Genomic DNA, 286,146 nt, shown 5'->3' on the forward strand with positions numbered 1-286,146 from the left:
ATCCCAGTGCTTTGGGAGACCGAAGCGGGAGGATCTCTCAAGGCCAGGAATTTGAGACCAGCCTGAGCAACATAGTAAGACCTCATGTCTACAAAAAATTTAAAAATTAGCCTGACGTGATGGTGTGCACCTGTAGTCCTAGCCACTTGGGAGGCTGAGGTGGGAAGCTCACTCCAGCCCAGGAGTTCAAGGCTGCAGTGAGCTATGATTGGGCCACTGTACTCAGCCTGGGTGACAGAGGAAGACCCTGTCTGTAGTAATAATAATAGACTGGGGAAGAAATTACTGAACTTGGAGATAGAGCAAAGTAAATTACTTACAATGACTGGATGACTACAGAGAAGAACAATGTAGAAAAAAATGAACACAGCCTCAAGCCTGTGAGACATATCAAAGGGCCTAACATTCATGTCATCATAATTCCAAAAGAAAAGGTGAAATAGTGAAAAGGAGTGTGAAAACATTTTTGAAAAAGAATGACTGAAAACTCCCCAAATTTGGCAAAAAAAAAAAACAAAAAAAAACCCAACCAAAAAAACCCAAAAAACAAAAAAACTACACAGGAACTTACAAATTTAAGAAGCTAAGCAAAACACAAACAGGATAAACTTAAAGAAATCCATGCCCACACACATCATGTACTGAAACTAATGATAAAGAAGTATATCTTTAAAGTAGTCAGAAAAAAAGGACACAGTATAAATATGGAAACATCCATTCAAATAACTGTGGATTTCGCATCAGAAGCCATGGCACACAGAAGAGAATGGAAGACTATTGTTAAACTGTGGAAAGGAAAGAATGGTTCAATATGGAATTTCAGATCTAGTAAAAATATCCTCCAGGAATGAGGTGAAATAAAGACATTCTCAGAGGAAGAGAAACTAAGATAATTTGTCACTGGTACACTAGCTTTCAAATATTTTAGAGGAATTTTTTTTGAGACAGAAGGGGAATTACATAAAAAGGAAAGTTGGAACAGCAGAAATAAAGGAAGAAGAACCCAAACTGTAAATAGGTGGGTAAATACATAGGCTGTTCTTCTATTAGGTTCTTTAAAATACTTTAAAACATGTTTGATGTTAGGCTGGGTGTAGTGGCTCACGCCTGTAATCCCAGCACTTTGGGAGGCTGAGGCAGACAAATCATGAGGTCAGGAGATCGACACCATCCTGGCTAACATGGTGAAACCCCGTCTCTACTAAAAATACAAAAATTAGCTGGGCGTGGTGGCGGGCGCCTGTAGTCCCAGCTACTGAGGAGGCTGAAGCAGGAGAATGGCGTGAACCTGGGAGGCGGAGCTTGCAGTGAGCCGAGATCACGCCAATGCACTCCAGTCTGGGCAACAGAGTAAGACTCCGTCTCAAAAAAAAAAAAGAAAAGAAAAGAAAAAGAAAAAAAACAAAACATGTTTGATGTTAAAAATAAAAAACTGACCAGGCACGGTACCTCACACCTGTAATCCCAGCACTTTCTGAGGTGGGCGGATCACCTGAGGTCGGGAGTTCAAGACCAGCCTGACAAACATGGAGAAACCCCATCTCTACTAAAAATACAAAATCAGCTGGGCGTGGTGGGCATGCCTGTAATCCCGGTTACTCAGGAGGCTGAGGCAGGAGAATCACTTGAACCTGGGAGGCGGAGGTTGTGGTGAGCCGAGATGGCACCACTGCACTCCAGCCTGGATGACAAGAGAGAAACTCCATCTCACAAAAAAAAAAAAAATTAAAAAGAAATATGAAAAAATTCTCAAATAACTCAAAAGATGGCATCTTCAGGCTGATAACCACACTATCTTGATCACTGTAACTTTAAAAATTCTGAAATCTGGTATGAGTTAGTCCTTCATTGTTCTCAAAAGTTATCTTGGCTGTTGTCGGTCCTTCGCATTTCCGTAAGAGTTTTAGAATCACCTAGTCAATGCTCACAAAACAGCTTCCTGGGATTGTGACTGAGATCGTACTGAATCTGTAGGTTAACTGTGGTAGCACAAACATATTAGCAATATCTCCCCGTTTATTTAGATATTCTTTAATGTTTCTCAGATATGGTTTGCAGTGTGAATACACAGGCCTTTCACATATTTTCAAAGATTTGTCATATTTTAATGCTATTTTAAATGATGTTTATTTTTAACTTCAATATCTCATTTTTCAATCCTGATGTATAGAAATATAATTAATTTTGTATATTTATTTTGAACTCTGCAATCTTGCTAAACCCAGTTATGAATTCTAGTAGGGTTTTTTTTTTTTTTTTTTTTTTGTAGATTTCATCATAGTTTCTCCATAGGGGATCATGCCATCTGTGAATAAAACCATTGTTTTTTCTTCTTTCCCAATTTGGATGACTTTTATTTCTTTTTTATGCCTGACTGCACTGGCTAGAGCCTCCAGTACAATCCTGAGTGGAGGTGGTGACAGTGAATATTTTTGCCACATTCCTGGTTGTAGGAAAAGGTATTTAGCCTTTCAGTATTAATATTAGGTTAGCTGGAGGTTTTCCATATGCTCTTTACCAGGTGGAGGAAGTTCCCTAGTTTGCTGAAAGTTGTTTTTATCAGGAGTAGATGTTGGATTTTGTCAAATGCTTTTTCTTTATTGACTGAGGTGATTATATGATTTTTATTTTTTAGTTTCTTCATATGGTGTACTAGTTTCCTATGGTAACAGATTACCACAAACTTGGTCTCTTTAAAACACAAAAATTGATTCCGTCATGGTTATGGAGGCTAGAAATCTGGAATCAAGGTGTCAGCCGTGCCATGCTCACTCAAAGCTCCAGGGAAGAACCTTCCTGCCGTTTCCAGCGTCTGGAGGCCCCAGACCTTCCTTGGGCAGTGGTGACGTCACGCTGGTCTCTGTCTGCCTCCACCTCACACGGCCTTGTTTGTCTCTGTGACCACTTCTCTCCTTACAAGGATACCAGTCACTGGACCCAGGGACCACCCTAAGTTCAGGACAGTTTCATTTAAGATCCTTAACTAATCACATCTAAAAAGACTATTTCCAAATAAGGTCACATTCTGAGGTTCTGGGTGGACATGACTTTTTTTTTTTTTTTTGGGACATGGCCTCACTCTGTTGTCTAGGCTGAAGGGCAGTGGCACGATCACGTCTCACTGCAGCCTCAAAGACCTGGACTCAGGCAATCCACCTGCCTCAGCCTCCCAGGTAGCCAAGGCCACAGGTGCATGCCACTACACACAGCTAATTTTTTAATTTTTTGTAGAGACAGTGTCTTACTGTGTTACCCAGGCTTATCTCAAACTCCTGGGCTTAAGCAATCCTCCCACCTCAGCCTCCCAAAGTGCTGGAATTACAGACATGAGCCACTGTGCCCGGCCAATATACAATTTTTTTTTTTTTTTTTTGAGACAGAGTCTCATTCTTACTGCCCAGGCTGGAGTGCAATGGCGCAATCTCTGCCCACCGCAACCTGCACCTCCCGGGTTCAAGCGTTTCTCCTGCCTCAGCCTCCTGAGTAGCTGGGATTACAGGCATGCACTCCCACACCCGGCTAATTTTGTATTTTTAGTAGAGATGGGGTTTCTCCGTGTTGGTCAGGCTGGTCTTGAACTCCCGACCTCGGGTGATCTGCCTGCCTCGTCTCCCAAAGTGCTGGGATTACAGGTGTGAGCCACTGCGCCCAGCCAACATATATTTTTGAGGGACGTTATTCAACCCACTAAACATGACATATTTTATTGTTTGATTTTTGAATGCTAAGCCAAACTTGTCTTCTTGAGATAAACCCCTATTGCTCATAATGTATTAATCTTTATATATATTGAAGAATGTGATTTGTTAAACTTTTCTTTTAAAAAATTCATCTATATTCATTAGAGATTTTAGTCTGTAATTTTCTTTTCTTGTAATATCTTTGGATTATTATTATTATTATTATTATTATTATTTTGAGATGGATTCTCACTCCATCACCCAGGCTGGAGTGCAGTAGCAGTATCTTGGCTCACTGCAAGCTCTGCCTCCTGGGGTCAAGCGAGTCTCCTGTCTCAGCCTCCCAAGTAGCTGGGATTACTGGTGCCCACCACCACATCTGGCCTTGTCTTTGGTTTTGATATTAACATAATAGCAGCCTTATAGAAATAGTTGGGAAATATTCTCTTCACTTCAATTTTATGGATTTGAGTAAAATTGTTATTGTTTCTTCTTTAAATGTTTGGTATAATTCTCCAGTGAAAGCACCAGGGTCTGTAGCTTTCTTTGTGGGTGAGTTTGTAACTACGAATTTAATTTATTTAATAAACAAAGTGCTATTTAAGTAATCTGTTTCTTCTTGAGTCATTTTTAATGTTTGTGGCTTCCAAGGAATTTACAAATTTTATCTAGGCTTTCAAATTTATAGAAAAGATTTCCCCTTCCTTCCTTCCTTCCTTTCTCTCTCTTTTTTCTTTCTTCTCCTTCTTTCCTTCCTTCTTCCTTTCCTTTCCCTTCTTTTTCTTTTCTTTTCTTTTTTTTGATGGAGTCTCGCTCTGTTGCCCAGGCTAGAGTATAGTGGTGCTATCTCGGCTCACTGCAACCTCCCCTGCCTGGGTTCAAGCAATTCTCCTGTCTCAGCCTCCCAAGTAGCTGGGATTACAGGCACACACCACCATGCCTGGATAATTTTTTTATTTTTAGTAGAGACGGGGTTTTGCCATGTTGCCCAGGCTGGTCTTGAACTCCTGGGCTCAGGCAATCCACCCACTTTGACCTCCAAAAGTGCTAGGATTACAGGTGTGAGCCACTGCATCTGGCCTCTGTTGTTCAATGCCACCCAGGCTGGAGTGCAGTGGTGCAATCATAGCTCACTGCAGCCTCAAACTCCTGGGCTCAAGGGATCCTCCTGCTTTAGCCTCCTGAGTAGCTAGGACTATAGGTGTGCATCAGCATGCTTGGCTAATTTTTAAAATCTTCTTTGTAGAGATAAGATCTTGCTATGTTGCCCAGGCTGGTCTTGAACCCCTGACCTCAAAAGATCCTCCCACCTTCACCTCCAAAGTGTTGGGTTTACAGTTGTGAGCCACCATGCCTGCCCATCACTTTTATTTTTGAAAAATATTTTCACTATTCCAATGTCTTCTCCAGACAAGAAATCTAGTGTCATCCTCATCTTTGTTCCTCTGTATATAAGTTTTTTTTTGCTGGTTGCTTTCAAGTTTTTCTCTTTATTACTGTTTTTTGTTTGTTTGTTTGTTTTGTTTTGAGACGAAGTCTCGCTCTGTCGTCCAGGCTGGAGTGCAGTGGCATGATCTCTGCTCACTGCAAGCTCCGCCTCCCAGGTTCACACCATTCTCCTGCCTCAGCCTCCCAAGTAGCTGGGACTACAGGTGCGCGCCACCACGTCCAGCTAATTTTTTGTATTTTCAGTAGAGATGGGGTTTCACCGTGTTAGCCAGGATGGTCTCGATCTCCTGACCTTGTGATCCACCCACCTCGACCTCCCAAAGTGCTGGGATTACAGGCGTGAGCCACTGCGCCTGGCCCGGCCTATTACTGGTGTTAAGCATTGTGATTATGATGTGATTTTCTTCTGGTTTCTTTTGCTTGGGCTTTGTTGAGCTTCCTGCATCTGTGGATTTATTTTTAATTAACTTTGGGAAACTTGGGACCATTATTTCTTCAAGTATTTTTTCTCTTCCTTTTCTTCTCTCTCTTCTCCTTTGGTGATTCCAAATTACACATGTATTACGTTGTTTGAAGCCTTCCTACAAATCATTTATGCTCTTTTCATTTCTAAATTTATTTTTTTTCTCCTTGTCTTTCAAATTCACTACCCTTTTCCCCCTAAAATGTTTGATCTGCCCTTAATCCCACTCAGTGTATTTTTCATATTAGGCATCATAATTTTCATCTCTGGAAGTTCTGTGTTCATAATTAACGTACTGAATGTTGTAATCTGGGCACAGTAACTGTCTTAATGTTCTTATCTGCTAATTCTAACACATAAATCAGTTCTGGGAAGTCGTGATTTGATGATTCTTCCCATTATGAGTCATGCTTTCTGGCTTCTTTGTATGCCAGGTGATCTTTGACTGGATGCTAGATCCTGTGAATTTTATCTTGTTGTGTGCTGAATATTTCTGTATTCTATAGGAATTCTTGAACTTTGTTCTAAGATGCAGTTAAGTTACTTGGAAACTACTTGATCCTTTCAGGTCTTGCTTTCACTACTTGTTATGCAGGTCCAAAGCAGGGCTGTCTAGGGGTAATTATTCCGTATTATTAAGACAAGACTTCCCTGAACACTGTACCCAATAGCCCGTGAGTGATGAGTTTTTCCCGTAAGCCGGTGAGAACAGTGTTCCCAGCCCTGTTTGAGTTTCAGGCTGTGTCCAGGCTGTGCGCCTTGTCACCCTTCCATGAGGTTCTTGCCCTGGCCGTGGGTAGTTTCCACATGTGATGCGCTCTTGTGCTCTGGTGACTACTCAGGAGGGCCCTGTACAAATCTCCCCAGTTCTCTCTCTGCACAGCTCTCTCCTCCCTGGAATTCTGTCCTGTGACCTTCAGTGGCCTTGTTCTCTCACCCTCAACCACATCTCCTCAACTCAGGGAGGCTGCTGAGTCTGCCTCAGTGTCCTCTTGTGCTCCACGGCCTGGAACCTTCTCAAGGCAAATGAGGATAATTGTAGGGAGCATCTTGTTTGCTTCTCCTGTCAGGGATTACTGTCCCACATTGTCCTGTGTCTTGAAAACCATTGTTTTACAAAATTTTTCCTGGTTTTGTTTATTTGTTGCTGCTGTTTTAGGAAGGAGGGTCAGTCTGGTCCCTGCTTATCGATCTTGGCCAAAAGTGGAACTCCATGCTTTTCGATTTTTTTTTTTTTTTTTTTTTTTGAGACGGAGTCTCGCTCTGTCGTCCAGGCTGGAGTGCAGTGGTGCAATCTCGGCTCACTGCAAGCTCCGCCTCCCGGGTTCACACCATTCTCCTGCCTCAGCCTCCTGAGTAGCTGGGACTACAGCCGCCCGCCACCTCGCCCGGCTAATTTTTTGTATTTTTAGTAGAGACGGGGTTTCACCATGGTCTCCATCTCCTGACCTCGTGATCTGCCCGCCTCGGCCTCCCAAAGTGCTAGGATTACAGGCGTGAGCCACCGCGCCCAGCCGCTTTTTGATTTTAAGACATTATAAAGTTATGGTAATCAAGACAGTGTGGTGCTGGAGAGGGGGCAGACACACAGACGAATTTGAAGGAATAGAAAGTCTAGAAATTGACCCATACAATTACGGCCAATTGATCTTTTAGAAAGGTACAAAGACGATTTGACAAAGAATGGAAAATATTTTCAACAATTTTGTTGCAATAATAATGAACCTCAATCCAAACCTCACATTATACAAAAATTAAGTCAAAATGGATCATATATGTAAATATAAAATGAAAACTTAGAAAACTTAAAAAGTGTAGGAGAAAACCTTCATGATCTTAGCTTAGGCAAAGAGTTCTTAGATACAATACCAAAAGCATGACCCATAAAAGTAAAACTTAATAGAGCCAGGTGTGGTGGCTCATGTCTGTAATCTCAGCTGGGGCGGGTGGATCACATGAGGTCAGGAGTTCAAGGCCAGCCTGGCCAACACGGTGAAATCCCTTCTCTACTAAAAATACAAAAATTAGCCAGTTGTGGTGGCGGGTGCCTGTAGTCCCAGCTACTTGGGAGGCTGAAGCGGGAGCATTGCTTGAACCAGGGAGGCAGAGGTTGCAGTGAGCCAAGATCGTGCCACTGCACTCCAGCCTGGGCGACAGAGACTCTGTCTCAAAGGGAAAAAAAAAAAAAAAAAAAAAGTAAAACTTGATAAATATGACTTCACCAAACTGGAAACGTTTTGCTCTGCAAATTAAAACCAAAATGAGATACCATCACATACCTTTGAGAATGACTAGAATTAAGCAAACCCTCAAATAAACTCTATCAATATCAAGTGCTGGATACAAAGTACCTGGAACTCACATCCATTGCTGGTGGGAGTGTAAACACGGTGCAGCCACTCTGGGTAAGTTTAGCAGCTTCTTACAGAGTCAAACTTGTGCTTATAGATGACTAGGGAGTCCCACTCTTAGGTGTTTCTGAGAGAAATGAAAACATATATTCACACAAAAATCTTACACAAATATTTACAGCAGCTCAATTCATAATTGCCAAAAAATCAGAAATAACACAAACAAGTGAAGGATAAATAAACTGTGGTTCATTCATAACGTGAAAGACTACTCAGCAATAAGAACAATGAGTTATTGATGCATGCGGTAACATGCATGAATGTCAGAGGCCCTCTGCTGGAGTCAGACTCAATAAGAAGTTATAGGACATACCCAAAAAGATAAATCTATCAGTGGTAACCAGGAGTTAAGTATAGGGGTTGAGTTTTCCTTTTATTTTTTTTGAGACAGAGTCTCACTCCATCGCCCAGGCTAGGGTGCAATGGCACCATCTCGTCTGACTACAACCTCCATCTCCCAGGTTCAAGTGATTCTCATGCCTCTGCCTCCCGAGTAGCTCAGGCTGAAGGCACATGCCACCATGCCCAGCTGAATTTTTGTATTTTTAGTAGACATGGGTTTTACCATGTTGGCCAGGCTGGTCTCAAACTCCTGACTTCAGGTGATCCATCCGCCTCAGCCTCCCAAAGTGCTGGGATTATAGGTGTGAATCACCTCACCCTGTCAAGCGGCTGGGTTTTCTACAAAGGGGTGGCATGAGGGAGTTTCGGGGGGTGGCTAAACTATTTTTTTTTTTTGAGATGGAGTCTCGCTCTGTCATCAGACTGGAGTGCAGTGGCGCAATCTCGGCTCACTACAACCTCCGCCTCCCGGGTTCAAGCGATTATCCTGCCTCAGCCTCCTGAGTAGCTGGGACTACAGGTGTGTACTACCACACCTGGCTACTTTTGTTTGTTTGTTTGTTTTTTGAGACGGAGTCTCGCTCTGTCGCCCAGGCTGGAGTCAGTGGCACGATCTCCACTCACTGCAAGCTCCGCCTCCCGGGTTCCCGCCATTCTCCTGCCTCAGCCTCCCGAGTAGCTGGGACTACAGGCCCCGCCACCATGCCCGGCTAATTTTTTTGTATTTTCAGTAGAGACAGGGTTTCATCGTGTTAGCCAGGATGGTCTCGATCTCCTGACCTCGTGATCTGCCCGCCTCGGCCTCCCAAAGTGCTGGGACTACAGGCGTGAGCCACCGCGCCCGGCCAATATTTTGTATTCTAGTTGTGATTGTGGCCAGCCTTCTCCAAGGCTAGATGCTGGACACTCTTCTCCAGTTACATAGCCATTCCATAAGTCCTTATTTGGCTCCTGTAATGTGCACAACACTGGGCAGGACACAACACTGGGGAATAAGTCAAACCTGGACGTTGCCAGCTGTGGAGCTCCAGATGTTCCAAATGTGAGCAAGTGGCAAGGCAGGGCACGAGCCCCACAGTCCTCAAGCCTGATGCTCAAAAGCCATGACTCCACGGTCTCCGGCCCAAGATCTGTGCTGCAGAATCCTTGCTGAGCCACTCTCGGTAAGTCCTGTCCAGTTTTATGATTTCTCAACTATGTTGTGTTTAGAAATCAGTCCTGTCACAGTTCTTCTCCCAGGGTGGTGTCTGAGTTCCAGGCGCTCAGAGGTGAGAGGGGCTGGGGAGGGACCCGGATGGAAGGCTCGCGCTGCAGCAGCTCCCGTAGGGCCCGGATGGAAGGCGCGCGCTGCAGCAGCTCCGCAGGGCCCGGATGGAGGGCTCGCGCTGCAGCAGCTCCCGTAGGGCCCGGATGGAAGGCGCGCGCTGCAGCAGCTCCGCAGGGCCCGGATGGCGGGCTCGCGCTGCAGCAGCTCCGCAGGGCCCGGATGGAAGGGCCCGGATGGCGGGCTCGCGCTGCAGCAGCTCCGCAGGGCCCGGATGGAAGGGCCCGGATGGCGGGCTCGCGCTGCAGCAGCTCCGCAGGGCCCGGATGGAGGGCTCGCGCTGCAGCAGCTCCGCAGGGCCTGGATGGAGGGCTCGCGCTGCAGCAGCTCTGTAGGTGGCTCCCCAGCCTTGGTGCCTCCTGCAGCTGCTGGGATGCCCACACTCCCACCGTCCCGGCCACATCCCACCTCACTGCGCCTCGGGGGTTCCTTCAGCCCGCTTGCCCCGTCTCCCTCATGAGCTCTGGGTGGCAGCCCATGTGTCTCTCTAGAGGCTGCACTCAGGTCCACCCTCCTTGGATGGGCCCGGGGATTTGCTGCACTTTAGCCTGTGGTGCTAGACCTGGTCTTCCTAGTGGAGTCCTGGCTCCTGGGGCTACCTGGGAAGATACTCTCTATTCTGGGTCCCTTGAGCCTTTCTGGATCCTGGCCTTGCCTCACCCTCAAGAGGTGGGAGGAGTTAGTTGAAAGCAGGGTCCTTTCTCAGTGGCTCGGACAGGCTCGTCTCAGTTGTACTTGCCCAGCCCTGGGAGGCCCCACATCTGCCCGGGGAACCTGGCTGTCCCAGCATCGTGCCAACCAAAAGCTCACTCTCTCCTTTGGAATTCAACACACCCTGTCTCTTGTACCTAAAAGCTTCTCCTGTAAGAGCGATGGATGATCCAAGCCATGGATCTCTAAGGCCTCCCGGCAAGCACCCAGCTCTGCTCTGTGCCGTCCTCCAGGCGTTTCTCCAGGAAGCACCTTCCTCCAAGGGACGTGAGGATAGAAAGCTTCCTGGACAGGGGATAGGCAGGGAGCAGGAAGTACAGAGAAAGAGATCCACTATTCTGCCAAAGTGGCTTGGGTGTGGGTTTGAATAACACCTTCCCTACTTCCTACCTGTGTGGTCCTGGCAGCTTTCTCTTTTCTTTTCTTTTCCTTCTCTTTTCTTTTCTTTCTTTTCTCTTCTCTTCTCTTCTCTTTTCTTTTCCCCTTCCTTCCTTCCTTCCTTCCTTCCTTCCTTCCTTCCTTCCTTCCTTCCTTCCTTCCTTCCTTCCCTCCCTCCCTCCCTCCCTCCCTCCCTCCCTCCCTCCTTCCCTTCCCTTCCTTCCTTCCTTCCTTCCTTCCTTCCTTCCTTCCTTCCTTCCTTCCTTCCTTCCTTCCTTCCTTCCTTCCTTCCTTCCTTCCTTCCTTCCTTCTCTTTCTGTCTGTCTGTCTTTCTTGACAGAGTCTCACTCTGTTGCCCACATGGAGTGCAGTGCTGTGATCTCGGCTCGCCACAACCTCCGCCTCCCAGATTCAAGCAATTCTTCTGCCTCAGCCTCCCGAGTAGCTGGGACTACAGGCACGCGCCACCACGCCTGGCTAATTTTTGTATTTTTAGTAGAGATGGGGTTTCACCATGTTGGCCAGGCTGGTCTCGAACTCCTGACCTCGTGATCAGCTCACCTCGGCCTCCCGAAGTGCTGGGATTACAGGCATGAGCCACCGTGCCCGGCAAATCCTGGCAGCTTTCTAACCCTCAGTCACTGTTCCCCAGACCGTTGATGGAGAATGCAGGCAGGGCTGGCTCCAGGGCTGCTGGGAGGAGCCAGGGAGAATGTGGGTGACATGCTTAGCACAGGGTGGCACCAGGAGGGGCATGTTACATTGGCAGTCTCAAGTGGTGAGGCCCCCTGGGGTGACACACAGCACAGCAAGCACTGGGGAAGTCAGTATGGTGGGGAAATCAGGACAGTGGAAGAGGTGGTGTGGTGGGGAAGGCAGCATGGTGGGGAAATCAGGACTCTGCCAGTTTCCCCCATGCGGTGAGCCTGAGCCCGAGCCTGAGCCTGAGCGAGCTTGTTTTAGACTGGGAGCAGGTGGTGTGGCCGTAACCCTAGGAGCTGCGACACCCGTGATGGGGAGCGTGGCTCTTCCCTCTTGGTGGCCAGGGCCAGACACTGCTCCGGACTCCTAGGTCACCTGAATGCCCCATCTTGCCTCAAACCAGCCCTCTCCGTGGTCCCCCAGTCCCTGTCTTGGCACGCCTGGAAAGCTAGCAGATGAGCTCTTGGACATCATCAGGCCCGTCTGCCATGAGAGGTGGCAGCCTGGGGCCGTGAGGCCATTCCAGGTGCAGCAGAGAAGAAGGACTCCACACCAGAGGGAATGCCCAGGTCTACAACCCACGGGGTCAGAGACCCTTCCATGGAGCCAGGTGACCTTGCCCTGCCCCCAGCATGAGCCTCAGTTTCTTAATCTGTAATACAGAAATAGCAACACATAAGTCATAGGGTCACTGTGCAGATCAAAAGAGATTAGGCGAGCAGATGCCTGCAGCATCATCAGCATCGTTATTGCCCCTGCCCTGATCATGGCGATGACAACAGGATGACAATCATGATGAAGATGATGATGATGGTGGTGATGATGTCACTGAAGTCAATGATGACAAAGGGATTTGATGCGCTGGGGTTGAGCCATAGGGATCCCACCTCCTTACATATGGTTGCCCTGATGGGTACCCCAGGCAGCACAGCCTTGGGACTCTCTGGGGAAAGGGAGGCAAGCAGCCCCCATTGTCTGCTGGAACTGAGCTGCGTGACCAGCTGGGGCCCCATGACCAGGATGGCCTGGGCTCCCTCCTTGGGCTTGTCCAGAGCACCACCAGTCCTGCGTCTGAGTGCCGGAGCACCGCCAGTGCTGTGTCTGAGCACCGATGTGGGGAGGAGGGACTGGGCAGATCATGGGGGCCAGTGGGAGGACCTCTGGCTCTGCATTAGGCAGTCTGGATCAGATCCCTAAAATGACAGGAAACTAATTAAAAATTTTTTTTTGTACAATATGTTCACTGACACATTTATAGAGACATTATTTTAAATTAGAATTCTCTACACTTTACTAGATATATTTATATATAAGCGAATAGAAAGGGTGTGCGTGTGGCCTGGATCTGTCTTGAGGCCCCTCCCTCACCTATGCAGTCCTGGAAAGGATCTGAAGCAGCTGCTCACCTGTCCCACCTGGGCTGTGGGGCAGGGCCCCTGCACAGCTACGGGTCCTGGCTGAGCCACTAGCGGTCCATGGAGGCATTGTACCGAGGTAGGATATTGTTCCTCAAAGACTCCTGGCTCCTGCTCTTATTTTTTCTCTCCCTCCTCCCTCTTCTCCCTCCTGCTCCAGGCATCTATTTCTTTCCTTTTTTTTTTTTTTTTTTTTCCTGAGAGAGTCTCGCTCTGTCGCCAGGCTGGAGTGCAGTGGTGCCATCTCGGCTCACTATAAACTCTGCCTCCCAGGTTCCTGCCATTCTCCTGCCTCAGCCTCCCGAGTAGCTGGGACTACAGGCACCTGCCACCAGGCCCGGCTAATTTTTTTTATTTTTAGTAGAGATGGGGTTTGACTGTGTTAGCCAGGATGGTCTCGATCTCCTGACCTCGTGATCCGCCTGCCTCGGCTTCCCAAAGTGCTGGGATTACAGGCATGGGCACCGTGCACGGTCAATTTTGGTATTTTTAGTAGAGACGGGGTTTCACCATGTTAGCCAGGCTGGTCTCAAACTCCTGAGCTCATGATCCACCCGCCTCAGCCTCCCAAAGTGCCGGGATTACAGGTATGAGCCACCGTGCCCGGCCCTTCCAGGCATCTATTTCTAACCTCGTGCTGTATAACCTTCCCTACCTTGCTCTCCACATTCATTAACCATTCACACGCGCATGGAGTTCTTGTTGGTTTTGTTTTGGGGTATTCTGGTTACTTCTCTGCATCCTGGTTAGAAGTTCACTGTGGAATTCCTCCCAGTGAGTTTGTTCGCATTTAGTCCCTTCTTCCAGGCTGCCTAGTCTTCCATGACATGGCCGTCCCACAGATTACTTGGTTATCCCCTATTGAGGCAATCTCTTTTCTCCATGATTTTCCCACCTCTTGTGTTGCATTAATGGATGGGTGGGGACCTGGGGGTGCTGGAGGGAGCAGGTAGAGTCGTTGGAGAAGTGGCTGTTGATGGCAGTCATGTGTCCAGCAACTTCCATGTGCCCCTCTGTGTTGTTCAATTGTGCACCTCGTGGGTCATCTAGGATGAGCCCAGACCAGGACGCAGCCGAACTGCTGAGTCAGTAGCCCTGACCCCGTGCACTGACTTGTGTGGGTTCCTGTCTTATTTTTTTTTTCTTTTTTTGGAGACAGAGTCTCGCTCTGTCGCCCAGGCTGGAGTGCAGTAGCGTGATCTCGGTTCACTGCAACTTCCACCTACCGGGTTCACACCATTCTCCTGTCTCAGCCTTCCGAGTAGCTGGGACTACAGGCTAATTTTTTTTTTTTATTTGTATTTTAGTAGAGACAGGGTTTCACCATGTTGCCCAGGCTGGTCTCAAACTCCTGAGCTCAGGCAATCCATCTGCCTCAGACTCCCAAAGTGCTAGGATTACAGGTGTGAGCCACCGTGCCCAGCCCTTATTTGCATTTTTTTTTTTTTTTTTTTTTTGTGGTTGCTGTGAGGGTAGATGCTTGGAGTGGGAGGATAGAAATGAAGGGGGTGGAGGATGCAGGGGTGCAGGGAACCCCACTTGGGGCTGGTTTCTGGGTCCCTGTGGGGAGAGGCAGAGGCCAAGCCACTGTCTACAAAACATGCTCTGGGTAAAGTGCGTGCTTCCCATGTTTCAGGTACCTAGTGAAGGCACCGGAAATGGAAATGGGGGTTGCAACATGGCACTGCCCCCCACTGGCAGGAGACAAGGGTGCCACACACGTTACATCAGACACATGAAAGATGCTCCTGGAGACCCCTGGAAATGCAGAGAGCTGGGGAGAGAGGAAGTGGGGACCAGGATTTGTTTCCGTCCACAGGAGCCTGGCTTGCTTGCATGGACCGGGTGATGGAAGGCCAAGGGGCAGCCTTTGGAATGGGCAGGAAGGCTTGAGACCAGGGCCGGGCAGAGCAGAAGCCAGACCTGCTGCAGTGGGGGCTGAGAGGTGAGCAGGGGGGCACCATGGGCAGCCACACCAGGGCACGGAGCCGTCTGTCTGTCCTCACTGCCCGTCTTGCAGGGCTCATAGCCCAGGTGGGCTGCCCTAGTTGGGCCTTGCTCCTCTGGGCCTAGGGAGGCCTGGGCACCAGGATGGAAAGTGCCACTAAAACTGAGCATGGGGCATGGCGAGTCCCCCAGGTGAGTGGGGTGCTGTGACCTGAAGCAGGAGGCATTGGCACTTGGGCATCAGCCCTCATGATTATCCCCCCTTTACAGATGGGGATACTGAGGCACAAATGGGGATGTTGCTTGCCTGAGGTTGCTGTCTCAGTTGGGATCCCCAGAAACAGACTCTGAAATGAGGATGTATGTGCAAGTAGTTAACAGGGTGCTGAAAGTAGGTTATTTGGGTGCAAGTTCCCTGGAAACACTGTGGGGGCTTGGGGAAGGGAGGCAGGGAAGCGGGGGGAAGGCCATGAGAATGTGTCGAGTTACCCTGGAGCAACTGAGGCTCTGTCCCCTGGAATCTTGTAGAGAATTGGAGGCTCACACCTCGAGGGGTCCCTCTGAGTGGAAGAAGAAGGGGTATTTCCTCACCCACTTCTACCGGGGGCATCCATTCCCCAGCACCCCAGGCCTGGCCTGCCCTGCAGAGACAGATGGGGAGTGTCGTGTGACCTTAGGGCAGGCCTCGGCTCTGGGTAGGGCGTCCACCACAGTGTCCACACAGCTTCACAGCCAGGGAGGCAGGCCAGGGGCCCGAGTCAGGGTATTTGACCTTTTCCCAAGATCGCATCCTCCTCGCCCTCTCATCAAGGGTTTTGGACAGAGCCCTCTCCAGGAAAGGCTGCAGGAGGCGGCACACTGGCACGCTGCTGGCAGGGTTTCAGTTTGTACTGCTTCTCCGCAGGGCAATTTCGCTATGAGGAACAGAATGCCCACCCTACATGCTAAACAGCAGCAGTGAGTGGAACAGGATTTCAGTATCAGGCTGCCCAGCTGCCCGGCGATGTGAGTGGAACAGGATTTCAGTATCGGGCTGCTCAGCTGCCCGGCAACGTGCTGAGGACCTGGGCTCTCTTTTCTCTTCTGCTTTTCAGCTGTGTCTGGTTAGTCGGCCTCGCCCTGGCCTTCCAGAGCCCGGGGTCCAGAGCACAAAGCAGGAGCAAAGAGGCCCCTTGGGCGTTTCTCCATCTTTTGAGGGAAGAAAGTTTTCCCCAGGCTCTACCCCCAGCAAAGGCCCTTCCGTCCGCTTGGCCAGGTCTGAGCGTTCTGACGAAGGTGATGGTGCTGCGTTAGGACGGTAGCACCTCCTCTCCCTCCAGCCTTGACCTTGAGGGGCTTTGGAGCTGGGGGAGTGACCACAGACCAGGCCTGGATGAGCAAGACTTCCGGGGAAGCCAACGGCTAGGCACCACCAGCCCGGGGCAGCCAACGGCCGGGCACCACCAGCCCGGGGCAGCCAACGGCCGGGCACCACCAGCCAGGGGCAGCCTCAGGCCCAGGACTTCAAGGCTCCACAGAACAGGGTTGAATCGTCAGCACACAGCTAGCTGGAGTCTGACCCCCAGGGTCCCAGCTGGTCCCCACCCCCATCAGTCAAAGGAAAACCAGGGAGGCCGGGCCGGGTGGCTCACACCTGTAATCCCAGCACTTTGGGGGACCAAGGTGGGAGGATCACTTAAAGCCCAGGAGTTCAAGACCAGCCTAGGCAACATGGCGAGATCCCATTTCTAAACAAAAAATTAAAATAAAATAAACAAAGGCAGGCCAGGGAGAGACTGCCCAGGACGGTGGCCCCAGCCACTGTGCATAAGGGCCCACTGTGGGCCTGGCCTGGTGCTGGGAGCTACGCACGTGTCTCCTCCTGTATTCTTCCGTGCCTGGATGATAGCCATGACCTGGCTCCCAGAGGCCTGTCTGTGCTGCCTTCCTTCTGTGCCTGGAAGTGTCCCTGAGCTTTGGCAGCTTCCACGTAGCCTCAGAACCACTTTCCATTTGTATTGTTAGATTAGTTTTAAATATCCAAGTAATCCATGAATTCATTTTTCTTACATATATGAACAATTAACTGCCCCCCGCCCCCTGCCCAAATCCTAGGCCCCAGGTAACAGCGGTTTCAGCTTGCTCCCTCTCCTTGCAGGCCTTTCCTGTGTTGACGCCCACCTGCAGCATGGATAAAGAGTTTCTGGCCGGGTGCGGTGGTTCACGCCTGTAATCCCAGCACTTTGGGAGGCTGAGGTGGGTGGGTCACCTGAGGTCAGGAGTTCCAGACCAGACTGGCCAACATGGTGAAACCCCGTCTCTACTAAAAATACAAAAAATTAGCCAAGGGTGGTGGCGGGCGCCTGTAGTCCCAGCTTCTCAGGAAGCTGAGGCAGGAGAATGGTGTGAACCCAGGAGGCAGAGCTTGCCGTGAGCCGAGATTGTGCCACTGCACTCTAGCCTGGTGACAGAGCAAGACTCCGTCTCACAAAAAAAAAAAAAAAAAAAAAAAAAAAAAAAAAAAAAAGAGTTTCTATTGGCTGGGCATGGTGGCTCACGCCTGTAATCCCAGCACTTCGGGAGGCTGATGCGGGAGGTTCACCTGAGGTCAGGAGTTCCAGACCAGTCTGGCCAACATGGTGAAACCCTGTTTCTACTAAAAATACAAAAATTAGCTGGGTGTGGCGGTGCACACCTGTAATCCCAGCTACTCGGGAGGCTGAGGCAGGAGACTCACTTGAACCCGGGAGGCAGAGGTTGCAGTGAGCCAGGATCACGCCACTGCACTCCAGCCTGGGTGACAAGAGCGAGATTCTGTCTTAAGAAAAAAAAAAAAAAAATTCCTATGAGTATGTCACAAAGCGCACGATGTGTCCACATGGCTCTCTGCCCCTTTGACTTTTTCACTGTTCGCCTGTCTTGCTGAGTGAAACCTCCACCAGTGTGTGGCCCCTGTTGTTCTTTTGATGGCTGTGTGTTCCCCGTGTGAAGAGACAGCTGGTGCTCTCTCCCTCCCGCTGATGATGTGGAGGTTCTGGGTAAGATTCTGCAGCTCCCGTCTGCTGTAGACTGAATGTTTGTCCCCAACCCCGTCAATTCATATATGGAGGCATAAGCCCCAAAGTGAGGGTGTTAGGAGGGCCTCTGTGAGGTTATTAGGTCACAGGATGAAGCCCTCATGAATGGAATTTATTGCCCTTATAAAAGGGGGCCCTTGCCCCTTCTGCCATGGGAGGACACAGCTAGAGAACCAGAAAGCAGGCCCTTGCCAGACACCAAACCTACTGGTGCCCTGACCTTGGATTTCCCAGCCTCCAGAACTGTGAGAAATCACTTTCTTTTTCTTTTTTTTTTTTTTGAGACGGAGTCTCGCTCTGTCGCCCAGGCTGGAGTGCAGTGGCGTGATCTCGGCTCACTGCAACCTCCGCCTCCTGGGTTCACATCATTCTCCTGCCTCAGCCTCCCGAGTAGCTGGGACTACAGGCGCCGCCACCACGCCCGGCTCATTTTTCGTATTTTTAGTAGAGACGGGGTTTCACCGTGTTAGCCAGGATGGTCTCGATCTCCTGAATTCGTGATCTGCCCACCTCGGCCTCCCAAAGTGCTGGGATTACAGGCGTGAGCCACCGCGCCCGGCCAAGAAATCAGTTTCTGTTGTTGATAAACCCTCCAATCTGTGACATTTTGCGGTGGCAGAGCCTGAACGAACTAAGACACCTTCCTAGGAGTTAGATGATTCCTCCTCCGTTATTCTGGGCTGCCTGGAAGCTCCGTGGCCGCTCACCCTCTACACAGCCTGGTCGTCTCCTGCACTGCCTGGCCCCAGCCCCATCTCCACGCCAGTGTCCCCCACAGCTCCATCTCCAGGTGAGCCTCCCTGGCCACCTCCGAGGGACAGCCCATGGACTCCCGGACTGGCCTCAACGTTGCACAGGGACTCTGAAGAGCAGGGACCGGGGCGAATAAACATCTGCTGAACCAAGGACACTGTTGGTCATGCCCGTGTCTTTGTAGCAGACAGTTCTAAAGGCAGCGTTAGGTGGGCCTGTGTACACACAGACCCCGTCTGGGTTGGCACTACCTGAGGGCAGTCAGCACTGAGGCGGGCCGTGAGCCCACCGCTGCCCGTGCAGAAAGGAGGTTGGCTGCAGAAGGGAGAAACCTGTGCTAGCCGTCCCGCCTTCTGCTGGCTCTGTGCCCTGGGGCCTGTCAGTACTGGATCCCAGCCTTGCTCTCTTTGCTGGTAAATCAGGGATCTAACACACAGTCTGCCACGAGGGTGGGATTGAAGAGATGAGGCAGCCCGTGTTATCGGCTGTGATTTCTGTCGTGATCCTATCCATTTTCTTTTTCGCCCTGCTGTTCTGAAGATTAAATATAACAGCCAGGTGCACTGGCTCACGCCTGGAATCCCAGCACTTTAGGAGGCCGAGGCAGGCAGATTACCTGAGGTCAGGAGTTCGAGACCAGCCTGGCCAACGTGGTGAAACCCCCGTCTCCACAAAAAACACAAAACTTAGCTGGGCGAGGTGGCTCATGCCTGTAATCCCAGCTACTCGGGAGGCAAGAGAATCATTTGAACCCAGGAGGGGAAGTTTGCAGTGAGCTGAGATCACGCCATTGCACTCCAGCCTGGGCCACAGCGAGACTCTGTCTAAAATAAACAAATAAAACAAATAAATTAAATAGGTAAATAAAACAGTACAGCACAGCATCAGACACCGAGCCAGCACATTAGAAGGTGCACCATGAACGCCAGCTTCCTTCCTCTTTCCAGATTTATTTTCAACTGGAAAGTCAATGAATAGCGAATGATGGAATCACAGCCCCCCAGAGCACTGAGCTGAGGAGTAGATCCTTGCTGACTGCTGAGCCATAGGCACTGATAAACACCTAGAATGTCGATGGGGACAGGTACCTTGGAGGGGCCGTTGACTGTATCCCCAAGACAGGAGCAGCCAGATGCCCCGTGCCTCCAAAAGGAATGTGTGAGAATGCTCCCAGCCCGCCTCTGAGACTTTCTGCCAAAAAAGCTGAGTGTGAATCCTACGCACTCGCTTTACAGCTGACTTCCAGTTTCAAGGAGGAAGGGGATGGAGGGTGCCAGTAAACGACACTAAAGGCAGCCCAGATTGGGAGGGAGGGTCCCTCTGCGGGACAGCTAAACCAGCTCGTGCCACAAGCCAATGGTGAGAAGGGAGGAGGGGGCGCTCTAGGTTAAAAGATAATTGAGAAGCACAACACCCAAATATGGGTGACCTTTGTTTGGATTCTATTTGAACAAAAGACATGAAAAGAGACTTTATTTTTCAAGCAATGGGGAAGTGCGACTATGGCCAGGGTATTAGATGACATCGAAGACTTCCTGGCCACTAAGTGTCACAATATCATTACAATCGTGCAGGAAAACGTCCGTACGAAGTACACAGGGATAACATGGGATTTGCTTTTTAGGAAGAGCTATGATGGCAGACCAAAAACGTATGGTTATTTGGTGTAACATATCTGTTTGCCAGAGGCCTTCCTATTTGTCTATAGTGTAAGAACATTTTGACAAGCAGTTTTTATTTATAGAAACAAAAATAAAGGTATTTGCAATCCCAAATACTCAGGAGGCTAAGGCAGGAGGTTTACCTGAGTCCAGGAGGTCAAGGCTGCAGGGTGTTATGACTGTGCAACTGCATTCCAGTCTGGGTGACAGAGTGAGACCGTGTCACACACACACAAAAAGCTATTTGCAAAATTTTTGAAAAGTTAATGATAAGAATCAATGAGGCCAGGTGCAGTGGCTCATGTCTGTAATCTCAGGACTTCGAAAAACTGAGGAGTGGTGATCACTTGAGGTCAGGAGTTCGAGACCACCCTGACAGCATTGTGAAACCCCATCTCTACTAAAAATATAAAAATTCGCCGGCATGGTGGCCGCACGCCTGTGATCCCAGCTACTTGGGAGGCTGAGGCAGGAGGATTGTTTGAACCCAGGAGGTGGAGGTTGCTGTGAGCTGAGATCACGTCACTGTACTCCAGCCTGGGTGACGGAGTGAGATTCTGTCTCAGAAAAAAGAAAAGAAAAAGAATCAATGGCAGTAATGCTATAGTAAAACCAGTCTATTCATTTATTCATGGCAAAAGCATACAAGCCTGTGGGAAAATAATTTGGCAATAAGCAGCGAGAACCATACGCATATTCATGTTCTCTAGCTCGAGACTCTGACTGCTGGGAGTTGCCCTAATGAAATAACCCGAAAGAAGGGAAAGCCACTCACAGCAAGGGTGTGGCTCTGGAGTTACGTGCTTTGGCTTGATGGCACTGGAAAACAAAGTTCCGAGGGCTGTGTCGCAACTTGGAAGCCTGCGCAAGCAGCTGGAAAGGTGCTGTGATTACAGCTGTGTGAAGGCATGTGCGCTGGGGCCTGGCCAGCGGGGAGCCTGGAGAGGTGAGTGTGGTGGCTGGATCGGGAGAGAGGCAGGTCCGCTAGGAAGCAGGGGGCGGGGTCAGGGTGTGTTTGCAAGCTGGCACCGTGCTGCCGTGGCCACGCGTACAACTTCAGTGCAAATGGACTGTGACCTGGAGTGACCCCTGAACACCTGGTGGAAACCCAGCCAGGCTGACACTGGGCAAAGCCGGTTGTCGGGGGCCCTGGGGAGACCCTGTCTTCCCCCATTCCTCTCTGCCAGTCTTGGGGCCCTGGGCTTGCACACACACCGGCTTTCTGCATAGGATAGGGTTATCAGACCCTTTCCTGAAATCGCGGGCGGGAAAGAGGTGAGGTCATGAAGGCAGCGTGGGAGGGAAGAAGGGAAGGGATGCGGCGGGAGAGGGAACACAGCAAAGGAGGTTTACTGGTCCAGGTCCTCTGCATACATCATCTCGCTGCCTCAAAATGTTTGGGGAATGCAGCGCAGTATAAAATATTTCTTCACTTTTCCTTCACTATAGTCTTCTGTAGGTATTACTGTCCTCATTTTACAGACGACAAAGCTGAGGCTCCAAGGGAGTGGTAACTTTACAAAGGTTTACTAAGGTTTTAGGTGTAAAACTGAGATACTAACCCAGATCTGTGTCTCTGGGGCTAGGCTGCCGGGGGAAATCAGCCCAGGTCATCTCTCTCTCTCTCTCTCTCTCTCTCTCCAGTATCAACTGTGGCTTCTTAGATAGGAAACTGAGGCTGAACACTTACAGGTTTGCGCAAGTCACTGCACCGCCCACTGCCAGCCTCCTCAATTATCGACCCAGGATCTGATGTCAAGCCCCACCCTCAGGGTGCTGGGCCCTCATGTCCCATTTAAGTGTGGCCCTAAAGGCTGACAGAGTTTTCTTTTCCCAACAGGTACATGGTCCATCCCTCCAGGCCCCTTAGAGAGGGACTCAGCGAAGAGACTGAGGGAGATGGGATGTGCCAGGGTTTCCTGCTAGGAGCCTCGTCTTTCCACCCCTTCTCTGTTTCCTGTGAGAACACAGTGCTCCTCCCCTCCAGAAGATGAAGGAACAGGGCACCATCCTGGAAGCAAAGGGAGCAGCCCCCGCCAGACCCCAAGTCTGCTGGAGCCTTCATCTTGGACTCCCCAACCTCCAGAGTTCTGAGAAAATAAAGTTCTGTTGTTTACAAATTACCCAGTCCACAGAGTCGTGTTCCAGCAGCATAAGGGACTAAGACACTGTCAACACTTGTTAATTTCTGTTGTCACGCCATCGTGGTGGTTGTAAACTGGTATCACATTGTGATTTTGATTTGCGTTTCCCTGATGATTAGTGATGCTGAGCATCTTTTCACGTGCTTGTCGGCTCTTTGTGTGTCTTCTTTGAATAAATGTCTACTCAAATTCTGTCCATTTTTAAGTTGAGTTGTATGTCTTTATTGTGGTTAGGTTGTAACTGTGCTTTATACGACCAAATGCGGTGGCTCACGCCTGTAGTCCCAGCACTTTGGGAGGCCCAGGCGGGCGGATCTCCTGAGGTTGGGACTTCGAGACCAGCCTGACCAACATGGAAAACCCCATCTCTACTAAAAATACAAAAAAAAAAAATTGGCCAGGCGTGCTGGCACATGCCTGTAATCCCAGTTACTCGGGAGGCTGAGGCAGGAGAAGCCCTTGAACCCGAGAGGCAGAGGTTGTGGTAAGCCGAGATCGCACCATCGCACTCCAGCCTGGGCAACAACAGTGAAGCTCCCTCTCAAAATACTACTACTCAAAATACAAAATACTACTACTACTACTACTACTAATAATAATAGTAATAATAGTGCTTTATATATTCTGGATAGTAGATTTTTTATCAGATATGTGATTTGCAATTTCTCCCATTCTGAGGGTTGTCTTTTCACATTTTCTCTCTCTCTGTCTCTCTCTCACTCTCACTTTCTCTCCCTCTCTCTCTCTAAGAAACAGGGTCTTGCTGGGCGCGGTGGCTCACGCCTGTAATCCCAGAACTTTGGGAGACCGAGGTGGGTGGATCACAAGGTCAGGAGATTGAGACCATCCTGGCTAACACAGTGAAACCTCATCTCTACTAAAAATACAAAAAATTCGCTGGGCATGGTGGCAGCGCCTGTAGTCCCAGCTACTCGGGAGGCTGAGGCAGGAGAATGGCGTGAACCCGGGAGGCGGAGCTTGCAGTGAGTGCAGATCGTGCCATGCACTCCAGCCTGGGCAACAGAGCGAAACTCCATCCCCCCCGCAAAAAAAGAAACAGGGTCTCATTCTGTCTCCCAGGCTAAAGTGCAATGACATAATCATAGCTCACTACAGCCTCAAACCCCTGGGCTCAAGTGATCCTCCCACTTTAGCCTCCCAAGTAGCTGGGACTATTGGTGTGCACCACCACACCTGGCTAATTTATTATTATTATTATTTTTTTTTTTTTGAGAAGGAGTCTTGCTCTGTCGACCAGGCTAGAGTGCAGTGGCGTGATCTCAGCTCACTGCAACCTCCACCTCCTGGGTTCAAGCGATTCTTGTGCCTCGGCTTCCCGAGTAACTGGGATTACAGGCACGCATCACCATGCCTGGCTAATTTTTGTATTTTTAGTAGAGATAGAGTTTCACCATGTTGGCCAGGCTGGTCTCAAACTCCTGACTTCAAGTGATCCACCCGCCTCGGCCTTCCAAAAGCGTTGGGATTACAGGCGTGAGCCACCATACCTGGCCGACAGTGTTCTTTGATGCACAAAAGTTTTTAATCTTGATAAAGTATAAATTTATCTATTGTTATTGTCGCATCGCATGTGACTTTGGTGACATCTGAGCACCCATTGCCAAATCCAAGGCATTAAGATTTGCCTCAGTGTTTTCTCTAAGAGTTTTATACCTTTAACTGTTATACTTAGGTCTTTGGTCCCTTTTGATTATAGTGTGAGGAAAGACCTCAGCTTTATTTTTTTGCATTAGGATATCTGGCTAGCCCAGCATCATTTATTGAAGAGATTGTTCTCTGTGAAATGGCTTTGAAATATTATTGGTTGAAGAATTGTTTTTCTGAGTTCCCTTGCTTCAGTAGCAAATATACTAAAAACTGGAATGATACAGAGAAGATTAGGATGGCCCCTGGGCAAGGATGACATGCAAATTTGTGAAGTGTTCATTTTATTAGAAATAAAAATTAAATTACAAATTTTTTAAGGAATTGTTTTTTGGATATACAATTCTTGGTTGACAGTTTTTTTTCTTTCATCATTTTAAATATGCCAACCTTCTGGCCTCCACGGTTTCTGACGAGAAATCAGCTGTTAATTTTATTGAGGATCCCTTATATGTGACAAGTTTACTTCTCTTGTGATGCTTTGAAGATTCTCTCTTTTGCTGGATAGGAGTGAAGCAAGACGGCAAAATAGGACTTTACAGTGATTGTCCCGCCACAGAAACATCAATTTGAACAACTATTCATGCTTGAAAATATCTTCACGCGAGCTCAGGAAACCAGGTGAGAGATCGCAGTATCTGGCTGTAGCATAATGAGAAATTATACACTGGCGAGGGTAGGATAGGCAGTTTTAAATTACCCACATCATCCTTCCCCAGCCCCAGGCAGCACAGAATTGAGAGACATGCCATCCTCTGGGGACGAAGAGAGGGAAGTGAACAAAGGACTTTTCCTTAGACCCCAATACCAGGCCCAGCACCAGGAAAACCCCCACATCCCATATTCCAGGCCAGTAATCATGGACTGAGACTCTAAACCCACCCTCAGATCACACCATATACAAAAATTAACTCAAAATGAATTAATGACTTAAATGTAAGTACCAAATTATGAAACTACTAAAAGAAAACGTAGGGGAAAATCTCCATGGCACTGGCCTGGGTAAGGAGTTTTTGAGAAAACCCCCAAAGCATAGGCAACAGAAGCAAAAATAGATAACTGGGATTACATCAAGCTATAAAGTTTCTTTTTTCTTTTTTATTTTTTTGAGACAGGGTCTCACTCTGTTGCCCAGGCTGGAGTGCAGTAGTGTGATCACAGCTCACTGCCACCTTGACCTCCAGGCTCAGGTGATTTTTTAAAATTTACTTTTATTTTTGTATGTATCTAAAATATTTCAAAAGCATATAAAATGTATATTCAGACACACTGTTACATTTCTTCCCTCAGCCTTACTATGACCATACCGTGTAGTTAACCATATGGTATGGTAAATTCACATTTCTTCCCTCAGCCTATGACCATACCGTGTAGTTAACCATATAGTATGGTAAATTCACATTTCTTCCCTCAGCCTTACTATGACCATACCGTGTAGTTAACCATATGGTATGGTAAATTCACATTTCTTCCCTCAGCCTTACTATGACCATACCGTGTAGTTAACCATATAGTATGGTAAATTCACATTTCTTCCCTCAGCCTTACTATGACCATACCGTGTAGTTAACCATATAGTATGGTAAATTCACATTTCTTCCCTCAGCCTATGACCATACCGTGTAGTTAACCATATAGTATGGCAAATTCACATTTCTTCCCTCAGCCTTACTATGACCATACCATGTAGTTAACCATATAGTATGGTAAATTCACATTTCTTCCCTCAGCCTTACTATGACCATACCGTGTAGTTAACCATATGGTATGGTAAATTCACATTTCTTCCCTCAGCCTTACTATGACCATACCGTGTAGTTAACCATATGGTATGGTAAATTCACATTTCTTCCCTCAGCCTTACTATGACCATACCGTGTAGTTAACCATATAGTATGGTAAATTCTATATTTTTTGTTCTTCCTGGGTGTCTTTTCTTTTTATTATACTTAAGTTCTGGGATACATGTGCAGAACGTGCAGGTTTGTTACACAGGTATACAAGTGCCATGGTGGTTTGCTGTACCCATCAACCCATCATCTACATTAGGTATTTCTTCTAATGTATCCCTTCCCTTGCCCCTCATCCCCAACAGGTCCCAGTGTGTGATGTTCCCCTCCCTGTGCCCATATGTTCTCATGGTTCAACTCCCACTTATGAGTGAGAACATGTCGTGTTGGGTTTTCTGTGTTAGTTTGCTGAGAATGATGGTTTCCAGCTTCATCCATGTCCCTGCAAAGGACACGGACTCATTCTTTTTTATGGCTGCATAGTATTCCATGGTGTATATGTGCCACATTTCTTTTATCCAGTCTATCCTTGATGGGCATTTGGGTTGGTTCCAAGTCTTTGCTATTGTGAACAGTGCTGCAATAAACATATGTGTACATGTGTCTTTATAGCAGAATGATTTATAATCCTTTGGGTATATACCCAGTAATGGGATTGCTGGTCAAATGGTATTTCTAGTTCTAGGTCCTTGAGGAATCGCCACACTGTTTTCCACAATGGTTGAACTAATTTACATTCCCACCAACAGTGTAAAAGCGTTCTTATTTCTCCACAACTTCTCCAGCATCTGTTGTTTCCTGACTTTTTAATGATAGCCATTCTAATTGGTGTGAGACGGTATCTCATTGTGGTTTTGATTTGCACGTCTCTAATGACCGGTGATAATGAACTTTTTTTCAAATGTTTGTTGGTCGCATAAATGTCTTCTTTTGAAAAGTGTCTGTTCATATCCTTTGCCCACTTTTTGATGGTTTTTTTTTTTTTTTCCTGTAAATTTGTTTAAGTTCTTTGTAGATTCTGGATATTAGCCCTTTGTAAGATGGATCGATTGCGAAAGTTTTCTCCCATTCTGTAGGTTTGTCTGTTTACTCTGATCATAGCTTCTTTTGCTATGCAGAAGCTCTTTAATTTAATTAGATCCCATTTGTGAATTTTGGCTTTTGCTGCCATTGCTTTTGGTATTTTAGTCATGAAGTCTTTGCCCATGCCTGTGTCCTAAATGGCATTGCCTAGGTTTTCTTCTAGGGTTTTTACAGTTTTAGTTCTTATGCTTAGATCTTTAATCCAGCTTGAGTTAATTTTTGTATAAGGTGTAAGGAAGGTGTCCAGTTTCAGTTTTCTGCATATGACTAGCCAGCTTTCCCAACACCATTTATTAAATAGGGAATCCTTTCCCCATTGCTTGTTTTTGTCAGGTTTGTCAAAGATCAGATGGTTGTAGATGTGTAGTGTTATTTGGGAAGGCTCTGTTCTGTTCCATTGTTCTATATATCTGTTTTGGTGCCAGAACCAAGCTGTTTTGGTTACTGTAGATTTGTAGTATAGTTTAAAGTCAAGATAGTGTGATGCCTCCAGCTTTGTTCTTCTTGCTTAGGATTGTCTTGGCTAAATGGGCTCTTTTTTGGTTCCATATGAAATTTAAAGTAGTTTTTTTCTAATTCTGTGAAGAAGGTCAATGGTAGCTTGATGGGAATAGCATTGAATCTATAAATTACTTTGGGCAGTGTGGCCATTTTCACGATACTGATTCTTCCTATCCATGAGCATGGAATGTTTTTCCATTTGTTTGTGTCCGCTCTTATTTCCTTAAGCAGTGGTTTGTAGTTCTCCTTGAAGAGGTCCTTTGTATCCCTTGTAAGTTGTATTCCTAGATATTTTATTCTCTTCATAGCAATTGTGAATGGGCGTTCACTCATTATTTGGCTCTCTGTTTGTCTATTATTGGTGTTTAGGAATGCTTGTGATTTTTGCACATTGATTTTGTATCCTGAGACTTTGCTGAAGTTGCTTATCAGCTTAAGGAGTTTTTGCGCTGAGACAATGGGGTTTTCTAAATGTACAATCATGTCATCTGCAAACAGAGATAATTTGGCTTCCTCTCTTCCTATCTGAATACCCTTTATTTCTTGCTCTTGCCTGATTGCCCTGGCCAGAACTTCCAATACTATGTTGAATAGGAGTGGTGAGAGAGGGCATCCTTGTCTTGTGCTTGTTTTCAAAGGGAGTGCTTCCAGTGTTGGCCCATTCAGCATGATATTGGCTGTGGGTTTGTCATAAATAGCTTTCATTATTTTGAGATACATTCCATCAATACCTAGGTTATCGAGTGTTTTTAGCATGAAAGGCTGTTGAATTTTATTGAGGGCCTTTTCTGCATCTATTGAGATAATCATGTGGTTTTTGTCATTGGTTCTGTTTATGTGATGGATTACATTTATTGAATTGCATATGTTGAACCAGCCATCCCAGGGATGAAGCTGACTTGATTGTGGTTGATAAGCTTTTTGATGTGCTGCTGGATTTGGTTTACCAGTATTTATTGAGGATTTTTGCATCAATTTTCATCAGGGATATTGGCCTAAAATTTTTTTGTGTGTGTCTCTGCCAGGTTTTGGTAGCAGGATAATGCTGGCCTCATAAAATGAGTTAGGGAGGATTCCCTCTTTTTCTATTGCTTGGAATAATTTTGGAAGGAATGGTACCAGTTCCTCTTTGTACCTCTGGTAGAATTCGGCTGTGAATCCATCTGGTCCTGGGCTTTTTTTGGTTGGTAGGCTCTTAATTACTGCCTCAATTTCAGAACTTGTTATGGTTCTTTTCAGGGATTGGACTTCTTCCTGGTTTAGTCTTGAGAGGGTGTATGTATCCGGGAATTTATCCATTTCTTCTATCTTTTTTTTTTTTTTTTTGAGACGGAGTCTGGCTCTGTCGCCCAGGCTGGAGTGCACTGGCTCCATCTCGGCTCACTGCAAGCTCCACCTCCTGGGTTCGCACCATTCTCCTGCCTCAGCCTCCCGTGTAGCTAGGACTACAGGCGCCCGCCAACATGCCCAGCTAATTTTTTGTATTTTTAGTAGAGACAGGGTTTCACTGTGTTGGCCAGGGTGGTCTTGATCTCCTGACCTCGTGATCTGCCCTTCTCAGTCTCCCAAAGTGCTGGGATTACAGGCGTGAGCCACCGCACCCGGCCTTCTTCTAGATTTTCAAGTTTATTTGTGTAGAGGTGTTTATAGTATTATCTGATGGTAGTTTGTATTTCTATGGGGTCAGTGGTGATATCCCCTTTATCATTTTTTTTGTGTCTATTTGATTCTTCTCTTTTCTTCTTTCTTAGTCGGCTCAGGTGATTTTTCCACCACAGCCTCCCAAGTAACTGGGAGGACAGGTGCATGCCACTATGCCCAGCTGAGTTTTGTTTTTTGAATTTCTTTTTGGTACAGACAGAGTTTTGCCATGTTACCCAGGCTGGTCTTGAGCTCCTGGGCTCAAGCAGGCTGCTCACCTCAGCCTCCCAAAGTGCTGGGATTACAGGTGTGAGCCACTGCGCCCAGCTCTAAAACGCTTCTGCACAGCGAGGGAAAAAATCAGCAGAGTGAAGAGACAATCTCCAGAATGAGAGAGAACACTTGCAAACTACTCATCTGCTACAAAGTCGGCATCTAAAATATACAAGGAACTCAAACAGCTCAACAGCAAGACAATAACCCAGTTTTTTAAATGGGCAGAGGACCTGAATAGATATTTCCTAAAAGAAGTAATTTATATATATTCTGGATAGTAGGTTTTTATGAGATATGTGATTTGCAATTTCTTTCTCCCATTTTGTGGGTTGTCTTTTCACTTTCTGTCTTTTTTTTTTTTTTTTTTGATGGAGTCTCACTCTGTCACCCAGGCTGGAGTGCAGTGGCGCAATCTGGGCTCACTGCAACCTCTGCCTCCCAGGTTCAAACGTTTCTGCTCCCTCAGCCTCCCGAGTAGCTGGGATTACAGGCACACGCCACCATGCCCGGCTAATTTTTGTATTTTCAGTAGAGATGGGGTTTCAACGTGTTGGCCAGGCTGATCTTGAACTCCTAGCCTCAGGTGATCCACCTGCCTCAGCCTCCCAAAGTGCTGGGATTACAGGCTTGAGCCACCGCGCCCGGCCAGTATATTGTAATCTTAAAAATGCTAACATAATGGATGTATTCTCACCACAGAAAATCACTGTGAGATTATGCATATGTTAATTATCTAGGTTCAGTCACTCCACAATGTATATATACTTTAGAACATATCTGGTGGAATCTCCAAAAAAGCTACTGGAACTAATAAAAAATGAATTTAGCAAGACTGCAGGATACAACCAGATCAAGGTGCTAAAGTCAATTTTATTCCCATATATTAACAATGAATTGCAAATTAACATATTAATTCTCCCCAAATTGATCCATAGATTTAATGCAGTTCCAATTAAAATCCAGTAGGTTTTCTTAAATATAGAAATTGAAAAGTTGTTTCTAAAAGTCACAACATGGCACATGTATACGTATGTAACAAACCTGCACATTGTGCACATGTACCCTAGAACTTAAAGTATAATAAAAATAAATAAATAAATACAAATTAAAAATTAAAAATTTTAAAAAGAAAAGAAAATTAAAAGCACCTACGAGAGATTAGAGGCTTCTCAGGAAAAAAGAAAGAAAGAAAAAAAATGAAAATTAAAAGCAACTAGAAGAGCCAAAGTCATTCTGAAAAACATGAACAAAGTTAGAAGGGTAACACTACCTAAATTCAATACTTATCACAAAGCGATATAATCAGACTTGTGTGGGATTGGCGTAATAAAGAATTGATTAATGGAAAACAGAGTGCAGAAATAGACGCACATATACTGGGAGAACTAATTTTTGACAAATATTTGAAGGCAACTCATTAAACAACGGACAATCGGGCACTGTTTCTCTTCATACTGAAAAATTATTTAATATTTCTTGTAATGTAGATTTTCTGTTAGTAAATTATTTCAGCTTTTGTTCATTTAAAATATCTTTATTTCACCTTCATTTCTGATGGCATTTTCAATAGATGTGTAATTCTGATTAATAGATTTTTTTTTCTTTCAGAACTTCAAAGGAGCTGTTTCATTTTCTATGAGTTCTGTTATTTCTGGTGAGAATAACACGGTCATTCCTACTGTTGTTTTCCTATATGTACTGCATCCTTTTCTTCTGACTTCTTTCAAGATATTCTATTTATTTTTTTTTACTCAGCAATTCTACTTTAATGTGGCTGGGGTGTCTGTTCATACTGCTTGGAGTTTACTGAGCTTCTCGGATATATGGATTGCAATTCTTATCAAAATTAGAAAAAATTTGGAACCATTTTTTCAAATATTTTTCTGCCCCGATATAACATATCTCCTTCTAAGGCTCTGATTACATTTGCTTAGAGTGCTTGATATGTCCCTGCAGACCACCAAAGCTCTATTCTTTTTGTATTTCTCTGTGGGTTTTAAATTGGATAGTTTTTATTGACCTGCCTTCAGATTTGCTAATCCTTTCTTTGCACTATTGATTTTCCTAAGTCCATCCTGTGAAGTTTTAATTTCCGATATTGTATCTGTTAGTTCTAGAATTTCTAATTTTTCTTTTTCACACTTTCATGTCTGTGCTGAGTCCCCATCTGTTTACTATTTCTACGCTTTTCTTTAAATCCTTGAATTTCTTGTGACAGCTGGTCAAAAAACATTAGCTGCCAATTCTATAATCTTTGTCATCTTTGGATTTGTTTCTATTAACCCTTTCTTTTTTTCTTCTTCTTCTTTTTTTTTTTTTTTTTTGAGATGGAGTCTCGCTCTGTCCCCCAGGCTGGAGTACAATGGTGCAATCTCGGCTCACTGCAAGCTCTGCCTCCCAGGTTCAAGTGATTCTCCTGCCTCAGCCTCCTGAGTAGCTGGGATTACAGGTGCATGCCACCACTCCCGGCTAAATTTTGGCTTACTGTTTGGAAAGTTCTCCCAGGCAAAAAGCTAGGATTAATAAGGAACTTAGCACATGTATTTCTCTTCTTTCAAAGTCACATTTCTGCAGTTTTACTCCATCTATTTTCTACAATATTATTGCTGTCTAAAACACAAAGCTGAATCCAATTCTTGTTTCTCTGTCATGGCTAGAGCTGCAAATCCTCCATCCTATTTTTCCCCATTGTTGAATATGAATGGAGTGTTAAAGATTACCACACATTTGAGGAAAGCTTCTTATATCAAGTCTAGAGAACAAAACTAACAGGCAAACAAACAAACAAGAGCTTGAATGAGGCAGAAACCACACATGGAAAGAAAGGCTTTAAAAATAAGCCTCTTATGGCCAGGCGCGGTGGCTCATGCCTGTAATACCAGCACCTTGGGAGGCCGAGGCAGGCGGATCACGAGGTCAGGAGATCGAGACCATTCTGGTTAACACAGTGAAATCCCATCTCTATTAAAAATACAAAAATTAGCCGGGCGTAGTGGAAGGCACCTGTAGTCTCAGCTACTCAGGAGGCTGAGGCAGGAGAATAGCGTGAACCCAGGAGGCAGAGGTTGCCGTGAGCGGAGATCGTACCACTGCACTCCAGCCTGGGCAATAGAGCGAGACTCCACTAAAAAAAAAAAAATCCTCTTATTAATATACCCAGGGAGGTAGTGCATCCATGATTCAAGAACAGAATTTTATATTTTAATAAAAGAGTGAGACCATGTGCGGTGGCTTACACCTGTAATCCCAGCACTTTGGGAGGCAATGCAGGCAGATCATGAGGTCCGAAGTTTGAGACTAGTCTGGCCAACATGGTGAAATCCCATCTCTACTAAAAATACAAAAATTAGCCGGGCGTGGTGGTCCATGCCTGTAATCCCAGCTGCTCAGGAGACTGAGGCATGAGAATCATTTGAAGCTGAGGTGGAGGTTGCAGTGAGCTGAGACTGCACCACTGTACTCCAGTGTGACAGAGTAAAACTCGGTCTCTAAATAAGTAGATAAGTAAATAAAAATAAAAGAGTGAGAAACTACAGAGAAAAAAACCTGTTTTTAGAAAATAAATACGTGGGCCAGGTGTGGTGACTCACACCTGTAATCCCAGCACTTTGGGAAGCCAAGTTGGGTGATCATCTGAGGTCAGGAGTGCGAGACTAGCCTGGCCAACATGATGAAACCCCCTGTCTACTAAAAATACAAAAATTAGCTGGGCGTGGTGGTGCATGCCTATAATCCCAGCTGCTCAGGAGGCTGAGGCAAGAGAATCACTTGAACCTGGGAGGTGGAGTTGCAGTGAGCTGAGATCACACCATTGCACTCCAACTCCGTCTCAAAAATAAATAAATAAAATACAAAATTAGCTGGGTGTGGTGGCACACATCTGTAGTCTCAGCTACTAGGGAGGCTGAGACAGGAGAACTGCTTGAACCTGGTGAGAGGTGAAGCCAGCTGGACTTCCTGGGTGGAGTGGGGACTTGGAGAACTTTTCTGTCTTACAAGAGTGTTGTAAAATGCACCAATCAGCATTCTGTAGCCAGGATTGTAAAACACACCAATCAGCACTCTGTAGCTAGCAAGAGGATTGTAAAATGCAACAATTAGTGCTCTGTAAAAACGCACGAATCAGCACGCTGTAGCTAGCAAAAGGACTGTAAAATGCACCAATCAGCACTCTGTAAAAACGTACCAATCAGTACTCTGTAGCCAGCAAGAGGATTGTAAAATGTGTCAATCAGCACTCTGTAAAATGCACCAATCAGTGCTCTGTAAAACGCACCAATCAGCAGGATCCTAAAAGTAGCCAATTGCAGCTGGGTGAGGTGGCTCACGCCTGTATTCCCAGCACTTTGGGTGGCTGAGGAGGGCAGATCACGAGGTCAGGAGATTGAGACCATCCTGGCTAACACAGTGAAACCTCCTCTCTACTGAAAATACAAAAAATTAGCCAGGCATGGTGGTGAGCGCCTATAGTCCCAGCTACTCGGGAGGCTGAGGCAGGAGAATGGCGTGGACCCGGGAGGCGGAGCTTGCAGTGAGCTGAGATCGTGCCACTGCACTCCACCCTGGGCGACAGAGTGACACTCCGTGTCAAAAAAGAAAAGAAAAAAGTAGCCAATCGCAGGGAGGATTGAAAAAAGGGCACTCTGATAGGACAAAAACGGAACATGGGAGGGGACAAATAAGGGAATAAAAGCTGGCCATCCCCCAGCCAGCCCTGGCAACCCTTCAGGTCTCCTTCCACCTCTGGAAGCTTTGTTCTTTCACTCTTCACAATAAACCTTGCTACCACTCACTCTTTGGGTCCATGCCATCTTTAAGAGCTGTAACACTCACCGCGAAGGTCCACCACTTCATTCTTGAACTCAGCCACACCAGGAACCCACCAGAAGGAACCAACTCCGGACACACCGGGTGGCAGAGGCTGCAATGAGCTGAGACTATGCCACTGCACTCCAGCCTAGGTGAAACAGCGAAACTCCATCTCAAAAAAAGAAAAGAAAAACATCACAAAAATATAAAGTTCAACAGACAGATGGAAAATATGAGGGGCAGAAAAGATTTTTAAATTGCTAATCCAGCCCAAGAAGGCTAATATCTGAATAACAGGAGTTTCAGAGAAAACAGGAGACAGAGATACCAAATAAATAGTCAAGAAACTACCAGAAGCATACGTCTCCAGAATGAAAAAAAAGCACTGCCCAGAACAAGTGCTCTGCACAATTGATGAAAATACACCAACATTAAAGTACATCACTATGAAATGTTAGCACATTGAATGAAAAGCACATATTTTATATGCTCCCAGATAAAAAGGGGGGGGGGAATAAAACAGTTTCCATAAAAGAAAGATCAATCAGAATGCTTCAGATGTCTTCACAGCAGCTCTGGAAGGAAGCAAGCATCTTCAGAATTATGGGGAAAAATAACACTTGCAACTTAGATGTATATATCCTGGAAAGCCACCAATCATGTATAAGGGTAGATTAAAGACATTTGCAGACATACAGGTTCTCAAAATAATTATCTCCTATGCTTCTGGTTTCTAGAAGCTACTATAGAATGTGTTAATAATACAGGGGGAAAAAAACAGAAAAGAGGAGTCATAGAGTCCAAGAAAGAGACTCGAGCTCAGGACTGAGGCAAAGGAGAGGCCCTGAGGGAGGGTGACAGGAGGTGCCTGGGTGAAAGCTAGTACCGAGCACGAGGGTCACCTATCCAGACACGAGCAGAGCAGGAGGCCTCACGAGAGAGTTCCTCAAGAAGTTAAATCTGCAAAGGAAGCTAATGTGTTTTTATGCAACTGAAAGTAGATTTATCTAACCAGGGAAACGTTCGGGGATAAAATTAGTGATAAGTGGCCCGATGCGGTGGCTCACACCTGCAATCCCAGCACTTTGTGAGGCTGAGGCAGGTGGATCTCCTGAGGTCAGGAGTTTGAGACCAGCCTGGCCAACAGGGTGAAACCGTGTCTCTATTAAAAATATAAAAATTAGCCAGGTGTCATGGCGAGTACTGGTAATACCAGCTACTGAGAAGGCTGAGGCAGGAGAATCACTTGAACCTGGGAGGTGGAGGCTGCAGTGAGCCCAGATGGCACCACTGCCCTCCAGCCTGGGCAACAGAGAGAGACTCCATCTCAAAAAAAAAAAAAAAAATTAGTGATAAATACAGAGAGAAATAGTTGACAGTCATTGCCTCTAGTACAAACAAAAGCTGTTCTAGGACATGGAAAGTAATTACAGTACCACATGGTTCAGCTGTGAATAGCATTTACATATTCACAATGCCATTACAATCTAGCCAAAATGCCATTAAAACTGCATATTCTTGGGAAGATGAGGGATTAAAAGTGGGTGTGGGGGTTAGGGACAGAGAGGGAAGGAAAGAGCCTAATTTTCATCTTGGATTGTGGAAACACAATAAATGCAGCTTAAAATGAAACAATCAAGAACGAGAATAGAAGCTGCTATTTAGAGATATGGAAGTTAATGCCTAAAGAATCAAAGAGAAGAACAGGAAATGAAGAGACTGCTGTTCTTGGTATAATTCTTCAACATTTTGTTTTAATTTTTAAGGATTACTTCCAAAGGGTAGGTTCTAAAAAGTGAAAGTATTGGACCAATTATGTACCCTTTTTGTTGTTGCTGTTGTTGTTTTTTGAGACGGAGTCTCGCTCTGTCGTCCATGCTGCAGTGCAGTGGCACAATCTCAGCTCACTGCAAGCTCCACCTCCGGGGTTCACGTCATTCTCCTGCCTCAGCCTCTGGAGTAGCTGGGACTACAGGCACCCGCCACTATGCCCGGCTAATTTTTTGTATTTTTAGTAGAGATGGGGTTTCACCGTGTTAGCCAGGATGGTCTCGATCTTCTGACCTCGTGATCCACCCGCCTTTGCCTCCCAAAGAGCTGGGATTACAGGCGTGAGACCCCGCGCTCGACATTTTTGTTTGTTTTTAGAGACAGGGTATCACTCTGTCACCTAGATCGGAGTCCAGTGGTGGAATCACAGCTCGCTGCACTCTCAAACTCCTGGGCTCAAGCAATCCTCCTGCCTCAGCCTCCCAAATAGGTGGGGCTACAGGCGTGCATCACCATACCTGGCTAATTTTTTTGTATTTTTTTGTAGAGACAGGGTCTCCCTGAGGCAGGGAACCTAAGGCCAATTAGTGCTGACTTCCTAGAATTGAATCAAAATGAAAACCCCAACTTTCCACACCCAAGTAACAAAAGGATCAGAGGCTACTCCCTTTGCAACTGTCTCCACCTTTCTGTGAGGCAGATGAAAAATGGAAAGTGCCTCTGATTGATCCCTTTCTGCAACCAATCAGACTGGTCATGGGCCAGGTCTTCAATTGCATAGGGTAAAACTTTGTAACTTAACTTCAGCCTCTCATTGGTCCCCTCCTGTAACCAATCAGACGTTTGCACAGGGTATAACTCTGTAACTGCACTTCAGCCTGGGTTGCCTTCTGCAATCAGTCAGACTGGTCAGGGGCCACTCCTTCATTTACATAAGGTATAACCAAGTAACCAATGGGAAACCTCTAGAGGGTATTTAAACCCCAGAAAATTCTGTCACCAGGACTCTTGAGCCACTTACTGGAACCCACTCCCACTCTGTGGAGTGTACTTTCGTTTCAATAAATCTGTGCTTAATTCTTTCATTGCTTTGTGCATTTTGTCCAATTTCACGTTGAAAACACCAAGAACCTGGACAACTCGTAGTCAAGACCCTCCACCGGTAACATCACTATATTGCCCAGGCTGGTCTTGAGCCCCTCCTGAAGCAATCCTCCAGCATTGGCCTCCCAAAGTGTTGGGCTTACAGATGGGAGTCACTGCACCCGGCTGGTGTACTGTTTAAACGTTTTTGCCACATTTCAACCTATCCTCCTTTACAGAGTTGTATCAGCTCTGTTCCATGGGTGATCTGCTCTAATTTGGACTTCCATCCTACTTCCTGACTGTTAAATTAGGCTCTAGCCAGGCACTGAGCATCTCTGATACAAAGGCCTGATATTTGACTGTGGGTTGCAGGACCCCAGGGAAGAGAGGGGGCCCTTTCAGAGGCCACCGGGGTAGGTTTCTGGGGAAGGTGACATTAAAGCTAGAGCTTAAAGAAGGAAGAGTTTTACATGTGCGGAGGGAAGGGAAGGGCTTTCTGGTAGGAAATGAGAGAAAACTGTTCTGTGGTTTTGTTTGTTTTTGTTTTGAAATACAGACAAGGTCTCACCTGTTGCCCAGGCCAGAGTGCAGTGGCATTCATAGGTGACAAAGTGCTAGCAGCCCTCACTCTCAGCGCCTCCTCAGCCTCAGCGTCCACTCTGGCAGCGCTTGAGGGGCCCTTCAGCCCGCCACGGCACCGTGGGAGCCCCTCTCTGGAGCCAGCCGGCCGGCACCACCGGCCCAGGGCAGTGAGGGGCTTAGCACCTGGACCAGCAGCTGCGGCGGTTGTGCCGGGTCCCCCAGCAGTGCTGGCCTGCCGGCGCTGCACTCAAATTCTCGCGCGGTTTGGCTGCCTCCAGGCGGGGCAGGGTTCAGGACCTGCAGCCCACCATGTCCGAGCTCCTACCCCTGCGGTGTGCTCCCGCGAGGCCTGAGCCTCCCCGATGGGCGCTGCCCCCTGCTCCGTGGCACCCGGTCCCATCCACAGCCCAAGGGCTGAGGAGTGCAGGCACGGCTGGGGACTGGCGGGCAGCTCCATCTGCAGCCCCAGTACAGAATCCACTGGGTGAAGCCAGCTGGGCTCCTGAACTGGATGGGGACTTGGAGAACTTTTGTATCTAGCCGGAGGATCATATGTGCACCAATCAGCACTCTGTGTCTAGCTAACCTAGTGGAGACTTGGAGGACTAGCACTCTGTGACTCTGTCTCTAGCTCAAGGATTGTAAACGCACCAATCAGCACTCTGTCAAAACGGACCAATCAGCTCTCTGTAAAGTGGATCAATCAGCTCTCTGTAAAATGGACCAATCAGCAGGATGTGGGTGGGGCCAGATAAGGGAATAAAAGCAGGCCGCCCTAGCAAGGAGTGGCAACCTGCTGGGGTCTGCTTACTGCATGTGGTCTTCGCTGTTTGCAGTAAATCTTCCTGCTGCTCACTCTGCGTCCGTGTCATATTTATGAGCTGTAACACTCGTGAAGGTCTGCAGCTTCACTCCTGAAGTTAGTGAGACCATGAAGTCACCAGAAGGAAGAAGCTCCAGACACGTCTGAGCATCAGAAGAAACAAACTCCGGACACACCATCTTTAAGAACTGTGACACCGCGAGGGTACGCGGCTTCATTATTGAAGTCAGCAAGGCCAAGAACCCACCAATTCCGGACACAATGGGACTTCAAGTCCCAACCCCCCACGGGGAAGCTCTTTCCCCTTTCTCCACCATCCCCAGGAGAGAAGCTAGTGGGGCCCTGGGGAAGACATGTGGTCAGTAAAGAGAAGCACCTATGGGAGGCGATGGATGGCCACCAAGCTGGCCCCCAGCAGGAGTCGGTGGTGAAGCACAAGGACGTTCAGCCCCATGCTGTGTCTCAGGCCTGCCTCTCTCATGGGCCGGGAACCGCTGCTTGTGACCTGACTGGGTAAGAGATCATAGCGGGGAGACATTCCCTTAGGACTTGGAGCGGCCAAGATGGAGAATCCTGAGGTGAGGCAGGCGAGCCCTGAGCACCTGGGGGAGCAGAGGCCACCTGGGTCTGCAGAGCGGGGGTGGCAGCCACAGCAGATCAGTGACATTGTTCTCCGTTCTCTGCCCCTCTTGCTCCTGGCAGTGAGCTGGGCTTTCACCTCTGCTCTTCTGATGAGGGTGCGGAGGGGATCAGTCCTCCCTGACCCATCCTCAGGTGCTCAGCTCCTTGGTGACGTGGTTTTTGTCCCTTATTCACAGTGGTGTCCTGCACATGCACTGCTGCCCACTCAGGCTGGAGAGAGGCTGTGGGCCTCACCCGTCTGTTCCCCGGACTCACAGGGCCTCAGGGCCAGACCTTCAGAGGAAGGAATTGCTCCGAATGTAAACAGCCCCCAGGAGAGTGATTCTCAGAGGGACCCTAAGCTTGCCAGCAGAGAATGGCCCCCCAGTGGTGCCCAGGCCTCAATAGCACCCAAGTGCCAAGGAACCTTCTGGAAGTCCCAGGTTCCTGGGCCTGGGAATGTGCATCCCCAGCCATCCCCTCCTGCTTTGGGAGAGTGGGATCATGTTTTTCCAGGCGCAGCATCATGGGGAGCCACAGCCACTCTCCGGGAGCCACATAGCCCCTGCTGCCCCAGCGGTGGTTCACCAAGCTCCTGGGCTCCGCAGGCCACGTGGGGGGGGCCTGCTCAGCCCTGGAGGTTGCATATTCTGAGAGCAGTCTTTTCCCAGGAGCCCAACCATGAGTGTCTGTGGAAACAAAGGACGCTCCAGGTGAGGCTGGGTCTCCCCAGGGAGGGACAGTGGTCAGCTGAACAGTGGTCCCACAGACATCAGTTCTAATCCCTGCAGCATGCAAACCTTGCCTTATATGGCATAAAGGAGCTCTGCAGGTGTGATCAAGGTAAGGATTTTTTTTTTTTTTTTTTTTTTTTTGAGACGGAGTCTCGCTCTGTCACCCAGGCTGGAGTGCAGTGGTGCAATCTCGGCTCACTGCAAGCTCTGCCTCCCGGGTTCAAGCGATTGTCCTGCCTCAGCCTCCCAAGTAGCTGGGACTACAGCCGCCCGCCACCACGCCCTGCTAAATATTTTTTGGTATTTTTAGTAGAGACGGGGTTTCACCGTGTTAGCCAGGATGGTCGATGGTCTTGATCTCCTGACCTCATGATCTGCCTGCCTCAGCCTCCCAAAGTGCTGGGATTACAGGCCCTGCCAGGATTTTTTTGAGATGGAGTCTTACTCCCTTGCCCAGGTTGGAGTGCAGTAGCATGATCTCGGCTCACTGCAAACTCCACCTCCTGGATTCAAGGGATTCTCCAGCTTCACCTTCCCGAGAAGCTGAGATTACAGGCACCACCACGACTGGCCAATTTTTGTATTTTTTAGTAGAGATGGGATTTCACCATGTTGGCCAGTCTGATCTCAAACTCCTGGCCTCAGTGATCCACCTGCCTCAGCCTCCCAAAGTGCTGGGATTACAGGTGTGAGCCACCGCACCTGGCCAAGTTAAGGAACTTGGGATGGAAAGGTTGTCCTGGGTTAGCCAGGTGGGCCCTAAATGTAATCACAAGTGTCCTTATGAGAGGGAGGAAGAGAGACTACACACAGAAGAGAAAGTGGAAGAGAGATTACACAGAAGAGAACTTGATGTGACCAGGGAGGCAGAGACTGGAGGATGTGGCCATAAGCCAAGGAATGCTGGCAGCCCTTAGGAGCTGGCAGAGGCCAGGAGCAGATTCTCCTCTGGAGCCTCCAGAGGGAACCAGCCCTGCTGACACCTTGACTTTACCCCGTACAACTGACTTTAGACTTGTGGCCTCCAGAACTGTAGAGAATAAACTTGTGTTAGCCACCAAGTTGTGGTAACTTGTCGCATCAGCCATGGGGCATCTCCTCCCCGTGGAAGCCGCAGCCTGGTGGAGAGGCTTAGCAGGGCCTGTAGGAGTCATCTGGGGTTTGAGCACAAAGTCAGTAGCCTTGGAAGCTGCTCTTCTCTCTCTACACGGGTTGCAGCCACGTCTGCTCAGTGTGGTTTCAGTTCTCTGACAAGCCAGGGCTTCCCAGCCTGCCCCAGAGCAGGCCTTGCCTGCTGATGCAGCTGGGGCCCCGTCTGCAGCCCAGTCCAGCCCAGCCTGAGGGATTACTGAGAAGTCCAGGTGAGCTGGAGATGTGAGGTGGGGCTCACAGCTGGTGCCCAGCTTCCTCCAGCTCCTCCCACCCAGGCCCATCCTGCTGCTGCACCTTTCAGGGTCTCCACATCTGTCCCTAGACAGACTCTGTCCTTTCTGCAGGAGAGGGTAGAAACAGACCCTCACTGCGGGGTGGTCAGTCCCAGCACAGCCTGGGCAGAGCAGGCTTCGAAGCCTTTGGCAGGATGCTGGGCGCCTGGTGTGAGGACCAGGCCTGCCTCCCCTTATCCTCGTGGGGTCTGGAGGGCAAGATCAGACCTGGGTCTAACCCAGGTCCCATGCCCCCCACCTCACAGGGGTGGGCACGGGTCTGAGGTTGGTTGAACAAATGACTCACGCAGCCCCCGACAAAGCTGGCTTCCTCAGAAAAGTATCAGAGCCCTCCTCCCAGGCCCCCTCCTGTCTCCAGCCCACTCCCAGCTGCAAATCTCAGCATTGGGTGTGAGGTGGAGGCTCTGGGATCTTGACTCTGGAAGACTCCCTGGCCCTTCCCAGCACCTGTCTTCTGTGCCTCAGGTCCCATCAACAACGTGGTCTTGGCTCAGGCCCCCGACTCTCCCTGCCCCTGCCCCATGCACCTCCGAGGCCACCCTCTGTCCACCCTCCTCCACCTGGAGGCCCCCATGGCCTCCTGCTGCTGCACTCCGTCAGGACATCATGCTCCAGCCTCAGACTGCTGGGCTCTGAGCCTCGCTGGACTCTACTTGGTGGGGATGGAAACCCAGTGAAAATGGGATCTGAGACAAAGGACCCCATGTGTAGACGCTGGGCATCCCTGGCCAGGGCCCCGTCCCCGACCCCAGGCCTGTGCCTCCCCTGCTCCGCCACCTCCCCCAGCTCAGCTGCAGTTCGTGTTGGCTTCACCCTCGCAGGCCCCAGCACTGCTGACTTCCATGCACCCAGCTCAATAAACCCGAAGAAAACAGTCCCTCCAAAAGTCCCTGAATGGTGTCTGTCATCCTGGGTTGAACTTGTGCCCACCTCAGCAGTAGGAATTTTGTCAGGGAATGGAATGCTATGGGTCAGCCTTCAGGCCTCGGCCCCAGGCCTGGTGTGGGGCATAGAAAGGGCCATCTCGCTGGAACCCCATCTACTGAGAGTGGGACAGGAGAGAACCCTAAGGGAGCCACCATAAGAGGGAGTGGCTACTCACCAAAGATGCCCACATCTGCTGTGTCTCCTGCAGGTGCCCCTAGTGAGAGGTGAAGCCAGCCGGACTTCCTGGGTCGAGTGGGGACTTGGAGAACTTTTCTGTCTTACAAGAGGATTGTAAAATGCACCAATCAGCACTCTGTAGCTAGGATTGTAAAACACACCAATCAGTGCTCTGTGGCTAGCTAGAGGTTTGTAAAATGTGCCAATCAGCGCTCTGTAAAAATGCACCAATCAGCGCTTTGTGGCTGGCTAGAGGTTTGTAAAACGGACCAATCAGCACTCTGTAAAATGGACCAATCAGCGCTCTGTAAAATGGACCAATCAGCAGGACTTGGGCAGGGACAAATAAGGAAATAAAAATGCTGGCCACCCACCCCACCCCTGGCCAGTAGCAGCAATTCCCTAGGGCCCCGTTCCACGCTGTGGAAGTTTTGTTTCACTCTTCACAATAAATCTTGCTGTTGCTCAGTCTTTGGGTCTGTGCCACCTTTGAGAGCTGTAACACTTAGTGCGAAGGTCCACAGCTTCATTCTTGAAGTCAATGAGACTAGGGAACTCCGGACACACCACCTTTAAGAGCTTTAACACTCAACACGAAGGTCCACAGCTTCATTCCTGAAGTCAGCGAGACTACGAACCCACCGGAAGGGACAAACTCTGGACACACCTCCCTGCTGCTGACAGGCTGCTCGCCCTGGCACTGGTGCTTCTGGCCACTGAGCGTGCCGTGTGGTCCTCTCTGCCCTAGGGAGCCTGCTGGCCGGCATCTGCCTCAGCCCCAGCATCATGGCCTCAGCCCTTTGTAGGGACCAGACTGATTCCTGCCAGGAAACCCCCCTCACCTTCCCCACCCAGAAACGACAGGGACAGGCAGCAGGGGAGTGAAGACACGTCTGCCACATAACACCCTGGAGAATCGTGTGTCAACCTCTGTAACCTCAGTTTCCTCATCTGCAAACTGACCTGCCTGGGCTAGGGGGAGGCTAAAAGGCCCTATCCAAACGTGAGCCGGCCCACAGTCCAGGCAGTTGCTGTACGTGGCTGAGTCAAGAGAAGGTGCCTTGGACTGGAGTGTGTCCCCAGTTCAGTAGCTCCAGGCTAGACTTGTCCATGCTAACCCGATGGCCACCTGGTAACGTTCAGCGAGGTTCACGCCCTCCAGGAAAGCTATCAGCACAGGGCACTCTGGGGACTGTGGATTGGGGCTCCGGGGTCGGGGGAGACCTGTCCAAAAGTGGCTCAGGCTAGGAGCTGCAGGTCTGGCAGGCACAGCACCTTCCCCCACGGCTACTGGCTCCCTCTCCCCAGACAACACCCGTCCAGAGCCCTGTGGCTGCGGACAGGCTGCACAGACGCCACTACGCAGAGTCCTCTCTGCCTTGCCTCGTTCCCCAGGCAGAGTAGGGATGCAGCATTTTCCATGGCTGCCCAGTACTCAGCTCAAGCTTCTGTATTCTGAGCTTCAGGCCTAACGCGCTTCCACGGTTCCCAGACCTGTCCCTCAGTCACGCCACAGGCCCGTGTGGTTGTTCCCAGGTACGCCTGCCTGACCCTGTCCAGAAAATGAGCGGTCGAGCGCTCAGCCAGGCTTCCCTTCTGTGCACAGGGAGCAGAGGAGGCGTTCATGGCAGTCCCCAAGCACTGGGCACTTGGCCAGAAACAAAGGGGAGACCCTACGCTCAGCAAAGCATGAATCTATAAAAGAAGTCTGAGGCTGGGTGCGGTGGCTCACGTCTGTAATCTCAACACTTTGGGAGGCCAGGAGTCCAAGACCAGCCTGGCCAATATGGCAAACCCCGTCTCTACTAAAAATACAAAAATTAGCTGGGTTTAGTGGCATGCATCTGTAATCCCAGCTACTTGGGAGGCTGAGGTGGGAGGATAGTTTGAGCCTGCGAGGCAGAGGTTGCAGTGAGCTGAGATTGTGCCACTGCACTCCAGCCTGGGTGACAAGAGCAAGATTCTGTCTCAAAAATAAAATTTTAGAAGTTCTGCAATTCTGCATAAAGATCAACGCTCCTCATTCCTGGGGGCTGGGGTCACCAGGGAGGCTTCCTGGAGGAGGAAGCAGGGCTGAGGAATGGGTGGCAACAGACAGTGTTTGTGGGTGAGGCTATGGTGCTGCTGGGGAGGCGGGTGCGGCAGCTTGGGCTGGGGCTTTCCAGAAGCCAGAAGGCCGGGCGGAGTGGGTTGTTCCTCGTCTTGTCCTCCTGCCCTGGCCACAGCCGGGAAGCCCTGGGCAGGTGCCCGTGGACAGCTAGCACGCTCAGCCTTTGGTGGAGCACTGAGATGAGCTGGGAGGACTAATGGGAGGGAGGAGAGGTGTCCTGGGGCCCCAGGGCGAGGCCCTGCTTTGCACTCAAGATAAGAACCCAGGGCTCTAAGGGGAGGTGGTGAGGAAGGGAGCCGCCCGTCCCGTTGTATTCAAGGAGAGACACATCTGGGGTCAAATTGGAGCTGATGGGGACTGTGTTTTGGTCCTGAGTCAGCCCCGGGAGGTCCCCTCTTCCCCCCGGTCCAGAAGGTCTGAAGCAGGAAGGTGGAAAAACATTTCACATGCTCAGGGAGGAAATGCCTTCACCCCAGTTTACAGATGAGGAAACGGGCTCAGAGCGTGGCTAAAGCGTCCCAAGGGCCAGGCAGGCAGGCCAGGGTGCCCAGAGTTGCTGGCTGCTGATTCTGGGCTGGGTGGAGGAGGGGCTGACGGCCCGTGATGGGACAGGGACAGTTGTGATTACTGGCCTGGAGAATGGGGGGCTTGAAAGTCAGGAAGGCCACAGGAGTCGAGACAGAGAAGCCGTGGCTTAAAAGTGTCCCCTAGAGTTCCTGTACTGGCAGCTTAGGCCCCAGTGCAATAGCACTGAGAGGCGGGACCGTTAAGAGGTGATGAGTTGACAGGGCTGGGCCCTCCTGGGTCCATCAATGCCATCATCATGGGAGTAGGTTTGTTATCAAAGTGAGTTCAGTCCCTTCGTGCTCTCTGTGTCTGGAGCACACACACCCCGTCCTTCCACTTACTGCCATAGGATGACACGTCAGCAGGGCCCTCACCAGATGCTGGCCCCTTGAGCTCAGACTTCCTGGCCTCCTGCGCTGCTAGCCTAATACATTTCTCTTCGTTGTAAATTACTCAGTCTGTGATATTCTATGTAGCAACAGAAAACTGACGAAGATGCAAGCCGAAGTGAGGTCAGATGGGAATGGGGCCCAGTGTGAGTCAGGATATGGGCTGGCCCAGGGCGCAGAGGTCAGGAGCAGGACATCGGGGCCAGAGCTCAGGGTTACCTGGACTCTGTCAGAGGCCTCTGGGGTCTGCTGGATCTAGCCTCGCCACGCTGGTGTTTGAGGCCCTCTGCACTCCCATCCTGACCCCTGCTGTCATCCCACAGCCCCCTGCAGCCAGGTTGGTCTCTTTCATCTCCTGTGCACATGCTTCAGTCTCATCTCTCACCCTCGACTCTGCCCAAAATAGTCTGTACTTACAAAGAGCCTGCCCCTCTTTCCAGCTTTATCTCAGGAAGGACCTTCAGGAAGCTTTTCCCAACCCCTTCAGCCCCAGGGACCTGAGATTTCTCTGGATTATGGAATGCACTGGCCGGCCACTCAACACCAGAGTGAACATGCGTGTCTGGTCCCGCTGTCCTCACTGCAGGAAGCTGATAGTTGTGGGGAGAGACGGACAGTAACCAGGGCAATGAGCCGATGCATCGCTGCAGCGCAGGTCCCTTGTGGGGGATGGTGCTGAGAATGGAAATGATGCGCAAGGCCTCCCTGAGGTGGGGAGGAAGGGAAGGAGCCCACTATGGAGATCTGGGGGCGCACAGGAAGTCCCGGGGCTGAAAAGAGCCGGCCTGGCTGGAGGCAGAAGGTCACGGGGGAGGCTGGTGCCAGAGCCACGGGGAGACCCAGGCAGAGCTGGAGAGGTTGTGGCAGCAACATTGTCCTGGTGACAAGTCTGGGCTTTGTTCTGAGAGCAATGGGAAGCCACCGGAGATGCCCACACGGAAGTACGTGGGAGTGGATTAGCATTTTGGGACAGTCCCTCTGACTGCGGTGGTTAGAGGAGATTGTAGAGGTCAGCGCTGGGTCCTGGGACAGCCCTTTGTGTCATCTGATTCAAGATGATGTACTTGGACCAGGGTGGTGGCAGTGGAATGAAGAGAAGTGGATGGATTTGGGGCACAGAATCAATGAGGCTTGGGGATAAGGCTGACCGCCCAGGATTCTGGCAGAAGCGAGCAGGTGTGGTGTGCCGTTCCCTGGCGGGGACGCCTCAGACAGCAGCGACTTAGGTTGCAGGAGGAAGGCCAGGAGTGCCGCTGGGGACTGCAAGCCAGTGAAGCACTGTGTGGAGGTGTCAGGTGGACAAGTTGTCACAAGGGCCAGGCAACTCTGAGGAGGGCCCTGGGCAGACCACACTAACCATGGAGTCAAGGAACTGAGCTCACATCCACTCCATCCATATCACTGGCCATCTGGGCACTGTCACTGCTACCCCACTTCCCAGAGAGATTTCATCTGCACTCAGGACTCCAGCCATCACAGGTGTGCCCCCAGCTCCCACTCCTGCACCTCCTGCAAGGCCCTGCCCTCCCCTAGCTTCAGGCACATGCCCAGCTCCTCCCAAACACTGCACCTGGTCACCTCAGGCTCCCTCCAACTCTGGAGACTCCAGTGGAACTCATATACCTCCCCTCCCCACCGCCCCTGGCCTTCTCCTGCTGCTCCTCCTCCTCCATCCTCTGCCATGGGTGATGTCACTGTTGCCCACTCATAACAGCCAGCATCTTAGTTGGTAGTCTAGACCAGGGCTTTGCACACTCTAGACCAGGGCTTTTGCACACTTCAAGCCACGTGCAAATCACTTGGAGGTCTTGTTTTTTTTTTTTTTTTTTGAGACGGAGTCTGGCTCTGTCGTCCGGGCTGGAGTGCAGTGGCCGGATCTCAGATCACTGCAAGCTCCGCCTCCCGGATTTACGCCATTCTCCTGCCTCAGCCTCCCGAGTAGCTGGGACTACAGGCGCCCGCCACCTCGCCCGGCTAGTTTTTTGTATTTTTTAGTAGAGACGGGGTTTCACCGTGTTAGCCAGGATGGTCTCCATCTCCTGACCTCGTGATCCGCCTGTCTCGGCCTCCCAAAGTGCTGGGATTACAGGCTTGAGCCACCGCGCCCGGCCGGAGGTCTTGTTAAAATGCAGGTTCTCATTCAGCAAACCTGGGAGGCCCGAGATTCTGGATTTCTTTCTCGTTTCTTCTCTATTTTTCTCTTCTTTCCTTCCTTTCTTCTTTCTTCCTTGCTTCCTTCCCTCACTTCCTTCCTTCCTTCCCCCCTTCTTTCTTCCTTGCTTCCTTCACTCACTGCCTTCCTTCCTTCCCTGCTCCCTCTCTTCTTCCTTCCTTTTCCTTCTTCCTCCCTCCCTCCCTCTTTCTTTTTCTCTTTCTTTCTCCTCCCTCTTTCCCTCCCTTCCTTTCTTTTCTTTTAGAGACAGGGTCTCACTGTTACCCAGGCTGAACACAAACTCCTGGAATCAAGTGATCCTCCTGCTTCAGCCTCCTGTGTAGTTGGGGCTACAGACTGGATTTTGCATTTGTAAGAAGCCCGGCTACTGCTGCTGCTGGCCCTGAACCACAGTTGGAGGAGTGAGGCTTTTCCAGACCCATCCCTCTCCTCCCCGCCCCACACATCCTGAAAGCTTCTTGAGTCTTCCTCTCCTCCCTTCCTTCTACCACCTGAGCTCAGGTCCCTTCATCTCTGACCTGGACTGTGGCACCTCCTGGCACGCCTTCCTTTGCTTTCTGCTGCTGAGGGGTGTTCCGCGGTAGGAGTCACTTATCCAGTGGCGTTTCCCCACAGGCTGCAGGGTCCAGGCCTCTCCTCACCGCAGATGCTGTGCATGGATGGGGCTGGAGGATGTGCACAGAAGCGTCATGGAGGGACAGCCAAGATTAAAGCCAGGACGTGGGCTCCATCAGGGGCCATCCTATCAATCCTGGGGGCTCATTCACTCATGGAGGTCCAGTGCCAAAGCCAGGGAGAGCCAAGGGCAAGAACCCATGACTCCAGAGAGCCCCCTTGCCTGGTGCTCTAGATCAGCCTGTCTCAAGAGGCCGGGCACGGTGGTTCATGCCGGTAATCCCAGCACTTGGGAGGCCAAGGTGGGAGGATCATTTGAGGTCAGGCGTTCAAGACCAGCCTCAGCAACACAGCAAGACCCCCATCTCTATAAAAAACAGTGGATCATAGATTTTCATAGTGTGGACTAAAACCACTTGCTAAAACACACGTTTTAGTCCCAACCCTGGAAATTCTGATTCTGTGTTCCTGGGGGAGCCATCATTTTAAAAGAAAAAACAACACAAGCAAAAGCTAAGTAGGAGATGCAGACGCCACCCAAGTCTGAGCCTGGCTGTGCTTCCTCACCGATGCTGATGGCACCACCTGGTGGCCATCATGTATATGACACCAGCTTCCTGGAGGGGCGTTCTTGCACTTGGGTAGGGTCGCTGCACACAGCATCTAATCTTCCCAACTCTGCAAGAGATCCTCATCCCCATTTCACTGATGGAGAAGCTGAGACTCAAAGACTAGAGGTGACGTCTCTAAAACCCCACTTGTGGGAAGTGGAAGAGTCTGAACCCTAGCCCTGTTGTCTGTCCTATGGCTTGCAAATCTGGCTGGTAGTCAAAATCATCCAGGGAGCCTTTTTAAACTGGAGGTGAAGCCTTCAGGATCACCCATATGCACGCAGCTCCTTCCCTTCCCACGTGAGGAAGAGCTCGAAATCGCCAACGGCAGGAAGACACTCGCCACCCAGGACAAAGTGTAGGGGGCTGGGGTCTCAGGGAAAAGGCTGGGGCTATGGGGCACCTGAAGCTCAGGGAAGCTTCTGTTTACTAACCAGATACTTCAGCATTTTAACAACCGGTATGTGTGTGTGTGTGTATGATTGTGTGTATATACATACACACACACAAAATCTTACAAGTGTGGGAATAGAATAGGGAATAACAGCAACACAACCTTGGAAAATCTTGGAAGCTGAAACGCAGATGCTTTTTTTTTTTTCCTTTGAGACGGAGTTTTTTTGCTCTTGTTGCCCAGGCTGGAGTGCAATGGTGCGATCTCAGCTCAATGCAAACTCCATCTCCCAGGTTCAAGCGATTCTCCTGCCTCAGCCTTCCCAAGTAGCTGGGATTATAGGCGTGCACCACCAAACCTGGCTAATTTTGTATTTTTAGTAGAGACAGGGTTTCTCCATGTGGGCCAGGCTGGTCTCGAACTCCTGACCTCAGGTGATCCGCCCACCTCGGCCTCCCAAAGTGCTGAGATTACAGGCGTGAGCCACTGCGCCCGGCCGAAAAGCAGAAACTTGAGTGGCAACTGACTTAGCAGTGTGCCTTGGTTGAGCGCCTATGGTTTTCTCAAAATACTGTTCAAATGACAGCAAAGGAATACAGGCCCTATGGGCTCCTAACACAAAGGAGGGGACACTGATAGTTCACCAATAAAGGTTTCTGCAAAGAAGCAGAAAGTGGGTGTATCGTAGCTGGCAGCACCCCCTGGGGTCCTTAAGGCCACCCAGCCAGGGGCAGTTCAGGCGCCCTCCCAGCTGCCTGGTGGGGCCCAGCAGTGCCAGGCTGGCTAAGGCCAGGAGAAGTGTGTCTGCCCAGTACACTCCTGGTCTTGAGGGACAGAGTCAGCACTGTGGTGATGGCTGTCAGTCAACAAGTCCTGCCCCCAATATCCCAGTAGTTTCTTTCACATAAATGCTACCGGAAGCACGAGAGCCACTCGACACTCGAGGAAACACAGTTTCCTGAAAGGAAAAGACCACGAAAAAGAGACCCAAACCATGGCTCCCACAAACGCAAGGAAAATTCTGGGAATGGAAAGGAAATTGCAAAGGGAAACTGAAATTAGAATTACCAGATATTTCAGGTGAGATTGCATATTTTCTCCTCATCTGAAAGATAGCTACAACTTGCTTTTTTCTCTCTCAATGTTGCTTCTGAGATTTCTTCATCAAACACAAATCAAATCAACCAGTGAATCTGCCCTACGTTCCTTTGCATGTATGTACCGCAATTCATCGAATGACATGTGAGGTGATTCCGGGGTCTGAGTTTTCTGGTTTTGTCTGCAATTACAAATGGTGCTTAATAGCACTGTGACCTTGGAAAATTACTTTTTTTTTTTTTTTTTGAGACAGCGTCTCGCTCTGTCGCCCGGGCTGGAGTGCAGTGGCGCGACCTTGGCTCACTGCAAGCTCCGCCTCCCGGGTTCACACCATTCTCCTGCCTCAGCCTCCCGAGTAGCTGGGACTACAGGCGCCGCCACCGCGCCCGGCTAATTTTTTGTATTTTTAGTAGAGATGGGGTTTCACTGTGTTAGCCAGGATAGTCTTGATCACCTGACCTTGTGATCTGCCCGCCTCGGCCTTCCAAAGTGCTGGGATTACAGGCATAAGCCACCACAACCGGCCCGGAAAATTACTTTTAACTTCACCCAGCTTCTGTTTACAGATGCTTATTTGGAAAATGAGGATAACAGTAGGAGAACCTACCACACAGGTTTGTGATGATTAAATGGATTCATAAATGCAAGCCTTCAGAATAGTGCAGTGGTTCTCAGTTGGGCCTGATTTTACACCCAGAGGACAGCTGGCAATGTCTGGAGACATTTTTGTTGAAATGACTGGTGGAGATGCTACCGGTGTCCAGTGGGGCAGAAGCCAGGGACGCTGCTAAGCCTCCTGCAATGCACAGGACATCCCCCCAGAGAACTGCCCAGCCCAAATGTCAATAGGCCATGGTTGAGAAACCCCGAACAGTGCATGGCACAAAATATGAACTCAACCAATATTCGTTATTTTTTAAGAGCTGCAATGAAAACTATTTTCCTTATCTTCGATGTACAAGTGTGAGAGTCTCACAGAAACTATCACTCCCTTCAAATACTCATGGAACATTTACCAAAATTGTTTTATTTAGCCGTAAAGAACATCTGAGTAAATTCTAAAATGTAGAAATCGTATAGAATATTTTCTCACCATGAAGCAATAACTGAGAAATTAACTACCAAGGGGAGCTTCTTCCTGCTCCACCCCACCCTCCCTTCACCTACCCAGAATTCCAAAGCTATCTGGAAGGTTTACAATTTCATAAGTAACTATTTGTTAGAGAAGAAACACAAAGTGAAATATTAATTTATAAAGTAATATAAATAAGAACGTTATATGTTAAGAGCTACTGAGTACAAGGGAAAACTCAGGAAAATAGTCCTATGAAATTTTATAAAATAAAGAAAATTGAAAACAAATCAGCTAAGCACTTACTTCTAGAAAGTAAATGAATAATAAAATAAATACCAAGAGAGTGGGAGGAAATTCATAAAAATAAAAAAGAAATTAATGAAATAGAAAAGTAGGCTGGGCGGGTGGCTCACGCTTGTAATCCTAGCACTTTGGGAGGCCAAAGCAGGCATATCACCTGAGGTCAGAGGTTCAAGACCAGCCTGGCCTACATGGCGAAACGCTGTCTCTACTAAAAATACAAAAATTAGCCAGGCATGGTAACGGGTGCCTGTAATCCAGCTACTTGGGAAGCTGAGGCAGAGAATTGCTTGGACCCGGGAGGAAGAGTTTGCAGTGAGTCGAGATTGTGCTACTGCATTCCAGCTTGGGTGACAGAGTGAGACTCTGTCTCAAAATAATAAATAAATAAATTTAAAACTTAGCTGGGTGTGGTGGTGCACCTCCTAGTCCCAGTGATTCAGGAGGCTGAGGTGGGAGGGCCACTTGAGCCTGGGAGGTCAAGGCTACAGTGAGCCATGACTGCAGCCACTGTACTCCAGCCTGGGTGTGAGACCCTGAAAAAAAAAGGAAAGAAAGAAAGAAATACAAAAGTAGCATCCATAAATGAGTGCTTTCTAAAATGCCAACAAAATACACCAGCAAAATACTCATGTTAAGGAAAGCTCTGGCTGGGCACGGTGGCGCACACCTGTAATCCTGGCACTTTGGGAGGCTGAGGAGGGAGGATTACTTGAGGCCAGGAGTTCAGGACCAACCTGGCCAACACAGCGAGACCTCGTCTCCATTAAAAAAAAATTTAAGAGATAAGAATTTTTTAAAGCTAATTAAAAGGATATAGTAACATAGACAAAACTCTGCCAAGTCTAACTTTAAGGGGGAAAAATAAGCAACAGATATGGGTAATGTTAGGAATGAGGAAAGAGATATAACCACAGGTATGCAGGAAATTAAAAACTGTAAGAAAGAACTGTTTAATATGACATATTATCTACAGCCTCTCATCCCCAAAACTCCACGAAAACTACAGTAAAGGAGGGGATGCGCAAAGAAACCCACAAAACAAACTTGGGAGAACAGAGAGGAGGAATGACAATAAAGTTTTGGAAGATGAAAAGTAGGTATTTGAGTCATAACTGACTTAGAGTTCAGACAACGTAAATTAATCCAGAAGAGAGGAAAGCTGAGAAACAGGATGAAAATCTCAAAACCCAGCCCCTGCCCCACAGCGGGGCCCTATAATCCATCAGGATCAGCAAAGCAGCAGTCCTGGCCACCCAGCCCTCACTCCACACACAGTCCTGGCCACCCAGCCCTCACTCCACACACAGTCCTGGCCACCCCAGCCCTCACTCCACACACAGTCCTGGCCACCCCAGCCCTCACTCCACACACAGTCCTGGCCACCCCAGCCCTCACTCCACACACAGTCCTGGCCACCCAGCCCTCACTCCACACACAGGCCCTGGCCACCCCAGCCCTCACTCCACACACAGGCCCTGGCCACCCCAGCCCTCACTCCACACACAGTCTTGGCCACCCCAGCCCTCACTCCACACACAGGCCCTGGCCACCCCAGCCCTCACTCCACACACAGTCCTGGCCACCCCAGCCCTCACTCCACACACAGGCCCTGGCCACCCCAGCCCTCACTCCACACACAGGCCCTGGCCACCCCAGCCCTCACTCCACACACAGGCCCTGGCCACCCCAGCCCTCACTCCACACACAGGCCCTGGCCACCCCAGCCCTCACTCCACACACAGTCCTGGCCACCCCAGCCCTCACTGCACAGACAGTCCTGGCCACCCCAGCCCTCACTGCACACACAGTCCTGGCCACCCAGCTCTCACTCCACACACCCTAGCACGGTGCCACCTGCCCTCAGCAGCAGCAAAGCCTGGGAGTGTCCCACACCCTGCTTTACCACCAAAGCTCTGGTGGGCTCTGCAGTGGCAGCATCTGCAAAGCCTCATGTGTCCCTGCCCCTACCCAGTGGCGTCTGCCCCTTTTTCCCATGCAAGTCATCTAGCAACACCAGGCCAACCAGCAGGGACCGAAAGGGTACCCCAGTGGCACCAGAACAAAGCACAGGAGACTAACATTGCGAGGGCTCAGAAAACTAAACTGCCATCAGAACTGAAGCCCACAAGTAGACAGAACCTACATGCTAACCCGGGCAACTGCCCGCTGAAACAGAAGACTGAAACAGGATTGAGGATCCCAGATCCCGCACAGTGGCTCAGGCCTGTAGTCCCAGCGCTTTAGAAGGCCAAGGTGGGCAGATCATGTGAGCTCAGGAATTTGAGACCAGCTTGGGTCACATAGCAAAAACCCCATCTCTACAAAAAAATACAAAAACAGGCTGGGCATTGTGGCGTGCGCCTGTAGTCCCAGCTACTTGGGAGGCTGAGGTGGGAGAATCCCTTGAGCTTGGGAGGCAAAGGTTGCAGTGAGCCAAGATCATGCTACTGCACTCCAGCCTGGGCAAGAGAGCCAGACCCTGTCTCAAAAACAAAAACGAAAACAAACAAACAAGAAAACGAACAAACAAAAAAACCGGCCATGCGCAGTGGCTCACTCCTGCAATCCCAGCACTTTGGGAGGCCAAGGCGGGTGGATTACAAGGTCAGAAATTCGAGACCAGCCTGGCCAACATGGTGAAACCCTGTCTCTACTCAAGATACAAAAATTAGCTGGGCGTGGTGGGGTGCACCTGTATTCCAGCTACTCAGGAGTCTGAGGCAGGAGAATCGCTTGAACCCAGAGGTGGAGGTTGCAGTGAGCCAAGATCGCACCACTGCACTCCAGCCTGGCGACAGAGTGAGGCTCCGTCTCAAAAAAAAAAAAACGTATTCAAAGAAATCGTGGCTGAAAATTTTTCGTACCTGGCAAAAGACATAAACCTACAGATTCCAAAATTGGGGCGACCACAAAGATATTATTATTTTATTAATTGTTATTACTATATTATTATAGTTTCCAGAAGTTTAGTTATGATGTGTCTTGGCGTGGATTTCTTTGGAGAAAGGATCCCAGAGTGCTGGGATTACAGATGTGAGCCACCATGCCCAGCTGGGATTTTGTTGTTGTTGTCTGTTTTTGAGATGGATTCTCACCTTGTCGCCCAGGCTGGAGTGCAGTGGTGCGATCTCAGCTCACTGCAATCTCCACCTCCTGCGATTCTCCTTCCTCAGCCTCCTGAGTAACTGAGATTACAGGCGTGTGCCACTATGCCTGGCTAATTTTTTGTATCTTTAGTAGAGACAGGGTTTCAACATGTTGGCCAGGCTGGTCTTGAACTCCTGACCTCGCGATCCACCTGCTTTGGCCTCCCAGAGTGCTGGGATCACAGGCGTGAGCCACCGCACCTGGCCGCTTGTATCTTTTTGAGAGTGGCTCAGCATAATGTTCTTGCAGTTCGTCCCCGTTGCTGTGCGTCTTGATAGCTCCTTTCTCTTTACTTGCTGAGTGTGCTTCACGGTTTGGATGCATCAGTCTGTTTCAGCATTTGTCTGTTGAAAGATATCTGAGTAGTTTCTAGTTTAGGGATATTATGAATGAAACTGCTATAAACATTCATGTACAATTTTCTCCACAAAAATAAGTTTTCATTTCTCTGTGACAAAGGCCAAAGAATATAATTACTGAGTTTTATGGTAACTCCATTCTTAGTTTTGAAAGCAATTGCCAACCTGTTTTCCAGATTGGCTGTATCCTTTTACATTCTCACTGGCAATGTATGAGTTAAACTGTTTCTTTGCATCCTTGCCAGCATTTGGTGTCATCGCTATTGTTTATTTTGGTCATCCTAATAGGTATATAGTGATACCTCATTGTGGTTTTAATTGGTATTTTTCTACTGACTAATGATGCTGAACTTTTTTTTTTTTTGAGACGGAATCTCGCTCTGTTGCCCAGGCTGGAGTGCAGTGGCACGATCTCGGCTCACTGTAAGCTCCACCTTCCGGGTTCACGCCATTCTCCTGCCTCAGCCTCCCAAGTAGCTGGGACTACAGGTGCCCGCCACCACGCCCGGCTAGCTTTTTGTATTTTTAGTAGAGATGGGGTTTCACCAGGTTAGCCAGGATGATCTCCTGACCTTGTGATCCGCCTGCCTTGGCCTCCCAAAGTGCTGGGATTACAGACGTGAACCACTGTGCCCGGCTGATGCTGAATTTCTTTTCTTTATTCTTTTTTTTTTCTTTGAGAGAGTCACCAACCTCCGTCTCCCAGGTTCAAGCAATTCTCCTGTCTCAGCCTCCCAAGTAGCTGGGACTACAGGCGCGTGCCAAAAAAAAAAAATTTTTTTGTGTGTGTTTTTAGTAAAGACGGGGTTCCACCATGTTGGCCAGGATGGTCTCCATCTCTTGACCTCATGATCCGCCTGCCTCGGCCTCCCAAAGTGCTGGGATTACAGGCGTGAGCCACTGTGCCCAGCCAACATCGAAATTTTTTTAGGTGTTTATTTGGCATCTGTATGCCCTCTTTGATGAAATTCCTGTACATACCTTTTGCATATTTTCTGATTAGATTGTTGGTGTTTTTAATGCTGAGGTCTGAGAGTTCTTTATTTATTTGAAATGGAGTCTCGCTCTGTTGCCCAGGCTGGAATGCAGTGGCACGATCTTGGTTCTCTGCAACCTCCGCCTCCTGGGTTCAAGCAATTCTCCCTCCTCAGCCTCCTGAGTAGCTGGGATGATAGGCATGCACCACTATACCTGGCGAATTTTTGTATTTTTAGTAGAGATGGGGTTTCGCCATGTTGGCCAGGCTGGTGTTAAACTCCCGACCTCACGCGATCCGCTCGCCACGGCTTCACAAAGCGTTGGGATTACAGAGTCCTTTATATATTTTAGATACAATTCCTTTGTCAGATATGTGACTTGGAAATATCAACTCCCAGTCTATAATTTGTCTTTTCAGACTCCTAACAGTCTTTCATTGAGCAAAAGTTAATTTTGATGAAGTCCAATTAATTGACGTTTCCTTTTATGGATGGTGCTTCTGGTGTCAAGTCTAAGAACTCTGCCTAGACTGGGTCCTTAAGATTTTCTCCTATTTTTTTTTTTCTAGATGTCCTGTAATTTTACATTTAAGTCCAAGGTCCATTATAAGTTAAAAACTGTAGAAGATGGGAAGATTAGTTCAGGATTTTTTTTGTGGGATTTTTGCAAGATGAATGTATAATTGCTCCAGCACCATCTATCGAAAAGGTGACCCCTTTCTCCATTGAATTACTTTCTCCCTTCATCAAAAATTAATTGAGTAGGCCGGGTGAGGTGGGTTACGCCTGTAATCCGAGCACTTTGGGAGGTTGAGGCAAGACAATTGCTTGAGGCCACGAGTTTGAGACCAGCCTGGCCCACATGGCAAAACTCCATCCCTACTAAAAATACAAATTAGCTGGGCATGGTGGCACGCGCTGGTAGTCCCAGCTACTGCGGCTGGGGAAGGGAGGCTGAGGTGGGAGGATCGCTTGAGCTTCCCCAGAAGGTGGAGGTTGTAGTGAGCCAAGACTGCACTCCAGCCTGGGCGACAGAGTGATATCCTGTCTCAACAACAACAAAAAATGAATGGGGTATATTTGTATAAATCTGTTTCTGGGTTCTCTGCCTCACTGATCAATGTGACGCATCTCTCCTCCAGTACCACACTGTTTTAATTACCGCGGCTAAGAGTAAAGACTTGGCATCTGCAAGAGTGATGACTCCCACTTTATTCTGTTTAAATATTGTTTGGCTATTCTAGAGCCTTGCCTTTCCCATAGAAATTTTGGAACAAGCTTTTATCTATTTAGAAAATCTTGCTGAGATTTTAATAGAAATTTTGGTACACCTATAGACCAATTTTGGGGAGAATTTACGTCTTTACTATGTTAAGTGTTTAGTCTTTCAAATTTTGTTGCTGTTGTTGTTGAGACGAGGTCTCCCTATGTTGCTCAGGCTGGCCTCGAACTCCTGGGCTCAGGCAATCATTCTGCCTTAGCCTCCTGAGTAGCAGGGATACAGGTGCGCACCACCTTGCCCCAAATCTTTGCTTAAGCCCAATAGTTTGGGACCAGCCTGGGCAACATAGCAAGACTTCACCTCTACAAAAAAATAAAAATAGGCTGGGCGCAGTGGCTCATGCCCATAATCCCAGCACTTTGGGAAGCTGAGGCGGGCGGATCATGAGGTCAGCAGTTCGAGACCAGCCTGACCAATATGGTGAAACCCTGTCTTTACTAAAATACAAACATTAGCTGGGAGTGGTGGCATATGCCTGTAGATCCAGCTACTTGGGAGGCTGAGGTGGGAGAATCGCTTGAACCCAGGAGGCAGAGGTTGCAGTGAGCCAAGATCGCACCACTGCGCTCCAGACTGGGCGACAGAGGGAGACTCTGTCTAAAAATAAGTAAATAAAAATATAAAAATAAATTAGGTGGATGTGGTGGTGTACACCTTTAGTCCCAGCTACTTAGGAGGCTGAGGTGGGAAGATCGCTTGAACCTGGGAGGTGGAGGCTGTAGTAAGCCATAATTGCACCACTGCATTCCAGCCAAGGCAACAGAGCGAGACCCTGTCTCAAACAAACAAACAAACAAAAAAAACCGTTATGTTGTTAAATAAATAAAGTTTAATGAAAAAAATAAATGAAAGAAATTTAAAGAGCAATTGACCAGAGCTAGAGATGGGCGGGGGAGGGGTGGGTGTGGCTATAAACGTTGGGGTGATGACACAGGTATCTTTTCTTTCTTTTTGAGGCAGTGTCTCGCTCTGTCACCCAGGCTGGAGTGCAGTGGCGTGATCATGGGTCACTGCAGCCTCAACCTCATGGGCTCAAGTGATTCTCCCACCTCAGCCTCCCGAGTGACTGGAACTGTCGGTGCTACCGCGCTCAGCTAGTCAGCTAGTATTTTTTATAGTGATAGGGTCTCACTGTGATGCCCAGGTTGGTCTTCAACTCCTAGGCTCAAGTGATCTTCCTGTCTCCGCCTCCAAAGTGTTGGAATTACAGGTGTGAGTCACTGTGTCCGGCCCAGGGAAGTATCTTTTTTTTTTGAGATGGAGTCTCGCTCTGTCACCCAGGCTGGAGTGCGGTGGCGCGATCTCGGCTCACTGCAAGCTCCACCTCCTGAGTTCACGTCATTCTCCTGCCTCAGCCTCCCGAGTAGCTGGGATTACAGGCACCCGCCACCATGCCCGGCTAATTTTTTTTTTGTATTTTTACAAATACAAACAATTTGGCCTCCACCAAATTTGTATTTTTAGTAGAGACAGGGTTTCACCGCGTTAGCCAGGATGGTCTCAATCTCCTAACCTTGTGATCCACCCGCCTCGGCCTCCCAAAATGCTGGGATTACAGGCATGAGCCACTGCGCCCGGCCCCAGGGAAGTATCTTGATTGTGGTGGTGGACACCTGAAGCTACATGTAACAAAGTTGCACAGAGAGCCCCTCTCCCCCACACACATGAATGAGTACATGTGTAACTGGTAAAATCTGAATAAACTCTGTGACTTGAACCAATGTCAACTTTCTGGGTTCGAGATTGTATTATAGTGGCCAAGTGCAGTGGTTCATGCCTATAATCCCAGCACCTTTGGGGGCTGAGGCTGGTGGATCACTTGAGCTCGGGAGTTCAAGACTAGCCTGGGCAACACAGTGAAATCCCACCTATACAAAAAAAAGAAAAACGAAAAGAGGCCGGGCATGGTGGCTCACACTTATAATCCCAACACTTTGGCAGGCCAAGGCCAGTGGATCACCTAAGGTCAGGAGTTTGAGACCAGTTTGGCCAACATGGTGAAACCCTGTCTGTACTAAAAATACAAAAATTAGCTGGGTGTAGTGGTGTGCGCCTGTAGACCCAGCAACTCAGGAGGTTGAGGCAGGAGAAAGCTTGAACCTGGGAGGCAAACGTTGCAGTGAGCCAAGATCGCGCTACTGCACTCCAGCCCGGGCGGCAGAGCAAGACTTTGTCTCAAAAAGAAAAAAAAAGAGAGAGAGAGAGATTGTATTATAGCTATATAAGATGTTAATTTTGAGCGAGGCACACCCTTTTTTCATATATTATCCCATTCTCACACTTTCTCCAAGGGGGTGACCCGAAGGCCTACATCCCAGTATGGCTTCTGTGGTCTAGAGCTTATGAACTAAAAGACTATGATTCGCGTGAGGAATAGAACAGTTGCAGCAAACAAATAAGCAGCGTAACTCAGAAGGCAGGAGGATGGTGGAGTCACAGCGGGGCTGCTCCCTGCCCGTCTGCTTTTCCTCTCCTCAGCAGTCCCTCTGCTCTGGAGGTAGAGTGAGTTACAGCTCAGCTCATCTGGGAACCCTCTGCCCACTGACTGAAAATGATCTTGTCCCTGCTTTCTAGGTTTATTTTCTTTCATGGTTACGCTGGACTTGGGAATTTCAGCACCTGCTTCCTGCTGGTGTAGGCTTGGGGGGTTGGGCGTTGCCTTTGAGGTTAATTATGTAATTGCAGGCCATATTTGTGGTTTCTTTGGCAATACCTTTCCCTCCTAAACCTAGTAGGCATCTGGTCTGTTCTCAACCTATTAGTTCCATGTGAAAGTACTCATTGCTGGCTGGGTGCGGTGGCTCACGCCTGTAATCCCAGCACTTTGGGAGGCTGAGGTGGGTGAATCACCTGAGGTCGGGAGTTCAAGACCAGCCTAACCAACATGGAGAAACTCTGTCTCTACTAAAAATACAAAATTAGCCGGGGGTGGTGCCGCGCGCCTGTAATACCAGCTACTCCGAAGGCTGAGGCAGGACAATCGCTTGAACCCGGGAGGTGGAGGTTGTGGTGAGCCAAGATCGTACCATTGCACTCCAGCCTGGGTAACAAGAGCGAAACTCCTATGCAACAACAAAAAAGAAAGCACTCATTGCCAAAGATCTTGTCTGGACACAGCTTTTAAATATTAAGACTCAAGTCCTTTACCTATTTGCTTTCGTGTTCTGCTTGTTATCCAGTTTCACAATTTAACGAATCTGAGGCCATTTTTGAAATCATCCGCTTGGTTTAGAAGCCAACACCCTCAGTCCACTTTTGGCCAGCAGGCTCTGTCCGTGTCTCTGCACGGCAGAGCATCAGCCTTGTCTTCCGTCACACATCCACCACTGGATTCTGGTGGCATCAGTCTACAGCTACTGTGCCGTCCCTGCTTCACAAGACGCTCAGGACCCCACCAGCCTTCCTGCAGCTCCCGCTCTTACTCTGACCTCGTGGCCCTCATTCTCATGGTCCCAGATGCCAGCTTCCCGCTCCAGGCAGCAGGGTGGAAGACAGGCTCAGGAGGAGGCGGCGATAGGTGTGGCCTCCCTTGGGTATGGGAAGAGTAGGTTCCACTCATCGGAAGAGGTGTGAACGTGGATATCTGGTGATCAGGTATTTGGACCGTGTCAGAAATGTTTGTCTGTTCAACAAAATTCATGCCCTTTCTTCCACTGTACAGATTTATTGCCGGAAGCAGGTGCTCAGACAGAATTGAGCACGTGATTTCCAGGCTTGTGGAAATCTTCCCAAGTCTTCTTTGCTTTTGGCGGGGAGGTATGACTGGTTTTTGCGAAAGGGCCGGGAGACGAAGTGATGTGGGTGGCTTCGGGCTGAGCTGGTTAGGAAGCACTTCGGCTTTCTTTCTTTTTTTTTTGAGACGGAGTCTCCCCGTCACCCAGGCTGGAGTGCAGTGGTGGGATCTTGGCTTACTCCAAGCTCTGCCTCCTGGGTTTATGCCATTCTCCCCGCCTCAGCCTCTCTAGTAGCTGGGAATACAGGTGCCCGCCACCACGTCCGGCTAATTTCTTTGTATATATAGCAGAGATGGGGTTTCACCGTGTTAGTGAGGATGGTCTCGATCTCCTGACCTCGTGATCCACCTGCCTCGGCCTCCCAAAGTGCTGCGATTTCAGGAGTGAGCCACTGCACCTGGCCCATATTTCAGGATACCCCAACATTTTTTTTTTTTTTGATACGGGGTCTCGCTCTGTCACGCAGACTGGAGTGCAGTGGCACGATCTCAGCTCACTGCAAGCTCTGCCTCCAGGGTTCACGCCATTCTCCTGCCTCAGCCTCCCGAGTAGCTGGGACTACAGGCGCCCGCCACCACGCCAGGCTAATGTTTTGTATTTTTAGTAGAGATGGGGTTTCACCGTGTTAACCAGGATCGTCTCGATCTCCTGACCTTGTGATCCACTCGCCTCGGCCTCCCAAAGTGCTGGGATTACAGGCGTGAGCCACTGCGCCCGGCCCCCAACATTTTTTTAGGGTGATGAAAATGTTTTAGAGCTAGAGAGAGGTGGTGGTTGCACGCCATTGTGAGTGTACTAAATAGTACTGAATAGTATACTTTACAATGGTTCATTTTATTATTTATTTATTTTTTTATTTATTTTTGAGACGGAGTCTAGCTCTGTTGCCCAGGCTGGAGTGCAACGGCCGGATCTCAGCTCACTGCAAGCCCCGCCTCCCGGGTTCACGCCATTCTCCTGCCTCAGCCTCCCGAGTAGCTGGGAGTACAGGCGCCCGCCACCTCGCCCGGCTAATTTTTTTTGTATTTTAGTAGAGACGGGGTTTCACCGTGTTAGCCAGGATGGTCTCGATCTCCTGAACTCGTGATCCGCCCGTCTCGGCCTCCCAAAGTGCTGGGATTACAGGCTTGAGCCACCGCGCCCGGCCACAATGGTTCATTTTATATAATGTGAATTTCATCTCAAAAAAAGGAACTGGGGGTGGGGAGATCTTCCCGCAACTGTGATAGGGTATGGAAGTATCTGGCTGGGGCTTCTACTAGTGATAGACAAGGGGACTGCTCATCCCACTGGGATCTGTTACCTATACTCAAAATGACAGTGCTAAATTTCTTCTCAATTGAGTTCACAGGTCCCTTTGCCTGAATTCTATCCACAGATTCCTTGGTGGTACACAGACCCCAGAGTAAGAATCTCTGCCTTAGGGGATGACAGGACCGTAAGAGGAAGGGATCTGGGTCCCTGAATCACACAGGGGAAGTCACCTGTGGAAATCGGAACGCCTCAATGGATAGCTAGCCCAGAAATAAACTGAGAGTGTAGCAACCCACAGATTTTGTTTGTATCTGTTTATTAGAGCAGCTAGCATTACCCTGAGCCAATAAATTCTCATTTCTGCTTAAATCACTTTAAATCAGTTTCTACTATAGAAACTGAGTGAGTCCTAATAAATTCAGACAGTGGCCTATGAATCAAGTTCTGCATGAAGAAACCTGGAACTCCTGTCCCTGGGCTCCCAGATAAAACCCTGTGGCCCCCTCCATCTCTGGGGGGACCCACATCCTCTGCATCTCTTCAGATTTTTGCCTTCGGCTCCGCTGATGTTCCTCTTGGAGACCCCGCACAGGGGTTCTAGACTAACCCACTGCCTGCAGAGGCAGGGGAGCAGATGTGGGGCCACCGTTCAGTGCACAATACCCCTTTGGGTATCCTTAAGACAAACGCCATTCCTCAGCTGGCATGTTGTGGCGTCCTGGGGACAGTCAGGTCAGTTTTGGGAAACTTTGTGTTAACTTTTGGAAGCCTTGTATTAACCTGCCAGGAACAAAAGTCAAGTCACCATGCCCTCAACTTTCCAAGGGCAATATCCATAATAAATGCCTGTCCAGGCCAGGTGCAGTGGTGCACATCTGTAATCCCAGCACTTTGGGAGGCCAAGGCGGGCAAATCATCTGAGGTCAGGAGTTCAAGAGCAGCCTGGCCAACATGGCAAAACCAAAAAACACAAAAAATTTATCTGGGCATGGTAATCCCAGCTACTTGGGAGGCTGAGGTGGGAGAATCGCTTGAACCCAGGCAGCAGAGGTTGCAATGAGCTGAGATTGCACCACTGCACTCCAGCCTGGGTGACAGAGCAAAACTCCATCTAAAATAAATAAATGATAAAAAACAAACAAAAAAGGCCAGGCATGGTGGCTCATGCCTGTGATCCCAGCACTTTGGGAGGCTGAGGCGGGCGGATCACGAGGTCACGGAGATCAAGACCATCCTGGCTAACACGGTGAAACGGTCTCTACTAAAAATACAAAAAATTAGCCGGGCGTGGTGGCGGCGCCTGTAGTCCCAGCTACTCGGGAGGCTGAGGCAGAAGAATGGCGTCAACCTGGGAGGCGGAGCTTGCAGTGAGCCAAGTTCGTGCCACTGCACTCCAGCCTGGGTGACAGAGCGAGACTCTGTCTCAAAAAAAAAAAAAAAAAGCCTGTCCTAGGTCAGGCTTCTGCTCTCAGGCCAATACATCATATCCCATAATAAGTAGCAGGGCAACTTAAAATGTTTTTCTCCCAGGGGAGTATCAGTGATTAATCTGCCGGCAGGCGTTGGCATCTTGGGACATCTCCCTGGAACTCCACCCTGGCCAGGCGCTGCAGCCAAACAGACCCACCCTCCAGCCCTCAGGCCCAAGCCCGGTGCTGCCCAACGCCCCCTGCCTCTCACACCACACACCCGACCACCAGAAACTCCTGTGGGGAGTACAATCAATACAATACAGACTGTCTAAACCGCCTAGAGTTTTGTTTGGTTCTTTTTTTTTTCCCCAATTGACAATCGAACCCACTGGTTTAAATTTAGAGGTTAATTCATCTGAAACAGTGTCCAACAGTTGAAGAAAAACAGAGCGTATTATTTGAAATGTGCTCAACATGCTGTTTAAAAACAAATTTGTCCTATTTCTAGGCCTTTTAGACACCCATATCAAGCCTCAAGTCAAACAGCCCTAAAGGCTGCCTGTATCTGGAGTTCTCATCACAGGAGTCAGTAAGTGCAACGGGTTTGTTTTTCAAGAGGCCAGCGCATGGTAATCAATTCAAATGCTTGTCTCTGGGGAGTGTGGCTGGAATAGGGATAGGGATGAGATATCCACTTCCTTTTTCATGCCTTTCTGCTTTTTAAGTTTTACTATTTTTTATTTTATTATTTGAGACGGAGTCTCACTCTGTCGCCCAGGCTAGGGTGCAGTGGCCACACGTGGTGGGTCACGCCTGTAATTCCAGCACTTTGGAAGGCCAAGACAGGCGGATTCTACCGCATTCCAGCCCGGGTGGCAGAGTAAGACCCCATCTCTTAAAAAAACAAAAAGCGTCAGTTTAGTTATGATGCTGTGTTAAAGAATGAGGAAAAAGAAGTTTAGAGAGAGAAAACAAAAAGCAAAACCAGAAACAAAACCAGATGGGCCACCTCTTCCCCTTCCCATCAATTCTCTAAGGTAAGTTTGGGGAGTGCATCTGAGCTCTGCATGGGAAGCCCATCTCCCACATTCTGAGGCCTCAAGGCATCTTCTCAGGTCCACATACTGAGTGTGAGGCCAGGAAGACAGGTGCCCAAGGAAGCAGCAGGCAGGAGGCCTGTGCCATGAAGGTGGACGCTTGGCAGAACGTGGACCGCAGGCCTCTGCCTCTTTCTTCCTTGCTGCTTCTATTCCTCTTTCTTCCAGCAACAGCATCCCTGATTTTCCTGACTACCCCACATCATTTTTTTTTTTTTTTTGAGAGTTTTGCTCTTGTCGCCCAGGCTGGAGTGCAACGGCGTGATCTTGGCTCACTGCAACCTCTGCCTCCCAGGTTCAACAATTCTCCTGCTTCAGCCTCCCAAGTAGCTGAGATTACAAGCATGTGCTACCACGCCTGGCTAATTTTTGTATTTTTAGTAGAGACAGGGTTTTACCACGTGGGCCAGGCTGATCTCGAACTCCTGGCGTCAAGTGATCTGCCTGCCACAGCCACCCAAAGTGCTGGGATTACAGGCATGAGCCACTGCACCCAGCCCCCATCAACTCTTTCCACATATGCTCGAGTGCAGCTGAAGACGATCTGCCTCCACAAGTAGGGCCTGTGACTTCTTCCTGACTGGTGTATGACACACCCCAGAACACGGTGTTCGATTCAGAGGTGGAAATGAGTCAGGCCTAGGACCTCTGTTCGACCAGTCTGGGGACGTTCTCTTTCCTGCCAGGCTTGAACCTTGAAGGAGCTGGTATCCCCTTTTCTTGAATATGGCACCTGATGATAAAGTCACCATGGAGGTGAACAGAACTGAGTGGCGTTAGCTCCCAGATCAAGCCACACCTGCAGCCAGTGGACTCTTCCTGGTCTTCCAATGCTATCTGAGCCAACTCATTCCTTTGTCTCCCTCTTAAAGCTGTTTGAGTTAGGTTTTCAACCAATTGCGGGCTAATACAATGGACTCAGGGACAAAAGATAATATGGGTAAGATATGATTGGGATCCGAAACTTCATCTACGATACCAAGCCCTATCTAAGGAGAACTGTGGCCTGCAAGCCTCAAGTCCACAGAAGGGGAGACAGATGTCCAGGGTGTGTCCATGTCTCTGGCACTGCATGGCAGTGGGAAATTTTTGTCACCAGTGCTGATCTTTGGCCAGCAAGCCTGCAACCCTAGAGAGGAGGTGTCAGACTGTTAAGAGCTGAATGGCTCCACAGGACTGTATTTCAGACTCACCAAACAACCTCTGAATGGCTTTGCTTCCCTCTAGAATGTGCTTTCCTACTAGAAGAGGGTTTGTCACACGGCTGTTCAAGTTTTTGTTGCAAATAAACCTTGGGACCTGCTTCATTCATCAGTCTCCTGTGAATTTTGGTTCTTGTGGTCAGTCTGTAATCAACACTGCGTTTCTCTGGGGGCCCTGGCAAATCCAATTGCTGGACTCATATAGTTATGGTGCACACTTGTCTTCATTTGTTTTCTTTTGCCTGTAACAGAATATCTTAAATTGAGTAATTTACATAGAAAAGGAATTTATGTCTTACAGTTCTGGAGGCTGAGAAGTCCAAGGTCAAGGGGCCACATCTGGTGGGGACTTCCTGCTGGTGGGGACTCCCTACAGTCCCAAAGCAGCACAGGGCATCACACAGCAACAGGGCTGGGTGTGCGAAGATGTTAGCTCGGGTCTGTCTCCTCTTCCTACAAAGCCACCAGTTCCTCTCCCATGATAGCCCATTAATTAATCCATGAATGAATTCATTCATTCATGTGGGTTGAACTTTACCTCAGTTAAAGAAAATAGGGTAACCTACCCTTGAGAACATCATCAAAGAAGCTTTGAGGAATTATTTAGCTTCACATACACATACTGTGAAATTCAAATACTTATTTCCCTTAGACTCTTATTCATGTCAGAAGCAGAGAGAAACAGAGTCAGAGACAGAGTTTTAGTTGACTTGAAAAACAGACCTTTATACACTGTTGGTGGAAACATAAACTGGTACAGCCTTTTCAATGAGCCATTTGGCAATATCTACCAAAACCCGGCCCACTCTTTTGTATTTATTGTAGAGATGCGGTTTTGCTATGTTGCTCAGGCTGGCCTCAACCTCCTGAGCGTAAGTGATCTGCCAGCCTGGGAGAGTCCCGATGGCCCAATTACCTCTTAAAGACCCCACCTCCCAATACTGGGCCATCCCCTGAAACCATTCTGCCCTCTAGGCCTCAGAGCCTGTGACAGCAATGGCGGCCTCAAAGACCTCCAAAATGCCCTAGAGGTCTTTCTTCCATTTTTTTTTTTTTTTTTTTTGAGACGAAGTTTCACTCTTGTTGCCCAGGCTGGAGTACAATGGCATGATCTTGGCTCACTGCAACCTCTGCCTTCCGGGTTCAAGCGATTCTCCTGCCTCAGCCTCCCGAGTAGCTGGGATTACAGGCGACTGCCATCATGCCCGACTAATTTTTTGTATTTTTAGTAGAGATGGTGTTTCACTGTGTTGGCCAGGCTGGTCGTGAACTCCTGACCTCAGGGGATCCACCCACCTCGGCCTCCCAAAGTGTTGGGATTACAGGTGTGAGCCACCACACCTGGCTCCATTCTCTTTGATGATCCTTTTCTCTGTACTTATCTTAGTGAAAGACTATTGGGCCCCTCTTGGTTTCTGCTTTTGAACACGCTTTTTCACTCTACATGGCCAGGCTGAGTTTTCCAAATTTGTCTGCTTTGCTTCTCTTTTGATTATTAATTCTGTCTTCATGAGTGCTGGAGGAGACAAATATTCAAACCACAGAACGTTCTCCACCAGTCCCGGGTTGGAATTCCAATGCTCCAGTCATGTTTGAGTGACAGACACCACAGCAACATCAACCACCATGGCCATCACCTAGGTGTCCGTTTTCATTATTCAATCACCCACCTGAGGCTCCCCTCTGAGAGTTAACAGGAATCCTGGACAGAAATACAGTTATAATTAAGCATTGATCCGGTGGCACTTAGACCCATTTCCTTGTAACAGAAAGTCATGTAGCTCCCAGACACTGACCATTGTGCACCCCCGCTGTTACTACAGACGGGATTTCTGACATTAGAGTCCTAAGGCTTTTGTTTAAAAATTACTTAAGCAGCTTGGCACAGTCATGCACGCCTGTAATCCGAGCACTTTGGGAAGCCGAGGTGGGTAGATTGCTTGAGGGCAGGAGCTGGAGACCAGCCTGGGCAACATGGTGAAATCCCATCTCAACAACAACAACAATTAACTGGGTGTGGTGTGTGCCTGCAGTCCCAGCCACTCCAGAGGCTGAGGTGGGAGGATCACCTGAGCCCAAGAAGGTTGAGACTGCAGTGAGCTGTGATCACGCCACTGCACTGCAGTCTGGGTGACAGAGTGAGACCCTGTCTCAAAAATACAGTAAAATAAATAAATATAGGCTGGGTGCAGTGGCTCACGCCTGTAATCCCAGCACTTTGGGAAGCCGAGGCGGGTGAATCACAAAGTCAGGAGTTTGAGGCCAGCCTGGCCAACATAGTGAAACTCCGTCTCTACTTAAAAATACAAAAGTCAGCCGGGTGTGGTGGTGTGCCTCTGTAATCCCAGCTACTTGGGAAACTGAAGCAGGAGAATTGCTTGAACCTGGGAGGCAGAGCTTGCACCAAGCAGAGATTGTGCCACTGCACTCCAGCCTGGGCGACAGAGCAAGACTCTATCTCAGAGATAAAAATAAAAAAATAAATATAAGTAAATAAATATAAAAGAAGTGCTCAAGCAGATCCTGAATTCCAGTCGAACAGCCGATGCCAACCAGTCTGAAGACCCCCCTAACCCTCATCCAAAGGAACCAAATCAGCATGAGAACACAGCTTCATCCTGCTCTCCTTGACAAACCAACAAGCTCCACTCTGTAGCCCACTCCAAAACCCTTGAAATTCCTAGCCCCAGACTCATCAGGGAGGCAGATGTGGTTTCTCCCTGTCTCCACATCCCGTGGGCCTAGCATTAAAACTGTTCCTGTGCTGCAGCCTGGGGTCTTGGCGCGCTGACTTGCTGTGTACGTCAGATGAGGACCCTATTCTGGTGACGCATCCATCTGTGCAACGCATTTACTGGTCAAATTAGAATTATTTTGGTTGTAAGCTACAGAAGCCAAACTCAAACTAACTTAAGCAAAAAAAAAAAAAAGTATTGTATACCTGAAATAGGTTCTGGTATAGGTCACAGGCTAAAGGAAAAAACCACTGAAATCAAACTGTCAGGCCCTTGCTGAGACTCCACATCTTCATCACTGTCTCATCTCTCCACATGGTGGGAAGATGGTGCTGGTTGCCACCAATTCATGCTGTCCTAGCTTCACATAACAATCCCAGATTGGTCCTGCTTTGGTACTGCCTGGCTGCAGCAGAAACAGGGCCCAGGCCAGGCCAGTGAGAGCCCGCCCTGGGTCTTTGGCCATTAGGAAAGAAGCACCTTCTCTAAGTGGAGAAGCTGGTAGAATCTAAGCCTGCAGGTGTTGGTGGCATCTTTCCCACCTGTGTGAGGCCAGCAGAGAGGAGAGTAGGGTGGAAGGTAGGAGGTGAGATTGATTCTTGATGCCACCTTACAATGCTTGAATGGGTCCGCATTCCCTCTTTCAATTCAATTCCCTCTTTCTTGCAAAGAAATACTGAGTTGTGAGTTTTATAACTTGCAACGGGAGGTCTGGCCTAACGTGAGCGGCACTTTGATCTGGATCTGAAAGGTGAGTAGGTGTTTTCCGGGGGTTCTCTTTAGATATGCAGAAAGAACAGGGCACGCACAGCAGAGCCACTATTGTACCCTCCTGGCGGTAGCAAGTCTCCCCAGAGGGCTCCAATAAGTCCACCCCACCCTGTATGTGTGCGCAGCTCCTCTACAGCTTATGTCCTCTCCTCTTGAATCTGGCTTGGGCTTGTGCCTGCTTTAATTAATAGAATATTGAGGAAGTGGCCTTCTTCAGAAGGCCTGGCGGCTTTGCTTTCCTCTTGGAGCCCCTGGTTGCCATGTAAGAAGTGCAGGATCACCTCCGGCTGGAGAGAGGGGCCACACACAAAGGCTGAAGGATGAGACACTGCAGAGGGAGGCCTCGTTAGGGGGCACCAAGGTGCCAGATATTCAACACCCAGCTGCCACCTTTGGCAGAGGCATGCGGCCCCAAGGGCGAGCATCAGAATCACGAGATACAGTAAAACTGTTGCTTTATGCTACCAAGATTTTGTGCAACGAGACCTCCCCACCTCCGTACGATCCTGCCAGTCACGAGGGGATTGCTACCTCTGGGTTTTGTTTGTTTTTTGAGACAGTCTCGCTCTGCCGCCCAGGCTGGAGTGCCATGGCGCAACCTTAGCTCACTGCAACCTCTGCCTCCTGGATTCAAGCAATTCTCACGCCTCAGCCTCCCAAGTAGCTGGGATTACAGGCGCCCGCCACCATACCCAGCTGATTTTTTTTGGGTATTTTTAGTAGAGATGGGGTTTTGCCACGTTGGCCAGGCTGGTCTCGAACTCCTGGCTTCAAGTGATCTGCCTGCCTCAGCCTCCCAAAGTGCTGGGATTACAGGCGCGAGTCCTTGCACCGGGCTGAGAGTAGCTGCCTCTGGCCATACAAATTACAAAAAGGCACCCAGGCTAGAGCACAGATGGCCAGGGCACTCACACAGGGAGGAGAGGCCTTGCAGGGTGTCTGTGCCACTGGCCTCTCAGCCTGGGATGCTCTGTACAACACAGGCTGCACGACTCCCTGCCTGGGGCGGAAGGAGGTTGTGCAGGGATGGCCACAGGCAGCCTGCTGGTCGGTCTGCATGTGTTCTTCCTGACTCCTGGGCTTTTGCACTGCCATCGTTGCCCAGTGTCCTATGGCCCTAGAGGCCTGGGCTGTCACTACTGATGCCATGGCAGTGCTAAGCAATGACCATCCCAAGGCCATGCTGGGGAGAGGGAGATCATCTTGATCTCTGAACAGCTTTTCCCTCATCCTTTCCTTGCCCTTCCAGCCAGGTCTCCTCCACCCCAGGCAACAGCAACCCATTTCCCACATCCCCAGCTCTCAACAGCCTTCAGTGACGCAGAAGCCTTGGTTTGCTGCTACGGTTGGTTCCTGGAACCTGTCTCACTCCCATTTCTTCAGGGTTGATTTTCCAGGAAGCAGTTAGCAGCCCATCCTACTTTGCCACATAGGTGGGCAGGCAGCTATTCCTTTTCCTTGACGCCATACCCTTCAGCATATACTTCGAATTTTTTTTTTTTGAGATAAGAGTTTCGCTCTTGTTGCCCAGGCCTGAGTGCCATGGTGTGATCTCGGCTCACCACAACCTTTGCCTCCCAGGTTCAAGCGACTCTCCTGCCTCAGCCTCCCCAGTAGCTGGGATTACAGGTGCCCGCCACCACACCTGGCTAATTTTTTGTATTTTCAGTAGGGAGGGGGTTTTGCCATGTTGGTCAGACTGTTTTCAAACTCCCGACCTCAGCTGATCTGCCCCCCTCGGCCTGTGCTGGGATTACAGGAGTGAACCACCGCGCCAGACCAATATACCTCCAGTAATTAAGTCTGTTGAGTGTTCTTCTTGCCCCTAGACTGTGAGCTTACTCAGGGCTGGGTGGGGTCTGATTCATCTCTGTGCCCTGACCATCAGTCAACTAATATTTCCTGATGTAAGCATCATGAATCAGCCCAATCATTTCTCTGCTCACCTTCAACCACCAGAGTCTGCCCCGAACACCTTTCGATCTTGGCGCACAGCAGCTGTTGTCCGTTACTCAGGCTAGGAGCCCAGCACCACACTGTCCATTAATGTACTGGAATGAATTACCATTCATGGACTGAAACGGTATGTTAACTTACTCTTTTTCTGCGTCATTGAGGAAGGAATAACATTCGCCTGCTCACGACTGATTGTCTTGTCTTTAGGCAGATCAAGATACTGGCTCCGGGCAAATACCTGTGTTTCGACGTGAATGACAGGCGAAGGCTTAAGGAAAAGGAAAAGGAGAAAAAAAGGGGAGGAGGATCAAGGAAGAGGGAAGAGAAGAGATAAAAGCGGACAACCCGGCCGGGCGCGGTGGCTCACGCCTGTAATCCCTGCATCTGGGAGGCCGAGGCGGGCGGATCACGAGGTCAGGAGATCGAGACCATCCTGGCTAACACGGTGAAACCCCGTCTCTACTAAAAATACAAAAAAAAATTAGCCGGGCGAGGTGGCAGCGCCTGTAGTCCCAGCTACTCGGGAGGCTGAGGCAGGAGAATGGCGTGAACCCGGGAGGCGGAGCTTGCAGTGAGCCGAGATCGCGCCCCTGCACTGCAGCCTGGGCAACAGAGCGAGACTCCGTCTCAAAAAAAAAAAAAAAAAAAAAAAAAAAAAAAAGGGGACCACCCGAGGCAGAAAAAGAAGTAGATGAAAAATGGAGGAGCGCTACAGAGAGGAGAAAACAGAAGTGCCAAGGCAGGAACGGAGCGGGGAGAGCGGGAACAGAAGGAGACCAAGGATGGACGGAAAGAGGACGGGGGAGGCCGGGAGCAGGGCCCGCAGCGCGCCGGGCCGGACCACCGTTCCTCAGCGCGGGGGTGAGGGGCGGGGCCTAGGCCGAGGCGGGCCGCAGCGACCCCCGCGCCGAAGGCCGGATGGTTGCGCCCAGCGACGGCGGCCAATGAGCGGCCGGGATGTTGGCGTGCCGGCGGCGGTCCGGGCGCTCGCTGGCTGAGGGACGGCGCCCGCCGCCATGATGCTTGTTTGCTTTCAATGAAAACGAGGGGGGCGCGGAGGAGGAGGCGTCGGCGTCGGTGTCGGCGGCGTCGGCGGCGCGGAGGCGAAGGCAGCGGCGGGCGCAGCGAGGCGGGCGAGGCCGGGGGCCGAGAGGGCGGGAGGGCGTAGTGGCGGCCCGCCGGGGCGGCTGAGGCGGGCGGCTGAAGCGGCGGCTCTCGGAGGGGGAACAAAGAGCAGCGACTGAGGCGGAGAGGAGCGGCGGCGGCGGCGGCGCTGCAGCAGCGGGCGGGACTGGTATGGTGGTTCCACAGGTCAGACCCCGCTGCGCTCACAGGGAGGAGGCGGCGGCAGCGGCGGAGGAAGGCGGCGCACCCCGAGAGGTGAGCGAGGCAGGCCCGAGGCCCGGCCGGGGCGCCGCTTCTCTCTGCGGCCGCGCACGGACCGCCCCGTCGGCCGGCCTCGGTCGCGGCAACTTGAGTTTCGTGGGCGGCGGGCTCGCCGCTCCCCGGCTGGCGGCTGTGGGGGGCCCTCGACGCGCCGCGATCCCGCCCCGCCCCGGGCCGCGCCCCCGAGCCGAGTCCCTGCCGGGGGGCGTTGATTGACGGCGGCGGGCGGAGGGGAGGGGAGGGGCCGGCGCCGGGCTCTGGGGTCCCGGCCGGTCCCGGCTGCCGTCGCCGGAGGAGCGAGTCCGTGGTCCCGGGACTCGGGGCCAAGACGGTGGCAACTTCGGAGGAGCGGCTCGGTGGGTGGTTCGCGTGTGGAACTTCGCACTCCGCGGCCGCAGTTACTGTCGAGCGGGAAACCCGCTGCTTACCCCCCCTAAAATGTTCTTAAAATGCAGTTTAACGCAGATTTTTGGGGGAGAGGACGGGGTGGATTACAGGTTAAAGAAGCACTTAGCATGCAGTGAAGAGATTTGTTTTATAGTATTGCTAAGGACTCGGAGATCGCGCTGGTTTCTAGAAGCAGTTTTCTCTGGGAACCCAAATTGCACCCCTCCTTTTTGTTTTTCAACACTAATCGTTATTTTCTTTGGAAACTTCCTTTGACTCTTTACCTCCTTCGCCTTCCGCGAGGAGCCTGCTAACCAACACCTGTAGCCTTCTGTTTTTAACTGTTACTGCCATTGACAACATCGTGAATGGTCATCTCGCTTGACCTTCTTGGATTTGTTGTTACTGTGTTAAGCTGATGTGTTTTAGATAATCTGCTTGAATTTGAGTTCCCATACTTACCTGTTTTCCAGGTGGATTGTCTCATTGTTAGTGCTGAATCTTCTTGCCTACTTGTATCTGGGAATTTAACTTTGAAGAGGAAGAGAGTGAATGTGAATAACTGAAAAAATAAAATAGTGTGTAGTAGCACTTTGTATTTTTTTACAATATACTAGACTTTCCCACTCCAGAACAGATTTGTAGGCTGTAGGAGTAGATGTGGGCCATTGATCAAAAGGGTGGCTTTTTTGGATAATTGCTGTTAAGACATTTATCACAGTCTTTAATTTATTTATTGTTTTTGAGACAGGATCTCACTCTGTCACCCAGGCTGGAGTGCAATGGCACAGTTCTTGGCTCACTGCAGCCTTTGCCTCCTGGGTTCAAGCGATCCTTCTGCCTCACCCTCCTGACTAGCTGGGACTACCGGCAGACACCACCACGGCTGATTTCTAAAGTTTTTGTAGAGTCTTGATTTGTTGCCCAGGCAGGTCTCCAACTCCAGAACTCAAGCGATCTTCCTTCCTTGGCCTCCCAAAGTGCTGCAATTACAGGCATGAGCCAACATGCCTGGCCATCACAGTCTTTAGAATGTTGTGACTTTTAGAGTAAAATTAGAATAAAAATGGCTTAATATCTTTAGATCTGTGATCTACTCCAGGTGTTTTGTTTTAAACAAAATATTTGAACAGCTGCTAATGAGAAAACAGACCTAGAAAGGTGGAGGTGACTTGCCCATGATACTGTAATTACGAGGGGAAGCACTGGGTTTGTGTGCATGTGAGAGCACACGAGTGTGTGACCTCATTGCTAGAGGTTTGTTCTTTTGGGAGGGTAGAGGGTATTTTAATGGTTAGAAGTTATTTCAGGTCACTTCTCAGTAGGTGAACGAGATGCTTAATGAAATGGTCAAAAAAGATTATGTAATTGCCAAGCATGATGGCTCACCATGTAATCCCAGCACTTTGGGAGGCTGAGGAAGGAGGATGGCTTGAGCCCAGGTGTTTGAGACCAGCAAGACCCTGTCTCAGAAAAATATGAAGTATTTAAAGCCTGTGATAACTGTCACAACGTAGTGAGACCCTGTCTTGATCAGTTTTTAAAAATGGTGACAAAAGACATAGATATTCTTGTGAGACTGACGATTTTCTCTGAAAGCCAATCATTAATTTCCATAGTGTCTTGATAGTGGTGATGCAGCCTAGGCAGCTCCTTTTGAATATGCCTGTTCAATTTGTAGGTATTTTCAGGTTTCTTAAATGTTGTTGGCAAAGTAAAACTACAATTATTGGGAAATTTCAAACTGTTTTCTTTTGAGCAGACATAAGGTTGGTTTATAGAATTTGGTCCTAACTACAAATGTGTAAAGGCATTGTAGGAATTTGCCCACTGTACCTGTAGTTTAAAAGTATGCATTTTATGCCAGGTGCGGTGACTCACACCTGTAATCCCAGCACTTTCGGAGGCCGAGATGGGTGTATCACCTGAGGTCAGGAGTTCGAGACCAGCCTGGCCAATACGGTGAAACCCTGTCTCTACTAAAAATACAAAATTAGCCAGGTGTGGTGGCGCATGCCTGTAATCCCAGCTATTCAGTAGGCTGAGGCAGGAGAATTGCTTGAACCCGGGAGGCAGAGATTGCCACTGCACTCCACCCTGGGTGACAAGAGTGAAACTCAGTCTCAAAAAAAAAAAAAAAATGCATTTTGGTTAATGCTTAGACATTCCAGTACCCATATTTGCCTTCTTATATTCTTTAAAGCATAAACCTTTTTCGTGGTGCAACAGAAAAGGATAATATATGTAAGACATACTGAAATAAATGTTAAGGCAGCTCACAGCTATATTCGTTGGGCCATTAGGGGTGAGGGATCAATATGTTCAGCACATTTAGAACCCATTCCCATATGTAAGTAAGGTCCACTGGTTTGGGAAGCTCTGCTTTAAAGCATTTATCACTTTGGAAAAGTCCTAATAGGCTCAGCTAAAAATGTATGTTTTACTGGGAAAACCAGAGTTGGATTTGTAGATATCTTTATACCCATTACTCAAGGTAGTCATTTTACAACAAAGTGTGATTAATAAAACACTATGTATCTGAAATTAAGAATGGCTGAGGCTGGGTGTGGTGGCTCATGCCTTTAATCCCAGCACTTTGGGGAGGCCAAGACAGGCGGATCACCTGAGGTTAGGAGTTCAAGACTAGCCTGACCAACATGGAGAAACCCTATCTCTACTAAAAATACAAAATTAGCTGGGCGTGGTGGCACATGCCTGTGATCCCAGCTACTCGGGAGGCTGAGGCAGGAGAATTGCTTGAACATGAGAGGCAGAGCCGAGAGCACACCATTGCACTCCAACCTGGGCAAAAAGAGTGAAACTCCGTCTCAAAAAAAAAAAAAAAATTGTGAATAAACTGTAAACATATACTGTATGCATAGCTGGGGTGCATTAGAGTATAATGGAATGTACTGTATTTTGGTACTTGAATAAGTAGCGAGGTTGGGGGTTATTTGATCCAAGATGGGGACTCATTTAGGCTGTCTTCACTTTACCCTTCTCTGGTCTTTATCTCTCCTTCGTCCATTTATATTTTCTTGGTAACTTAAGTTACACGTTAAGGTATGTACTGGTCACAGTGTTTGTTGTTGTTGTTGTTGTTGTTGAGACGGAGTCTCGCTCTGTCGCCCAGGCTGGAGTGCAGTGGCGCCACCTCCACTCACTGCAAACTCCGCCTCCCAGGTTCAAGCCATTCTCCTGCCTCAGCCTCCCGTATAGCTGGGACTACAGGCGCCCGCCACCGCAACCGGCTAATTTTTCTATTTGTTTAGTAGAGACGGGGTTTCACCGTGTTAGCCAGGATGGTCTCGATCTCCTGACCTTGTGATCCGCCCGTCTCGGCCTCCCAAAGTGCTGGGATTACAGGCGTGAGCCACCGCGCCCAGCCAGTCACAGTGTTTTAACACTGAGAATTCAAAGACAAATAATACTCTGATTTTGCCCTCTCATAGCGTATAGGCTTAATAGGTGCACAGAGTGCTGTGGGAGAACGCAATAGAGAATGATTAAACTTGCGGAGGGTGTGGGGGCAGTTTACGAAAAATAACACTGAATAGGATTTGCCAAACTGGGGAGAGGGAGTCGTGTTAAACAGAAGAAACTGTGGGTACACTGAGGTGTCAAGTGTTAGGGTAAGACTAGTGATAAGGTGTTATTGGAACAGTGGGCATGACTCGAGATGAGCCTGCAAAGGTGTGTCTGGTCTAGATTTTGAAGGACCATGCTTGCTAAGCTAAAAGTGAAGTTTCTACCTGTATCTTACAGCAGAAGAGAGAGCCAAAATATTTTTAGCAGGGGAGCAAGGTGATTTAGAGATCACTTTGGCATCCCTGTGGAGAATAGAGTGGAAGCCGTACAAGTATATATTTGAGGTATTATGGAGTTAGTGACTTTGGATCTATTTTTTCTTTTGGTTTTTCTTTCTTTTTTTTTTTTTTGAGATGAAGGCTCTCTCTGTCACCCAGGCTGGAGTGCAGTGGCATGATCTCGGCCCACTGCAACCTCCGCCTCCTGGGTTCAAGCCATTCTCTTGCCTCAGCCTCCCGAGTAGGTGGGATTACAGGCTCCTGCCACCATGCTGACTAATTTTTTTGTATTTTTAGTAAAGACAGGGTTTCACCATGTTGGCCAGGCTGGTTTCAAACTCCTGACCTCAAGTGATCTGCCCGCCTTGGCCTCCCAAAGTGCTAGGATTACAGGCGTGAGCCACCGTGCTCGGCTTGGATCTATTTTTAACTTGGATATGGTGTCTCCTGAGTCTGTGGTCCCTTAAGGGACTTTAGGGCTATGCCCAGTTGCTGTATAATACAGGGTCATTTAAAATCAAAATGTCAGTATGTTTTGGAAGAAGTTAAAAACAGTCAAAGCAATGAAAATCATAAAATAGTACTCATGAAAGTTCAGGTGTTGAGAACACTTGTCTTCTGAGTTAGGCTTAGGCAGGCTATAAACCTTAAGCTGGAAGATTCAACCCTATGCCCAGTTGAAATCAAAGCCACCAAGCTTAAAAAGTTATCAGTATCCTGATGGTTTGCTAGGATATGCATTGTAAACATTTTGTGAAATTTTGGGATGACAGTTTCCTCTTTAGTAAATTATTGGAATAGTGAGACTAACTTAAGGTCTAAGAAGTTCTCATACAACTGTTAATTTATACAGTCAGTTTGCTGTAAAGCAACATACAGGTTCCTAAAAAATCACTCCTTTGCATAATTGTACAGTAGAAATGACTGACAAATGGGGTTGTCAGTGACACATTTAAAAAAGGAAGCTTTATCAGTGACACATTTAAAAAAGGAACCTGGTAAAAATGATAGAACAGTTTTACACGTGTTGAATGGTTAAGAAATATATAGATACTGTAATAAATGTGGCATTTTGCCTTGAAAAGGCCTGGTTTGCTTGTGGAAAGGGATGTCAGAAAGGTTGCTGCTTGTGAGTTACTGTGAAGTGGTAGAAGAATTACCTATAATCAGATGGAAGGTTGTAACACCAGAAGCGAATAGGTGTGGCCCTTAACACGTAGTGAACTGACTTAGCTGGTAGGTGTTTGAAGTGTGTTTCAGGTATTTCTACACAGTTCAGTTCGACTGGGTGCAAACTGTCTCCTTTCATCTAGTGTTTACGTGACAAAATAGCACATAAATAAACAGGAGGTACGGCTTGTGCTCAAATTGTTCTCTAATTTGTGTTATCAGTTACACTGGAACAAGTTCACCTTTTCCTTTCTTTTTTTTCCCTTTTTCTTTCTTTTCCTTTTCCTTTTCTTTATTGACAGGGTCTCACTCTGTCACCCAAGCTGGAGTGATGATGACTTGCTGCAGCTTTGACCTCCCAGGTTCATGCGAGCCTCCTGAGTACCTGGTATCACAGGTGTGTGCCACCATACCTGGCTGATTTTTCTTATTTTTAGTAGAGATGAGGTCTCTCTACGTTGCCCAGTTTGGTCTCACACTCTTGGGCTCAAGCAGTCCTCCCGCCTTGGCCTCCCAAAGTGCTAGGATTATAGGTGTGAGCTCCTGTACCTGGCCAAATTCACGTTTTGTTTTTCTTTCTTTCTTTTTCTTTTTTTTTTTTTTTTTTGAGACAGAGTCTCGCACTGTGGCCCAGGCTGGAGTGCAGTGGCACCATCTAGGCTCACTGCAAGCCTCACCTCCTGGGTTGACACCGTTCTCCTGCCTCAGCCTCCCTAGTAACTGGGACTACAGGCACCCGCCATCATGCCCAGCTAATTCAAGTTCACGTTTTCAAAGCAAGTTTTATAGTTGATTATACTTGTTTAATACCATTTTTAAATAGTACTAAAACTCAGTTTCAAAAATCCTTGTTGAACAACCTATGTGTCAGGTCCCATGCTACCTTTGTGGGGCTTACAGTCTTTTGTCCCAAGGAGGTTTATAGTGTTGTGGAGAAAGACAAACGAACCAATAGAATACTCATCGGATTATATAGTAATTAAGAAAGCACAAAACATTTTGGGCATGCTAAGGAAAGAGAAACTCATTCTGCTTGGAAAACCCAGGGAGTCATCTCAGAGGTCTTTAAGCTGGGTTTTAAAGGATGAATAGGGATTTGTTAGGTTGAGTAGGACAGGGAGAAGGAACAGCTTGTTGGGAACAACTTGGGCGGTGGAGCATAGGACACAGGGATGAGAGGGACAGGAAGAGTGGTCAGAAACAGCTTGTGAATAGTTGTAGGCTTTTTCATAAAGTGTTGGGATTTCCTGTATAGATAGAAATCCAGTGAGAGTTTAGGTGGATATGGGTGAGCAAATGGTTTATGTAACATACTTTTTCAGGAGGCACATAATGAAAATGTAGAAGCTGGATTAAAGGAGTCAGAGTTCATTTACATCCTGTGAGAGCTCAAGTACATCGGCATAGGGGATAGAAAAGCACAGGATACCAGAATTAGGGACAGAGAAGCCATAAGCTATAAAAAAGATAGGAAAGAGTTGAGTATGATTCAGAACTTGTTTAGCTTGGAGAACTGTTGGTATGATTTAACTTGGGAAATAGAAGAACAGATTTGGGGCTAGGCACAGTGGCTCAAGCCTGTAATTCCAGCACTTTGGGAGGGCGAGACAGGCGGATCACGAGGTCAGGAGATCGAGACCATCCTGGCTAACACGGTGAAACCCTGTCTCTACTAAAAAATACAAAAAACTAGCCGGGCAAGGTGGCGGTGCCTGTAGTCCCAGCTACTTGGGAGGCTGAGGCAGGAGAATGGCGTAAACCTGGGAGGCGGAGCTTGCAGTGAGCTGAGATCCGGCCACTGCACTCCAGCCTGGGAGACAGAGACTCTGTCTCAAAAAAAAAAAAAAAAAGAAGTACAGATTTGGACAAGGAAAGTAGAATAGTTTGATTTTTGATCCGGTTAAGTTTGACATACCTTCTGGATACTTAGGGGATATGTCTAACGGGTATCTGGACCAGACAGCGGTTGGGGGTTTGATAGATTTGGTCATTGTATAGTTGGCATTGGAAGTTAGGGGATTACTCAGAAGAATGTGTGAACAAATGTTTTTCACCTTTTTGGCAGAGGTAAGATCCCCATTTGAGAATCAGTTAAGAATTATGGACTGTGCTGAACAAAATGAAAGTATGCACATATGCAAGTGTGAAACTTAACTCATGGACCACAAGAGGAGAGGACTAAGGGAACCCTAAGGAACAACTGATATTTTGTTTTGGACAGGACTGAAATGGTTAAAGAGATCGGGGCAGAACAGGAGAGAGTAATGCTGCAGATGCCAAGAGAGGTCATAGTGCCAAGAAAGGGAGTTTTCAGTAGTGATCATTGTGCCTAGGTTTAGGGTGGGATGAGGAGATCTGGAAATGGGTTGATAGGATTTGGCAGGTGGGGGAATGAAAGCAGGGAAAATCTTTATGGGACCAGGGGATATGTAAGTCAGATAGTAGATTCGGCGGAGGAGCAAATGGCAGGTTAAGATGAAGAAGGTTATAGACTACTATTTGGAAAAATTTAAACTAGAAGAGAAGGAAAGAAGGATAATAGTTTAAAGAGGAGACAGGGTCGAGAGAAGGTAGGCACCTGTGTTAGTCACCAGCTTTGTTTCCTTAAGTCCAAAACTTAGGAATTAACTTTATAATACATATTGCATGTATGTTTTTCAAACGTTCCCCTGATCTGTTGGTTGAAATGATTGCATTTTTATTTGGTCACACAAAATTGTTTTGCCTGTGGAATTTTGTGTGATTTCAAAAACAATAAATTTTTTTCCTCATTAGAGGTAGAGATTATCTGATGTAAAATCGTAATTACAATTTTCAGCCTTCAGTTACTAGAAGAATAAGATTTGCTTTCCTATGCCTTGTGCTAGGTTTGCACTTATGTTGTGCTCCATTGCCTAAACTTTGGTTAAATATTTGATGCAGTTTTAAGTGTAAAATAGTAGCAAAGAGGAAATCATTAGACACGGTCATTTTCTTTCCAAGTTATTGCTACGAACACATAGAGACTTAATAAAACAAATTAGCCAGTGGCTCTGTATATCCAAATACAGAGCATTACTGGTGATTCTCTGGGTGCATTGAGTGACTGTATATAGTTTTATTAGGCAGATTTTGATTATAGGGAGATAGATGTATTAGCAATCTCTCCTAATTAAAGACCAAACAGCGATGAAGATATGACTTGACTACATTAAATCAAAAATTGTATTACACTCAGCCTTTTGGGAGGCAAGTATTTTTGCTCTGTAAGATTATGTATTGTTGCTAAGTAAACACTTCAGCATCATAAAAGAATGTTTGATGAAGCTAACTGCCATGTTTTAGACCAGTAGTTTCCTTTGTTAATCTAAAATTATGACAATGATAACTATAGTTTATTTGAGACTTAAAAAATTGTCATTTGGTTTTTAGTTTTGTGGAAACTATAGAAACTCAAAAGATACAGGGGTTCGTAACCACTGAAGAAAAAAAATAGTGTTGAATGCCAGTGGTGCAGTGGGCTCTGCTGCTTTACATGTATCTCATTTAATCCTCACACCAAAATTGTGACATAGATATCACCAATTTATAAGTGAGGAAATTTAGGCAATAAGATGATTGTAAGCCCATCATTTCAAGCCAGTACTTGATACAGGTCTGACTCCAGTTTTTTTTTTTTTTTTTTTTTTTGAGATGGAGTTTTCACTCTTGTCACCGAGGCTGGAATGCAGTGGAACAATCTCGGCTCACTGCAACCTCTGCCTCCTGGGTTCAAGTGATTCTCCAGCCTCAGGTTCCCGAGTAGCTGGGATTAGAGGTGTGCGCCACCATGCCTGGCTAATTTTTTTTATTTTTAGTAGAGACGGGGGTTTGCCATGTTGGCCAGGCTGGTCTCGAACTCCTGACCTGAAGTGATCTGCCCAACTTGGCACCCCAAAGTGCTGGGATTACAGGTGTGAACTACTGCGCCCGGCCCCAGTTTGTATTCTTACTAACACTGTGCCCCTCCTTCCTTTTTCTTTTTCTTTTTTTTTTTTTTTGAGACAGAGTTTCACTCTGTCACCCAGACTGGAGTGCAGTGGTGTGATCTTAGCTCACTGTAACCTCCGCATCCTGGGTTCAAGCGATTCCCCTGCGTCTGCCTCCCGAGTAGCTGGGACTACAGGTGTGCGCCACCACACCCGGCTAATTTTTTGTGTTTTAGTAGAGACAGAGTTTCACCATGTTGGTCAGGATGGTTTTGATCTCTTGGACCTTGTGGTCTGCCCGCCTCAGCCTCCCAAAGTGCTGGGATTACAGGCATGAGCCACCGCACCTGGCCCCTTTTTCCTCTTAACACACTCTCATGGTTTTATGACTGGATTGGTCCTTTGAGGTTAATTTGATAATACAGGAAGACCCAATTGTTGACCCAAATTTATAACCCTTTACACTTGTAGTTGATCATGTTGACATAATAGAGCTAAGTGGCAGAGTCTGTGTTAATATTTATGATTCTCTTGGTTATGGATCAAAAACTTCCCGAGAGTCCACGTAAGAGTACTTTTCATGCTCATCAAAAATTCAGTTATAAAGCCTTTCATTATTTTGGAAAAGGCAGTCTGTAGTCAAAAAGCGGTGTGTAGCTTTCATGTTTTCTGAAACATTATCAGTGGCCTTAGAGTAAGATTCTAGTGTTAAAGGCTTCTTGATGCTTTGTAAGGTCAACATTTTATGAATAATTTTCTTTCTTAGTTTTAAGGGGAAAAAACTAGTGGATCAAAACTGATTGCTTATACATTACAACCTCCCAAGTCATTGTGTATCTGAATTAGCAGCTAGAATAAATATTGAATGGCTCAAAAGACCAAAATTCCCACTAGATAGTAGTACTTAGAATACTATGGTTCATTGTAAGAGCAGGGGCAGTAAATAGATTTTGGAAAGTCTGGCAAAAGGTAAGAAAAATGCAAAGATTCACGTTGGCATAAATATTACGGTGCTGAAGCAATAAACTAAATGGTGGTTGCTTGTCTCATGGTATGAGAACAGATTTAGGATTGATGACTTCCTCACTGCTTACCTTTTTAATCTTGGTGAGATTTTACTACACAAATCATGGTTTTGACTTAATACCTTACGTTAGTGGGCAGACTTTAAAGGGATTTGCAAAACTGTGAGACAGTGTCAGTGTCACTCTTCTCACTAAATTTTACTTTGTTTTTTAAAATAGTTTTCATTAAAATGCCATTTAACATGTAATAGGTTTATTACTGTTACAGAGTTCATATTTTTAAAGTTCTCAGTTTTAATTTGATTTTTATTGATTATTGATAACTATAACCCACATCAACGAAAGTTCTGAGGTACTAGTTAATTTTTAAGAGTACAAAAGGGCCCTGAGAAGGGTCCTGAGATCTGCTCAGAACACTTTGAGTGTCTTAGTGTGTTGTGGAGGGTTTGGGACTATAAAGTACAGATGAAGAGGGTAATTTGGGAAAGATGATGCATCTGAGACATAAACGAGGGGCTCATGGTCCCAGCAACATAATATTTGGATAATGAACAGAAGATTTTGGTCTTGCAAATGATAAAATTCTTGAGAATGAGGCTGTGGTAGAATAGAAAGACTAGCTTTGGAGTTAGATTGTCCCTGGTTCAAATCCCAGCTCTACAACTCAGTTACTTAGAGTGTGCAATCTGGGGCAAATTACATAAATTCTGGGTCTCAGTTTCCCCTTCTATAAGATGGAGGTAGAATTTACCTCGTGGGTTGCTGTGAGAATTAAATTGAGGTCATACAGGTAAATTATTGCGTAGTGGTTGAAAGCACAAACTTGAATCAGACTTGGGTTAAAAATAACAGTTGTGCCATTTAGTATCCTCGTGACCTCAGGAAAGTTATTTATTCTCCGGACCTTTTCTCTTTATACAAAGATTATAATAGTGTCTGCTTATAAGAGTACTGACGGTTAGATGAGACAATGCATGTAAAGTGCTGGATAGACCTGGCAGGTAATGAGTGCTCACAGAATAGTGGCTACTCTATGCCTAGTGCAGTGCATGGCAGACAGGTGCCCGACACCCTTTTGCCATTACACCTATCTGTTTAATGTTTGCTCTTATTGTGCCATTGTGTCCCTAAGATAGATTTTATATAGTTTAACCTTTAAGTTTGCCCCCTTACTTCTTACCTCAGGCTATCCCAGAACCAGTATTCTTAGTTCCCTTGGATATTGAAGTCCTTTCTGTTTTCTCTAGATTTTGCCTTTTAGATAATAGTTTTTCTTATTCCTAGTAAGATAGGCACTGCTTTTAAGGCTTTTTTTGCACTCTTAACAAAATGTTTGCTTTTATACTATCATGGTTTCTCCCTTTGAATTCATATAAGCATTACCTGAATATTTGACAAGTTCTGGAGTTATAAAAATATTTAAGATATGTAAGTGGAAGGAGCCTGTGTTACAGAATGTGAGATAAAAAAATACTAAGGCAGGGTTAATGAATATAACAGTAGACATGTTTTCAAGGTTTAGCATAGCTCAGAGCTGGAAACAGTAAACTTCTGTGTTTGGGAGGGATATGGAGGAAGGTTGTGATGGACCTTTTGAAGTTGAATGTCTGAGTTGGCATTTGAAGGATGACTAGGGGCCTTTTGATGTCTGGGGCATTTCAGACCGAAGACATAGCATTGCTAAGGCATGAAAGTTTGTGAAGGGTAAGTGGGAATTAGGGAGATCCCAGATGATACTAAGGAGGTTTACAGAGATCAAGTCAGACTCAACTTACTTGTTTTGTAAATGAGCCTGGGTTTCCTGTTTCCAAGGGTGTTGAGATGAACAAGATATAGTTTTAGGGGCCCAGTGTGGTGGCTCACGCCTGTAATCCCAACATGTTGGGAGGCTCAGGCGGGCAGATCACCTAAGGTCAGAAGTTCGAGACCAGCCTGGCCAACATGGTGAAACCCTGTCTCTACTAAAAATACAAAACAATTAGCCAGGCGTGGTGGTGGGTGCCTGTAATCACAGCTACTCTGGAGACTGAGGCAGGAGAATCACTGGAACTTAGGAGGCGGAGGTTGCGGTGAATTGAGGTCACGCCACTGCACTCCCACCTGGGCAACGAGAGTGAGACTCTGTTTTAAAAACAAAACAAAACAAAAGATAACAGTTTTAGGAACATGATGTACTTGTATTTCTAGGACTGTCACTTTGGACAGTGTATTTAGTACATTTTTGCACTGCTATAAAGAAATGCTTGAGATTAGGTAATTTTTGAAAAAAGGTTTAATTGGCTTATGGTTCCACAGGCTGTGCAGGAAACGTGGCTGGGGAGGCCTCAGAAAACTTAAAACCATGGAGGAAGGTGAAGGGGAAGCAGGTAGTCTTCACAGGGCCAGAGCTGGAGGAAGTTGGGGCGGAGATGCTACACAGTTTTAAACAACCAGATCTTGCAATAACTCACTTTCTGAGACAGCACCAAAGTGGAAAAGCTACCCCTGTAATCCAGTCACCTCCCACTAGGACCCACCTCCAACGGTGGGAATACAATTTGACATGAAATTTGGGTAGGAACACAGACCCAGACCATATCAGACAGTATCTAGGATGGATGAGAGACGGGGAGAGTGGTGGAAGAAAGAACATGGGTCTGAGACTGAATAGCCCAGGTAAGAGCTGAGGGGATTAAGGCAGAGTGGATGGGAGATTTAGGAAGTAAAATGGGTTAGAGTTGGAGACTGAATATGAAGCCTGTGATTAGGTGAGGAGGGGTCAAGGATATACTCATATTTTTGGCTTGGAAAACTGGGTAGTAAGCATAGGAGAAAGGGCAGGGTTGAAGACCAAGATGATAATTTGTTTTTTTAGTTTGAGACGGAGTCTTGCTCTGTCACCCAGGCTGGATTGCAGTGGCGCAATCTTTGCTCACTGCAACCTCTGCTACCCAGGCTCAAGCGATTTACCTGCCTCAGCCTCCTGAGTGGCTGGGACTACAGGCGCACACCACCATGCCCAGCTAATTTTTGTATTTTTGGTAGAGACGGGATTTCACCATGTTGGCCAGGATGGTTTCGATCTCCTGACCTTGTGATCCACCTGCCTCAGCTTCCCAAAGTGCTGGGATTACAAGTTTGAGCCACCACGCCCAGGCTAGTAAATTTTTTTATGTTTCTATTTTTTCAAGGCAAGGTCTCACGGTCACCCAGGCTAGAGTGCACAGGTGCCATCATGGCTCACTGCACCCTCAATCTCTAGAGCTCAAGCAATCCTTCCACCTCATTCTCCCAAATAGCTGAGACTACGTGTGTGCCAACATGCCAAGCTAATGTATCTTATTTTAATTAATTAATTTTATTTATTTATTTATTTATTTATTTGAGAGGGAGTCTCGATCTGTCGCCCAGGCTGGAGTGCAGTGGCGCGATCTTGGCTCGATGCAACCCCTGCCTCCCGTGTTCAAGCGATTCTCTTGCCTCAGCCTCCCGAGTAGCTGAGACTGCAGGCACGTGCCACCATGCTCGGCTAAGTTTTGTATTTTTAGTAGAGATGGGGTTTCACCATATTGATCAGGCTGGTCTCAAACTCCTGACCTCGTGATCCACCTGCATCGGCCTCCCAAAGTGCTGTGATTACAGGCTTGAGCCACCATGCCCAGACTATTTTATTTTATTTTAATTTTTTTGAGACGTGGTCTGGTTCTGTCACCCAGGCTGGAATGCAGTGGTGCGATCTCGGCTCACTGCAACCTCTGCCTCCTGGGCTCAAGCCATCCTCCTACCTCAGGCTCCCAAGTAGCTGGAACTGTAGGGGCACGCCACCACACCTGGCTGATTTTGGTATTTTTTCTACAGACCAGGTTTTGCCATGTCACTGGTCTTGAACTCCTGGGCTCAAGTGATCCTCCAGCCTTGGCTTCCCAAAATGCTGGGATCACAACTTGTGAGCCACTATGCCTGATTTTTTTTGTTTTTGCTTTTCTTTTTTTGAGATGGAGTTTCGCTCTTGTTTCCCTGCCTGGAGTGTGATGGCAGATTCTTGTCTCACTGCAACCTCTGCCTCCGGATTCAAGTGATTCTCCTGCCTCAGCCTCCCAAGTAGTTGAGATTACAGGCATGTGTTACCACGGCCAGCTAATTTTTTGTGTGTGTGTTTAGTAGAGACGGGGTTTCATCATGTTGGTCTAACTCCTGACCTCAGGTGATCCACTCGCCTCGGCCTCCCAAGGTGCTGGGATTACAGGCGTGAGCTGCCACACCCAGCCTGATTTTTTACTTTTATGTAGAGACAGGATCTCCCTACACTGCCCAGTCTTGAACTCCTGGGCTCAAGTGATCCTCCTGTCGTGGCTTAGTAAGACCTTTTTGATATCTTGGTTTTTTGGGTTTTTTTTTCACTAGCTTCTCTTTGTTAAATTCCTCCTATGCAACTCATATAGTTGGCTTTGGGAGATTATCACAGGGTTCTAATACCAAGATACCTGTCATAGTATCATCACCAGTTTGTAGAAGTAGTGTCAAAATGTGTAGTTATGATTTAAGTTTTGCCTGTTGGACAAGAGTAGTTATGTTTTGCAGAAGCTTTCTGTTGTTGCTGTTTTTTGTTTGTTTTCCCACAAGGAAAGACTGATGATAGACATTTGCCACTAAGGATAGCTTCTAAATGAGGTTTATCATCTGTAAACTTTTTTTTTTTTAAGAGCTGTCGTTTTACTGTGTTGCCCAGGCTGGAGTGCAGTGGCTGTTCACAGGTGCAGTCATAGCATGCTATAGCCTCAAACTCCTGGACTCACCCTGTCCGCCTGCCTCAGCCTTCCGAGTAGCCAGGCCTTCTATCCGTAAATTTTAACTGGCCAATATGTGAAGGAAACCTGACTAGAAAGAGAAGGAAACAAATGTGATGACATTGGGAGGCAGCAGATTTTGGGTTTGAAGTGAGAGTGGAAGTGCCTTAACTGAATTGAGGCTGTGAGAAAGGCTTATGACTGTAGTCTAATGGAGCCAGGTGGGTTTATTTATACTAGAGGCACATAATTTTAATTTGTAGAATTCAAATAATATACTCGTCAAAAACAGCAGGCGAATATATTAAAGAATGTGGTAGGCCTGCCATCTCAGTCATAATTGTAATTTGAAATTCCAGAGTATGGGTATTAAAAAAATAGCATTTATTAAATTATTGTCTTTATATGATATTTTAAAGGTTCATTATCTAAAAGTTTTTAATGTACCTATAAATGAATTGTCATTTAGATTGTATTCATAGAGGGATTAATTTTTGGGTGAGTGTCTTTTGAGTATGACTTGGGGCTTTTTGTTTTATAATAATGGAAAATAGGACAGTTACTTTTTTTTTTTTTTTTTTGGAGACAGAGTCTCACTCTTGTCACCCAGGTTGGAGTGCAGTGGTGCCATCTCAGCTTACTGCAACCTCCACCTCCTGGGTTCAAGCTGTTCTCCTGCCTCAGCCTCCTGAGTAACTGGGACTACAGGCACCTGCCACCATGCCCGGCTAATTTTTATGCTTTTAGTAGAGATGGGGTTTCACCATGTTGACCAGGCTGGTCTCGAACTCCTGACGTCAGGTGATCTGCTTGCCTTGGCCTTCCAAAGTGTTGGAATTACAGGAGTGAGCCACCGCGTCCGGACAGGAAGGTTATTTTTTTGGCATATGTTTGTAATTTGATTTCCTTTCTTTGGATAATTCTTTTTCCATTTTTAAATATAATTAAATTTGGGGGGGGGGCCAGGCACAGTGACTCACGTCTGTAATCCTACCACTTTGGGAGGCTGAGACGGGGAAATCGCTTGAATCCAGGAGTTCAAGACCAGCCTGGGCAACATGGCAAAACCTTGTCTCTACAAAATACAAAAAAAAAAAGGCCAGACGTGGTGGCTCACACTTGCAATCCCAGCACTTTGGGAGGCCGAGGCGGGTGGATCACGAGGTCGGAAGATCGAGACCATCCTGGCAAACATGGTGAAACCCCATTTCTACTGAAAATACAAAAAATTAGCCGGGTATGGTGGCGGGCACCTATAGTCCTAGCTGCTGGGGAGGCTGAGGCAGGAGAATCGCTTGAACCTGGGAGGCAGAGGTTGCAGTGAGCCAAGATCACACTACTGCACTCCAGTCTGAGTGACAGAGCAAGACTCTGTCTCAAAAAAAAAAAAAAAAATTAGCTGGGTCTGCACCTGTAGTTCAGCTACTTGGGAGGCTGAGATGGGAGGATCGCTTGAGCCTGAGGAGGTTGAAGCTTGAGTGAGGCATGATTGTGTTACTATGCTCCAGCCTGGGCAACAGAGTGAGACCCTGTATCTGAAAAAAATAAACAATTTTAAAATTAAAATTTTTTTTTTTTTTGCTCAACAAGGTGTCTCTCTGTTGCCCAGGCTGGCCTTGAACTCCTGGGCTCAAGGAATCTTCCCACCTCAGCCTGCTGAGTAACTCGGATTACAGGCGTATGCCACTACTGGCTCCATTTTTGACATATCACTCTTTTCCTTCTTCCCTTTCCACCAAAAGCATAGCTTGGAATTCATTGCTCTTAATCGGTTTAGAAATTTGTAGAGTTTCATTCAGCTCTCTTCTCACTGTAATGTGTGAAAATAATGGACTGTAATAAAGACAGGATCTTTGGAAAGATGAGTTGTATTTTAGTCTTCTGAAAGCTGTGGATTTCAGAATGGTCTTTGAAGAATACTTAGCAAAATTTCGTTTTTGTTTTGTCTAATCTTGCTTTGTGTAAGGCATTCATGGTTCTGGTTTTATGAGAAAACAGCTTGTGAGCAGACCCACTGTGGAGGCTAGGTGGGAAGGATAGGGTAACATTTAACCTGGAATTACGGGTAGAATTTCAGTGTGAAAATGGTATCACTAAATGCTTGGAGATAGGGAAGAGTGGAGCATATCTGAAGGATGGCAGTTTGTCTGCCAGTTGCATCAAAAGATATAGAAGGAAGTATTGGGACAGAAATTTGGAAAGGTAGAATATTTTGAATTCTCGATGAATTTTTCTCAGCAGTAGAGATCTTAAAGGGGAAGAGAAGGGATAATATAGAATCATCATTTTAAGTGGGTGTAGGACCAGAAATCATTCCAGCTAAACATTCAAATTTTGTTATTTTTTTTATTTATTTATTTTTGAGACAGAGTCTCAATCTGTTGTCAGGCTGGAGCGCAGTGGCGCAGTCTCGGCTCACTGCAACCTCTGCCTCCCGGGTTCAAGCGATTCTCCTGCCTCAGCCTCCCAAGTAACTGGGATTACAGGCATGCACCACCATGCCCGGCTAATCTTTGTATTTTTTAGTAGAGACGGGATTTCTCCATATTCGTCAGGCTGGTCTCGAACTCCCGACCTCAGGTGATCAGTCCGCCTCAGCCTCCCAAAGTGCTGGGATTACAGGCGTAAGCCACTGCGCCCGGCCATTTATTTATTTATTTATTTGAGACGGAGTCTTGCTCTATCATCCAGGCTGGAGTGCGGTGGCGCAGTCTCAGCTCACTGCAAGCTCTGCCTTCTGGGTTCACGCCATTCTCCTGCCTCAGCCTCCCGAGTAGCTGGGACTACAGACGCTTGCCACCAATGCCCGGCTAATTTTTTTGTATTTTTAGTAGAGACGGCATGTCACCGTGTTAGCTAGGATGGTCTCAATCTCCTGTCCTTGTGCTCCACCCACCTTGGCCTCCCAAAGTGCTGGGATTACAGGCTTGAGCCACCGCACCCGACCATTTATTTATTTTTTGAGACAGGGTCTCTGTCGCTCAAGCTGGAGTGCAGTGGCACAATCAAGGCTCACTGCAGCCTTCTCCCCAGGCTCCAGTAATTTTCCCGCTTTGGCCTCCTGAGTAGCTGGGACCATAGGCATGTCCCACCACACCTGGCTTTTTTTTAATTTTTATTTTTTATTTTTTATTATTATTTTGAAACAGAGTCTTGCTCTGTCGCCCAGGCTGTAGTCAGTGGCACAATCTCGGCTCACTGCAAGCTCCACCTCCCAAGTTCAAGCGATTCTCCTGCCTCAGCCTCCCTACTCTCAGAGTAGCTGGGATACAGGTACGTACCACCATGCCCAGCTAATTTTTGTACTTTAGAGACGGGGTTTCACCATATTGCCCAGGCTGGTCTTGAACTCCTGACCTCGTGATCCACCCGCCTCCACCTCCCAAAGTGCTGGGATTACAGTTATGAGCCACCACGCCTGGCCCTTTTTTTAATTTTTAGTTTTTGTAGAGACAGGGGTTTCCCTGTGTTGCCCAGGCTGGTTTCCTCCCGCCTCGGCCTCCAAATATGCTGGGCTTACAGGTTTGAGCCATACCATATGTCTGAAACTTCTCGATTTTATAGTCGGAAGTCAGCTTCACTATAATCCCAGCACTTTGGGAGGCCTAGGTAGGTGGATCATGAGGTCAGGAGTTCGAGACCAGCCTGGCCAACATGGTGAAACCCCATCTCCACTAAAAGTACAAAAATTAGCCGCGCGTATTGGCGGGCGCCTGTAATCCCAGCTGCTCGGGAGGCTGAGGCAGGAGAATCGCTTGAACCTAGAAGGCAGAGCTTGCAGTGAACCGAGATAGCGCCACTGCACTCCAGCCTGGGTGAAAGAGCGAAACTCCATCTCAAAAAAAAAAAGTCTGCTTCACAAAGAGCTTGTTTTTCTGAATTTTGCAGTGTAATTAGGACTTGGCTTTAGGTAGAATAATCTAAGTGGTATTTAGGTTAGTTGTAATCCTAAAAGCATAAGTACCAATTAGAAGAGGCCATTGTAATGGTTGAGGAAACAAGAATTAAAGTCCTAAATTTGAGTGGTGGTAACAAAAATAAGAGAATGGTAGTGTGAGTGCATGGTTGTGAGGTTTTTGTTGCTTTCTAGTTGCTTAAGCTGTAAGATCATGCATTTATTATTCTTTATTCATAGTACCTGGCAGAGTGCTTGTCACATTGAAGGTGCTCAGTGAATATTTGTTGAATAAATGATTCTGTAAAGAAAACTTCCTTAAGAAAGCATGGTTCCACTGTATTGAATGGCTTTTGGATTTTTTTTCTATGGAAACCTGATTTTGGTCATGAAGGAAAAAATAGAACAGTTCATTAGTGTAATTTGCTAGGTATTACACAAGACATTGGGAGATACAAACTGTTTGGAGGTGACATATGCTGTGGTGAATGTATGGTGTGCATGCAGAGTGGGGAGTACTGAACTTGTTCCCGTGTTGAGGAGGGCTTACAGAGGCTGTAATATGTCGTCTGAGTTCCTGTGAAGAGAAAGTAGGAGTTTAGGATGAAGGTTGTCTTTAGTAGAGATTAGCATGTGTTGAAAGACTTATATTTTAGGCTGGGTGCAGTGGCTCACATCTATAAACCCAGCAATTTAGGAGGCTGAGGCAAGAGGATCCCTTGAGGCCAGGAGTTCAAGACCAGCCTGGGCAATGTAGTGATGCCCCCCCATCTCTACAAAAAACTGGAAAATACTAGCTGTGTGTGGTGGTGCCTGAGCCCAGGAGCCTGTGATTGCACCACTGCACTCTGGCGTAGGTGACAGCGAGACCTTGTGTCAAAAAAAGTCTTAGAACTAGGTTTCCTCTAATTAGGACATTATAGGGTAGCATGTGTCAAAGGGCTGTAGATAAGTGAGAAAATAGCTAAGTTGAGGTAGTAGAGGACTTTGAGGTTTGAACTTCATGTAGGCAGGCAGGCAGGGCCATTTAAAGTTTTAATAGGAGAGTGGCATGAGCAGGTGCATATGAGGAAAGTAATCAATGGCAGTGTGGGGAGGATGTGTAATATTTGAAGTTGAGAAATGAGGAGGGTCTGTATTAACTTCAGTGAAAGTAGATTGGCATGAAGGTTAGTGTCACTGCCTTTTCAGATGTGCCCTAACTTACAGTAGCTCTAAGGAGCCTGATTACTCAAAAAAAGGGTCTTTCTGCACATGAGTTTATTTCTTCCTGCTTACCTCCCTTCCTTTCCTCTGTTGCCCTTTGTTTTCTCCTTTATGGTTGGGAAAAGAAGTAAAGCACAAAGAATGGAGAAGAAGAAAATGTGAAAAGCATAGTAAAAGAAAAGAGAGATGTCAAATTCAAGATTAAAAAAAATTTTTTTTCTGAGATCAGGGTCTCACTGTGTTACCCAGGCTGGTGGAGTGCGGTGGCTTGATCTCATCTCACTGCAGCCTCCACTTCTGGGCTCAAGCCATTCTCCCACTTCAGCCTCTCATGTAGCTGGGACTATAGGCACACACCACCATGCCTGGCTAATTTTTGAATAGACGGGATCCTCCATGTTGCCCAGGTTGGTCTTGAACTCCTGGGCTCAAGTGATTGGCCTGCCTAGACCTCCCAAAGAGCTGGGAAAATTCAGGAATATATATATATATATATATATATATATATATATATATATATATATATATATATATATATTTTTTTTTTTTTTTTTTGAGACGGAGTCTTGCTCTGTCGCCAGGCTGGAGTGCAGTGGCACCATCTTGGCTCACTGAAACCTCCGACTCCCTGGTTCAAGCAATTCTCCTGCCTCAGCCTCCGGAGTAGCTGAGACTACAAGCACGTGCCACCACGCCCAGCTAATTTTTGTATTTTTAGTAGAGACGGGGTTTCACCATGTTGGCGAGGATGGTCTCGATCTCCTGACCTTGTGATCCGACTGCCTTGACCTCCCAAAGTGCTGGGATTACAGACGTGAGCTACCACACCCGGCCCCAAAGTGCTGGGAAAATTCAGAATTTTATCTTGTCAACTAAGATTGCCTGTAACTCAGTCTCATTTCCCTTAAAGAAAATCTGGCCCACTAAAATAAATGGTTTAACATCTGAGAGCCTTTTAACAAAAAACCACATTTTTATACCTGGTCAGAATAACATCACGCAAATCATTAATGTAAACATGAACTAGGTATTACATGTCTTCTCTCACTGTCCATAAAATTTTTTTTAGTGCTGGTTTATGGGTCCAACGTAGGGACTGTTCATTGCATCTGAATATATTCCTTAAGTCTCTTCAAATCTAGAATAGTGCTGACACCAGTTTGTTGAAGGCAACAGGCCGGTTTACCTGCAGAAAGTCCCACATTCTCTCATGTCTGATTTCTCCTTTGATGTCATTTGGCCAGTTCCTCTAGTTTTCAAATCAAGGTGTAAACATTACTGACGTGTATTTCATACTGCACCACAGCAAGCAAGAGACCACAATACCTGGTTCTTCCTCCATAGTGTTGGTAAGACTGGTGAAGGGAGTAACAATTTATTCCTCCATTAAACGTTTTCTACCTTATAATCAGAAAGTAGTCTGTGTAGAATCTGTGTACTGGTGGCTTTTAGCATTTCATTAGTGCCAGTATTCATCTAATGCTTTTAACCCAGTATAATGCTTTTTTTTTTTTTTTTTCCCCTAAGGGTTTCACTCCTTTTGCCCAGGCTGGAGTAGAGTGGCATGATCACTGTCCACTGTTGCCCCTTTCCTGGCTCAGGTGATTCTCCCATCTCAGCCTCCCGAGTAGCTGCGATGTACCACCATGCCCAGCTAATTTTTGTATTTTTACTAGAGACAGGGTTTTGCTGTGTTTCCCAGGCTGATCTTGAACTCGTGGGCTCAAGCTATCTGCTCACCTCAGCCTCCTACAGTGCTGAGATCACAGGCATGAGCCACTGCACCCGGCTGTTTTTATAATCCTTGATTAATGTCGAATAGGAATTATAAAATGATGTCTTAAAAAATTCTTTCATCATTTATTAGCTGTCATTGTTTTGTAAAGTGGAGCTTTTCTTTTCTTTCTTTTTTGGAGACAAGGTCTCTCTCTGTCGCCAGGCTGGAGTGCAGTGGCGCAATCTCGGCTCACTGCAACCTCTGCCTCCCGGGTTCAAGTGATTCTTCTGCCTCAGCCTCCCGAGTAGCTAAGACTACAGGCACGTAGTTCTGTAGAGGGGTACAGGCACCACGCCCAGCTAGTTTTTGTATTTTTAGTGGAGATGGGATTTCACCATGCTGACCAGGCTGGTCTTGATCTCTTGACCTCATGATCTGCCCACCTCGGCCTCCCAAAGTGCTGGGATTACAGGCGCGAGCCACTGCGCCTGGCCAGGTAGGGCTTTTCTTAAACTGGGGCTGTTTGATTACTCTGAATCCAGTTCCTGCTGAGGCGTAACCACTTACATCTTTCTCTTTAGTTACCTATCTCCATATTGTAATAGCTGCCTCAGATAGTGGCTGACTTGCAGTCCATGTCCCATCTCTTCCCCCATCTCCCCGTCTCCCCGTCTCTCCTCCTTGCCTTGATTACTATGGTAGTTTCATCTTTTACATCACTGCCAGCTCTTTTTTTGCAGCACAGAAAGGATTATGTTATCTCTCTTTTGTTTTGGCTTTGTTTATTGAGGTTCTCATAGATTTGTATTGATTCAGTGTGTTTCATTCCATTGTAATTATGATTCTTACTGCTCAAATGGTCATAGTTTGTCCAGTGACGACCCCTTCTAGCTGGCTTCTGTATCGTGTTGACTTGATGACTCCATTAGACTTTAGCTTTTTGGCACTGAAAGATGTCCCAGGCTTGTTTTATACATTTCTTGCCTATCTTTTAATTGACCATTTTACGAAGAACTTTGCTTTCTTGGTATTAGAGCTCGAAATTGAGAATTTAGGAGTGCCATTATTTCAGAGGTAATATTGCTTCTACAACACTTCAGTGGATAGAAATAAATTAAATCATAAGTTTATGTTGATATTCTCAAGCCAGTTTTAGTATTTGTGTGTGTTGGGGCGGGGTGGTGTTGGTGATGGCGGGGGAGAGACAAGGTCTTACTCTGTCACCCAGGCTGGAGTGCAGTGGTGTGATCATAGCTCTCTGTAGACTTGACCTTCCAGGCTCAGGCAGTCCTCCTGCCTCTACAGGCATGTGCCACCACACCTGGGTGATTTCTTTTTAGTTTTTGTAGAGATGAGGGATCTCCCTTTGTTGCTCAGTCTGGTCTCGAACTTCTGGGCTCAAGCAGGCCTCCCGCCTTGGCCTCCCAAAGTGCTGGGATTACTGTTATGAGCCTGGCCAGTGTTTCCATTTAATTTCCTTGATTTATAAATACACCCTTTCTCTGAAAATCTTGGTTCCTTTTAATTTAACTTAATTTAGCTGTTTAAAAAATTTTTTTGTAGAGACGTCTCATCACGTTGCCCAGGCTGATTTTGAACTCCTGGGCTGAAGTGATCTGCCTACCTTGGCCTACCAAAGTTCTGGGATTATAGGCATGAGCCACCTTGTCCAGGTTATCTTGGGTTCCTAAGATGAAGCTAAAATGAGCTACGGAGAGACCAACTTTCCAGAGTTTATTCGAGAATAGCAAGGGATTATAATCAGGGACACGTGCTTTAAGGAATCTTAGGTGCATCCAAAGAGGTTGGGGTAAGAGGAAACTTTTAAAGACAAAGAGGAAGTCCAAGTAAGTTGTTTTGAAACAAAGACTGTTGGTTACAAGGGCTTATTGTAGGAGTTGGTGGTGTTTCATTGGTTCATCGGTAGAGACAGCTGTGTCAGGCAGTTGTACAAGCAGGTTATCTGGGACACTGCCATTTTGAGGAATTCCTTGCATAGTAAGGTCTCCATTTGGTTAGAGCTTGACATTAGTCACTCCATTTTGATACTGATAACTTTCGCACTAATGTCATTAACAATGTCGTAATGAGTACTTACTTAGCAAAAGTTTGTGGGTTGTTTGTTTCCTTAGTAATTGCTCATCTGGAAAAAGTCTTTTCACCTGGCCAAGTGTTAGAATATAGAATATTTTTTAGTTCAGGTAAAATTTACATAAAATGCAATGTACATGTAGACCTTAACTGTATAATTTGAGTCTTGATAAATATATATATCCATGTAAACCATGCACCAATTAATATATTGAATATTTCCATCACTGTAGAGGCAAAATGTTCTGATTTTTATCGCCACAAATTCATATAAATGGAATCTCTTGGGTCTCTTATTTAATGTTTGAGATTGATTCGTATTTGTGTGTATCAGTTCATCGATTCATTGTTTTTTATTGTTTAGTAGTATTTAGTGGTGTCAGTATGTTAAAATTTGGTTATCCATTTGCTTTTTTTTTTTTTTTTCCTGAAAAGGAATCTCGCTCTATTGCCTAGCTGGAGTACAGTGGCTCAATCTTGGCTCACTACAACCTCCGCCTCCTGGGTTCGAGGGATTCTCCTGCCTCAGCCCCCCGAGTAGCTGGACTTATAGGCATGTGCCACCACACCCAGCTAATTTTTGTGTTTTTGGTAGAGATGGGGTTTCACCCTGTTGACCAGGCTGGTCTTGAACTCCTGATCTCCAGTAATCTGCCCGCCTCGGCCTCCCAAAGTGCTGGGATTACAGGCGTGAGCCACCACGTCCAGCCTATCCATTTACTATTATTGAACATTTGGGTTTTCAGTTTTTGGCAATTATGAATAAAGCTGTGATGAACAACTGTATTGTCAACCTGAAATAATTGAAATGAGCAGAATCCAGTTTCAAAGAGTTTTTAAATACGAGTTTTAAGTGAAAATCTGGGAATGACTATCTGGGGAATATGGACTCCATAACACTGGGATCTGGACTTCAAAGTTAAACGTTAAGGGCCTGGGCCGGGCATGGTGGCTCACACCTGTAGTCCCAGCACTTTGAGAGGCCAAGGCGGGCGGATCACGAGGTCAGGAGATCGAGACTGTCCTGGCCAACATGGTAAAACCCCCGTCTCTACTAAAAATACAAAAATTAGCCAGGCGTGGTGGCGCCTGCCTGTAGTCCCAGCTACTCAGGAGGCTGGGGCAGGAGAATCACTTGAACCAGGGAGTCAGAGGTTGCAGTGAGCCAAGATTGCGCCACTGTACTCCAGCCTGGCAACAGAGCGTGACTCCATCTCAAAAATAAAATAAAATACATAAAAAAGTTAAGGTGCTGCTTGTACAGGCAGGAAACAAAGACATTTAACAGGATTACAATATTTTCTCTGCAAGGTTCGTTTATGAGTTACAACAGTTTAGTTATAGATTGTTTTCTTTTCCATATAACTTGTTTTTAAATTTTTTTTCTTTCGAAGAGTGTGTTTAACATTCCATATTTTTTTTTTTTTGAGATGGAGTCTCGCTCTGTTGCCCAGGCTGGAGTGCAGTGGCGTAATATCAGCACTGCAACTTTTGCCCCTTGAGTTCAAGCAGTTCTCCTGCTTCAGCCTCCCGAGTAATTGGGACCACAAGCGCATACCACCACGCCCAGCTAATTTTTGTGTTTTTAGTACAGACGGAGTTTCATCGTGTTGCTGGTCACGAACTCCTGAACTCAGACAGTCTGCACGCCTTGGCCTCCTGAAGTGTTCAGATTACAGGTGTGAGACACTGCGCCCTTCCACATTCCATCTTGAATGATGTGGTGGTTATGAAGTCTGTGTGTGAGAGAGGAAAGAGGGAAATTAATCTGTAATGAATATCAGCAGCTAATAGGAAGAGGCACGACATCTTCCCTGGCACTCATTGGTTAGTCATTTACAACAGTTTACAGAACAATGTAGGTAAGAAATAAGGCTAACGTATAATCAGAGAAACAAAAGCTACAGCTTCCTAGGTTCCAGTTGCCTGTTTAAGCGACTCAGGTTTCATAATCACATTCTCTTAAGGCTCAAAATATTTAACAAGTTCCAACAACCTAGATTTTTGAATTACTTATTTTTGCAATATACATATCTTTTGGGGTATGTATATTTTCATTTCTTTTGGGTAAATACTCAAAGGTGTATGTGCTGAGTTACAGATTGAGTAATAATTTTTTTTTAATAATTTCAGGTTTTATTGTAGATCCAAGGGGTACATGTGCAGGTTTGTTACATGGGTATATTGTGTGACATTGAGGTTTGGGACATAAATGATCCCATCACACAGGTAGTCAGTCGATTTTTAGCCCTTACAGTCCTTCCCTTCTCCTTCTAATAGTCCCAGTTTTATTGTTCCCATGTTTATGTCCGTATGTACCCAGTGTTTAGCTCCTGCTTATACAGTATTTGGTTTTCTTTTCCTACATTAATTCACTTAGGATAATGGCCTCCAGCTACATCCATGTTGCTGCAAAGGATATGATTTCTTTCTTTTTTGTGGCCATGTAGTATTCCATGATGTATATGTGCCACATTTTCTTTATCCAGCCCACTGTTGATGGCAGCTAGGTTGATTCCATGTTTTTACTATTGTGAATAGTGCTGCAGTGAATATACCAGTGCATGTACCTTTTTTGTAGAAAGATTTATTTTCCTTTGGGTATAGAACCAGTAATGGAATTGCTGGGTCAAACGGGTGGTTCTGTTTGTTATTTATTTATTTATATCTGTCAATCAATCACTTTATCTCTCAAGACAGAGTTTGACTCTTATCACCCAGGCTGGAGTGCAGTGATGTGATCTCAGCTCCCTGCAAACTCCACGTCCTAGGCTCAGACGATCCTCCCACCTCAGCCTCCCAAGTAACTGGGACCATAGGTACTTGCCACCATGCTGGCTAATTTTTGTATGCTTTTTTTTGTAGAGATGGGGTTTTGTGGTCTCGATTTCTAATTTTTGTATTTTTTTTTGTAGAGATGGGGTTTTACCTTGTTGCCCAGGCTGGTCTCCAATTCTTGGCTCAGATGATCCGCCCTCCTCAGCCCCCCAAAATGCTGGGATTATAGGTATGAGCCACTGGGCCTGGTTTAGTTCTATTTTTAGTTCTTTGAGAAATCTCCCAACTGCTTTTCACAATGGCTGAACTAATTACATTCCCACCAACAGTGTATAAGTATTCCCTTTTTTGGGCAGCCTCGCCAGCATCTGTTAGTTTTTGTCTTTTTAGTAATAGCCATTCTGAGTGGTGTGAGATGGTATCTCATTGTGGTTTTGATTTGCATTTTTCTGTTTCGTTATGTTGAGTATTTTTTCGTGTTTGTTGGCAGCTTGTATGTCTTGTTTTTTGAGACAGGGTCTCACTCTTGCCCAGGCTGGAGTGCAGTGATGCTATCTCTGCTCACTGTGGCCTCAACCTCCTGGAGCTCAGGTGATCCTTCCGCCTCACGTCCCAAAGTAGGCTGAGGTGGGAGAGGGCATGGAAGCTCTGCCCCCCTACGCTGTTCCTCACCCTGTATACAACTTCATCTGTCTGTTCATCCGTGTACTTTACCATATCCTTATAACGAACCAGTTAATGTGTTTGCCCATGTTCTGTGAGTCCTTCTAGCAAATTAATCCAACTCCAGGAGGGAGTGTTGGGAACCCAGCCTTATAGCCGGTCATCAGAAGTGTGGGTGATGACCTTACTTGTGTCTGAAGAAGACAGGGACGGTATTGTGGGACTGAGCCCATAATCTCAGTGGGATCTAACTCCGGGTAGATAGTGTCAGGATTGAATTGACCTATAGGACACTCAGTGGGTATATGCTAGAGAATTGCTTGGTGTGTGGGGAAAAACCTTCACACATCTGGTCATAGAAGCATTCGTGTTAAGTGGGAGCGTGGAGGAAAAACGGTTTGCATTTTCTTTCACAGTAGATTCTCAGGCACCCCTATTATTTTCCCCTTAGATGTTCATTTTGAAGGTTAAGTATAGATGGCTTTTTTTTTTTTTTTTTCTGCGTACTGTGGTTGGTGGGGGTAGAGAGGTTGTGACATATCTGCTGGCTAGGGACTATTAGGATGGGTGGATTTCGGCTCTGGTTTTTATTATTTTGTAACTACCAATCCTTTTCCCAGGGGGAACACTCAAATGTTTGATTGTCCCTAATTTTCACTGTCCCTAATTTTCACTTGATTCCTGACTGAAAAATAGACCAGAGGCCCTTTCTTAGGTTTCTCTTTTCAGCAGCTATTTCTTTTCACCTCTCTCCTAACCAGAGGAGGTTCAAATATATTTAAGTGCTTTACATGTAACTTTTTCTACTTTGCCTTTGTGGATATCTTCATTCCAGTTGGTTTTCTTAACTTTTATTTCTTTTCACTTTACTTCATATTCTGCTAAGTCTCTTATAACCCCTCACTGTGATTCCTATCCCCAGCTCCCCCTAGGCCCCAGCATTTCTGAACGTGTGAAGTAGACTGGATTCCTGAAGGTTTTTTTTCTCCCTCTAGAGTCTGGCAGACATTCAAAGTTTATGGTGTACACGTAGGCCGCTCGTTAAATGTTTCTGGATAGTCTTTTAACGGTTTGTAATTCTTCTTGGCACCACTAACTTTCCGTAGTTAGATGGCCGTAGGTTTTGTATGTTTAAGCTGTTTCATAAACAAATATGAAAGCATATCTTTCTAATGTTTTGTGTTTGAGTGAAGTAATTATTCTAAGATCATGAAAAAGTGCTCTGAGATCTGAAACAAGTAGAGACTTTTGTTTGATTATGCCAGGATCAGTAGCAATGTCTGGCATTTAATTGGTAAGATGTTAACTACTTAGGTGCTATATGCCTGCTGACTCTGACTCTGGCCTAGCTATTAAAAAAAAAATTCTTTTGTAATTCTCCTTGAAAGTTTTCAGGTGTTTTTTGGAATACTTTTGTTATTTTAGGTAGTAATCTTTGGTGACATACTGTACTTTTTAGAGAGCAAGAACTACTTGTTGATTTCAGAGCCTTGGGAAAGATCCTAAACTGCATGTATTCCTATATCCTTTCCTTTACCTAGTCTTCAGTGCTATACTTTGTCAGACTCCCAGAAAAATGGATTGGGTTTTTCAGCGCCTTGGGACTTAGAATGATGAGTACCTTAAATTTTAAGACTGCCAATCTCAAAATACGAAAAACCAAGAAAGGCAATGGTTGGCTGCCCAGGCAGAAATCAAGACTGTTTGGCACAGGTACAGGGCATGGTTTTCAGATGCCTTAGTCCAGTAACACTTCCTCAAGTGTGGTCAAACTGAACAGTGATTCACACTAAGCTTACATGAGATTGATAAATCAGACTTCTGAACTTTCATCAATAATTCAAATGATTAATAGGACTAAAATACTAATCTCAGCTGGTCAAAGCAATTTCTTACCATTATAAAATTCTATTTGGGAAAGCTGATGAAGATCAGATAGTTACTTTGTAAGTGGAATCTGGTCACAATAGTGCCATTTAGGTGATCTTAAGGGATGCTGTCATCAAGCTCTGGTAGCACAGAACAGAGCATTATACTGATACATGCATGTCATTCAGAAAGAGCACTTTCCTTACCACCTTGTCCTCTAGACAGAATGAACACTTCTTCATGTTTGTTCTTTTGTATTGGGTATTTTGTATCAGTCTAAAAACAGCAGTTATTATATTTCTATATTGAATAAACTAAGGTATAAGACCAGTTTATTTTATCTCACCATTTATATTCTAAAGCAGCTTTTTAGGATTGCTTACCTCCTTCTGTGCTTTGAGTAAATAGTCAAAACCCATTTCTGTGTTTGAAAAGTAGGCTGGGTGCAGTGGCTTATGCCTCTAATCTCAGCACTTTGGGAGGCTGAGGCAGGTGGATCGCATGAGCCCAGGAGTTCGAGACCAGCTTTGGCAACATGGCGAAAATCTATCCCTACAAAAAAACACAAAGATTGGCCTGGCGTGTTGGCGCATGCCTGTAGTCCCAACTACACGGGAGGCTGAGGGGAGGATGGCTTTTGAGCCTGGGAGGTGAAGGCTGCAGTGAGCAGAGATCGCACCATCGCACTCCAGCCTGGGTGACAAAGTAAGACCCTATCTCAAAAAAAAAAAAAAAAAAAAAAGTAGGTCTACTTCCTGTCAGCAGGGAGGCGGCATAGCGTAAAGTAGCTTTAGCTTTTAATCAGACTCATTCAGACCTGACTCTGCTGTTTCCCAGCCTGGTAACACCGGGCAAATTGCTTATACTATTTTGAGTTTCTGTTTTCTGGTAAAATGGAGATAATTGCAACTCTGCAGGAAGAACTAGTAAAAAACTAAATCTAAAGAGAGAGGAGGAAAACCAAGAAAACAGATATTCTGGAAGGCAAGCAGTGTGTTTCCAGGAGGGGTGATCATCTATATCAAATACTGATCATAAGCAAAAAGAGGTCAGAGAAATGACCATTGGAAATAAGAATATAAGATCACTGGGTTTCTTCTTTAAAAAAAAAAAAAAATTAAAAAGAGTGTTTTTAGGGACAGGGTTGTGCTTTGTTACCCAGACTGTAGTGCAGTGGCATGATTGTGGTTCACTGCAGCTTTGAACTCCTGGGCTCAAGTGATCCTCAGTCTGCAGCATCTCAAAGCCGTTGGTGTTATAGGCATGAGCCATTGTGCCTGGCTACTGGGTTTCTTCTTGATAGTTTTTGATGAAAGGTTGAAAACACTTACTAACTTGAATGGGTTTAACTGGGAAGAGGAGAATAGAAGACAGAGAACATACACAATTCCTGAGGATTGTTTTTGCTATAGAGAGAATGAGAGAAGGGAAGTAGCTGGAGCAAGAAATGAAGTTAAGCCTTTTTTTTTTAATAGAGGAAGGAATAGCATGTATATGTGTGCTGAAAGTAAAGATCCAGGAGGGAGGCAGAATGTGACGAGAGGAAGGAAGGGATTGCCAGAGTCCTATCCTTGAATAGGCAGAATGAAGGGGTGGATCAATTGCACAAATGGCTTACGTGCTAAGGGCAGGGGTAGATGGGCATAGGTGGGAGATCTTAGAAAGGGCCCTTCTGACATTCTGTTTCATTGTGAAAATAGAAGTAAGGTCATCAGGCCGGGCATGGTGGCTCACGCCTGTAATCCCAGCACTTTGGGAGGCCGAGGTGGGCGGATCACGAAGTCAGGAAATCGAGACCATCCTGGCTAACACGGTGAAACCCCATCTCTACTATAAATGCAAAAAAATTAGCCGGGCGTGGCAGCGGACGCCTGTAGTCCCAGCTGCTTGGGAGGCTGAGGCAGGAGAATGGCGTAAACCCGGGAGGCGGAGCTTGCAGTAAGCCAACATTGACTGAGCGAGACTCTGTCTCAAAAAAAAAAAAAAAAAAAAGTAAGGTCATCAGCTGAGAGGGAGGATGGAGGAGCAGGTGTTAAGAGGTTTGAAGACGGAAGACAACTAGGAGAAGGGGATAGACTAGGAATTTACGTATTATTTCTGGGCAGTGTACAGAGTCTGAGGAATAATTGCTGACTGACTCTTTAAACTTCATGGTCATAGGTTTTTCTCCAGCTATGTTTAGCTGCATGGGTATACAGAGGAGGTGAACAATTGTTTAAACCAGGGTTATGATTTATCCAAAAGAATAAAAGCAAGACAAGAACAAGGGCTTTGAGGGAATGTACATGGGAGTGATGTTTTATTTCACCTAAATAGTTTAGAATGTATCTGTAATCGACAAGAATTTTTAAAAATCACATACAACCATAATACTTTTTTTTTTTTTTTGAGACAGGGTTCACTGTCGCCCAGGCTGGAGTGCAGGGGCACAGTCACATGTTACTGCAGCCTCAACCTCCTGGGTTCAAGTGATCCTCCCACCTCAGCCTCCTAAGTTGCTGGGACTATTGGTGTATACCACCATGCTTGGCTAATTTTTAATTTTTTTGATAAATGATGGGGCCCAGGCTGGTGCTGGTCTGGAACTCCTGGGCCCAAGCCTCACAAAAGTGCTGGGATTACAGGCATGAGCCACTGTGCCTGAATCACAATACCTCTTTAATATTAACTAATATTTAGTCTATCTTCAGGTTTCTCTGATTTTCAAAATCAGAAAACCAGATTTGTTCAAGTTGGGACTAAACAAGGTCTGTACATTGCATTTGATTGCTGTGCCTCTTAAGTCATTTATTCCGTATGTTTCTGCTTACTCCTCTTTTTCAGACCATTGATGTGTTCAAGAAATTTGGTCTTTTGTCATCTAGAACTTTTATATTCTGCATCTGACTGGCTGGCTGTATTCTTGTATTATTTTTACTTTAAAAAATTTTAATTGTGGTAAAATTCACAACGTGGTAGTTACTATCATAACCAAGTGTACCGTTTTGTAGTATTAAATATATTCACATGGTTTTGTCCTGTGGTGTTATTTTAAACATGTTCCTCTAGATCCCTTACTTTATGAAAACTAATATCAGATCTAGAGAGGCTTGATTTGATTCAGGTTCAGTTTTTAACTTTGTTGGTGAGGGGTCAAGGACATAGGTGGTTTGTGTGTACTTCTCATAGTGTCTTATTGGGAAGCAAGTAATGTCTGGTTGTCCTAACAATGAGACCAATCATTGGGTTTAGATTTTGTAGCCCAGGGGTCCTCAACCCTGGTACTTGTCCATGTCCTGTTAGGAACCAGGCCGCACAGCAGGAGGTGAGTGGCAGGTGAGCAAGGATTACTGTCCAAGTACCGCCCCGTCAGATCAGCAGCAGCGTTAGATTCTCACGGGAGCACCAGCCCTTTTGTGAACTGCGCATGTGAGGGATCTAGGCTGTGCGCTCCCCATGGTGCGATCTAACTAATGCATGATGAAACCACCAGCCTCCCCAAATCCATGGAAAAGTGTCTTCCATGAAACTGGTCCATGGTGCCAAAAAGGTTGGGAATCACTGTTGTAGCCTGATCTATCCATTTAAAAATTTTCCATTGATATTTTTTTCCACTTAATGGTTTTATTAACCATTGATGATCATTGCCTAGATCCATCGTTTTCTTAGAGATGGTAAACTATTTTCTAATTACGTAACTCTTTTTGGATTTATTAGCTAGAATTCTGTTAAAAACAGTCACCTAGTTTCTGCCAGAAATGCAGGATAAATGTTTGTGTCTTTTATTATTTGTTTATTTATTTATTTTTCAAGACGAAGTCTTGCTCTGTTGCCCAGGCTGGAGTGCAGTAGCGCGGTCTTGGCTCACCACAAGCTCCGCCTCCTGGGTTCACATCATTCTCCTGCCTCAGCCTCCCAAGTAGCTGGGATTACAGGCACCCGCCACCACGCCCGGCTAATTTTTTTGTGTTTTTGAGTAGAGACGGGGTTTCACCGTGTTAGCCTGGATGGTCTCGATCGCCTGACCTCGAGATCCACCTGCCTTGGCCTCCCAAAGGGCTGGGATTACAGGCATGAGCCACCATGCCCTGCTGATTTTTTTTATTTTCTAATTTCTGGTGACTGAGTTTTTTGATTTTTAGATAAAAGTATGAACTCATGAAGTTCATAATGACTCAGTTGCAGTCATTCTTCTGATGTTCAGATTGTCTCATATTTGGTCAGTGGAAGCTTCTTCAAGCTGGCTCCTGTGTCCCCCACAGCTGCTGCAGCCTTGGTAGCCTCACAGCTTGTTTGTATCTGTCTTGTCCTGCACTTGAAATAATCATTTTCTGCAAGAAGCTCCTAGTTTCTTTCAGTGGGAAATGGTAGAGATTGTAATATGGGTGTCCACTTTTAAAAGGTGTGGGTCGGGCGTGCTGGCTCACTCCTGTAATCCCAGCACTTTGGGAGGCCGAGGCGGGCGGATCATGAGGTCAGGAGTTAGAGATCAGCCCAGCCTATATGGTGAAACCCCATCTCTATTAAAAATACAAAAATGAGCCTGGCATGGTGGTGCGTGCCTATAGTCCCAGCTACTTGGGAGGCTGAGGCAGAAGAATTGCTTGAAGAGGTTGGAGTAAGCCAAGATTGTGCCACCGCACTCCAGCCTGGGTGACAGAGTCAGACTTTGTCTCAAAAAAAAGAGGTGTTGTGGCTTTTGTTTATTTGATTTGTTTAGAATACTGATTGGTTTCTTTTTTTAACAGGCATGCCCAAAGAACAGTACGAGCCCCCTGACCCTCGGAGGATGTATACAATTATGTCTTCTGAGGAAGCAGCAAATGGAAAGAAATCCCATTGGGCAGAGCTTGAAATAAGTGGTAAGACATGGAAGCATGAATTTATGGTATGGAAATTAAGATATGGTAGTAAACTGAGTTTTCTAATGCCAATACAGGAAAGAAACGATTATATTTTACAAATATAATATGTTTATAAATGATTGTATTTTAGTAGCTTATCTTAGAAGCAGGAAGGTTCAATGAAAATATGATTGAGTCAAAGTTCAAAACCCATTCATTGTATATTTTCTCAGTATCAGTGTCCTCTTATAAAATACATAAATGTAAAATAATAACAAGGATGAAATGAAAATAACACATGTTAAATACTAGTGCCTAGTCAAGTATTTGTTCTGGTATTTGATTCTCTGATAAAGTAGGATTGAGCTTTTGCATTAGCAATGATGGATTTCTAGTGGGGTAGGAATGGCTGATCTGTATAGGTTTTGGGGTAGATTTGTTTCTCCTTATTTTCTTCATTGGCTTCTGAGTCTGAGTCACTGAGGATAGCCCTATTCAGAAACACAAAATCTTAGGAGTTTGAAGCGGACCTCAAATTTTCCTTCCCCTTTTAATGCAGTCTGGACATAAAGAAATATATGACCCCTCAGATGTGAAGGATATCCTTTCCCCAGCATCTTTGCCAGTGGGCACACAGCCTCTTTTTAAATATTTTGAAGATGGTGAAGGGACATTACTTCTCAGGGCAACCAGTGCTAGTGAAGTTTGGTGTTACTGTTGGCCTAATATGCTTCCCCTTTCCTTTCAGTTTGTTCTGATTTTTGCCTTCTGAAATAGTACAAAACAAATTTTGTCTTGTTTCTTGTGACTGTCCTTGATTTTTTAAAATTTAATGCAGCAGACATACTGAGCATATGCTGTGTGTAAAACGTTTTACCTGGCGCTGGCCCACGTGCATGAAAGATATATAAAGTCCCTCTTTTTATGGAGCTTATGGCATTAGGGAGTGAGAGGAAGGGACTGCACAAGTATAAATAACAGACAAAACATAACAAATCTAGGTATAAAAGTGCTATATAACAGTAAGTAAAAAGGAAATAAGGATAATATCATTCCTCCTTTGTCAGCTCACAATTTCTGGTTAACCTATTGAGTGAACTGAAATGCCTGCCTTCGCAGACACAGTAGAGGTCAGTACACACATAACTGAAATGCCTGCCCTCGCAGACACAGCAGAGGTCAGTACACACATAACTGAAATGCCTGCCTTCGCAGACACAGCAGAGGTCAGTACACACATGGGTCTCTCCTGTTTTCCCTCTGATTTCTAGAGTGCTGGACTTTACGAAACCAGGTTCAGCTCAGTAAGTAGGTGTGGTCATGGAGAGTGAGATTTCTCTTCCTCTCTCCTGTCAGATTTGGCTTTCTGTGCCAGGGGAGCCCAAAGAGAAATATGCACTCTCATTTTGTAGTTATTATCAAAGCACAGGCTGTCACCACTCCTAGTTTTCCCTTTTAATTTTTTCAGGATTGGCATTTAACTATATTTACCTCTCCTTTTTTCAGCCCTTATTAGCAGTTTTTGAATTACAGTTCCTTTGCTTGTAAGGAAGTTCCCCCTATCTTACAGCATTAGGATATGCTAGAAAGCACTCAGGTCATTGAGATACATCTCTGAGGCTAAGGAGAGGAGAATCTCCTCCACCTTCTCCTCCTTCCACCAGATACTGTGAACTCCTTGGTGATTGAGTCACTGTTGTCTGCTTACCCTGAACTTTGGGAAGAAGTTCTGGATACACATATAGGGAAAAACTCTCAAACCATGTTTTTCCTTTGCTCTCACACCACCACAATCATCAACACAAAGGAAGACTTCTGTGACCAAAGGTGTGGGTTTCTTTTCCCCACACACCAAGCAGCAGACACCAGTTATGTGCTCTCCAATTCAATTCCAACGCTATCTACCTGGAGGGAGTGTCACATCCCACAGTTTATGGACTCAGTCCCCAAGACTGCCCTCTCCCCCTTCTATCACCAGTCCCGTGTTTGGGCCTCTAGAACTTGGACCAGCTTCAAGTTTGGGTTCCCACGACCCCCTCTTTGAGTTCAGTTAATTTGCTTCAGTGGTTCACAGAACTCAGAGAAACATCTGCTTACATTTACCAGTTTATTATAAAGGATATTACAAAGGATACAGGTGAAAAGATGCACAAGGCAAGGTGTAGAGGAAAAAGTGCAGTGTCCATGCCCTCCCTGGGCACACCACCCTTCAGGAGGAATCTCCTGCATTCAGCTATCTAGAAGCTCTCTGAACCCTGTTGTTTTGGGTTTTTATGGAGGCTTCATTACATAGGCATGGTTGAAAGCTGTAGAAATGTGATTATTGGACAAGCAAGGCACATCTGCTCAGACTTCTCTTGGGCTCTCTGTGTAGCATTCCTTCCTCTAAGGTATGGGGCAGGACCCTCTCCGGAATGAGGGTCTTCTGACCCCCTAGTGAGATTAGAGTCCTGCCTTGGGCAGGGGAAAGAAGGATAGGAGAAGGTCAGAGAGAGATCCTGTTTCCCGAGGCCTTAAGCACTCCAACATTATAACAAAGATTATGGCAGTTAGGAACCAGGAACCATGGATGAAAACATGAATATATTATACCGTAATACAACATAGGAAGGAAGAGGGGATACTCCTCTAAAGTAACCTTTCTTCATTTATTATTATTATTTAGAGATGAGGTCTTGTAATTCATATTAGTGAATTATTAGAAGGCCAAAAGCCTTGTAATCACCACCGAGGTCAAAAATAAGAACTTTTTCACTTTCCCCCGAACCCTCTCTATATGCCCCAGCCAGTCACAGCCCCCACCCTGCGCCCAAAATTAACCATTATCCTGACTTCTATAGTTGTTACTTTCTTGTCTACAAGGAAGTAGCTTTAGCACCAAATTATGTATACAGGGAAGATACTTGGGGGTGACAAAACAACTACATATTTTAATTGTGGTGGTTATGTAACTATGCATTTGTAAAGGAATCATAAGACAGTAAGAGTGAATTTTATCATATGTAGATTATACTTTGACATTTTTTTAAAAAGAAATTTTTTTTAAAGATTCAAGGGAGAGTGACAAATAAGCAACATGCAGAGAAATAAGCCTCTGAAGCAAATCAATGCACGTGATCAGAACGAATACTAAAAATGATAATTCAAGGAAACTTTCGTGAATTAAAAAAAAAATCAAACTACTGACTGAAAGAACACACAGTATACCTGAGAATATCAATGTAGAAAAACCAACACCAGGATATATTCTGATAAAATTACTGAGTTTACGGAAAAAGCATATGTTTTGGGCATCTAGCAAAAAGAGCAAGTGACTAGTAAGAAAATCAGAGTGTCATTAGACCTGCAGCAAGGCTTTATGCCATACCAAAAAAATTTTTTGGAGTAACATATTTAAGATACTTTAAGATTGTGTGAGCCGAGGATCTAGAATTCAGCAAAACTGGCTTTGAAATATAAAGGGCACAAACTATTACCAAAATACAGGAAACATAGGACATACTGTTGCTGTGAACACTTTTTAAAGAATCATCTAGAGGACAAGCTTCTAGACAAAGTGATTGGCGTATGAACTAGTAGGGGGCATTTAATATACAGTGACTTGAAAAACTAAGTCTGAAAATAGGAGTGTATGCAGGTTAAATGGGAAAGCTGATAGTATGTAGTGGGTACATACTCTGACAATGTAGACCGACCACAGTTATGTAAAGGGGGGCAGGGCGGGTAAATGATATGCACACACAGTTTTATCTGCTCTCAGTAATCATATTGGTGGGATGAAACAAATAAATAAATATTCTATCATCCCATGTCCCTGAAGAACCAGGACTGTCAGTATTAAAGAAGATGCAGATATAATTATAAAAGAGAGGAACTAAAAGCCCTGTTATCCTGAATTTGAATTAAAAGTTCAGTATGTTTTCATAAGATTTTAGCTTGTATATTTGATATTTTGTCATACATCATATAAAACTTAAATATATTCATACCTTGTATTTATAAATGCATATGGTTACAAATATATGTCCTAGATCTGTCCATTGAAACCTTAGAAATAATAACTGACTCTAGCTAGAAATATCCCTAGCCCTGGCTAATTTTTATTTTTCATAGAGACGAGGTCTCATTATGTTGCTCAGGCTGGTCTTGAACTCCTGGCCTCAAGCAGTCCTCCCGTGTTGGCCTCCCAAAGTGCTGGGCTTGCAGACATAAGCCAACTCAGCCCAGACTGGCTTCTTTATTTGTTTCATTTCACAGATTTAGGAGTTATAAGTACAGTTTTCTTTTTTATATTTTAACAGTCTGTTTATTATTTATTTATCCCTCCATAGAACCACCACCCACACCAAGGAGATTATTTGGAGTGGATCACCTCCTAGAGCCTGGACTCTGACATCTAAGGCTTCCCACTCCCTAATTTTATGGCTTAGGTGGGGGATATGGTTCAGGCAAAACTGGTGTCTCCTTTTGGATACTGCAGAAGCAGGACCTAAGCATACCCATAAAGGTGGCCACACCCATCAAGAGTTGATTGGCAGGCTGGAAGACAATATTCTCCCAATGAAGGCACTTTTACCTCTATAGGGGGATGGGAATTGGTTCGCTGGGAGTGTTGTTGTTGGGACAGGGAAGAGTTATTTCCATGGAAAACTTACTTGCAGGTTACAGAGAGAAATGAGGGGAGTTTGCCTACACTGGCCATCTGTGGGGCCAGTGGGGGCTGCAGTATATCTTTGCTACTGAAAGAGGAAGGTTGACATAGTCATTAAAGCCAAAGAGGCCCTTAGCAATTAGGCCCAGTACCCCTGTGATGGTTTTGGAGTGGTTTCCTCTCTCAGCAAGGTCGATAATGGAGGTGATTAGGTAGAGGATCACTGTTAAGAGGGTTTGGAAGAAATTACTCCAGGGCCAATTGATGAATGGTATTTTGGTGTGCAGATCATACATGTAGCTGACAAAATAGCAGCAAGGATCATTTCAGCCACCAACAGGGAGGAATACTCTGGTGTGGAGGCACTTGAAGCAGATCCGGATCACCAGGCACAATGTAATCTTAGCAAACTTGGAGGATTCCCTTTTGGGTGCACAAGAAGTTGGCCTCAGCAGCGGGGGAGCTGAGAGGCACTCTGAATCCACCATGGCATGGTCTGGAGTCCCTGGGGACGCAGAAGATGTGCTTACTTGTTCATGGGGTCGAGGACACTGCGCACCCAGCCATCTGGCTAGGAAGGGGGCCCCTGGTGCGCAGGGAGTCACAAGTACAGTTTTCTTACCTGGATATATTGTGTAGTGGTGAAGTCTGTCCTTCTAGTGTACTCATTGCTCTAATAGTGAACATTGTACCCAAAAGGTAACTTTTTCACCTTCTTCACCCTCCCGTGTTTTGGAGTCTTCAGTGTCTTGTTTTTCCACTGTGTATGTGCATGTGTACCCATTGTTTAGCTCCCACTTGTAAGAAAGAACGTTGGTATTTGACTGTTTCTGAGTTGTTTTGCTTAGGATAACAGCCTCCAGTTCTCTTCAGGTTGCTGCCCAAGATGTGCTTTCATTCTTTTTTATAGCTGAGTAGTATTCCTTGGTGTATAGATACACTACATTTTGTTTATCCAGTCATCCATTGTTGGACACTTAGGTTGATGCTGTATCTTTGCTATTGTGAATAGTGCTACAATACATGAGTGCAGGTTATCTTTTTGACGTGATGATTTCTTTCCCTTTGGGTATACCCAGTAGTGGGATTGCTGGATAGAATGGCAGTTCTATTTTTTGTTCTGTGAGAGATCTCCATACAGTTTTCCATACAGGTTGTACTAATTTACATTCCCACCAACAGTGTTTAAGCATTCCTTTTTCTTCACATCCTTGCCAGCATCTGTTGGTTTTGACTTTTTAATAGTAGCCTTTCTGAGTGGTGTAAGATGATATTTCATTGTGGTTTTAATTTGCATTTCTCTGATGATTATTGATGTTGAACATTTTTTTCATCTTTGTTGGCAATTTGTATGTCTTTTGAAAAATATTTCATGTTCTTTGCCCACTTATTATTAGGGTTTTTTTTCATGTTGAGTTTCTTGTAGATTCTGTATATTAACCCCTTGTCAGATGCGTAGTTTGCCAATATTTTCTCTCATTCCCTAGACTGTTAATTATCATTATTTTTGCGGTGCAGAAACTTCTTAATGTAATTAAGTCTCATTTATCTATTTGTTTTGAGATAGTATATCATTGTTCTGTGGCCCAGGCTGGATGGAGTAGTGTAATCTCAAACTTCTGAGCTCTAGTGATCCTCCTGCCTCAGCTTCCTGAGTAGCTAGGTGCACACAACCGTGCCTGGATTTTTTTTTTTTTTTTTTTGGAAATAGGATCTCACTTTGTCACCCAGGCTGGAGTGCAGTGATGCCATCTCGGCTTCACTGCAGCCTCGACCTCCTGGGTTCAAGCGATCTTCCTGCCTCAGCCCCTCAAGTAGCTGTGATGATTGGGAAGGTGCACGTCATGGTGAGTTCTTCCGTGCTGCTCTGTGGCCTTCTGGCATGCATTGTTTCTAAGGAAAGGTCATACTTATCCTTGTTTCTTTTATGTATGTCTGTTTTCTGTGGCTGCTTTAAGAGTCTCTCCTCATTACTCATTTTATGCAGTGTGATAATGATGTGTCTTGTAGTTTTGTTTCGTTCTTTCGTTTTTCTTGTGCTGCCTAGGTGTTCTTGAGCTCGTTGGCTCTAGGTTTCTGGTTTAGGCTACCATTTTTTCAAGTAATTTTTTCTGCCTCCCTACCTTCCCTCCTTGGGGAGTACAGTTGCCTGTATTTTAGGCTACTTGAAGTTGTCTTACAGCTAACTAATGCTATGTTTAATTTATTCTTGCCTTTATTTTCTTTTTTAAAAATATTTTAGGCAGTTTTTATTGCCGTTTCTTCAGTTTTACTAATATTTTTATTTGCAGTATCTAATCTGCCATTAATTCCATCTAGTAATAGTATAGTTTTCATCACAAGTTGAGCCATGGATGTTTTTTATATCATTCATGCTGTTACTGAACATTTTCCCTACTTTTTTATATATATTTAATACAAGTACCTTTTAATGCCCTTATCTGCTGATTCATCTTTTTCATTTCTGGGTTGGTTTTAATTTATTTCTGTCTTCTACTTTGTGTACCTGGTAATGTTTTATGGGACACAGTGTACTGTGCATTTTACCTTCTTTGGTGGCCAGATATTGTATCCCTAGAAGTACTCTTGAGCTTTCTTCTGAGCTATAGTTAGACTATTTGGAAACAGTTTGATTCACTTAAAGCTCACTTTAAAGTAATACTTCCCGGAATACTCTGTGAATAGGTTTCCCATGCCGACTGGTGGAATACAAATTGTTCCTGACCCGCGTGATCCCCAAGGATTGTTCCCTCGGACTGCTTCGGAGTTTTGCTCTTGTCACCCAGGCTGGAGGGCACTGGTGCAGTCTCGGCTCACTGCAACCTCCGCCTCCCGGTTCAAGTGATTCTCCTGCCTCAGCCTCCTGAGTAGCTGGGAGTACAGGCACCCGCCACCATGCCCAGCTCATATTTTGTATTTTTAGCAGTGACGGGGTTTTACTATGGTGGCCAGGCTTTTCTTGAACTCCTCTCCTCCGGTGATCCGACTGCCTCGGCCTCTCCAAGTGCTGGGATTACAGGCATGAGCTACCGCACCTGGCCCGCTCTGCTGTTTTCAACTTTTCTGCACCCCATCCTTGGTCCCTGGCCTCAGGTTATTTCTCACATGTATTTGCTGATGATTGTGCAGTCGAAGACTCAGGGGCCAGGGCCCCATCCTTTTCAGATCTCCAGAGCTTTGTATCTGTGTAGCTCTCTCCTCTTTGGCCGTCTGTCCTGTGGACTCGAGTCACCTTGGCCTCTCCAGACTCCTAGCTTCATTTCCTCAACTTGTGTATTACATAGACTACCTGCGTTCTGTCCCTTTGCACTACTATCAGGAAAGTTCCAGTAAGCTGGAACTGTGATAACTGCTCACTTTGTGGTTTCCTATCTATTACTCATCACTGTCCTGTGCTGTGTGGTATCTAGTGTCTAAAAAATGATTTTCTAATATGTTTTGTCTGGTTTCTTTGTTGTAGGTAGGAGGATAAATTCAGTTCCTGTTACTCTATCTTATCCAAAAGTTTAGTAAGCCTATCATATATATATTTTTAAAAGACCGTGTCTGATAACTTCAGTATCTGAATCTTCTGGGGGTTCCTTTGGTCTGTAAATTTGTTGAATGCTGGAAATAGTAGAATGTCTTGATGGTATTTTCTTCCTTAGGAGTGAATTTACTTTTGTGTTTCCCAGGCAGTTGTAGAGAGGTAGATGGCCTTAATCTTACTAGGGTTTTGGCAGGACACAATGGCTCATGCCTGTAATTCCAGCACTTTAGGAGGTCTTGGCGGGCAGATCACCTGAGATCAGGAGTTCGAGACCAGCCTGGCCATCACGGTGAAACCCCGTCTCTACTAAAAATACAAAAAATTAGCTGGGCGTGGTGGCAGGCACCTCCCAGCTACTTGGGAGGCTGAGGCAGGAGAATCACTTGAACCTGGGAGGCAGCGGTTACAGTGAGCCAAGATCATGCCATTGCACTCCAGCCTGGGTGACAGAGCGAGACTCCGTCTCAAAAAAAAATAAAAAAGAAAAAGAAAAAAGTAATAATAATTACAGTTTCATTGAATTTGAATCAGATGTTCAGTGCTTGTGAGGGTTGGCCTATTGCTGGGTCACCTTATTCCATTTGTAGCTCCCAGCTGAAATTCAGCGGGTTTTCTTGTTTGTTTGTTTGTTTGAATCAGAGTCTCTGTCACCCAGACTCCAGTGCAGTGGCGCAATCTTGGCTCACTGCAACCTCTGCCTCCCGGGTTCAAGCAATTCTTCTGACTGAGCCTTCTGAGTAGCTGGGACTACAGACGCCTGTCACCACTCTCGGCAAATTTTTATATTTTTAGTAGGGACAGGGTTTCACTATATTGGCCAGGCTGGTCTCGAACTTCTGACCTTGTGATCCACCCGACTCAGCCTCCCAAGTGTAATCCCAAAGTACTGGGATTACTGGTGTGAGCCACCGCACCCAGCCAACTTGGTGGTTTAAGAGAGTCTTCTTCCCAGCTGTGTAAGATGACTAGTTCTGCTGAGTGCCTCATTCTCTCATTTCCAGCTTTTGGCTCATTGGCTTGCCTCTTAACTGCTGCTTGTGATTCTGTTCCTCTAGAGAGGTAAAGTGGTGGGACATGTCCTCCTATTACCTGTCGGTACTTCCCTTCTCTCCAGGTTCTTTGTCACACCTTTGCTGCCGTTGTAGTTCTCCTGTGCTTTTGAAGTTGTGCTTTTGTGGGGTTTTTTAAAATCTAGTTTTTCTTTCCCTCAGTGGGATGGTTGGTCAACACAAACTACTCTTGTTACAGGAAGCTGAAATCAGACATGAACAAACTTTAAAATACTGCCTGAAGATCTGAAAATACCAAACAACTCTTATGTTTGTTTTGTTTCTATTACATGGATACGGCACTGTGGTTGCCTGCTCTTGAGGGACACCTGTAGCCCACAACAGCTGTACTTGTCCTAGGCCCTTGAGATGGCAGTGCAGGGCAGAGAAATGTACTAACCAGAGCCACACTCAGGAAGCTTCCAGAAAATACACTTGGGTCTGAACTCCTCGTAGTCACTAAATGATCTTTGAGTCAGATGCCTACAGTCCCCACCTTTGCCTTGGTTTACTTTATGGCATTCTCCAACATTTTGAAGCCTTGAAACAGCGAGAATGTTGGCTCTATTCATACTTATTTTTCCATGAAGGAATGATAGACCATATCTCTCAAATTCTAGATTATGCTCTTCCAAGGTTGTGGTTTGTTGTTTTGTTTTGTTTTTGAGACAGAGTCTCACTCTGTTGCCCAGACTGGAGTGCAGTGGCGCAATCTCTGCTCACTGCAAGCTCCGCCTCCCCGTTCACACCATTCTCCTGCCTCAGCCTCCCGAGTAGCTGGGACTACAGGCGCCACCACCACGCCCGGCTACTTTCTTTTGTATTTTTAATAGAGACAGGGTTTCACTGTGTTAGCCAGGATGGTCTCAATCTCCTGACCTCATGATCCGCCCACCTCGGCCTCCCAAAGTGCTGGGATTACAGGCGTGAGCCATTGCAGCCAGCTGCTTGTTAGTTTTTTTCTATATCTGCAAATGCATAGTTATTTTGATTTCCTGGTAGGTATACTAATTATATCTAGTTCTTTTAGTGTTTGCTGATCACCCGCCTGATTTCAGAACACACAAATTGATTTCTCTTGTCTCTTGGCATTTAGCAATAAAAGGTGCTGGGTATTTTAGAATGAAATCACTTATCGAAACAGGGCTCTTAACGTAGGTCAGGATAATCCCAGCCTTCCTCCAGTCACTAAACTGCTTAAAAGTAAATGCAAGTTTTGGGGTACTTATGAGTATGTATAATTTTGTGGTGAAGTTTTGTGGTGAAGAAGTAGATAAGTATCATGAGATTATCAAACAGTGACTTCCTTTTTGTTCATTGACCTCTTCCAGAAAATTAGGATCCTTAATTTCTTGTATTGCATAGTTCCGTGGTAGAGATTTATCTTTCTCCAGTACATTATGTTCTTTTACTTCTGTTACTAATCTTTTAAACTCTGAATTTTTTTTTTTTTTTTTTTAAGACGAAGTCTTGCTCTGTCGCCCAGGCTGGAGTGCAGTGGCGCGATCTCCCTTCATTGCAAGCTCCGCCTCCTGGGTTCACGCCATTCTCCTGCCTCAGCCTCCCAAGTAGCTGGGACTACAGGCGCCTGCCACCATGCCCGGCTAATTTTTTTGTATTTTTAGTAGAGACGGAGTTTCACCGTGTTAGCCAGATGGTCTTCTCGATCTCCTGACCTCGTGATCTGCCTGTCTCGGCCTCCCAAAGTGCTGGGATTACAGGCGTGAGCCACCGCACCCGGCGTAAACTCTGATTTTTTAAATGAAAATGAAATACCACATTTTGAAATTTATTTTTTTTTGCTTCATTTGTTGTGAACCTATTTCCACATCAGTGTACATAACTATTTCATTCTAAAAGAGAATGGCTAAGGAATATTATATGAATGAAACATAAGTATGCTCTATTAATGATCATTTGTATTTCTCATTTTCCCCAACTACCAACAATATTATTATCTTAGCATACCTGAACAAGTGTTTTCATAAGGTAAATCACAAATTGTGGAATTGATGGGGCAAAGAATACTCAGGTTTAACATTTCAGTAGATATTACCAGACTGGCTTCCAAATAGTTGCATCTTTCCCATAATGAAAGACTGTGTCTGTTTCCCCTTTCGCCTTGTCAGTATTGGATATTAGTCTTTTTAATTTTGCTATCACAAACATTTTTTATTACTGAGTATGAAGATTTGTTTTTAATATGCTTTGTTTTTTTTAGTGGCCTATTCTTACCCGTTGTTCATTTTCCTGTTGATTTCTTCGTCTGTTTGTTTTCTTTTCTCTCATTATACAACTCACAGGAAATCATGAGGGCAGGGACTTGATATTATTTACCATTCTGTCCCCATACCAGCATGGTGGATACTGAAAATTGACTAATGGTTAGCTTCCGAACACGTTGGTGTCTTCCCCATGTAGAAAGAAGTTTTACATTTTAATGAATTCAAACCTGACAACTGTTTTCATGTTTGGATTCTAGAATTTGAGTTATGCTGAGAACTATTCTGTTTCATTTCTTTCCTGGTGTTTTGGTACTTAGAAATTTATTCCAAAATTATGTGTGTGTGTGGTAGAGATCTGAATTCTCCTCGTCTTCCTGCCTTTACCTCATATAGGATTTATGCTTTTACTTGACTTTTTTCCTTTCCCTTATTCACAGACTTTGTGGTTTTCTTTCTGGCTACCTTCTGCCTTCTTGAAATGTCAGCTTATTTTTCTGGCGGATAGAATTATGATCACCCTCTATGGGAAAATGAGGTATACAAGTTGGCAGACTTTTAAAATGAACCTCCATAAATCCATAGAAGTTGTATGTCTCCATTCAGGAGCTCTGTTTGCTGCTTTAGGCAAACTCTTCCCCTCTCTTGAGTGAAGCAAAGACCCAGAAAACATGGCGGGGAACCAGGCACAGGGGCTCAGCCTGTAGTTCCAGCTACTTGGGAAGCTGAGGCAGGAGGATCATGTGAGCCCAGGAGTTAAAGGCTGCAGTGAGCTACGAGCAAGCACAACACTGCACTCCAGCCTGGGTGACGGAATGAGACCCTGTCTCAAAAAACAACAAATTGTTTTCTATTAAACGCCTTGTTCATACTGACTGCCAGCTGTGTGTTTTCAGTTCGTGGTGTGCTGTCTGTTCTGTTTACAGCAGAGCAAGGGAAATACCTTGTTGGATTAAGATAGATTTTATTGTGCAGTTTTACTGAAGTACAGCTGACGTTCAGAAATTGGCATGCATAAAGTGAATAGTGTGTGTATTTTGACTGTGTACACCTGTGAAACCATCACCACAATCAAGAATGATCGTATTCATTGATCCTGGAAGTTTGTGATCCTTCCTTCCCCACCTCTCCTGTTTCTCCATTCCTTCCCCCATTTCTTTTTTTTTTCTTTTTTTTTTTTTAATCTGGCTCTGTCGCCCAGGCTGGAGCGCAGTGGCCAGATCTCAGCTCACTGCAAGCTCCGCCTCCCGGGTTTACGCCATTCTCCTGCCTCAGCCTCCCGAGTAGCTGGGACTACAGGCGCCCGCCACCTCGCCTGGCTAGTTTTTTGTATTTTTTAGTAGAGACGGGGTTTCACCATGTTAGCCAGGATGGTCTCGATCTCCTGACCTCGTGATTCGCCCGTCTCGGCCTCCCAAAGTGCTGGGATTACAGGCTTGAGTCACCGCACCCGGCGTCCTTCCCCCATTTCTAAGCAACCGCTGTTCTGCTTTCTATAACCTTAGATTAGTTTGCATTTTGTGGAATTTTTGTATAAATGATGTTTTTTAGTATGTACACATTTTTCTTTTTTTCATGCAAATGGACACCTTGCATTTTTTTGTTGTTGTTTTTGGTGATTTTGTTCTGCTCTTACCCTCTGTACTTACTCAGTAGTTCGTCCATAGTGTTTTGCTGGTCTTTAGTAGTGCATTCTTTTTTATTACTGAATAGTAGTTCATTGTATGGCTATGCCAGCATTTATTTGTTCTCCTGTTGAACACACTTGGGTTGTTTCCAATATTTGACTATTACAAATAAAGCTGCCATGAACATTCCCCTTTGTGTGGGCATGACTTTTATTTCCTAAAAATGGAATTGATCATATGGTAAGCATATGTTTAACTTTCTAAAAAACTGAAACTGGTTTGCAAAGACGTTTTGTTTTATATTCCTACTAGATGTCTTTGATCCATGCCCTCACCAACACAAGTCTTAAATTTAGCCTTTCTTCTGGGTATGTAGTACTATCTCAGAGTGGTTTAAATTTGCATTTCCCTAATGACTCCCAATTTTGAGCATCTTTTTATGTGATTTGTATCTGTTTATATCTTCTTTGGTGAAGTATCTGTTAGATCTTTCACTTGGTTTGAAAATTATGTTTTATTTCTTTCTCTCTTTTTTTTAGACAGTCTCGCTCAGCTAAGTTTTGTATTTTTATTAGAGATGGGAGTTTCACCATCTTGGCCAGGCTGGTCTTGAATCACCCTGACCTTCAGTGATCCTCCCGTCTCGGCCACCCAAAGTGCCGGGATTACAGGCGTGAGCCACTGCACCTGGCCCCTGTTTTTCTGTCTCTGTCACTCTTTCTCTTTCTCTCCCTTTTTCTTTCTTTCTCTCTCTCCTTTTCTTTTCTTTCTGTTTTTCTTTTGACACGGGGTCTTGCTCTCTCACCCAGGGTGGAGTACAGTGGCACAGCCTTAGCTCACTGTAACCTTGAACTCCTGGGCTCAAGTGAGCCTCACTCCTCAGCCTCCTGAGTAGCTTGGGACTATGGGTGTGTGCCACCATGTCTGGCTAATTTTAATCTTTTTTTAGAGACTGAAATCAGCCTAGGCAACATAGTGAGACCCAAACTCCTGGCCTCCCGCGATCCTCCCGCCTCGGCATTCCAAAGTGCTAGGATTAAAGGTGTGAGCCACCATGCCCTGCTTTGTTTTCTTAATATTGAGTTTTGAGAGTTTTATATAATAAGCCCTGAAATTAGGTAATGTTAGCCCTATAGCTGTGTTCTTTTTCAACATTGTTTAGATGTTTTCTTTTCTTTTCTTTTTTTTTTGAAACAGAGTCTTATTCTGTCGCCCAGGCTGGAGTGCAGTGGCTCAGTCTCGGCTCACTGCAAGCTCCTCCTCCCTGATTCACCATTCTCCTGCCTCAGCCTCCCAAGTAGCTGGGACTACAGGTGCCCACCACCACGCCCAGCTAATTTTTTGTATTTTAAGTAGAGACAGGGTTTCACTGTGTTAGCCAGGATGGTCTGGATGGTCTCAGTCGCCTGACCTCGTGATCCACCCACCTCGGCTTCCCAAAGTGCTAGGGTTACAGGCGTGAGCCACCGCACCTGGCCTCAACATTGTTTAGATGTTTTCTAAGTCCTTTGAATTTCCATATGAATTTTAGGATCGGTTTACAAATTTCAAACTTGGCATTTTTGGGGGAATTGTGTGTTAACTCTGTAGACCAGTTTGGGGAGAGCTAACCTCTTGATACTGAGTTTTCTCACCTGTGAACTCCATGTATCTCTTCATTTATTTTGGACTTCCTTACTTTCTGTTAGCATTGTTTTGTAGTTTTGACTGTACATTTTTTTGGTCAGATAGTTTTGATGCTGTTGTAAATTGTGTCATTTTAAATTTCAGTTTCTGATTGTTCATTATACAGAAATATACACTTTTTTGGTATATTGACCTTGCTAAATTTTCTTATTAGTGACATTTTTGTAAATACCATAGGATTAGTTGCATAAATATGTATATAGATACATGGGATTAGTTACATACATATGCTGTTTGTAAATAAAGACAGTTTTACTTCTGCCTTCCAAATCCTTTGTTTTTCTTGCTTTATCGTATTGGCTAGAACCTCCAGTATAACGCTGAATGGGCATAGTGAGAGTGGACATTCTTGCTTTGTTTCTCATGTTAGGAGGAAACCATTAATTCCTTTACCACTAAGCTTTTTGTAGATGTCTTTTAACAGGGTTAAGAAGTTCTATATTTATTTATTTATTTATTATTGTTTTTTTGAGATGGAGTTTCACTCTTGTTGCCCAGGCTAGAGTGCAGTGGCATGATTTCGGCTCACTGCAACCTCCACCTCCCAGGTTCAAGGGATTCCCCTCCCGAGTAATTGGAACTGCAGGTGTGCCCCACGACGCCTGGCTAAGTTTTTGTATTTTTAGTAGAGACGGGGTTTCGCTGTGTTGGCCAGGCTGGTCTTGAACTCCTGACCTCAGGTGATTCCCCACACCTCGGCCTCCCACAGTGCTGGGATTACAGGTGTGAGCCACTGTGCCCAGCCAAGAAGTTCTGTTTTTAATTTAGTGCATTCTCTTTTTTTAAAATCAGGAATGGATATTATATTTTCATCAGTCTTTTTTTTTTGTTTTTTAAAGTGCATCTATTTAGATGATTCTGAGGCTTTAATTTTTTAGTCTGCTAAGATAATGAATTTACATTGATTTTGGAATGTTAAACCTTTAATTTCTGAAATAACCTTGGTTGTTATCTTTTCAGTATACTGCTGGATTTGATTTGCTAAGATTTTGTTAAGAATTTTTGCATTTATATTCATAAGGTTTTTTGTGCTTTTCTTGTACTGTTTTTGCCTGGGTGGTATCAGGGTGATACTTCAGAACAATGTGGAAAGTGCCTTCTCATCTTTAGCTTTCTGGACGGAGTTGAGTAGAATCGGCGTTATGTTGTCTTTAAATGTTTGCTGGTGGTTACCAGTGAACCAGTGTGGTTGTAGAATTTTGTGTAGGCAGGTTTTTCAGTATAAATTCAATTTTTGTAATGTATTATTGGTCTATTTAGGTTCCTGTTTCTTTTTTTGAGTGTGGTTTGGTACCCTCTGTGTATGAAATTGTCCATTTCATGTGGTTTGTTGTTATTTATTGGAATAATATTCAAAATATTTTTATAATCTTTTAATAATTTATTAAGGTATAGTTACCTATAGGCGACTTCACCCTTTTTAGTGTATAGTTATAGAAGTTTTGGCAAACCTACAGTTGTGTAACTAGCACTAAAATCAAGATAGAAGCCAGGCCCAGTGGCTCACACCTGTAATCCTACCACTTTGGGAGGCTGAGGCAGACGGATTGCCTGAGCTCAGGAGTTCGAGACCACTCTGGGCAACACAGTAAAACCCTGTCTCTACTAAAATACAAAAGAATTATCCAGGCGTAGCAGTGTGCTCCTGTAGTCACAGCTACTCGGGAGGCTGAGGCAGGAGAATTGCTTGAACCCCGGAAGCGGAGGTTACAGTGAGCTGAGATCACATCACTGCACTCCAGCCTGGGCGACAGAGGAAGACTCTGCCTCCAAAAAAAAAAAAAAAAGAATAGTGCTGTTGTCCCTAGTCCCAACCACTAGGGAGGCTGAGGTGGGAGTGTCACTTAAGCCTATGAGTTCAAGTGCAGCTTGGTCAACATTGTGAGACCTTGTCTGTATTTAAAAAAAAAAAAAAAGTTCTGTTGTTTCCCCAAATCTCCAGTGACTGTAGTCAGCCTCCTTCCTTCACCCAGAGCCTCTGATCTTTTTTCTATTCTTATAGTTTTTTTCTTTGTAAGAATACCATATATATGGCACAATAGAATATGTAGCCTTTTACATTTCACAGAAGTTGTATGAGTGAGTAGCTCATTACTCAGTAGCATTTTATTGTCTTCATGTATCATTATGTGTTCCTTTCCCAGTTGAAGAATTTTTTTTGAGTTGTTTACTATTTCTGGAAATCATGAATAAAGCCACTGTAAACATTTGAACAGATTTTTATGACCTGTATCTTTTTAATACTTAAAAATATATAGTGGTTTTGATCTTTCATTCCAGATCATAGTGATTTGTATCTTTTCTCTTTTTCTCTTGATCAGTGTGGCTAGAGGTTTATCAGTTTTACTCTACCTCTCAAAGAACCAGCTTTTGGGTTATTGGATTAGTTGGTTTTCCCTTACATATTTCATTGATCTCTGATCTTAGACTTATCTCCTTTCTTCTGCTTAGTTTGCATTTAAATTTTTTCCCCCTAGTTTGTTAAGATAGAAGCCAAGGTCATTGATTTGAGACTTTACTTCTTTTCTACTGCTTTAGCTACATCCCACAAAATGTGGTGTCTTTTTATGTTTTCATTTTCTTTCAGTTCAAAATACTTCTCATTACTCTTTTGATTGCTTCTGACCAGGGAGTTATTTAATTTCCAATATTTGGGTATTCTCCAGATATCTTTGTTGATTTCTAATTTAATTCCAACATATTTTTGTCAGAAAATGTACTGTTTGATATTTTAATCTTTTCATTTTTCAGCTTGTTTAATGACCCAGCATGTGATTTATCTTGGTAAATATTCTTTGTGTACTTGAAAAGAATGTGTATTCTGGCCTGGCACAGCCGCTCACACCTGTAATCCTGGCACTTTGGGAGGCCGAGGTGGGTGTACCACAAGGTCAGGAGTTCGAGACCAGCCTGGCCAATAATGGTGAAACCCAGTGTCTAGTAAAAATACAAAAATTAGCGGGGCGTAGTTGTGGGCGCCTGTAATGCCAGCTACTCGGGAGGCTGAGGCAGGAGTGTCGCTTGAACTCAGGAGGTGGAGGACGTCGTGAGCCGAGATCACGCCACTGCACAGAGTGAGCCTTTGTCTCAAAAAAAAAAAAAGGGGGGGGTATCCTACTGTTATTGGGTAGAGTATTATAGAAATATTAATGAGGTCAAGTTTATTGATAGTTTTGTTGAGGTCTTCTATATCCCTTCTGATTTTCTTTCTTGTTAATTGAGAGAAAGGTTATGAAATCTCTGGATTTGTCTGTTTCTTCCTGCAGTTCTGTCATGTTTTGCTCATACTTTGTTACTAGTTGCATAAACATTTAGGATTGTATGTCCTTTTGATGAGCTGACTGATTTATCATTATGACTCATCATTATGAAGTGACCTTCTTTCTCCCTGGGAATATTCTTTGCTCTAAAATCTACTTTGCTATTAGTATAGCTGTTTCTTGGGTTTTTTTTTTTTTTTTTTTTTTTTTTTTACTAATATTAGCATTATGTATATTTATTCATACTCAGATTCTATTTGTCTTTATATTTGAAGTGTGTTTCTTGCAGGCATTGCAGAATTTGGTCTTTTTTAAAAATGCTGATTGACTGTCCATTTTATGTGGGTTCTTTCAACCATTTTTTTTTTTTTTTTTAAGATGGAGTCTTGCTCTGTCGCCCAGGCTGGAGTGCAGTGGCGCGATCTCAGCTCACTGCAGGCTCCGCCTCCCGGGTTCACGCCATTCTCCTGCCTCAGCCTTTCAAGTAGCTGGGACTACAGGCGTCCGCCACCATGCCCGGCTAATTTTTTGTATTTTTAGTAAAGATGGGGTTTCACGGTGTTAGCCAGGATAGTCTCAATCTCCTGATCTCGTGATCCACCAGCCTCAGCCTCCCAAAGTGCTGGGATTACAGGCGTGAGCCACCGCGCCCAGTCCAACCATTTGATTTTAATATGGTTATTCCTATCATTAGATTTAAAATTCCCCATCTTGCTATTTGTTTTTTATTCATATCATTTATTCTTTGTTCTATTTTTTCTTCACTGTCTTGTTTTGAAATAATAAAGCTTCTTTGTTTTTTCTTAATGTCTTGCTTTGAAATAATAGAGCTTTTTAAAAATCATTCCATTTTACCTCCTTTGTTTGGCTTTTTTGGCTGTAACGCTTTATTAGTTAGGGCTCATGGTGTCTCCTGTCAGGTAGATGAGCTGGCAGTGAATCATTTCACCTTTTCTTTACAGGTTGGGTATGTCTTAACTAGAATATCCCTTGGGATCAAAAGTGATTTGGATTTCAGATTTTTTTAAAAAAATTTTTGAATATTTACATGTATGTGTGTAATGAGATATCTTGGGGATGGAACCCAAGTCTAAAACTTGAAATTCATTTATGGTTCATATATACTTTATACATAGCCTGAAGGTAATTTTATCCAATATTTTAAATTTTGTACATGAAACCAAGCTTATCTACATTGAACCATGAGAAAGCAAGGAAGTCTCTATTTCATGTCATTGTTCCAAAAGTTGCAGGTTTTGGAGCATTTTGGATTTTAGAGTAGGGATGCTCAGGCTTTGTCAGAAGTTAATTTGCCTTCATTTTTGGAAGCTATTTTTGGTAGTTTGCTAGGTTGACAGGATTTTTTTTTTCCTTAGAGTACATTAAAGTTTTTACTCCTGGCCGGACGCCGTGGCTCACACCTGTAATCCCAGCACTTTGGGAAGCCAAAGTGGGCAAATCACCTGAGGTCAGGTGCTCGAGACCAGCCTGGCCAACATGGTGAAATCCCGTCTTTCCTAAAAATACAAAACTTAGCTGGGCGTGGTGGTGTGGGCCTGTAATCCCAGCTACCCAGGAGGCTGAGGCAGGAGAATCGCTGGAACCTGGGAGGCAGAGGCTGCAGTAAGCTGAGATCCTGCCATTGCACTCCAGCCTGGGCGACAGAGCGAGACTCCGTCAAAAAAAAAAAAAAAATTTTGCTCATCTGTCAGTCTCTCTTACTGTTTACAGCTGGGAGTCTGCTGCATTTTATCTTTGCTCCTCCTATATGAAATGTTTTTCCCCTCCTCTGGTGGCTTTTTAGATTTTCTCTTTTAAGCCATTTGATTAAGATGTACATGTAATTTTCTTTTCTGGCTTTTTATGAAAATTTCATATGTTTCATATGTTATGGAGTTGTCTGTCTGTTTTGAGCTGGAGTCTCACTCTGTCGCCCAGACTGGAGTGCAGTGGCGCCAGTTCAGCCCACTGCAACCTCCACCTCCCAGGTTCAAGTGATTCTCCTGCGTCAGTCTCCCTAGAAGCTGGGATTACAGGCGCCCACCAGCATACCTGGCTAATTTTTCTATTTTTACCATGTTGGCCAGGCTGGTCTTGAACTCCTGACTTCAGGTGATCTACCCATCTCAGCTTCCCAAAGTGCTGGGATTACAGGCATGAGCCACTGCATCCTGCCCTCATTGAGCTTTTTGTATCTGTGAGTTTAGAGTTTTCGTCAAACATAGACGTTTTCTGCTGTTTTTTCTCTTGTGTAACAACTTGAGATACAATTCACACATTGTACAGTTCACCCATTTAAAGTGCAAATCTAGTGGGTTTTATATATTCACAGAGTTGTGCCACATTTGCCACAATCAGAACATTTTCATCATCCCAAAAAGGAACCCTGCACCCGTTAGCAGTCCTTCCTCTGACATTGAGGAACAAAGTCTAGCCTCAGTTCCGTGTGAACTTGGGAGTTGCTGCCTCCACAGTCCTTTCAGGTGTTTTTTTCCCTCTGGCTCAGGCAGTTTCTTACATGCATGTGCCGATCAATACTCTGTTGACAACAAGCCAGGGAGTTGGGGGCCCCTTCAGATCTCTGGACTTCTCTCTGTTCTCTTCTCTTCTCTCTAATGTTCTGCCTCTTGATTTCTAATTACCTTGACTTCCCTGGACTCTCTGTCTCTGGAACTCAGGGAGGATCACTATCCTCTACCTGGGATTTCCCTCCTTGGGCTGCTTCCTGTAAGTGCTGTCCAAGGAGTAAGCTGAGACAGTTATAGGGTCTACCTTGTTTGCTTCCCACCCTTCAGGAATGACTCTCCTGCACTGGTTGGTGTCTCATCTTAGAAATTTGCTGATTCGTGTATATTATCTGATATAATAGTTGTCACAGGTGGCATGGTAAATTTAATTCTTGTTACTCTATCTTGGTAAGAAGTCTCAAGGTTGCATTTTCTTCAACCGATAGAAAATTAATCAGTTCTGAAAGATTGGTATGTTTTCGTTACATTTGTTTCATTCTCTCTCAGATTAGATCCTGAACCAGTAAGGAGATTATGGGGAACATTCTTAGATTGTAGAAACCATTGACAATTTATCAAGAAGTACCAAAGTACAGATTTATTGTTGCATTGAAAGATTTTATCATTCTATTCTTAGTCACTGAATCTTATGCCTACTACTATTTGATTAGAAAGGTCTGACTTAATATTTGACGTGTTTCTGGGCAAGTGTTTTTACTTGCTAACACATAATGCAAATGCTGCTTAGCTCTGTGGTTCTTCATGCAGTTATCACTTGGGTACTCTGGTCTTAAAACTCAACTAAGAATACCTTGTGTTCCTTTTTGTTTTTAGGCAACATTCTTGTTTTCTGGAGATAATGAACAGCCTCTGAGATAGTAGAATTTGTGTTATTTTGCATAAGTCCAAACCAGTCATGATGTTCAGATATTGGATTTATCATTACTATAAATTAATCATATTTCCCTCTCATATCTGAGATAATTTTAAAGGATAAATTCTTTTTGTGCTCCAAAGATGCAATCTAAGTAGTGTTGGCACATTAACTTTTTATTTTAACCCGCTAAGTGAGGAGCTTACAACTTAATCATAGCAATGAATTGTTGTAGAATAGGTAAGATTTCCTGTTAACCCCTTCTCACAAGTTTTTTGGATAAAATTTAAGTTACTCATAACAACATCTAAATCTTACTGAATCTACAGAACAAATTGTAGAGAAAACTATATAATCCGTTCCTGTATTTTTTTCTCTTACAGGAAAAGTAAGAAGCTTAAGTGCATCTTTGTGGTCACTGACTCACCTGACAGCTTTGCATTTGAGTGACAATTCCCTGTCCCGAATTCCTTCAGACATTGCCAAGCTTCACAATCTGGTGTATTTGGACCTGTCATCTAATAAAATTCGTAGCTTACCCGCAGAACTCGGAAACATGGTATCACTCAGGTATGCAGATACAACTTAATACATACTAACTATATGACCCCTAAAACAAAATATAGGCCCGACATGGTGGCTCACACCTGTAATCCCAGCATTTTGGGAGGCTGTGGTGGGAGGATCATGAGGTCAGGCGATTGAGACCATTCTGGCCAACATGGTGAAACCCCATCTCTACTAAAAATGCAAAAAATTAGCCAGGCGTGGTGGTGGGCGCCTGTAGTCCCAGCTACTCAGGAGGCTGAGGCAGGAGAATGGCGTGAACCCGGGAGGCGGAGCTTGCAGTGAGCTGAGATCCGGCCACTGCACTCCAGCCTGGGTGACAGCGCAAGACTCCATCTCAAAAAAAAAAAAAAAAAAAAAAAAAAAAAAACAACGTTGTGTTAGGAACCAAAACTATTCATTTAATGGTATTTGAATAAAAGGAAACATAACTATATCCTTTATAACTTTATAGTTTTGTTTTTGGGAAAACTGAATGTCAGCTAATAATAAATTACGTAGATGATTGGCTGAATTTTTTTAATTACTGTATTTTGTGTAATATACTTTATTTTTGAATGAAAAAGTTTGGACAGAGAGGGGCTGGACTGCAAGGCACTTACGGTATCCTACATACTTCCCCATGACAAACGGCACCATACCATCCTTAATACAGGGTCCAGGAAACCATTGCCAATTGGTAAAACCTTTTTTGCCATCCCAGGGCTTGTATGTTTGATAGTAGTAAAGCCTGGACTTGAAAGAGCTAGAATTAATTATTAAATTTGGGGGCATATAGCATGAAATATGTAGCATTTGGAGTCACATGTGTAAGTTCAGGTTGGAATCTTAACTTTTCCATTTATGAGTTATGTGATCTTGGACAACCTTCTTGACCCAGGATAAGGGATATTTGAGATAATGGGTAAAAAAACATTAGTATGTTGCCTGGCATAGACTGTATTGCAAGAAATGGTAATTGCAGGCTGCATGCGGTGGTTCACATCTGTAATCCCAGTACTTTGTGGGGCTGAGGCAGGCTGATTGCTTAAGCCCAGGTGTTTCAGACCAGTCTTGTCAACATAGTGAGAATCTGGTCTCTAAAAAAAAAAAATCCCCAGATAATTAGCTGGGCGTGCACCTGTAGTCCCTGCTACCCGGGAGGCTGAGGCGCAGGGATGACTTGAGCCCAGGAGGTCAAGGTTGCAGTGAGCAGAGATCATGCCACTGCACTCCTTCCTGGGTGACAGAGCAAGACAGACCCTGTCTCCACCCTCCTGCCCTCTAGAAAAAAAGAAAGAGAAGAAATGCTCATTGCTGTTTTTATTTTGATAGAGATGAGGGTCTCACTGTGTTGCCCAGGCAGGTCTTAAACTCCTAACCTCAAAAGATCCTCCCATCTTGGCCTCCCAGAAAACTGGGATTTCAGGCATGAGCCACTGTGGCTGGCCCATTATTATTATTACTATTTTACTTCTGTTTTATAAGGTAGATAAGATCTAACCAAGTTAAATATAAGGCTAAATTCCAGGTATTACGTTAACCCCAATGGAATAGTTTGTACTATTTCATATTAACTGACTTCTTGACATGGTTCCACTGGCTTTTCTGCTGCCTTCTGCCATTAGCCATGTAGTAAAAAGGAATAGGACTTTTTGAAAGGTCTTTGCCTCTGTTGCTCCTACTCCAGCCTTTTGACTTTTTTTTAGGCTTAATTATTGAGTTTATTCTATGACTGTTTTTAGTCCTCTGAAACAAATTTACTTGAAGGACCTCCTTTTTTTTTTATTGGAGACAGAGGAAGGGCCTCCTTTTTTTTTTGGAGATGGAGTTTCACTCTTGTCGCCCAGGCTGGAGTGCAATAGTGTGACCTCAGCTCACTGCAACCTCTGACTCTGGGTTCAAGCATTTCTCCTGCCTCGGCCTTTTGAGTAGCTAGGATTACAGGTGTGTGCCACCATGCCCGGCTAATTTTTGTATTTTTAGTGGAGACAGGGTTTCACCATGTTGACCAGGCTGGTCTCGAACTCATGACCTCAAGTGATCTGCCTGCCTCAGCCTCCCAAAGTGCTGGGATTACAGGCGTGGGCCACTGCGGCCAGCCGAGGGACCTCCTTTTTTCTGTGTGTTGTGTTTGAAAATAAACAGGAGCCAGATATCAGAACTAGCTCTTCTTGTTCAGTTTACAGCCACACAGACCTTCTGGCTTGCTCAGTAACCGAGATTCATTTAAATGTCAAAAACCAAAGATTATAGAAATATATATCCTGCACAACTTAAAAATTGACAAATAGGGCTGGGCGCGGTGGCTCACGCCTGTAATCCCAGCACTTTGGGAGGCTGAGGCGGGTGGATCACGAGGTCAGGAGATGGAGACCATCCTGGCTAACACGGTGAAATCCCGTCTCTACTAAAAATACAAAAAATTATTCGGACATGGTGATGGGCACCTGTAGTCCCAGCTACTTGGGAGGCTGAGGCAAGAGAATGGCATGAACCCAGGAGGCGGAGCTTGCAGTGAGGGGAGATCGCGCCACTACACTCCAGCCTGGGCGACAGAGCGAGAGACTGTCTCAAAAAAAAAAAAAAAGACAAACTGCCACTGTATCAGTATTGGGTCTCTGGTGGTTCTTTCCCTGAATGTTCCCCCCTCTCTGCCGCAACCCTTGAAGATTCCTTTGATATTTATATTATGGTTATCTCTGCAAAACAAATTATTAAGAATAATAATGAATAGTTAATACAGCTACCGTTATTTTTTAAATGCAACTTTAGTTAATAGCAATCATAAGCTTAATTGTGCAGCTGTTATAAGCTCTTTTGAGTCATAAATGATTATTTTAGTTCTCTTTTAAGAATTCACATTGTAGGCTAGTTTATCATTTCCACTGTCTTAAACGTGTAGTAGACCCCACGTGTGCTAGACCAGTGATACTCGGTGTGGTCTGTGACCTGGGGCCAGTTTGCAAACTGTCTTGCCGGTCTGCAGTGAGATTAATATAGCAATTGAGTAATTTTATATGTCTGTTAAATCTAATACTATTTAAAAATTGGGGCTTGTATTTTGTCCTTTTCCCCCATTATTTCATTTTTCTAGTAATTTGTTTCTTGTATTCTCTGGCAGTTTTTTTTTTTTTTTTTTTTTTTTTTTAAACCACATGTAGTTTAAGAAATGCTGTACTGGACATTGAAATATAATGTAACATTTTTTCATTGTTAGGTGCTTATATTCCTAGAAACTATGTTGTTGATTTTAACTGTTAAAGGCTAACATATTTTTCTGACTTCCTGGAATTTTTACATCAACAGGGAGCTCCATTTAAATAACAACCTGTTACGAGTTCTACCTTTTGAGCTGGGAAAACTGTTTCAGTTGCAGACTTTAGGCCTGAAAGGTATGACTTCCATATTTGTACTTCTTATGGTTTGTATATATGTCTTTGAATCTAAAGAAGGCAAGAATCTTTCTGCTAGGGGATTCTTTAAAGACTCATTTTCCCCCAGACTTCATCAGTTTCTTAGCTATATCGCAATGGTTTTATTCTTCTCTGCTCAGCTGTAGACTATCTACTAGTCTTTGTTTTCTTTTTTTTGCTCCGGGCCCAGCCCTTCTTTTCAGACTCTGTTTTAATGAACCCTGTGTTCTGGGGATACTTCCCTGAGGCTGTACTTTCTTTATTTCATCATGTTATAAACAGCTGTTTTTCTTAGATTCAAATCTCAAAAAAATAGAGCCTCTCATATAGTACAGAAAACAGTAAGTAGAAAATTTTGACCGTTTGAACCTGCTGATGATCAAGATTTAAGCATATTTTTCTTGATTTATGAGGACTTGATTATAGAGCCATAACTGATCCAGCAAGAACTATTAGAAAATAAATATTTTTTAAGCCACCAATATTAAAAGTTATATTTTGACAATACATCAATGCCTGTAAATTTTTTATCATGTTAAGCGGCTCTTCACCAGCCTTAGGTAGGTGTGTCTAGCCTACTGTACAATTGCTTCTTCAAAAAAGTCACTGGATGAAGGCTTCAAGATTTGCAGCCGTAAGCCGGCCTCAGTCGCTCACACCTGTAATCACAACACTTTGGGAGGCTCAGGTGGGCGGGTATCTTGAGGCCGGGAGTTTAAGACCAGCATGAGCCACATGGCAAAACCCCATCTCTACCAACACTACAACAGTCAGCTGGGCATGGTGGTTCCCACCTATAGTACCACCTACTTGGGAGGCTGAGGCATGAGAATTGCTTGAACCTGGGAAGCAGAGGTTGAAGTGAGCTGACAGTGGCACTGCACTCCAGCCTGCGTGACAGAGTGAGACTCTGTCTTTAAAAAAAAAGGATTGCACTCTTAGTTTATTAAAAATAGTTATATAAAAGGTTTTAGTCCTATAAATATTTTATATATCATAAAATAACAGTTTTTAAAAAAATAAAAAATACAAATATATGTTTTAAAATATATGGAAAGTCATACTCAACAAACATCAGCATTGTAAATGGTTTGGGCCGGGCGCGGTGGCTCACGCCTGTAATCCCAGCACTTTGGGAGGCCGAGGCGGGCGGATCACAAGGTCAGGAGATCGAGACCACGGTGAAACCCCGTCTCTACTAAAAATACAAAACATTAGCCGGGCGCGGTTGTGGGCGCCTGTAGTCCCAGCTACTCGGGAGGCTGAGGCAGGAGAATGGCTTGAACCCGGGAGGCGGAGCTTGCAGTGAGCCGAGATCGCGCCACTGCACTCCAGCCTGGGCGACAGAGCGAGACTCCGTCTCAAAAAAAAAAAAAAAAAATGGTTTGGAATGTTTTTTTCTGTGTGGGCTGCACTAGCTAAGGCTCCTAAAAATAAAGGCCAGTGAAATGCAAGATGAAGATGCCCTTTTCTGTTATATTTCCCAGTCTAGCTGTTTCTAAATTTGAAGAACAGAAAAGTACTGTGTGGCAAAGTGTCCATATACTGACTGCCAGAATTAACAGTGAATACTTTATCATTTTTATGTATTATTTTTTTAATGCAAAAGAAATGGAACATTACAAAATGTTGAGACCCTCTTTGTTTTTCCAGTCTTCCTCATGGCAGAGGTATGTTTCTCCAATTCAAGGTTTTCATAATCTTACAGTATATGTTTTACAAACTGTAATTCGTACGCACTAAGGATTTTCACAAACTTTATTTGAAGTTAGGGTCACCAGTCACAAATTTGCTTTTCTTTTTTTTTTTTTTTGAGATGGAGTCTCTGTCACCCAGGCTGGAGTGCAGTGGCACAATCTCGGCTCACTGCAACTTCCTCCTCCCAGGTTCAAGCGATTCTTTGCTTCAGCCTCCTGAGTAGCTGAGATTACAGGCACCCACCACCATGCCCAGCTAAGTTTTTGTATTTTTAGCAGAGACGAGGTTTCACTATGTTGGCTAGGCTGGTCTCAAACTCCTGACCTCAAGTGATTCACCCTCCTCGGCCTCCCAAATTGCTGGGATTACAGGTGTGAGCCACTGCACCCGGCCGTAAATTTTCATACTGATTTAATGTATATGAGAGCCTCTAAGTGTAAATGCCTGCAGTGGTAGGGGCAGTTCTTTATGCCTCCTTCATTTTTGATGATCCCTTGCTTTTCCGTTTCAGATGCTTTACTTTATCACCTCTAGACGTCTGTGTTTCTTTCTTGGAAGTGTAGTTTCAAAGAGACATTTGTTTATCTCACATATCCTGTTGGACAGCATTACGCATCCGTAATAGCAGTCTTCTTTTACTGGTTTATACCTCCTTTGGACATATCCTTTTATTTTTCTGAGCTTTTGCAGTTTACGCTTTAATTCTAATGTTGTGTTGGAACATTGGGTGGAATGATCCGTTTTGGGGTAGATCTGCTGCTTTACTTCTTAAAGCAATTGTGTCATCTTTGCCTTCTGAAAACTATCATTGATTTCTCCTGGCATCCGCTTGGAAGAGAGAAAACATATCACTTAGTTCAGAGTCATGTTTGTTTGCTGTTATACGTCATACATTCTTGCAGAACCAAAGTCTTTCTGCCTCATCAATCAGTTCATACCATTTTCTTTGAAGTTGTTGCAGGATGGCTGGCAGCCTTCACCTTTTCCTCTACATTTTTAAATGCTCTTCAAAATTGTGCTACAGTGCTACAGTGAAAGGCAGGACTGTGACCTTAGGTGCCCGTTCACTTTTTTTTTTTTTTCTTAAACTGTTTATTTTGAGATACTTGTAGATTCACATGCACTTACAAGAAATAATGCAGAACAATCCTATCCCCTTTACCCAACTCCCTCCAATAGTAGCATCTTTCAAAACTATAGTTTCACATCATCGAACACAGAATAGTCAAGATACAGAATATTTTGTAAAATAGGCCAGACACAGACAAAAACAAACATGATCTCATTTATTTGTGAAGTCTTTAGAAGTCAGACTCATAGAAGTAGCGTGTAGAATGGTTGTTCCCAGAGGCCTGGGGACAGGGGACAGAGTGGAAAGGAGAGAGGTTGGTCAGAGAGTGCGCAGTTTCATTTACACAGGAGTAATAGGTCTGGTGATCTGTTGCATAGTGTAGTGACTGTAGTTAATAATAATTTGTATTTTTAAACAGCTAAAAGAATGGATATTAAATGTTTTCACCACAGAGAAATAAGTATTTGAGGTGATGGATATGTGGATTAGTCTGATTTGATCATTCCACGATGAATAACTGTGTGGAAACACCACACCGTTCCCCATAAACATATACAATTATATGTCCATTTAGAAAAGGATTGTAGAACATTTCTATCACCAGAAGATCCTTTTGTTGCGCTCTTATAGCCATACCTACTTTGTTCCTGCCCCAGCTCACTCCTTCTAAGTTTTGCTCTTTTAAGAATGCTACTGGGCCGGACGCAGTGGCTGACGTCTATAATCCCAGCACTTTGGGAGGCCGAGGCAGGCAGCTCATGAGGTCAGGAGATCGAGACCATCCTGGCCAACATGGTGAAACCCCATCACTACTAAAAATACAAAAACAAAATTAGCCGGGCGTGGTGGCAGGCTCCTGTAGTCCTAGCTACTTGGGAGGCTGAGGGGGGAGAATGGCATGAACCCGGAGGCAGAGGTTGCAGTGAGCCGAGATCGCGCCACTGCACTCCAGCCTGGGCGACAGAGCGAGACTCTGTCTCAAAAAAAAGAATGCCACTGAGTGGAATCATACTGTATGCAGTCTTTTGAGATGGGCTTTTCCACTCAGGTTAATTATTTGGATATTTGTCCTGGTTGCATGTATTGACAATTTATTCCTTTAAATAGATGAGAGTAGTATTCTATGATAGAAATGTCTCGTGGTTAGTTTAACCGTTTACCTGCTGAAGGAAATCTGGATGACTTCTTATTTGGAGCTGTTACAAATAAGAGCTGCTGTGAACATTCAGTGTGCAGGTTATTGTGTGAGTTACTCAGTTCTCTAGGGTAAATGTCCCGGAGGGCAGTGGCTGGGTCATTTGAGGGTTGTGTATTTCATTTTTTAAGAAATTGCTAAATGGTTTTCTGTAGTGTCAGCACTGTTTTACATTCTAATCAGCAGTGCACGGGTGATTGACTTTCTCTGCATCCTCACCAGCATTTGGTGTTGTCACTATTTTTGTGTTAGCCTTTCTGGTAGGTGTGTAGTCATCTCATGGTTTTGATTTACATTTCCCCAATGACTAAAGATATTCAGCATCTTTATAGGTGCTTATTTGTCATCTGTAATGTTTTTCTTCGGTGACATTTCTTCTTGTCATTGTCCGTGTTCTAATTAGATTGTTTGCTTTTTTACTGGGAGTCCTTTATATATTCGAGATACTAGTCGTTGGTGGAATATGTGGTTTGCACATATTTCTCTCAGTATGTAGCTTTTTACAAGGTCATTGCACAGCAAAAGTTTTTAATTTTAATGAAGCCCAGTTTATCAGTTTTTTCTTCTATGGATCCTGATTTTTGTTTCGAGTCTAAGAACTCTGAATAGCTCTAAGTCCCAAAGATTTTTCCCTTAGGTTTTCTTTTAAAAGCTTTGTGGTCTTATGTTTTTCATTTAAGTCTATGATCCATTTTGACTTAAGGTTGAGTTAAAAGATGTGAGGAGTAGCTCAAGGTTCTTTTTGTGTGCGTGTGTGGCCTGTGGATGTCCAGTTGCTCCAGCAGCGTTATTGAAAGATGATCTTACCTCCACTGAATTATTTTGCACCTTTGGCAAAAATCAGTTGAGCATATCTGTGTGAATCTGTTTCTGGATTTTTTAATTCTGTTTCATTGATCTAAGTGTCCATCCTTCCGCCAACATCTGCAGAACCAGTTCTGAAGCCCCAGGAAGGAACTGGCTCTTGGACTCAGCCTCACAACGGTGCAGCTGTGTGTGGCCACAGGGAACACACTCCAGGCTTCTGGGGTCTAGTGACCTGGCACTTTTATCAGGACATGGTCCACAGAGAGGAGAAAAGAAGTGTTCTTTAGTCTCAGAGGCCAAGACAGACGCATGGGAGGAGAGGGAGATGGCAAGGACCTGGATAACTGGAGACGTGATGAGTGGAGAGCCTGGGGCAGGATCCATGCCATGGGAGGAGGGCCCTATGGAGAGTGAGACCTTGGACGGTTGGGGCTGGCCGGGCTGGGCCCCCTGCTCCTCACAGTGTGACCTAAAGCCGGCCTGGTAGCCGGTGCTTTCCAGCGTGGCCCAGGAAGGCGCGCCCTCCTTCGGCAGAAGCAACTTTAAAACAAAAAAACTGCTATTGCTTTTTAGATGAAAACAATATGGAGACTTTTATTTCATTGAGTTCTGCTCTTTAGTATTTCCTTCCTTCTTGCATTTGCTCTTTTTTTTTTTTCTTCTAGCTTCTTGAGGCGATAGCTTAGATTATTGAATTGAGACTTCTGTCTTTATTTAGACTTTTGTCTTTATGCATTTTCCTCCCAACCCTGCTTTAGAAGCTATGTCCAGCAACAAATTTTGATATTTGTATTTTCATTTTCACTAGCTCAGTATATTTTATTTGTTTGTTTATTATTTTGGGACGAGGTCTGGCTGTGTTACCCAGGTTGGCTTCCGACTCTTGAGGCCCAAGCAATCCCCCCCACCTCAGCCTCTGAAGTAGGTGGGACTACAAGCACTTTACTCCCAGCTCGGTTATTGATTTTTGATATGATTTCATTGTGGTCAGAAATTGAACATTCTGTATGATTTCAGTTCTTTTTAACTTGTTGAAGTTTGTTTGATGGCCTAGGATATGGTCCATCCTGGCATATGTTTCTTGAGTACTGGAAAAGAATGTGTTTTCTGTTTTTGGATGGAATGTTCTATAAATATCTATTAGCTTCTATATATTAACTGAATGTCTTTTAGGTCGATGGTAGTGGGGTTTTTGTCATGTTCTGTCAGTTGTGGAGAGAGAGGTGTTAAAGTCTCCAACTGTAATTGTAGACTCTGTTTTCCTTTCAGTTCTGTCAGTTTTTGCATAAAAGATTTTGCACTTCTCTTGTTTGGAAGCACACTTAGAATTGCTGTGTCATCTTAAGGGATTGACCCTTTGTTATTACATAATGTGATCTTCTGTCTCTGGCAGTTTTATTTCCTCTGAAGTCCACTTTATCTGGTACTAATATAACCACTCCTGCTTTCCTTTGATCAACTTTTGCATTATATTATGTATCTCTTACCATTCCTTTCCTGCCTCTCTTATTACATTTGAAGTGAGTTTCTGTGGACAGTATATAGTTGGGTCATATTTTTAAATCCATTCTACCAGTCTTTTAATCGGTATATTTAGACCATTTACATTTAAAGTTAGTTAAGTTAGGGTGTAAGTCTGCCATTTTATTTTTTTGCTTTCTGTTTCTTCATCTTTTGTCTTTTTCTCTTTGCTTCTGCCTGCCTATGGGTTACTTAAACAGTTCTTAGATTCCATTTTGATTCTTCTGTAGTGTTTTTGAGTGTGTCTATTTGTATAGATGTTTCATGGTTCCTCTAGGTATCACACTATATGTGTAACTTACCACAGTTTAAGTGGGTGTTATTTTACCAGTTCAAGGGAAGTATCAAACCTTAACTCTCTTTACATCCTTTTATTCACTTTCATTCACTGCCATTGATAACAGTTCAGAATATTTTCTTTACATAAATTTAGAATCACATTAGTTTTATAATTTTTTTTTTTTTGAGACTGTGTCTCGCTCTGTCACCCATGCTGGAGTGCAGTGGCACGATCTCAGCTCACTGCAACGTCTGCCTCCCGGGTTCAGACTATTCTTCTGCCTCAGCCTCCCAAGTAACTGGAATTACAGGCACGTGCCACCATACCTAGCTGATTTTTCAATTTTAATAGAGACGAGGTTTCACCATGTTGGTCAGGCTGGTCTCGAACTCCTGACTTCATGATTCATCCACCTCGGCCTCCCAAAGTTCTGGGATTACAGGTGTGAGCCACCGTGTTGGGCCAGAGTTTTTTAAACTGTCAAACATGACTTAGAAAACTTAAGGAAATCTCGTATTTGCCCATGTTTTTTTGTTTACCTATATTGTTTTCTTTCCTAATGTTCCAAAGTCCTTTTTTTATCATTTCCTTTGTATTTAGAGAAATTTTTTTGGTGGTTCCCTTTGGGTAGATCTGCTGGCAACAGATTCTTAGTTTTTTTGTGATCTGAGATTGTCTTTATTTCCCCTTCATTCCTGAAGGATATTTTCACTGGATATAAGATTCTGGGTTTGACAGTTCTTTCAACACTTGAAAAATGTTTTGCAACTTCCTCTGGTCTCCATGACTTATGATGAGAAATCTGTTGTCATTCAGATTTGTTTTTCTCCTGCAGGTAAGGTGTTATTGTTCTCCGGCTGCTTTCAAGATGTTTTTTCTTTGTCTTTAGTTTTCAGAAGTTTAATTATGATGTGTCTTGCTGTGGATTCCTTTGGGTTTTTCCTGTTTAGGGGTTCACTGTGCTTCTTAAATCTGTTGGTTTATATTTATTGCCATATTGTGAGAATCTTCAGCCATTATTTCTTTGAGTACTTTTTCAGCCCTGTCCTTTGTGTCCTCAGCATCCAAGCCTCTGATGACATGAATGTTAGATCCTTTGTTATAGTCCCGCAAGTCCCAGAGACTTTGTTCTTTTTATTGTTGTTGGTCTGTGTTCTGATCAATCAGTCAGTCAGTCAACCAGGAGCTCGGGTCTTGGGCTGGAGTGCAGTGGCACTGTCTTTGGCTCACTGCAGCCTTGACCTCCCAGGCTCAAGCAGCCCTCCCACCTCAGCCTCCCAAGCAGCTGGGGCCACAGGCACGCGCCACCGTGCATGGCTAGTTTGGTTTGTTTGTTTGTAGAGACGGGGTTTTGCCGTGTTAACAAGGCTGGTCTCGAACTCCTGGCCTCACGTGATCCTCCTGCCTCAGCCTCCAAAGTGCTGAGATTACAGGCATGAGCCACCATGCCTAGCCTTCATTTATTTTATTTTCAATTCTAACATTTCCATTTGGTTTTAAATGTTTTATTTGCCTGAACCTTCTTTTTCTTTGCTCAGTCTTCCTGGTTTTTTTTTTTTATTATTTGAAGCATGTTTGTAATTTCTCATTGAAGCATTTTTGTCATGATTCCTTTGTCTTGGTTGGGTAATTCTGTTTCTGTCATCTCAGGGTTGGAAGCTGTTTATCGTTTGCATTTGGTATCTTCGTGTATTGGTGTGATTAGCTATTTTCATTTGAAACTGGACTCACTCATATTATGAGACTCTAGATCTCATTAAACTCTTTAGTTTGGTTTTCTTTCCCTAGCACTGCCATGGCGAGGGAACCAGGGCATTGTCTGCTTCCTGCCAGTGAAGGTAGAAGTTCAGGTCCCACTTAGCTTTCCTTGACACCTGGGAGTAGGGACTCCTCGTTACTGCTGGTGGAGGTGGTAGTTTTGGCTCTTCACGCAGTCTCCACAGACACCGCATTGGTGTGTCCTCTTTATTGCAGAGAGATGGTGAAAGTCTTGACTCTACTTGGCCTCCTCTGACACCACCTCAGAGGGAGGAGGGGGAGCTCCATATCACCTCCTTTCTTTCTCTTGCAGCAGAAGTCTGCCAGGCTGTCTACTTGGCTCATGCTGGTGTAGGTAGAGATGGGACCACATTTTTTTCCTTAGTGTTAAGCTTGAGTAGAGTGGTTCTTCTCTAAAACTTTTGTCTTTTTAGGCAGCCCTTCCCCTGGTCCTTGGGCTTTTGTTGGGATTTTTTTGGGTCTGTACCCACTGGTGTTTCCATGTTACTGACTTCTTAGCTGCATGTCTCGAATATCTGAGGCAAAAAGTAAACGTGGGAACTCACCCCCGTGCCATTCGTCAGGTCCTGCAGTCTCTGGCTATTCTGCCTTCTCTCCTTGTTTCAGAGTTTTATGTTTGTTTTACACATAATATACAGTGCTTTTAGGTGTACCTACCAGGATGAATAGGGAAAAGTGTTTTTACTCCATCTACCCTAACTTCTCATTTACTTTTGTTTCTTTCTCAGGACTCAGTATAATGTTTTAATTCCAGAATTTTATTGTTGTTGACTTTATTCATGTATATTGTTTTCTTTTTCCAGGTAGTGAAGAGCAGATTAATTTTCAATTTAAAAGAAGTCCCGGCCGGGTGCAGTGGTTCACGCCTTTACACCAGCACTTTGGGGGGCCGAGGCGGGCGGATCACGAGGTCAGGAGATCAGACCATCCTGGCTAACACCGTGAAACCCTGTCTCTACTAAAAATACAAAAAATTAGCCGGGCGTGGTGGCGGCGCCTGTACTCCCAGCTACTCGGGAGGCTGAGGCAGGAGAACGGCGCGAACCTGGGAAGTGGAGCTTGCAGTGAGCCGAGATCGCGCCACTGCCCTCCAGCCTGGGTAGTAGAGCGAGACTCCATCTCAAAAAAAAAAAAAAATTCCCAAAAGCAAGCAGATGTAGGTGACATCCACCACACCATTGGCCTTCAATGTGCATTTATTAGAGTCATAAGTAGGTCTTTGTATTTGGGGATGCTTTTTAGTTTATAAAGCAAGATCTTACAAGGGGGGATCACATAGGTAGAAGCAGTCACCTGTCAATATTCTTTGCACTAGAAAGTAGTATAAAGACAGCATCGGCCAGGCGCAGTGGCTCACGCCTGTAATCCCAGCACTTTGGGAGGCCAAGACGGGCAGATGAGAAGGTCAGGACGTTGACACCGTCCTGGCTAACACGGTGAAACCCCGTCTCTACTAAAAATACAAAAAAAAAAAAAAAAAAAAAATTAGCTGGACATGGTGGCGGGCGCCTGTATTCCCAGCTACTCCGGAGGCTGAGGCAGGAGAATGGCGTGAACCCAGGAGGCGGAGCTTGCAGTGAGCCGAGATCGCACCACTGCACTCCAACCTGGGCGACACAGCGAGATTCCGTCTCAAAAAAAAAAAAAAAAAAAAAAAAACCCAGCATCACTGTAGGTCTGGTTAGAATGAGTTGTTTACCTGATACTGAGAAGTTTTCGGTTGACTTCGTTTTCTCAAGATGTGTTTCACACAGGGTCCTGATAAGCTTCAGGTTGTAGCTGCCTATCTCACAGGATTGTGACTCAGTGAAAACATGAAAAGACTGATGAGTATAAAGAACCACACATGTCAGAGATTGGTGCTCTTGTAATTGTATTCCTGCAAATACCTACTTTGCACTTAGAGCAGCAGATTTTTACTTTTTATAATTCTTAGAATCCTAGAATTTTCAAACTGAAAGAGATCTTAAAGGTAAATGAACTTTGCCATTTTTCCCATCCATGCAACTCAGCTTCTTTGAAGGATACTCCACTGCCTCACAGCACAGGGCGTTTCAAATAGCTAACAGTGTTTGCCAACGTCTTCTATTCTGCCTTGGCCTTTCCTGTTAGATCTTATCTGTCAGTCTTCCTTCTGCTCTTTGAGTCCGATCTTTTATGAGAGAATAGGAAAAAACACTTCCTTTAGGTTGTGATCATTCTTATCTACCATATCCTTTAGTTTGTCTTCATTTGGTATGGTTAAGATCTTTGACCATTTTATCTGCCGCCTTCAAACTGCAGAATTTGTCTGGTTTTCTTAAAATGGCTCTGTGGCATCCAGAATAATACACAACGCTTGTGTAGAATGGATAGGAACTTTGCTCCATGAAACCCTGCACTGTACTGTTGTTATTTGTACTTTTGTTTCTCATGTACATAAGAAACCCTTCTGAGAGGATTTGAGGCTCTTGTAGGTATATGTAAATCATTGTATTTGCTCTCATTTTGGTACAAAGCAGTTATTGAATTTACAGATGGCTCATGGCCCTGGGATTTTTTTCCCGCTCCTTAGTGAGTTAATTCTTAAGCCAAGTCAGCCCCATGTTGTTGCTTTATTCAGTATGACTTTAAAAGATCTAAGTGCAAGTGTATATTTGTCATTAGGATGTTTTGTTGTTAGCTTTGTGACATTGTAGAGTTTTGATTCTCTGATGCATTACGCTGGCTTTCATCCTTCCCTTCACTGTTTCCTCTGCCCACCCACTCCCCCAGTCACCTGGCTGCCCTGTTCCTGTTTTACTCGCTCTTGTTTGTTATGACCGTCTGTGTTATTGAAAATGTTGGCAAGGCAGGTCAGATACAGAGCGCTGCTAGAGCATTTCTGATTGACATCAGCCCATTAATATGTTTTGAATGTGTATATAAAACATGGTATGAATCATTTTTACTCTTATATCAAAAACTGAAAAAACATTTTCTGTAGTTTGACATCTTACTAGTAACTATAACATTGTTATAGATGATCTGATAATTTTGGTACATAATAAAATTTTGAAACATTTTAGTGCTTAGTTTCATTTTACTTTTTTAAAATTATTTCCAGGAAATCCCCTTACCCAGGATATATTGAACCTTTATCAGGAACCAGATGGAACAAGACGGCTGCTGAACTATTTGCTTGATAATTTGTCAGGTACTGCAAAAAGAAGTAAGTGGTTATTTGTTTAAACCTTTTTATTAGGAAGATGTGTAAGAATATTGCTTAATTCTGTATTTTCTATTCAACTAGTTACAACAGAACAACCACCTCCAAGGTCTTGGATTATGTTACAAGAACCAGATAGAACAAGGCCAACTGGTTGGTAGTCTTTTATTTTTTAACTGTTGTTTTTGCTCAGTCTCTATTATAAGCCTAACAGTATTGTCGGCATGCTTAGATTACAGGTAGCATTAAGATAGAATGTTTAAGGTTGATTTGGTTTGGGAGGTAATGAAAAAGAATTCTTGCTCACATGACCTCTATGTATATTACATTGTGCTATATAGAAAGTGTACTATAAAGCAGTGCTTTTCAAATGGGCCGTTTATCCCCCAGAGGGCATTTGGCAATGTCTGGAGACAACTTTGATGGTCATAACCGGGGAGAAGTGCTGCTGGCATCTAGTGGATGGAGGCCAGGGATGCTGCTCAGCATTCTGTAGTACATGGCACAGGCCCCCGCAACAGACTTCACCTAAATGTCAGTAGTGCCACTCTTGTTGAGAAACCCTTCTGTAATGTACTGATGAAATTCACTTAAAATGAATACACCCAAATCTTTCTCTGTTAGAAGTTTCCAAATCCTAGCATGTTCCAAATGGATTTGACACTACCAAGTTATAAGAGAGCTAAACCCTTACTTAAGAGGAAAGTGGAACTAATGACTGCTCATCTCCTTTTAACCTAAATTCTATGAAAATAGTTTGGGAGCTTTCATGGCGCGTGTAACAAAATTTGGTCTATGATACCGTTTTCATTTTGCATGAAATAATAATAGTTGTGCTGTAGAAGAAAATGAGGCATGCCTATTAAGGACTACCTATCCAGTTTCCATGTCATACATGAACAATTGGTAGCATGGTAGGAGTATAAAAATGAGGAATGTTAGACTCAGAGACCGAAGGGCTCACAAGCTTAGACTTTTTACTTCCAAACCTCTGTGCCTGCCTCTGTAGCAGGTAGTACATTGTATTCTAACTTGTTCACTTATCTATCCTGCTTGTGATATCCGTCTTTTATTTGTCCCCCATGTGTGGCATATGGTAGCTTTTCAGTGACTATAGATTGAATGAATACAGTCAAACTTAACATTTAAGTGAAAACCATTACTGAAATTAATTATATATTTTTTTTCTGCCACGTGTGTGAATAAGTAAAGTTATCTTTCCTACAGCCTTGTTTTCTGTCATGTGCTATAATGTTCTTTGTGATAAATATGCGACCCGGCAGTTATACGGCTACTGTCCATCATGGGCACTAAACTGGGACTACAGGAAAAAGGCCATTATTCAAGAAATCTTGAGCTGCAATGCTGATATCGTAAGTCTTCAGGTAAGTCAGACAGAAGAGAGTCGACCTAGCATTGATAAAGCAAGGAACAAACTAGGAATACATTACACTGACACATTTGAAGTTTCAGCTTCGGTAGTTCTTCAAGTACTGCTTTTTGCTGTTATCAGTGAATGCTGGGAGTACTGCCTGCCTTTCTTTGCAGTGCTGTGTTGCAAAATAAGCAAATGAGCTAAGCTGGGTTTTATGCATTTGCCATGACCGATAAATACTCACCTTCCTCCTTCCTCCTTCCTCCAGTGTCCCTGCACTATTTTTGAATTGGGTGGCAAAGTTACTGAAGTTCTGGCATGGTCAAGCTATAACTTTGCATTGCTGACCATGTTACTAGAACAATTAAGGCACCGTGTAAAAAGGACTGACCTGGTGCACGATCATTTTGGGTTCTCAGTCCAGCTGTCATAGTCACTTGCATGATCTTGGACATGTTACTTTCTCCCCATGGGTCTGAAGTTATGATTTGTAAAGTTCTTCGACCTCTGTGATTCTTCTTCCACATCAGTTCTAAGACATAAGGAAATATACATGCATAGAAGTATGTGTCTTTCATTCATTGTTCCTAAATAACAATGAATTGTCCTTGGCACCTGGTACCTGTAAAATGACAAGTAGGTGTTCCAGTTGGTTTCAGATAAAGAGCGTTGAAAAGATGTTACCTTTTTTTTTTTTTTTTTTCTTTTTCTTTTTTGGTTGGGGAGACAGGTTCTTGCTCTGTCCCCCAGGCTGGAGTGGAGTGGCATGATCTCAGCTCACTGCAACCTCCGCCTCCTGGGTTCAAGTAATTCTCTGCCTCCCTAGTAGCTGGGATTACAGGCATGCACCACCACGCCTGGCTAATTTTTATATTTTTAGCAGAGATGGGGTTTCGCCATGTTGGCCAGGCTTGTTCTGGAACTCCTGGCCTCAAGTGATCCGCCCGCCTCAGCCTCCCAAAGTGCTGGGATTACAGACATGAGCCACCAAGCCTGGTGTGAAAAGATGTTACATTCTTTAATCTTCAGACGAGTCCTTTGAAATTATTTCAAGCTCTCAAACTGTACATGAAAGTTAATATGCAGACTAATTTTTTTCTTATGAAATGACTGTGCTGTTTACAATTTTTCAGGAGGTGGAAACGGAACAGTATTACAGTTTTTTTCTGGTAGAACTGAAAGAACGTGGCTATAATGGATTCTTCAGTCCTAAGTCTAGAGCTAGGACAATGTCAGAACAAGAAAGGAAACATGTTGATGGCTGTGCAATATTCTTCAAGACAGAAAAGTAAGTCATCTTATTTTTGAAAAAGAACATTTTCTCAGTATTTGCAGGGTGGGGGCCAAGGGTGTAGAAATGAATTGGCAAATGAGAGAATGAGGCACTATGTTATTACTCAAGAAAATAATACTGTTTGACCTAGGGGATTGTTTGTTTGTTTTTAATCATCAGAAATAACCTTGTTTTGGAGACATGCTTAAAGTACTGCTGTTTCTTCAGGTGTTTACTAGGGTTTAACTCCAATTGTTAATTGAAATACCGGGTACTTAAAATTCCCTCTAGGACGGTACAGGGATTCTTAAACCCATACTTAAGAAAAGAATTGTTTAAAAATTACAAGGTAGAATATTCCAACATAAAACCTAAACAGAAGATTACTACATTTTCTTCAGTTGTAAAAGTATTTCAAGTTGTTATTTGTATCAATAACAGACTGAGAGCAACTTTAAATGGATGTGGGAACCTTGGTGCTAACCGTGGAGGATTTTCCATAATGTGATTTAAGTGCCATCGTATCTGTGAAGGAAGTTTGGGAAGACTACATTTCCCACAAAGCTAACCTCTTGGTATTCCCAACTCTGTGTGTGTTGTGTGTTGTTTTTGTTTTAGATTTACTTTGGTTCAGAAACACACTGTTGAATTTAATCAGCTAGCCATGGCAAATTCTGAGGGGTCTGAAGCTATGCTGAACAGAGTCATGACAAAAGATAACATTGGGGTTGCAGTACTACTAGAACTTCGGAAGGAATCGATTGAAATGCCGTGTGAGTGCCCTTCACTTCCTGTAAAATTGACTAGCTCTGACTAGAAATCTTCAAAAGAGTAGAAAACAGAAATTTCATTGTGTATTCATGGTCTTGTCTAACACCTGAAGAAACTCAGTGAGAAGTTGTCTTTCCTGAAATGTATCTCTTTTTCTCTACCACAAAACAACATGAGAAAGCATTGCCCGTTAAAGTATTAGAAGCCTTGAAAAGCATTAAGAAACATTTTTTTTGTGTGCTTAAGAATTTTTCATATAAAAAAGAAATGTTGAAGTAAATATAAATTAAAATAACTGCTCAGGGGTAAGAACTCCATACACGTTTATAATTTTTTGGCAGCAAGGATGTCCTGTAAGCTGACTTCTTTTCCTGATCTGTTTAAAATAATCATTTTATTAGCTGGCTGTGGTGGTAGGCGCCTGTAATCCCAGCTACTTGGGAGGCTGAGGGAGAGAATTGCTTGAACCTGGGAGGCAGAGGTTGCAGTGAGCTGAGATTGCCCCACTGCACTCCAGCCTGGGTGACAGAGTGAGACTGCTTCTCAAAAAAATAAATAAAGAAAAATATAAAATAAAATAATTATTTTAAAGGTCTTGAGTTTGGGATAAATGGACCACTTCAAATTGAAAGTATATTTCAAGTGACCATTATGCTGGGAGCTGAAACTTGTGTCCCTTGAGGAACAGTTGGAACTGGAGATATTTAATGTGAAGTATAGAAAAAATGGAAATAGGACTTACATCTAAGAAAACGGGTTTAGATGTAATTTTGTGAGGCTTGATTTAGGATATCCAAACTAAGACCAAAAGTTTCAAGGAGACAGAATTTTAAAAATCAAGCTGTCCCAAATAGGGCTGTTTTTGCACAAGTAGTGAATGCTCTGTGCTGGAAGCATCAGCCCAGGTTTAGGCATGTATTTCTCAGATTTGTTGTAGGGCACGTTCAGTCATCCGATGGAAATTTTAGGTGTCTTTTCTATTCTGGGACTCTGAGAGATTATTTGCCCAGACGCTGTAAGAATATATGGGCTGATGGGTGGGTTTTGTCTCTTTCTTTGTTTCGTTTTTATCTAATGTAGCTGGAAAGCCACATCTTGGAACAGAAAAACAGCTCATTCTCGTGGCCAATGCGCACATGCATTGGGACCCTGAGTACTCTGATGTGAAGTTGGTGCAGACTATGATGTTCCTCTCAGAAGTGAAGAACATTATTGATAAAGCCTCTCGCAACCTCAAATCCAGTGTTTTGGGAGAATTTGGAACTATTCCACTTGTGTTATGTGCAGATCTTAATTCTTTGCCAGACTCTGGTAAGAAAATAATGTGATTTTATGTAGAATATTTTTTGACATAAAATGATTTAGTAATGTTTTGTTTCTGATCATTCCAAATTAAGTCCAAATAAAAATTCAGTTTGTAATGGCAGCTATGAGCAGGTTTTAAACGTCACGTTGGGGTGGAGGGGCCATTTTGAAGATGAAACGATATTGTGGAAGCTTGAGGAGAAGGATGTTAATCATTTTGAATAAACACATAACCAATAACGTGAAATAACTCTTTAAAGAACGTATGTAGTTCCGTTTTATTACCCCCAAGTCAGAGATAATTATGGTATTGAGACAACCCCTTTGGGATTCCAGCATCTGGTAATATAATCATAGTTTAAATTTGAGTTAAAATTATGGAATCTCAATTTTGCACGTATTTGTAACTTGATTAGAAAAATACACCTCAAGTAGAAATTGAGCTCCTTTATTTACACACACATCAGTCAAGCGATTTTAACAAAGAGCAAGGATCTTGATTATTAAAATGTAGAATACAGAAAGCCTGATCTGGAATGCTCTTTCCATAGATAGTATGCAATAAACAATAGCCCTTGTAATAACAAACTGTTTCTTCCTTTTCGTGTTTCCACTCATTTGTACACACAGGAATACTTCTCCTTGGACTTGAGTGTATGCGTGAACACACACACATGCGCATTGGGAAACACATTATTGACATCACAATAGATAGAGCCGTTAGGAAGAAAGAAAACCCCAGCACGTTGGGGAGCCGAGGTGGGCGGATCACTTGAGGCCAGCAGTTCGAGACCAGGCTGGCCAACATGGTGAAACCCCGTCTCTGCTGGAAATACAAAAATTAGGCAGGCGTGGTGGTGCAGGCCTGTAATCCCAGCTACCCGAAGGTTGAGGCACAAGAATGACTGGAACCCCGGAGGCAGAAGTTGCAGTGAGCCAAGATTGTCCCACTGCACTCCAGCCTGGGTGACAGTGAGACTATCTCCAAAAAAAAAGAAGAAAAGAAAGAAAGAAACTGAGTTAAAATTCGATTTCAGGCCGGGCGCGGTGGCTCACGCCTGTAATCTCAGCACTTTGGGAGGCCGAGACGGGCGGATCACGAGGTCAGAAGATCGAGACCATCCTGGCTAACACAGTGAAACCCCGTCTCTACTAAAAATTCAAAAAATTAGCCAGGCGTGGTGGTGGGCGCCTGTAGTCCCAGCTGCTCGGGAGGCTGAGGCAGGAGAATGGCATGAACCTGGAAGGCGGAGCTTGCAGTGAGCCAAGATCACGCCACTGCACTCCAGCCTGGGAGACAGAGCGAGACTCCGTTTCAAAAAAAAAAAAAAATCGATTTCAGGGAAAATCAAAGCTATCTAAAATCTGTAATTATTTCATTTCATCAGGTTGTCTGGAGATTACTGCTGCTGAAGCAGTTGAGTAGTAGTCTCTGACAATTTCTCTACATGCTTTCTACTTTCTGTGTAGCTACAAAGTATCTGAGGGGTAAAGAGAAAATCTAGTCACACATTAATACCCAAGACCCATTTCAGCATTGAGAAATACGATATTGTAATAGCAGGCAGGTCAGAAAATGTCCAGCCTTGCTAATTTGTGAATAAAATGCAAATGAAAGTTTATTTTCAGAGCCCATCTATGCTTAGTAAATTGGGAAAATACTTGACTAGGGATGTGGACGCTTGCTCTGTAACTAGCTGGTGGTATTCTGTTCCATAGCTGGCAGTATCGTAAAATGGCACATTCAGTCCTAATCTTGGAATTTTATACCAAGTAAATAATTGAGCATAAGCAGGAAGTCTGCATACTAAGATGTTGATTGTGGTGTTATCTTTAATTCTTTGTAAAAAGTGGAAACTACCTGCATTTTACAAAATAAGTAACCATAAATATTATCCACCAGCCCAGTTGCATTGTGCATTAAAGAATGATAATTGGGAAGACACATGTTCATAAAGCAAAGTATAAACTATTCAGTATTCTGTGATTACAGCTGTGTAAAAATAGATTTGGACAAGTCCTGGCAAATGTAAAAGGAAACATTTTGGAACATGGGAATATGTAGTTTAAAACTTTTTACTATTGCATGATCTTTTAAAATTACTTTTTGTTTATATTATATTTGACAGTAAAAAAAATTGTCTTCATTGTAGGTGTTGTAGAATATTTGAGCACGGGTGGAGTAGAAACAAATCACAAAGACTTTAAGGAGTTGAGGTATAATGAAAGTCTTACCAACTTCAGCTGTCACGGGAAGAATGGAACCACCAATGGAAGGATCACTCATGGTTTCAAGTTAAAGAGTGCCTATGAGAGTGGCCTGATGCCTTACACAAATTACACGTTTGATTTCAAGGTGTGTCTTGAGACTGATAAGTTTTTCAAACCTCTATTTTACTGGCAAGTCTGCTGATGCATCATTATGTCTTTAAAAATGTGGATGTGTGTTCAGACTGGAATGAAGCAATCTTGAATTGATTGACAGCAATATTCTTTGTTTTTGGTTTGAGACAAGGTCTCACTCTGTTACCCAGGCTGGAGTGCAGTGGTACAATGATGGCTCACTGCAGCTTCAACCATGTGGGCTCCAATGATCCTCTCACCTCGGCCTCACCAGTAGCTGGGACTACAGGCGCCTACTACCATGCCTGGCTAATTCTTGTGTTTTTTGTAGAGATGGGGGTCTCACTATGCCCAGGCTGGTCTTGAACTCCTGGCCTGAAATGATTCTTGCACGTCAGCCTCCCAGCGTGCCGGGATTACAGGCGTGAACCACTGTGCTCAGCCAGTAATATTCTTTTATTACCTTCTTTAGAAGTCCACGTGATTGCTGTTATATCCTTACTTTGTAGATATTTATTCTAATATTTTTCAGGATAAGAAGTCAGATGAAATAATCTGTAAAATTCCTGAGTTGACTTTTTCACCTTTTGGGGACAATTATGTTTTTGGTTTTTTTGAGACGGAGTCTTGCTCTGTCGCCCAGGCTGGAGTGCAGTGGCCGGATCTCGGCTTACTGCAAGCTCCGCCTCCCGGGTTCACGCCATTCTCCTGCCTCAGCCTCCCGAGTAGCTGGAACTACGGGCGCCTGCCACCTCGCCCGGCTACTTTTTTGTATTTTTTAGTAGAGACGGGATTTCACCGTGTTAGCCAGGATGGTCTCGATCTCCTGACCTCGTGATCCGCCCGTCTCGACCGCCCAAAGTGCTGGGATTACAGGCGTGAGCCACCGCGCCCGGCCGCAATTATGTTTCTTATATTCTCCTTACTAATAGCTAGATATACAGCACCATAGTAACTAATTTGGGTGACATTTGGGGTAAGACGTTCCGTCTCTTAACATTTTAATTGAAACTAAACTCTTGCATGCCAAAATGTGGTTTATGTTAGCCATTTATAAGTGTTTCTAAGATACATCTTTTTTTACCCCCCAGAGAATCTTACCCTGTTGCCCAGGCTGGAGTGCAGTGGCACGATCTCAGCTCAGTGCAACCTCCACCCAGGTTCAAGTGATTATTATACCTCAGCCTCCCAAGTAGCTGAGATTACAGGCGCCTGCCACCACACCTGGCTAATTTTTGTATTTTTAGTAGAGACGGAGTTTCACCATGTTGGCCAGGCTGGTCTCGAACTCCTGGCCTCATGCGATCCACCCATCTTAGTCTCCCAAAGTGCTGGGATTACAGGCGTGAGCCATCGCCCCTGGTCAGACTATCATCACTTTTTTTTTTTTTTTTTTTTTTTTTTTTGAGACGGAGTCTCGCTCTGTCGCCCAGGCTGGGGTGCAGTGGCCGGGTCTCAGCTCACTGCAAGCTCCGCCTCCTGGGTTCACGCCATTCTCCTGCCTCAGCCTCCCGAGTAGCTGGGACTACAGGCGCCGCCACCTCGCCCGGCTAGTTTTTTGTATTTTTAGTAGAGACGGGGTTTCACCGTGTTAGCCAGGATGGTCTCGATCTCCTGACCTTGTGATCCGCCCGTCTCGGCCTCCCAAAGTGCTGGGATTACAGGCTTGAGCCACTGCGCCCGGCCTATCATCACTTTTAACATTAGCGATTGTTTAGGGCTGTCACTTTCTTGTGTTCAGCTGTCCTTCTTCTAAAAAGAGATGTCTCACTCTGTTGCCTAGGCTGAAGTACAGTAATGTGATTATAACACACTGCAGCCTCGAACTCCTGGGCTCAGGCAACCCTCTTGCCTCAGCTTCCCCACTAACTAGGACTACAGGTGTGCGCCACCATACCCAAATCATTTTTTGGGGTAATTTTTTGTAAAGACGGGGTCTTGCTATATTGCCCAGCCTGATCTTGAACCCCTGGCCTCAAGCAGTCCTCCTGCCTTAGCCTCCCAAAGTGCTGGGATTATAGACGGGAGCTACCGCATCTGACTCAGCTGCCTTTTAAACTACTTGTTGCATTTCTGCTTTCTCAACTCCCAGCTTTCTGTTTCTAAGCTGCTGGAAAAGTAGTCATTTAGATTAGATTGTCAGAGTGTAAATAAGAGTTTAGACAGTATCTCAGGAGCTCTTGCACCTTAGAGCACAGAAAGTAAACCCCTGTTGATCCTCAAGTGCCCCTTCCTTTCAGATTCTTCAGGAGACATTGAAGAGAAGGCATGGGTATAACCAGAGGGTGGGAAAGCTTAGGGTTTTCTTTCTCTTTCTGTTGCTGATACAGAGGCAGGAAGAAGATACTTGACTGTCCTTCAGGACATTTGGCCAAGAGCATGTCGAGGAGAGGAGCAGAACCATCAGATGGGAACAGTTTATTAGATGCCATGGCGGGGTGCTGCTGAGAGAAAAGGGGGTCAGGTAGAGACAGTCCTGCTCTCGTGGAACTGAGGTGTGATGAGAGACAAGTCTCAACCACACAGATGAATAGATAATTACACCTTGAGATGGCCATTAGCAAGGGAAGTGAATCAGTGGTGGGAGGTAGGGTGGCTAAGTAGGTAGGAGCAGGATTCAGGAAGGTCTTTGGAAAGCAGTTGAACTTGACATTGAAAGATTAAGAAGGAATTGACCTCATAACAAGTAGAAGAAAGTGTTCCAGGCAGAATGGCGGCGGGGGAGAGAGAGAGAGTGTGTGTGTGTGTCTGTCCTGGGGCAGGAAAGAGCTGGGTGGAGCACATGTCGGGGGTGTGTGTGTGTCCTGGGGCAGGAAAGAACTTGGTACCTATAGGTTCCCCTCCCATCCTCACCCCTTTCTAACTCCAAAGGCTAGTGCGGCAGCAGGGAAAGTGGCACAAATTAGTCTAGGAAAGAGAAGCAGAGGCTGCATCCTGAAGGGTCTTTTAGGTCTTATTAAAGTTCCAGATAAGAAGAATGCTTCATTCTGCTCGATTTGACATTTTGCAAGGGGACCATTTGGTATATGTAGTACACACCTCATCCTATAAGCTAGTAAGTTTCACTTGTTTTGTTCTGTTCACCAAACATGACAGTAAAGACGTGTCTTGAAAGCACTCAGGATTTTAGTGTTGTCTTATGTGGTGCTTATCTTTTTTTCTGTTGTTTTTCAGGGTATAATCGACTACATTTTCTATTCTAAACCTCAGCTGAACACCTTAGGCATCCTGGGCCCTCTGGACCACCACTGGCTGGTTGAGAATAACATCAGTGGCTGCCCGCACCCCCTCATTCCCTCTGACCACTTCTCACTTTTTGCACAACTGGAGCTCTTACTGCCTTTCCTGCCCCAAGTCAACGGCATCCACCTTCCTGGCAGGAGGTAGTCAAGCACCTTCAGAGGACAGCCTTGATTCACTTGTAAACTTGTGAAAATCTGAACATAGGGGAGTGAGGTATGGCCACTGAGGATTTTTGTTTGCTTAAGAATGATTTGGATTTGCAATCTGATTATTTGATAAGGATATAGTATGAAAGCCAGGTGCTAACAACAGACAAATTCTGAGCCCAATATGCTTTATACTGCTAGACAGGGATTGGTGTGTTTGCACCTATCTTTAATTTGTTATAAGAAATTTTCCTATTTCTTCTATCCAATATAATATTTTCATGCCTTGAAATAGGAAAATGTTTGAACAGCATATTCTCTTTGCACAGAAATCTGTAGCACTACTTTTTTGAGGCCAGTAGTAACATCCAGAGACCATTCTTCCATACTTTACTCCCTCCTTTTTCAGACTTGTTTGTAAAATATAGAATCTGAATTTAGCCTTTATGATTGTATATGATCCACAGAAGACCTGATTTATGAAATTTTGTACTAAAAAAAAAATCATTTGGAAATGATTGTATTGTAAACTAAGGCTAAATTTTTTTTAAAGAAAAAGAACCTGTTTCATGTGTTACAAAGGCCAGCTTGTAAAAGAAGCTGCAACAGACTTTCTCTGCTCGTGGTTTGCACTCTTAGGGTTTTGTTAGCCCTTTTGTACTACTTTATTTTTAAATTGAGAACATGGTTCTTTACATACAAATCTGCTTAAACCTTAGGATGTTTTCAGACCAGAGGCAACTTATTCATGAATTTTTATGAAAACTATCTACCAGGACAGATAAGCTGAACAGTGATGATCTATAGACATTTATGGACTGAATGTAATGGTTGATATATGTACATTCTGATATTTTTAAATCTAACTTTTTTAAGTTAAAAAACTACAGCTGCTTAGGTACAGCTTCTTAACTCTTTTTTGAGACACTTCCTGTCCAATCTCCACTGTGCCTGCCTAAATTTGTTCTCACCAAGCACTGCCTGTGCATGCAGAGAAAATCTGTGCATCCTCTTTTATATTTTTAAAATACTGTTTAACATTTGTGAGAATTTTATGAAAATGCTTTTGTATGAGCTGTGGCTTTTTCCCATTGTGAAGCATTGAATATCACATTTTGGAACATGTTATAGGGTGAGTCCCTGGATCTTTGCTCACCAGATCCAAGCACTGCTTCTCGGTGTCATTGCAGTGTGCTGCTTGTCACCCGGAATACTACTATCATGTGAATTCTTTTTGTTGTCCGTGTATTCCTTAGTCTTTTTGTTATTTTTTTTTAATCCTTTTTTAAGAAGAAGTAATTTTGCATTTATAAAGCAGTATGAATTAGATGTATTTTCAAAACAGGTCCCTAAGACAATTCTTCAGATCATTTTTTAAATGACTAAGTCATTTTAGTGTGTCAACCAAGATAAAAGTTACATCACACGCTCTATTTTGCCCGTAGTGCCATTAGTAGAATAGAGATGAAAACCAGCTTTAACTTTGCAAAGTGAACGTGTACATGGTCTGTTCTCATTTATTAATTCTTCTCTCAAAAGTCAAACGAATTCCGAAGGAGTTTGGTCAAACTGCTTTTGTTTCAACTGCAGGCAGGGGAGCAAAAGGACGCCATGTGAGCATTAGGAAAAAAAAATATTGACTGTTACTAACAATTTTTATATAGAGAATGAGTTGTTTGGGAAATGATTGATTTTTTTTTTTTCCTTTTAGAAAATTCTCCAAAAGGTTTTGATGTTGAATCTTTGTCTTGGACCTGTTTTTTTCCTTTGAGGGTTTTTTGTTTTTTGTTTTTTCTAGGATTTCATTGTGATGTTTTGGTTTTGTTTTTTGCTTTTTGTTTAAGTTGTGCTGACACCAAACACATCCAGTTTATAATCAGAACATTGGAAAGCTCGTATTGATGTAGAACCAGTGCATAACTTTGTATGGGGTTTTGTTATTGGTTTTTTGTAGAGTGTGAATAAAAGGTATGTTTACTCATTTTTCCTGAAACTGTGTTGGTGATGTGCATCATGACAATTTCCAGTGAAGGTGAGCTGGAGCTGGTTGGACTAATGAGGCTGAGGAAGCAGCTTTTCCTACGATCTGCATTATGTAATCACAGGTCCAGAGAGCTTTACGGAAGCGGGAGAGGAGGAGCACTTACTCATTTTGTGTTTGTTAACGGAGGACGTCATCTTTTCATAGATGCTGGAACTAGAGTGCCCTTGTTAGATGCTAAAGGTTTGAGCTTTACACAAAATGTATTCATCTGTATTTGTTACTGTCTACAATATATTTGAATTTGGGGCAGCATATTAAGATATAATGGCCTGTTATGTCTTGAAAATACTTGTTTTGCCTCTTCCAGGCATACTGCATTCTGTGGATCAGTTTGAACAGCTTCTCCACCTTATTTGGACAGTGATAAATTGAACCAAGAGTGTAGATTTACAACTGTAACCTTCAAAAGAGGAAGAAATATTTGGGGTCTGTAGGGAATAAACAGTCACACCAAAATAGACAATGATGCTTTTGTTAAGAAAGGTTTCATGTTTTAGACATTTTCCGTGTCCTAAATAATTTTCAATAATCTATACTCCCTAAAATGCAATAAAAACTAGTATGTTTTCATGGTGTAGATTTTTTTTCAAAAATTCTGTAACAAATATATTTAATGTGTTGCCATAATGTAATTTCAGTGTTTTTGCTGGATAAATCCATTTTAGAAATGTTTTACAAAAAATTTAGGACATGTTTTCTGTTTTAAAGATCAGAAGTTTGGAGGCACTCAAGTCCTTGTTGCAAATCTCTTGAAGTACAGCTTCACCATATTAATGGTAATTATTTATACTTTGAGAATTTAAATTAATTTATGGCATAATTTAAGCTAAAGTTGTAGAAATGAATTGTTGAGTGCAACTTTAATAGTCCCAAAGATAGGCAGAGAACATCTCCAAAAATGTGGGGTTTTTTTTTTTGTGTGTGTGTTTTTAATATGATTTAGTGACAACCAGGAAAACTTACTTGGGGTTATTAGCACTTTCAAACTTAGGGACATTATTAAATTGGATGGAATGCACTTCTAAACGTTTAAATTAAAATTTCAAAGCTCTTTTGAGATTCAGGTTCTCAATAATAACATTCAAGTTTTAGAGTTTCACTTTGTACTATTTAAATTTATGGAACTAGTTTCCATACTGACTTCTAAGGTTTTGGGGTCATGTATAAGGACTAAAACCAAGCTAGGCAAAACAATTACAGCATTGTTTTTTTAATAAAGCTATCAGAATATCCAGTACAAATGTTGCAGATAATTCCAAGAACTCCTTTAGCAGATGTTCTTCACCATTCATAAACAGTATTTTAAGATGTTCACTTTGCTCTTCTTTTTGGTTACATAAATTTTAGTGACTGGTATGTTGAAGTAGTGTCTAAAATAAAGTATCTAGTCTTTATTCACAGTACATTATATTGTGTAATGCACTGGACTAACTCTTGTTTACCATTCATGTAACAAAACCCAGCACATTATCTGCACTATAAGCTCAAAGAATGTCCCATTCGCCCAGGCAGCTCTTTGATGAGGGTGGTGGGAAACTGAATATACCATATGGACTGGCGGTAACAAGGGCTTGTACTGTTCTTTTCAGTGGAACCTTCTTGGTCAAATTGTAACTAGCTAGTATTATATTTATATACAGGGTCTTTTTTCTTTACCGATGTATTTTCCTACTCATAGCCAACCAATAAATTCAATATCTGTTTCAAATATTTTAGAAGTGTAATTTGTATAGCTGTAGTACTGAGGTTTGAGGAAAAATAGAGGTTAATCAGCAGACCACGTATTTAAAATTCTGAATCATCTGGGACAGGGTTGTAACTCACCCTTCCAAAGGGAAGAATGCAGGGGGACAGGGCCATGATATGGGGAAATGGTGTAAACTAATGTATTTCTTTATTGGCTGTTATTCTGTATAACACTTATATCTTTGCCAAAGTTCAATTTTATATTTAGGCAACTGATGGTCCTTTTGCATTTAGGATTTTCGTTGTTGTTACCTTATACCTCATGATATAAGAAATGGGCTCATGTGTCTTCCGTCTTTTGGAAGGAGGTTGACATATTTTAAATAAATGCTTTTAAATACAGTAGCAAACGTTGTGTTGGGGTTATAATAATTCATTAAATGTTTTACTTGTTGCCTCTATTTTGTTGTCTATGTAAACTTTAAAAACGTGTGACTTCGTAAGTCTTCAGATGTCAGCTTACAATTGAGAAAACATGAGTTCCTTTGCTTTTAGAAACTACTTCTATAGCAAATGTAAATTTTTATGTACATGTGGGAAAAATTCAAAATCTGGACAGTTTAGATAAAATGAATATTTGCTTTGATCTCCAATTTTTAAAGTAGGCATGTTCTACTTAATCCTTAATACAGTGATGCACATTAGGGGGATATATTCTGAGAAATGCATCCTTAGGTGATTTTGCCATTGTGTGAACATCAGATTGTGTTTACACAAACCTAAATGGTGTAGCCTGTTACATATCTCGGCTTTGTGGCTTAGCCTGTTGCTCCTAGGCTGGAAACCTGTACAGCATGGTCCTGTAGTGAACATTGTAAGCAGTTGTAAGACAATGGTAAAGACAGAGTAGGCCGGGAAACATGGAAAAGACAGAGTAGACTGGGCGCGGCGGCTCACGCCTGTGTTCCCAGCACTTTGGGAGGCCAAGACCATCCTGGCTAACTTGGTGAAACCCCGTCTCTACTAAAAAATAATAAAAATTTTAAAAAAGTTAGGCATGGTGGTGGGCGCCTGTAGTCCCAGCTACTCAGGAGACTGACGCAGGAGAATGGCGTGAACCCGGGAGGCAGAACTTGCAGTGAGCCGAGATCAAACCACTGCACTCCAGCCTGGGCGACAAAGTCAAAAAAATGGTATGTCTGAGGCTGGGTGCAGTGGATCATGCCTGTAATCTCATTTTGGGAGGCTGAGGTGGGCGGATCACTGGAGGCCAGGAGTTCAAGACCAGACTGGGCAACATGGTGAAACCCCATCTCTATAAAACAGAAAAATTAGCTGGGCATGGTGGCATGTGCCTGTGGTCACAGCTGCTTAAGAGGCTGAGGTGGGAGAATTGCTTGAGCCCAGGAGGTGGAGGTTTCAGTGAGGAGATTGTGGCACTATACTCCGCCTCAGTGACAAAGTGAGACTCTCAAAAAAAAAATCTGAATAGGCAGCTCTGTTATATCTTATGGACCATCCTCATATATGTGGTCAGTCTTTGACCAAAATGTCATTATGCATGGTGCATGACTATGCAATTTTACCACTATGGTGAGTTTTGGTTCCTCCATATAATTGTCAAAAAATAAGTATAAAAATGTTAATAGGTTGGGTGCAGTAGCTCATGCCTATAATCCCAGCACTTTCAGAGGCCGAGGTGGGCAGATCACTTGAGCCCAGAGGTTCAAGACCAGCCTGGGCAATATGGTAAAACCCCACCTCTACAAAAAACATAAAAATTGGCTGGGCATGGTGGTGCGTGCCTATTGTTCCAGCCACTCGGGAAGCTGAGACAGGAGGATTGCTTGAGCCCGGGAGGCTAAGGTTGCAGTGAGCCCGGATGGCACCACTGCACCCCATGGGTGACAGAGCAAGACCCTGTCTTAAAAAAAACAAACAAGTTAATGAAGTGTGTGCCATGTTACTTGATAAATTCCAGTTAATGTTCTTTAAAGGAACAAGTACCTAAAGAAACATGAACTGAAATATATTTAGAATAAAGTTTTTAGGTTTTAGATAACAATGTTACATACTGAGAGTTTTATTCCCTTTTTAGACTATTATTTAGATATTCAAATTGATTTTAAAATAAGCTTTTACAGGTATTATAAAGATAATTTTAACATAATAAGTGGTTATGTATTAGAAGAAACTTGTAGAAGATAGTTTTCTACTAGAATTTTATGAGAATTTGAGAAATGTTTCTGTAAGTAGATTTCCCCTGAATAATATTTTAAATAGATTGTTACATAAATGAGTCTAACCAGCTAGTCTAGCTAGGGGTTGGGAGGACAGCTGGATTGCAAAGTAGCATGAAAACCAGTTTCTGCAGTTTTAGCACATTTAACATTTTTAATCAAATGAACGAGGAGATGTCAGTTTTCTCATTTTCTTTGAATCACAAACTTGAGATCACTCTAACCTCCCCAAAAACTGCTAAAGGAGTTTGGTCTGTTACAGGAAACTTGGCTTGCTTTGTCAAGCCTGACCTGAAGCCAGCTTCAAGAGCTTTAATTGCTGGATACCTTCCAGCTTACCAGCACAGTGAATCAAAGCTTCTGGGCTTACAGAGTTACCCGGTAGTAAGTTGCCTAAGCTTACTTAAAATTGAGAGATTTGCAATTGTCAGACTCTGTGCTTAGTTTGGAAATAAAGATTTACAGGCATCATCCTTCCAGTTGTTCGTTGACCATAAATCTATTGCACTGGGTGCTGCAGATGCGATAGGTGTGGAGGAAGAAACAGGCCCAGTGGTGTTGTGCAGGGTGCGTTAAAAGGGGAGACGGATACATGGTGTCAGACTAGTTAGCTGGTTTCTGGTGTGGTCCAGTTGACGGCTAAGCCGAGGCGGGCTTGCAGAGCAGTAAGCCTAGAAAGGAAAGGAAATTTTGAAATATTTAGGAAAGGGAAGTAATAATCTCAATTCCTGCCTCACATGTGGGTGAAAAGACGGATAAATGAGTTTTGTCCAGGCATTGTTGTCATTATGTAAACCCTGACTCAAAATCTATGTCTGCCACCAAGGCCCCCATTTTTCCTTTACCCATCTGACAAAAGTATTTAGTTGAAGAATCTTGTTTCTCAAGCTGGATTTTACTTCATTCCCCATTATCATTTATTCAGATTTTAGTCTGCAAGAGAAATCCATGGTGCCGCTACTAAACAGCTTAGTAATTCCAGAAAATGATGAAAGGTAGCATTTGATGCTAAATTAATTCTTTTAGCCTGTTTCCCTTTGACTTTTTGTATTCCTGAAAATAGTTTAAATGTAAAAAGACTGCCTTTCCGAGGTTGCTGGTAAGACCCAGCATTGGAAGATGTGTAGGCAGAGCAGCACACAGCCAGTGAAGGGAGGGATCCAAGAATCCTCAGCTCTGCCAAACTCTGCTCATGTGCGTTGTTCAGCGTGGTGGCCTCTAGCCATGCGTGGCTTCTGGGCATTTGAAATATGGCTGTTGTGACTGGTACTGAAAAATAGTCCTTTTTGTTAAGCAAATGATTTTTATAGGATCACATGTTTATAGGATCACATTTATCTTTTAATTGTTGCATTAAGATAGAGAACCGTTGCATTGCTTGTTTGTATGCCACATAAACACATTGCCAGATGGTATCAAAGAATTGACTTCATTCTAACAGTATTTTACTACTAACCAAAGTAACATAGTGTATTTATCTAAATGTTATATGCAGACAGTTACTGTGCCTATGTAAATCCTAATTAGTAGTTAAAGTGAGATGTATGTTCATATTTTTCTAGTTTAAAAAATATACATGAGGCCAGGTGTGGTGGCTCACGCCTGTAATCCCAGCACTTTGGGAGGCCGAGGCAGGCAGATCATGAGGCCAGGAGATCGAGACCATCCTGCCCAACATGGTGAAACCCCATCTCTACTAAAAATACAAAAATTAGCCAGGCATGGTGGTGTGTGCCTGTAATCCCAGCTACTCAGGAGGCTGAGGCAGGAGAATCACGTGAACCTAAGAGGCAGAGCTTGCAGTGAGCCGATACCATGCCAGTGCCCTCCAGACTGGCAACAGAGGGAGACTCCGTCTCAAATATTTATATATATACACACACAGAGAGATATATACATGTGCACACATATATACACACAAATATATATACATAGAAATTATTAAATTTAAAATCAGTGGTGGCTCACGCCTGTAATCCCAGCACTTTGGGAGGCTGAGGTGAGTGGATCTCCTGAGGTCAGCAGTTCAAGACCAGCCTGGCCAACCTGGTGAAACCCCGTCTCTACTAAAAATACAAAATTAGCCGGGCATGCTGGCAGGCACCTGTAATCCCAGCTGCTCGGGAGACGAAGGCAGGAGAATTGCTTGAATCCGGGAGGCGGAGGTTGCGGTGAGCCGGGATCATGCCACTGCACTCCAGCCTGGGCGACAAGAGTGAGACTTTATCTCAAAAAATATAATAATAATAAATAAGTTTAAAGATCATGTCTTTGCTAATTATTATTTGCTGAATTGTGAAGGGGTTTTAGTGATTCATTGTTCTCTTGATTCCAATTTAAGATTCTTTTGCAACAAAAGGAATGCTATCATGTATGCAATAATCTAAAGCAAAATACGTCAGTCTATGGTGCAGATTTTCTCACCAATATCACACTGACAATGAATGAACTAAAGGTGAAGCTCCAAGGAAAGGAAAAGCTTATTTGTGATGTTCACAGACAGGTACAAGAATTTATGTTGAAATTGAAACTTTATAATGCAAATCAAGAATATGAATTTGATGCATTTTCTGACATTTAAAATTTTAATTGTAATTTAACATTTTATAAGTTGCAAAAACTATAAGTAAAATTTGAAGCAAACACTGTTGATGCATTTACTTAGAGTAGCTGCCAAGCATGGTGGCTCACATCTGTAATCCCAGCACTCGGGAAGGTCAAGGCAGAAGGACTGCTCGAGGTTGGGAGTTTAAGACCAGCCTGGGCAATACAGGGAGACCCTGTCTCAAAAAAATAAAATTTAGAGTTTTTTTTGTTTGTTTGTTTTGTTTTGTTTTGTTTTTTTTGAGACGGAGTCTCACGCTGTTGCCCAGGCTGGAGTGCAGTGGCACGATCTTGGCTCACTGCAAGCTCCGCCTCCTGGGTTCACACCATTCTCCTGCCTCAGCCTCCTGAGTAGCTAGGACTACAGGCGCCCGCCACCGCGCCCGGCTAATTTTTTGTATTTTTAGTAGAGACGGGGTTTCACTGTGGTCTCGATCTCCTGACCTTGTGATCCGCCCGCCTCGGCCTCCCAAAGTGCTGGGATTACAGGTTTGAGCCACCGCGCCCGGCCTGCCACCGCGCCCGGCCAAAATTTAGAGTTTTTTAAATTATGCATTACTGCTTTGAATTTGATGTTCATATTCTAGAGTCAACGCAAGAATTCGTGAGTGCTTAGAAACAAATACTTTTGCTACAAAGTTCAATAGATTCCCATAAAACAGAAATAGCAGGTTTGTTGATGTGGGTCCAAAAAAAATTTAATGATTTTGGAGATTTGATTCAGTTATAAAACAAGTATATTTGGTACAACTTTGGTATGTGAATCAATTTTTAAGATTCAGCTCTATGATATTTATAGGAGATGCACTTTAGGTGTAAAGGTTACACATAGGCTGAGAGTACAAGGATGGAAGAAGATGTCATGCAAACAGGAACTATAAAAATTGGAGCTATACTAATGTCAGGCAAAATAGACTAGGAAACAAAATGTTCCTAGAGATAAAGAAGGATATCTTCTAATGATAAGCAACAACAAACAACAAAGCCCCAAACTACAGGAAGCAAAAGCTGACAGAATGGAAGGGAGAAATTGACAATTCAGCAATAATAAATGGAAATTTCAGTACCTTTCTCTCAATAGAACAGCTAGGCATTAATCGATGTGAATAGGAAACACCAACTGAACCTGATAGACAAGTAAAACAATACCAGAATATACATTTCTCCCGGGTGTACATGGAATATTCTCTAGGACAGATCATATGCGATGCTATAAAACAAGCCATAATAAGCTCAAAAGGATTGAAATCATACCAAATATATTATCCAATCGAAGTGAAACCAGGGAAGTTTGAAAATACTTTGAAATAAATGAAAAGACAATATACGAAAACATGGGATGCAGTGAAAGCAATACTTAAATTTATAAACACATTTTAAAAGATTTTGGGGCCACGCACGGTGGCTCCCAGCACTTTGGGAGGCCGAGGCGGGCAGATCACGAGGTCAGGAGATCGAGACCATCCTGGCTAACACGGTGAAACCCCATCTCTACTAAAAATACAAAAAAAAAAAAACAAAAAAAACCAGGTGTGGTGACAGGCACCTGTAGTCCCAGCTACTCGGGAGGCTGAGGCAGGAGAATGGTGTGAACCCGGGAGGCCGAGAGATCACACCACTGCACTCCATCCTGGGTGACAGAGGAAGACTCCATCTCAAAAACTGAAAAAAGATCTTAAATCTTCTTTTCAACTTAAGACACTGGAAAATGGTAAACCAAACCCAAAGCAAGCAGAAAGAAAGAAGTAATTAGAACTAGAGCAGAAAATCATGAAATAGAGAATAGAAAAACAGTATAGGGCCAGGCGTGGTGGCTCACGCCTATAATCCCAACACTTTGGGAGACCGAGGTGGGCAGATCACGAGGTCAGGAGCTGGAGACCAGCCTGGCCAACATGGTGAAATGCCGTCTCTACTAAAAATAGCAAAATTAGCTGGGTGTGGTGGTGCACGCCTGTAGTCCCAGCTACTCAGGAAGCTAAGGCAGGAGAATTGCTTGAACCCGGGAGGCAGAGGTTGCAGTAAGCCGAGATCGCGCCACTGCACTCCAGCCTGGCGAGAGAGGGAGACTGTCTCAAACAAACAAACTAAACAAAACAAACAAACAAAAAACAGTAGAGAATCAAAGACTGATTCTTTGGAAAGATCAGCAAAATTGATGAGCCTTTAAGTAGTCTGAACATAAAAAACTGCTTAAATTACTAAAATCAGGAATGAAAGGGAGACATTACTACCAACCTTTATAGAATAAAAAGGATTACTATGGAATGCTATGGACAATTGTATGCCAATGAATTAGACAATGTAGATGACATGGATAGATTCCTAGAAAGACACTACCAAACCTGACTCAAGAAGAAAAGAAAATCTGAATAGATGTACAGCAATAAAAAGATTGAATTAGTAATGGAAAAAACTACAAAATGAAAAGCATAGGCCCTGATGGCTTCACTGGTGAATGCTATCAAGTATTTAAGTTGATACCAATTCCTCACGAACTTCAAAAAGTAGAAGAAGGAACACTTTTTAACTCATTCTATGAGGTCAGTATTACCCTGATATCAAAACCAGACAAAGATATCTCAAAGAAAACTACATACCAATCACTTAAATATAGATCCAAAAATCCTCAAAAACATACTAGCAAAATAGGATTCAGCAACATATAAAAAAGGATTTTGCACCATGACCAAGTGGGATTTATCCAATTAATGTGATGCATTGTGTCAGTAAAATAAAGGACAAAAGCATAGGATCATTGACAAAACTTACTCTCCATTCAAAAACAAAAAACCGAGAACTTCCTCAATCTGAACCTACAGTTGATATTATACTTAATGGTGAAAGACTAAGACTTTCTCCCAAGAAAGCAAGGAATTCATGTTCTTGGATTGGAGGATAATATTAAGATGGCAATATTCCTTAAATTGATCTACAGATTCAATGCAGTCTCTATCAGAATCCCAGCTGACTTTTTGTTTATTGCAGAAATTTACAATCTAATCTTTAAAGACATATGGAAATCCAAGGGACCTCCAAAATAGCCAAACAGTCTTGAAGAGGGTCAAAGTTGGAGGACTAAAACATCCTGATTTTAAAACTAATTATGAAGCTACGGTAATCAAGACGGTGTGGTTCTAGCATAAGGATAGCATATTGGTCAATAGAATAGAATTTAAATCCCAAGAAATAAGCCCTTACATTTCTGGTCAATTGATCTGTGACAAACTTGCCAAGATATCTCAATAGGGGAACGTGTAGCATCCTCAATGAATAGTGCTGGGACAGCTGAATTCAGGCGTACCTCGGAGATATTGAGGGCTTTGTTTCTGGCCACTGCAGTAAAGCAAGTTGTGAACCTTTTGGTTTCTCAGTGCATGTAAAAGTTATGTTTACACGATAGTGTAGTCTATTCAGTATGCAATAGCATTATGTCTTAAGGAACATGCCTTAATTTTAAAATACTTTATTGCCTACAAATCTGAGCCTTCAGTGAGTGATAATCGTTTTGCTGGTAGAGGATCTTGTCTCAATGTTGATGGCTGCTGACTGATCAGGGTGGTGGTTGCAGAAAGTTGGGGCGGCTGTGGCAACTTCTTAAAATAAGACAATGAAGTTTGCAGCATTGACTCTTCCTTTCACAAAAGATTTTTCTATGTTGCATGCAATGCTGTTTGATAGAATTTTACTCACAGTAGAACTTCTTTCAAAATTGGAGTTAATCCCCTCAAAACTGGCTGCTGCTTTGTCAACTAAGTTTGTGTACTCTTCTAAAAACATCCTATGTGGTCATTTCAGTGAGGTTCGCAGCCTCTTCACTGGGAGGAGATTCCATCTCAATAAACCACTTTCTCTGCTCATCCATAAGGAGTAACTCCTCACTCCACTCCTCACCTGTTCAAGTTTTATCATGCGGTTGCAGCAGTGCAGCCACATCTTCAGTTAGGATTCACTTCTAATTCAAGTTCTCTTGTTATTTCTACCACATCTGCAGTTACTACCTGAAGCCTTGAACCCCTCGGTTATCCATTAGACTGGAATCAGCTTCTTCCAAACTCCTGTTAATGCTGGGGAATTTTTTTTTTGGCGGGGAGGACAGGGGCTTGCTTTGTCACCCAGAGAAGGGGTCTCACTCTGTCACCCAGGCTGGAGTGCAGTGGCACAATCACAGCTCGTTTTCTGGGCTCAAGTGACCCTCTCACCTAAGCCTCCCAAGTAGCTGGGACTACAGACGTGCGCCACCACACCCAGCTGATTTTTAAACTATTCTATACAAAGTCTTACCTTGTTCCCCTTGTTCAAGGGTGATCTTGAACTCCTGGGCTCAAGGGATCCTCCTGCCTCGACCTCCCAAAGTGCTGGGATTAGCCACCATGCCAGCCATAAATTTAAAAAAAAAAAAAAAAAAAAGCTGGGTACAGTGGCTCACACCTACAGTACCAGCTACTTGGGAGGCTGAGGTGGGAGGATCACCTGAGCCCAGGAGTTCAAGGCTGCGATGAGCTGTGATCGCATCATTACACTCCAGCCTGGGTGACAGTGAGACTCCACGTCTAAAAACATCAGGCATTTACAATTATACTTCCAAGTGTGATCTTGAGCCTTAAGGTTTTACTTACTCTTACATCATCAGCATCTTCTTTTAACTTTGTCAGAAATCTGACTTCAATGACAGTAACTTGATTACACGTCTGAGTTGTCACAGAATATGCACAGAAGGGCCTCAGTAGAGCAATGCCGCCAATAAGAGAAGTTTAAAATTATTTTCACAGTTCCTCTTGTCCTTGGGGTGGACCCATCCCAGGGCGTAAATTAAATTACTACATTTTTACATTACTTAGAATAGTTCCTTGGTGGTTAGGCCCCCATTAGAAACCAAGTTAAGTTTATTTGTTGTCCTAACTTCCACTTTTAGAGGCTGCTTTAAAGAATTTGCGTTTGGTCTTTTGTGGCAATATAAAATATTTTTCAAATAGTAACCATTTTAAAACATTTTATCCTTGGGCTGGGCGCCATGGTCATGCCTCAGTCCCAGCACTTTGGCCATAGCACTCTTGCCTTTGAGGGGTCGACTTTCGTTGTCTCACACATCCCTGCTGAAGCATATGTACCTTTTCCCCGTGATACACACCCTGCGGCTGGGAGTCGACTGCGGGGGATGCACCACCGCAAGTCCACCCGAGACGTGGCTTCTGGTTTTAAGTCCCTATTAAATGTTTATTTATGAGAAACTGAACTTGTCAGACTCTTTCTTCAGCCCCTTAGCTCCCTCGGTCTTTGGGGGCAGGTCTGCATATACCTGCTCACTGACGAACAGTATCTTTGGGACCAGCACGTCCAGGATTACGTTGGTCTCTCCTCCAGGAATCTACAGGAGGAAGGAAGCTAGACGTTGCAGCTGATCTTGGAACTTCAACTGGTATTCGCAGTTTCCCTTTTTTACTAAGCACTTTGCTTTCCCCCTGTCGTTTTCCTGGAAAGATTCCAGGGGTGGAGGGTAGCAGGGCCATCTCGGGATAGTACCACAGCCCACCCACCATCAGTTCCAACAAGCTCTACCATGTTCCCATAATGATTTACCTGGATGTTTTAATCCAGTTAGTTAAGGAATTCTTAGCAGACAACCTGCAAAAAGCCTGGATATATAATACTGGGGGAGGTGGGCCTGGGGTCATGGTGGGGTCAGTGTCCCCATGACCTTGTGATTCTCACTGTTGGTTCACTGTTGTCCAGACCAAAGCCTTCCCCACCCCGTGAAGATTCACAGCCCTGAAGGGCCTCGGGGGCAATGCGTGGATGAGATTTCATGGCATCTGGATCCAGGTGGCTTCTTCCCTGTTGTGGTTTGCTTGTGAACTCATCAAAATGGCCAAACTTTTTATTTTACTGTATTATTTATGTATTTTGAGATGGGGTATCTCTCTGCTGACCAGGCTGGAGTGCAGTGGTGCAATCACAGCTCACTGCGGCCTGACCTCTCTGATTCAAGTGATCCTCCCGCCTCAGCCTCCTGAGTAGCTGGGATTACAGGCACAGGCCACCATGCCCGGATAACTTTGGTATTTTTGTTTTGTTTTGTTTTGTTTTGTTTTGTTGACGGAGTCTCACTCTGTCACCAGGCTGGAGTGCAGTGACACGATCTTGTTTTGTTTTGTTTTTTTACACGGAGTTTCACTCTTGTTGCCCAGGCTGGAGTGCAGTGGCGCAATCTCCAGCTCACCGCAACCTCCACCTCCTGGGTTCAAGCAATTCTCCTGCCTCAGTCTCCCGAGCAGCTGGGATTACAGGCATGTGCCACTACACCCGGCTAATTTTGTATTTTTAGTAGAGATGGGGTTTTCCCATGTTGGTCAGGGTTGGTCTCAAACTCCCGACCTCAGGTGATCCGCCCACCTCGGCCTCCCAAAGTGCTGGGATTACAGGCGTGAGCCACTGCGCCCAGCTACCATCTTGGCTCACTACAATATCCGCCTCCCAGGTTCAAGCGATTCTTCTGCCTCTACCTCCTGAGTAGCTGGGACTACAGGCTCGAGCCACCATGCCCAGCTAATTTTTGTATTTTTAGTAGAGAGGAGGTTTCATCATTTTGGCTAGGATGGTCTCGATCTCTTGACCTCGTGACCCGCCCTCCTCAGCCTCCCAAAGTGCTGGGATTACACGCATGAGCCACCGCGCCCCCCCAGTTTTTGTATTTTTTGTAGAGACGGAGTTTCCTCATGTTGCCCAGGCCGGTTTCAAACTCCTGGACTCGAGTGATCCACCTGCCTCGGCTTCTCAAAGTACTGGGATTACAGGTGTGTGCCACTGTGCCCAACCAAAAAAATTTTTTTAATCTTGTGTGAATATTCACGATGGTAGAGGGGAGAAACCCTGCTCAAGCCACCTGGGGCAGAGTCATTTTTCCCGGCAAGGAAGTGTACTGGGAAGCTTCCCCTGAAATGGACGTCGATGTCTGGGTTCCCTGGGCACCTTCCCAGCAGCACTCGGATCAGTGGACAAAAGGTAGTCTGTCTGGTAGAGCAGAAGGAATCAAAGCCGCTAGGTTATGTGAACAAAACCAGCAGAAACCACAGGCAAAACAAGCCCAGCAGCGAATTTCCTGAAGCCCTCATTCCTTCCCCATTTCCGAGGAAGAAATCTACAATTACAGAGGGAAAAAAAATAAAAACTTTCAAATTTTAGCAACAAATGGCTTTGGCGCGTTTGCATTCTCGCCAGTCTTCAAGCAGTAGATAATTTTCATGCTTCTTCAACAGTTACAGACAGTTTACCTCTGATGCTGGCCCCCTCTCTCTGTGCCACCCGCAGACTCTCGCCCCCTCCCTCTCTCCCTCCCTCACAAAATCTGGGACTTGGCACCCTCGGTCCCCCACAGGCATCAGCATTTGGGTGAGAAAATATCAGGCTCAGGCTGCTCTTAACCACGTTTATTGAGAGGGGCCAGGGAAGGGGACGGGACGGTCCGCCCCGCAGTGGGATTTTCAGCCCCCGCGGGTGGGCAGCGTCTTGTCCTCAGGTGCAGCTGCTCCAGTCTTGGCTCAGCCAAACATCGTCAGGACCCCCTGGAAAGCAGAGGCCGAGCTTGAGGGCCCCAACCCTGCCCCCAAGAACTCAGGCTCTGCCGGGAGTGGGAGCGGGGCGGGTCCGCTGGCGTCTCCGGGGACGCGCACCCGCGCGGGGCCACCTCCGCCTTCCCCGCCCCTGCAGCTCGGATGCGCCCCACCCAGTTCCCACCGGGAGACCCAGGCTTATCCCAGGGACAGGGCTTGGAGGGCCGGACAGGAAACAGCCGTGACTAGGGCCTGGACACCTCTGGTGCAATTTTGAGGCTGGCCGGGAAGGGACGCGGGTGCAGGAAGGTTCCCGGGGTGCCCACGTTACCAGCAGGGTCTTCAGTGCCCCCATGGCCTCGGGGCCCAGCTCAGCCACACACTTCTGGGAGCCCTCTACGAGGTGGTTCACGGGGATGCCCAGGCTTGCCAGCAGGAGTTTCAGCAGGTTGAGGGTGCCGAGGGGGTTGAGGGTGCCGAGGGGGTTGGCCGCGCCAAGGGGGTCGGCCGCGGTGCCGAGGGGCTTGGCCAGGGTCCCGGCCGCGGCCTCTGTTCCCGACTCCAGCTCAGTGACAGGCTGGGCCACATGCTTGGCCGAACCCACAAAGAAAGCAGCAGCTGCAAGCAAACAGGGAGGGGTCACCGCCTGCGCGCGGGGGTCTCCAGAAGGCGGGCCCAGGACGCGCCCCCGCGGAGGGCGCCCAGGAACCGTCGCGCCCTGCCCGGCTCCCTGACCGCCCTCTCCGTCCTGCGCCGAGGCCTGCCGGGAGCGAGCCCCGGGGGCCTGGGGAGGCGGCCCCGCGCGGACACGCTGCAGGGACACCGGAGTGGCCTGAGGGTGGCGGGAGGACCGGTGAACTCTGTGCAGGCTCCAGGGCGGGCCCCCAAGGAGGGGACACTCGCGCTGCACCTTGCAGGATGAGGGGACGGTGGCCAGACAGGGGACAGACGGCCGTCCCCCGGCCACGGGCGGCCCCTGTCCTGGCTCGAGGCTGGAGAGAGCCCTGAGAGGAGGGAGGCCTAGGGCTGCAGGCGCGGGGAGCGCAGGCGCGGGGCCTGGGACGGGCCGCGGGGTAGCGGAGCCCTCCGGGCGCTGGGTGAGGCTGGAAGGACCCTGGGATCCAGGATCCGCGCAGGCAGGGGCGGGGCACAGCGGGCGCCGAGGCCTCAGGCCCCACCGTGCGGGCCAGGAGCCCAGGGCGCTCACCGGAGCCGCAGGACAGGGCCACGCAGAGCCCCAGGAGGGCGGCGGCGAGCTTCATGGCGCAGGGACTCGGGGCGCGCTGGGGACCTGTGGATGCCCGGGCCTGGCCACGAGGCTTCATATACCCGGTCCTCGCCCCTCCAGGGCCGGCCTCGCCCATGCTCCGGAGAAAGCCCTCCCTGCTCCGCTCATGGCCGAGCCCTGGCCAACTTCCTGCTGCGGCCGGCGGGCCCTGGGAAGTCAGTGACCCCTTCCCTGCCTGGGGTACTTCCTCTTGGCAGGGGCTGGGACCCAGAGCTGGGCCTTCTGCGAGCAGGCGGGCCTGGCCTTTGTCTCCCCGAGGCCCACCCGGTCCGCACCTTCACTTTGCGGTCTGACCCCATGGGCCTCACTGCAGGGCTGGGCCCTGGTGAGGCGGAGGTTCCCTCGCGCCAGAGCAGGTGCGCGGGCGGCGCAGGTCGGTGATCCCAGACCGTGGCAATGTCAGGCAATGGGGGTCCTCGTGGGCGCCTTCTGGGCTTGGGGAAGCCAAGGTGGAGGCGCCAGAGACGATCAGGCCTCACTCCTGGCCACCTCCCTGGCCGGGCCACAGGCAGCCATCGTGCAAACAGAAAGAGCTGGGGCGTTTTTCTGTCTTCGCAACTAGCCTGGACACTAGTGGATGGGCCTGGTTTGTTCCAGAGTCTCTCTAAATGTCCTCACTTGTCTGTCACTGCAGAAGTATGACAGATGGAGAGCAAAACACTTTTTGAAAAGTTTTGTAAATGATACATAAATTAATTTACTTTTAGCCCTTTTTTCCCCGTCTATTTTTTGACCCCAGGCATCCAGCATTGAGTGACTCACTTTTTGGTTCATGGCTGATCTCAGCATTCGTTGGTGCAAAGCCTCTCTTATTTTGTAAAGCGTAGCTGGCATGCATGGTGAACCGGCTCCTGGGTGGGAAGACCTGACTCTTCAGGCAGTGTCCTGGGATTCCTTTGCCATGGCTGATAGCATGTCTTATCCCTCAGCCACCCGAAGCTACTGCGGCCTCCTCCGCACCTGCAGACAGTTGTGGCTTGCTAACTGTCACAAACAGGTGCACACATTCACATTGTTCTGTTCATTTACACTTGTTTTTTTTTTTTTTCGAGACAGAGTCTTGCTCTGTCGCCCAGGCTGGAGTGCAGTGGCGTGATCTCAACTCACTGCAAGCTCCACCTTGCTGCTTCACTCCATTCTCCTGCCTCAGCCTCCCAAGTAGCTGGGACTACAGGCGCTGCCACCACGCCCAGCTAATTTTTTGTGTTTTTAGTAGAGACGGGGTTTCACCGTGTTAGCCAGGATGGTCTTGATCTCCTGACCTTGTGATCCGCCTGCCTTGGCCTCTGAAAGTGCTGGGATTACAGGCGTGTCGCTTACACTTTTTCTTGACTATTTTGTTTGGGGGATTTTTGTATTATAAATCTGGAGTTTGGTTGTGTTGTGTTTTGTTGGTCATCATGGAAGTAATTTTAATGGGAAATACATTTTCTTTTTAAAAAACATTTTGAAATTAATTCCTTTTTTGGTGCAGGCAAAGACACTGTCTTGCCATGTTGCCCAGGCTGGTCTCGAACTCCTGAGCTCACACAATCCTCCCACCTCAGACTCCCAAGCAGCTGGGATTAGAGGTAAGAGCCACCACACTCAGCGGATTTTGATTTTGTTTTTTGTTTGTTTGTTGAGACAGAGTCTCACTCTGTCGCCCAGGCTGGAGTGTAGTGATGTGATGTTGGTTCCCTGCAGCCTCCACCTCTCAGGCTCAAGCGCTTCTCCCACCTCCGCCTCCCAAGAAGCTAGGGCTCCAGGTGCGCACCACTATATCCAGCTACTTTTCTTACTTTTTGAAGAGACAAAGTCTCACTATGTTGCCCAGACTGGTCTGGAACTCCTAGCCTCAAGCAATACTCTTGCCTCAACCTCCCAAAGTGCTGGGATTACAGGTGTGAACCACCACGCCTGGCTTGATTTATTTTTATTTTTTGTAGAGATGGGGTCTCGCTATATTGACCAAGCTGGTCTCAAAATCCGGGCCTGAAGCAATCCTCCCGCCTCAGACTCCCAAGGTGCTGCGATTACAGGTGTGAGCCACCCTGCGCAGCCCATCTTCACCATCTTAAGGGTACGTTACATTAGCATTAAGCAGATTCACAATGTTGTGCAAACGTCACCACAGTCCATTTCCAGAACTCTTTTCCTCCTGTAAAACTGAAACTCTGAGCCCATGAAACAACTCCCCACCCCCCTCCCCCAGCCCCTGGCACCACCATTCTGTTTTCTGTCTCTGAATTTGGCAACGCCCAGCACCTCGTGAGTGGAATCGGGCAGTGTTTGTCTTTTGTGTCTGGCTTATTTCACTTAGCGTGATATCCTCAAGGTTCATTCACGACCTTCAGAGTTTCCTTCCTTTTTAGGGTAGGATACTACTCCACTGCCTGGCTGTGCCACATTTTCTTCCCGCGTTCGCTTCACCTGTGGGTGGACACATAGGCGCTTGCGTGTTTTAACTGCTGCTGTAACGTGGCCATGAACACGGCTGTACAAATGCCTCTCTGAGACCTTGCTGTTGGCTCTTCTGGGTGGCTCCTGACAGGTAGAATGGCTGGAGCCTGTGGTACTTGCCTGTGTCATTTGGCAAGGATCTGCCATCTCTCCCACAGCAGCGGCACCACGCTGCCTTCCCAGCAACAACGCACAAGGGTCCCAGTGTCTCCACATCCTCATGATGCTTGTTCTTCTCCTGAGCAGGGTCTAGCGCCTTGGCCCAAGCAACCACAGTGGATGCATCTTGGGAGCTGACTTTGGGGCCACCTCTCCCCATGCTGCCTGGGGACCGGAGAACACTGACTGTGGGAAAGACCAGGTGATGCGGAAGCCAAGAGGAGGGGAGGCAGTCATCCGTGGGTCCCCAGCAGCGCTTGGGGTCCTGGCCACTCCAGCGGCCCCTTGCACCTGCCTCCAGGGATTCTTTGTCTTCAAAATAGCCTCGCTCCCCCTTCCGGCTCACGGTGCCTGGGGTGGATCTGTTCCCATTTCCCACAAGCCGGCAGGGTGGTGACAGGCCCTCGTTCTCATGTGCCCCAAGGTTTCGGATTCCAAAAATCCATCCCCCAGCTCCCCAGAGAAGTGTGTCCCCGTTTCACCACTGACAGGGCCAAAGGGTGGGCTCTCCTCTCCTGAGCTTCCGTGGTCACCCCAGGCTGGGCCAGCCCCTCACCCCACACTGGCTCTGGGGACCACGCCTGGCGAAGCCTCTGCAGCAGCTGGGGGTCAGGCAGGCCGAGGGTCTGGCCTGTGTCTAGACCTGCACAGCTGGGTCGGCGGCTGCTTCTGTATTCGTTTCCTGAGGCTGCTGTGACAAGTCACCCCATACCTGGTGGCTGAAACCAGCACATTTACGCCGCTCACAGGTCTGGAGCCCAGAAGTGCGGTGTCACAGTGGTGAAATCGAGGTGTCCGCAGGGCTGGAGGAGCTTTTCCACTCCTGGCGTCTCCCTGCTTATGGGGGCTGCCAGGGCCCCTTGGCTGGTGACTGCGTCACTCCAGTCCCTGCCTCCCTGCTCACATGGCCTCCTCCTCTTGTGTGTGTGTGCGTGTGTTTGAATGTGCATGGGAGTGTGTGTGTGTGTGAATGTGCATGGGAGTGTGTGTGTGTGTTTGAATGTGCATGGGAGTGTGTGTGTGTGAATGTGTGAGTGTGCGCGTGTGAGAGAGGGACAGTGAATGAGAATGAGAGTGTGCATGTGAAGGGGAGTGAGTGTGAGTGTGAGGGTGTGTTTGTGTGAATGTGTGTACAAGTGTGTGTGAATGTGAGTCTGTGTGGGAGGGAGAGTGTGGGAGGGAGTATAGGTGTGGATATACGTGTGTGTGTTTGAATTGTGTGCAAGTGTGTGTGAATGTGTGTGTGTGAGTATGGGTGGGTGTGAGTGTGAAACCTCTGCCGCCATCGTATGAGTGTGTGTGGTGTTGCATTTAGGGCTCACCTGGGTAATCCAGGACAGTCCTCTCATCTCACTATGATGCCCCCAGTCAGGCTGCTGAGACTGTCCCTACTGAGCTTAACATTCTGAGGTTCCAGGAGGTGGGGAGTGGATGGACCCGGGGCCCGCCCTGCCCTCTAATCGCTGCCCCTTGAAGGCCAGGCCAGGTGTCAGAGTCCACCCAGCATGGGACGGGGCAGGTGCGCAGCGTCGTCACATCAGCCTGGCCTTCCCTGCCACTCCTGCTCGCAGCCCCTGCGGGCGCAGCTCTGCCGAGACACTGGGAAAGTGCTTGGCACTGTCTGCCGATGACACGGTCAGCCTGTCCTGGGTGGTGTTTGCAGGGCATCTTTTGGGCCAAAACAAACACACACACCTTGCTCGCTCCCACGAAATGCAGGAAGAGCTGGAAGGTAAACAAGCACTTTGCGGTTCTGGGAAAGGGGCCAGATACTGAATTCGGGGCCTACTGAAGGACCTCAGGGCCCTGGAGCAGGGTACTCAGCCCCTGGGTGCTCCTGCTGGGGGAGCCTAGAGGCTCACGGTGCCTCCGCCCGGCCCACACTGTGGCGGTGCTTCTGCGGACACCTGTGGAGGGCTGCCCAGGCGGCAGATGCCCACTCTGGTGCCCCCCTCTCTGATGCCCCCTCTCTCTCTGAGGCCCCCTCTCTCTGTGATGCCCCTCTCTGACATCCCTCTTTCTCTGGTGCCCTCTCTTCCTAATGCGTTGAGTACATAAATTATTAAGCAAACTGGGTTGAACTCCGGACACCCATGCCTCTCTGATGTGCTCACCTGGGCAGGTGAGTGCAGCTTCCCCCTAGAGCAGGCATCTTGGTGACTGTTCACTGCTGTAGTTTTCTGGGGCCCCTCCATGCCCACCTCTGCTCTCCTGGGACAGCTGGCTGTCATGTGGTGTCCTGGCGGCTGGGCCCCGGTTAGGTTAGCCCTCCATGCTGTAATGATTTTGGGCTTTGTGAGGAGTCTGCGGTGCTGTTCCAGTGGAAACTGCTCTTCATTCTATGTCTACGGGCGCTGGACCCCGGCCCCGAGACTCCCCTCCTCACTCCTTCTGAGCAAACTTTCCTACCCGAAGGTGGGGGCCGAGGGGCAGCCCTGGTGTCATCAGCTGGCACCCTGTGTTTCCCGATGGTCCTGGGACCGTTTATCAAGGGACTTGTGGGGGCTCCTGGCCATAGCCTGGTCTTGGCCCCCAGCCCCGGTCAGCACAACCCCCAAGTTCCCCCCGGGGAAGTCCTCCTGGCCAGGGTCACCACAGCGGCCGGCAGCAGACGCCCCTCACACTGCCCTGAGCAGACCCCAAGGACAGGCGGCCTGTTCCAGCGGGGACTGCGGGCTTCTCCTGTGCCAGTGGGAAGTGGTTTGGTGGGGAGCAGGCTGGGTGTGGCAATGCCCGGCAGGTGAGGCCAGAGCAGGGAGTGCTGCTGGGCTCTCCCGGGCACCCTGGCTCACCTACTGGGTACACAGGCGTGGAGCCCTGCCCAGGGTTGCCCCATGAATCCCTGCCAGCACCCCCTGCGCAACCCCCGTCCTCCTTCCTCATAGCTCGGCCCCGTGGGCCCTGGGGTGCTGGGCAGTGTCGTGAGCACATCCTGAGTGCCCCGCTGTGGCACCGTGCCTGGGGTCAATACTGATCTGGCCCTCAACCGCTTCCTTTTCCCCTTCCCTGTCCGGGGCCCTCCCACCCACAGGGCCCCGCTGTGGGGAGGGGGAGCAGGTTCAGGGCATTTGGTGAAAGTGACAGAAAAGCTGACCCACATGGCTTAAGCAAAGACTGAAATTCCAGGAATGGCTCCGCCTTCAGGCAAACCTTGATCCAGCCTCAAAGGATGTCACCAGGACCTCATACCTCATTCTTCTCTGCCACCTCACAGCTCCCTTTTTTCTATTTTTATTTTTTCGACAGAGCTTTGCTCTGTCACCAGGCTGGAGTGCAGTGGCGCAACCTCGGCTCACTGCAACCTCTGCCCCCCAGGTTCAAGTGTTTCTTCTGCCTCAGCCTCCCAAGTAGCTGGGACTACAGGCGTGTGCCACCATGCCCAGCTAATTTTTGTATTTTTAGTAGAGCCGGAGTTTCATCGCGTTAGGAAGGATGGTCTCGATCTCCTGACCTCATGATCCGCCTGCCTTGACCTTCTAAAGTGCTGGGATTACAGGCGTGAGCCACCGTGCCTGGCCTCTCAGCTCCCATTTTTTAGAGAGCTGTCCTCCTTGGAGAGGCTGGCAGCCAGCAGTGCCAAACCTCCGATACTAATTTGGGCCCAGGCACACAAGCGCTGGTGCTATCCCCAGGGCCCTCCCGTAAGGCTTTACCCCACTGCGCCAGGGACCGAGCTGCCCACAGCAGCCACAGCAGCCAAGGAAGCACGGTGTCTCATTACGTCTGGCTTCCCTGCTGCAGTCTGTTCAGTGAGGAAGGAGGCTGAGGAAGGGGTGTTGGTGGGGATTCATGGGATGACCCTGGGCAGGGCTCCACACCTCTGTGTACCCAGCAGGTGAGCCAGGGAGTCTGGGAGAGCCCAGCAGTACTCCTGCCCTCCCCACCCCAATACCATTCCACCGAGGAAAGCACTCCAGTCCACAGAGCCCCACCGAGTCCAGGGACTGAAGTGGTTTCCTGAATGGAATGGTACTGGGGTGAGAAGGGCATTATCACCCTCATGATTCAGAAGAAACACAGCTCAGAGAACATCAGTGACCTGCCTGCAGTCCCCTGGCAGTCTGAGATGGGTCTGCACGGTGCCCAGGCCACGCTCCTCACACGCCTAGTATCCCCAGGGGGTGGCAAGGCCCTCCCATTGACCTGGAAGGCACAGCGTCCTGTGCTGCCTCCATGTTCCAGGCCTCGGAGCAGCCAGGCAGGGGTGAGAGTTGGGGGATCAGACCCAGGGGAGGTCCCAGCCCAGACTCCAGGCCAAGATCCCACCGAGGCAGAGATGCACTCGCTGCCGTCCCAAAAGCAAGGCCCCGTCCAAGTATTCCCTTCCCTTACTGCTGCCGCTCCGTGGAGACTGGCTGCTGACTTCCAGGTACCTGGTTGTCCCTAGGGGAGGCCATGGCCTTCTCAGGGGAGCTGCCTCCTTCCAGGGCTGGGCAGTCCTGTGTGGCCCTGCTGCCCCAAAGCCAGCTGTGATGGAGCTCCTGGCAGTGCCTCAGCAGCCAGGGAAGGGAGGGACCCTGAGAGCTGCCCGGCTGACTCCACCCCTGTGTCCCACAGAGGGGCAGCCCAGGCTGCCAAGGATGCTGCCCCAGCATGTTCCAAATCCCGTAATCCTCTCTCTCCGTGGCCGCTCTGGGCTCCTCCTCAAGCCCTGGTTCAGCCCCCACACCCTCCAGCCTCCCTGCCCACCGTCAGGTCTAGGCACACGTGGCCGCCCGTGCACACCCTCCAGCCTCCCTGCCCACCATCAGGTCTAGGCACACGTGGCCGCCCGTGCACACCCTCCAGCCTCCCTGCCCACCGTCAGGTCTAGGCACACGTGGCCGCCCGTGGCTCTGGTGGAAAGTTCAGGAGTTTCTGCTTCCCTCTCTGGATGCGCCCCTGAGGGGAAGGTGGTGTCCTCCCCTCGGCCCAGGAAGGGGAGATTGTCCCCTCTCCCCGCGGTGGCAGCTGCAGCCAGATACTCCTCCAGAGCTGAACAAGGGTGGGGGGAGTGGGGGACGCTTGCTGACCTCAGACACCTCCCAGTTCGCTCTCAGGAGGGACGCATTTCCCCTACGCACACTGCTTTGAGGCTGGGCTCACATTTCTTTCTGACAGTCCTGGAAGCCGGGAAGGCCAAGATGAAGGCACAGGCAGGTCCGGGGTCTGGTGAGGGCCGATTCCTGGTTTCCTGACAGCTGACTTCTCACACGGTGGAAAGGGGGCTAGGGAGCTCCTCCTCTTGTAAGGACACTAATCCCATTCCCAGGGGCTCCACCCTCATGACCTACTCACCTGCCAAGGGCCCCGCCTCCTAACACCATCACACTGGGGGTAGGATTTCAACACGCGCATTTCAGGAGGACACAAACCTTCAGTCCATCGGGCACATGGGGAATGGGTGGGAGCATGTGGTGTTAACTGTTGCGTGGGTGGATGGGCGAGTCAGTGGGGGCCACATGCCCCTATTCACATCACTTGGTCGGAAGAGGGGCTTTTACCTGGGTGGGTCTCCCCCAGCACCACTGGGGCCTTATGGCTTTTATCACCACAGCCCTGCAAGGCGGCAGTCATGACTGAGAAACCGAGACTCCGAGGGCAGGTGCTGGCTCAGGCTCACCAGCTGCAGGGTGCCACGTCTGATATCCCATCCTCTGCTCCCAGCCCTGAGGAGCCCCCAGAGCCCAGCCTGCCCCAGGCTCTCTGCCCAGTGGCAGAGGAGACCCAGGCCTCATTTGGTGGTTGCCAAAGGCACAAAGGCAGGCCCCTCTCAGTGATGCTGTGGTCCCCCCCACCGAATCTACATGCAGAGATCGGGGTGGAGATGGCCCCGGGCCCGGGGACTGGCCAGCACCTTGGACACTGTGGCTGATTATCTGGACTAAGCACACAGCTTCAAGAGTCTACCGGAAGCTAGGTATAGTGAGCTCTGTAGTCCCAGCTACTCAGGAGGCCGAGGCGAGAGGATCTCGCTTGAGCACAGGAGATGAAGGCTGCAGAGAGCTATGACTGCACCACTGCACTCCAGCCTGGGTGACAGAGAGAAACTTTGTCTCAAAAACAAAAAACAAAAAACAAAAAACAAAAAACAAAGTCGATTTGGGCCTACTGGGGTGGAGTGGCCTGGGAGTGGTAATGGGGTAGGGATGGGGTGGGGAAATGAGAGGGAGGGGAGCCTGTATCGGTGCTGGAAGTTGTTTTTTGGATTCCCTCCGCCTAAGCACAATGAGCGTCTAGGGCGGGAGTCCTCCGGGGCAGCCCTCTGGTCTCCTAGCCCGCCAGTACCCCGGCACCCCCTGCAGACCCGGCTGCTGCTCGTGTGCTCCCCCTTCTCTTCCGGGCTCTTCCTCCCATCTGGACCTGGTGCCTCCCAGAACTGAGAAAGCCACAAAGACCCTGGGCTGGAGTCAGGCTCTCCGTCCCCATGACGTCCTCCCAGCCTGCCTGGGACTTTGGCTCCGTCCCCATGACGTCCTCCCAGCCTGCCTGGGACTTTGGCTCAACCCCTCCTCAGCCAAGGACACCCAGGGCCTCAGGTGAGGCGTCAAGGATGCAGGTCCCGGGGCGGCTGGAGAAGACCACTGAGGAAAGGATTTTCCCCAAATATCCGATGTGGGTGTCTGTAGGACTCTGCACTGGATTCAGGCGGCTAATAACGGAGCTCCTCTTCCAGAGGGCCTTCCAGAGCCATCCTCGCACCCCTGGGGCTGCCCCCTGCAGGCCCCGCCAAGCTCCTTCGAGATTCCTCCTTCTCAGAGCAAACATGTCAGTCAAAGACGTCAGCCCATCTCAGAATGCCCCTCCAGCCTTAAAATAAGAAACAGACCCAACGCTGGGCTCTCAGGCCCTAGGGCCCTGGTGGCCTCCTGTCCCACCTCCCACTCCCCTCCCTCGCCTGTCCCTCTGGTCTTCCTCCTCACTCTTCTTCACTCCACAGCAGCCAACCCCAGGTCCTAGGACCATGTGTAGCTCTGAGCAGCCACTCAGGAGCTCTGCCTGCTGGACACAAACGCCTGGGCCTAAGCAGTGCCCCACAGCATGGGGCAATAGCATCAAAGGACATTCGGACACGTCCTGGACCCCAAACCTCCTCCAAGCAGGTGACTAAGGGCTCTTGGCAGAAATGAAGAGTGAAGGGCTGGGGTGGAGGTAGGAGGCAGAGGCGGGCGGTGGCACCCGGAGAAGGGCTGGAGCCTGAGAGGAGAAGGTGAGAAGGTTCTTGGGAGGCAGGAGGGACCAAGGGCCCCTCACGGTGGGCACACACTGTAGCCTGGTGTGACTCCTCCCTCCCTCCCTGCTCACTGGCTGTTTCCATCCACACAGCCTGGAGTGAGTGGTGCTCTGGGTGTGAGAAGGTGGCTGGAACCTGGAGGGACACTTGAGCCCAGCCCTGAAGGTCCAACAGAGGAAGGACCAGAGGAGCCCAGAAGTGTGAGTGCAGCCCCACTAGGAAAGTGGTACAGGATGGGAGTGGGGAGGTGTTTCAGTGACCACCATACAGGGGCATACTTTGGGCTTGGAGAGCAGCTCAGGCCTGGGCACGGGAGGATGCCCTGTTGGTGGACACTTGGGTTGATGCATAGGTCAAGGTCAGTGGCTAGATTCAGTCAATTATAATGGAAAGTTAAAATGTCCAAATCCAGCCTGGGCAACACAGTGAGACCTCATTTCTACAAACCAACCAACCAAAACAAGAAAAGCGGCCGGGCACGGTGGCTCATGCCTGTAATCCCAGCACTTTGGGAGGCCGAGGCCAGGAGTTCGAGACCAGCCTGGCCAACATGGTAAAACCCCACCTCTACTAAAAATATAAAAAGTAGCCGGGCGAGGTGGCAGGCGCCTGTAATCCCAGCTACTCAGGAGGCTGAGGCAGAAGAATCGCTTGAAACCGGAAGACGAGGTTGCAGTGAGCTGAGATCGCGCCACTGAACTCCAGCCTGAGCGAAAGAGCGAAACTCCATCTCAAAAAAAAAAAAAAAGTCCAAACCCAGTGTGGGGACTTTTCTGTATTCCCATTTAGATTACAGAAGCAAACACAACAAAAGCAACACTCGTGTCCCCAACACACACACACAGACTGGCACCAGATTTATTATTATCTCTTGTTAAATATTTTCCATCTTTTCTGAGAACATGGTCTAGAAAGGCATAGTTGGTTTTCTTCCGGGTACATGCCTGGGTGGGCAGTGAGGAGAGAGGAGAGGTGCGCACCGAGCGGGCTGGTCCTCTGCAGAGAACAGCCTCGGGCTCCTCTTAGGGAAGCCGGACAGGCCAGTCCCACGTTGGAGGTGTGGAGGAAGGAGGTCCCAGGGACGATGAAGATGACCTTATACATGCATTCAACGTATCCTGGAGTAACATGCACTGAGGGAGGTGGGGAGGGGAGGGGAGGTGGGAAGGGAAGGGAGGTGGGAGGGGAGGGGACGGGAGGGTCAGCTGAGCGAGCCCCTGCTCGCTGCGTGGAGCCTGTCCTGCAAGCGTCTTGTGGGGTGGGTTTGGGGAGTCAGGGTGGTGGTGAGTCTCCGTGGTTCTAACAGGGGGACGTGGGTCTTTCTCCTGGTGAGGTGTTGGGGCACTCTGAGCTGGGATAGGGGTCCTGAGCAGAATGGCTCCAGCCTTCAGAGGATCTCTGGCTGCTCCTCTGGGAGGGTGGCGTTCTGACCAGCCAGGGTGCTGATGTCAGGCGCAGGCCAGGAAAAGGCCGGAGGCAGGGCCCCAGAATGTCCACTGAGTGCTGGGTGGCACAGGGCAATGCTGGGTGGTCCTTCGTGCCAGCCCCGAGCCTTCCTGAGTGGATCCCATGGTACTCATCTCTCATGAGCTGGTTCACGGCTTGGGAGGGGCCGCAGGTGGCAGGTCCTAAAGGCTCCAGGACCAGGTCCTGGCTCTAAAGGGAAGAACCAGACCGGCAGCTCCAGATCCAGGCTCCTTCGAGTCTGGGCCAGGTGGGACTCCAGGTGGGACTCCAGGTGGGAGAGCGGGGGGCCTTCTCCAGAGGCACTGACTGCTCTGCTGGCCCTGACAGGGGGCGGGCGCCAGAGTCATCTAGACTCAGTGTAACTGTCCCTGGGCGTCTTCCACGCTGAATTTGGAAAGCAAATTCTTCACAGCAGCTATACAGTCTGCGAAGCTGTTGAAAAAGACCTGCAGAATGGCTCTCGACACCCAGGCTCGGGTGTGCAGGCTGCCTGTGTCACCGGTCTGTCATACCGGCGGCCACCCCAGGGGCTAGTTACCTGTTTGGTCAGGCCCAGAAGAGGACCCTGCAAATTCCTCCTCCCTTGTTTCTTTGAGATGGAAACACAGCCCCCCTCCCTTCAACTGTGAAGGGGCAGGTGAGGCCAGCCGGCCTCCACGGGAAGAACGGCTGTGTGCCTGTGGAGGACACGGTGCGCCTGTGGAGGACACGGCGTTCGGGAGACTCTGCTCCGGTGTGCCTTGACCTCCATCACTGTGACTCCCAGACCAGATTCCTCACGGGAAAACAGGGACCAGCCGCCACCCAGTGTGACGAAAGAGGTCATCAGAGACATTCCCATGGGAAGGGCTGGCCCCGGGGCCAGCACCCGTGGACGCTGAACTAAATGACATCTGAATCTCAGGGGGAGGAGCCCGGGCAGCTGGAGCGTGGCCCTGGCCAGTTGTGGTGACAGAATCCCAGGCGCCTGGGGCCTGGAGTTCTGCTCTTCCCAGCTGGGAAGCTTGCAGAGAGGGAAGCACACTCCTGCGCCACCAGAGTTAAACCAGACGAGTTCCCAACCTGGGTGTCCAGCCCTCTGCCCGCCCTGCTGGGCCTGAACCCCCGAGTGCTGGGGGCCTCGTCCGATGCTGCTTAGTAGCTGTTGTCTGTGAAGAAAGACACGCGGGCAGACGGGGAGCAGTGGTCCTCCTCGCTTGGCTCGGACAGCTCCCCATACTCGCTGTTGTAAAACACCTGGCCTCCTCGGGCCCCCCGGTCAGGCCGCCGCCGCCTCCCTTGGGAGTCAGGGTGCGCCCTGGTCACATCCACATTCTGGTCAGGTCCTTTACAGCTGCCAAGACATGGAAGGTGGAGTTAGTAAGAGAAGAAGGCCGGGTGGCGGGCGGTGCACACTGGTAATCCCAGTACTTTGGGAGGCTGAAGCAGGTGGATGGCTTCAGGCTAGGAGTTAGAGAGCAGCCCGGGCAACATGGGGAAACCCCGTCTCTACAAAAAATACAAGTTACCCAGGCGTGGTGCAGGCCTGTGGCCTCAGCTAAGTGAAATAATTGCTCGAGCCCAGGAGGTGGAAGTTTCATGAGCCAAGATCATGCCGCTGCGCTCTAGCCTGGGCGACAAAGTGAGACTCGGCCTCAAAAACAGACAAATGAACAACGAGGAGGAGGGACCGGACCCCTGTCGGGGTCTGATAGGAACCACCAAGGACACAGCGGAGCATGGGACATGCTCAGACTTCAAAAAACACACGCAGACTAGACTAAACAGCAAAGCGGATTGATCGGATTTGGCACTCACTGGAGCTTTGTCCGAGCCTCGACACGAGACTGTGAAGAATGTCCAACTTCATCCCCAACCCAGTTCTCACTCTGTCTTGCCCGTCTCAGTGAACGGCACCAAAGTCCCCTCAGCTGCTGGAGCACCTTGGGGTTCTCCTTGCCTCCTCCTTCCCCTCACTCTTCATATCCCATCCATCCAGATCCCGTCCATCCATATCCAATCCATCCATATCCATCCATCCATATCCATCCATCCAGATCCCATCCATCCAGATCCATCCATCCAGATCCCATCCATCCAGATCCATCCATCTATATCCCATCCATCCAGATCCCGTCCATCCATATCCATCCATCCATATCCATCCATCCATGTCCATCCATCCAGATCCATCCATCCAGATCCCATCCATCCAGATCCATCCATCCATATCCATCCATCCATATCCATCCATCCATATCCATCCATATCCATCCATCCATATCCCATCCATCCAGATCCATCCATCCAGATCCCATCCATATCCATCCATCCATATCCATCCATCCAGATCCCATCCATCCATATCCATCCATCCAGATCCCATCCATCCAGATCCCATCCAGCCAGATCTGCCCATTGTAACTCCAGGACACATGCGGGCTTCTCCATTCTCGGCCCCTCCTGTGGAGTCCGCTGCATCCTTGCCGGCTCTGACACCCTCCTGCAGACTGCTCTGCTTCCACCATGGCCTCCTGGTGCTCCACCCTTCAGAGAGGTCCTTCAAGTTACACTATGTCATTCTCCTCCTGACACACCCTCCAACGGCTTCCCGTCACTCCATGAAGGAAATCCAGCTTCTCGCCTTGGCCTAGGAGGTGGTTTCTGCCCCTCCCCTCCTCTCCGCCTGCCCCATCCTGCACCATCCTCAGTGCTTTCTTTGCATTTTTTGAAGATGTTGATTACTTGTTTGGTGCTTTGCATAGTGCTACTGAAAACGCTTGACTGTAAGTTTAAAATACTAGTTATTTTACTGTTTGCATCTTCTTCCTCTGGGACTCCCAATTTTATGTATATTGGATCTTTTCTATTTCTGATCCTTTTGCCTCTTTTATTTCAGTTTTGTTTTCTTTTCACATCCATCCTCTGTGTCTGCCACTGTCAGTCTGGTCATACATATTGTCCCTGTGGTGCCCTAGTTTTAGAAAGGATTTAGTTTTTTTTCCCCCGAAATGGGGTCTTGCTGTGTTGCCCAGGCTAGACTGCAGTGGCACGATCATGACTCACTGTAGCCTCAACCTTCTGGGCTCAAGCAACTCTCCCACCTCAGCCTGCCGAGTAGCTGCTACCACAGGCGTGGGCCACCACACCCAGCTAATTTTCAAAATTATTTGTAGAGACAGGGCCTCATTCTGTTGCCCAGGTTGGTCTTGAACTCCAGGCCTCGTCTCCCAAGGTGCTGTGATTACAGGTGAGAGCTACTGCCTGGCCGAATCTATGTTTTATTTCCATTTCTTTCCTGAATTTAGTCTGCTCTCGTTTGTATCATCACATTGTCCGTCCATTTCTATTCTGAACTTTTGAATACCAGATTCATGGTGCCACTGCTTGTTTCATTATATGTTTAATTCACGTTGGAGTATTTTGTTCATTTTCCTGCTTAATTTAAACAGTTGTCTACTGGGAAGTTTTAACTCTAATGTTCTGTCTTGTTCCTGTAACTTTGGATGGATGGTGCTTTTTTGGAGGTTCAGGATTATTTGTGTTAGGATTTTCTACACAGAAAGAGCCACTTCTCCTGTGGGTGGGACTAGGGATTTTGGTGGCATCCTACATTTCTTCACTTAAAAGTGCCACATCAAACCTATATCTTTGGCATCATCTCAAGTTCCTTTGACTGCCTTCTTCCTTCTGAAGGCTCCATCCACGTTCCGTACCATCCTGCCTCCAGGGGCCGGCCAGTCTCTCACCCAAAAGAGCTGGGCCTTCCACTGGCTCCATGCAGTCACGCTGAGTGACCACAAGCCCAGAGTTTCCTGATCTCCTTCCACCCACAGATGCAGGTGAAACGCCACATGTATGGGCATGGGCTCTGGCGTCCGAAGTGGGCACTGAAGGGGCTGGACGGTGTAACCCAGGAGTGAGGAGCAGGTAATCCCCCATGGGGCGAGTGCCGACCAGGGGTTAAGAGGAGACAGCGAAGGACCAGACAGATAGATTCCTCCTTCTGCTCCCCACACACCCCACATGGGACATCCTCTCCTTGCACCTGTGTGGGGAGCACTCTGTATGCCAAGCGAACGCACCCGCCAGGGACCCGTGGAACCTCTTCTTGGCTCATCATGAACAGAGGACAAAGAACAGTGCCCTCTGCTGCCGATACAGGGTGGTGCAGTTTCCAAACGCACAAATCCATTGTGTGCTCATCTGTCTTCTTCTGACTTCTGGATACTATCTTGCTTCCTTAGGACCCTTATCTTCCGGAACTTTCTTCTTCCTCTACCACCAAGCATCCAAGGAGCTGCACTCCCTTCTGGCTCGCTGCCCTTTCAGAAGCAGGATGGCTGCCCAGTGCCTCGGACTTGACAAGGGAGGTCTCCTCGCAGCCCCGTCTCCTCCATCACCCCATGGTCTGTGTACCGAGTTTCTCTCCTAGCTGAGCCACAGGCGCGGGCTGAGCAGCCTTCTTTGATCTCAAGGAGGTATGCTGTTTTTTGAAGGTGTGCAGAGGTTTGAATTTACGTGGCAATCATCCTCTGCCATACCTTTGACTTAATTACCTTGTTTTTTGCAGGTCAAAATGCTGTTTGGTGAAGAAAAATTAACCCAAAGCTATTTCCGTAACGTGACCACCATTAATTTTCCAAAACCAGGTACTAACAGGAGTCAGCTGATAAGCCGGGCATGGTGGCTCACACCTGTAATCCCAGCACTCTGGGAGGCTGAGGCGGGCAGATCACTTGAGGCCAGGAGTTCAAGATCAGCCTGGCCAATGTGGTGAAACTCTGTCTCTACTAAAAATAAAAAAAATAGGCCGGGCGCGGTGGCTCAAGCCTGTAATCCCAGCACTTTGGGAGGCCAAGATGGGTGGATCACGAGGTCAGGAGATCGAGACCATCCTGGCTAACACGGTGAAACGCCATCTTTACTAAAAAATACAAAAAACTAGCTGGGCGTGGTGGCGGGCACCTGTAGTCCCAGCTACTCGGGAGGCTGAGGCAGGAGAATGGCGTAAACCCGGGAGGTGGAGCTTGCAGTGAGCTCAGATCCGGCCACTGCACTCCAGCCTGGGCGACAGAGTGAGACTTCGTCTCAAAAATAAATTAAAAAAAAAATAAATAAATAAATAAATAGCTGGGCATGGTGGCGCACTCCTATAATCCCAGCTACTCAAGAGGCTGAAGCAGGAGAATCACCTGAACCTGGGAGGTGGAGGTTGTGGTGAGCTGAGATCACACCACTGCACTCCAGCCTGGAAGACAGAGTGAGACCCTGTCTCAAAATAAATAAATAAATAAATAAATAAATAAATAAATAAATATAAAGTGAATCTTTTAAGTAGACACTAAAGTCTTTGTTTAATCTATACACTTAAAAGTTTCAATGTTCAAGTTGGCCAAAACTGTTTTTCCCCTGGCTATCATGTTGAGCAAATAGAGTTCACTTTCTATCTGGACAGTCATATGTGGGTATTTCTCTGTTGCCAAAATACATCCCAGCCTGTGGGCGAAGGATTACCCAGGTGCCGAGGCAAGAGACTGAAGGCACAAACTGTTTCAGTATAACACAGAAAACAGTTATAAGAATAGTCATAATACAAATTAGATAGATGATCATGGACATTATTGATCATTAGCATCAACATTATTAATCACTAGCTTTTGATATTACTCTTTGATGTATTAGTCATATTACCAAGGAATAACCCGTGGGCATAGGGTCAGGTGCTGAAGGGACACTGTGAGAAGTGACGAAGAAGACAAGAGGTGAACCTTCTGTCACGCCCGCATAACGGCCGCTTGAGGGCTCCTTGGTCAGGTGGTAACACCAGTGTCTGGGAAGGCACCCGTTACTTAGCAGACCGTGAAAGGGAGTCTCCTTTCCTTGGAGGAGTCGGGGAACACCCTGCTCCACCAGCTTCTTGTGGAAGGCTGGATATGATCCAGGCCTGCCCGCCAGTCATCTGGAGGCCTAAACCCCTCCCTGTGGTGCTGTGCTTCAGTGGTCACACTCCTTGTCCACCTTCATGCTCCTCCCGTACTCCTGGTTCCTCTTTGAAGTTCTTAGAAGACAGCGGTAGAAGAAATAGTGAAAGTCTTGAAGTCTTTGATCTTTCTTGTAAGTGCACAGAAGAAAACGCTGACGTATGCTGCCTTTCCTCTCTGCTTTGGCTACCTAGCAGGGAAGGGCCCCCTGCCCCACGGTCACATGACTTGCTTGACCTTGTCAATCACTTGGACGACTCACTCTCCTTACCCTGCTCCCTTGTCTTGCACGCAGTAAATATCAGCGCGCCCAGCCATTCGGGGCCACTAGCGGTCTCCGCATCTTGGTGCTAGTGGCTCCCCGGCCCAGCTGTTCTCTCTTTATCTCTTTGTCTTGTGTCTTTGTTTCTTACGATCTCTCATCTCCACAGATGGGGAGAACACCTGCTAAGCTCTGTAGGGTCAGACCCTACACCAGCCAGTTCAGATTACAGTATCTACCTGGCTCTGCAGCCACTGGATGAAATTCAGGGGTTTTGGGGCTGGGGCGGCCTCCCCAGCCTGGAGGAGGGTGTGTGTGCCCCGGGCATGGTGGGTTCTGCGTGGTGTCAGAAAGACACAGCGTCTGAGCTCTGTCAGGTGACAGGGAGGTGTCGGGACCGGCACGCAGGTGGTCAGCATGCGGCGGGGAGGGGCTGCTGTGGTGCCAGGTGAGGAGGGGAGTCTCAGGGCAGCTCACCTTGAACATGTGGAAAGGTCACAGGGAGCCACGAGAGGTTCCAGGAAGAGGGCTGGGCACGCCCAGGCCCCAGCCTCCCTCCTCCAGGGGACGGCAATGTCAACACCGGCAGTGCAGGAGGCTCACAAAGCCCTTACCTGAAGCCGCTTTCTCGTCTATGCCTGCTCTCTATCTGCTCAAACTCCTCCGAGGCCAGCACCATCCCACTGTCCGTCTGGTTGTCCTGTGTGAAGAGGACAAGCCAGGCTGTGGGCCCCGCCTGAGGCCCTCCTGCAGGGCAGCCACCCCCAGCCAGGACAGCGCGGCATGACCCTGCGGTGCGGCTGACCTAACACCCGTCCCTGGGACGCTGAGCCGGAAACAAGGTGTCCATTCCATCCCAGGGTGAGGGTCACATGCCCCTGCCTCGGAGGCAGACACTGAGGTCGGGGGCTGTGTCTGGCCCGTGGACACCTCACACTGGGGGACCTCCATGGTGGCCAAACCTACGCTCAGTGTGCAAAGAGCAGGAGCCGCGGGAGAACCAGGGACAGGACTCACAACCTGGCAGCTCGTAGTTCAAAAAACGGTCATTGTGAGGCTGCCTCCCGACCTGGGGGGCTTTGTTACCCTTTCACTGTGGCTTGGTGTGGTTTTTATTCTGAATCACACGGGAGGGAAACTGCGATCTTTTCAGAGTCCCCCAGCGTCTTCAAGTGGCCCCGAAGGCAGGAACCCAGGTCCCTGAGGTCTGGCCAAGGGCTCCCATGGGGCCCCTCTGCCCAGCGCTCACTGACCAGGCCCAGGACTCCCGAACCTGCCACCGAGGAGGAGGAGCTGTCCTTCCCCTGGGGTTTCTGCTGAGGAGGGGAGGCCTCGTGTGGGGGCGACGAGGGCATAGGACAGAAAGCAGCTGTGAGACGTGGCATCGTAGGAGGGCCCAGATGTGCCCAAGGCTCTCCCTGGACTTGCATTTTCTTTTTTTGAGATGGGAGTCTCCCTCTGTTGCCCAGGCTGGAGGGCAGTGGCGCGATCTCGGCTCACTGCAAGCTCCGCCTCCTGGGTTCCCGCCATTCTCCTGCCTCAGCCTCCCGGGTAGTTGGGACTACAGGCGCCGCCACCTCGCCCGGCTAGTTTTTTGTATTTTCGGTAGAGACGGGGTTTCACCGTGTTAGCCAGGATGGTCTCGATCTTCTGACCTCATGATCCGCCCACCTCGGCCTCCCAAAGTGCTGGGATTACAGGCGTGAGCCATCATGCCTGGCCTGGACTTGCACTTTAAAAGGATAGTCTTTTCTGTTAAAAAGCCTGCAATTGGTTTCTGCCATTTGCCTTACGAATTTCCGAGGCTGCCTCCCGAGGTGGCCCCAGCCCTGACCCGAGCACAGCCCCCGCCCTTCATGTGAAGTACCACAGAGGCCTTGTAGGTCATTGGGGTCATGGGGAATTCTTCAAATGTCTTCATCCGGGAGGAACCATGGGTCTGAGTCCCTCTGGCCAGGCACCCGGGAAAGGACACCCAGTTGTAATACCTGTGGGGAGAAATCAGAAGGTACTGAGGAATGCACCCCAACAACTCTCCTCGAAGTTCTCTCTGCTGTCCCTGTGCCTCCTCTTCCGCTGGAAAGGACTCCCAGCCTGGGGCAGGAGTATGGACGGGCCTGGGTCTGAGTGCTGGCAGGGGCTCCTCCGTGGGCCTGGCCTCAGATGTCTACCCCACAGCCTCAGCAGCAGGGCCTGGGTGTGCACCTCCACCCTGGGCCGTGTTTCCTCCTGAGTCCACTGCTGAGCTCTGTGATGGGAAGTGAGGCGGCATCCAGCCCCGTGGGGCATGGAGCTCCTCCCGGGGATGGGCTACCCTGGGCCAGCCAGGCAGCCCCGGGGCTGCAAGCTGCTGACTGCCCTGCCCACACGTGTGTGCGCTAAGGCACATGTTGCGGGGTTGGTGGAAGGAGCCTGGCAAAATCCAGCTCACTGTGGTTGTCCCCGAGGACTAGCCCTGCCATGTGCTGGGGCAGAGCCTGCATCTCAGCAACGCTGGTGTGAATGTGGGCGGCACAGCCATCCTGAGTGTGAAATGCCAGGGATAAGAGAGCCTGGGCAGAGTTCTGGGAATTAAGTTACGTTCTCCTCCTGACCATGCCTCAGTTGGAGACCTTCCCTCCTCCCAGGGACTCTTGGGGACTCACCCCCAGACTAGTCAGTGATTTAGATAATCAGAGACTCCCGGGAGGAATATTGGCCCAAACACAGTCCACTCCACCTCTCCGTGAGAAAAGCACCCTTGTCGGGCGCGGTGGCTCACGCCTGTAATCCCAGCACTTTGGGAGGCCAAGACGGGTGGATCACAAGGTCAGGAGATTGAGACCATCCTGACTAACACAGTGAAACCCCGTCTCTACTAAAAAATGCAAAAAAATAGCTGGGTGTGGTGGCGGGCGCCTGTAGTCCCAGCTACCCGGGAGGCTGAGGCAGGAGAATGGTGTGAATCTGGGAGGCAGAGCTTGGAGTGAGCTGAGATCCCGCCACTGCACTCCAGCCTGGGTGACAGAGCGAGACTCCATCTCAAAAAAAAAAAAGAAAAAGAAGTACCCTTAATGTTGGGGTGAGGGGACACTGGTGGGTGGACAGGACTCAAAAACAAGCACACAGCCAGGTCACATGGCCTTGGAGGGGAACTGCGGCAGGTCATTTAAAGCCGCTCTGTGCTCTGGGTTCGTGCACACTGGTCTCTGACGTCGCATGATTTGCTTTCCCCCAATGACGCAGAGGGATAAAATGCACCCTGTCCACATGGCTTTCTCCCACCCCATTCCTGGACCCACAGGACAGCTGACCTGGCGGCCAGGCTGTGGCGCTGCAGGCTTGGTGGGCTGTCCTCAGCGTCAGCCTGGGCGATGTGTAGGGCCACGGTGGACACCTGTGAGAAGCTGCCCTCTTCTGAGCTCTGAGAGCCACGTGGGGCCATGCAGGCCTCCTCTTCCTCCTGGCGGGGAACAGGAGAGGCAGCCGGGCCAGAAACCATCAGCCGCTGCCCTCAGCCCTCAGCCCTACACTCAGGACTACTTGGGCTCCTGAGCCCTGAAATAGGGTCCTAACAGACCATGCGGGCACGTGAGTGCTCCAAGAAGGAATCGAGCTTGTGCAGAAGCCAGCACATTTCAGCCGTCAAGACAGGTAAGGGGCCAAGGTAGCAGAATGCCGGCTGTGCCAACCTCGCCAAATTCTCCCTACAGCCCTTCCAGGTACCTCGTTTATGGATAAGGCAGGTGGGGCAGGCCGGGGCTCGGCCGGATCATCTGTCCTCCAGTCCCCGGCTGAGCCTGCAGCCTCAGGAACTGGGGCCAACACTTCCTACCTTCTCTGGATGGAACTAGAGCCACAGCACCCATCCCAGTCCCTAGGCCTGGGCAACAGGCCGCTCCCGGGTCCTTGCTCCAGGCCCCACTTTGAGCTGGGTCACGAGCAGGCCCATCCCCCACCCTGGAGGAGCACCACATGGGGAGGGAGAGACGTCAGGACACACAGGTCAGGGGTCCGTGTGCTCAGTGGAGTGGGGGACAGAACCGGGACCAGCTGAAGGAATGCATCATGATGATGCCAGCGAGATGGGGCTGCCTCGCAGGCCAGTGGGGACCAGCCTAGGATTCCCCTTGGGCAGGGACAGGCTCTGACTATCCACACAGCATCTGGAACAGGCAGCGTAGGTGTGCGGTGGGCGTGTGCTCAACAGAAAGATGCAGGGGTGTGGGGATGAGGTGTGGGTAGGGGCCCAGGACCGCACCACCCAAGCCTAGAGGTGGGCAGAGCCTAGAGGGGCTTGGAGGGGCAGCTGGGGCCAGGGACCCAGGGCAGGGGCCAAAGGCCACAGTAGAACAGGGTGGGGAAGGGGCTCACTTGCAGGCCCCCGCCCTGGAGCAGGTCCCCCAGGATCTCCACCAGCTCCGAGAACGCAGGTCTCGCCTTGGGGTCTCCAGACCAGCAGTTCAGCATGATACGGCGTCTGCAGGATCACGTGGGCTGCTGGACCGCGTGCACCCCACCCCCGCCCCAGCACCTTCAGTCCCCCAGCCTTCCTGGGCCCTCTCACCCACTCTGCCCTCCTCCTGACACGTGCCCCACCCTTGTCCGGCTACCCTCGTTCCTCCTTCAAGTGTTAGCCCAGCGTCGCCTCCTGGTGATGCTTTCCCTGAACACCCGGTTCTGTCTGTTCCGACAGCACCCGGCCTTCCCTCCTGGTGCCCGTTGCAGCTATGCCACAGACTACCCGTGTGTCTTGAGGGTGGTGCCCAGGCCTGTCCTACTGGCCCTGGCTTCCCTGATGCCACCTTCTCAAGGCCACAATCCCCACGCCCCCTATGCTTACTGCCCCCAACACCTGCAGGGCCACGGGGAGGCTCACATGGCAGGAGTGGCCAGCTCCGGGGCCCTCATCCTCGTGCCGTCTCTCAGCCGCTGGCAGAACTCCTCATTGATCTGCACCCCAGGGTATGGGGAGGCCCCTGACAACAAGAAGGGGAGGTGGGTGGGGAGCAAGCCCCCCAGGTCACCCCGTCTGTCCCTTCCCCCATCCCCGTGGTGGGGTGGAGACAGCTCATCCGATCCTGCTCTACCTGGGACCTGGGCAGGTCGCGGCCCTCCCCAGTTCTAGTTCTTCATCTGGTTAAAAGAGGACTGTGCCGCCTGCTTGCTAAGGGTGCCAAGAGCATCCACGCACTGGCAACACGGCAGACATCATGGATACCGGATCATCAGTGGCGGGGGAGCCGCCTGCGGTCAGTTTCAACAAATCCTCTCTCACCTCTCACTGCTTCTGATGCCCCCCGCCAGCCCTGCTGCTCCGTCCTGGATCACTGACCTCCCTCCTCGGGCCGCTCTGGCTGACCCAAGCTCTCATGCCTCCTACACTCTTCCTGTTCCTTTAGTTTCTGTAATACCATGTATCACTGTTGCCTCTTGCTGACATTTTAACTTATTCAAGTTCACTGCCCTACCCTGGCCTGGAGGCTTCATCATGCCTGCAGCGGGGCCTGTGCTCCCACATGGAGCTCCTGCAGTAGGCACATCCGCTGACTGAGCCCTGAGTTCCCTCTGGGGCTGCCACGTGAACAGGCTCAGCCCTGGCCCAGGCTTCAGTGTGCACCCCACAGAGGGTGGCCCACATTGGAGGCAAAGTCCTCTCGGAGGCTGGGCCAGGCTGGGGAGAGGTGGGGGGCTCTTGGTGGCCCACAAACCCCCTGCTTCAGAACGACCTGGCACATACCTCCAGGTGCCCAGTCCCTTACTCCAGCAGGGCTGGTCATGTAACCACCAGTGACCTCGCCTCCTCTCCCCACCGGCACCCCGTCCTGCACTCACCCAGAGAGAAGATCTCCCAGAGCAGCACCCCAAAGGACCACACGTCACTCTGCGTGGTGTACACCTTGTCAAAGATGCTTTCAGGGGCCATCCACTTCAGCGGCAGCCGGGCCTGGGGAGGCGGAGGGAAGCATGTCCCATGGTGGATAGGAGGAGAGGGCTGAGGCCAGGCGCTCTGGCACCCCCTACCAGGGCCCTCTGCCTGGGTGGAAGGTGCCTCCTTGCTGCTGTTCTCCTGGATCTGCCGGGGACCCCTCTTTCCCTGAGCTCTCAGGGGAGGGGTATCCGGGGAGACCACAGGCCTTCTTCCAGCCCTAGACCCCCAACCCAGCCTCCTGATGAAACGCACCCCTGCACACTCTCACCATCTCCCCTGACAAGCACGTTCCATCTACTCACTGTCCCTACCCTAGAAGCTGGGCCATCACTCCCGACGCTCTCCTCCTGGGCTCCTGAGGCATCTCCGCCACCAGCTGTCTCCCTCTCATGCTCTCTACCTGGGAGCCCTGAGGGCCAGGGCCCTTCTGGACTGGCCTCTACCTCCACCCCAGCACCCCTACTCCCCTCTCTTCCCAGCCTGTGGTGTCAGGGGGTTTCTGTAAGTGCACACCTGATCCTTCCCTCCAACCAGCGGCCACACTGGGCTGGATGGCCCATCACGCCCAGGCCCTGGGCCCATCCTGCTCCTCCACCTCTCTCTGATACCTTTCCTCTCCCAGGGACGGAACCCTGACCCGCCTTGGAAGCTCATCCAGGCACCTGCTGCCCTGCCTGAGCTCCACTCATGAGACACTCCGCCTCCTCGGTTCCACATACTCCACCAAGCTGGTCCATCTCTAGGACAGACGCCACGTAACGCCTTGCACACACAGGCCCCACAGGGCAGGCCCTGGGAGTCAAGGCCCGCTGCATGGACCACGGCACTGGGCAAAGCACAAGCTCCAATTGGAGCCCTGGGGCCCCACTTGTCAACTCCCGTCTCCACTTCCTTGCCCCAGGATGCCTAAGTTGTGGGGGGGGGGTGGTCACTAGGGTCCCCTGGGGGCAGGGAGTCCCCCAGCAGCTGGGCAGGTGGCTGGCCAACCAGGGAGCCCACATCACCCTGTGCCAGCACGCCCTCTCCTGGACAGGCAGTCTGTGGTCCCACCCCATCGCCTGTTTTGCCCCACATTCCCTCTCCTCAATGGCCTGCACTCACACTGCCCTTGCGGACGTAATCAGGGTCTTTGTAGATGTCCCGGGCAAGGCCAAAGTCACAGATCTTCACCACGTCGCTTTCTGACAGCAGAATGTTCCGAGCAGCCAGGTCTCTGTGGATGCACTGGGGTGCAGGGAGGCGCAATGGGGGCTGTCAGTGCAGGCCCCTGGGGTAACACCCACACCCGAAACTCCAGGGTGCCCAAGCAGTGGGGGCCGTGGGGGTGCCCTGCCTGTGGGGAAGGATTTCTATCCATCTCCGGGACTCATCATGGAGACAGCTTGTGAAATTGTGGGGAAGCAGAGAGAGTCGTGGAGTCAGACAGACTCTGCTGCTGACCGGCCAAGAGACTTTGGGGCGTCAGTTCCCTGCTTTGGGCAGTTTCCTCCTCTGAAAGTGGGAGAGACGCTAGTGGACCTCAGAGCCCCGCAGGGTGAAGTCTGAACCAAGCACTTCTTGGCGACTGGTGGGGATGCACCACCCTTTCCCCGTCTGAAGGGCCTTCAGAGGAGGCTCACCTTTCGGGAAGCCAGGAACTCCATCCCTCTGGCCACCTGGAAGCTGTAGCAGACAAGATCTTCCATGGTCAGCGGGCTCAGCCACAGGTCCTCAGCTGCACAGCGGAGTGAGGTGGGCTCAGGAGGCGCCTCCACCACGGCCTTCATCCACCCAGCCCCAGGGAGCAGCTAACAAGCATTTCAGCCCCTCTCCTGCCCCCTCAGCCTCCGGAACACCCACGTCCTACTCCCAGAGCAGTAAATACTGTTGCTCTGTGGGGGCTTGGCACCTGCTGCTTGGCCCTCAACTGCCTGCCTGGTCTGCAGGGCAATTTCCTATTCAGCCTGTGATGACCCAGTCAATCGTGGAACACCTGTGTGAAAATTGTCCCCAGGTGTCTTCCCTTCCTAAGGCAGAGCCCATTCCACACTCTCCCATGAAAGCCCCCACCGAGGGCCCCAGGCTGGGTTTCCCTAGGGTGCCTGATCATGGTATGTAACCGGGCCTGTCAGGCACTAGGAAAGGGGAAGAAGCCAGGCTCTAACCGTCTTGGTCTGGAGAAGCCCGCCTCGCTCCGCCCTCGTTCTTCGGGAAACGAGCAAAGAGGACCCTGTCGCTGCTCCCTGGCCTCCGATCCAGCCTGGCCAGCTCCACCATGGCGCGGATGCGTCCGCGCTGCTCGGGAGACTTCTCCTGCGGATGCATGAAGCTGGTTCGAGGGCGCCCAGGCGTCCACGGCAGAGGCGCCTCCACTCCCCCGCCGCCCGTGGCGCCCCGCGGGCCGCCCACTCACTGCGTGGGGGCTGAAGGTCTCCCGCTTGGCGCGCAGGAAGTTGGAGAGGTTGCCGTACTTGCAGTACTCCACGATCACCATGAGGGGCCCTGCGGCGGGACGGGGCGGGCCGTGCGTTCGGAACCCGGGACGCGCTGCGGGCGCGCTCCGCATTTGCACCCGCGCCCCCGCGGGCCTCCCAGCGCCGGCCCTGCAGCCCCTCCCGCCCGCGGCGCCCTGCGCCCAGGGTCTCGCCGTCCCTGCGGGCCGCCCCGCTCCGTACCCTTGGGCTTGGTGCACGCCCCCAGGAGGTTGACCACGTTGAGGTGGTTCCCGATGTGAATCAGGATCTTGAGCTCCGACATCAGCGCGCGGTGCTCGCTGGCTGTGGCGCCCTCTGGAGGGGACACAGGCCTCACGTCGGCCCCAATCCGGGCCCCTTTCCCGCCACTGGCTGCTTAGCTAAGGCACAGCCAGCACTCTGGGCACGGGGAGGGGTACCAAGGCCCCAGGACATCCTGCTGGCCCCACTGAGGCAGGGGGTTCGGGTGGTACCTTGGCTCTGACTCCCGCAGCCTCCCTGTAGAATCTTGGATGAGACTGGCTCCCAGCCTCAGTTTCCCTTCCTGAGTTGCCATGCCACCGGCCCACCCAGAGCTGCTGCTCCTCACTAGCTAGGCTGCCCCTTTCGCCCGCAGACCCCACACCTTTCAGCATTTTCACGGCCACGGTGTCACAGCTGCTGCCCTTGTTGATGCCGAAAGCGGAGGCTTCCACCACCTTCCCGAAGGCGCCGTAGCCGAGCACTCTCCCTGTCGGGGCAGGGAGCCAGTTGCAGGTGAGCTGTATGGGGTGAGGGTGGAGACAGGTGGGCAGCAGGGGAGCCCCGTCCAGAGGTCCAGGAGGACAGGCCTGGCAGCAGGAGGAGCGTGGGGAGCCTCTCTGCCAAACAGGAAGAGCGTGGGAGCCACAGCGGGAAGAGAGGGAGAGGGTGGACAGGAAGCCGCGCATCCTCCCGGGTAGGTGTGACAGATCCACCCCGCTCAGGGTGGCAGCAGGTGACCTCGGGGAGCCTGGGAACTGGGAACCCTGGCTAAGGCTCTGGTTACCCACGCCCAGAGGGGCAGGTCAGGCCAGGCAGAACTTCCTGGTGGGAGTTTGGAGAAAGTAGGGATTCAGGAACTCCAGCCTGCATCAGGTGCGCCGGGCAGGAGGTGTGGGTTGGGCAGGCTGGTGCTGGCCTCACCCAGGTGCAGCCGCTCTCGGGGGAACTCCCACTGGCTGGCGTCGTAGGACAGGTATTCGCATTGCTCCTCCAGAGGCACCTCCCCGGGGTCCATGATGATGGACAGGTAGCCCGTCTTGATGTCTGCGTGGGCCGGCTGCAGGGGCGGGACAGGGAGGAGTGGGGCAGCTCACTGACTTGGCCGTACCACTGTGGCTGGGGCAGAACTTTGCCCAGGACAGATGGCATGTCCTGCGGGGCTCTCAGTCAAGGAGGGGATGGAGTAACAGGCAGACAACCTCTGCGGGGTTGGAGCCCACGGTGGAGGGCTGCGAGGCTACCCAGGAGACAAGGCTGCCAGGTCAACTAGGGCGGGCACCTTATTCTTTATCTTAAGGGCGGCCAGGGTGGGGGAGTCCTGAGAGAGACCCCACCAGGAGAGGGGAGGGACACTCACCCTCCTCATGTTACAGAAGATGAGGAGGAGGAGGACCCAGAAGAAGACAGCGATGACCCCGGTACCGACAAGGATCACGATCTCCATGCTGCCCTTATCTTCAGAGCCTGCGTGGGCAGAAAGGGGCCGGCGTGTGTGTGTGTGTGTGTGTGTGTGTGTGTGTGTGTGTGTGTGTGGCAGAGGGTGCACTGCAGGCAGCGCCGCTTCTGATGGGCACGACTTGCCCGAAGTGGCCACAAAAGGCGCTAACTGGGGGCAGGAAGGGGGTTGAGGGGCGCAGGGTGAGGCCGGACCTTCCACGGCCACGCTGGCGGAGGAGTTGACGCAGCCCTTGGCGTTGCACACGCTGCACAGATAGCGACCCGCATCCTCCTCGCGCACGCGCTGGATACTCAGCTTCTGGTTGGAGTCCGCCAAGTCGACTCCTGCAGGGGGTGGGGTGGAGGGGCGGGTCCACCTGGGTTTGGGGTCGTTGGCCTCGCGGGCCTCCGGACCTGCCCTTCCCCGGGCCACCCTCCCTACCAGACTTTTCCTCCAGCAGCCTCTCGTCTTTGTACCACACGATGCTGGGCGCGTGCGCTCCGGCCACCAAGCACTGCATCTCCAGGGAGTCGCTCACGTTCACCAGGAGGTCGGTCAAGTTCTGCGTGAGCCGAGGGGCCTCCAGGGCTGGGGGCAGGGGTTGAGAAGGAACTAAGTGGAGTTGCACTTAGCAGGAGGACCCTCTTTGGGCTGGGAGCAGAGGGAAGGAAGGATCCCCGAAAGCTGGACTCAGGATTTGTGCACCGGGCAGGAGCGCAGCGCGTCTCCGCAGGGGGAGGCGGATAGTTAGGAGGGGGCGCTCCTGCAGGCCAGGGCTGTGAATAGACCTCCCGGGGCGAGCCATGCCGGGGCAAAGGCAGAGGCAGCTTCGGCTAGAAGAGAGCGCGTCCCCGCCCTCCCCGCGGCCAGCCTCACCCTGCACCGACAGGTACTTCTTGTGGCAGTGCTTGTCATGGCTGCGCCGGTCTTGCACTTCGCACACATAGTGGCCCTCATGCTCGGGCGCGACGCGGGGGATACTCAGGCTGAGCGTGGCGTGGCGCGCCCCAGGCGCCACCTCCTCCAGGCTGGCGGCCAGAGGGGTGGCGAACAGATGCACGTTCTTGCAGTCGAGCAGCAGCGGGTTCCCGTGCGCATCGTGCAGCGTGGACAGGTTGAGGCGGTACCAGCGCAGATGCTCGTACTTGTAGCTGTCGGCTTGGCAGCTCAGGAGCACGGGCTGGCCCTCTAGTAGCTCCTCGGATGGCTTGGATTCGATGCTGAAGCCGTCGGGGATGGCTGTGGAGGGAGGAAGAAGGCCCGTGACACTGCCCCGGGAGTTTGCTCACCCATCCACCTGCCGCCCCGGGGTCTCCTGCCTCCTTCCCTCTCTCTCTCTCTCTCCTGGAGGAGCCCCAGCTGGACTGCTTGCCCCCACCCCCGAGAAGCCCAGGTCATCAGGAGTTCCGTGACGCCACTCAGTGAGACTTGAACCCTCATTCTCTCCTGAAGCTTGCCACGGCCCACCCCATGTTCAGCTTGAAACAGTGTCTTCTTCCCTGGCTCTTCCCAGTGCCATGTGCCCATTTCCTTTTGCCTCTCTGGTCCCTTCTGGTCAGGCTCCTGTGGCCTCCCCAGCCCCCAGGTGTTCTCTGGGGCTCCATCTCTCTGCTGGTGCCCTGATTTACACTCTGGGACCCAGTGGCGTCTTCTCCTGGGCTCAGCTCTCCTGAGGTCACTAGCACATTTGAAAATCTGAGTAAGCCACAGATCTTCTCCCCAGAGCAAAATTCACACGTGAGTCACAAGGTCCCAGGGCTTGGGAAGGGGAGAGTGGGAGTGGGTATAGCTAGGAGGAGCTGCAGTGAGCCAAGGGCATCCTTGAGGGAGGAACCTCAGGGTTGGGGACAGAGGACACCATTCCATCCCAGTGCACCAGCACCCAGGCCCTATGCTGATGACCCTCAAATCTATTTTTCCTGTCTACAACTGGTGGGCCTTGGAGCTCTCTCCTGGGTGCCCCACGGACCCCAGAAACTCAATGCACCCAAACCTGCCCCCTCCTGACCCTGTACCCAGGCCTGCCCGCGATGGTCTGGTCACTCACTGGTCACATAGAAGTAGATGAGCCGCTCATCCTGGCCCACCTTGTTGGAGACCACACACTTGTACATGGCGGACACGTTGGCATTCTGGATCACCAGCTTGCTCACAGTCTGGGAGAGCACAGGCAAAAGGATCCATTTCCTGCCCAAGTTCTCCCAACCTGGGCCCTCCCCTTCTGCAAGAAGGTCGCTGTGCCCACCACAGTCATGGGGGAAACTGAGGCTTTGGACTGGAGAAGACCGAAACTACAGGACCAGGGATGGTGAGGCAGGGAAGAGAAGGCCTTGGGCAGCAGGGGGAGGCAGCTGCCCAGAAAAGTCAAGGGACAGTGCACGGGACTGCTGGCCTAGGCTGCGGTGACGTCACAGGGCAGCCTTTGGCAGAACCAGAGAGACCTCTGGCCGGGACTGGGCTCAGTCTGTGGCTATGCTGAGGGGGCACCAGGGTCAGTCCAAGCCAGGGTGAGAATTCAGGCTGTGGTCACAGCAAAGGCCAGTCACTTCTGGATGGGTCCAACCAGTCGCTGCTTGCTGAGATCTTTGTGAGATGCCCTCCTCAGCCCAGGACTGTCCACAACAGCAACTCCTGGGTCCAGGGTTACTGCGAGGGGTGGGGATGGCTCCCAGAAGGACCGAGGCCCCAGGGAGTAGGAAGCCTGAGACACAGGGGAGGAGGAAGGGCCATAGGCCCTGCCTACCATCCAAAGACCCCCACCCCCACCCCACCCCCAGCTGGGCACTTCCTGTCCAGGACTGGAACAGGAAGAGGCTCTGGAGGTGTGTAGGAAAACAGGAAGTGACTGGAGGAAGTAGGTGCCTTTGTTCAGTACCCCCTTCTCGGCGTTGCCCCCAGGCCGCGCCAGCGGCTCAATAGCCCTCTGTGCAGACCTGGTCAGCCTCCAGCCCTGTCCCCTCCTGGCCCTGGGGCCTGTGGGCCTCAGGGGTTCATGGCCTGGCCAGGTGGCCTTGCATCTCAGCTTCCTTGTCTGGGAAGCCGCCGGAGGTCCGCCCTCCATCACAAAGCCAGAGGCTGGCCCTCTGACCTTTCTGCAGGCAGGGTGGCCGAGGCCTACAGACTGCAGGAAGGTCACCCGCTCTCGGCCGCTCTGCCCAGCACTCTGGAAGCCAGGTGGAAACCACACGGCAGTAGTGGCCTCTCTCTCCTCCCTTCTCCTTGTCCCTGGGCACTCAGCAGCACGGCTGGCCTGTACCTTATTCTTCCCCTCCACAAACTCGGTCCAGGTGTCCAGGCTCTCGATGGGGTTCACGGCGTCCTGCGTGGTCACTGCCCTCCAGTCACGGCACTGTGGCATGAGGTCTCGCTGCCGCCGCCGCCGGCTGCCAGAACCAGAAGAGGCAAGGGCAGGTCAAGGGATACAGGCAGGAAGGGCCCACTTTGGGGGCGGGGTCAAGCCCTTGTCACACCCAGTCACCTTCTTATATGGGATGGGGGGCGAGGCTGGCCCTTGGGCCTGAGTGAGGGAGATGGGAAGGGGACTTTGTTTCTTTTCTTTTCTTTTGAGATGGAGTTTCACTCTTATTGCCCAGGCTGGAGTGCAATGGCACGATTTCGGCTCACTGAAACCTCCGCCTCCTAGGTTCAAGCGATTCTCCTGCCTCAGCCTCCCAAGTAGCTGGGATTACAGGCGTGTGCCACCACGCCCATCTAATTTTTTTGTATTTTTAGTAGAGACAGGGTTTCTCCATGTTGGTCAGCTGGTCTCAAACCCCTGACCTCAGGTGATCCGCCTGCCTTGGCCTCCCAATATGCTGGGATTATAGGCGTGAGCCACCGTGCCCGGCCTGTTTCTGGATCTCTGTCTCCCACCCGTCAGGCTCAGGATCCAGCAACCCGTCCTACACAGGCTGCCGACACCACCTTCCTGTGTCCACTGTCCCTCGCGCACGTGTGCACCCCGTCCCGCTTCTCTTGCTCCTTCCTGCAGAGGCCATCTTGGATCTGCCCACATGGCTGCAGGGGCAGCACAGTCCCATTCTGCCCCAGGAGGCGTCTCTGCCCGGCCTCTCCCTCTCTCCTGCTTTAGGAGCTGCGGCCTCCCTCTGGGCTGCGTGTGCACCCCCAGCAGCCTTGGTCTCCTGCCAGGATTGGGGGGTGGCCTCAGGGCCCCAAGGGAGGCTCCTGTCTGCCCCTGTGGGAGGAGGAGCCGAGCAGGGACTCTCTGAAGGGCTCCATCACTTGGCACAGAGCATAAAGGTGGCACACCCAGAAGGAAGGACATTTGGAGGTGCTGGCAGCGAGCTGCAGGCCACACGATCTAGAAGGATACTTATGAACCTTGGACATTTGGGGCCGGCTCAGGCCACCCCTACTGAGCCACCCCCACTGACCACTGCAGAGCCACAGCCAGTGGGGCCACCCTCATCTCCCATCTAGGTTCTCAACTCCCATCCGCCCCAGTTTGACACCAGGATCTCTCGCTAAAAGGAAAACCTGAGCCAGGTCTCCACTCCTCAACACCCTTCACTGGCTCCCTAGTGCCTTCAAGCCCTGCCCACCTGGGCGCCCTCCTCTCATCCCCTGCTCGTCTAAGTGTCCTGTGAAACCCATCTGTCCTGCTGGCATCCCACTCAGTGGAGGGGAGCATGGCCCAGCAGGTGGGCGAGAGGAGCGCGGCCCAGCAGGTGGGTGAGGGGAGCGCCGCCCAGCAGGTGGGTGGCAGGTGGGCGAGGGGAGCGCGGCCCAGCAGGTGGGTGGCAGGTGGGCGAGGGGAGCGCGGCCCAGCAGGTGGGTGGCAGGTGGGCGAGGGGAGCGCGGCCCAGCAGGTGGGTGGCAGGTGGGCGAGGGGAGCGCGGCCCAGCAGGTGGGTGGCAGGTGGGCGAGGGGAGCGCGGCCCAGCAGGTGGGTGGCAGGTGGGCGAGGGGAGCGCGGCCCAGCAGGTGGGTGGCAGGTGGGCGAGGGGAGCGCGGCCCAGCAGGTGGGTGGCAGGTGGGCGAGGGGAGCGCGGCCCAGCAGGTGGGTGGCAGGTGGGCGAGGGGAGCGCGGCCCAGCAGGTGGGTGGCAGGTGGGTGAGGGGAGCGCGGCTCAGCAGGTGGGTGGCAGGTGGGTGAGGGGAGCGCAGCTCAGCAGGTGGGCGAGGGGAGCACGGCTCAGCAGGTGGGCGAGGGGAGCACGGCTCAGCAGGTGGGTGAGGGGAGCACAGCCCAGTGGGTGGGTGAGGGGAGCATGGCTCAGCAGGTGGGTTGGTCCTGCTGCTTATAGCTGTGCCCCTGGGAAAGCCATCTCCCTTCTCTGACCCTGTTTCCCTGTCTGTAAGGGGGTGATGTGAGTGCTGCACAGACGAGCTGAGGCACGTGAGCACACACGGTGTGCCGTGGGGCTCAGTGCAACCATCCCAGAGGCTCAGATAACACCCTCCCAGACCCCTGCCCCACTGGAGGTGTCCTGCTGGGTGCTCAGAGGCACGTGCTTCCTCCCGCCTCCAGATGATGCAATTATGTGTCCAGAGGTCTTCACTCTTGAGGGAGGTGGGTGGGGGCCGGACCCATCCTTTGTCCAGCCTGGCCAGCTGGTGGAGGAGGGGTGCAAGGGAAGCTCTGAGCCTCACTCAGGCGCGGTGAGGCCAGGGATTGGCTATAGCTGAAGGTAGGGTTCAAGTTCAGAGCAGGGCCCTGGGGAGGGGTACAGGGAAGGCCTGGGTGGTGAGGGGCACTATAAAGAGGGCTCCTCACGGCCGAGGCTGGGGGCGGGGGCTGTGGCTGTGCAGGGGGCCTGGGCCGCACGTAGGAGCTGTACTCACAGACTCCGCTGGGCAAACATCTTGCAGGGTGTCCAGGGCCGCCAGTGCCAATGGATGCTGAGGGGCAGGGGCACCCCATAGGCCGTGCAGGTGAGGGCCTGGCGGCTGTGGCGCGAGTAGATGCTGGGGGAGGAGGCCTCCTTCTCGTGTATGTGGGGGGGCACTGGGGGCACAGCACATGGCCGGTCAGCTGACTTCCAATGCCACGCCGCCCACCGCCCACCCGTGTGCTCTCCCATCCCTGGCCTACCATTCACCACCAGCTCCAGGCTGATGTTGCGTCTGAGGCCAGCAGCGGAGTTCCACAAGGCGAGGGTGTAGATGCCGGTGCTGGCCTCTGTCACCTCCTTGAGCACTAGGGCATGTGGACTGTGGCGCCCGGACAGTGCCTTTCCATCCTTGTACCTGGCCAGGGAAGGGAGGTCAGGGCCCATACAGATCCCACCTCAGCCCCAACCTCATCCTGGCACCCCCAACCCCCAACCCCAAATACACGGTCAGGAGGAGGGAGGGGCTGGCAGGAGTGCAGGGTAGGGCGGGAGACACTGGTCTGCGAGGGGAAGGCCTAAGTCCCTGGAGATATCTCCAGGCCGCATCTCCCAGGTGTGACAACCGTGTCAGGCGGCCGGCTCAGGGGCATCAGTCACTGAGGTCTGCAGGAGCATCCCCTGCCTTGCCCCAAAGGCTCTATGATCTCTCCACAAGTAGCGAGATGACCATGTCCCTGCTGGGGCAGCGCCTTCGCTCTCCCTACCTGTGGCTGCAGACAGCCTTCTTCGCCCAGGCTTGCCCAGCCCAGCCCAGGAGGATCCCACACACCTGGCTCCTCCACCCAGCCCGTCTGTGTGTCTGCTAGACCATCCACCCAGTCACTGCTTGCCATCGACATGTGATGGTGCCATAGGAAGGGTGGGTGGGTGCCCAGATGTGGCAGGCCTGGAGACCCTGTCCTCTTTCTTACCGACATCTGAAGTGCAGTCCCTGTGAGCAGTCTAGCTCCTTGCCATGTGTGTGGCCCCTCCAGACACGTGGCCTTCTTGCTGTCCACCCCCCACCCCAAGGCCTGTCTATCACTGCCCGCCTCACACTCATTTCCGAAGCCAGGAATCTGCAGGGCTCCCTGCCTCCTTCATTTGGGTGGGGGTGTGCAGCCTGCCTGCCTATCCTATGCTGTGGCCTGCCCCTGCCTTGCTGTGTCTATTGACTGCCCATCTTCCCCCTGGGGTGGGAGCCCCACGAGGGCAGGGCTGCCTCCTGCAGAGTTGCGCCCAGCTCCCTACATGTCTGCTGCACACGTGAGGAAGCCGATGTCTCGGCCCCAGAGGGTGTGCTGGGGCCCCTGCAGGAACCTGTCTCCGTGACCTGGACTCTGTACGGAGATACTCCTCCTTTGGACAGGCGCCTGCCCCGGTGCTGAGTGTGGCAGAACAGAGAGACACCGCAGCGTGGCCCGGGAGAGGCACAGCCCTTGGGCAGAGACCAAGAGAGAAGGGGATGCAGGGACCTGTTCTCAACTGGGACACCACAGGAGGGACCCAGAGGGGAGCTGCCTGGCCTGGGGTCACAGAGCGAGGCAGGCGCGGGCCGGGGCGGAACTGAGGTGGTGCTGTCTGCGTGGCTCTGGTCCCCAGTCTGCCACTTGCCGGATCTGAGACCCTTTCATTGCCTCAGCGGAGATGACATGCACCTTGCAACTGTCGTGAGGTTTAACTCTGACAGTGCCAGCAGCGTGCTGGACACACTATGGGTGCTTTGGAAGCCAAGGACCAGTCTGTCTGTGTGTTTGCCAGACCATCCACCCAGTCACTGCTCGCCATCGTCACGTGATGGTGCCATAGGAAAGATGGGCACCACAGGAAGGCTGGGTGGGTGCCATAGGAAGAGGACCAGATGTGGCAGGAGTGATCTTGGAAAGCTGTTCTGAGAGGCAGCTGCCTGAGGATCGGGTAGACCCTGGATGCAACAGAGCTGCCACCTGCCCAGAGCAGGCTCAGTCCTGCTGGCCTTGGAGGGTGGGGGACAGGGCCCAGGAGTCTCCAGGAGCTGCACCTGTGAGTGAGGCTCCAGGATCTGCCAGTGCCCTCAGGATTCTGCCCCAAGGGCCTTGGCACTGACCAGGTGCCTTGGACGGACACCGAAGTCTGCGTCCTCAGTGGGAGGGTCACACTGGGCTCAGGGCCAGGACACCCTGGGCCTTCCCAGGAGAGAGCAGCCCCCAGCCAGTGCAGGGGGCCCTGGCTGAGGAAACCCTGGGCCTCTGCTTGCCCAGCTCCAGGAAGAGTGGCCCTGCCAGGAGGGAGGTGCCCAGGCTGGAAAGGAGGCGGCTGCTGGGCTAGCTCAGAGCAGAGACCCCTCCTGGGGACTTGGGGGTCAGTTACAAATACCCTTTCCTGGCCTCTGCTTCCTCATCCATGCAATGGGGACTCAAAGTGTGGCTGCCTGCGGATGTGTTTGTGAGGGGTGCCATGCCCCCCGACAGCCTGCAGGGAGCAGCCAGCAGAGGCAGAGCCACCCCTGAGGCATCCCTTCCCTGGGCCTCGGCACACTGCAGGGTAGCCTCATTCAGCCTGCAGATCGGGGGTCTGTGGGGACCCCAGCAGCCTGCCGGCCTCCTGGAAGCTCTCTTGCTCACTGCCACACAGCACAGGCCCAGCCCAGGCAATGTGTCAGTTCCCTGTGGCATCTCCACATTTCTGGACAGGAGGGTCCTGGGAGAGGCAGCCTCGTTAGAAGGAGGCATAGGGAACGCTAAGCCACTGCTTCAGGGCAGGCCCTGGAGACTCTGCAGGGCAGAGAGGCAGCCAGCCGTCAGGAGGCAGTTAGGAAAAGCCCCTCGATGTGCCCACCACACCCACATGGAACAGAAGGCTGGTACTGAAACCCTTCCCGGTGTGGCAGGAGCACAGATAGACCTTCCATCTGGAATACCACATTACGGGCGGGCTCCTTGGGGCGTCTCCTGAGAGAGGCTCCTGCCATGCCTGGTCTCAGCGTGCAGGTCCTGATGGCGAGGATGCTGCCCTTCCTCCCCCGTGGTCTGTTTTGCCCCTCGGCTTGGAAGGGTAGCGGTGGGGTCAGGGGAGCCAGGGCTGTTACCATTGGAACTCGGGCGGAGGGTATGCCGCCAGCTTCACGGGCAGCTTCACCAGCTCGTCTCCTGCCGTGGCCTCCAGGATGGGGCCTTTGAGCCACTCGACGCTGATGAAGGGCTTTTCTGCCAGACAGGAGAAGTCAGTGTAAATCCAGGACTGACCCGTCGTTGACTGACCAGGGATTCCCCCCATGGCCCCTGCAGCCCCGGCAGCCGGACACCTGTAGACTGGGGCTGGCCATGCAGGAGCTGGGCAAGTGCAGGAGCTGGGCAGCTCCTCCGCTCATGGCCCTCCCTTCCCTCTGGCTGGACTCCCGAATGCTCACGTGCACCGTGAGCTCTGGGCCCAGGCCCACATGGCACAAGGACCCTTGTTTCCCAGGCTTGATGGCGCCTGACCCTGACCCACCCATGCCATACCATGCACAATGACCTCGGTGCTCTCCCGAAACCGCTGGATGCCGTTGTTGGCCTCGCACACGTACGAGCCCAGGTCGTGCTGGCTGACGTTGTGGATGGTCAGGATGCTGGAGAGCTCTGTGTGGGTCTGCTGGGAGCGTCGCTCGGGCACCCACTTACCCCGCTCTGCCTGCCCGCACCCAGGGAAGCCCCGCGTCAGCAGCGGGTTCCTGCACAGCTACCCCACCAAAGGCACCCCTCCCAGCCCAGCCAGCGGTGGCTCCAGAAGCCTTGGACCCAGGCCCTGAGTCGTCTTTGGGCGGAACACTTGCCCGTCAGACTGGGGCACCTGGGGCAGGCCTGGGTCCGCACATCCTCCACACAGAGGCTCAGTGTGTGCTGGACAGTGGCAGGGACTCCTGGGGACAGGACAGCCTGGCAGGGCTGCTGACCTCACCTGCTTCCCCGGGTAGTCCCAGTCGAAGGTGACACCCGAGTTGAACTCAGCCCACACGGTGCAGTTCAGGACCAGCTTCTCCCCTACCAGCAGCTCCAGCGACTTCTTGGGCAACAGCTGGATGTCATAGAGCTCGTTGCCTGTTGACACACGCACAGTGATTCCCACGCCCTCACAGGACGACGCCCACTGAGGCCAGCGAGGCAGTGACAGCCCCGCTACTGTGAATGGAACACAGCCCAGCTACCTGTGATGTGCACGAGGAAGGGGTTGGAAAGGAAGTCCTGGTCCCCCCAGGTGGTCTCGCACTGCAGGTACAGGGCCTCGCGCAGCAGCGGCGTGGACACCCGCATGCCCCGCCGGTCGTCCCACACCACCTCCTGCCCGTCTGGCCACAGCACCGAGCTTTGCTGGAGGGACAAGGCCACCATCAGTGACCAGCTGTCCCCTTGCTCCTGGCCAGACAGGCAGCTGCCTTTCCCAGGGGTGGGACTGGAGGGCCGGATCCTGGGGTGGGGGTGGGGCCGGATCCCAGGGTGGGGGTGGGGGTGGGGCCGTACCGAGCGCAGCGTGACGTTGAGGCCGGGGACGGACACCAGACAGGGCACCCACATGGCATCTTTCCTGTTGACCAGGAGCGTGTCGGGCTTGTTGATGAACGGCTGCTCGAAGTCTGTGGAGAGGGAGCAAGGTATTGGGGAAGGGCTGTGGCGGCCAGGCTGGGGGAGGGCTCCATGGGGCTGGGCGGTGCTGGAGCAGGTGGGGCCCCGTTCTCTCCTCTTGCCATCTCGGGGTCCACAGGCTGGGGGCGGTGTGGGCCCCAGCTGCCTGGGACCCTGCCCCAGCCTGGCCTGCCTCCAAGTCTCACCTCTCACGAACACGTAGGAGCTGGCGGCCGTGGTGCCCTCGATGCGGGCCTTGATGTACTTGTAGTAGCAGACGTAGCTGCCTGTGTCGTTGGCGCGCACCTCACGCAGCAGCAACACCTTGCAGTAGGGCCTGACGTCTGTGCCCTCGCAGTCTCGCACCACCCCTGTGTCCTCGCTGTCCTTGTCCCCAGTGGCTGGTGCCTCCTGGGCTCCTGGCCAGGCCCACTCCAGGGGGTGCTGTCCCCTGGCAGAGGACAGGAGTGGTCAGGTGGGCCCCAGCGGCAGCCCATGGGGACTATCCCTGAGGAGCCTCCCTCAGGCCAAGGCTCACCAGGCTTGTCTTACCCGGAGCATGGAACTGCCCAGGGTTTGGGCGCACACTACAGACCCTGCCCGGGGCAGGGCACTCCCCGGCCCCTGGGCCTCGACTGGGCTCCTGGGGCTGGTGTGGCAGGCTGGCCTGCAGACAAGCACAGGCCTGGGATCACAGCTGGGAAGGTGGGGAGACACCACCTCTGGGGCCCCCGTGGGTGGCTCCCAGGGTGGCTGGGAGTGGGTGCAGATGACCTGGGAAGTGGCCTGGGGTCAGTGTGAGATGTCAGGAGTGGGGTGCAGGGAGATGAGGCCCCATATGAAATGCTGATGAGGGGCCAGGCACAGTGGCTTAAGCCTGTAATCCCAGCATTTTAGGAGGCCAAGGCGGGCGGATCACGAGGTCAGGAGATCGAGACCATCCTGGCTAATATAGTGAAACTCCGTCTCTACCAAAAATACAAATAAATAAATAAATAAATAAATAAATAAGCCGGGTGAGGTGGCGGGCGCCTGTAGTCCCAGCTACTCCGGAGGCTGAGGCAGGAGAATGGTGTGAACCCGGGAGGCGGAGCTTGCAGTGAGCTGAGATTGGGCCACTGCACTCCAGCCTGGGCGACAGAGTGAGACTCCATCTCAAAAAAAAAAAAAAAAGGACACGGTGGCTCATGCCTGTAATCCCGGCACTTTGGGACACCTAGGTGGGCGGATCATGAGGTCAGGAGATTGAGACCATCCTGGCTAACACGGTGAAACCCTGTCTCCACTAAAAATACAAAAAGTTAGCCAGGGGTGGTGGCGGCGCCTGTAGTCCCAGCTACTCCAGAGGCTGAGGCAGGAGAATGGTGTGAACCCAGGAGGCGGAGCTTGCAGTGAGCTGAGATTGCGCCACTGAACTCCAGCCTGGGTGACAGAGCCAGACTCTGTCTCCAAAAAAAAAGAAAAGAAAAGAAAAGAAATGCTGATGGGGGTGTATGGTTGAGGCTGGGGAGGACAAAAGTCACCCATAGCCTGGGAGACTCCACAGCCCCGAGGCCACTCTGCCCTGGGAGGTGCTGCCATCTGGGTCCTCAGCCACCACCTCCTGCCTTGGGCTTCTGCAGCCTCCCTGGCCTGCCAGTAGGAGAGGGAACCCCTACCTGCAGGAGATGGACAGGCTGTCACCGGTGTCGACGACGTGTGACTCCTCTGTGATGTTCAAGGTTGGGGGGGTCATGGAGTAGCCACTCGCCAGGCCTGGGGTGGGAGACAAGGTCAGCGTGGTGCTGGGTCGTGAGTTCACACGACGTTGATCGGGCATGGTTGGGCATTCTGCATCACAAGGGCGGACCAGCTGCGGGGCCAAAGCAGCCCAGGTTCTCAGCCAGCTCGGTGTGGCCTGGCCTCACCATGTGCACCGTGAGCAGCACCAGCCCCCAGGCCCCAAGACAGCCACGAACCTCTCCCATAGGCTCACCCTGCCTTGCCCCACAGCCGCCATCCTCACCTACACACCACCCTGGACCAAACCCCAACCTCTGACCCCAGTGAGTGGAGCGGCTGGCATGAAGGAGCAGGGGGAGGGGTGCTGGAGCATGTCGCCTCGGCATCACGGCCCCTGCAGTGCTGCTGCCTGAGGCCCTCCCTCCTCAACTGCTGACCTACACCTGCTGCTTCCCAGGGGATCTTGCACATCCCAGGTCCTCCCCACACCACGCAGGCCTCCGCCCTCCTGCCTGCTCTCTGCCAGTGGCTTTCCCCCTCCCAGGCCACGTGGCGTCACCTCACAGGTGTCCTTTGGTTCCTCAGCTTCTTGCACCCTCACAGACCCCGCCAGCTGCCCCAGCCTCCTCTGGGCTCTCCCTGCCCAGGCCTCCCTAGACACCCCCAGACCTTCTCACAGGGATCTTCTGACACACAAATAAACCGGCCCCATCTGGCTGAAACCCACCCTCAGCCAGAGACTGTAGGCTGGCTGGGCTGGGCCTTCTGTCCTGCAGGACTCAGCCCTGCTGTCCCCACACCCTCCTCCCCGTGGGGTGGCGTGTGTGTGTGTGTGTGTGTGTGCGCGTCCCTGTAGGCCTGGGTGTGTGAGTCTGTGTGTGCCTATGTCTGAGTGGTGTGTGTGTGGCTTTGTGTGTATGTGCAAGCATGCATGTTTGTGCATCTCTGACATGCTAGCGTGTGTACACACATGAGTTTGAATGTGGTGGGATCCCGGTGTGGGTGGGAGTAGGCCCCAGGGGAGGTCTGGGTCTGGAACTCTGGCAGATGCATCCTGCCGGGGGCATCCTGAGACAACAGGAAGGGAGGGCTGCATGGCCAGAGGCCCAGGGCTGCGTCCTGTTCCTCCCCCAGGTCCCTGTACTCCTGGGGGCACAGCCCACTCTTCTGCCCCCAGGCCCCTCCAGTCCGACAGGTCCCTCGGGGTTTGGGGCAGCAGCAGTGTAGTTCTCCTGCCCTCCCGAGGACAGCTCCCTGAGGCCCCAGGGTCCTGCCCTGAAGCTAATGGGGGTGGGGTGGAGCCCAGGGAACTCTTGACCCCAAGCCACCCTCGGACACGGCACCAGGTGCCTGCTGCACGCCAAGATCTCATTTCGGCCTCACACGGGCAGCACAGTCACTGGTCAGCGACCTCCGGCCTCTCCCTTCTATTCCTCTCTCCTGGCCAAACCCTTCCAGGCACCACTTCACTATGGGTCCAGAGCAGGAAGGGCCTTAAACCACACATCCAGACTCACTGTCCAGACTGGGACGCTGAGGCCCTCCAGCCACCCTCAGAAGGTGGCGCCTTGCCTGCCTGTCTGCTGCTGTGACTACCACCACGTCTTTGCTTTGCCAGCCTGCCCCTGGGGCCCCGAGGCAGAAGGGGGTTGTGGGCTCTGCAGCCCCTTCCCCTTGGGCGGTGCCCAGCCTTCACAGCACAGCAGCAGGGCCTGGGCACTGGCAGCCCATAGATTGCACCCCTGGGGCTGCCACGAGAGGAGTCTGGGCCAGGGGCTGGGAGATCCCTGCAGAGAGGAGGCTCCCCTCGGGTGGTGAGGAGCTAAGAAGGAATCCTGCTGAGCTGGGCTTTGAAGGAGGGGATTTTTTTCCAGGTAGTGGAAAGTCAGTCCACGCCAGGAGGAGAGCTGGGCATGTATGTGGGCACTGGAGTGGGCGGTGGTCTTTCCTCAGCGCTACAGAGGAGGGATGATGGGCATGGGGCTAGACCTGTGGGGACGAATGGGCTCTACCTTCCCAGTGGGCCTCGTAGGAGGTCAGGAGACCAGGCTCGAGTCCAGTGTCCACCTGCCCAGCCCCATGCCCAGCCCCACGCCCTCACTGCAGGAGAGAGCACATCCCCACCCCACTGAGGTCTGGAGTGTTGAGCTGGTGGCCCCCCTTCTCAGGAGTGCACATCCAGCACACACCGTCTAGCTCCACTGTATGGCAGCTGTCAGCCCAGCTTCCTCGGATGGCTCCCCTCTGTTCCCAGGATAAAGCAAGGTGGGCTGGGCCTCTGCCCTCCGGCCACTGCCTCTCTCCAGCTTCCTCTCCCAGGAGGCGTGGCCCTCCTCCTCCCATCCTCCCAAAGTGCCTGTTGTTTTCCTGTCTTGAACACTTGTCCTTTTCCTCAGACATCCCTCCTTCCTTCTTTCCCTCCCTAGGGCCTCCCTCTTTAGGGTCTAGTTCAGATGTCCTCATCACTCAGGCAGCACCGGCCTCTTCCTCCTCCTCGAGCTCCTGCTGGAGCACAGTAAGACTGAATTGTGGTTTTATGATCACATCTGAACAGAGGCTCAATTTTGTTCATCTTCCTAAGCCCAAGACAGAGATGTGCAAAGGAGGTTCAAGGGGTGGATATAAGAATGGTGGGATGGGCCAGGCGCGGTGTCTCAGGCCTGTAATGCCAGCACTTTGGGATGCCGAGGCAGGCGGATCACGAGGTCAGGAGACTGAGACCATTCTGGCTAACACGGTGAAACCCCCGTCTCTACTAAAAATACAAAAAATTAGCCGAGCAAGGTGGCAGGCACCTGTAGTCCCAGCTACTTGGGAGGCTGAGGCAGGAGAATGCCATGAACCCGGGAGGCGGAGGTTGCAGTGAGCAGAGATTGCACCACTCACTCCAGCCTGGGCAACAGAGAGCAGAGATTGCACCACTCACTCCAGCCTGGGCAACAGAGCAAGACTCTGTCTCAAAAAAAAAAAAAAAAAAAAAAAAAAAAAAAAAAAGAATGGTCGGATGGATGATGGATGGAAATGGGATGGATGAATGATGAATCAGATGAATAAATGGACGGATGGGTGGACAGACAGATGGGTGGATGGGTGGGTGGGGAGGTAGGTGGGTGGGTGGATGGAAGTGTGGGTGGGTGGGTGGGAGAATGGATGCATGGATGAATAGAAGTATGGGTGGATGGGTGGGTAAACTGGTGGACAGATGGATGGGTGGGTGGAAGGATGAATGGATGGATGGGTGGAAGAGTGGGTGGACAGGTGAAAGGAAAGTGGATGGGTGAAGGGTGGGTGGGGAGGGGAGTCTGTAGGAGCTTCCTCCTGGAGGCATCGTACCACCAAAGGAAGCACCTGCATCACCGCTGAGCAGGACCATCCACAGTGCTTGCCCCTCCACGCAAGCTCTCCTTTTCCATGACATGCCATAACTTATTCCAGTGACCCCTCTGCCTTCACCAACCTTCCACTGTGCCCTGCGTGATTGGCAAACTTTGCTGTAGACCTCATTGTCCGAATGTCCCTTCCTGTCTTATGTGAAGCCTGGCTTTCTGGCCACGCCACTGCCCCTGGGCAGTTACTGCTCTTCACCCCACATGCCTGAACCCCTCGCAGCCACCTGCCCTCCCTGCAGCAGTCCCTCTGGCCTGAACTCACAGCCGCCTGCCCTCCCTACAGCAGTCCCTCTGGCCTGAACTCACAGCCGCCTGCCCTCCCTATAGCAGTCCCTCTGGCCTGAACCCCTTGCAGCCACCTGCCCTCCCTCTGAGGGTCCTGCTCTTTGGCGGCACCGCCCTCTTCCCCACTAAAGCTGTCATCAGCTGCACCCCCCGTCACTTCCCCTCATTCTCTGCTGACCATAGCTCCTGGCTCACCATCCCCCCCACCCCAGCTCCTGCTCTTCTCCATGACTTCACCATCCACAGGGCTGACTCACCAGCACCCTGGCCTCTGAGATCCCCGTGCATGGTCCTCCCCTCTTCTCCTCCTCAGTCATTCAGCTCCAAGGGCGCACCCTGGACCTGGTCATTACCAGAGGCCATGCCATCCCAAATGCATGTCTTTATCTCTCTCCCGCTTCCCCTGTTCCTGCTCCACAACACCACGTCCTTCAGCCTCCTCAAAGCCCCCACTGCTTCCTCCCCACCCCTCGGTGCCCTCCTGGTGCTGCCCCGTCCTGGTGCATGCAGTCCTGGTGCATGGGGTCTGCAGCCCATCCCTCTGCATGCTCCCTCACCTCTTGTCCTCCATCCCAACCCTGAGACAGCACGCGTCCCGAACAGAGCAACGCGGCAGCACAAGGCCCCCTACGTGAGCTCCTCCCCCTCATTTTCCTGGGTGCACACAGTTCAGGGTGCTCCTCTCTCACTCTCAGCATCGAGAGGGCAAAATCATGAGACAGAAACATCCCACTGGCCGGTGCGGTGGCTCATGCCTGTAATCCCAGCACTTTGGGAGGCTCAGGCGGGCAGACCATCCTGGCCAACATGGTGAACCCCATCTCTAATAAAAATACGCAAATTAGCTGGGTGTGGTGGCAGGCGCCTGTAATCCCAGCTACTCGGGAGGCTGAGGCAGGAGAATCGCTTGAACCCGGGAGGCAGAGTTTGCAGTGAGCGGAGATTGCACCACCACACTCCAGCCTGGGACAGAGCGAGACGCCATCTCAAAAAAAAAAAAAAAAAAAAAGAAAGAAAGAAAAAAGAAACACCCCATCTTCCCACATCCCAGCCCACACTGCCAGCCAGGGCCCCAGAAATCTCTGACACGCCTGCCCCAAACCAGGCCCTCCATCGTGCCTAGGGCCCCCCGCCACAGATTTCTCTTCTCATCACCAGTCTTTATGCAATCATCTCCCACTGGTTTTGTTTTGAGATGGAGTTTCGCTCTTGTTGCCCAGGCTGGAGTGCAGTGGCGCAGTCTCGGCTCACCGCAACCTCCGCCTCCCGGGTTCAAGTGATTCTCCTGCCTCAACCTCCTGAGTAGCTGGGATTACAGGCATGCGCCACTGCACCTGGTTAATTTTGTATTTTTAGTAGAGATGGGGTTTCTCCACGTTGATCAGGCTGGTCTCAAACTCCTAACCTCAGGTGATACACCCACCTTGGCCTCCCAAAGTGCTGGGATTACAGGTGTGAGCCACCACGCCTGGCCCATCTCCCATCTTAAAAACAAAACAAAACAATCCCTTGGTTCCACACTCTCTTCCAGCCACTGCCCCTTTTCCTATCCCCCTTCATTCCCCTCTGCTGGTCTCCCCTCATCCACCAGTGGGGTGCAGCCCCCTCACTTCATGGAGCCACTGGGCGGGGCCTCCCATGACCTCCAGGCTGCAGGCCTAGTGGGCACACAGGGCAGGGAGCTGCACTTGCTCTCCCCTGGGCAGCATCTGTGACCTACCTCTCCCCACCTCCCCTCTGCCCAACACACAGTGCTGGGCACCACCGTCTCTCTGGAGTCCAGACACCTCCCAGGTCTCTAGCTGCAGCCAGGACTACTGTTTGCAACTTCACTTTTAAGCATTCAGCTGCCCACTGGACTTGGACACCCCACAGACAACGGGCAGTCTGCGTTTCCAATGCTAAACTGCAGACACGCACTCCCTCCAGCCCCACCAAAGGCTCCTCCCTCCATAGCTCCCTCTCCCCAGATCCTCTCCCAGCCCATCCGTTGACAGACCACTGAAGCCTGTCAGGCTGGACACACCTCAGGGCCGGCCCCTGCTCTCCCACTGGGGCCAACACAACTGCACGCACCCCAGAGTGGTTTCCTGGGCCCTCTCTTGTCCTCCTCCAGGCCTCCCTCTAGGCCCCGCTCCCTGCAGTGAGTAATACTTGAAAAAGCACAAGCCTGATCACACTGGTGCTTCAGTCTCGTCAGTGCACTGGATTCCTCTGCACTCCCAAGAAAATCCAAACTCCTGGTCCCTGCCCCTCTCTCCACACCCTCGTGGTTCGTCCCCTTCGCGTGCACGTTTCCAGCCACCAGACTCTCCACACCCTCGTGGTTCGTCCCCTTCGCGTTCACGTTTCCAGCCACCAGACTGTCCACACCCTCGTGGTTCGTCCCCTTCGCGTTCACGTTTCCAGCCACCAGACTCTCCACACCCTCGTGGTCCGTCCCCTTCGCATTCACGTTTCCAGCCACCAGACTGTCCTGTGCCCTCAGGCTGACTTCTCACGCTCAGGACTCAGCTTAGACATGGCCTCCTCACCCTACAAAACAGCTCCGTCCTAGCCTCCCGGCTGCTTACGGCATCCTTCCTGTCACAACTTGGAATTACTTATTTATGTGTTTGTTTAAGCTATATCTGTCCATGTCCTCCACTAGGCAGTAAGTTTCAATTGGACCAAGACAGCTCCTTTTTATCCCACCCCATGCTTCCCACAGCAGCCGGCACAGAGTAAAGTCTCAGTGAATACTCACTGAATGAAAAAAATGGAGGGATGGAAGAAGTATGGATGGAGGGGTGGGTAGGTGGGTAGATGGGTGGAAGGGTAGATGGATGGATGGGTAGGTAGGTGGATAGGTGGAAGGGTGGGTGGCTGGGTGGATGGATGGGTGAGTAGAAGGATAGATGAGTGGATGCATGGACAGACAGATGAATGGATGGATGGACAGGTAGATGAGTGGATGGAGAGATGGCTGGATGGGTAGGTAGGTGGATAGGTGGAAGGGTGGGTGGGTGGGTGGATGGATGGATGGAGGAGTGGATGGGTGGGTGGATGGATGGGTGAGTAGAAGGATGGATGGGTGGATGCATGGACAGACAGATGAATGGATGGATGGACAGGTAGATGAGTGGATGGATAGATGGATGGATGGGTGGATGGATGAGTGGATAGAAAGATGGATCAACAGATGGAAGGATGCATGGATGGGTAGATGAACAGAAGGATGGATGGATGGGCAGGTGGAAGGATGACTGAATGGCTGGATGGAAGCATGGATGGTGGAAAGGTGGGCACATGGGTGAAGGGTGGATGGGTGGATGGTCAGATGGTTGGATGGATAGCAAGTAGATGGATGGATGGCTCTACAGACCTCTGAGACCTCAGAGACTCTTGTCAGAGCCTGACAAAGAGTCTTTTCCATTGGAAAAGATGCTTTCCGTTTTACAGAATGGGCTCCCCGGGGCAGATTCAGGCTGCAGGCTGCCACGTCCAGAGGCTCTGTGACTGCCCAGCCCCCACCTGCAGCTCTGAAGGCGGCGCATCCTTCCTGCCTGGCCGCTGTCTGTCTCTGCCGTCCTTCCCTTCCCGCAGCAGGAAGCACTGTCATCCTGGCCTCTGCCGCGCTCCCCCTGCCTTCCTGTTCCTGGCCCGGGAACTGGCTTCTTCCTTCCCCAAGGCCCCGCAAAGCCCTGGCCCCCAAGCCTGCAGCAGCATGGTGGGGGCAGGCACCGGGCGGAGGTCAGCAAGGCCAGAGTGCACACCTCCTCTCCTCTGTGCTGTCCGCAGCCCCAGGACACCCTCCGGCCTTGGCCCACGGGGTCTTGGCGTCAGCCACAGGCGTGGCGGGCGTGAGAGCGGCACAGGAGGGTCCTGCACCCCCCCGCCGGGAAGTGCTGGCACCCCTCCGCGAGGGCCAGGCAGGGTGGGGAAATGTCCCATGGGTTAGGCGCTGGCAATGAGTGAGGCGGCGGGCAGCCGGCCGACTGCGACTGCCTCATTGGATCCTCACAGCAGCCTGGGAGGGAGGGCTCAACAGCCAGGTCAGCGAGTGAGGAAACTGAGGCTCCAGGCCTCACAGAAGCAGGCAGCCATGCGGGAACCCAGTCTGGCTGAGTCCAGGATGGTCCCTGCCCCAGGACCAGGCTCCCCTCCAAAGGCCGGGGGCAAAGGCTCAGGCCAGACCCCAGCCCGGCCTTCCTCCTAGCCCCTAGTCTGAAGCCTCAGAGATCCCCACAGGCAGGAGGGCCCATGTAGGAGGCACATGGCTGCCTGGTCCTGCGCCCCAGTGGCCTCCACCACACCCCTCCTTGGAGCCTGGCCTCCATCTGGCTTCACGCCCTGGTTGGCTGCAGGCAAAGCCCTTTAAGCTAATGATGCCGTTTTTTTCAAAAGCTTCTTTCCTGAAAACGGAGGGAAAGCCCAGCCCAGCCCAGTGAGAGCTGCTGGCAGAGCCAGCCTTGCTTTCCTCCCATGATGTGTGAGCTGGGCCCTCCCGCAGCTCCACACCTGCGTGTCCTGCATCCCTTGCTCCGTACAGAATCCCTGTTTTCTCATCAGATCCTCTCTGGGCCCACCAGGATGGGACTGAGATGGGCCGGCTGTGCCACATCCTGGTGGGACAGGGTCCCGGCCCTCTCTACAGGGCAGCGTGGGTGAAGGCTGGCCTTACTTGGTTTCTGGGAGCTGCCCTCAGAATGATGGCTGAGTCCACAGGGCATGGCTGGGCCCAGCTCCTGGTGCAGAGGTGAGGGGGCTGGCATGAGAAAGTGAGGGTAGAACTAGCCGCATCCTTGCAGCCCTGCCCCGCTCTCGCCCTGCCATCTCTCTCAACTACCACCCTGAGCGCCAGCCTCCCGGGCCCCTGCTCTCCAGCAGCCTCCTCCCTGCCCGGCTGGGCTGTGTCCTCTGTCCTCCCTCTCCCTCCGTGCCCGGCAAACTGTGGCCCCAGTTCCAGGGCCCGTGAGGCTTGCCCTGCTGCCCCCAGCTGAGCATGTCATCCCCACTCTGGCCCTGACCCACAGCACGTGGAGGATCTGTGTCATCAAGCGGCTCCTGGGCTGGGGTGTCATCAGCCCATGGCTCTGTCCCCAGGCCCAGCACAGCTGGCACAAGGATGGCACTGGGATTATCCATGAGCTTGGGGCCCCTCTGCATTGGCAGAGAGCATGGCCCTGCTGTGGCCACCCTGGGCCCGGCCCCGCTTCTCCCTCTCCCTGGGGTGCTTGGGAAGACAGGGGCTGTGTGGCAGGCCTGCCGGCTGGACACACACTCTCTGGGCAGCTGAGTCCAGCAGGACAAGGCAGCCAGAAGCCAGGCTGCAGAGTGGAGGGAGCTGGTGGGGAGCAATGGAGCTGCTGGCTGAGCTGGGGCTGGGCAGAGAGGGTCACCTGAACCTTCTTTCTTCACTCCTGGGGCCAGGCCTCTGCAGAGACCTGGGGGGAGGCGGCAGGAGCGTCCTGTCTGGTGACCCCCGCTAACCTGGCCAGCAGCCCCTGTGCCTCCAGAGCTGAAGGGGCTGTTGGTCCTCACTGCACATCCTGCAGGCCTGAGAGCTGAGCCCACACGCCGGGTTGGGCACCCCACACTTCTGCTGTCTGCTGTATGGTCTCGGGCAAATCATTTCCTCTCTCCAAGCCCCAGTTTTCTCACTTGCGAGAGATGCATCGGCCCCAAGATCACTGGGAGCTACAGACCACAAACAACATGGTTAAGAATAAACCGTCGGCCGGGCGCGTGGCTCACGCCTGGAATCCCAGCACTTTGGGAGGCCAAGGCGGACGGATCACGAGGTCAAGAGATTGAGACCATCCTGGCCAACATGGTGAAACCCCATCTCTACTAAAAATACAAAAATTAGCTGGGCGTGGTGGTGGGCACCTGTAGTCCCAGCTACTCGAGAGGCTGAGGCAGGAGAATCACTTGGACCCAGGAGGCGGAAGTTTCAGTGAGCCGAGATCGCGCCACTGTACTCCAGCCTGGGCAACAGAGTGAGACTCTGTGTCAAAAAAAAAAAAAAAAAAAGAAAGAATACGCTGTGTCTGGTTCATGCACACGGATCTCTCTGCTCTCACCTGCCTCCTGAATGCTTGGTTTGCTACAGCTGCTGTTTCACTCTGACCCTGTGTTGTCTTCAGAGCAAGGGGGGCAAGCCTCGCTGGTGGGAGAGGATTCATGGGAGTTGAAAGGGGCATTGTAGCTTGCTGGCCCAGGAGGAGGGCACACAGGCCAGAGTGCCCGTGACTTCGGGTCCTCAAGTAGTTGGAGCAGATGGAGCATGGTGAGGGTGATGAGGCCGTGGAAACAGACCCAGGTCCCCAGCCAGCCTCGGGCTGCTGTCCTGCTCGCTGGACTTACTCTCTCTCTCGATGGTGGCACACCGGGGGACTTCAGCCCCACTCTGTGCTCCCACCCTCCCTGACAGCTCTCCTGGGCTCCAGTCCTGGAGGACCCAGCCCTCGAGCCCAGCCCACATCCAACACTGGGGAGGATGACTGGAGGCACGGAGCTCACAACTGTGCACCTGCCAGAGGAGCAAGTACCACAAAAAAAGGGAATTCCCAGCGCTGGCAAGAATGTGGAGAAGGAGGCACCCACGCAGTAATGATAAAGAGTATCCATACACCGATGGCAAATTCTCCAAAGTCTGCTTTCCCAATACCTCCTGCCACAACAATAACAGCAGGCACTGAGCACTGTCCGTGTGCACACAGCTCTAAGCACATGTGCATTCCACACACCTTCACACCCCTGCAGCAGCCTCCATATTGCCACTGTCCAGATAGGAAGCTAGCACACAGAGGCTAACGTGCTCCAAAATACATGACCATTAAAAGATTGTCTTGGGAAGACAGGACTACGGGAAGCTACTGTTTGTCCTACAGATGTCTATACTTTGCATTTCTGCATTTTACAAAATGTAATCATCTCTTCCATCAGTGCTGGAAACGCCGCTCTCCCTCCCACTAGGCTGGCTGTTGGAGTGATGCTCACCCACCAGACATTCCTGACCTCGCTCATCCCCCACAGCCAACAGGCCACCAAGTTGCCTCCATTCTGAGCTGAAATGGGCTCTGCAGACTGAGTAGGAGCTTGCTGGCCCAGGAGGAGGGCACCACGGGTGGGGTGGCTGGGAGTGCCAGGCGCCCGCCCCCACCTCTCCTCGCCATCCTGACCGCACCTTGGTATGAACGCCTTCTGGCCGCAGAGCCCCTCCCGGGCACTCCAGGGCTGCTGTCGCTCCACTCTCCCTCCTCCCCACCCCACTGCTGGCCAGCCTCAACGGCTCTCCCCAGATCGCAGTACCAGTGTCTCCCCACTGGCCCAGTCCTTGCTCGGAGGTCAAAAGATCTTTCCAGAACACAAGTCCCTCTCCTGCCTAAAACCATCCCCTGCCTCTCTGCTGCTTATGGGCAGAATCTGGCGCCTCCTTTGCCTCCTTGCCACCCAACCAGTGCGGCTCCAGACCTCCACGTGCCATGGATCTGGAACAGTCCCTCCCTGCCTCTGACGTCTGAGCTCCTGTGCTACTTCAGCATCTCACACTAAGGCTCCCCACCCAGGACTCCTGCACTTTTCCATAGTTCCATGGACTTTTCCATAGTTCTGCTGGCTCATTACCACTTCTAACAGTTCTTTCTTTCTTTTTATTTTTTTGAGATGGAGTCTCGCCCTACTGCCCAGGTTGGAGTGCAGTGGCACGATCTTGGCTCACTGAAACCTCGGCCTCCCGGGTTCAAACAGTTCTCCTGCCTCAGCCTCCCGAGTAGCTGGGATTACAGGCGCCTGCCACCACACCCAGCTAATTTTTCTATTTTTAGTAGAGACAGGGTTTCACCATGTTGGCCAGGCTCTCAAACTCTTTTTTTTTTTTTTTGAGACGGAGTCTCGCTCTGTCGCCCAGGCTGGAGTGCAGTGGCACGATCTCGGCTCACTGCAAGCTCCGCCTCCCGGGTTCCCGCCATTCTCCTGCCTCCCGAGTAGCTGGGACTACAGGCGCCCACCACCATGCCCGGCTAATTTTTTGTGTTTTTAGTAGAGACGGGGTTTCACCGGGTTAGTTCAAGACAAGGGCTTCTGTTTCTCTTTTCGCAGTGGCATTCCCAGCATTGGACTTGGTCAGCAATTTACCCGTGGCTGACTTTGAGGATCCAAGGGACAAAAAGACACCATAGGATGTGTGGGCAGGTGTGGGGGTGAGGGGGAAGAGGGCACAGGGTACCGGGAGGGTGGAGGGGCTGTGCACAGAGGGGCATGCCGGGCGAATGGTGGGCCTGGGGGAACTGTCTGCGACATGCTACTTCGGAAAGTCTCTGGGACAGCAAAGTAAAAATGGCCATGAGGTGGTTAGAAATTGAAGAGGCCATCTGCCCAGCCCTCTAGGGCATTCCCTGGAGAACGTGGACAGCGGCCTGTGTGCCTGCCCCTTCTTTCCTGCCCCTTCTTTCCCCCTTGGCCCCTGTGCTATTTAGAACCAGATACCAGACACCTATTACCTCCCCGAAATAAACCATCTATTATCTAGAAAGCCGTTTCACTCTTGTAGCCTTAATTTTCGAATCTCCAAAATAATAAGAATAATGTCTGTGTGACAAGGTTAAAACCTGTACACGTCCTGCTGTGAAGCAATCTGAGAAACCTTTTCACACTGAGGTGTGGCTCGCTGCCGGACACTCCACATCTGTGTGCGTGTGCACGCTTGCTGCTTCAAACAAATCCATCTCCATTTGGTAGAATTTAGAGGAGCTTTGAGGCCAGTGTGTTGAGCTGGGTGGTGATAAGGGCTTCCCCTAAACCCACCTGAGAGTCTGAATTTTGTGCTCCCAGAGGCACACTGAGCGGGAACGAAGCCCTCACCTGCCCTGGAAGGCCCGTTAGCACCCTGTCTGCCTGGAGTTCCCAGCAGGCTCCCAAAGGGCGTGTCCAGAGCGGGTGAAAGGCCATGGTGCCAGGGCTGGTGTGTGCAGTGAGTGTAGGCTGGGTGGACGTGGGGCTAGGGACAGCCTGGGACTCCAGCAGGAAGGGCCGGTACCACGAGCCCAAGAAGCTGGTGCTTATCTTGTGGGTGAGTGGGGGCGGGGGGGGGGCCTGAAGGCTCAGATTCGTATTTTATGGCAGTCCCTTTGGGGCAGAATGGAGACAAATTTCTGGAAGATGCTGGAAGCAGGGAGTGGCGATGAGGTTGAGAGGGGCTGGACCCGCGGGGAGCATGGGCTGCCTGAGTACCCCGTGGGGGTGGAGACCAGGAGGAGGGGGCCTGAGCAGATGCTGAGCTCCCAGCACAGGACTGCCGTGGGGCAGCCCGCTTTGCCACGCAGTTTCCCTGGCTTCCGTGGGGTCAGGGCTCTGCTTGCTGGCCGGCAGGACGAGCGGCGTTATCAGACAACCCAGCTGGCGCAGAGGTGGCCCCCCAGTGCTGCTAAATCGGGGCCACCAGCTCCTGCCGCAGGAAGAGGGAAACGCAGCAGGATGTCCTCTCCTGTGGCCGACAAGTCCTTTCCCATGAACCCCTGCTGACCTCGCTGGCCACGTGGCGGGGCTCCCCGACTCACCACCTGGATCTGCCCGGGCCTGGCTGCAGGCTAGGGTGCTGCGGGCCTCAGACGGGGCCGGGAGTGTGCCTGCGGTGAGCCCCGTGCAGCCTGGCCAGGGCTGGCCCCTGCTCCCCCACCGGGAATGAATGCCCGCACCTTCCTGCTCCAGACTTGTCTCCTCAGTGTGACCGGAAAACCCGGATTCCAGAGGAAGCCAGTGTCTGAAAAGGATCGAAACTCAGGAATCCCCGGCTCCAGCTGGACACATTGACTGAATCTTGCTGAGAGTCTAGGGGGTGTGAGAGGCTCTCCAGACCCTTCTCCCTGCCCACCCCCAACTCTGAGGCGCATCTCAGAGGAACGTGGGGCACAGGCTACTCCTTGGCGGAGAGAAAACTGCCCTGTGGAGGAAAATACCCAAAAGACAGCAGGAGGGGAGTGAGCCAGACACAGAGAAGAACCTCCCCTTGCAGCTGACTTCACTTAATTTCCCTGGGTTCCCCCATTCCCCTCTGCCCCATCACACTCAAGTGCTCGCAACTTTCCTCCTTCCTTATCTGGCTGGCTGCAGCAGCTGAGGCCTCCCAGGAAATCCCGCTGGACACCTCCACCCCGAGGCCCTGCTCCTCTTCCAGGGTCTTCTTTGATAAACTATCCTTGAAGCCAGAGACCTGAGACTTCCTCTGTCCCCACCATCCCCAGCTGCTGCCTGCCTGCACCCCAGTTTATCCCCTGGGTTATCCACTTGCAGTTCCTGTCTCCCCTGGACACCAGCCTCCTTGCTGCTGGCGCTGCCCCGTCTCCAGCCTCGTCTCCCCTACCTCCCATCCACTCCTCCCAGACTCTAGCCTCACCGGACGACTCACTTGGCCACATTCACCATCTGGACTTGCCTGCCTCTGAGCCTTCACGGGGTTCTTTGCCCTGTTTGGAATTCCCTGTCCTGGAGTTCTGCAGACCCCACCAGGAAGCCTTAGCTGGAAGCGACACTGCCTTCCTGTGCAGCTTACAGCCACCAGCTGGGCCTCACCAGGGCCCCTGAACACTTTCATCCCTGGGCGATAGACGTCTGATGGCATGTCTGTGTCCCTGCAAGGCACAGGAAACCCCTGCGGGATGGGGCCAGGTCCACGTCCTCCCTGGGCCACGCTGGACAGGCACTATGCTGGGGTCTTGCATAGAACTGCAGGCTCCTTCCCTGGGTCGGGGTGCCACTGCTGGGGGTCACGGTGGAGAATTCACCAGACAGACCACACATCACACCTCACACCCTGTCTGGGCCCAGCCACGTGGGGCCGCTCTGGGAGGGCACAGGACCCCTTTAGCTACACTGGCTCTGTGCCACAGGCCTGGTGGAGGAGGGAACAGCACCCGCATTCGAGTCCTCAGAGCCCTGAGCTGCAGCAGAAGGTCCCCAGGCACAAGTAAAGGGGGCCTGGTCCCCACATCCTGCCTGCACTGACTTGCATCCCTGGGCCACACATCTGTCCAGTCCTGGGCCTGTGTGACTCAGCTCACAGCAAGGGCAAACGTCCCGAGACCAGGCCACTCCAGATGCCCAGCAGACCCTGCTCTGGCATGTCCCTAAGCTGGCAGCCACCGTGCAGAGGTGCCAATGGCCTCTCTCTAGACGAAGCCCCAAGAGACATCTGCGACCTACCCTCTCCACCAGGGCAAGACTGTGGAACTGAAGCAGGAAACCGAGTCTTGGAGTCCAGCCCAAGCACACACAACCCACACAACCCCGGTGCTTGCCAGCGTATGCCATGGTTATGCTTGGGGAAACTGAGGTGCAAGGAGGGGAAAGGAGGGGGCCCAGGTCACACAGAAATGACTTTACGGGGGAGGCAGGACAAGTCCGGTTCTATGACCAACAGCACATGTTTAAGGGGTCAGCTTCACGGTGCTCAGGCTTCCGGCCTGCTCCCACCCAGCTGCTCTGACACCCGACTGCAGCTGAGGGCTTGTGCTCCCGCCATGGCATCCCCCACCAAGCTGGGGGCTCCCGGGGTCTTCAGCCTAGCAGGGGATAGAGCAAGGTGCAGGGCTTAGGGAGGGATGACCTCAGTCTCTATTGCCATCTCCCCACCAGCCAAACCCAGGTCCAGCCCAGGACACCCCTCTCCATGGGGCCCCCACTTACGCCCTCTCTCCTCTTCATAACTGGGTCGCTAAGTCACTGCACCCACTGCAAAAAATGGTCTCGTCACCCTTCACCCCACATCCCGCCGTGCTCCAGCCGGGAGCACAGCACACTGGCCTCTCCGGGTTCTCCTCAGACCTGCAGAATGTTCCCTGGAAGCCCCCTTGCCTTCTGGGCCCCTCCTCCAGGGTCCCCTCCTGGGTCTCTCTGCTCCCTCTCCAGGTCCTCAGCTCAGCCTCAGACACTGCACTCAGGCGCCCATCCCATGTCTCCTCTGGGTTAAGTGTCTCCCATTCTACAGCCCTGCAGTCCAACCAAGCTCTAACAGCCACTCACAAATACATCCTGAGCACCTGTGAGAGCCTGGTCCTGGGCGGGGTCCAGGAGGGCCAAGGGCAGCACCCTGATCTGACCTGCCCGACTCAGGGGCCCAGACAGATGTTCTCCTCCCTCCTCCCCTGGTTGAGCCAGACCTGTCCCCTCTCCTGGCCTCTGCCCTTCAGCCCGTGGACATACAGGTGGTGGGCAGAAGGCAGGCTTTGTCGGGCTCCTTTGGGCCTCCTGGGGATCTTGGGGAAGTGACACACGTCCTTGCTCTAAGCTTCTCCATGTGTAAAATGAGTCTGACACTCCCTGTGAGAATTACAAGCATGTAAAGCCAGTATTTAATTCCTATGGCGTGCAGAAATGTTGAGGTCCCCATCGCTGGCTTCATAGCTCCCGGCACTCCCCTTTCAGACACTGGAACCCCTGACCCCGCCCTTCCACCCTTTGATTTCCAGAGACACCAGCTCCGTGTGGACTCCCAGCTCATCTTCTCAGCTTCCTCCCTGACATCGCCATCCACTCCCTATCCTGACATCGCCATCCACTCCCTATCCTGACATCGCCATCCACTCCCCTATCCTGACATCGCCATCCACTCCCTATCCTGACATCTCCATCCACTCCCTCTGCCCCTCCCTCATCCCCCCCAATCCCTCTCTCCAACCCCTCCGCCTCCGCCTCAGGTCTGGGTCCCTCCCCGCCAGAGCCATATTCCCAACACAAACCGAACCCCGCCTCTCCTGGGCAGGGGACCCTCCCGCGGGGGCCTCTGCTCCTCAGCCGGCCTTCAAGGCCCCTGTCCCCTCAAATCCGGGGACCCCTGGCCTTCTGCCCCTTCTGCCGCGCTGACAGCCCCCGATTCGCCTCCTCAAGATTCCTCTGAGGTCCCAGCGCGCACCTGCACCTGCACCTGCACCTGCACCTGTCAGCCTCCTGCGCACGGGAGTCCCGGCCCCTGCGCTGCAGCCCCGGCCGCGGGAGGTGGAAGCCCGGCTCGAGCGCCCTCTGGGGGACCGCCCGCGAGCGGAGACGTCGGGCGTCGGGAAGTGCGCACCCGGTCTGGGGCCGGGATGGCCGGGATCTCCGGTGCGCGTGGGTCGGGCCAGCGGCGCGGCGCAGAGACCCCGCGGGGAAGCGAGGAAGGGCACGAAGGATCCAGGCTCAGCGCGCAGCCCGACGGGGCCCGGCTGGAGGACCCGGAGCCACCCACGGAGAAGCCGATTCGGGGCCGGGAGGGCGAACCCTGCGCCGAGGCGCGGCCCGGCCGCCCTGGCCCTGACCCGGCTGCAGTCCCCGCCCGCCCTTTCCTCATCCCGAGGTCCCGGGCCCCGAGCGCCGTGCTCCCTCAGGCGTCCGCGCACCGGGGCCACCGTGTCCCCCGCCCGTCCCCGTCGGAGCGGTCTCAGCGCCCGCCCCAGGTGCGCGGTCCCCCTCCCCGGCCGGCCCCCTCCCCGGCGGCCCCGCGCTCACCGTCTAGGAGCCCCAGGCAGAGCCCCAGTCGCAGGCACAGCGCGGCGCTCCGCTGCATCTCCGGCCGCTGCGCGTGGGTCCGACCTGAGCGGCCGCGGCTCGGGGCTGAAAGTGTCGTCGCGGGCGCAGGCTGGCCCGGGGCGGGGCGGGGCGGGGACCCGGGGAGGCGGGCCAGGGATTCAGGCCGCCCCCGCGCCCCCCCTTCCCCCCGGTCCCTCCCAGCCCGCCGCGGGGCGTCCGGTCCACCCGAGCAGTGCGCGCTCTGCACCGCGGGGTCCGGGCCCCCTCCTGGGCGGCTCCGGGCGCGGGGACGCGGGTAACGCAGACGGCCTCGGTGTGCGCTCCGGAGGGAATGGAGCCTGGTGGGCAAGGGGCACAAAATGCGGTACGCGCCCTTTTCTGTCCTTTCTTTCCATCGATAAAATCCAGAGTAAGCAAAAAAGCAGTACATGTAAAAATAGCAGTATGTTAAATCTTTGAAAATATTGGCGCCAGCCTGGGCAACATAGGGAAACCCAGTCTCAAAAATAAACAAATAAATAAATAAAATAATAAGCCGAGCTTGGTTGTGCGCGCCTGTGATCCCAGCTACTCGGGGGACTGAGGCAGGAGAATCGCTTGAACCCGGGAGAAGGAGGTTGCAGTGAGCCGAGATCGAGCCACTGCACTCCAGTCTGGGAGCCAGAGCAAGACTCCGCCTCAAAAAAACAAACAAAGCAAACAAAACCCGTCCAGCAGTCTTTAACTACCTGCACAGTGGCGATGCACAGTGCCGATGGAAGCTGCACCCTTGAGCGGGACACCCGGGATAACCGACCCCCACCCTGCAGGCCTGGCCTCCAAGCTTTAGAACCCCCCCCAAATGTTTTGTTCTCAGCTCAATCAGGACCCGCCCCCACCTTTTTAATAAAGCGACACTTTGCTTTTGCTTTCTGACTTGGCAACCCTCTCACAGACTTCCGTTCTCTTTTCAGTTTGTCTCTAGATTTTTCCTGTTTAATAATAAAGCCCATGACCATGACTGTCTCATCCTCCCTCCCTGCTTTTCGTTTCATTCACATTTTCCATCCCCCCACCCCGCCCCCCAAAGTCCGTTCATCCTCGCCAAAAAGCAAGAGTAGATTTTCGATAACCACTACTAGCTCTCTCAAACCCAGGTAAGAATTGGCTATATTATTAAGCTAGAATCGCAAATCAGTGAGGATAGTTTAGAAAATTTAATAAATAAGGTTGGGGAAACTAGGTAACCAAATGATACATGAAGTTAGGTATTTATCAATCATATATTGATTTTTTTTAGCTTTGAAAGATTTATTATGAGATGTAACACACTTATGGAAAGTACATAATATATCAGCATATTATAAACCTGAATTTTAAAGCAGCAAACATCTGCGTTTCCATTCCCCAGGCCAAGGGACATAGAATGACATCCCCACATCCCCTCACCACCCATCACAGACCCCTCACTAACCCCCAAACATGGCCACTACCCTGGCATTATCATTTCCCTGCTTTTCTTTATCATTTTATCACCAAAATATATGTTTTGCTTTTTTTTTTCTTTTCAGAATATACTTTTTTTCCCCCTCAGACGAAGTCTCTCTCTTGCTGCCCAGGCTGGAGTGCAGTGGGACGATCTCACCTCATTGCAACCTCTGCCTCCCGGGGTCAAGAGATTCTCCCACCTCAGCCTCCTGAGTAGCTGGGATTACAGGAACCTGCCACCACACCGGCTAATTTTTGTATTTTTAGTAGAGATGGGGGTTTAAACATGTTGACCAGGCTGGTCTCGAACTTGTGACCTCGTGATCCGCCCACCTCAGCCTCCCAAAGTGCTGGGATTATAGACGTGAACCACTGTGTCTGGCCCAGAATATACTTTTTTTTTTTTTTTTTTTTTAAGACAGGGTCTCACTTTGTCACCCAGGCTGGAGTGCAGTGGCGTGATCTCTGCTCACTGCAGCCTTGAACCCTCCACCAGGCTCAAATTATCCTCCCACCTCAGCCTCCCAAGTAGCTGGGACCACAGGTGTGCGCCACCATGCCCTGTGAATTTTTTGCATAGATGGGTTTTCGCCATGTTGCCCAAGCTGGTCTTGAACTCCTGGGCTCAAGTGATCTGCCTGCCTCAGCCTCCCAGAGTGCTGGGATGACAGGCATGAGCTGCCGCATCTGGCCAGAATATGCTTTTAAAATTTTAAAGTATACTTAGAGGACATAAGTGCAGACTTCTTAATTCATATATTGTGTACAGGTGAAGTCTGAGCTTTTAGTGTACCCATCACCTGAACAGTAGACACTCTACCCAAAAGGTGATTTTTCAGCCCTTGCCCCTTTCCCTCCCTCTCTGCTTTTGGAGTCTCCAGTGTCTATTACTCCTGTCTGTGTGTTTATGTGTCCCTACTGTTTAGCTCACATTTTGCATGTTTTTTTTTTTTTTCACTTTATCTCAATGCATTCGTACCATTGATATTCTTTTGCTCAACACCATTAGTGGGATTCATCTATATTGATATGATAACCTATATTTTGCTCATTTTTGTAACTTCATAGTTTTCCACAGTATGATACACCACAATTTGTCCATCTACTTTTTTTTTTTTTTTTTTTTTTGAGATGGAGTCTCGCTCGTTGCCCAGGCTGGAGTGCAGTGGCGAGATCTCGGTTCACTGAAAGCTCCACCTCCCGGATTCATGCCATTCTCCTGCCTCAGCCTCCCGAGTAGCACCTGAGTAGCTGGGACTACAGGTGCCCGCCGCCACCCCTGGCTAATTTTTTTATATATTTAGTAGAGACGGGATTTTACTGTGTTAGCCAGGATGGTGTCGATCTCCTGACCTCGTGATCCGCCCACCTCGGCCTCCCAGAGTGCCGGGATCATAGGTGTCAGCCAATGCGCCCGGCCTGTCCATCTACTATTAATGGAAGTTTGAGTGGTTACTAGTTTCCAACTTTTGCCACAACACTCTTGTATATGTTTCCTGGTGTACATATGCTGTCTTCAGCTTTGGTAGCCAGTGCCAAGTAGTTTTTCAAGTTATTTGTACTATTTTGCATGTTCCTAGCAGTGTAAGCAGTTACCGTTGCCGCACACCTTTACCCACAGTATTTCAGGTTTGGTTTTTAAAATGTGGCCATTCTAGTCGGTTTGCATTGGCATCTCATTGTGGTTTCATTAGCCTTTTTTTTTTTTTTTTGAAACAGAGCCTCACTCTGTTCCCAGGTTGGAGTGCAATGGCGCCATCCTGACTCGCTGCAACTTCCTCCTCCCGGGTTCAAGCAATTCTCCTGCCTCAGCCTCTGGAGTAGCTGGGATTACAGGTGCCTGCCGCCACACCCAGCTAATTTTTGTATTTTTAATAGAGACGGGGTTTCACCATGTTGGCCAGGCTGGTCTCAAACTCCTGACCTCAGGTGATCCACCCGCCTCAGCCTCCCAAAGTGCTGGGGTTAACAGAGGTGAGCCACCATGCCTGATCTATTAGCTTTTCTTTAATTACCCTTGAGGTTGAGCACATTTTTATAATTGGCCATGTAGATTTCAAGTCTTTTGCTCCTTAACTACCACTCCCCATCTGTCTTTTTCTTATTGATTTGTAGGAGTTCCTTATATATTCTGGATATGAGTCTGTTGTTAGTTCCTTTCTTATTGCTGTATAACGAAGTACTCCAAGATGTTGTGGGGCAAAGCAGCAGCTATTTCATTTTGCTCATGCTTTTGAGAGTCAGGAATTTGACAAGGGCTTACTTAGCTAGGTTGGATGCCTGGTGGTTGGAGTGGCTGTTGCCCGGAAGCTCAGCTGGGGCTGCCAACCAGTGCGCGCATTCACTGTCTTTCCAGCATGGCAACCCCACGCTAGGTGAAGTTCTTGTGTGGCAGGTGGCTGCCCCAGAGTGACTATCCAAGAGAACTAGGTGGAAACTAGATAGTCTTAAAGAAGTCACAGCCTTCCTAGGGGACATGCTCCCCACGATTATTAGAGGGAGGCAAGGTCGCACGCAGAACAGCATGGGATGGCAGATACTGTGGAAAAGGTACTTGAGGACATCGTGCTACAAATATCCTCTCTCATTCAGTGTCTGACTTTTCACTTCCTTAATGGTCTCTATTTGGGAGGCGGGGTTAAGACAGAAGATTTTAATTTTAACACAGCACCCTTATGAATTAGTTTCTTTGTGGTTGGTGTTATTTGTGTTCTTTTATTATTTTATTATTATTATTTTTTGTTTGTGATGGAGCCTTGCTCTGTTGCCCAGGCTGGAGTGCAATGGTGAGATCTTGGTTCGCTACAACCTCCGCCTCCTGGGTTCAAGCGATTCATCTGCCTCAGACTCCCGAGTAGCTGGGATTATAGGTGTGTGCCACCACGCCTGGCTAAATTTTGTATTTTTAGTAGAGATGGGGTTTCGTCATGTTGGCCAGGCTGATCTTGAACTCCTGACCTCAGGTAATCTGCCCTCCTCAGCCTCCCAAAGTGCTGTGATTATAGGCGTGAGCCACCGTGCCCGACCTTGTGTTCTTTTAAAGAAACCATTCTCTATCTTGATGTCATGAAGATATTTACTTTTTATCATTTATAAATTTTATTTTTTTTCTTTCATATTTAGACCTATGGGCCCAGTAATTGCCTTTTCTGTGTAGGGTGAAGTAGGAGTATGTGTCGAGTTTCTGTCTTTCACCCCATGGGATATCTTGCTGTCCCATGACCATTATGAGAAGGTCATTCTTTCTACTCTTTTCTCTAGTTCCACCTCAGTCACAAATTAACGATCTACACTGATGGCTCATTTTCTGGGCTTTGCCTATTTTTGTACTGATACTGTCACCAAAACATCAGAGGTTCAGTCTAGGTCTGGCCACCCACCACACAGAAAGCCAGTGACAGAGGAGACAAGTATATTGTCAAGGAGGAACGTTTTAATCAGGTGCTGTGGCTGACAAATCCATCTCCCCGACCAACTAAAACTAGGGGTTTATATAGCAAGGAAGAAATGACACAATGTGTAACAAAACAAACTAAAGAGGGGCAAGGAAGCAATCATGATGAATGAAGGGTCTAGCATCTCATTGTCTGGATGTGGAGATCTGGTGATTTTCAGTTCTTTAATGCTTTTTTTTGAGAAGACTGAAGGTTGTTTCCTGAGGAAGGAACTCAGCTAAAACAAATATAAGGCTCAAGCTTTAAGACCAGAAGCATCCATTTATATATTTATCCAAAAAAAAAAAAAAAAAAACTATCTATGGGACTATTGAATTGGTTTCAATACTACCATATCTTCATTACTTTAGTTATATAAAAATCTACATATCTGGAAGTGTAAGTCCTTCCAACCTGTTCCTCAAAAGTGACTTTGCAATTTTTCACAAGTTGAATTTTCATTTAAATTTTAGACTTATTTTTAATCAGTTTCCACACATGTATGATATGCTGGGATTTTGATTAGAGTTACAATTAATTGATGGCCAATTTGGGGCAAATCAACTTTCTTTTAATGTATAAACATGAAATATCTCTTCATTTTTATTTTTAATATATGTGATGATTAATATTGAATGTCAGCTTGGTTGGATTGAAGGATGCAAAGTATTGTTCCTGGTGTGTCTGTGAGAGTGTTGTCAAATGTCAAAGGAGATTAACATCTGAGTGAGTGAACTGGGAGAGGCAGACCCACCCTCAGTGTGGGTGGCCCCCATCTAATCAACTGCCAGTGTGGCTAGAACAAAGCAGGCAGAGGAACGTGGAAGGACTGAAAGAACATAAATTTTATTTTATTTTTTATTATTATTTTTTTTTGAGACAGAGTTTCGCTCTTGTTGCCCAGGCTGGAGTGCAATGGCGCGATCTCGGCTCACTGCAACCTCTGGCTCCTGGGTTCAAGTGATTCTCCTGCCTCAGCCTCCTGAGTAGCTGGGATTACAGGCATGCGGCACCACATCCGGCTAATTCTGTATTTTTTGTAGAGATGGGGTTTCACCATGTTGGTCAGGCTGGTCTTGAACTCCTGACCTCAGGTAATTTGCCCGCTTCGGCCTCCCAAAGTGTTGGGATTACAGGCATGAGCCACTGTGCCCAGCCTCCTCCATATTTTTTAAATTAGTCTAGCTAATGGTTTGTCAGTTTCATTTATCTTGTGAAAAGGAAACTTTTTGTTTCATTGATCTTCTAAAAAATTATCTCCATTTTGTTTATTTCTGCTCTGATCTTTATTATGTCTTTTCTTTTTACTAATTTTGGGTCTGGTTTGTTCTTGTTATTTTGAGGTGTACTGTTAGGTTGTTTATCTGAAATCTTTCTATTTTTTTTTTATGTAGAAGCTTATTGTTACAAACTTCCCTCTTAGTATTGCTTTTGCAGCAACACTTAGGTTTTGGTGTGTTTCAATAAAATTTTAAATTACCCTCTTAATTTCTCCTTTGACCATTGGTCATTGAGGAACATGTTTAATTTCCACTTATTTGTACAGTTTCCAAAATTCTCTTATTATTGATTTTCTAGTTTTATTCCAGTGTGGTCAGCAAAGATACTTGATCTGATTTCAATTTGCTAGAATTTGTTGATACTTATTTTGTGGCCTAAGATATGGTGTATCCTGGAGAATGTTTATGTGCAGACAAGAAGAATGTGTATTCGGCGAAACCCCATCTCTACTGAAAATACAAAAAAAAAAGAAAAAAAAAAAGAAAAAAAAATAGCAAGGCATGGTGGCTGGCGCCTGTAGTCCCAGCTACTCAGGAGGCTGAGGCAGGAGAGTGGCTTGAACTCCGGAGGCAGAGGTTGCAGTGAGCCGAGATTGCACCACCGCACTCCAGGCTGGGGGACAAAGCAAGACTCTGTCTCAAAAAAAGAAAGAAAGAAAGAAAAAGAACGTGTATTCTGGCCAGGGGCGGTGGCTCACGTCTGTAATCCCAGCACTTTGGGAGGGTGAGGCAGGCAGATCACAAGGTCAGGAGTTCGAGACCAGCCTTACCAACATGGTGAAACCCCATCTCTACTAAAGATGTGAAAAACTAGCCGGGGCGGTGGCTCACACCTGTAATCCCAGCACTTTTGGGAGGCCGAGGCAGGCAGATCACAAGGTCAGCAGATCGAGACCATCCTGGCTAACACGGTGAAACCCCATTTCTACTAAAAATACAAAAAAAAAAAAAAAAAAAAAAATGAGCCGGGCGTGGTGGTGGCGTCTGTAGTCCCAGCTACTCTGGAGGCTGAGGCAGGAGAATAGGGTGATCCCGGGAGGTGGAGCTTGCAGTGAGCCGAGATTGCGCCACTGCATTCCAGCCTGGGAGACAGAGGGAGACTCTATCTCAAAAAAAAAAAAAAAAAAAAAAAAATTAGCTGGGTGTGATGGTGTGAGCCTGTAATCCCAGCTACTCGGGAGGCTGAGGCAGGAGAACTGCTTGAACCCGGGAGGCCATTGCACTCCAGCCCGGGCGACAAGGCAAGACTTCATCTCAAAAAAAAAAAAGAAAAAAAAAAAAAAAAGAATGTGTATTCTGCAGCTGTTGGATGAAATGTTCTGTAAATACCAGTCATGTCCGTTTGGTCTAGAGTTTAGGTTTAACTCCAGTGTTTTTTATTGATTTTCTCTTGGGATCATCTGCCCACTGCTGGAAGTGGGGTGTCGAAGTCCCTACTATGATCGTAGTGCAGCTTGTTTCTCCCTTTAAATCTGCTGATATTGGCTTTCTATATTTGGGTGCTCTGGTATTGGGTACATTTATATTTATAATTGTGATATCCTTTTTCTGAATGGACTCCTTTGTCATAATATAATGACCTTGTTTGTGTCTTTTTACAGGTTTTGACTTCAAGTCTATTTGATCTAAGTATAACCATTCTTCTCCTCTTTTGGTTTCCATTTGCAAAGAATATCTTTTTCTATCCCTTCACTTTTGGTCTACGTGTGTTCTTACAGCTGAGCTTGGGCAGCATATAACTGGGTCTTGCCTTTTTATTTATTCAGCTCCTCGACATCGTTTAGATAATTTAATCCATTTCTATTTTAGGTTGTTATTGATAGGCCTGTACTTACTCCTGCCATTTTGTTAAATGGTTTTCTAGTTGTGTAGATCTTCTGTTTTCCTCCTCTGTGGTTTGACAGCTTTCTACTGTGGTACGGTTTGGTTCTTTCCTTTTTATTTTTTGGGTGCCTGTTACAGGCTTTTGCTTTGTGATTACTCTGTGATGACCCTGAGGCTTACGTAAAACATCTTATATGTATAACAAGTTAATTTAAGATGGTAATAGCTTAATTTTAATCTCATACAGAAACTCTCCATTTTTACTCTTCCTCCTCCCAGGTTTTATGGTTTTGATGCTGCACTTAATGTCTTTTTATGCAATGTATCCTTTGGCAACTATTGTACCTTTATTTTATTTTATTTTATTTTATTTTGAGACAGAGTCTCGCGCTGTCGCCCAGGCTGGAGTGCAGTGGCGTGATCTTGTCTCACTGCAAGCTTCGCCTCCCGGGTTCACACCATTCTCCTGCCTCAGCCTCCCGCATAGCTGAGGCTACGGGCACCCGCCACCACGCCTGGCTAATTTTTTGTATTTTTCTTAGTAGAGACGGGTTTCACTGTGTTAGCCAGGATGGTCTCGATCTCCTGACCTCGATGGAGTCTGAGTCTGTCGCCTAGCCTGGAGTGCAGTGTCGCTATCTCGGCTCACTGCAACCTCCACCTCCTGGGTTCAAGCGATTCTCCTGCCTCAGCCTCCTGAGTAGCTGGGACTACAGGTACGCACCACCACGCCCGGCTAATTTTTGCATTTTTAGTAGAGACGGGGTTTCACCATGTTGGTCAGGCTGGTCTCAAACTCCTGACCTTGTAATCCGCCTGCCTCGGCTTTCCAAAGTGCTGGGATTACATGCATGAGCCGCCTCACCCGGCCTATTCATTTATTTATTTTTAGACGGAGTGGCGGGATCTTGGCTCACCACAACCTCCGTCTCCCGGGTTCAAGCGATTCTCCTGCCTCAACCTCCTGAGTAGCTGGGATTACAGGCGCTGCCATCACACCCGGCTAAATTTTGTATTTTTAGTAGAGACGGGGTTTCACTATGTTGGCCGGGCTGGTCTTGAACTCCTGACCTCGTGATCTGCCCGCCTCGGCCTCCCAAAGTGCTGGGATTACAGGTGTGAGCCACCGTGCCCGGCCTTAGTTATTCTTAAATAGATCTGACATTTGACCTCTGTTGTTTTTTAGTGACAGGATCTTGTTCTGTCCCCCAGGCTGGAGTGATTAGTGATGCCCAGGATTTTTTTCATATGCTTGTTAGCTGTATGTCTTCTTTTGAAAAGTGTCTTTTCCTGTCCTTTGCCCACTTTTAAATGGGGTTGTTTTTTGCTTCTTAATTTGTTTAAGTTCCTATTTCTTATTTTAAAAATTTAAAATACTCACGGAATGTACCGTCTTAACCGTTTTTAAGTATACAACTCAGTGGCATTAAGTAGGATCACATTGTTGTGCTAACGTCACCCCCATCCATATCTTCAGAGCTCTTTCCATCTTGCAAAATTGAAGCTCTATACCCGTTAAAAATAACTCCAGGCCACGTGGAGAGGCGCGTGCTGCGCCCGCGGAACAGCAGCCACAGCGGCCCAGCTCGGGAACCGCGGAGCGGCCGCAGGTGCTAAGGCCTGAGGTGGAGGCGCCGCGAGGCTCAGCGGCCGGTCCGGGCACCCGCGCGGCTCCTTCCCTGCGCCGCGGCCGCTCCGCCGTAGGGTGGCCTCGTACGTGCGCCGGAGCCGGGCGGAGCTCACCTGTTGTGGTTTTTCCCATGACTGCCCGCCCCTCCTTCCTGCACCTGGTTTCTGTCGCCTTCTTGCTGGACGGTGGTGCAAGGGCGAGAAGGAACCAAGGGCACCGCCTTGCAGCTTGGGAAGTGGAGGGCGTGGGGTGGAAAAGAACCTGCACCGACCTCCCTCCTTCCCACCTTCTTATACTAAGGAGCCTGCTCTGCCCGCAGGAAGCCCCTAATTTCCCTCTATCAGAGTCTTCGCTCACCCCGCTCCCCCACCAACGCCCCCCACCCCGCTCCCCAACCGCCGCCCCCCACCCTGCTCCCCCACCCCCCAGTCCCCACCCTGCTCCCCCGCCGCCGCCCCCCGCGCCCCGCTCCCCCCACCGCCACCCCGCGCCCTCCCCCAAACAAAATTAGCAGCTCTGCTGTACATGAACATCAACCAACCTGACAAAGCAAGAACTCAACCCCTTTTACAATAGCTTCAACAATAAAATAAATAAAATAAAATAAAATAAAACACTTAGGAATATACCTAAGCAAGGAGGTGAAAGATCTCTACACAAGGAAAACTGCAAAACACTGCTGAAAGAATTCATAGACGACACAAATGGAAACACATGCCATGCTCGTGGATGGGTAGAATCAATATTGTGAAAATGACCATACTGCCAAAAGCAATCCACAAATTCAATACAACTCCCATCCAAATACCACCATCATTCCTCACATAAATAGAAAAAACAACCCTAAAATTAATATGGAACCAAAAAAAGAGTCCACATAGCCAAAGTGTGTCCTGTTTTTAAAGGTTTATCTTGTAGAGACAGGGTCTTGCTATGTTGCCCAGGATGGTCTTGAACTCCCGGGCTCCAGCCATCCTCCTGTGTTGTCCTCCCAAAGTGCTGGGATTGCAGGCATGAACCACGGTGCCTGGTCATGTTGAACTATGGTTACAAATCCAGCAATAAATCTTACATGGTCATGATGTATAGTCTCTTTAATATGCTGCTGAATTAAGTTTGCCAGTATTTTCTTGAGTTTTTTTTTTTTTTTAAGGCAGAGTCTTGCTCTGTCCCTCAGGCTGGAGGACAGTGGTGTGATCCCAGCTCACTGCAACTTCCTCCTCCCGGGTTCAAGCAATTCCCTTGCCTCAGCCTCCAAAGTAGCTGGGACTACAGGTGTGTGCCACCACGCCCAGCTAATTTTTGTATTTTTAGTAGAGAGGGGTTTCACCATGTTGGCCAGGTGGGTCTCGAACCCCTGACCTCAATTGATCCACCGCCCCCCCGCCCCCGGCCTCCCAAAGTGCTGAGATTATAGGTGGGAGCCGCAGTGCCTGGCTTGTTGAGGATTTTTGCATCCTTACAAAACAAGGTTTGTAAGGGATATTGGTTTGTAGTTTTCCTGAAGTGTCTTTGGCTTTGGTGTGGGTCATGCGGGCCTCGTAGAATGTGTTAGGAAGTGTTTCTTCTACAATTTCCTGGGAAAGTTAGAATAGGATTGGTATTAATTCTTCTTTAAATGTTTGGTAGTATTCACTGGCAAAGCCATCAGGTCTAGAACTTTTCTTTGTTAGAAGATTTTCGATTACTGATTCAATTTTCTTACTATAGGTCTGTTCAGATTTTCTATTTCTTCGTGGTTTAGTCTTGGTTGATTCTGTGTTTCTAGGAATTTGTCCATTTCATCTGTGTTATCCAATTTGTTGCTGTACAATTACTTATGTTGCTCTTGCATAATCCTTTTTATTCTGTAAAATTGGTACTGATGGCCTCACTTTCATTTCTGATTTTAGTAATGTAATTCTTCTCCCGTTTTTCCTTAGCCCATCCGGCTAAAGTTTGTGATTTTGTTGATAATTTTGAAGAACTAATTTTTGGTTTTGTTGATTTTTCTCTGTGATTTTTCTATTCTCTATTTTATTTATCTCAGCTTTAATCTTTTCCTTCTGCTAGCTTTGAATTTAGTTTGTCCTTTTCCCACTTATTTAAATGATCACATTGTTGTTGATTTGAGATTAAAAGGATCTAAATGTTTATTGCTGTAAACTTTCCCTCTTAGCACGGCTTTGGCTCCATCCGTAAGTTTTGGTGTGTTGTGTTTTTTTCCCTTTGTGTCTGTTTCCTAACTTCCCTTGCGATTTCTTCTTTGATCCATTCATTGTTTAAAAGTGTGTAATTTCCATAAATCTGTGAATTTTCCAGTTTTCCTTCTGTTATTGATTTCTAACTACATCCTGTTCTGGTTGGAGAAGATATTTTGTATGATATGTACCTTTTAAAATCTTTTGAGGCTTACTTTGTATCCTAACATATGTTGTATCCTGGAGAATGTGCCATGTGCCCCTGAGAAGAATGTATATTCTGTTGTAATCGGGTGGATTGCTCTGTATATGCCTGTTAGATCTACTTGGTTTGCTGTGTTTTAAAGTTCTCTATTTCCTTATTTATCTTCTGTCTGGTTGATCTATTTATTAATGTGAGTAGGGTATTGAATTCTGCAAGTATTATTGTAAACTGTCCACTTCTCCCTTCAGTTCTGCCGACGTTTGCTTCTTCATATATTCTGGGACTCAGTTACTGGGTGTATATATTTGTAAATGTTGTATATTCTTGATGTACTTACTCTTTTTTTTTTTTTTTTTTTTTGAGACAGGGTCTGATTCTGTCACCCAGACTGGAGAGCAGTGGTGCACTCATGGCTCACTGCAGCCTTGACCTCCCAGGCACAAGTGATCCTTCCTCCTCAGCACCCCCGACTGGCTGGGACTGCAGGTGTGCACCAGCATATCCAGCTGATTTTTTTTTGTATTTTTCTTAGAGACAGGGTTTCGCCATGTTGCCCAAGCTGGTGTTGAACTCCTGGGCTCAAGTGATTCGCCTGCCTCGGCCTCCCAAATTGTTGAAATTGCAGGCACGAGCCACCATGCCCAGCCACATTTATTATTATTATTAATATTATTATTTTAATCAACATCTAATGTACTTCTTTGTCTCTTGTAACAATGTTTGACTCAAAGTTTATTTTGTTTGATATCAGTATAGCCAACCAGCAAACTTTCGGTTACCATTTCTGTGGAATATCCTGTTCCATCTTTTCACTTTCAAATTATTGGTATCTTTGGATCTAAAGTGAGTGTCTTGTAGACAGTGTATAATTGGATCATGTTTTTACCCTTTCTTTCAGTCTCTTTCGATTGCAGCGTTTAATCTTTTACATTTGGCCGGGTGCGGTGGCTCAAGCCTGTAATCCCAGCACTTTGGGAGGCCGAGACGGGCGGATCACAAGGTCAGGAGATCGAGACCATCCTGGCGAACACGGTGAAACCCCGTCTCTACTAAAAACTACAAAAAACTAGCCGGGTGTGGTGGCAGGCGCCTGTAGTCCCAGCTACTCGGGAGGCTGAGGCAGGAGAATGGCATGAACCCGGGAGGCGGAGCTTGCAGTGAGCTGAGATCCGGCCACTGCACTCCAGCCCGGGCAACAGAGCGAGACTCCGTCTCAAAAAAATCTTTTACATTTAATTACTGATAAAGAGGGACTTACTTCTGTCATTTAAAAATTTTGTTTACTGGGGCCGGGCACAGTGGCCCAAGCCTGTAATCCCAGCACTTTGGGAGACCAAGGCGGGCAGATCACGAGGTCAGGAGATCAAGACCATCCTGGCTAACACGGTGAAACCCTGTCTCTACTGAAAATACAAAAAATTAGCCAGGTGTGGTGGCGGGTGCCTGTAGTCCCAGCTATTCAGGAGGCTGAGGCAGGAGAATCATTTGAACCTGGGAGGCGGAGCTTGCAGTGAGCCGAGATCACGCCACTGTACTCCAACCTGGGCAACAGAGCAAGACTCCATCTCAAAAATAAAAATAAAAATAAGAATAAAAAATAATTGTGTTGACCGGGAGCGGTGGCTCACACCTGTAATCCCAGCACTTTGGGAGGCTGAGGCAAGTGGATTGCAAGGTCAGGAGTTCAAAACCAGCCTGACCAACATAGTGAAACTCTGTCTCTACTAAAAAAAAAAAAAAAAAAAAAAAAAAAAATTTGCTGGGCTTGGTGTTGGATACCTGTAGTCCCAGCTACCTGGGAGACTGAGGCAGGAGAATCTCTTGAACCTGGGAGGTGGGGGTTGCAGTGAGCCAAGTTCACACCACTGCACTCCAGCCTGGGCGACACAGAGAGACTCTGTCTCAAAAAAAAAAAAAAAAAAAAAAAATTGGGCTGGGCGCAGTAGCTCATGCCTGTAATCCCAGCACTTTGGGAGATCGAGGCAGGTGGACCACCTGAGATCAGAAGTTCAAGACCAGCCTGGTCAACACGGTGAAAACCCGTCTCTAGTAAATTTTTCTTTTCAGTCATTGTGCATTTCAGTTCCAGAATTTTGGGGGGCTCTTTTTAGGTTTTCTATTTCCTTATTGACATTTCCATTTTGATCTTGCATCTCCTTGACTTTTTCCACCTTTCTCCACAGATTCTTTTGTTTGTTTGTTTTTTTTTTGAGGCGGAGTCTCACCGTGTTCCCCAGACTGGAGTGCAGTGACATGATCTCGGCTCACTGCAACCCCCGCCTCCTAGGTTCAAGCAATTCTCCTGCCTCAGCCTCTTGAGTAGCTGGGACCACAGGCGAGTGTGCCACCACGCCCAGCTAATTTTTGTATTTTTAGTAGAGATGGGGTTTCACCATGTTGGTCAGGCTGGTCTCGAACTCCTGACCTCAGGTGATCTGCCTGCCTCAGCCTCCCAAAGTGCTGGGATTACAGGTGTGAGCCCCCGTACCCAGCCTCTCCACAGATTCTTTTTGTTCTTTGAATACACACACACACACATACACACACACACACACATATATATATATATATATATATATATATATATATTTTTTTTTTTTTTTTTGAGATGGCGTCTCACTCTGTTGCCCAGGCTGGAGTGCAGTGGCACGATCTCGGCTCACTGCAACCTCCGCCCTCCGAGTTCAAGCGATTCTCCTGCCTCGACCTCCCTAGTAGCTGGGATTACAGGTGCCCAGCTAATTTTTTGTATTTTTAGTAGAGACGTGGTTTCACCATCGCTGGTCTTGAACTCATGACCTCATGATCCGCCTGCCTCAGCCTCCCAAAGTGCTGAGATTACAGGCGCGAGTCACCGTGCCCAACCTCTTTGAACGTATTTCAGACAGTTGGTATGGAGTCTTTGTGTAGTGGATTCTCTCCCAGGTCTTTTTCAGGCACGGTTCCTGTTGGCCTATTTTTTTTATTTTGAATGGGCCGTCCTTTCCTGTTTCTTTGTATACTCTTGTGGGGTTTTTTGGAAAAAACTGGACATTTGAATATAATACTTTAGTGACTCTGAAAATCAGACTTTCCCATTTCTCCAGGGCTCGCTGTTGTTTGCGTTTGTGTTTGTGTTTGTTGTGCTTTTTTGGTTTTGAAATTGTTGTAGACTGTCCTGGAGCCAAGGATCAGCTTGAGGTGTGACCGTAAGGTCTCCTCAGGTCTTTTCTGGAACCAGACCTTCCCCTGGGCGTGCTTGTAACTTTCTAATTCCCCTGCATATGCAGTTGCTTTTGAATGTCCTACTTTTTATTGTCTAGTTCCAAGAAGGGGAAATAGAGAGAAATTAAGGGGGAAAACATCACCAGTCCTTTAAGTCCCCTGGAAGTCACTTTAGCCAGCAAGGGAGGAGGGGCTTGTAACAATGGGAGAAGGTGGCCGGGCGCGGTGGCTCACGCCTGTAATCTCAGCACTTTGGGAGGCCGAGGCAGGCAGATCATGAGGTCAGGAGATCGAGACCATCCTGGCGAACACGGTGAAACCCACCTCTACTAAAAAATACAAAAAATTAGCCGGGCGAGGTGGCGGGTGCCTGTGGTCCCAGGTACTCGGGAGACTGAGGCAGGAGAATGGCGTGAACCCGGGAGGCGGAGCTTGCAGTGAGCCGAGATCGTGCCACCGCACTCCAGCCCGGGCGACAGCGCGAGACTCCGTCTCAAAAAAAAAAAAAAAAAAGAAAAGAAAAGAAAACAAAAAACCAAAATCAATGGGAGAAGGTGCAGTAACAAGGGTTGCTACCTCTTTGTCTGTACTTCTGTGATCAAATGAAGCAATCAGTGATCGGAACAGATACTCAATATCTGGAGGACGGGGTCTCTTATGCCTACTCTGGTTCCTGATACCGATTTGTAAGCTGCTCCAGGAACATGTGCACGGTTGCCTGCAGTGGGGATGAGGCTGCTCCAGGAACATGTGCACGGTTGCCTGCAGTGGGGATGAGGAGTGGGGAAAAGGCAGCTGCAACGATGCTAAGAGCTCACTAACCAAAATTAACCACAATGTACCATCTGAGTCTTTTCCTGGAAGTTGCCTTCAATGGACTTCAGAGTTCCAAAATAGCTACATCAGACAGATTCTGTGAATATTATTGTCTAGGTGAGGAGAGAGATTTCTCAGGCTTCCTGCGCCTCCATCTTCCCAGAATTCTCTTCTTGGTCATTTTATTTTTAACAAGGCTTCTAAGACCATTCACCAGGGGAAGAAATGGCCTCTCCAACAAATGGTGCTGGTGCCACTGGATAGCCATAAGCAATGAAGTTGAAACTTTACTTCACACTACAGACAAAAATTAACTCCAAATGGATCAAAAATTAACTCAAGACCTAAATGTAAAAGTGAAAACATAAACTTTTGAGGAAAGCCAAGTAGTAAATCTTCATTTGGCAATGGAAGCTTAGCTCGGATATGCAAGAAAAGAAAAATGGCATGCAGGAAAAGAAAAAACGGTTAAGTTGGACATCAAAATTAAGACATTTTTGTGCATCAAAGGACATTGTACATTTAAAAAACCATGGAATGAGAGAAAATATTTGCAAATCAAATGTTTGATAAAGAACTTTATCTAGAATCTATACAGAACTGTTACAACTCAATAATAAAAAGACCACAAGTAACTCAATTAAACATGCGCAAAGGATCGTAATACTTTCTCCAAAGAAGATGTGCAAATGGCCAAATCAACACAGGAAAAGAGGCTCAGCATCGTTATCCGCCAAGGAAATGCAAATGTAAGCCCCGAGACACCACTTTATTCCTACTAGGATGACCATAAGCCAAACGATGGGAAATAAACATTGTTGGCAAAGATGTGGAGAACTCAGTTCTCATCTGCTGCTGGCGGGAATGGTAAGCGGTACAGTCACTTTGGAAACATTATGGCACTTCCTCAAAACGTTAAACATCAAGTTACCGTATAACCCAGCAATTTCCCTCGCAGGCGTATATAGATCCAGGAGAAATGAAAATGTAGGTCCACACAGAAATGTGTGCACAAATGTTATAGCAGCATTGTTCAGAATAGCCCAAAGATGGAAACAATTCAAATGTCTGTTGACTAGTGAATGGATGAATAACATGTGGTATATTCACACAGTGGAATATTCTCACATGATAAGGAATGAGGAATCTTGAAAACATTATGCTAATTGAAATAAGCCAGTAGGGGCCGGGCGCGGTGGCTCATGCTTGTAATCCCAGCACTTTGGGAGGCCGAGGCGGGCGGATCACGAGGTCAGGAGATCAAGACCATCCTAACACGGCGAAACCCCGTCTCTACTAAAAATACAAAAAGTTAGCTGGGCGTGGTGGCGGGCGCCTGTAGTCCCAGCTACTCGGGAGGCTGAGGCAGGAGAATCGCTTGAACCCAGGAGGCGAACCTTGCAGCGAGCCGAGATTGCGCCACTGCACTCCAGCCTGGACAACAGAGCGAGACTCCATCTCAAAAAAAGGAAAAAAAGAAGCCAGTCTCAAAACAAAACAAAACAAAACAAAAAACTCACATATTATACTAGTTCATTTGTATGAAATATCCAAAGTAGGAAAATATGTAGAAAGTAGATTACTGGTTGTTTATTGGTTTGGGTAGGGGGAGGGGATGGAAGCATAGGGGAGTGATACCTAAAGAGTATGGGGTTTCTTTCTAGTGAGAGAAACATTCCCAAATTGATTGTGGTGATGGTTGCACCACTCTGTGAATATACTGAAAGCCACATTAAGCCTATGGTATGTGAATTATATCTCAATAAAGTTGTTACCAAAAAATTGACAGCACAGTTTACACAGGTGAAATAGTTAAGACATACATAAACAGTACAATAAATGTGGCATTTCACCCTGAGTAAGACCTCAAAGCTGCTTGTTAAAGCGGCTGTTGGAAGGGCTGTAGCTCGCGGTTTACTGTGAGGTGATGGAAGGAGGTTATCTGAAGTTGGATGGGGTGGAAGTTTGTCCTGCCAAATATGCATGGCTGTGGCTCATAACACACACAGTTGGAAGTGTATGCGTGTGTGCTTTGTGTTCACTTCTACTTTGCTTGATCAGCTGGACTGGGCATAATTTTCTGCATGCACATAGTGTTTTTGGCAAATGAAATCATGCACGAACAAATGCAAAAGTCACATTATGCTCAAGTTCCCTCAAATATATCAGTGCATTGAATAAAATTCCAATATTTATTTAGAGATGGAGTTTTGCTCTTTTCACCCAGGCTGGAGTGCAGTGGCACGATCTTGACTCACTGCAACCTCAGCCTCCCAAGTTCAAGTGATTCTCCTGCCTCAGCCTCCTGAGTAGCTGGGATTACAGGTGCCTGCCACCACGCATGGCTAATTTTTCTATTTTTGGTAGAGATGGGGTTTCGCCCTGTTGGCCAGGCTGGTCTTGAACTCCTGACCTTAGGTAATCCACCTACCCTGGCCTCCCTAAGTGCTAGGATTATAGGAATGAGCCAAGGTACCTGGCCCTAATATTTAAAACACATATTATAGCATAATTGACTGTAGCTGTGCGTTTATATTTAAAATGTCTCTTGGCTTAAAAAAACAGACCAACAATCTTCGACTTTAGTCCATTTACATTTAATGTAATTACTGATATATTTGGGTTTACATCTGCCATATTATTATTTGTTTTCTATTTGTTTCATCATTCTGTTGTTCATTTATTCCTTCTTTCTTAATTTTTATGGATCCATCAAGTGTTTTATTTTTTCTCTTCTATTAACGTGGTAGATAGCAAAGACGGCCACCACGCCTTACTTCTCCTTATACTCATGCACTTTTACAATGTGCATTTATAGCTTCTCCTGTTAAGGATGGAAGTCAGGGGCCAGGCGTGGCGGCTCACGGCTTTAATCCCAGCACTTTGGGAGGCTGAGGTGGGTGGATCATCTGAGGTCAGGAGTTTGCCACCAGCCTCTCCAACATGGTGAAACTCCGTCCTCACTACAAAACACAAACTTAGCCGGGTGTGGTGGTGGGCATCTGTAATCCAAGCTACTCGGGAGGCTGAGGCAGGAGAATTACTTAAACCCAGTAGGCAGAGGTTGCAGTGAGCTGAGATCGCGCCACTGCACTCCAGCCTGGGTGAGAGAGAGACTGTTTAAAAAAAAAAGGAATTGAAGTCAATTTCTCCTCCCTTTGAAAAAGAAACAGCCTCTTACTTTAGCCAAGTTAATTTAATTCAGCAAAAGTGACAATGTGAAGACCTTGTCCTTTTAGAATCTTACAACTTTGCCACTGCCATATGTAGCATGCCCAGGGTAGCCTGCTGGAGGATGGGAAAGTGGAGGAGGATCACAAAGCATGAATGACTCAACGATGAATTTCAGATTAAATGTTCTAAAATGCAGAGCAGAGTAAACATCCTGACAACTGGAAGACTCTTGATTTGCAAGTGCTAGGTGGTAGACAAAGAAACACTTTTGCTCTGAACTCTGAAAAAGTTAAGCTTGGAGGACTCGGACCACAGAGTTTATAAAATGAAGGCATGAAGTAGGAAAGGAAGCAGCTATGGCATAAGAGCCATTTCCCCTGGGAAAGTTGTGCATGCCATAGCTACACAGGAAGAAGAGAATGACCCAGGACCCTAGGAGCAGGCAGATGAGGCATGGGTCGTCTAAGGGACTCTGTGTTCCCAGTACTTGGGCCTTGGCCCAGGAAGACACAAGGCTTGTGACAGTGCGTGGAGGGCTGGGCACGGTGGCTCACGCCTGTAATCCCAGCACTTTGGGAGGCCGAGGCGGGCGGATCACGAGGTCAGGCAATCGAGACCATCCTGGCTAACACGGTGAAACCCCATCTCTACTAAAAATACAAAAAACTAGCTGGACGTGGTGGTGGGTGCCTGTAGTCCCAGTTATTTGGGAGGCTGAGGCAGGAGAATGGCGTGAACCCCAGAGGTAGAACTTGCAGTGAGCTGGGATTGCACCACTGCATTCCAGCCTGGGCGACAGAGGGAGACGCCTTCTCAAAAAAAAAAAAAAAAAAAAAAAAAAAAAACAGACAGTGGGTAGAGGACATCTCAGGCTGTAGAGGCAGTGCTGTGTGTGCTTGGGGCTTATCACATGAGGACTGCACAGAACCCAACACCCAGCACAGGGCTGGAGCACCTGGCCCATGGAGAGCAGACATTTGAGGTCCAAGGGAAATGGCCACAGTGATAGGCCCAAGGAGGCCTCCCAGAGAAAGCCCTGCTCAGGGCAGGCTGGGCAGCTGGAGAGGGGTCTCTGGGCCAGTCCCCACAGCACACACCCCACAGCTTCCGCCTGGCAGAGCATCAGACCGGCCACACTGGGATGGTCAAAGACAGAGGAGACCCTAACCCTTCCTGGTGCTGGAGAGTGAACTTTGGGGAGCCTGTGCAACGTCCAGACTTAGATCACTTGGATAGGCTGGGAGACAGTGAGGGTGGGGGGAAGCTTGACACACACCATCGACCCACGGGAGCCCGTGCTAGCCTGGGAGGCTCTGCGATCTAATCTAGAAACAGCTGAACAAACTGTAGGCACAAGTTTGTTTGCTGACACTATCTGTGGAAATGAGGGGTGGTGTTGACAGCAATTTCATTCATTGATGGACAAAGGACTTCTGTGCCTCTGAGTTGTAATGTGTCAATGTCAAAACCTCCACATTGATGTGAGAGAGGAAAAAGCCCCAAGAGGGGTTTTGGCCACATAATAGACTACACAGAGCGGACTCCCACGGCCATGGAGTGAATGTGGTCGGTTTTTGGGTACTGAGGTGGAGAGATGGCCGTGAGCTATCGTTGGGTGAAAAAGGCAAGTGACAGAACTCGAGGGGCAGTGTAATCCCCTTCCAGTGAGAAAGAGGAGAGAAAGCAGAAAGGAAGGGAGGAAGGGAGGCAGGCAGGCTAGAAGGAATGAATCTGGGGGCCTGCCAGTTGAGCCGTCTGCCCTGTGGTCAGGGCAGCTGCCAGCCCAGGCTCAGGGTGCCCATCTGAATAAAGGAAGAGGAAGACTCAGGCAGTCTGCGGCACCCACAGCACCCCACGGCCCAATCTCATTCCATCCCCACAACCCAGGGCACGCCAGTGACTTCCTTCCTTCCTCCCGAAATCGGCCCCTAGGGATAGGAGCCCATCCTCAGACAGCTAAAGGGCTCTGTGGGAAACAGGGGTTGAGTCCTTCTTCCTGGCTCTCGGGACAGATTCAGACACGATGCACCAAAAGTTCAAGGTGGTTCCATGTTATTTGAAGCAACGTGTTTCTGAAGATCCTACACAATTGAATATGTACATGGATCAAGACTAATCTTTCACTTGGGGGGGGGGGGGTGTGTGTGTGTGTGTGTCGTATCTTTCCACTTTAAGACCGTCTTTCATTTTCTCCACGACCTTGTGTCTGCTGCCTCACAGATTCTCAGACATTGGCCTGTGTGAGTTTCTCAGCGCCTGCACCAGCGCTGCGGCTTAACGCATGCCCATCTTTCACTGTGATAAGCGCCGAAAAGCAGTGTGCTCACGGAAAGCACTTGCAGACGTGAGCTGCTGGGACACAGCTGCCAGGGTGCAAGACACTGAGGAAGCAACTGTGGCAACAATTTGCGGACTGCCTCCATGGCGCCACCGTGTGACCAAATTGTGTCATGTGTCCACACGCCTGAGACCTGTCATCTTCAAGATCACTCCTCCAAGCAATTTAAAAAAAAATTTGAAGTGAGAGATATTATCTTCAAAAATTGTGCACAGAGTGAGGCCTTATGAGTGGTTTGTGGCATGCAATTTTAAATTCACATAATTTATGCGGATAGAGAATAAGAGCACACCAGGAGAAACGAGAGCTTAGTTACAGGAAAAGCTAGAGGGCCAGGCTTCTCTTCCACCTGTGACGGGATGCTTGTACCCAGAGAAGAGAACTTCTCCTCGGAGGAGGTGACAGCTCCAGTCATGACGGCTGTGCTGGACGGATGCTGCCTGCGAGAGCCTCTGTGTGGAGGGCTCCATGTGTGGACTTATTTACTTATTAATTCCACAGTTATTTATTTTGCTCCTGCCTGGCTGGCACTCAGGAAAGAGAGGTGCATGAGAAAGAGGTTCTTGCTCCTGTAAAATCTACTGGCTTCCCTCTAAGGAATGTACCATGCTTTTTGTTTGTTTTTAGAGACAGAGTCTTGCTCTGTCGCCCAGTCTGGAGTGTAGGGACGCAATCATGCCTCGCTGCAGCCTCGACATCCCCGGCTCAACTTTCTCCCACTTCAGTCTCCCTGGAAGCTGGGACTACAGGTGTGCACCGGCATGCTCGACTAATTTGTTTATTTTATGTTTTTCCATAGACAGGGTTCTTGCGATGATGTCCAGGTTGGTCTCAAACTCCCGGTCTCAAACAATCATCCTGCTTAGGCCTCTCAAATTGCTGGGATTACAGGTGTGAGCCACCACGCCCAGCCTGTAAGAGTCCACTTGTAAGAAATGTCCAGAAAAGACAAATTTATAGAGACAGACAGTACATTTATTGTCACCAGGGCCTGTGGGGGAGAGTGGAGAGTGACTGCGCGAACGGGCATTGAGTTTTCTTTTTGGGCAAATGGAAATGTTATAAAAGTCAGATTTTGGTCCTTCCATGCCCAACCCAATTTGGGCCTCCCCTTCTGGATTACAGGAAACTCCTCCTCCTCCTCCTTCAACTTCTTGGATACTGGAGCCTGAGCTGAAGAATGTTTTCGTTTCTTTGCCTCATGGGCGCCCGTCACCTCTCCCCAGCCAGAGGCAGCTTGCTTGGCTCGTGCTGACCCCGGCAGGGAGCCAGGTGCCTTGGGTGTCAGCTCCTGTACTGGCCGTGAGGGCTCTGAACTCGGCACGTGCTGACTGGGGTAAGGCCCTGGTGATCCTGGGCCCGGGTATAGCTGCTGATGCCACCCGCACCCCCCGGGGCAGCTCCTCTGGACTCTGGGCCCACTCCGAGGCTAGTTCTCCCTGGTCCTGAGAACACTGTGGTGCATCCTCACTTGGCTTCAGCTGACATTGTAGGGGTTCAGGACTAGACTCCGCTGCCTTTGAGGTGACTCCAGGTGTAGATCTTGCTGATGCTGGGGGGACCCTGGGCTTGGCTCTGGCTGCCTTTGGGGGTGACCCCAAACCTTTGCACCCTGCTGCAGACTGAGTGATCCTGGGCTTGTCTCTGGCTGCCTTTGGGGGGACCCCAAACCTTTGCACCCTGCTGCAGACTGGGGGATTCTGGGCTTGTCTCTGGCTGCCTTTGGGGGGACCCCAGGCCAGCCTCCTGCACACTTGGAGGAGACCCAGGCTTCCTTGTTTCTTCTGGGTTGGACTCGAACTCCACAAAGGCCAATCTCGCCCATGAAACTGAGGTGAGGCTCTCGGGCCATGAGATCCATGGCCAAGCCACAAAGTTTTCAAACCCCTGCACACGTACACTGTCCCCCTCCCCTCCCCCAACCCCAGAGAAAGACTTCTGATTCCTAGTTCCAAAAGGCTCTCAGGGACCTGGTGGCTCACGCCTGTAACCCAGCACTTTGGGAACTCAAGGCACGTGGATTGCTTGAGGATAGGAGTTCAAGACCAACCTAAGTAACATAGTGAGACCCTGCCTTTGCCAAAAAAAAAACCATCCCCCGAAAAACAAAACAACCCCCCCAAAACGAAACAAAACAAACCAAGAAACCTCTCACCACCCACTTTCCTTCCTCCTCTGGCAGTTTATGGCAGTGCCAGTTTCCATGTGCCCCCACCAGCATTGAGTGTTTTTATTTTATTTTATTTTTTATTTTTTTGAGAAGGAGTCTCGCTCTGTCACCCAGGCTGGAGTGCAGTGGCGCTATCTTTGCTCACTGCAAGCTCCGCCTCCCAGGTTTACACCATTCTCCTGCCTCAGTCTCCGGAGTAGCTGGGACTACAGGTGCCCGCCACTACCCCCGGCTAATTTTTTGTATTTTTAGTAGAGACGGGGTTTCACTGTGTTAGCCAGGATGGTCTCGATCTCCTGACCTCGTGATCCACCTGCCTCAGCCTCCCACAGTGCTGAGATTACAGGCGTGAGCCACTGTGCCCGGCCTAGTGTTACCTATTTTTAAAATGTTTCCCTGTCTGAGAGGAAAGACATTATTCCATTGCTCTAGTTTGCCCATTAGCCCTGCACACCCCCAGCCACCTCTGTGATTTGCCTGCTTGGGGACTGAATGTCACCAGCCTTAAGGTTCTCCTGTCACCGAGGCCAGCATGCACTGACCACAAGGAGGCACTGCTCCCCTGCCAACGTCCTCTGGTTGCACCTGCTCTAGGACACTCAGCTGCATTTCTGGGCCAAGGCTGCAAAGTTCCACACCGGCTTTACAATCGGTAAAAGGCATCAGTACCCTGAGGTGGGAACTCAGGTTTTTAAAGCGTTTTTGTCGCTTCCAGCTCGGTTTCACCCATGGTCACTTGGAGCCAGGGCGGGGAATCTGCAGCTTGCAGAGGGGACCACTGCGCCTCCTGCCTGAGGCGGGCTGGGGGGTCATTGTCCTCGCAGCGTTCAAGATGAGTCTGGGACAGGACCCCACCACCCCCTCCAGATCTGTGGCATCCTCCAGGACCCCACCGCCCCCTCCAGATCTGTGGCATCCTCCAGGACTCCACCGCCCCCTCCAGATCTGTGACATCCTCCAGGACCCCACCGCCCCTCCAGATCTGTGGCATCCTCCAGGACCCCACCGCCCCTCCAGATCTGTGGCATCCTCCAGGACCCCACCGCCCCCTCCAGATCTGTGACATCCTCCAGGACCCCACCGCCCCCTCCAGATCCTGGCATCCTCCAGGACTCCAGCGCAGGACGCGCTCCAGGAGCCGCTCCTTCGGGGCTTCCAGTGGGCGCAGTCAGGGCGCCGGGCGGGCTGCTGCGGAGCCCACGTCTGCGGGACGTGGCTGCGGGTGGGGAGCGGGCGGCGGGCCGGGCCACCGCGGCCACTGCCCTCGCCCTCCCTGGGCGGCCTGACCCCGCTCCGCTGCGCCGGCGCCCGCGCCTCTCTGGCTCCTTTCCCCAGACCGGGGAGAAAGGCGGCGGGGCTCGCCTGGGTCCGCGGGGCGAACGCGAGGTCTTTCCCGGGCGCTCCCAGGCCGGTGCATTCCCAGAGCCGGAGCCGTCGGGGCGGGAGGGACCCGGCGGGGACCAGCCTCCGCTAGAACCTGCTCTTGGAGGCTCCTGGATCGCGTCGTCTCTTGCTGCTCAAGGACACGCGAGGAAAACGGAGGCTCCCAGGGCGCGGTTAACTCGCTCTGTTGACAAAGAACCTCCTGGAGCCGAGTCCAGCCCGGCCCCTCGGAGCCCCGTTGGCCACCAGGCCTCAGGCTTGGCCCGTGGGGACTTGAACAAACACTAACAGTTCCCAGCGCTGGAGGCCACACCCCTGAGATGACCCCGGCGTCCCTTAACTTGCCTGCCTGGGAGAACTCCATGCTGCTTGTTCTGGCTGGCACCTGAGGCCAGGCCTGTCTCCCCTCCCTCTGGGAGGACGACAGTTTCCAGACGGGGAGCAGCACTGGGGCCAACAGTGCTCACACCAGCCCTTTGCAATTTGTCACTTTCCTGACTCCACTGAGCGCCCCCCCAACCCCTTCCCTATTCCCTCATTCTCCCTTTGAAACTCAAAGTCGCCTCTACAAATCCAAGTTCGGTCCAGCTCAGGCCGGACTCTTCCCTAGTGCAACGGTGGGTACTGATGAAAATCTTCCCTTACCCCTGTAATTGGAGCCCGATTTTGTTTCTCTTTGCCAGGGTGGCATAGTGAGTGGTAGAGTCAGGATCCAACCTACTTCTGCCTGAACAGCTCCCCCCTCCATCTTTCAGACCATCCTCCAGCTTCCCCTTGACCCCCTCTCTCTCCCTTCCACCTGCAAATCTTAGTCGCCAACGAGAATGGCTGTACCAGGTACTTAGAGCAACAACAACAACTTACTGGAAAGAAAATTATTTTTTGTTGTACTTCGTGCTTTTTCTGCCATGTTTTGCCCAGGCTTTGTTTGCCCATCCTCTGATGCTCTGTTAGGATGTTAAAAAAAAATTAATATGCCTTTTTTAGGTTTATAGAAAAATTGAGCTGAAAGTACAGTTTCCACACACCCCTCCCCTCAGTTTTCTCTTTACGAACATCTTTTGTTAGTGTGGTACATATTCGAATTCCTGAGCCAGTATCAGTACATTATCATTCACCAAAGTCCTCCTTTATTTTATTTTATTTTTTTGAGACGGAGTCTCGCTCTGTCGCCCAGGCTGGAGTGCAGTGGCACAGTCTCGGCTCACTGCAAGCTCCGCCTCCCAGGTTCACGCCATTCTCCTGCCTCATTCTCCCCAGTAGCTGGGATTACAGGCACCCACCACCTCGCCGGGCTAGTTTTTTGTACTTTTTTTTTTTTTTTTTTTTTAAATAGAGAAGGGGTTTCACCATGTTAGCCAGGATGGTCTCGATCTCCTGACCTTGTAATCCGCCCGCCTCGGCCTCCCAAAGTGCTGGGATTACAGGCGTGAGCCACGGCGCCCGGCAAGTCCTCCTTTATTATGTTAGGGTTTACTCCTTGGGTTGTAGGTTTGATGGATTTTGACAGATGCATGATGACGTGTATCCACCATCACAGAATCATACAGGGTGTTTCACTGCCCTAAACATTCCCTATGCCGCCTAGTTTTGCCTTTTCCAGGATGTCGTGTTTGGAGTGAAGCGGTACGTGGCCTTCACAGATTGGCTTCTTCCACTTAATGATACGGATTGAAAGTTCCTGTGTTTCTATCGCTTGATAGATCATTTAAGTGCTGAATAATATCCTATTGTCTGGATGTGTCACTATTTGTCCATTCACCTACTGAAGAACAGGTTTTCTTCCAAGTTTGGATAATTATGAATAAAGCTGCTCTAAACATTCATGTACAGGTTTTTGTGTAAATATGTTTTCAACTCATTTGGGTAAATACTAAGGGGTGTGATTGCGGCTTGTGTGGTAAGAGTATGTTTAGTTCTGTAAGAAACTCTCAGCTGACTTCCAAAGTGGCTGTACCATGTTGCATTCCCAGCAGCAATGGACAAGGGTTCCAAGTTCTCTACATTTTCACCAAAATTGCTGTTTTTATTTTTATTTTATTTTTGAGACGGAGTCTTGCTCTGTCACCCAGGCTGGAGTGCAGTGGCGCGATCTTGGCTCACTGCAAGCTCTGCCTCCCAGGTTCATGCCATTCTCCTGCTTCAGCCTCCCGAGTAGCTGGGACTACAGGCTCCCACCACCACGCCCGGTTAATTTTTTTGTATTTTTAGTAGAGATGGGGTTTCACCCTGTTAGCCAGGATGGTCTCGATCTCCTGACCTTGTGATCTGCCCACCTTGGCCTCCCAAAGTGCTGGAATTACAGGTGTGAGCCTCTGCACCAAGCTGATTCCACATGAATTCTATAATAGAGTTTTTAAATTTCTGAAAAGAAAATCATTGGGATTTTAATATGGATTGCATTGAACCTATAATAACTTTGGGTAGTATTGACATTTTAATGTTAAGTCTTGCAATTCATGAATATTAGGATCTTTCTATTTATTTATGTCTTTTGAAATTTCTTTCGGTATTGTTTTGTAGTTTTCAGTATAAGTCATTTGCTTCCTTGGTTAAGTTTATTCCAATTTATTTTATTCTTTCGGATTGTTTGCTTAATTTCATTTTTAAATTGTTCATTGTTTGTGTATAGAAACTCAACTAGTATTTGTTTGTTGATTTTGTATCCTGCAACTTTGCTGATTTATTAATGCTGACAGTCGTTTTTGTAGACTACTTGGAGTTTTCTACATATAAGATTATGTCTTTTGAAAACAGACATATTTTGCTTTTTCCTTTGCAATTTGGATATCTTTATTTATTCTTCCTGATTCCTTTGACTAGAATTTCCTGTATTGCATAGAAGTGACAAAACTGGGCATCCTTCTCTTGTTCCTGACTTAGAGGAAAAGCCTACAGTTTTTCACTGTTGTTTCATGAGGTTTGCTGTGGATTTTTTAAAAAAATATGACCTTTACTGTGTTGAAGTAGTTTTTTTCTTGTTTAAGCATTTTTAGTGTTTTTCAATCATAAAAGGGTGCTGAATTTTGTGTAATGAGTTGAGATTCTGTATGTGTGTGTATATATATATATATTTTTTATGTGATGTGTGCATTAGGGTCTTTGAATGTATACTGTTTATGTACATTATATAGTGTACTCTGTAGAATTAAAAAGAGAAATTATAGTTTGCAGAATACATTAGATTAGGAAACAAATCAAAATCATGACTTCTGTGACTGATTCCCATTGTTTGACTGTATCCTGTGAAGAACGTTAGGCAGAAGTACAAGTGATCTATTATCACCTCATGGGATTTCTGTAGAAATTTCCTACCTCCTCCCTTTGTGTCTCCCACAGTATGGGATGGAGCAAGGATGGAAACTGGGCATTCCAAATCTGCAAAGAGTGTGCTGTCTCTCCAGGAGCTACCATATCTCTGATGATGATTGGGTTTTGTGAAATCTTAGCAAAATAATATCATAGGCCATCTAATTGTTATGCGTTGATAATCTATCTTTCAAGGGGATCAGGCTATCCCAGTCAGAAACTAAACCCCAGAGTAGATACAAATTTAAAGTAAGAATATATTTCAGAGATCAGTTACTTTGTGAATGTGAGGCTGAGACCTGTGAAGTAGATGACCTTTCCTAGATCATACAGTAAATCAGTGAAAAAACCAAGAGACAGAATTGAAATCTCTGACTTATAGTCCATTCCACAAGGTTGCCTCTTTCTACAGCATATTTATTTATGTTTACAAAATTTTAAAAGAATGTACAAACTTTTATACATGTAAGTAACTCTGTTGGATGGTGTGATACAGTGTACCATGGCTAAAAATGGGGTTCTGTGGCTTAGGGCAACTTAAAATCTTTACCCTTCCTTCATTTGTCTATAAAATGAGTACTGTAAGTTTTCTTCTTCTTTTTTTTTTTTTTAATATACTTTAATATACAACGTACAGGTTTGTTACATATGTATACATGTGCCATGTTGGTGTGCTGCATCCATTAACTCGTCATTTACATTAGGTATGTCTCCTAATGCTATCCCTCCCCCGTCCCTGCTCCCCACAATAGGACCCGGTGTGTGATGTTCCCCCTCCTGTGTCCAAGTGATCTCATTGTTCAATTCCCACCTATGAGTGAGAACATGCGGTATTTGGTTTTCTGTTCTTGTGATAGTTTCCTGAGAATGATGGTTTCCAGCTGCATCCATGTCCCTACAAAGGACACGGACTCATCCTTTTTTATGGCTGCATAGTATTCCATGGTGTATATGTGCCACATTTTCTTAATCCAGTCTGTCACTGATGGACATTTGGGTTGATTCCAAGTCTTTGCTATTGTGAATAGTGCTGCAATAAACATACATGTGCATGTGTCTTTATAGCAGCATGACTTATAATCCTTTGGGTATATACCCAGTAATGGGATGGCTGGATCAAATGGTATTTCTAGTTCTAGACCCTTGAGGAATTGCCACACTGTTTTCCACAATGGTTGAACTAGTTTACAGTCCCACTAACGGTATAAAAGTGTTCCTATTTCTCCACATCCTCTTCAGCACCTGTTGTTTCCTGATTTTTTAATGATTGCCATTCTAACTGGTGTGAGATGGTATCTCATTGTGGTTTTGATTTGCATTTCTCTGATGGCCGGTGATGATGAGCATTTTTTCATGTGTCTGTTGGCTGTATGAATGTCTTCTTTTGAGAAGTGTCTGTTCATATCCTTTGCCCACTTTTTGATGGGGTTGTTTGTTTTTTTCTTGTAAATTTGATTGAGTTCTTTATAGGTTCTGGATATTAGCCCTTTGTCAGATGAGTAGATTGCAAAAATTTTCTCCCATTCTGTAGGTTGCCTGTTCACTCTAATGGTAGTTTCTTTTGCTGTGTGGAAGCTCTTTAGTTTAATTAGATCCCATTTGTCAAGTTTGGCTTTTGTTGCCGTTGCTTTTGGTGTTTTAGACATGAAGTCCTTGCCCATGCCTATGTCCTGAATGGTATTACCTAGGTTTTCTTCTAGGGTTTTTATGGTTTTAGGTCTAACATTTAGGTCTCTAATCCATCTTGAATTAATTTTCTTATAAGAAGTAAGGAAAGGATCCAGTTTTAGCTTTCTACTTATGGCTAGCCAATTTTCCCAGCACCATTTATTAAATAGGGAATCCTTTCTCCATTTCTTGTTTTTATCAGGTTTGTCAAAGATCAGATGGCTATAGATGTGTGGTATTATTTCTGAGGACTCTGTTCTGTTCCATTGGTCTATATCTCTGTTTTGGTACCAGTACCATGCTGTTTTGGTTACTGTAGCCTTGTAGTATAGTTTGAAGTCAGGTAGTGTGATGCCTCCAGCCTTGTTCTTTTGGCTTAGGATTGTCTTGGCAATGCGGGGTCTTTTTTGGTTCCATATGAACTTTAAAGCTGTTTTTTCCAAATCTGTGAAGAAAGTCATTGGTAGCTTATTGGGGATGGCATTGAATCTATAAATTACCTTGCGCACTATGGCCATTTTCACAATATTGATTCTTCCTATCCATGAGCATGGTATGTTCTTCCATTTGTTTGTGTCCTCTTTGATTTCACTGAGCAGTGGTTTGTAGTTCTCCTTGAAGAGGTCCTTTACATCCCTTTCCCTTGTAAGTTGGATTCCTAGGTATTTTATTCTCTTTGAAGCTATTGTGAATGGGAGTTCACTCATGATTTGGCTCTCTGTTTGTCTGTTATTGGTGTATAAGAATGCTTGTGATTTTTGCACATTGATTTTGTATCCTGAGACTTTGCTGAAGTTGCTTATCAGCTTAAGGAGATTTTGGGCTGAAACAATGGAGTTTTCTAAATACATAGTCATGTCATCTGCAAACAGGGACAATTTGACTTCTTCTTTTCCTAACTGAATACCCTTTATGTCTTTCTCTTGTCTGATTGCCCTAGCCAGAACTTGCAATACTATGTTGAATACGAGTGGTGAGAGAGGGCATCCCTGTCTTGTGCCAGTTTTCAAAGGGAATGCTTCCAGTTTTTGCCCAGCCAGTATGATATTGGCTGTGGGTTTATCATAAATACCTCTTATTATTTTGTGATACATTCCATCAATACCGAATTTATTGAGAGTTTTTAGCATGAAGGGCTGTTGAATTTTGTCAAAGGCCTTTTCTGCATCTATTGAGATAATCATGTGGTTTCTGTCTTTGGTTCTGTTTATATGATGGATTATGTTTATTGATTTGCATATGTTGAACCAGCCTTGCATCCCAGGGATGAAGCCCACTTGATCATGGTGGATAAGCTTTTTGATGTGCTGCTGGATTTGGTTTGCCAGTATTTTATTGAGGATTTTTGCATCGATGTTCATCAGGGATATTGGTCTAAAATTCTTTTTTTTGGTTGTATCTCTGTCAGGCTTTGGTATCAGGATGATGTTGGCCTCGTAAAATGAGTTAGGGAGGATTCCCTCTTTTTGTATTGAATGGAATAGTTTCAGAAGGAATGGTACCAACTCCTCTTTGTACCTCTGGTAGAATTTGGCTGTGAATCCGTCTGGTCCTGGACTTCTTTTGGTTGGTAGGCTATTAAATATTGTCTTAATTTCAGAGCCTGCTATTGGTCTATTCAGGGATTCAACTTCTTCCTGGTTTAGTCTTGGGAGAGCGTAAGTGTCCAGGAAATTATCCATTTCTTCTAGGTTTTCTAGTTTATTTGCATAGAGGTGTTTATAGTATTCTCTGATGGTAGTTTGTATTTCTGTGGGATCAGTGGTGATATCCCCTTTATCATTTGTTGTTGCGTCTATCTGATTCTTCTCTCTTTTCTTCTTTATTAGTCTTGCTAGCGGTCTATCAATTTTCTTGATCTTTTCAAAAAACCAGCTCCTGGATTCATTGATTTTTTGGAGGGTTTTTTGTGTCTCTATCTCCTTCAGTTCTGCTCTGATCTTAGTTATTTGTTGCCTTCGTCTAGCTTTTGAGTGTGTTTGCTCTTGCTTCTCTAGTTCTTTTAATTGTGATGTTAGGGTGTCAATTTTAGATCTTTCCTACTTTCTCTTGTGGGCATTTAGTGCTATAAATTTCCCTCTACACACTGCTTTAAATGTGTCCCAGAGATTCTGGTATGTTGTATCTTTGTTCTCATTGGTTTCAAATAACATCTTTATTTCTGCCTTCATTTCGTTATGTACCCAGTAGTCATTCAGGAGCCAATTGTTCAGTTTCCATGTAGTTGAGCATTTTTGATTGAGCTTCTTAGTCCTGAGTTCTAGTTCGATTGCACTGTGGTCTGAGAGACAGTTTGTTATAATTTCTGTTCTTTTGCATTTGCTGAGGAGTGCTTTACTTCCAACCATGTGGTCAATTTTGGAATAAGTGTGATGTGGTGCTGAGAAGAATGTATATTCTGTTGATTTGGGGTGGAGAGTTCTGTAGATGTCTATTAGGTCCACTTGGTACAGAGTTGAGTTCAATTCCTGGATATCCTTGTTAACTTTGTGTCTCGTTGATCTGTCTAATGTTGACAGTGGGGTGTTGAAGTCTCCCATGATTATTGTATGGGAGTCTAAGTCTCTTTGTAAGTCTCTAATGACTTGCTTTATGAATCTGGGTGCTCCTGTATTGAGTGCATATATATTTAGGATAGTTAGCTCTTCCTGTTGAATTGATCCCTTTACCATTATGTAATGGCCTTCTTTGTCTCTTTTGATCTTTGATGGTTTAAAGTCTGTTTTATCAGAGATCAGAGACTAGGATTGCAACCCCTGCTTTTTTTTGTTTTCCATTTGCTTGGTAGATCTTCCTCCATCCCTTTATTTTGAGCCTATGTGTGTCTCTGCATGTGAGATGTGTCTCCTGAATACAGCAAACTGATGGGTCTTGACTCTTTATCCAATTTGCCAGTCTATGTCTTTTAATTGGACTATTTAGTCCATTTACATTTAAGGTTAATATTGTTATGTGTGAACTTGATCCTGTCATTATGATATTAGCTGGTTATTTTGCTCGCTAGTTGATGCAGTTTCTTCCTAGCATCGATGGACTTTACATTTTGACGTGTTTTGGCAATGGCTGGTACCTGTTGTTCCTTTCCATGTTTAGTGCTTCCTTCAGTGTCTCTTGTAGGGCAGGCCTGGTGGTGACAAAATCTCTAAGCATTTGCTTGTCTGTAAAGGATTTTATTTCTCCTTCACTTATGAAACTTAGTTTGGCTGGATATGAAATTCTGGGTTGAAAGTTCTTTTCTTTAAGAATGTTGAATATTGGCCCCCACTCTCTTCTGGCTTGGAGAGTTTCTGCTGAGAGATCTACTGTTAGTCTGATGGGCTTCCGTTTGTGGGTAACCCGACCTTTCTCTCTGGCTGCCCTTAACATTTTTTCCTTCATTTCAACTTTGGTGAATCTGACAATTATGTGTTTTGGAGTTGCTCTTCTCGAGGAGTATCTTTGTGGCGTTCTCTGTATTTCCTGAGTTTGAATGTTGGCCTGCCTTACTAGGTTGGGGAAGTTCTCCTGGATGATATCCTGCAGAGTGTTTTCCGACTTGGTTCCATTTTCTCCATCACTTTCAGGCACACCAATCAGACGTAGATTTGGTCTTTTCACATAATCCCATATTTCTTGGAGGTTTTGTTCATTTCTCATTTGTCACGTAGTTCTCGTGTTATGGTTTTCATCTCTATCAGTTCTTTTAAGGACTTCTCTACATTGGTTACTCTAGTTAGCCATTTGTCAAATCTTTTTTCAAGGTTTTTAGTTTCTTTGTGCTGGTTACGTAGTTCCTCTTTAGCTCTGAGAAGTTTGATCGACTGAAGCCTTCTTTTCTCAACTCGTCAAAGTCATTCTCCATCCAGCTTTGTTCTGTTGCTGGCAATGAGCTGCGTTCCTTTGGAGGGAGAGATGCGCTCTGATTTTTTTGAATTTCCAGCTTTTCTGCACTGCTTTTTCCCCATCTTTGTGGTTTTATCTGCCTTTGGTCTTTGATGATGGTGACGTACTGATGGGGTTTTGGTGTGGCTGTCCTTTCTGTTTGTTAGTTTTCCTTCTAACAGTCAGGACCCTCAGCTGTAGGTCTGTTGGAGTTTGCTTGAGGTCCACTCCAGAACCTATTTGCCTGAGTATGAGCAGCGGAGGCTGCAGAAGATAGAATATTGCTGAACAGCGAGTGTTGCTGTCTGATTCTTGCTCTGGAAGTTTCATCTCAGGGGTGTAGCCCACTGTGTGAGGTGTGAGGTGTTGGTCTGCACCTAGGCGGGGATGTCTCCCAGTTAGGCTACTCAGGGGTCAGGGACCCACTTGAGCAGGCAGTCTGTCTGTTCTCAGATCTCAACCTCCATGCTGGGAGATCCACTGCTCTCTTCAAAGTTGTCAGACAGCGGCATTTACCTCTGCCGAGGTTTCTGCTGCTTTTTGTTTAGCTATGCCCTGTCCCCAGAGGAGGAGTCTACAGTGACAGGCCAGCCTCCTTAAGCTGTGGTGGGCTCCACCCAATTCGAGCTTCCCAGTGGCTTTGTTTACCTACTTAAGCCTCAGCAATGGCGGGCACACCTCCCCCAGCCTTGCTGCCGCCTTGCAGTTAGATCTCAGACTGCTGTGCTAGCAATGAGGGAGGCTCCATGGGCGTTGGACCCTCTGGGCCAGGTGTGGGATATAATCTCCTAGTGTGCCACCCTCCAGAGCAAGGCAAGGATTTCCTGGGACACACAGGACAGCAGCGCACTGAGCAGGAGCCAGCTTAGGGCTGCACTCCAAACCTGAGCTTCTCCAGCTGTCCCTCCCGGCTTTTTCTGAATATGAGTGAGGTTCCCCCTGAGCCCATCAATCACGGATACAGGAGCCCTGGACAGCCTGGGGAGGGGCTGTGGTTCTGCCTTGCCTTCAGAGTGAGGCCACCAAGGTTCAGTGCTAGCCCGGTGCTCAGCACCTACAAGGCTCTGGGAAGTCACCTGACATCTGCAAGGACTTGGTCTCCTCGCTGTAGATGGGACACAGTGCAGCCATGAGAGGTCTGGCTCTAAGGGCTCCACACATAGCAGTTCCCGCCATCCCTTCAGCCTCCTGCAGCAGCTGGCAAATGGGTGGACGCACCTCACACTCAGCCTGGGTAGGGCAGAACCAGTCACTGCCATGGTCAAGGTGGATGCCAGGACCCCTCAAGCGTGAGCACATCCAGGGCTGCATTAAGACTTCCCTGGACCCTGGCCACATTTGCCACATGAGCCCCTTCCTCCAGAAAGATATATACAAACACACACACACAGGTACACAAAGACACACACACACACACAAACACACACACATATACACAAAGACACACACACACACATACACAAAGACACACACACACAAACACACACACATATACACAAAGACACATACACACACACACATACACACAAAGACACACACACACAAACACACACACAGGTACACAAAGACACATACACACACACAAACACACACACAGGTACACAAAGACACACACACAAACACACACACAGGTACACAAAGACACACACACACAAACACACACACATATACACAAAGACACATACACACACACAAACACACACACATATACACAAAGACACACACACACAAACACACACACAGGTACACAAAGACACATACACACACACAAACACACACACATATACACAAAGACACACACACACAAACACACACACAGGTACACAAAGACACATACACACACACAAACACACACACAGGTACACAAAGACACACACACAAACACACACACAGGTACACAAAGACACACACACACAAACACATACACACACACATATATTTACACAACATATATACAGAAACAGACATGCACACATACAAACACACACACATATACACAAAGACACATACACACACAAACACACACACATATACACAAAGACACACACACACAAACACACACACAGGTACACAAAGACACATACACACACAAACACACACACAGGTACACAAAGACACACACACAAACACACACAGGTACACAAAGACACACACACACACAGGTACACAAAGACACACACACACAAACACATACACACACATATATTTACACAACATATATACAGAAACAGACATGCACACATACAAACACACACACATATACACAAAGACATATACACACACACAAACATATACACACACACATATATTTACACAACATATATACAGAAACAGACATGCACACATACAAACACACACACAAACACACATGTACACAAAGACAAACACATATACACACACACACACACAAATACACACACATATAGCTGCAGAAAATACAGAGATCAATAATTATTTTCCACTTTAAAATATATTAGGTCAACCTTTTATCAAGATACAAGATGGAAGGAAGTGTGTTTTCAATTAGTAAAACAATCGATGTAACACTTTTTCTTTACTTTGACCTTGGAGACTCTGATGACTGTGTCTTGGGATGGCAGCATGGGCGGCTGTGTGTGTGCTGTGGTGGGGTTCTGGAAGAAGTGGGGCCGTCGCATTTCTGTGTGTGCTCGCGCCAGCAGCAGGAACTGAAATATTCATATATGAAGAGTGTTAAAGTCAGAGCAAAGGGGCAGATCACCTACAAAGGGAACCCTATCAGGGTAACAGCAGACCTTTCAACAGAAACCCTATGTACCAAAAGATATCGAGAGGGTTCTGTATTTAGCATTCTTAGAAAAAAATTCCAACCAAGTATTTCACATCCAGCCAAACTAAACTTCGTAAGCGAAGGAAATGTAAGATCCTTTTCAGACAAATGCTAAGGGAATGCATTACTACCAGACCTGCCTTACAAGAGGTCCTTAAGAGGGTGCTAAATATGGAAAGGAAAGACTGTTACCAGCCACCACAAAACACACTCAGGTACACAGACCATTGACACTAAAAAGCAACCACACAATAATCAACTAACAACATGATAACTGGATCAGATCTGCACATATCAATATTAACCTTGAATGTAAACAGGGTAAATTCTCCAAGTAAAAGGCACAGAGTGGCAAGACCCAACTATATGGTATAAAAACCCTGAAAGATAACCTTGGAGATACCATTGTGGACATAGGCCCTGACAAAGATATAATGATGGAGATGCAAAAGCAATTGCAACAAAAACAAAAATTGACAAATGAGTCTAATTAAACTAAGAGCTAGTGCATAGCAAAAGAAACTGCCAACAGAGTAAACAGACAACCTACGGAACGGGAGAAAATTTTTACAAACTATGCATCTGACAAAGGTCTACTATCCAGAACCTATAGGGAATTTAAACAAACGAACAAGCAAAAAAATAAAAAAATAAAAAATAAAAAATAAAAAAGTATGCAAAGGCTATAGACAGATACTTTTCAAAAGAATTCATATATGTGGCCAAGAAGCATATGAGAAAATGCTCAACATAGCTAATCATTAGAGAAATGCAAAGCAAAACTACAGTAAGATACCATTTCACACCAGTCAGAATGGCTGTTATTATAAAGTTAGAAAATAACAGATGCTGGCGAGGTTGCAGAGAAAAGGGAAAGTTTATATGCTGCTGGTGGAAATGTAAAATCAGTTCAGCCATTGTGGAAAGCAGTGAGGCAATTTTTCAAAGTACTCAAAACAGAATTACCATTTGACCCAGCAATCCCATTATTGGGTGTATACCCAAAGGAACAGAAATCATTCTACCATAAAGACACCTGCATGCATATGTTCATCACAGCACTATTCACAGTAACGAAGACATAGAATCAACCTATATACACATCAACGGTAGACTGGATAAAGAAAATGTGGTACATGTACCCCACGGAATACTACATAGCCCCCAAAAAGGAATGAGATCATGTCCTTTACAGCAACATAAATGGAGCTGAGGGCCATTATCCGAAGTAAACCTCCAAGAACAGAATAACAAATACCGCATGTTCTCACTTAGAAGTGGCAGCTAAACATTGAGAACACATGGACACAAAGAAGGGAACAACAGACACTGGGGCCTACTTGACTGTGGAGGGTGGGAGGAGGGAGAGCATCCAAACTACTGATGGGATACTATGCTTATTACCCGGGTGATGAAATAATCTGCATGTGACACCCCCGTGACACGCAATTTACCTATACAACAAACCTGCACATGTACCCCTGAATCTAAAACAAAAGTTTTTTTAAAAGAAGAAAAATCTGCAAAAGATTAAAATGGATACTTTCCCAAAGGGGATCTAAGGAGACACTTCAAAAGGTGTTTTGAAGTGTCTCCCCCTGCAGAAATGCACTCATCACTCCCCCTGCAGAAATGCACATCAAATACACCTTGAAATACAACCACGAAGCCATTAGAGAAGCCACAGTGACAACCGCTGACCATCCCAAGGGCTGTAGAAAATGTGAAGCAGTTGGAACACCCGAGAGTGCTGGTTGGAATCAAAATGTCACAACCCGCAGGGAGAATAGTTTGATTGTTTTGTTATCAATGCAACTGGCAATGACCATGGAACTGACTTTCCCACCCTAAGATAGTTGGTCTGGAGAAATGAGAACTCACGTTGACAAGAGCTAAGGGTAACAGTTTCTAGCACCTGTCTTCACCATCGCCAAAGTTACAAAGGACTTTAACAACATTCAGCGGTGAATAGAAAGACAAACTGTGACCCATTCTTACAATTAGATGCAACTCAGCGATGGGATGGGATTTTCCTCTGTAAATTCACTTCCAAAAAGTGATTCAGTTGTTGGAACAACTGATGGTGTGTTTGGAAAATTAGTTGGTGTTCAAGTCACCTTGGGACTGTAACTCTTAGGAAATATACATGGGCATCAAGAATATCTCATCAAAATGAACTTTCCAATTGAGATGTGTTGTGACTGTGAAAAACACTTTGGATTTTGAATACAGAATGAACAAAAGATTCTAACATCTTTATCATTGTGATGCAGATTGTATTTGTAATGATCACAGTTTGACTTCTTAGGTTAATAAAAATGTTAGAAAAATGAAAAAACATGTATTTCACAAAGTTCAATTATGACAGACATGAGAAATATTTTATGTATTTGCCAATAACCATGCCATGTCAGAATTAACGTTCTTTACAACTATTTTAAATAATAATAAAGCATTTATGCCAATGTAATAACCCGTTTGGGTCATTTCTCTACATGCATTGCATGAAAACATTAGGACCTACAATGGTCTCATGACATCACTCTAGGGCAGTGGGAAACTGATCTGCAAATGAATCAGAGAAGCCAGTAGAAAACTCCCCCAGCTCCAGGGCCTTATTGATGAAGTGGTCTGGGAGAACCAACTGCCCCCTGAGAGGGCCGTGGAGGCAGAGTCCAGATGGAGCAGGAAGTTTCTGGGAAGCAGCAGGAGAGCCTGAGGGTGGGGAGCTTTGCTGTTGACTGACAGCTCAGCCCAGGGATCTCCAGCTTTCTCAGGTGTGACTGCATCCCTCCCTGCTTCATCGACTTTGCTTCCTTCCACGCCATTCTTCTCTTCTTGACCCCATCTCAGCTTCTGCCTACTGGTACCTGTGAAACTTACAGTTGTTCTTTTTCTTATTTTCTTGTGTTGTTAGTTTTGTGCTGCTCATCTTATTCACATTATTAGTGGAATATTACCCACCCCACCACTGTCCTCTTCTAAACCTCGTGCACCCCCAGACTCCTGTGTCTTTCATGTTGAACACTCTGACTTCATGGTAGGCTTGAATTCCTGCTCTTCCCTCTTCCTCCCTAATGGGTGTGTTCATCTCCTCTATCATCTTCGCATCAGTTTTTAATTTTGCCACATTACAGTATTTAAATCCATTTGCCAGAGAGAGGGGAGAAGATGGCTAAATAGAAATAGCTCCAGTCTGCAGCTCCCTGTGAGACCAATGCAGAAGGCAGGTGATTTCTGCATTTCCAACTGAGGTACCTGGTTCATCTCATTGGGACGAGTTAGTCAGTGGGTGTGAGATTGTATTTTTAGAAAACCCATTGTCTCAGCCCCAAAACTCCTTAAGCTGATAAGAAACTTCAGCAAAGTCTCAGGATACAAAATCAATGTGGAAAAATCACAAGCATTCCTGTACACCAACAATAGACAAGCAGAGAGCCAAATCATGAGTGAACTCCCATTCACAATTGCTAACAAGAAAATTAAATACCTAAGAATACAACTTACAAGGGACGTGAAGGACCTCTCCAAGGAGAACTACAAACCACTGCTCAAGAAAATAAGAGAGGACACGAACAAATGGAAAAACATTCCACGCTCATGGATAGGAATAATCAATATCATGAACATGGCCATATAGGCCAAGGTAATTTATAGATTCAATGCTATCCCCATCAAGCTACCACTGACTTTCTTTGCAGAATTAGGAAAAACTATCTTAAATTTCATATGGAACCAAAAAAGAGCCCGCATAGCCAAGACAATCCTAAGCAAAAAGAACAAAGCTGGCGGCATCATGTTACCTTATTTCAAACTATACTACAAGGCTGTAGTAACTAAAACAGCATGGTACTGGTACCAAAACAGATATATAGATCAATGGAACAGAACAGAGACCTCCAAAATAACACCACACATCTACAACCATCTGATCTTCGAGAAACCTGACAAAAACAGGCAATGGGAAAGGATCCCCTATTTAATAAATGCTGCTGGGAAAACTGGCTAGCCATTTGCAGAAAACAGAAACTAGGCCTTTTTCTTACACCTTATATAAAAATTAACTTAAGATGGATTAAAGACTTAAATGTAAAACCCAAAACCATAAAAACCCTAGAGGAAAACCTAGGTAAATACCGTTCAGGACATAGGCATAGGCCAAGACTTCATGTCTAAAACACCAAAAGCAATGGCAACAAAGCCAAAATTGACAAATGGGATCTAATTAAACTAAAGAGCTCTGCACAGCAAAAGAAGCTATCATCAGAGTGAACAGGCAAGCTACAGAATGGGAGAAAATTTTTGCAATCTATCCATCTGACAAAGGGCTAATATCCAGAATCTATCAGGAACTAAAACAAATTTACAAGAAAAAAACAATTCCATCAAAAAGTGGGCAAAGGATATGAACAGACACTTCTCAAAAGAAGACACTTATAGGCTAACAAACATATGAAAAGAAGCTCATCATTGCTGGTTATTAGATAAATGCAAATCAAAACCACAATGAGATACCATCTCAAGCCAGTTAGAATGGCGATCATTAAAAAGTCAGGAAACAACAGATACTGGCAGGGATGTGGAGAAATACGAACACTTTTACACTATTGGTGAGAGTGAAATTAGTTCAACCATTGTGGAAAACAGTGTGACCATTCCTCAAGGATCTAGAACCAGAAATACCATTTGATCCAGCAGTCCCATTACTGAGTATATACCCAATGGATTATAAATCACTCTACTATAAAGACACATGCACACATATGTTTACTGCAGCACTATTCACAATAGCAAAGACTTGGAACCAACTCAAATGCCCATCAATGATAGACTGGATAAAGAAAATTTGGCACATATTCACCGTGTAATACTACGCAGCCATTAAAAATGATGAGTTCATGTCCTTTGCAGGGACATGGATGAAGCTGGAAGCCATCATTCTCAGCAAACTCACACAAGAACAGAAAAGCAAATACCGCATGTTCTCACTCACAAGTGGGAGTTGAACCATGAGAACACATGGACACAGGAAGGGGAACATCACACCAGGACCTGTCAGGGGGTGGGAGAAAAAGGGAGAGCATTAGGACAAATACCTGACGCAGGCAGGGCTTAAAAGCTAGATGACGGGTTGACAGGTGCAGGACACCACCATGACATATGGGTACCTATGCAACAACCTGCCATTCTGCACATGTATCCCAGAACTTAAAGGAAAACTAAAAAAAAAAAAAAAAAAAAAAAAGGGGTAGTTATCTGGGAGATGGCAAAGCTTTACTTCAAAATCCAACTCTATCAATAATAACAATAAATGGATTAAACCTTTTAATCAAAAGGGAGAGATTATAAAGTTGGATTAAAATGTGCAATTGTATGCAGTCTATAGGAGGCATACTTTAGATTCAAAGACACAGAGAGATTAAAAGTTTCCAGATGAAAAAAGATACATTATGCAAGAGCAGCTGTAAGAAAGCTGGAATGGCTATAATTATAGCCAACAAAATAGATTTTAAAACAAAAAAAAGTTACTAGAGGTAAAAAGAGACATTTTATAATGACAAAAGGGCCAATTCATTAGACACAAAACAATTATAAACATATGTCTCCTATTAACAAGATACATAAAGTAAAAACAGACAGACATATAGGGAAATTAGACAATTCAACAATAATAGTAGATAATGTCAATACCTCATTTTCAATAATGAATACAATAACTAAACAGAAGATCAACAAGGAAATAGAAGATTCGAGCAATACTATGAACCAACTAGACCTAAATTAAGACATCTATCAAATATTCCACCTAATGACAACAGAAAATATGTTCATTTCAAGTACACCTGCAATATTGTCCAAGATGAACCACGAAACAAACTTCAATAAGTGTAAAAGGATTGAAATAGTATAAAGTGTGTTTTCTGACCAAAAGGGAATGAAATTAGAAATTAATAACAGAAAGAAATTAGGAAAAGCCACCAATATGTAGAAATTAAACAATATACTCTTAAATGATCAGTGGGGCAAAGAAGAAATCACAAAGAAATTTTGAAAATAATTTGATATAGCCGGGTGCGGTGGCTCACGCCTGTAATCCCAGCACTTTGGGAGGCCGAGACGGGCGGATCACGAGGTCAGGAGATCGAGACCATCCTGGCTAACACGGTGAAACCCCGTCTCTACTAAAAAATACAAAAAATTAGCCGGGCGAGGTGGTGGGCGCCTATAGTCCCAGCTACTCGGGAGGCTGAGGCAGGAGAATGGCGTGAACCCGGGAGGCGGAGCTTGCAGTGAGCTGAGATCCGGCCACTGCACCCCAGCCTGGGCGACAGAGCGAGACTCCGTCTCAAAAAAAAAAAAAAAAAAAAAAAAAGAAAATAATTTGATATAAATGAAAATGCAGACACGACATGCCAAAATCTATGAGATGCAGCTAAACCAGAGCTTGGAGGGAAATATGTAGCTGTAAATGCCTACATTTTAAAAGAAGAGACTAACATTAGATAAATGGTAAAGTAGGTGACTCCAAACTACCATTCCTCTATAGAAACACAGAAAACGAGCGGTAACCGTTGGACCAATTTTTTCAGAATCTTAAATACGGTCAACAGTTGCAGCAACCAAACTAATGCTGAAACAAGAAGAAGACATCTTCAAAACAGTAGAACTATTTTGTGACGTTTACTTGCTCTTGACCCGCCACCACCCTCTGCGGAAGCAATTTTGAAATAGCAGCATCTGTGTTCCCAGTGCAGGACCTTGGTCCCTGGTTCTAGAGGGACCAGAGCATGCCTGACTCACAAGTCGTTGTGTGTGTCGGTCTTTCCTGTCCGAAGGCTACTTGAATGACTTATGCAAAGCATACACCTTCGTTTCGCCTCACTTGAAACTCAAGCCAGAAAATCGGTGGACATTGCAGAAACACTGCAAAGCAACTAATGATCCATAGATTCCTGGGACAGAAGGGTTACTAGAACTGACAAATGATTTTAGCAAGATTTCAGATACAAAATTAATGTACGAAAATCAGTAGCCTTTCCTCCCTCCCTCCCTTCCTTCCTTCCTTCTTTCCACTCTTTCTTTTCTTTCTTTCTTTCCTTTTCTTTCTTTCTTCCTTCCTTCCTCTTTCTTCCTTCCTTCCTCCCTCCCTCCCTTCCTTTCTTCCTTCCTCCCTTCCTTCCTTCCTTCTTTCCACTCTCTTTTTCTTTCTTCTTTCTTTCTTTCTTTTCTTTCTTTCTTTCCTTCTTTCTTTCTTCCTTCCTTCCTTTCTTCTCTCTTTCTTTCTTCTTTCTTTCTTTGTTTCTTTCTTTTTCTTTTCTTTTCTTTCTTCTTTTCTTTCTTTCTTTCTTTCTTTCTTTCTTTCTTTCTTTCTTTCTTTCTTTCTTTCTTTCTTTCTTTCTTTCTTTCTTTCTTTCTCTCTCTCTCTCTCTTTAAATTTCTTTCCCCCTTCCTCCTTCCCTCTTTCCCTTCTTCCCTCCTTCCCTTCCTTCCCTTCCTTCCCTTCCTTCCCTTCCTTCCCTTCCTTTCCTTCCTTTCCTTCCTTCCTTCCTTCCTTCCTTCCTTCCTTCCTTCCTTCCTTCCTTCCCTCCCTCCCTCCCTCCCTCCCTCCCTCCCTCCCTCCCTTCCTTCCTTCCTTCCTTCCTTCCTTCCTTCCTTCCTTCCTTCTTTCCTTCCTTCCTTCCTTCTTTCCTCCTTTTTTTATGAGGCAGGGTCTCACTCTGTTGCCCAGGCTACAGTGCAGTGATGCAATCATGGCTCACTGCAGCCTCAACCTCCCCAGACTCAGGTGATCCTCCCACCTCAGCCTCCTGAGTTGCTGGGACTACACAGTAGCATTTCTATATACCTGTAACAATCAGTCTGAGCATCAAACCAAGAACACAATCCCATTTTCAATAGTCACACCAAAAAAAAAAAAAAAAAAAAAAAAAAAAAAAAAAAGAATTAGCTAGGAATACAGCTAACCGAAGAGGTAAAAGATCACAACAAGGAGAACTACAAAACACTGCTGAAAGGAGTCACCAATGACACAATAAGTGGAAAAACATCCCATGCTCATGGATTGGAAGAATCAATATTGTTAAAATAAACATACTTCCCAAAGGAATTTGCAGATTCAACAGTATTCCTATCAAACTACCAATGTCATTCCTCACAGAATTAGAAAAAAAATTCTAAAATTTATATGGAACCAAAAAAGGGCCCATGTAGCCAAAGCAATTCTAACTAAAAAGAACAAAGTTGAAAACATCACACTACCCAACTTCAAACTATCCTACAGGGCTACAGTAACCAAAACAACATGGTACTGTACAAAAACAGACAAATAGAAAGTGGAACAGAATAGAAAACTCAGAAAGAAAGCCACACACTTACAACCATTTGATCTTTGACAAGGCAGACAAAAACAACAGAGAGAGAACTTCCTATTCAGTAAATGGTGCTGGATAAACTGGCTAGCTATATGCAGAAGAATTCTCCATACACAAAAATTAACTAAAGTTGGATTAAGGATTTAAATGTAAGACCTCAAACTGTAAAAATCCTAGAATACCTAGGAAATATACTTCTCAACAGTGACCTTGGCAAGTAATTTTTGGCTAAGTCTCTAAAAGCAATTGCAACAAAACAAAATTGAAGAACTGAAAACAGAGCTACCATTCAACACTGCAATCCCATTATTGAGTAAATACCCAAAGGAATATAAATTATTCTCCCATAAAAACACATGCATGCATATGTTCATCACAGCACTACTCACAATAGCAAAGACATGAAATCAACCTAGATATCCATCACCTGTAGACTTGATTAAGAAAACACGATACATATACACCACGGAATACTACTCAGACATATTACGGAATGAAATCATGTCTTTTGCAGCAACATGGATGGAACTGGAGGCCATAATCCAAAGTGAATTAACATACAAGCAGAAAACCAAATACTGCACGTTTTCACTTACAAGTGGGAGCTAAACATTGAGCATGCATGGACATAAACATGAGAACAATAGACGCTGAAGACCACTAGAAGCGGGAGGGAAAGAGGGAGGTGTGAATTTAAAAATGACGTATTGGGTAATATGCTCACTACCTGGGTGCAATACACCCATGTAACAAACCTGCTCAGGTACCCCTTGTATCTAAAATAAAAGCTGAAATTTCAAAAAGAAGAAAATTAGACTGGGCACGGTGGCTCACGCTTGTAATCCCAGCACTTTGGGAGGCCGAGATGGGCGGATCACGAGGTCAGGAGATCGAGACCATCCTGGCTAACATGGTGAAACCCCACCTCTACTAAAAACACACAAAAAAATTAGCCAGGCGTGGTGGCAGGCGCCTGTAATCCCAGCTACTCAGGAGGCTGAGGCAGGAGAATGGCGTGAACCCGGGAGGCGGAGCTTGCAGTGAACCGAGATCGCACCACTGCACTCCAGCCTGGGTGACAGAGCGAGACTCCATCTCAAAAAAAAAAAAAAAGAAAATTGACGAAGATTAATCATTGGGTTAAAATATCAAGGTTCCTTATACTAATTATTTGTAAATTATTTAATTAAAATAATGTACTTGTTGTAGTTTACAAAATAATGGGCAATTAACCTGATAGACGTTTCTTGAAAGAAGACATCAAAATGAGCAACAGGTATATTTTTAAAATGCTCAACATCACTAATTATTAGGGAAATGCAAATTAAAACCTCAATGAAATATTACCTCATACCTGTCAAATGGCCATTATGAAAAAAAATAAAAGACAGCAAGTGTTGGCAAGAACGTGGAGAAAAGAGAACCCTTGCACACTTGATTGCTACAGTCATTATGGAGAACAGTATGAAGTTTCCTCAAAAAACTAAAAACAGAATTACCATGTAATCCAGCAATCCCACTTCTGGGTACATTTCCAAATGATTTGAAATCAGTATGTCAAAAAGATGGCTCCTTGCCCATGTTCACTGTGGCATTCTTCACAATATCTGAGATATGAAATTAACCTAAGTGCTTTTCAATGGATGAATGCATAAAGAAAATGTGGTATACATACACAGTGAAATACTATTCAGTCTTAAAAAAGAAAGAAACCCTGTCATTTGCAGCAACATAGATGACCCCTGAGTTTATGCAAAGTAAAATAAACCAGACACAGAAACACAAATATTACGTGGGCTCACCTGTATGTGGAATCTGCAAAAGTTGAACTCACAGCAGAGAATAGAATGGTGGTTACCAAGGCCTGAGAGTCAGGTGAGGTATGGGAAGGGCACTGGGGAGATTTTGGTCAAAGGACACAAAATTTCAATTAGACAAGAGGAATAACTTCAGGAGATCTATTACACAACATATTGACTATAATCAATAACAATGTATTGTATTCTTGAACATTGCCAAGAGTAGATTTCACGTGTTCTCACCACCATGCACAAAAAGTAAGTATGTGAGCTAATGAATGTGTTAATTTTCTTGATTCACGCATTCCACAATTTGTATATATATCAAAACATTATGTTGTACACCATAAACATATGCAGCTTTTGTCAATTAAAATAAAAAAATAAAAGAAAATAAAAATACAGAAATTTCAAAGAAAATAAATTTAAATTGTCTAAATTATGTCTAAAAACAGTCAGTGCTTTCCTAGAATTCTTTCTATTCACATATAAATATTTATAATACAAAAACTGTGCTATCATTTGTCAGCATCAGTTATCACTGTTATCTTTGGTGATTTTTCCTTATCAATAATATTATTTTGTAACATAAATTTTAATGGCTGCAGAGTGTTCTATTGTATAGAGGAAACAATTTTGGGGGGATTGTATTCTGTTCCAAAGTCTCTATTATAAGCACTTAATTTGTTTATTAATAACACTGTGCTAAATTTCTTGTTCATTCATTTTCCCTACATTTTCTAATGTTTCATTTAAAAAGAATTCCTATATATGGAATTTTACAATCACACATATGCACTTTTAAGAGTTTTGATACAAAATGACTTGTCTTCAAAACTTTGCCTCTGTTCTCATTTCAACCTGCAGGTTGAAAGTGGCCTTTTATACACAGAATGGCAACCTTTGAAATTAGCATTAGGAATGTGTCTCAGTGAAGACAGATGCATACAACAACAACAAGAAGAAACAGTATATGGCTCTGTGGTATTGACTCACATATCGAAGAGCAGGGTAGGAGGTGATTCCAGGGTTTATCACTAAGGACACAGGATCGTTTCAGCTGCACTATCTTCAGCCGACACTGGCTAGCTCCTCTAATGGACAATTTCAAATGCCACTTGCAGACGAACATTCCAGAAAAGAAAGAATTTGTATCCTTTCTGCAACGAGATAGCCTTTCCCTAGATGTTTTGACAAACTTTCCCCCACAGATGATAGATTGATTTATGTACTAGACCCTTCCTTAGCCAGTAATTGATCATGAGAATGGAACCGCTGTAAATTACTTCTACTGGGTCAGAATGCAACCGTGAGGCACATGGGAAAGGAGAGGCTGAAGCAGGCACAAAACTTCACGAGCTTGTGGGGTCCATTTAACCAGTGCAATAAATGGCAAACCACAGCCCCTTAAAGAGTACCAGTGTGATTCGGTTTTGTTCCAAAAGGAATAACTAACCTATCTGCAAAGATACTAGGAGAAGCATGACCATTGCCACTGCAAACCACAAAATTGCAAATATCATTACAAAGAAGTTCTCACATCCCAAAATAGGCCTTGCTTTATCATCGAATCTCCTTTGAACATCACCCTTGAACAATTTCATCCGATTCTGGCCCTCTGAAGAACTGTGACTACAACAAAGTACTGATGGAACAGACTTCAACTGCCCTCACTGTGTTCTTATGCTTCTCTAGTAACAATTATCATCTCAAAATGTGAAAATCCCAGTAGAAGCAATGTAGGAAAATTCTGTGGGAATGGGGTGGAGGGGGAGTTGTCTATAGTACCCAAATATTATCAGGGTCCTTCTATTGAATTGTGGGCAGTCTCTTTCAAAGGCTCCTCTCAACCACATAAATCCTTTCTCAGATGAGGTAAAGCATTTGGATAGTTCCTTCTTAAGCCATTCTCAGGACTGATATAGAGGCATTTACTTTATTGACAATTTTAATAGACATAGTAAAAGCTGATATACTGGCAACATATTGACCCGATATCTCTATTAATTGGCACATTTGAATTTATAGGAAAAATAATAAATTATGCCTATAATGACTGTAGACAGAGGACAGCAGGGCGTAGGCTGGAAAAGTAAAGTGGTCAACAAAATCATCCTCCAGACTGAGGAAACATCAGGGAGGTGCAGTCTTTGATGTGAGTATCTTTATCTACACATTTACCTTAAGTTTATGTGAGTCCTTATGGTTATATGAGTCTCTTGAAGGCAGCAGATATTTGGTTGGTGGTTTTTTATCCATTCTGCCATTCTGTGTCTTTTAAGTAGTGCATTTAGGCCATTTACATTCAACATTAATATTGAGATGTGAGATACTAGTCTATTCATCGTGTTAGCTGTTGCCTACTTTTTTTTTTATTGTGTTATTGTTTTATAGGTCCTGCGAGATTTATGCTTTAAGGAGGTTCTATTTTGGTGTGTATTGAGCTTTTGTTTTAAGATTAGGACTCCTTTTAGCATTTCTTGTAGTGCCGGTTTGGTGCTGGCAAATTCTCATGGCATTTGTTGGTCTACAGACAGTATCATCTTAAATGATCCATTTCTTCTTCATTTCACTGATTCCCTTCCACTGAACTAGAAATTAATACTTTCAACCACAACTAAAATACACTTTTGTCCCTTAATCTTACCATTTTACTGGACCTATGTCCTTACACATGAGAGACTAAAGGTATACAGATTAAGTCTGAGGACTTATTCCATCAGGCTCAGTGAGACTGAGTTGTAGTATTAATATTATTATTATTAGTTTGTATTCACTAAGCACCTACTAGCAGCTTTTTACCTGTGGATAGTGGAAAGGGCATTAAGTTTACAATGAAACTGACAGAAAGACCATAAATTCTGATGAATTCTAGTTATAATGTTTCAATATCCTCTCTTCCATTGTCCCCAGGGATTTTCAGCTTATCCCATGTCCTTTTGAACATTTTCTTCCCTGGTAATTGTTGGATGCCACTAAGGAAGTCCCTCATGAATTTTATGGCTCGTACACAATCTCTTACACAAGTCCTTTCTGGCCACCTGAACTTAGGAGTGGTATCAGGTAAACATTTACCTTACAGAAATCCAAGTATGTACATTTATTTAAATGCATTATAGATAAGAAAAACTGAATTTTTATACACACTTTATTAAATATTATTCATACATATATTGCATACATTTATATTTCGTGTAATTTGCAAATTTATGTATATTATTTGTGAGTGATTTAAGGACTTGGAACAATTATTTTCAATACATGAAATTTCTGCCCACTGTTGTCTTTAAACTCTAATGCTCTGTGAGAAATGATTCTATTCTGTGAGCTGGAGTCACAGGTCCAAATTCCGTTTAGTTCTGGGAAATGAATTTAACCTTCTTGAACTACAATTTTATATAGGCTTAAGAGTGTGGAAAATTTGAGTCCACATAGTGCCAAAAGCTAAGTCATAACCAGTCAGGAAATAAATGGGCTGAATATTGTCCATGGGACTAAATCTATAGATCACTGGGCTCAGTGTCTGTCTGTAGATATATGAAAACTTCTAGTTCTTCCTACACAGTGATGCCAGCTCACCATTTAGAAATGCCTCTACAACTGTGTTCCCCTCAGAGACTCTTCCCAACTCTGCCGTCTCTCCTCTGTGCCCAGCCCACATCCACCGGCGTGGGCTTCCCCACTGACCTCTGTCCAGTCCCTTTACTAAGGCCTCAGTAACACATGAACACACTTTATCTTTATTCTGGCGGCTGAGGCTGGATTTAAAATTTATCTCAGCAACATATTCTATGGCAGGGGTGCCCACAATGGAAGAAGCAGAATTGTCTTGGGCCACTCATAAAATACACTAACACTAACAATAGCTGATGAGCTAAAAAAAAAAAAAATCACAAAAAAGTTTACAAATTTGTGTTGGGCCACATTCAAAGCCATTCTGGGCCACAGACTGAACAAACTGTGTACCCAGAAACCAGAGATAATCCCCACAAGCCTACCTGAGCTTCTAGAATATACAGCTTCTACAAGGTAAGGCCCTGGAGTCCCCACCTATGGAGAGGTTACATTAATAGTCTGGTGATACATCTTCTTCCAGATGAAAGTTTACAATATTCTGTTTGGATAGTGTTATCTCCCTTCCTCCATGCATTCAACGTAAAAATTCTTATCAGTAGAAAAAGGAAAAAAATGGCATATCTATATCTTGTCTTTTTTTTTTATTATAGTTCACCACACACTCGCTACCAGATCAGCCTTTATGAACCAGAATTTGCCTCAGGTGCAGTTCTCAGTTCCCCTTTACCTACAGAATAAAGCCCCTAACTTAGCGAGGAAAATCATCCTTCCCAGATCCAGCCCTTCTCTGGATTCCCAACCTACATTTTCAGGAACCCCCTTCATGCATTCCAACCTCCAGCTACATTTCCAAATCCTGTCCATCTTCCCCATCATTGTCGTCAGACTAAACTTTCACGGACCCTCATTGTCACAGCTGCAGCTTTCCCTAAGAGCTGCCTCCACCCTCACCACAGCCAACCCCTCTCTGGAATCCTCCTCCCATACACACATACCACCTTTGTAGCATACGCCGGATTCTGCCACTGCCTATTTGAAGTGCTGCAGACCACCTCCATCTCCTACTGCAAGAGTCATCAGCTCAGCCCAACTTCCCTAAGCCCTGATGACCCAGCCCTCATCTGTCTCTGCCACCTCCTGTCCTCACTGTCACTGTGCTCTCCCTTCACCACCAATATTGTGACCGATGAGCCAATCCCCACATACTTTAACTTTCTCTGCCTTGACTTTTTTTTTAAATCCTCCTTCAACTTTCTCTGCCTGGAAGTTCTTCTGCTTTGGCCAATATGAGAAACTGTCATATGTTTGTCATATGGCTCATAACACATGCCAACTACCTGGCAAAACCTTTCTAAAAAGTCGATTCTCATTTCTCATTGCACATCCCTCCATGGTAGCAGAGGCCATATTATGTCTACCTTTATATTTACAATCTCTTTGTAAATCATGACATGCTGAATAGAATTACTGTCTCATTTATGCCAGTGCCATGAACCCTTAACACACACTGTAAACACTCAGGCCTCGTCACATGAGAGAACAATTGGGTATAGAAACTTAATATTATTCTCCTTTATGTTAGCAACACATTTGCTTACCCTGGTCTGGATCCACTGAATGTTATTTACCCCATTGCCACACACCTGCCCAAATCCTAAGCATCATTTAAAAACTAGGTCAAGTGTCTCACTGCAGGGAATTTTCCTTGTTCCCTCAAAAACAAAGTATTATACTGTCCCTGAATTGCTTTACTCAGTTTTCTTTCCTGTAAGGTTTCAATTCCTATTTTACATTAATAAAGATTTAGATCTGTATGATCCATCTTCATACGTAAGTTATTTCAGCTCAGTTTCCATATCTACCATGTGTTCTATCCCTCAGTAGGTCCAGTATTCCCTAGAAAACTACAGCTCTAACAATCTCTTGAGGAAATCAACAAATACTGCAAAATATCCTGATTACAGATTTTGAGGACAGCAAAAATGTGAATGAATGCCTGTATTATGCAATTTTTGTAAGATTACAATCACCACTGTTGATGACAACAATTTTACATTTAGCTTGTATTTAGTACTTGCTTCATTTGTTTGTCAATCAACTTGGGCTGAAATCTGAAAATTATCCTTCCTGCCATTAATCCACTCTCCAAATAATTTCTATGACTCAAATTCCAGGGATTGTAATTTCTTAAACTGGATCCTTCCAGATCAATTTTCTAATGGCCCTCTTTACCTCTTTGTTCCTCAGCGTATAGATTAGTGGGTTCAAGGTGGGGGTAACAATGGTATAAACAAGAGCAAGGACCTTTCCCTGGGTCTGAGAGTAGTTACTCTTCAGCTGAAGATACATGAACATGATGGTTCCATAGAAGACCAAGACCACCACTAGGTGGGAGGCACAAGTCCCAAAGGCCTTCTGCCGACCTTCAGCAGACTGCATCTTCAGCACAGCTCTGGCAATGCAGGCATAGGAGGTGAGGATGGTGCACACTGGAAGGGCAAGGATGATCACACGAACAATGAACATCTTCAATTCAGTTGGGCCGGTGTCCACGCAGGACAGCTTGACAATGACCAGGACCTCACAAAGGAAATGGTCCACATGGTGGTGGCCACACAGAGGCAAAATGATAGTTAGTGAAGACTCAAAGAGAGAGTTGGCAAACCCAGAAAACCAGGACAAGGCTGCGAGAAGGTGGCAGATCTGTTGGTGCATGATTGTAACATAGCGAAGAGGCCAGCAGACGGCAACATAACGGTCCACAGCCATGACAGCAAGAAGCACACACTCTGTGGAGCCGAGAGCCAAGGCGACAGAATACTGAGCCATGCAGCCTACGTAACTGACTTTCTTACTCGCTCCCCAGATGTTCACCAGCATCTGAGGGACAATGCAGGTGGTGAAACACATGTCCAGAAATGAGAGGTTTCGGAGGAAAAAGTACATTGGGGTGTGGAGCCGGCTATCCAGCAGGGAGACCAAGATGATGGCTGTGTTCCCCATGAGTGTCATGGTGTAGAACCCGGAGACAAACAGAGAAAGGATGAACTCAGCCTGGGGATATTCTGAGAAGCCAACTAAGATGAAGTCTTCCCCTGAGCTGTCATTTATTTTCATCATCTGCTTATTTTGTAGCACTTGAAATAAAATCAAGTGTAATCTATATATTGTCAAAACAAAATTTAAAAAGGAGTTAGTCAATTTTTATGTAATAGTCACTATCATTTCATAGGTTTGCAAACAAATCTAAATAATAGGAATTCAAATTTCCTGGTGTACAAAATCCAATGTCACAAAGAATGTAAAACTTAGAGTGAAGTAGCTTTATAATTATTACTGCCTAACACTTTTAGACAAGTGAGCTCAAAACATTTTAAGAATAATAAAGATAAAATAAAATCAATTTTATAGACAACCAGTACTATAGTAAATAGATGTGGCAAGAGTGGACATCCTTGTCTTGCTCCTGATGTTACAGAAGAAGCTTTCAACTTTTCACCACTAAGTATAAAGTTAGCTGTTAGCTTGTCATTTATGGCTTTTATTGAATTGAGCTACATTCCTTCTTCACCTTATCTACTGAGATTTTGTATCATAAATGGACATTGAATTTGGTCAAATATTTTTTCTGCATTTAACATGATGATCATATGGTTTTATTCTTCATTCTGTTCATGTGGTGTATCACATTTATAGATTTGCATTTTTTGAAAGATCAACAAAATTGACAAACCTTTAGCTAGATTAAGAAAAAGAAAAAAGAAGACTCATGTAAAATCAGAATGAAAGAGGAAATATTACAGTCAATATCACAGAAGTAAAAAAGGATTATAGGACAATACCATGAACAATTGAACGCCAATAAATTAGGTAACCTAAAGGAAATGAATCAACTCCTTGAAACATACAACTTACCAAGACTGGATCAGCAATAAATAGAAAACCAGAACAAACCAATAGCTAGAAAAGAGACTGAATCAGTAATCAAAAACTTTCCAACAAAGAAAAACTCAGAACTGTAAGGCTTCACTGGTGATACTCTACCAGATATTTAAAGATAAATTAAGAACAATTATGCTCCAATTCTTCAAAAAATAAATAAATAGGAGAGAATGCTCACAAACTCATTCTATGAAGCTAGCATTCTCCTAATATTAAAGTCAGACAAAGTCGCTAAAATAAAAGAAAACTATAGAATAATCCTGATGATTATTGATGCAAAAACCCTAAAGAGATATTAGCAATCTGAATTCAACAGCATATTTCAAGTATTATACATCATGATCAAGTTTTATTCCTGGAGTGCAAGGATGGTTTAACACTGGAAAAGATATAAAAATTAATCAATGTAGTATGACACATTAATAAAAGACAAAACTACGTGATCATCACAACTGATGCAGAAAAAAGCGTTTGACAAAAGATAATATTCTTTTCCTGATAAAAACAATAACTAGGGATAAAAGGAAACCACTTCAACATTATAAAGCCATGTATGAAAAATGGACAGCTTACATCATACTCAATGTTAAAAGACTGAAAGTTTTTCCTCTAAAATCAGGAACAAGGTGAGGATGTTGGTTCTCACCACTTCTGTTCAATATGCCACTGGGAGTCCTAGCCAGAGCAATTAGGGAAGAAAAAGAAATAAAAGATACCCAAATTGGAAATGAAGAAGTCCAGCTATCTCTGTTCACAGATGATATGATCTTATATGTAGAAAGGCCCATAGTGTGCAAATACACACAGTTAAAATGAATAAACAAATTCAGCAAAGTTGAAGAATAAAAGATCAAACAAACAACAAACAAAATAAAAGATCAACAAACAAGAATAAAAGATCAATTGCATTTCTATAGACTAATAACAATCTAAAAAGTAAATTAATAAAAAAGTTTATTTAAAATAGCATCAAAAAGAATAAAATACTTATAAATAAAATTAAACAATGAAGTGAAAGACTTGTACACCAAAAACTACAAAATGTTGAAAGAAATAAAAGAGGACATAAAGAAAATACATCCCGTGTTCATGAATGAAAGGCTTAATATTGTTAATGTACACACTATTCAAAACAATATATTCAGTCAATATAGGAATGATTTCCTATCAAAATTTCCTATCAAAATTCCAATAACTTTTTTGCAAAAACAGAATTCATCCTAAAATTTATGTAGAACTTCAAGAGACCCTGAATAGCCAAAACAGTCTTGAAAAGAAATAAAGTTTGAGGTCTCTCACTTCCTAATTTCAAAAGATATTGCAAAGCTACAGTAATTGAAACAGCATGGTACTGGCATAAAGATAGACATACAGACCAATGGACTTGGATAGAGAGTCCAGAAGTAAATCCTACTGTGCAGGAAGACAGATCTCAGCATTGCCTTGGATGACCCAGTTCTGCCTACTCCTACTTGTATTCTCACAATAACTGTAAAATGAAACATCCTGAAATTAGAAGGACGTGTTTGGAAGAATCTAGACAGTGTTATCATTCCTCCCACAAAAGGATATTTTACAACAGTTGTGCTCAGCGATCCAAGATGCACCCAGAGGTATAAATTCAAGGTGGACTGTTTTAGTCATCACTCAGCTGAGATAGAGAGTGAAATGTGCAGACAAAATTTTATCTGTTCTGGGAAGATTTCCTAAGTTTGAGGGACCAGCACACCACAGATTCCAGCCTTCTGTTTATCCTTGCTTGCTATCTGTTAATAGTAAAGTTGTTTTACTTAGTGTATTATAAGAGTGTTCTGTCTCACCACGCTCATACTCTGGCAACTGGGTTTGAGTAAAACCTTTTGCCAGATTTAGAAAACTTTGCAGAAATTGGCAAGGTGTTTAGTCTTCAGCTGGGATTGATACTAGTGTACAGTATTCTGCTTAACATCACACATATGGTCAGATGATTTTGGACAAGGGTGCTGAGAGAGACAGGACACTCTCTTTAAAAAATGATACTGGAAAAACCAGATGTTTATGTGCAAAAGAATAAAGTTGAATCCTTATTTTACACCACATGTAAAAATTAACTCAATATTGATTAAGGACATAAACATAATACTAACAAACCAAATTTAGCAGCACATCGAAAAGCTTATCCACAATGAACAAGTAGTCTTTATTCCTGGACTGCAAGGTTGGTTCAACATATGCAAATTAATAAATGTGAATCGTCACATAAACGGAACTAAAGATAAAAACTACATGATTATCTCAAAAGATGCAGAAAAGGCTTTTGATGAGATTCAACACTGATTCATGTTAAAAACTTTCAATAAACTAAGTATTGAATAAATACACTTCAAAGTAATAAAAATCACATACGACAAACCCATAGCCAACACCATACTGAATGGGCAAAATCTGGAAGCATTCCCCTTGAAAACTGGCATGAAATAAGGATGCTCTCTCTTACCACTCCCATTCAATATAGTACCAGAAGTCCTGGCCAGGGTAATCAAGCAAGAGAAACAAAAAAAGGGCAGCCAAATAGAAAAAGAGGAAGTCAAACTATTCCTGTTTGTAGACAACATAATCCTATATCTAGAAAACCCTGTAATCTCAGCCCCAAAGCTTCATAAGCTGATAAACAACTTGAGCAAAGTCTCAGAATACAAAATCGATTTGCAAAAATCACTGGCATTTCTAAACACCAACAACAGTCAAGCCAACAGCCAAATCAGGAACAAACTCCCATTCACTATTACCACCAAAAGAAGAAGATACCTAGGAATACAGCTAACTAGGGAGGTGATAGATCTCTACAAGAACTACAAATCACTGCTCAAAGAAATCAGAGATGATGCAAACAAATGAAAAAAAAATCCATGCTCATGGATAGGAAGAATCAATATAATTAAAAAGGCCAT

At 47.6% G+C, this 286,146-nt stretch overlaps 4 protein-coding genes, 1 non-coding gene and 1 pseudogene across 14 annotated transcripts; 2 read left to right on the forward strand and 4 right to left on the reverse strand.

Annotated features, from left to right (window-relative positions):
* Positions 1-24,287: 24,287 nt before the first annotated feature.
* Positions 24,288-24,391, forward strand: LOC123574199 (U6 spliceosomal RNA). Its single transcript, XR_006699096.2, has one exon. It is a non-coding gene; the product is annotated as a U6 spliceosomal RNA (small nuclear RNA).
* LOC135971533 (uncharacterized) lies at positions 24,369-73,763 on the reverse strand. Its single transcript, XM_065547211.1, has 6 exons — positions 73,685-73,763; positions 71,769-73,414; positions 42,365-42,508; positions 38,451-39,772; positions 34,226-34,373; positions 24,369-24,743 (listed from the first exon to the last, which is right to left on the reverse strand). The coding sequence occupies exons 1-2, from the start codon at positions 73,761-73,763 to the stop codon at positions 72,255-72,257; spliced, it is 1,239 nt and encodes a 412-aa protein (XP_065403283.1). The 3' UTR covers positions 24,369-24,743; positions 34,226-34,373; positions 38,451-39,772; positions 42,365-42,508; positions 71,769-72,254.
* On the forward strand, positions 72,620-158,654 carry CNOT6 (CCR4-NOT transcription complex subunit 6). 7 transcript variants are annotated; one of them, XM_045394669.3, is made up of 13 exons: positions 72,620-73,007; positions 73,874-73,978; positions 107,061-107,174; positions 128,946-129,132; positions 132,418-132,503; positions 143,962-144,066; positions 144,148-144,216; positions 145,291-145,448; positions 146,572-146,726; positions 147,330-147,484; positions 148,563-148,793; positions 150,941-151,143; positions 154,305-158,654. In XM_045394669.3, exons 3-13 carry the CDS (start codon positions 107,063-107,065, stop codon positions 154,515-154,517), a joined length of 1,674 nt encoding a protein of 557 aa, XP_045250604.1. In that variant the 5' UTR covers positions 72,620-73,007; positions 73,874-73,978; positions 107,061-107,062; the 3' UTR covers positions 154,518-158,654. The 7 variants fall into 7 exon arrangements, with proteins under 7 accessions (XP_045250604.1, XP_005558865.1, XP_005558866.1 ...); XM_065547154.2 differs by lacking the exons at positions 72,620-73,007; positions 73,874-73,978 and adding exons at positions 99,720-99,842; positions 99,939-100,030; XM_005558808.5 differs by lacking the exon at positions 73,874-73,978.
* An 11,851-nt stretch (positions 158,655-170,505) lies between these two features.
* SCGB3A1 (secretoglobin family 3A member 1) lies at positions 170,506-171,942 on the reverse strand. The gene is made up of 3 exons (XM_045394673.2): positions 171,851-171,942; positions 170,975-171,261; positions 170,506-170,655 (listed from the first exon to the last, which is right to left on the reverse strand). Exons 1-3 carry the CDS (start codon positions 171,903-171,905, stop codon positions 170,632-170,634), a joined length of 366 nt encoding a protein of 121 aa, XP_045250608.2. The 5' UTR covers positions 171,906-171,942; the 3' UTR covers positions 170,506-170,631.
* A 10,647-nt stretch (positions 171,943-182,589) lies between these two features.
* On the reverse strand, positions 182,590-229,220 carry FLT4 (fms related receptor tyrosine kinase 4). 4 transcript variants are annotated; one of them, XM_005558812.4, is made up of 30 exons: positions 228,755-229,220; positions 211,553-211,649; positions 210,101-210,345; positions 209,793-209,905; positions 209,480-209,642; positions 209,233-209,372; positions 208,797-208,965; positions 208,382-208,499; positions 205,536-205,690; positions 205,286-205,448; positions 202,739-202,865; positions 201,530-201,638; positions 200,359-200,721; positions 199,924-200,070; positions 199,695-199,826; positions 199,402-199,508; positions 198,966-199,101; positions 198,427-198,531; positions 198,003-198,116; positions 197,741-197,829; positions 197,493-197,640; positions 196,968-197,062; positions 196,450-196,572; positions 195,252-195,363; positions 194,296-194,395; positions 193,791-193,896; positions 192,731-192,879; positions 191,305-191,425; positions 190,052-190,137; positions 182,590-184,545 (listed from the first exon to the last, which is right to left on the reverse strand). In XM_005558812.4, exons 1-30 carry the CDS (start codon positions 229,203-229,205, stop codon positions 184,347-184,349), a joined length of 4,482 nt encoding a protein of 1,493 aa, XP_005558869.3. In that variant the 5' UTR covers positions 229,206-229,220; the 3' UTR covers positions 182,590-184,346. The 4 variants fall into 4 exon arrangements, with proteins under 4 accessions (XP_005558869.3, XP_065403227.1, XP_015307867.3 ...); XM_065547155.2 differs by lacking the exon at positions 182,590-184,545 and adding an exon at positions 184,622-184,821; XM_015452381.4 differs by lacking the exon at positions 182,590-184,545 and adding an exon at positions 188,523-189,252.
* A 52,241-nt stretch (positions 229,221-281,461) lies between these two features.
* LOC102137141 (olfactory receptor 2W1-like) lies at positions 281,462-282,391 on the reverse strand (annotated as a pseudogene).
* Positions 282,392-286,146: the final 3,755 nt, after the last annotated feature.

Source organism: Macaca fascicularis, chromosome 6, assembly GCF_037993035.2.
Source record: "Macaca fascicularis isolate 582-1 chromosome 6, T2T-MFA8v1.1".
NCBI classification, from domain to species: Eukaryota; Metazoa; Chordata; class Mammalia; order Primates; family Cercopithecidae; genus Macaca; species Macaca fascicularis.

What these genes read in the sequence shown, in the direction of transcription:
- LOC135971533 (XM_065547211.1), bottom strand. Translation starts at nt 73,763, where the DNA reads ATGTTGTCAATGGCAGTAACAGTTAAAAACAGAAGGCTACAGGTGTTG. An exon ending in CCTCGCGGAAGGCGAAGGAG is followed by an intron (nt 73,415 to 73,684) that starts GTAAAGAGTCAA and finishes CCCGCTCGACAG; the next exon opens with TAACTGCGGCCGCGGAGTGC.
- CNOT6 (XM_045394669.3), top strand. Translation starts at nt 107,063, where the DNA reads ATGCCCAAAGAACAGTACGAGCCCCCTGACCCTCGGAGGATGTATACA. An exon ending in GTCAGGTACTGCAAAAAGAA is followed by an intron (nt 144,067 to 144,147) that starts GTAAGTGGTTAT and finishes CTATTCAACTAG; the next exon opens with TTACAACAGAACAACCACCT. An exon ending in AGATAGAACAAGGCCAACTG is followed by an intron (nt 144,217 to 145,290) that starts GTTGGTAGTCTT and finishes TCTTTCCTACAG; the next exon opens with CCTTGTTTTCTGTCATGTGC.
- SCGB3A1 (XM_045394673.2), bottom strand. Translation starts at nt 171,905, where the DNA reads ATGAAGCTCGCCGCCGCCCTCCTGGGGCTCTGCGTGGCCCTGTCCTGC. An exon ending in GGCCCTGTCCTGCGGCTCCG is followed by an intron (nt 171,262 to 171,850) that starts GTGAGCGCCCTG and finishes GTTTGCTTGCAG; the next exon opens with CTGCTGCTTTCTTTGTGGGT. An exon ending in GGGCACTGAAGACCCTGCTG is followed by an intron (nt 170,656 to 170,974) that starts GTAACGTGGGCA and finishes TCTGCTTTCCAG; the next exon opens with GGGGTCCTGACGATGTTTGG.
- FLT4 (XM_005558812.4), bottom strand. Translation starts at nt 229,205, where the DNA reads ATGTACTGCTTTTTTGCTTACTCTGGATTTTATCGATGGAAAGAAAGG. An exon ending in AGCCTGTCCATCTCCTGCAG is followed by an intron (nt 210,346 to 211,552) that starts GTAGGGGTTCCC and finishes GTCCTCTGCCAG; the next exon opens with GGGACAGCACCCCCTGGAGT. An exon ending in GAAGTACCTGTCGGTGCAGG is followed by an intron (nt 200,071 to 200,358) that starts GTGAGGCTGGCC and finishes CCCTGCCCCCAG; the next exon opens with CCCTGGAGGCCCCTCGGCTC.